The sequence below is a fragment of the Salvelinus namaycush genome, chromosome 7 (genome assembly GCF_016432855.1).
Source record: "Salvelinus namaycush isolate Seneca chromosome 7, SaNama_1.0, whole genome shotgun sequence".
NCBI lineage: Eukaryota > Metazoa > Chordata > Actinopteri > Salmoniformes > Salmonidae > Salvelinus > Salvelinus namaycush.
In genome coordinates this window covers 25,401,294-25,689,651 of record NC_052313.1, presented here as the reverse complement: position 1 = coordinate 25,689,651, position 288,358 = coordinate 25,401,294, and the positions used below count along the sequence as shown (strand labels likewise).

The 288,358-nt window shown below is 43.4% G+C and overlaps 7 protein-coding genes across 10 annotated transcripts; 4 read left to right on the top strand and 3 right to left on the bottom strand.

Annotated features, from left to right (window-relative positions):
• The first annotated feature begins 32,779 nt into the window (after positions 1 to 32,779).
• Positions 32,780 to 35,114, top strand: LOC120050405 (transcription factor Sox-17-alpha-A-like). Its single transcript, XM_038996993.1, has 2 exons — positions 32,780 to 33,248; positions 33,747 to 35,114. The coding sequence occupies exons 1-2, from the start codon at positions 32,960 to 32,962 to the stop codon at positions 34,637 to 34,639; spliced, it is 1,182 nt and encodes a 393-aa protein (XP_038852921.1). The 5' UTR covers positions 32,780 to 32,959; the 3' UTR covers positions 34,640 to 35,114.
• Positions 35,115 to 75,563: 40,449 nt separating this feature from the next.
• LOC120050675 (titin-like) lies at positions 75,564 to 85,058 on the bottom strand. The gene is made up of 11 exons (XM_038997252.1): positions 81,096 to 85,058; positions 80,234 to 80,977; positions 79,886 to 80,020; positions 79,506 to 79,593; positions 79,109 to 79,178; positions 78,906 to 79,014; positions 78,475 to 78,606; positions 78,149 to 78,238; positions 77,690 to 77,833; positions 76,744 to 76,928; positions 75,564 to 76,449 (listed from the first exon to the last, which is right to left on the bottom strand). Exons 1-11 carry the CDS (start codon positions 85,056 to 85,058, stop codon positions 76,281 to 76,283), a joined length of 5,829 nt encoding a protein of 1,942 aa, XP_038853180.1. The 3' UTR covers positions 75,564 to 76,280.
• A 6,238-nt stretch (positions 85,059 to 91,296) lies between these two features.
• On the bottom strand, positions 91,297 to 105,442 carry vps41 (VPS41 subunit of HOPS complex). Its single transcript, XM_038997846.1, has 28 exons — positions 105,422 to 105,442; positions 105,053 to 105,091; positions 103,219 to 103,326; positions 101,698 to 101,775; positions 101,528 to 101,602; positions 100,070 to 100,132; positions 99,870 to 99,935; positions 98,133 to 98,252; positions 97,717 to 97,930; positions 97,501 to 97,598; positions 97,256 to 97,385; positions 97,010 to 97,125; positions 96,756 to 96,812; positions 96,393 to 96,454; positions 96,185 to 96,266; positions 95,599 to 95,691; positions 95,350 to 95,477; positions 95,070 to 95,214; positions 94,720 to 94,761; positions 94,573 to 94,623; positions 94,315 to 94,452; positions 94,116 to 94,170; positions 93,787 to 93,927; positions 92,779 to 92,915; positions 92,577 to 92,676; positions 92,450 to 92,494; positions 91,669 to 91,748; positions 91,297 to 91,565 (listed from the first exon to the last, which is right to left on the bottom strand). The coding sequence occupies exons 1-28, from the start codon at positions 105,440 to 105,442 to the stop codon at positions 91,485 to 91,487; spliced, it is 2,565 nt and encodes an 854-aa protein (XP_038853774.1). The 3' UTR covers positions 91,297 to 91,484.
• A 19,377-nt stretch (positions 105,443 to 124,819) lies between these two features.
• On the top strand, positions 124,820 to 215,219 carry pou6f2 (POU class 6 homeobox 2). Its single transcript, XM_038997251.1, has 9 exons — positions 124,820 to 124,991; positions 144,391 to 144,476; positions 150,876 to 151,083; positions 171,795 to 172,132; positions 196,809 to 196,955; positions 203,912 to 204,121; positions 207,205 to 207,349; positions 210,436 to 210,604; positions 214,691 to 215,219. The coding sequence occupies exons 1-9, from the start codon at positions 124,820 to 124,822 to the stop codon at positions 215,217 to 215,219; spliced, it is 2,004 nt and encodes a 667-aa protein (XP_038853179.1).
• A 9,807-nt stretch (positions 215,220 to 225,026) lies between these two features.
• Positions 225,027 to 226,599, top strand: otulina (OTU deubiquitinase with linear linkage specificity a). Its single transcript, XM_038996992.1, has 3 exons — positions 225,027 to 225,220; positions 225,686 to 225,807; positions 225,958 to 226,599. Exons 1-3 carry the CDS (start codon positions 225,107 to 225,109, stop codon positions 226,397 to 226,399), a joined length of 678 nt encoding a protein of 225 aa, XP_038852920.1. The 5' UTR covers positions 225,027 to 225,106; the 3' UTR covers positions 226,400 to 226,599.
• Positions 226,600 to 243,259: 16,660 nt separating this feature from the next.
• LOC120051140 (ubiquitin thioesterase otulin-like) lies at positions 243,260 to 253,622 on the top strand. 4 transcript variants are annotated; one of them, XM_038997843.1, is made up of 12 exons: positions 243,261 to 243,413; positions 244,568 to 244,649; positions 244,731 to 244,983; positions 245,418 to 246,101; positions 246,229 to 246,423; positions 248,517 to 248,804; positions 248,937 to 249,022; positions 249,153 to 249,259; positions 249,530 to 249,673; positions 249,970 to 250,092; positions 250,774 to 251,043; positions 252,548 to 253,622. In XM_038997843.1, the coding sequence occupies exons 3-12, from the start codon at positions 244,829 to 244,831 to the stop codon at positions 252,761 to 252,763; spliced, it is 2,268 nt and encodes a 755-aa protein (XP_038853771.1). In that variant the 5' UTR covers positions 243,261 to 243,413; positions 244,568 to 244,649; positions 244,731 to 244,828; the 3' UTR covers positions 252,764 to 253,622. The 4 variants fall into 4 exon arrangements, with proteins under 4 accessions (XP_038853773.1, XP_038853771.1, XP_038853770.1 ...); XM_038997842.1 differs by lacking the exon at positions 244,568 to 244,649; XM_038997844.1 differs by lacking the exons at positions 243,261 to 243,413; positions 244,568 to 244,649 and adding an exon at positions 243,690 to 244,018.
• Positions 253,623 to 253,655: 33 nt separating this feature from the next.
• Positions 253,656 to 280,284, bottom strand: LOC120050403 (progressive ankylosis protein homolog B-like). Its single transcript, XM_038996990.1, has 12 exons — positions 279,789 to 280,284; positions 274,382 to 274,598; positions 274,011 to 274,129; positions 273,482 to 273,565; positions 271,076 to 271,246; positions 270,636 to 270,770; positions 269,741 to 269,833; positions 269,521 to 269,613; positions 262,569 to 262,698; positions 261,999 to 262,122; positions 254,933 to 255,032; positions 253,656 to 254,512 (listed from the first exon to the last, which is right to left on the bottom strand). The coding sequence occupies exons 1-12, from the start codon at positions 279,882 to 279,884 to the stop codon at positions 254,402 to 254,404; spliced, it is 1,473 nt and encodes a 490-aa protein (XP_038852918.1). The 5' UTR covers positions 279,885 to 280,284; the 3' UTR covers positions 253,656 to 254,401.
• Positions 280,285 to 288,358: the final 8,074 nt, after the last annotated feature.

Genomic DNA, 288,358 nt, shown 5'->3' with positions numbered 1-288,358 from the left:
CTCACACATAAATACACTAATATACAAATATATACAAATGAGTGGATTCGGCTATTTCAGCCACACCCGTTACTGACAGGTGTATAAAATCTAGCACACAGTCATATCTCCATAGACAAACATTGGCAGTAGAATGGCCTTACTGAAGAGCTCAGTAACTTTAAATGTGGCACCGTCACACTGTAGGATGCCACCTTTCCAACAAGTCTGTTCGTCAAATTTCTATCCTGCTAGAGCTGCCTCGGTCAACTGCAAGTGCTGTTACTGTGAAGTGGAAACGTCTAGGAGCAACAACGGCTCAGCCGCAACGTTGTATGCCACACAAGCTCACATGGACCTCCGAGTGCTGAAAGAAAAAAATCTGTCCTCAATTTCAAAACTCACTACCGAGTTCCAAACTGCCTCTGGAAGCAACGACCGCTCAAGAACTGTTCATCGGAGCTTCATGAAATGGGTTTCCATGGCTGAGCAGCAGCACACAAGCCTAAGACCACCATGCACAATGCCAAGTGTCAGCTGGAGTGGTGTAAAGCTCGCCACCATTGGACTCTGGAGCAGTGGAAACACGTTCTCTGAAGTGATGAATCACGCTTTACCATCTGGCAGTCCGACGGACGAATTTGGGTTTGGTGGATGCCAGGAGAACGCTACTTGCCGAATGCATAGTGCCAACTGTAAAGTTTGGTGGAGGAGGCATAACGGTCTGGGGCTGTTTTTCATTGTTCGGCCTAGGCCCCTCAGTTCCAGTGAAGGGACATCTTCCAGTGAAGGGAAGTCCCTGCAGCAATGTTCCAACATCTAATGGAAAGCCTTCCCAGAAGAGCTGAGGCTGTTATAGCAGTAAAGGGTGGACCAACTCCATATTAATGCCCATAATTTTGGAATTAAATGTTCAATGAGCAGGTGTCCACATACTTTTGGTCATGTAGTTTACAACAACTTTTACAACTCAATAAACAGGATAACGCTTGATATCTCTCTCTCTCTCTCTCTCTCTCTCTCTCTCTCTCTCTCTCTCTCTCTCTCTCTCTCTCTCTCTCTCTCTCTCTCTCTCTCTCTCTCTCTCTCTCTCTCTCTCTCTCTCTCTCTCTCTCTCTCTCTCTCTCTCTCTCTCTCTCTCTCTCTCTCTCTCTCTCTCTCTCTCTCTCTCTCTCTCTCTAAACTCATAATAATTTCCTCAAGTGTGTTTTCTGTTGTAATTTGGTCTCTTAGCAACAATTAATATTCAGTTTCAGGGATTTCCTGAAGGACAAACAAAGACAGTGTCAACAATAGCAGTGAAAGGATTCCTATGATCAACAGTAAACAGCAGAGGACACCAGTAGGGCTAGTGGAAACAATTCATTTCATTCCTTAGATTTATAATGAGTGAATCTACTTGTGAAGTAGAAATTGTTACGTGAATTATCTATCTTTTTGCGCTATTGTGCCGAGACAGGGGATAAATATAAATTGAAGTGATCTAAATGTAGTTTAGCAAAATATTGCATATTTACATTATACTCAGGAAATGTGTATACTTTCAAGGTGGAATGTCTTAGAAATCCATTCAGTTATCAGTTGGGAAGAATTTATGGAATCTGGAGACTGATATGTCAACTATGTTACAGGTCCTAAGGAGACATTCCTAGGACTTAAACAGTTTCACAGAGATTACATCTATAAATATTAGAATTCGGTATGTAGAATATTGATCTTATAAATAGCTTGGGTTTACATTCAACCTAAAAATAGGTCGGTATTTGCTTACAGAGGGCATTCTTCAGATTTTAACAGCTATAATTGGAGATTTTCTTCTTTCAACTCAAACATGAAGGTCATCAATGATTTCCTGTTCTAGGCACAGGGTGCATTTGGGGTAAATCCAGGGCTGCTCTCTACTGATAGTGCTCATCCGTGAATTCTCCTTCAGGAATGTCTCCTCTGTCTGTGGACGAGAAGGAAACTCAAACAGGAAACAGTATGAAGTAAGACACTCAATGGCTTCTTAACTAGAAACTGACTGTGTTTCTGTATATAATGTAGTAGAAAGTCTGTTTGATAGACGTGCCACTGGAATGGACCACATAAAGAGCATGGAAAATGATTAAATGCATTCATTAATTAATCAAAATAAATAGGCAGGGGAATGAATGTGTGTCTGACTCAAGCTTAAAATGGCCACCATCCGCTGTAGGTGTACAGCGTGCTTGAGATGAAAACCTATAAAACCACCACCATTTAAAACCAATTCATTAATCAAATATCTGTCTCTGATAAAAATCTGATGGCAGAACAGTTAATTATGAGTCTATCTGGGGCGACTCCAATCAAGCTCTAATTGGGCCAATCAGATTACAATAACCTCATCAGGGCAGTCTCAGTCCCACAGTTTCAAAGGGATTTCACCTGTTAATCTCACAGGTCTTTACACAGACACAGGCTATAATTGACTGGTTTGGGTAGGAACCTGGCATTGGCCTCTGTCTCCAGGGACAATGGAGAGGGATGAGGAGAAGGTAGAGATGAGAGGGGAAGAATGGAGAGAGGAGAAGGCAGGTGGGAGAAGAGAAGGGAGAGAGGAGAATGGAGGTGGGAGAAGAGAGAGAGGAAAGGGGAGAGGTGATGGGGAGTGGGGACCTTTGGTCTCCACGGGGAACACAGTGGGGGTCCTTCTGTGGAGTGGAGTAAGTGCCTCTGGACTCAGGGACCCAGACAGAGACCTGGGAACTTGGAGACACCACCAGAGAACCAAACAGCTGATTACAGTAATAGGGTTTTAGTCTGACAGATAGACTGAATAGAATGGGGCATCTGGGTGTGGCCCCTGTGACCTGCTGGGAAGATACAATACTCTATTAGAGGCCCCTGAGCCCAGAGACTGTCAACAAACACACATAGGAACTGATTACACATACAACCCTCAATGTATGTGTAGTCGTATGTACTGTGTGTGCGTGCGTGCGTGCGTACGTGCGTGCGTACGTGTGTTTGTGAGCGCATGCGTGCATGCTATTTGTATTTGTGTATGTTTGACCCAAAAAAATCTGTTGCGTTATACTTTTGTAAATGATCACTTGGGCCCAGTTTTTCAAAAGTTATCTGTTTGGATTTTTCCTAAGGATTAAATGCATAGCAATAGAATGACTAGAACAGACGAATCCTTGACTTGAATGGGGACCCCGTTCTATTCATTCTATTTAATCCAATCTGACAGCTTAAATATCAGGATAGATCATTTTTGAAAAACTGGGCCCTGGACACTTAGATCAGTGTAAGGTCGGTGAGTAACTAACGATGAGTAACTCACAGGAGCTACCCTCACAGTGATCATCTGGAGTTTGTTTATTTAGCACCAGGCCCACTACCCTACACTAGTGCACTACGTCCTCTGGAAATGACGTCAGAGCGCTTCCTGAATGTCTCACAGTGCACTATGACTCAGAGTAGGAGTACGCATGTGAGTGTTTGACTGTTTGTGCAGTTGTGTTTTGATGATTTGATGAGACTGATTTCATGTGCCTTCCAGATGGCGTGTTGCCGTGTCCACACGTCACAGGAAAAGATTCCCTGTGCTTTCTCCATACCTCAATGCACCTGGGACATCCCTTCATAAACAAAATAATTCTAGGTCACTATTAAGTTATAACTTCAATATATAACCTATATGTGCTTTACAACTGTAATACATTATAATGATTATTACATGTTATTCATATGTATTTAACAATTGGTAATGATTTGATATTTACTGAAATGTGCTTAGCAAATGGTGCTTAGTGCTACCTATATTTTTTCCTTTATTTAACTAGGCAAGTCAGTTAAGAACAAATTCTTATTTTCAATGACAGCCTAGGAACAGTGGGTTAACTGCCTTGTTCAGGGGCAGAACAACAGATTTTTACCTTGTCAGCTCGGGGATTTGATCCAGCAACCTTTCGGTTACTAGTCCAATGCTCTAACCACTAGGCTACCTGCCGCCCCAGGTAGCCTAGAATCTCCAAGGAATAAAAAAGATATTGATTAGCTAATAATAATGAAGCTGTTATCATGTTGTTTGTAAATAAATATCAGGTCAATAGTGGACCCTAAAACAAAGCACACCCTTCCTCTACAGTTTAAACTCTAAATCCCAATAACAAGCTCCTATGCAATTTAAGATGTGTCGTTCACAGTTCTTCTTCAACGGTCTTTGATGTGTCTGTGGAATGTGCCTTCTCTGGACGACCTATTCTCGAAGGTAAAGGAATCTGTTAGCAATGTGTGAAGGTCAGGGACGTGAACAATACCTGTGCGCGTGTGTGTGTGTGTGTGTGCGTGCGCCCGTGTGTGTCACTGCCTGACATCTCCGTACGATGAGAATTCCAGTAGCAATTCCAACAGCATGTCTCATGGGGGGCACAATCTGGCCATCCCCTCACACCTTCGTCCTCACACGCTCTCCATCCTGCTGTTTCCCCTCAACGGTGGGCACCTGTTAGCTTGTATTGACACGAGGACTTTAACACCTGTAGTAATTGGCTTAGCAGGGTAAGCCCGAGTGATACAGCCCCAGCCTCTCAGCAGGGTAGCTAGTTCTCAGCTGCAGTCACAATGCTGACCGGAGCACCACTGTAAGACAATGGCCCATATCTTCTACCTACAGGATAGCCACCTGACCTGACAGAGCAAAGAGGGCCACCACATAAAGTTCACTGGCACCTGAGTACACACCCATGAGATTGATGTTGTTATTTCACATAGCCTATATGTTGATTTGTGGTATCTTATTGTAAGGTGTGTGGATTGACATGGCCTTTTACTGTAATTATAAAAATGTCACCTGGAGGACATCGGGGGGGGGGTCACAGAATGTTTTTGGAAGCATTTGAAGGCGGTATAGCAAAGTGAGCAGGGCTTTTACATTTGTGTCATTTGGCAGACGCTTTTATCCAGACTGACAGGAGCAATTTTGGAGAAGTGCCCTGCTCAAGGGCATATTGACAGATTTTTTTCCCCACCTAGTCAGCTCAGAGATTTGAACCAGCAACTTTTCAGTCACTGCGCAAACGTGCTTAAGCGCTAGGCTGCCTGCTGTTTTGAGGCAGTGGGTGTTAAAAGGGAGGACGTGGCCTCACTTCCCCCTCTCTCTTAGGCTCTCAGGAGTAGAGCAGTGCGCCTTTCAACTTTTATTTGTGCTCTGTTTATAAATGCCACTTTCTGGGAGCCTGGCTGCAACCTCTGTTATTCTTCCTGTACTGTTTGCCGACTCGCAGCTGGAGAAACAGGAAAACCAATCTGGAAAACTACTCCATGTATGTCATCGGTGATTATGCGACGGAGCTGCAGTGTCCACCGCCTGTGCCGGGCATAGGCAGGCCTGGGCAACTTGAGCTCGCTTAGGGTAGGGACAAGCCTGAGTAATATGCCTCCTCTTGGGGCCTATCTGGGACTGGGTACCTATAGCCAGTAGTGACCCGTTCTGAGACCCACATGTTTAGCCCCCAAAAATAAAAGGTGTCATGCTTTTTTGTGCATGTTTTGCATGTTATTTTGCTATTAATATGTGTCACATCAGTTTGCAAACAATGTAAAAAAAAATATATATAATTGAGTTTAATAAAGCCGCATACGAACATGGTCTCTTTTTTGCTTTCTTGAGGAAGGCAGCTCCAAAATGCAGGTGTTTCAGCCTAGCTCAGTGCTTTCTGTGGTCATTGGGCAGCCAGCGGAAAATACGAAGCGTAGGGGTTGGTAACGTTCTCTAGTTGTGCCATGATTGGCTCAGTGTTCGCTCACTCGTGGGGACACTACATCATCGCAAAATCTACAGGGAGAGCTCGAAAATTCAAGCCCCTTGGGTGCTGCCATAGTTATATTGGAAGTGCCCATCCAAGAAGGATCAAGGTCATTGGACACAGATAAAATGACGTCAAATCACGATACACACACACACACGCTTTGATTGGACTGATCAAGTCAACATACTTTCAAAATCTTAGCTAGCAGTCATCATGAATCAAGTCGACAATTCACTGCCAAATCCTTGTCATGTGAAGAGAAATGATGAAGAGAAATTATAGATAAAACATATTGGTGCTCGTTGGCCATAAACATTACACAAGAAGTTGGAAAATGCAAATTCAACAATGAGTGGTTAGAAAGGAATCAGTGGCTAACAGCAAGCATTGCAAAGCAATCACTGGCCTGCTATTCAGTGTAGTGGATGTGTGGTCCAAGTCTGGGTTTAAGGGTCTCTTTTCCAAGCTTAAAAGGACAAACATTCAGCATTGGCCATGCTGTCAATCCAGCATGACTTCTGCCGCTTTCAAAACAACTGGAAACTCAGAACTGGGAAATCTCAGACTTCAGTGAGTTCAAGACAACTGGGAACACTGGAATTTTCTTTTAGCGCCGACTGGGATTAAACTCGGAATTCCAAGTCGGGAACTCAAGCCTCTTTTCAGCACTCCGACCTAAAGATCAAGTTCCCAGTTGTCTTGAAAGCACCATAAATCCAGAGAATGCCAGACTGATGACAACATTTGCAAACGAAGGACCGTCGCGCCACCTTCCTGTTGAAGTAAGCACAGCAAGGTGAGTCTAAAAAGGTATTGTAATATGCAAAGGAAATATGTATATTGTAGCTAAGAAAGTACTAAGTGTATGTTGTGTAGTAAGCTGTTAGTAGCCCATGTGCCTCACCCTAATAATTTGCTCCCTTTTCCCCATTATAACTTTGACTACTGTTCTGACTTGGTGGTGCACATGTAGCCAATAACCTTTTTTAGAGAAATGTCATCATTGAATACTGCAAGAACTTTCATTGTATGCTTATATGTCCCCTTTATTTATCCTAGAGCTATGACTTGGTGTACAGGAAGAATGCTGTAAGAACGGCCCATGTTCTGAATTCTGTTGCTGTACATTTCAAAAGTGCTGAACAAATAGTTGTATTGACTACGTCTGTCCTAGTGTGCTCATTAATGTCTTAACCAAAAGTACAGATTGCCTCTAATGAATACTCTGAGAAAAAGGTGTAGAGTCACACGCAGAGCGCGGCAGGTGTTTATTTTGCCTTCGCAGAAGGCAGGAGTCTTGGTCACAGGCAATGGTCATACACAGGTAGGCAAACAGGCAGGTGAATCCAAACTAGGACTGAAGGCTATAACAGGTTCTCACAAACGAGCTAGGAAAAGGCTTAGTAGAGTCGAAACGAACAATACCACAAAGGCATTGTCACGCCCTGACCTTAGAGAGCCTTTTTATGTCTCTATCTGGTTTGGTCAGGGTGTGATTTGGGGTGGGCATTCTATGTTTTGTTTTCTATGTTTCTTTATTTCTATGTTTTGGCCGGGTATGGTTCTCAATCAGGGACAGCTGTCTATCGTTGTCTCTGTTTGGGAACCATACTTAGGTAGCCCTTTCCCTCCTTTCAGTGTGGGAAGTTGACTTTTGTTAGTGGCACTTAGCCCTGTAAGCTTCACGGTTGTTTTCTTCGTTTGTTGTTTTGTTGGCGTCATTTTTCTAAATAAAAGGATTATGTACGCTCACCACACTGCGCTTTGGTCCAGTTCTTTCAGCATCGGCCGCAACAGGCATAAACAGAATGAACTGAACTAAATAAGGAGCTGAGGAGACCAGGTAAGGTACTAACACAGGTGAAATCAATGAACAAAAAGAAAGACAGGGCTACGTTCAAGAACACAAAGAAACAGAACACAAGGTTGACTAAGAAAATAAATACAGAACCTTACAGCCTCTTATCCGCTTGTCATCCCCTTATGCCATAGTTTGTACTTCTCAATTGTCAGTAGAAACCACTTTTGTTTAAGCAAGTCACCCATATCAGCTATGTTTTTTAAAAGGTGGTAAATTAGGCTGAATGAACTGTTTCGCTGCCAGACAAGGCTCCGCTGATAGCCAGGTGTAGCAGTGGTAAGGTGTGGGGACTGCTGTTGGGTCTCTGCTGTTGGGACAGCTTTATGTAGGCTCTAAAGGTTTGTGGGCTCCGTTTGGTTTGTGGGCACCGTTTATCACCGTTATAGTTCAATTTATGAATTGTTTAGTGTTGTGTTTTGTAGTGGCTTTGCTGGCAAGCATAAAATAAAATTGGGGTGAGTTTGCCCCACCAAGATTAAATGCCCAAATCGCCAAAGCCTATAGCTCAAGGCCTCCTAGCTCATTCTTCCAGGGAAGGCATTCTCGGAGACTACAGTACTATGTCTGTCCGCCTTTTTCCTGTGGAGAAACAGCAGAGGAAGCCACCCACCCTGAGGTGGCCACTAAGCCTCACAACTTTCAGTCTTTAATGGGAGTTATCTTCCCAGCAGTAGCACACCCTTCAGGAAGGACAAAATGCTTCAGTTGTTTTCTCCTCCCGAAGGTTAACAAAATGTCACCTAAAGAGTGCCATATAAGATAACAAAAAATGATATCAACAATAATGTAACCCTGTTGTAATAGAGGTAATTGTGGACTACAGGAAAAGGAGGACTGAGCATGCCACCATTCTTATTGACTGGGCTATAGTGGAGCAGGTTGAGAGCTTCAAGTTCCTTGGTGTCCACATCACCAACAAACTATCATGGTCCAAACACACTAAGAGAGTTGTAAAGAGGGCATGACAAAGCCTATTCCCCTCAGGAGACTGAAAAGATTTGGCATGGGTCCTCAGATCCTCAAAAGGTTCTACAGCTGCACCATCGAGAGCATCCTGACTGATTGCATCACTGCCTAGTATGGCAACTGCTCGGCCTCCGACCACAAGGCACTACAGAGGGTGATGCGTATGGCCAAGCTTCCTGCCATCCAGGACCTCTATACCAGGTGGTGTCAGAGGAAGGCCCTAAAAATTGTCAAAGACTCCAGCCACCCAAGTCATAGACTGTTCTCTCTGCTACCGCATGGCAAGCGGTACCAGAGCGCCAAGTCTAGGTCCAAAAGGCTTCTTAACAGCTTCTACCCCCAAGCCATAAGACTCCTGAACAGCTAATCAAAGGGCTACCCAGACCCCTCTTTTACACTGCTGCTACTCTCTGTTTATTATCTATGCATAGTCACTTTAACTCTACCTACATGTACATATTACCTCAATTACCTCGACTAACCGGTGCCCCTCCCACATTGACTCTGTACCGGTACCCCCTGTATATAGCCTCGCTATTGTTTTTTAACTGCTGCTGTTTAATTATTTGTTACTTTTATTTTCTATTTTTTACTTATCTATTTTTTACTCAACACTTATTTTTCTTAAAACTTCTTAAAGCATTGTTGGTTAAGGGCTTGTAAGTAAGCATTTCACTGTGAGGTCTATACCTGTTGTATTCGGCACCTGTGACAAATAACATTTGATTAGATTTGATTTGTTGGGATCTGAGACCCGTTCATATTTACTGTAATGTCGCTGTGGAAGCTATAAAAATTGTGAGCCGGGTGTTTTGTCGAACGTATGCAGGCTGACTCCATATAAAACCTCATTTGGGAAAAGCATCGGTTGCAACTTACCTCATTGTCAGCCTCTCCTTTCCTCCGCAGCCACTTTCCCATGGTGAGGAGAGCTGGAGCGGGGATCCAGGGGGATGACGACTGACACTGCGGCCCGGCCTCCCATTGTATGTGTGCGTTTACTCAGCACGGGAGAGCAAGGACAGTTAGGCTGCAGGAAAACAATAGTCTCATATTTATTTACTGCTTCGTGGCAGCCGGGGAGGCCCCTGTACCTGATAGAGTTTACAGCAAGGGAGAAACCCCCACTTAGTAGGATACTACACCCAATTAAAACATATTACCAGGCTGCGTCTCAAATAGAACCCTATAGTCCCAGTTGGTATTAGATAGAACGTCGCAGCCCTGCCCGCCTGTGGGGAAAACAACCTGTGGCTACCTAGGTTACTCCATTGACTTACTGCAAAAATGTTACCTGCAATTTTTTTGTTGTCTGCTTGTTTTAATTGAATTACAAAACTACACTTAAGAAAAATACAAATATATACAGTACCAGTGAACATTTTGGACGCACCTACTTATTCAAGGGTTTTTATTTAATTTTACTACTTTCTACATTGTAGAATAATAGTAAAGACATCAGAACTATGAAATAACACATATGGAATAACGTAGTAACCAAAAAAGTGTTCTTCAAAACAATTCCACAAAGTAACCACCCTTTGCCTTGATGACAGCTTTGCACACTCTTGGCATTCTCTCAACCAGTTTCACCTGGAATGCTTTTGCAACAGTCTTGAAGGAGTTTCCACATATGCTGAGCACTTGTTGGCTGCTTTTCCTTCACTCTGCGGTCCAACTCATCCCAAACCCTCTCAATTGGGTTGAGGTCGAGTGATTGTGGAGGCCAGGTCATCTGATGCAACACTCCATCACTCTCCTTCTTGGCTAAATAGCCCTTACATAGCCTGGCGGTGTGTTGGGTCATTGTCCTGTTGAAAAACAAATGATAGTCCCACTAAGCGCAAACCAGATGGGATGATATATATGGACTTGGTCTTTAACCAATAGGGCTATCTTCTGTAAACCAACCCTACCTTGTCACAACACAACTGATTGGCACAAATATTTTAGTAAGGAAAGATATTCTACAAATTAACTCTAAACAAGGCACACCTGTTAATTTTTTATGCATTCCAGGTGACTACCTCATGAAGCTGTTTGAGAGAATGCCAAGAGTGTGCAAAGCTGTCATCAAGGCAAAGGGTGGCTACTTTGAAGAATCTGAAATCTAAAATATTTTGATTTGTTTAACGCTTTTTTGGTTACTACATGATTCCACATGTGTTATTTCATAGTTTTGATGTCTTCACTATTATTTCAGTAAAAATAAAAATATTTGAATGAGTAGGTGTGTCCAAACCTTTGACTGGTACTATCTATATATCTATCTATCTAATTGAGTGTATGTAAACCTCTGACCCACTGGGATTCTGATGAAAGAAATAAAAGCTGAAATAAATCATTCTCTCTACTATCATTCTGACATTTCACAGTCTTAAAATAAAGTGGTGATCCTAACTGACCTAGAGGGAATTTTTACTAGAATTAGTCAGGAATTGTGAAAAACTGAGTTTAAATGTATTTGGCTAAGGCGTATGTAAACTTCTGACTTCAACTGTATATATATATATATATATATATATATATATATATATATATATATATATATATATATGTTAGTGCACTGTTTTTGACCAGAGCCTTTTGGACAAAAGTAGTGCACTATTGGAGATTGGGTGCCATTTGAGACACAACCATGGAGTGCAGTAAACTCTGAGTGCCCTGGAAGAATGGTGCAATCCCAGTTAGCTCCAGGGGAGGGCTCACTCTAGCCTGCAACGCCTACCTGTGCGCTGGAATCAATCCTAATCACAGCCATCTTTGACCTGTATTTTTCCCCATCCATAGGCTTACAAGACTATATTGCTCCAACGACTGCTCATTATATAATCAGTCCTTGTTTACATAACATTTCATTTAGTTACATTTCCACCCTTTGGCTAACATGAATTCCTGTCTTCAAGTTTCCAGACATGTTTTCATATGACTGGAAAATTAACAAAAGCGGCAGTGAATATTTGACCTTCATGGCCATACCCAGTTCACACTGAGCCCCATGAAATTAATGTGATGCCCCGTTCATACTCTCTTCCAATCCCTGAGTTCCAGAGATTAACACAGACTCTGGATTAAAATCTCAAAATAGAGAAATCCTTTTTAGATGAACAGACTGATTAAAAAGAGGGAATTGAGAAAAACAGAGAGTTGAGTGGTGGAGCGGAGATTCTGACATTCTCACCTGTGACTATGACGACCCAAATAGTTCAGGGGTGTCAGTCTTTATATTCATAGCACATATTTATTTCCACTTTTAACATAGGAAGGAAATGGTTGTTGAATGTATTATTTGACTTATTATTAGCTGTATATGTTTTTTGTGGGTTTTATGTAATTGACATGTATCATATTATCACATTTTATCTCTACTACTACTACCACTATATGGCATTATGATTACTAATTTCCATACATATTATTTCTTAGTTATTGTGTGGTCTGTTGGAGCTGTGGGTGTATGTAGCAGTGTTTCCTGGCCTCTCTAACCAAATGTAGTCGTCCACCCACTTCCCCCCTGGACTTCAGGTTCCCTATTTCCCTCTGGGCTTCCCAACAGAGAACTCAGTCCACTGTGGCCAGAGGGCTGTAGCCTCCCCACCTGTCTAAGCCTGTGGTTTCATCAGACAGACAGAGAGACTCCACTAAGGTCATTGGACTGGAGTACAGGAAACGTCCCAAGTCGCACCATATTCCCTATGTAGTGCACTACTTTTGACCAGGACCCATAGTGCCATTGGGGACATACACACACAGCTTGCTTTTCTCTTTTCGCCTCTCACTCCCGCTCTCCTCTTGCTACTATTGTTCACTCCCCGTATATACGTTGATGGTATTTCTCTCTCTACGCTCAGTCTCCCTCTCCACTGCTCCCGTCTCTCTCACTCCTTCCAGGCAGCTTAAGCACTCTTCCTTCCTGCCCTCACATGGCTTCCTGCTCCTGCTCTTATCACAAGAGAAAACGTGACAGGGGCTCAGCCTAGTCAGCCTGCCACTACCCAGCACCCCACTTCCTAGGCCACCACCGCCTTAAATGGAAGCGTTCTGCCCTGGGCACGTAGGTGCCTAGGGGTGTGAGCGGCGGGGGCCGTAGGGGGATATCCCGGACCCTGTCACCCACCTGGCCCAAAACTGCTAATACACTTATTTATTATAAACAATATGGTTCCTACTTCATAGCCTGAAAGAGGAACAATACATTTAATGTCGTCGGACGTGTTTTTATTTATTAATTTATTTATCTTAACGGATGCTTGGGGCGCTCTGGGGCATTATCAAGCCATTCTCCGTAAAGGGGGTTTCCTCAGTGCAGGAAATCAGCAGCTTTGATTTTCTCAGCAAATCTGTGCTTCATCACACAATGGGAGTAGATCTGCACCTCATAAGAAACGGTCCATCAAACCTGTGCTTGACCTCCTACCTAATAAAGGGAAATTCATACTGTGCATCGCCGTACAATATTGTGGCCACAGATATCACAATTCGGTGGAAATGTATTTGATTGCAGCACACTGGTGATTCCAAAACTGTAATAGGCCTAGGGCCTTGAATTGTATTAAAGTGGTCATTCATGTGGCAGCAGGTTATGAAATGTGAAATTTGCTTTCAGCGATTCAACGTCACACGTTGTCTCCACATCATTCAAATGAACTTCCTCCTCGGGTGGAATAGGGTTGTTCTCATCATCGGCCAAGAGACTCAAAATGGGAGTGTTAATCATTGTGATCTAAAAGGCACAACTGATCCTAGATCAGCACTCCTACTCTAAATGCTTGACACCTATGGTCCTAGAATAATACCCTTACTGCCCAGCAGTGTCATGATCAGTCCATTATAAATCCCATGTTTTAGTGAGTGCACACACACCCCAGGTTGGGAGCGTCTTGAGTGTGTGTGTGTGTGCGTAGTTTGCATGCTGTATTTATAGTTGTTGTAGGCCAGCGCTGCCAGATAGGGGTCTGCCCGGCCCTGATAGAGCCAGTGTTATTGTAAAGCCACAAGGCCATCTGATAAGGTCCCAAATACTCCACAGCCCCCAGCAATAAGACAATGTTTTTGATGGTATCGAGCCAGAAAGCCTTATAACCTGCTGCGCAAATGCAGCAATCGCTACAAAGTTCAAGGTCCACTTGCTGTGCATCGACCACAATGTCAAAAAGATATGTTTTTACATTCAGAAGTGGTCAAGTTTCTCTTAGGTCTCAATATATGCCTGTGGATCTTATTCCCTATACAACGCCTTACTTTTGACCGGAGTCCTATGGGCCCTGGTCAAAAGTAGTGCACTTAATAGGGAATAGGGCGCCATTTGCGACGCTGACTATGTAAGTGTATGAATGTTGTATTGTGCATTTGTGTATACTGATGGCAGTGGATAGTATTCAGAGTCTCTGACTGTGGGTATGTCTGAGAGTTTCCCCTCTTATCTTGTGAGAATATCACAGGGGGAAGTTGGTCAGCTGACACTGGTCATTGAGGTTAGGTTGAAAGGTCAAAAGTTAAGTGTGAGGCTAAGTGTAATGCTTAGATCCAGACACTGTCCTCACACTGATCATCGTAGTAATAAATACACAATACTATTGATCCTTGTAAGACATTCCACCTTCCATAATAGATGGAATTAAACTACTAATTACATTACTAATGTATCTGTTTGTGTTAGCTTTGAAGGCTTTTGGGAAATAAGTGTAGGTTCTAATGGAGGAAAATGTTGTGGTTCTTTATATTTAGATTGAGGTGGACTTTGAAAGCACATTGACTTGGTGAGGGTACTGAGTTGTGACTGAGTTGATACTGATGCTCCACACCATTGTGTGTAAATGACCTGTCAGGAGATTATCTCTGTTTTAACATCAGGAACTCAGACAGTGAGAGGTTATCCGGAGCAAAAAGTCCCCTTGATGTCGAAAAGACATCCAACCTTAAGTATTGATAAAACGATTCCTCTGTGTGCATGTCACTGAGTAAAGTTTAGAAAATGTATGTAGTGTAGACAACTGGATACGTTCATTTGACTGTCATATTTTTAGATGATCAATTATCTTAACTCAATTAAATTCCTGCACTGAAAGGTAAAATAATATCCACAAAAAGCTGTCATCAAATGAAGAAAATAAATACAATTTTCACAAGTCATTTGTTCAGCATTATTAGTGTCATAAACCATCTGTCTTGATATATGACTGCACAGACTGGCATATTTGAGAGTATTAATTTCATGGACGCTACATGTGAGCGTTAAGTGAATGGTACGGACTCCTTACATTGTGAGTGATGAGAACATGTATGGGAGTGTAATTAAAATGTGAGGCTAATTAACATGTGGTATAAACATTAAAGTAGGATCTTCCTGTCAATAGTACTGCTTCTATACACCGTTAGTGTAAAGGGAAGAGCTCAGGGAGGAAGCACTCACACACAGTGCATTTCCTCCATAAAACCACAGCTGTGTGATAACAACACACTGCACATTCCTCTACCTTTTCTGTCATTTAAGCACCATAGAGGACAATATAATGCCAGGGTAGGCCTGCATGTAGAGTTGAAGTCGGAAGATTACATACACCTTAGCCAAATACATTTAAACTCAGTTTTTCACAATTCCTGACATTTAGTCCCAGTTAGGATCACCACTTTATTTTAAGAATGTGAAATGTCAGAATAATAGGAGAGAATGACTTATTTCAGCTTTTATTTCTTTCATCACATTCCCAGTGGGTCAGAAGTTTACATACACTCAATTAGTATTTGGTAGCATTGCCTTGAAATTGTTTAACTTGTGTCAAACGTTTTGGGTAGCCTTCCACAAGCATCCCACAAGCTGGTGTAACTGAGTCAGGTTTGTAGGCCTCCTTGCTCGCAAACGCTTTTTCAGTTCTGCCCACAAATTTTCTATAGGATTGAGGTCAGGGCTTTGTGATGGCCACTCCAATACCTTGACTTTGTTGTCCTTAAGCCATTTTGTCACAACTTTGGAAGTTTGCTTGGGGTCATTGTCCATTTGGATGACCCATTTGCGACCAAGCTTTAACTTCCTGACTGATGTCTTGAGATTTTGCTTCAATATATCCACATAATTTTCTTGCCTCATGATGCCATCTATTTTGTGAAGTGCACCAGTCCCTCCTGCAGCAAAGCACCCCCACAACATGATGCTGCCACCCCCGTGCTTCACGGTTGGGATGGTGTTCTTCGGCTTGCAAGCCTCCCCCTTTTTCTTCCAAACATAACGATGGTCATTATGGCCAACCAGTTCTATTTTTGTTTCATCAGACCAGAGGACATTTCTCCAAAAAGTACGATCTTTATCCCCATGTGCAGTTGCAAACTGTAGTCTGTCTTTTTTATGGTGGTTTTGGAGCAGTGGCTTCTTCCTTGTTGATCAGCCTTTCAGGTTATTTTCTATATATTACTCGTTTTACTGTGGATATTGATACATTTGTACCTGTTTCCTCCAGCATCTTCACAAGGTCCTTTGCTGTTGTTCTGGGATTGATTGGCACTTTTCGCACCAAAGTATGTTCATCTCTAGGAGACAGAATGCATCTCCTTCCTGAGCGGTATGACAACTGCGTGGTCCCATGGTGTTTATACTTGCGTACTATTGTTTGTACAGATGAACGTGGTACCTTCAGGTGTTTGAAAATTGCTCCCAAGGATGAACCAGACTTGTTGAGGTCTTCAATTATTTTCTGAGGTCTTGACTGATTTATTTTGATTTTCCCATGATGTCAAGCATGATGTCAAGAGGCACTGGGTTTGAAGGTAGGCCTTGAAATACATCCACAGGTACCCCTCCAATTGACTCAATTTATGTCAATTAGCCTAATCAGAAGCTTCTAAAGCCATGACATAATTTTCTGGAATTTTCCAAGCGGTTTAAAGGCACAGTCAACTTAGTGTATGTGAACTTCTGACCCACTGGAATTGTGATACAGTGAATTATAAGTTAAATAATCTGTCTGTCAACAATTGTTGGAAAAATGACTCTGACTTGCCAAAACTATAGTTTGTTAACAAGACATTTGTGGAGTGGTTGAAAAACGAATTTTAACAACTCCAACCTAAGTGTATGTAAACTTCCGACTTCAACGGCATATGCATGGGAGTAGGAAGAGAAGCTGCATGTGCAGTAGCCATTGTTTTAAGTGGAACAAATCTGCAAGTTGATTAGACTGTATTTGGAAAGTTAGGCCTACATATGAAACACAATAAATGAAAGAATATCCATAATTGAAGGTGTTTTTATATTATATTGTAAAACATGTAGGGACATGGAGAAAGAACAACACAACTACAAGTTCATTATTTTGAACTGTTATGAATATTTGAATGGATATGGCTGTGTGGGTCTTTTATGGACAAGCACATTTTGTGTGTAATGCCCCGTGTTTCCTTTATGGGCATTATACAGTTGTAGGATCTTCGTTTGAGCCAGTTTGCTACAGCAGGAAAATAATCCTAATGCAACAGAAAATGTGAATTCTTATGTGCATTATATTGAATGGACATTTTTGTAAGGGTTGATACAGTGCATTCGGAAAGTATTCAGACCCTTTGACTTTTTCCACAGAAAACAGAAATACCTTATTTACATAAGTATTCAGACCCTTTGCTATGAGACTCGAAATTTAGCTCAGGTGCATCCTGTTTCCATTGATCATCCTTGAGATGTTTCTACAACTCTGGTAAATTCAATTGTTGAACATGATTTGGTAAGGCACACACCTGTCTATATAAGGTCCCACAGTTGAGCATTAGAAGGTCCCCAAGAACACAGTGGCCTCCATCATTCTTAAATGGAAGAAGTTTGGAACCACCAAGACTCTTCCTAGAGCTGGCCGCCCAGCCAAACGGAGCAATCGGGGGGGAGAAGGGCCTTAGTCAGGGAGGTTACCAAGAACCCGATGGTCACTCTGACAGAGCTCCAGAGTTCCTCTGTGGAGATGGGAGAACCTTCCAAAAGGACAACCAGCTCTGCAGCACTCCACCAATCAGGCCTTTATGGTAGAGTGGCCAGATGGAAGCCATTCCTCAGTAAAAGGCACATGACAGCCCTCTTAGAGTTTGCTAAAAGGCACCTAAAGACTCTCAGACTATGAGAAACAAGATTCTGTGGTCTGATGAAACCAAGATTGAACTCTTTGTCCTGAATGCCAAGTGTCACATCTGGAGGAAACCTGGCACCATCCATACGGTGAAGCATGGTGGTGGCAGCATCATGCTGTGGGGGATGTTTTCAGCGGCAGGGACTGGTTGACTAGACAGGATCGAGGGAAAAATGAACGGAGCAAAGTACAGAGAGATCCTTGATGAAAATCTGCTCCAGAGCTCTCAGGACCTCAGACTGAGGCGAAGGTTCACCTTCCAACAGGACAACGACCCTAAGCACACAGTCAAGACAATGCAGGAGTGGCTTCGGAACAAGTCTCTGAATGTCCTTGACTGGACCAGCCAGAGCCCGGACTTGAACCCGATCGAACATCTCTGGAGAAACCTGAAAATAGCTATGCAGCGACCCTCCTCATCCAACCTGACAGAGCTTGAGAGGATCTGCAGAGAAGAATGGGAGAAACTCCCCAAATACAGGTGTGCCAATCATACCCAAGAAGACTCAAGGCTGTAATCGCTGCCAAATGTGCTTCAACAAAGTACTGAGTAAAGGGCCTGAATACTTATGTACTGTAAATGTGATATTTTCATTTTTTATTTTAAATAAATTCACAAACATTTCTAAAAACCTGCTTTTGCTTTGTCATTATGGGCTATTGTGCGAAGATCAATTTTAGAATGAGGCTGTAAGTTAACAAAATGTGGAAAAAGTCAAGAGGTCTGAATACTTTCTGAATACACTGCATGTGTATTATGTCAGCATCATTGTGACGGTGCAGTGATCTCCAAAAAATGAAGGGGATATGAGCGTTGTGAAGAGCGTGTCGCCACAAACCATCAAAGGAGAAGTCACTACGTTTGTGAGGAAGTTCCCGAAAATGAACAATGGTGTCCAAAAAAATCGTAATTGCAATCTCTTCACGACAAATGTATGACATTAAATCACGGCAATAAACAATGATCAATTAGTCGACAAATGAACAAACCCCACATGACCATCTCATAAACTTATATCATTGCAGTAGCATTGAGTTTCTTCATAAGGCACTGTGTTGAATAAGTAGAAGTCCAGCCAAAACAAACCAGTAATGCAGATGTTTATGCTGTAGCTGAATGCAATGGTGTCTCTCTTATCTTCAGTCTAAGAGATAATTCTTCCTCTCCAGCTCCAGCTTCGCCATATTGATCCACAGATTCCCTGTCTGTGCCTGGATAGAGAGAGAGAGAGAGGGGGTAGACCACTGATCACACACTATTGATCGGTATTGGTCGCCTTGGTCGCCCCTCGCGCCAACATGGTGTTCTGTTAGCACCCTTGGGGGTATCAGTGTTTTGTTCTGCGGTGACGCTTTAGCACCTCGACCAGGCAAAGGCCACGCATGAAAGAGTGAGGAGTGTTTGACCGCCTGAGGAATCGATTCACACCCTGATTGTCACATACAAAGGCCCCACTGTCCCTCTCATCCCATTCAAAGGCATGGGCCATGGTGCCCAGATTAGGAATTAACTCATATTCAGCACTCACCAGTTAGTTAAAAGGCACACAAACGTGGATGTATGGCATCTACATGTGTTGAACTGTAGGAATGGAAATAGGAAGGTGTTATTATGCGTCGCCTGTATGTATGACAGATGAGATGAATTGAGGGACTTCTTTTCAGGGCGGAGTGGTCAAATGCATGCCAAGACGTGGAGAGTACTATTTATGTGGTAGCTAGTTGTCAGAGGAACAATATCGCTGTTTAAACGGACAATCAACAGTAGAAACAATTACAAAGCGGTAAAAAGCTGAGGGATGGGGCTGGAGAAATTCATAGACAGAACCCTGGATGCAAGGACTGACCATCCATGATATCAAAACGACAATTGAGCTAAGCTCGTGAGGCATTTCTAAGTTATATTCTAATCAATTTGTACATGTCATTCATTTTAAAGTCCATAAATAGATGTCTTAACTGCTGATGGCCCCTTTAAAGACAATCTACAGCCTAGTGGTTAGAGCGTTGGGTCAGTAACAAAAAAAGGTTGCTGGATCAAATCCCTGAGCTGACAAGGTAAAAATCTGTTGTTCTGCCCCTGAACAAGGCAGAAAACCCACTGTTCCCCGGTAGGCCATCATTGTAAATAAGAATTTGTTCTTAACTGACTTGCCTAGTTAAATAAAGTTTACACATTTTTCTCACCACGAGTCATCCTTATCATATCACAACTCAGATCTTAGAGATATTTTTCAGATTTGACTGTATCCCCCATTTATCACACAGTTTACGCTGTCCCTGAAACTTAACTCTTAAAATAACTTCTTCCCTGGAACACAGAAATCATGTATCAGGGACAAATCCCTCTCTGCGCAAAACCCAAAATAGATAGGGTCTTATCAGTTTGGGAACATTATTGCACTGCCGAAAACAATACAGTTTGAAGACGGGGCGTCCAATGTTGACCCTAATAATGTGATTGGTTTGAAAAGAAGCCTGGAGTGTCAGGAAGCCAGCCATACCTCTGTCTTCACGGATAAAGTCATAAAAATGATAAACACAAGTCACAATTAGCCCGTGGGCCAAGACAATGCAGTGGTCATTGGTGGAGAGTTAGGTAGGTCAGGGCAGTAAAAGTGATCAAGATGAAAGAGATCGGTTACGTCCCAAATGGTGCCCTATTGTCTATATAGTTCACTACTTTTGACCCAGACCCATAGAGCTTGGGTCAAAAGTAGTGCACTATATAGGGAATAGGGCGCCATTTGGGATGCAGACATTGTCCTCCCTTTAAGGACTGACCTCTCTGTTCATTTGAGTAAGGAAACATGGGTTTTCCCTTTCCCCGGTTAACTAATAGTCACCCCTGTGCTTCTATTTTAAAATGTGATTCACGAGTGAGTGAGACATTTATCCTTTTTATCCTAAAATGGTGATGATGACACAATGACGTATCAATCACAGGTAAAGTTACTAGAATAGACAGGAGGGGGTCACTTTAATCAGACTGTACCTTCATTTAAGTCTGGATTCATTTGGACTCAGACACACACGTCCCCAATCACTCTACAGACTGCAGTAGGGACCTAAAGGGACTCATCCTATAATCTTATCTTAATTTTAGTCTGTATATCCCTGGTGATTTGGCATTTCAACATTTTAAGTGTTTTTCCTTGCCATTATCCTTTCTGTATATGCACTGTAAAAACAATCCTGTGTTTTTTACAGTAAGTTACTGGCAGCCAGTGGTAGTTACTGTGAAAAAAATGTACAGTATGTTACCATAAATTCCAAAGAAACTTTGGTTTAACAGTACATTACTGTAAACTGAAGAGGAATGGTTTTATATCCTATGAAGCCATACACTACATGAGTGAAGAAACCCCACCATAGATGTCATGTACTCAGGAAAGTGACTTTGATTATTTTACTTTGCGTTTCCGTCTTATTGTTGCTCGACCCCCTGGAAGTCCACAAAACCAGAGGTTACCACAACTTTAGGTGAAAAGTTTTCAAACATCCTCCTGTTAGCATGACTAGAGGAAGATTGAAAACGTGTCTTGGATCCAGGACTGGGATTAATCAAACAGACAGAGAGTGAAGGTGAGGCGGGTGATGAGGCGGATACGCTCATCTCTAAACTGACCTGTGGAGATAAACAAGAAATGGTTTAATCACAACTACATCAGCCCAGAGCGATGGGTGTGTGTGTGCGTGTGCGTGTGTGTGCGTGTGTGTGTGCGTGTGCGTGTGTGTGCGTGTGCGTGCGTGTGCGTGCGTGTGTGTGAGTGTGCGAGCATGCATGAGTGTGTGTGTTGGGGTGGTAGAAAGGGACTAGAGGGTACCAGAATGAGCCCAGACCGGTAACGATGACAATATGCCCAAGGAGATTCCCACCTGATTCCCAGCAGATCCCTGACAGATTGACGCCTTCAGAACAATGAAAAGAGAGTGGAGAGGGTTTACTTTGTGTTGTTCTTGTCTGAGGCACACACATCCACCCCTGCACACCTTTCCTCATGGCCTCATGTTCCCAGCATTCCCCTGAGGAGGGGTATCTATAGCCCACAACACCCCCCCCCCCCCCCCCCCCCCACACACTCACACACACACACACAGCATTTTGGCTAAGAGAGGGGGGGTGTATAGTGATTTCTGAAAGCATTCAAAACCCTTGGCTTTTTCCACATTTTGTTACGTTACAGCCAAATTCTAAAATTGATTAAATCGTTTTCCCCCTCATCAGTCTACACACAATACCCATAATGACATTTGCAAAAAACGTTTTAAGAAATGTTTTGCAAATGTATAAAAATTAAAAAACACGGAATGATGACATTTACATAAGGATTCAAACCCTTTACTCAGTACTTTGTTGAAGAACCTTTCGCAGCGATTACAGCCTCAAGTATTCTTGGGTATGACGCTACAAGCTTGGCACTCCTGTATTTGGGGAGTTTCTCCCATTCATCATTGCAGAACCTCTCAAGCTCTGTCAAGTTGGATCGGGAGCATCGCTACACAGCTATTTTCTCTCGTTGTCCTGTTGGAAGGTGAACCTTCACCTCAGTCTGAGGTCCTGAGAGCTCTGGAGTAGGTTTCAATCAAGGATCTCTCTGTACTTTGCTCCGTTCATCTTTCCCTCGATCCTGACTAGTCTCCCAGTCCTTGCCACTAAAAAACATCCCCACAGCATGATGCTGTCACCACCATGCTTCACCGTAGGAACAGTGCCAAGTTTCCTCCAGACGTTAAGCTTGGCATTCAGGCCAAAGAGTTCAATCTTGGTTTCATCAGACCACAGAATCTTGTTTCTCATGGTCTGAGAGTCTTTAAGGGCCTTTTTCCAAAATCCAAGCAGGCTGTCATGTGTCTATTACTGAGGAGTGGCTACCGTCTGGCCAGTCTACCATAAAGACCTGACTGGTGGAGTGCTGCAGAGATGATTGTCCTTCTGCAAGTTTCTCCCATCTCCACAGAGGAACTTTGGAGCTCTGTCAGAGTGACTTTTTTTGGGTTCTTGGTCACCTCCCTGACTAAGACCCTTCTCCCCTTGATTGCTCAGTTTGGCCAGGAGGCTGTAAGGCCTGGGTTTCGGAGTGTGGAGTCAACACGCAGAAAACAGCAAGTGCCAATACAAAATATTCTTTAATGAACACGGACCAACTAGTCCACCCTATTAACACACTGGGTGTACTATATAACCAACCCCAGACACGGGGGGAAAGGAACACAGTCCAGAAAACACGTAGCACACAACCAACACCACTACTTACAAACAAACAATCCCGCACAAAGAAACGTGCGGGCCGGCTGACTAATAAGCCCAACTAATTAACCCTAATACACCACAGGTGAACCCAATAACCACATAGGGAGGGGGAGAAAAGGATCAGTGGCAGCTAATAGGCCGGTGACGACGACCGCCGAACGCCACCCGCACGGGAAGGAGAGCCTGCCTCGGTCGAAGTCGTGACAGTACCCCCCCTCTGACGCGCGGCTCCCGCAGTGCGTCGACACCGGCCTCGAGGTCGACCCGGAGGACGAGGTGCAGGGCGATCCGGATGGAGGCGATGGAAATCCCTCAGCATCGACGGATCCAAAATGTCCCCCACCGGTACCCAGCACCTCTCCTCCGGACCGTACCCCTCCCAGTCCACGAGGTACTGAAGGCCCCTCACCCGGCGTCTCGAGTCCAGAATGGCCCGTATCGTGTACGCCGGGGACCCCCCGATGTCCAGAGGGGGAGGAGGGACCTCCGGCACATCACCGTGCTGCAGGGGACCAGCTACCACCGGCCTGAGGAGAGACACATGAAACGAGGGGTTAATACGATAATAGGAAGGGAGTTGTAATCGATAACACACCTCGTTTATTCTCCTCAGGACTTTGAAGGGCCCTACACACTGCGGACCCAGCTTCCGGCAGGGCAAGCGGAGGGGCAGGTTTCGGGTCGAGAGCCAGACCCTGTCCCCCGGTACAAACACGGGGGCCTCACTGCGGTGGCGGTCAGCGCTCCTCTTCTGCCGTCCACTGGCTTGTTGGAGAGATTCCTGGATGGCCCTCCATGTCTCCTTGGAACGCTGCACCCATTCCTCCACCGCAGGAGCCTCGGTCTGGCTCGGATGCCATGGTGCCAGGACCGGCTGGTACCCCAATACACACTGAAAGGGGGACACGTTAGTAGAGGAGTGGCGTAGTGAGTTCTGGGCCATTTCGGCCCAGGGAATGTATCTCGCCCACTCCCCTGGCCGGTCCTGGCAATACGACCGCAGAAACCTACCCACCTCCTGGTTCACTCTCTCCACCTGCCCATTACTCTCAGGGTGATACCCGGAGGTCAGGCTGACCGAGACCCCCAAACGCTCCATGAACGCCCTCCATACTCGGGACGTGAATTGGGGGCCCCGATCAGAAACGATGTCCTCCGGCACCCCGTAGTGCCGGAAGACGTGGGTGAATAATGCCTCCTCAGTCTGTAGGGCTGAATACCGGGCAACGGGAGGAGACGACAGGACTTCGAGAACCGATCCACAATCACCAGTACCGTAGTGTTCCCCTGAGACGGGGGAAGATCGGTCAGAAAATCTACGGACAGGTGCGACCAAGGCCGTTGTGGAACGGGGAGGGGTTGTAACTTCCCTCTAGGAAGGTGCCTAGGAGCCTTACTCTGGGCGCATACCGAACAGGAGGAAACATAAACCCTAACGTCTCTCGCCAAGGTAGGCCACCAATACCTCCCCCGAAGACTCCCCACCGTCCTCTTCACCCCAGGGTGACCCGAGGAGGGTAGAACGTGAGCCCACCGAATCAATTTGTCCCGAACACCAAGCGGCACGTACTTCCGCCCCACCGGACACTGAGGAGGAGCGGGTTCCGCCCGTAACGCCCGCTCGATGTCCGAGTCCACTTCCCACACCACTGGTGCTATCAGCCTTGAGGCGGGAAGGATGGGAGTGGGTTCGGTGGGCCGATCGTCCGAGTCGTAAAAACGGGACAGTGCATCCGCCTTTACGTTCTGAGAGCCCGGTCTATATGTTAACGTAAACTGAAATCGGGTAAAGAACATGGCCCACCTTGCTTGACGTGGGTTCAGTCTCCTAGCTGCCCGAATATACTCCAGATTCTGGTGGTCGGTCCAGATGAGAAAAGGGTGCTTAGCCCCCTCAAGCCAGTGTCTCCACACCTTCAGGGCACTGACCACTGCTAACAACTCCCGGTCCCCCACATCATAGTTACGCTCCGCTGAACTGAGCTTCTTCGAGAAGAAAGCACAGGGGTGGAGTTTTGGTGGTGTACCAGAGCGCTGTGATAGCACGGCACCTACCCCAGCCTCGGACGCGTCCACCTCCACTATGAATGCTAGATAGGGATCCGGATGCGCCAACACGGGCGCATCCGTGAACAGCGCCTTCAACCTGTTGAAAGCTCCGTCCGCTTTTGCTGACCACTGCAGCCGCACCGGACCCCCCTTCAGCAGTGAGGTAATGGGAGCTGCTACCTGACCAAAACCCCAGATAAACCTCCGGTAGTAGTTGGCAAAACCCAAAAACCGCTGCACCTCTTTTACCGTGGTCGGAGTCGGCCAATTACGCACGGCCTTAATGCGGTCACTCCCTACCACCACGCCCGAGGTGGAAATGCGATAACCCAGAAAAGAGACGGCTCGTTTGGAGAACACACACTTCTCAGCCTTGACATATAGGTCATGCTCCAGCAGTCTACCAAGCACCTTGCACACCAGAGACACATGTGCGGCGTGAGTGGCTGAGTAGATCAGAATGTCATCGATATAAACAACCACTCCCTGCCCGTCCCTGAGAATATCGTCTACAAAGGATTGGAAAACGGTTGGAGCATTCTTTAACCCATATGGCATGACGCAGTACTCATAATGGCCCGATGTGGTACTAAATGCGGTTTTCCACTCGTCTCCTTTCCGAATACGCACCAGACTATACGCGCTCCTGAGATCCAATTTTGTGAAGAACTGCGCTCCGTGAAATGATTCCATTGCCGTAGCAATGAGAGGTAGTGGGTAACTAAACCCTACGGTGATGGCATTTAGACCTCTATAATCAATACACGGACGCAAACCTCCCTCCTTTTTCTTCACAAAAAAGAAACTCGAGGAGGCGGGTGAGATGGAGGACCGAATGTACCCCTGTCCCAGAGACTCAGTGACATATGTCTCCATAGCCACCGTCTCCTCTTGGGACAATGGGTACACGTGACTCTTGGGAAGCGCAGCGTCTACCTGGAGATCTATCGCACAATCCCTTCCCGGTCGATGAGGTGGTAATTTAGTCGCTTTCTTTTTACTGAAAGCGATTGCCAAATCGGCATACTCGGGGGGAATGCACACCGGGGAACCCTGGTCTGGACTTTCCACCGACGTGGCACCGATGGAAACTCCCAAACACCTTCCAGAACACTCCTTTGACCACCCCTGGAGGACCCCCTGTCTCCACGAAATTTTAGGATTGTGCCGGGCCAGCCAGGGAATCCCTAGCACCACTGGAAACGCAGGCGAATCAATAATATAAAAGCTGATACGCTCCTTATGATTCCCCTGCGTCACCATGTCCAGGGGGACCGTGGTCTCCCTGACCACCCCTGACCCTAATGGCCGGCTATCTAGGGAGTGCACGGGAAAGGGAGAATCTATCGGCACAAGCGGAACCCTTAACCTAAGAGCGAGTCCGCGATCCATAAAGTTCCCAGCTGCGCCTGAATCGACTAGCGCCCTATGCTGGGAAGAGGGGAAACATTTCAGGAAAAAAATCAAGACAAACATGTGACTAACAGGGGGTTCTGGGTGAGTTTGGTGCTGACTCACCTGGGGTGATCGAGAAGCGTTCCGCCTGCCATCTCGACTCCCAGACGGACCCCCCCAGCACCGATCGGCCGTGTGTCCTCTCCGACCACAGCTGGTGCAGGGAGAGCCTCCTCCTCCGGTATCCCTCGGCCCAGCCCCTCCCAACTCCATCGGAATAGGAGCGGAGGGGCTGGGTGGTGGAACGTACAGGACCCTCTCAGAACGCCCGCGGGCAGCCAGCAGATTGTCCAGATGGATGGACATGTCAATCAGCTCATCCAGAGAAAGAGCGGTGTCCCGACATGCTAGCTCCCTGCGGACGTCCTCCCGGAGACTACACCGGTAGCGATCAATAAGGGCCCTGTCGTTCCACCCAGATCCTGCAGCCAGGGTCCGGAACTCCAGCGCGTAATCCTGGGCGCTCCTCCTCTCCTGCCTAAGGTGGAACAGTCGTTCTCCCGCCGCTCGGCCCTCTGGAGGATGGTCAAATACGGCCCGAAAACGGCGGGTGAACTCTGGGTAATGCTCCTTCGCCGAGTCTGGGCCATTCCAGACTGCGTTGGCCCACTCCAGAGCACGACCCGTGAGGCAGGAGACGAGGACACTCACCCTCTCCGCTCCCGAGGGAGTGGGTCTTACGGCGGCAAGGTACAGTTCCAGTTGGTGTAGGAACCCCTGGCACCCCGCCGCCGATCCATCATAATTCCTCGGGAGTGTCAGACGGAGAGCGCTGGAGCCGAGGAATGGAGAGTCCTGGGCTGGAGGAGCCGAAGGTGGAGAGAGGAAACCACTCCTCTCCCATCGGTCCATTCGCTCCATCATCGAATCCATCGCTGATCCAACACGGTGGAGAACAGTGGTATGCTGGAGCACCCGTTCCTCCATCGATGGGAGAGGGTTGGCCGCTGCTCCTGCTGACTCCATTCTTGGTGCGGGATTCTGTAAGGCCTGGGTGTCGGAGTGTGGAGTCAACACGCAGAAAACAGCAGGTGCCAATACAAAATGTTCTTTAATGAACACGGACCAACTAGTCCACCCTATTAACAAGGAGAGAAGGAAGGAGAGCCTGCCTCGGTCGAAGTCGTGACAGAGGCCAGCTCTAGGAAGAGTCTTGGTGGTTCCAAACTTCTTCCATTTAAGGCCACTGTGTTCTTGGGGACCTTCAATGCTGCAGAAATGTTTTGGTACCCTTCTCCAGATCTGTGCTTCGACACAATCCTGTCTCGGAGCTCTACGGACAATTGGCTTGGTTTTTGCTCTGACCTGCCTTGTCAACTCTGGGACCTTAATATAGACAATTGTGTGCCTTTTCAAATCATGTCCAATCAATTGACTTTTCCACAGGTGGACTCCAATCAAGTTGTAGAAACATCTCAAGGATGATCAATGGAAACAGGATGCACCTGAGCTAAATTTCGAATCTCATAGCAAAATGTCTGAATACTTATGTAAATAAGGTCTTTCTGTTTTAGATTTTTAGTAAATTTGCAACAATTTCTACAAAGCTGTTTACACTTTATCATTATGGGGTGTGGTGTGTAGATTGATGAGGAAAACAAATATTTTATCCATTTTAGAATAAGGCCGTAAGGTAACAAAATGTGGAAAAAGTCAAGGGGTCTGAATACTTTTCGAATGCCCTGTATTCAGTGACTGTTTCATTTGCCTTTATTTAACAAGGTAAGTCATTGAAAACACATAATATTTTACAAGAACAACATCGACTGGCAGGTATGTCAGTTGGGGACAGAAAGAAAGTAAGATCTTTCTTTCTCTTTCTAATTTTCTGATCTGCTTCACACTGAGGTATTGTGGGACTGTGGAGTTCAAACAGCGAGGTCACAGGCTTTAACACAGGGAAGTAAGAAAGGAACAGGACCACACTCAACCACCACACAACCTTTCCCATCAGCCATCTGAACGTAACCTGACCTGAGCACAAGCTTTCATATCTTATATATGTTTCATGGAGCAGATTAGTAATGAGATAATAAAAAACGAAAAAACAAACATAAAAAGTCTAAATATCATAGTCAAACATACATTCACCGATTTGATTACACAATGGAAAGTAAGGATACTGAATAGCCGGGTTATTACAGCTTCCGAGAGCTGTGTTTCTACAGTATAAGGGGCTTCGCAAAGTAATAGACACAGCATGTCATCTTAACTACATGTTGCTTCACAACTCAGCCTTAAAGGAGGCGTCTGATGGCATTTCTGTTATATCTGGAGTACTTTTCCTGTCTTATCCGGTGTCCTGTGTGAATTTAAGTATGCTCTCTCTAATTCTCTCTTTCTCTCTTTCTTTCTCTCTCTCGGAGGACCTGAGCCCTAGGACAATGCCTCAGGACGACCTAGCATGATGACTCCTTGCTGTCCCCAGTCCACCTGGCCGTGCTGCTGCTCATGTTTCAACTGTTCTGCCTGCGGCTATGGAACCCTGACCTGTTCACCGGACGTGCTACCTGTCCCAGACCTGCTGTTTTCAACTCTCTAGAGACCACAGGAGCGGTAGAGATACTCTTAATGATCGGCTATGAAACGCCAACTGACATTTACTCCTGAGGTGCTGACTTGCTGCACCCTCGGCAACTACTGTGATTATTATTATTTGACCATGCTGGTCATTTATGAACATTTGAACATCTTGGCCATGTTCTGTTATAATCTCCACCCGGCACAGCCAGTAGAGGACTGGCCACCCCTCATAGCCTGGTTCCTCTCTAGGTTTCTTCCTAGGTTTTGGCCTTTCTAGAGAGTTTTTGATTGAGGTAATCATAATCAGACCTAGTCTAAACACTCATAGAATCACAGATTATCACACACATGTATTCTATTCACTTCCTATTGGTCAGTGATTGCACTATGCGTGTTTTAACCTTCATTTATTCATTCGTTCGTTCATTTGTGTTTTCATGTGTTTTCTGTGTGTCACTGTTGGAGGGCCTTGAAATTGGAAGAATTGATGTTTCAAAATAGCATAAATGAATATCCACGATACTATTTCTTCCAATGAATGAACCATGACGTTTGAACTTGAGTAGTAGGTCCATTGGTAAACCTTTGCCTTTCTGTGGCTTTGACCGAGCTCAGGCTCTTATAGCCTGAGAGTGTCTGGGGATCTGAGTAGAGTGCTAACATATATATGCCTTCCGTACCAGTGATTTAAGCTAAACATGGCTGCCTCGCAACTCAACACAAAGGACTCGGCAATCGCATTGTGCAATTCCCAAGAAAGCCGCCCACAGACATTTATACAGCGAGTCTGGCGACCAGCAGCTCGACAGTGTGTCAGAACTCGCTTGGAAGGCGGACAGTTTGTGCTGCTACGCCAAGGACAGGAAGTGCTCGCGGAGGGACAGGAAGTGCTCACCGCTGCAGTAGCCGAGGCTGGAACTGAGATAATGCCATTGTGTAAGCAAGCCTAGTGACCTCTCCCTGAGCGTGGAGCCCAGAGGCTGGCGTCGAGAGCCCTGGCCCCCACCCAGCCCCAGACTCCCCAGGCACGGGGTGGGGGACACGGGAGGATGGGGGATGGCCGCGGGGTGTGTCGCCTCCCCTTATTGCCCGACTCCCCTCCTCGGGGGGGACTCTGAACCTCACCTTGTATAGGAAATGTGGCTTTATTACTTCTCCCATCAAAAGATAGTATTTTTCTCTCCCACACACCAGGAGACAGCCATGGCATGCACGCACACACACACACACACACACACACACACACACACACACACACACACACACACACACACACACACACACACACACACACACACACACACACACACACACACACACGTGTATCATGGCTGCTGGCACTCACACATGCACACACACACATAGACATATATAAACATGCACACACACATTTTCAAACTCGTGAGGTTTCAGTCCAGTCTCATGAGACCACGGGGGAAAACCGTATCAGGTCATCGGCGGTAAAATAGACGATGCCAATATTATAGCACAAGATCCTGTCCCAGCGCTGGACTGTGACAGAGCAAGACCCCTCTAACACCACCCCCTCCAAAAGGGTCAACCAGGATACTCTGGATCCCTTTGCTATACCGAGACAGGGCACGATGGGGTTGTATAAGCATCTCTCATATTTCTGTCAGCCCTCTTTGACCTGAGAGAGGAAAGGCTCCAGTCTGACATGCTGTATCTAACTGTATTTACATGGCATGATGGGAACGGCTCGAGGACAGATGAAGAAAAGAAGGGGCTGGCAGGTTAAGCCCTGCCGTTACTGATAAGGACGCCTGCAGTCTCTGGCTGTTGTTTTGATTCCTGACCACTATGGACACGGCTTGGTTCTCAACTGCTTATTAAAACAATAAAATAGTGTTAGGTGTGTGGGTGGACTGATATTCTGGCTGCAGCTGATTCAATCAACAGTAGCTCTCTCACCTCACCTTGTTTTCTCGGGTCTCATGTAGGCTGCGTGGTGATTGGCGACTTTCTACAGGATCGTAGGCGATAGACAAGGGATCAGCCATGGTTTTATAAAAACATTTTTGTGAGCAGTGGTCATATCTGTGGCCGATGAAAAGAAGAAGTGATTTTTCTGAAGTTTTAAATACTTCCTATATATTGCTTTTTCAGGCTGCTGGACTTCTTTTCTTCCTAATTTTTAGCACTGATGAATTACGTTACAAAGTATACACAATTACACACTCTCATTCATCCACCACCAGTGCTTGACTTGGGTACTAGTACTCATTTTGGGTGCCGGTGTTGTTTATATTTAGGTGCAGGAGCTCCACAATACTCTCGAGCTAGTATTCTATAAGAGGAACAGGAGCTCAAGAAGTAGGACATTTGAGATGCCAGTACTCAGCCCAGGTGAGCTCCTGCCAATGTGTGGAGGAGAGTAGTGTGTGTAGGGTTTAGGATCCAGAGTGACCAAGGTCACCTGCAACATTCTTCAAATCAAATCAAATCAAATTTGTGATATATTAGTGTAATATATTAGTGTAAATTCAACCTAATTTAATTACTTGTTTTGACAGTTTCAAGTGAAAAAGACAGGGATATAATGCAGGTAGCCTAGTGGTTAGAGCATTGGGCCAGTAACTGAAAGGTTGCCAGGTTGAATCCCAGAGCTGACAAGGTAAACATCTGTCATTCTACCCCTGAACAAGGCATTTAACCCACTGTTCCCCGTAGGCTGTCATTGTAAATACGAATTTGTTCTTAACTGACTTGCCTAGTTAAATAAAGGTTACATTTAAAAAATAACTTCTGCTAGGGTGAGAGAAACCGATTTGGAGACCTACCCTAGCCTTGCTGTCAGAGACAACCATGTCATGTTCGGCCTTGAAGAATACGGCCCAATAATCACCACTGCTATGGCCCTAACTGTGGTCCCAGGTTCTGCACTTCACAGACAACAAAGGCCGATAGATGGGTGTTCATTTAATCTATCTCGACTGTTTGCAAATGTAGTGTATTCACCAGCATCTCCTATAAGAATTTCTAACCCCTAATTAACGCTTCTTTGAATCAACATAATCTACATCCAGCCTCAGTCAATGGCTGTGAACCCTGGCAGACTGATGCTAAAATCTGCGCTTTAGAAATATAATTATTTCCTGCGTAAACCTGAATTTCCAGTTACCAAATCCAGCATCTCAATACACAGATGAAAGAGAGTGCGTGTGTATTAGACCTATGTCTGAATAATATAGACTTTAGGATAGTTTAAACTTACAGGTGGTATAAAGTGATATAAATTATATAAACATGACAAAAAACGTTAAAAAAATATTTGAAAGGTATGGCATGAACAATTGAGAACATGTCTCGCAGAACAGCAGCACATGGATTTAATTCAAATGTTTCGGAAATAAATGACTTTGTAGACTCTTAATTATTTGATATTTGCTCAATTTGGCATTAATTTTCCCCTATAACCCTATAGGTTGATGTATCCTAAATTATTTTGTGGAGTTTATGTCACGAATGCAATATGTTCTATTTGAATCATAACTGCAAAACGCACAGTAACAGTAGGCCTACACCCACAGTCTTGTATCACATGAAAAAACAACGAATATACATTTAAATTCAAATGAAATGTTTAATCCATTCTCTAACAGTGGGCACCTCACATTACACATAGAGGACAATGTGTGGTATCCCGCTCCCAACAAGGCTGGAAGGCAGCTTACTTGAAACTTTTTACACCTCAGGGGTACTGGGCACTCCCACCCTATTGTGATTGGTTGCCTATGCGCTTATAGTATCCCCAACCTCAGAGTAAGATAGTCAGTTCTAGTTTAGTCAGCTCCAAGCTATTATCTAACAGTCACGGATATTTTCCACTCAGTTTTGAATCGTTACTCTTACTTGCGTTATTAAAACTTTCATTTTATATACCTACACAGCAAGTGACACTTATTTTCTCATTTTATTTACGTGAGTTGCTGCCTGGTTGGTGTCGATAGCCCGAAGGTGGACAGCGATGAGTAGTCCCGATGCGGGTTACGCCAGTGACGATCAGAACCAGGCTAGGTGCGCGATCTCAGTCATGATGCCTGGAATGGGACACTGTCAGTGGGCAGACCCCCTGAGCCCTCTCGGGGACACCAAAGAGAAGAGCGAGTCCAGCTCCGGGAACCAGAACCGTGGGAAGAATGAGCCGAGGATCCGGAGACCCATGAATGCGTTCATGGTGTGGGCGAAGGATGAGCGCAAGCGGCTGGCACAACAAAATCCAGACCTGCACAATGCGGAGTTGAGCAAAATGTTGGGTAAGGAAATTAAATAGCAATTGATTGTGTAGGCCTGTTACTGACGTGATATTTATAAAGACCAATGGGAATTTCTTGTTTAGCAAGTATTTCAATAATATTTCATAAGTGATCAAATGCTAGGGAATTTGTATAATTTTAAGCAGTGTGTTACCACGTGGAAGCATACTGCATTTATTCGAGCAGCAATATTATAAATATAATTTTATGCCTATACTTCCATGATTTTGGTTTGTAGTAGGCTATTTGCATAGGGCCAAATTATCTTGAAAAAGCACATGATGCTAACGCCCTGCCTTTATTCTGGCCATTGAAATATAGTCTAGGTAACTCAAATGAATGAATCACAACAAATGTACGATCAATAATAACACTAATGTTATTTCGAAATGAAAGTTCTGCTGTTACTAAATTGACGATGAGCTATTTTGGAGCGCATCACCAGACTGCATGCCTGATGCCGCTATAACTGACGTGGACTTTGTTGTTGATCTGTAGGGAAGTCGTGGAAAGCCCTTCCTGTGTTAGAGAAGCGGCCGTTTGTAGAGGAGGCTGAGAGGCTTCGGGTGCAGCACATGCAGGACCACCCCAACTACAAGTACCGACCCCGGAGGAGGAAGCAGGCGAAGAGGATTAAGCGCCTGGACTCCGGGTTCCTGGTCCACAGCATGTCCGACCAGCAGAGCACCTCCCTGGGTGGGGACGGTAGGGTGTGTATGGAGAGCATGGGTTACCACCATGAGCACGGCTACCAAGTGTCTCCTCAATCCCTCAGCCACTACCGCGAAGCCCAGGCCCTCGGAGGGGCTTCCTACGAATCCTACTGCCTGCCCACCCCCGACACGTCCCCGCTGGATGCCGTGGAGACAGACTCCATGTTCTTCCACAGCCACTCTCAGGAGGAGTGCCACATGATGCCCGTGTATGCCTACCACTCCCAGGGGGCAGAGTACCCACCTCAGGAGCCTCGCTCCAACCACCACGCCAACCCCATGCTCCACAGACACCACTCCTCCCCCACAGAGCAGCAGCAAGCCTCCCAGGCTGGCCCCATGCCCCCCACCTTCAACCAACTGGCCATGTACTACAGCCAGCACTGCAGCCCCAGTCACCCCAAGCGACACCCAGGCCATGGGGCAGGACAGCTCTCCCCTCCCCCAGACTCCCATCCCCACCCAGCAGACCAGGTGGAGCAGATGCACCCCTCAGAGCTGATAGGGGAGGTGGACCGCAGTGAGTTTGAGCAGTACCTGAGCTCCTCCAGACCTGGAGACATGACAGGCCTGTCTTATGGGGTGCATGAGGCCAACATGCAGGGACCTGAGAGCCTGATATCCTCTGTGCTCTCTGATGCCAGCACAGTGTACTACTGTAACTACAACAACTCCTAACCTCCTGGTCCGCCCTGTCTGTCAATCACGTCTCTACTACTGCAGCTATTACAGTACATAACCTGACCTCAAATGTCTCTCTCTGTTTCCTCTCTCTATTTCTATCTTCTCTCTCTCTGTCGCTCTCTCTCTCACTCGCTCTCTCTCCCTCCCTGTCTAGCTCTGTCTTTCTCTTTCATTCTGTTACCATTAAAGGCAAGTGGGAACAGTGGGAACTCTTTAATTTGAGGTTTTAAATGCAGTATGTTATTTTCTTTTTGTGTGAAGGACGGTCAATTTGTGTCACTTTATGAGCTGAGAAGCTATAGGACATTTGAATTGTGATGATGATAGTTTCACACACTGTGCGAAGGGGAAAGCTCCTGAGCAGGAATATAAATACATTTTGTGATAATAAATAATGTACAGTTACTATTTGAAGGTTTTATGTATAGCTGTTTTATACTTTTGCACTTTTCAAAAATAAAGTTTTGAACCAAAATAGATGTTCCCTTCTCTGTTTTTTGGTTTTTAATTACATTACCTCCTCTTTTCACTGTACCACATAGATTCTTACAGTATATTCAAGCACATAGGTAGCCATATTTAGTTATTAGTGCAATATTTTCATTGTTTATATATAGCAACACTTACTTCGTCTGTAGAGGTTATAGACCATGTGTTTAAAGTTATTAATAATCAAATTTGTTGAAGCAGTTTTTTTAGCCATAAGATAGGTAACTTATTTGTATACTGTGTAGACATTAGTGGTAGCCTTAAATAATTTCACAACAATGTAAAAAAAAATCTAACAAATATAGATCTTTTTTTTCTTGACGGTATCATTGTGGAATGTTGTGGAACAGATCACCTGGCAACTAAGTTCATCCACAGTGGAAGACTCTAGACCGGCTTCCTGCCCCGTTCAGAATAGAGGTGATCTCAGGGTCTGATTTACACATGGCGCCTTGTTTTCACAGTATGGGAATACAGTTTATGTCCCGGACATCCTGTTTCTAAGTGATTTAGTCTCCCCTGATTAATGGCAGAGGTCATTAAATTTGAGTATACAGTGGGGCAAAAAAGTATTTAGTCAGCCACCAATTGTGCAAGTTCTCCCACTTAAAAAGATGAGAGAGGCCTGTAATTTTCATCATATGTACACTTCAACTATGACAGACAAAATGAGGGAAAAAAATCCAGAAAATCACATTGTAGGATTTTTAATGAATTTATTTGCAAATTATGGTGGAAAATAAGTATTTGGTCACCTACAAACAAGCAAGATTTCTGGCTCTCACAGACCTGTAACTTCTTCTTTAAGAGGCTCCTCTGTCCTCCACTCGTTACCTTTATTAATGGCACCTGTTTCAACTTGTTATCAGTATAAAAAACACCTGTCCACAACCTCAAACAGTCGCACTCCAAACTCCACTATGGCCAAGACCAAAGAGCTGTCAAAGGACACCAGAAACAAAATTGTAGACCTGCACCAGGCTGGGAAGACTGAATCTGCAATAGGTAAGCAGCTTGGTTTGAAGAAATCAACTGTGGGAGCAATTATTAGGAAATGGAAGACATACAAGACCACTGATAAAATAAGACCACTGATAAAATAAGACCAAATACTTATTTTCCACCATAATTTGCAAATAAATTCATAAAAAATCCTACAATGTGATTTTCTGGATTTTTTTTCTCATTTTGTCTGTCATAGTTGAAGTGTACCTATGATTAAAATTACAGGCCTCTCTCATCTTTTTAAGTGGGAGAACTTGCACAATTGGTGGCTGACTAAATACTTTTTTGCCCCACTGTATTTACTACACCCATGCTAGACAATGGAGAGTCATACAATACTAAACATTTTTATACAAATATATTTTGATAGCCAAATAAAAGGTATATGTTTAAGTTTTTCAACAGGTGGTATATCTATAGCATGGATTCGTTCAGAAAACAGATAAAAGGATATGGACATTTGATGTTGAAAGGATGAGGAAGGTATTATGAAGTGCATCAAGACAACAATTCAGATGTATTTATAGTTGAACAACTGGGTACCGTTTTATAAATAAAGATGTTCCTTTTGAAAGGAAGAGGGTCTTCTCTAAGGGGTCAATCCCCCTGACCCCAGAATACATTTTCAGTACTCTAGAGGAAGCATGTTCCAAAGCCTTATATTCCTCCACTTTGTTCATGTCCGATGTTTTGAAATCTCTCCCATGTAACACAAGCAGAGGTTGGCACTCAAGGTTATTCCCTGTACTTCCCACACTCATAATGATGCTGTCATTTTAGAGATTTTAAATCTTCAAGAACAATAAAAGGCTTGTTTTAAATATATGGATAAACCATATCCGAGTGTGGGTGACTTGCTCTGTCCCGGTCCTATTTTATTAATCTAATTTGTTACGCATTGTGCTTTTTTCCACTTAAAACATCCAAGATAGTCATTAATCCAGCGCTGCATATGACAGCCATTTTCTCTTTATACTGTAATACATAAGTACTACCCCAAACTCATACACAAAACACAGATAGGCAAATATTTCGCCCTACAGATGAAACATTTGCACCCCCACCCCCCTTTATAACATTTACATTTACATTTACATTTAAGTCATTTAGCAGACGCTCTTATCCAGAGCGACTTACAAGTACATACATTCATACTTTTTTTGTACTTTTATAACAGATGACCCACTTCCCCTTGGGCTAGAATCTAGTCTAATTGGTGTGAATCTGTGTAAATTCAGTCTGCAGCTGGGTTTAGCTCTGTTGGGATAGCTAATGGCATAACCAACCGGCTCAGACCATTATCCCCACAGCAAGATCAACAGAGTGGGTGGGTGGGGGGGTCACCTGCACAGACTGGGAGTGGGATGGTTTGGGGGGGAGCAGGAAAATGGGCAGGAACATGGCAGGAAAATGGATAAGAAAAGACAGAGAGAGAGAGCGAGAGAGAAAGAGAGAGAGAGAGAACAAGACAGAGAGAGAGAACACACTGATAGACGTACCCTACAGTCCAAGAAAGAGTGGCTTTATGTGGTGCTCCTGTGTACTAGGAGAGGTGGTGAAGTCTCCTGAGGCCTGTCTGTCTGACAGCGAGTGGCCGGCCAGGCCGGGAAGGGGAGGGAGGGGAGTAGTCAGGGAGATTACCTCTAGGCTCGGCCGGGCGGCTCCCTACTTTAACACAGGAGCACTTAATCACAGCAACGCACTAATCTTACCTCAGGTAGCTAGCTGCCTTTCACAAATACAGCTTTATTCAAACACAAAAAACTTGGGAAATATGGCTTTATTCAGCACAAACATGGTAAAACAAGTTTCATCCACTCACAGATAAAGTCACGAACAGCTTTAACCAGTACAGAACATAAATATATAGATACCCCAATATCTGACACAACTTAACACTGTTGGAAATCCTCTGTCTCTGTATTGTAACAGACAGAAGAGACCCATGCTATGTCTCATGAATAAAATTTGCCTTGAAAAATCTGTCTTTGCCCTAAGCCTCCAATTGAGTATTTGTTAAGGGTTACTATGACAACAAAAACACACAAAACAAACTAATGAGATACAATCTATTAATCCGAACAACAATCAAAGTAAAACCTGCATACTTTAGTCATAACTGGCACCCAGGAAGACAGAGAACATGCAAGAGCAAAATCAAAGCAGTTCCCTGCAAACTATTCTTGGTAATGAACAGTTGGAATATTTAGGTTGTGCAATTAAATCACATTAAAACAAGGAAAGTAAGAGAAAGAAAGGACAGTAAAACTGATAGTAAGCAACCCTGGCTGCCGATGAAGTCAATAATAGTGGATTGCATATACAGAATGTGAGACAGCTGCAGACACAGAGGAGGGTGTGTCTGTTCCCTGTCTAAACCAGGGTTTGGGGTGGAGGGTTGTTCTATAATCCCAGGCAAATGCCCTCCTTCTCGGGGACTGATCGGTTTCATAGCCCCTGCCGGTCAGAACGACCAGGGTCCAGTTGTGTTGCCACTAAATATAGTCCACATCAAGTCAATCTCTGTTCCATGCAGTGATTCAATCGTTTATTTTTCTTCTGATTCTGCCCCTTGCCTTGTCTCATATGATTATAAATAGCTCTCACAGGAGTGGGTGTGGGTGGTGAAGAAACATAATGTGGGTCCCTCTCCTTTTGACATGACCTCAGTTACTATATCAGTGATTCTCTGAGTGGTTCTACAGCACCATTTTCGGAGACATTAAGAGTAGCCTTACAATTTACTTTTGTACAATATTCTCTATACAACTTTTATAGATTTATGCTATATGAATGCACTAATTGCTGCCTAAAGGAAAAGGGGAAAAGTAAACATGATCAAACAAGTAAATACTACCACTAAAATAAATAAAATGTTAATAGCAGAGCACACACTGTGAATGGATATACTGTACATTAAACATTTAGCTCTTGGCTTATTTGCCATAAGTAAAAAGGGATTGAGGTGGGGGTATGGGGAGGCAAGGCTGCGGTAGAGCCCACAAATAACTGGGGGTAGTGTTGATGTTTGTGCCCAGTATCTTTTCTTCACAGCTACCCCCTGTACGTCAAGACCTCAAACACTTAAGGAAAACCTCAGGAAATAGTATCAGAGATCAATTTTGTACCCCTGTGCATGTCTGTCAACAGACATTATATTGACAAACAGTTGCAACTAACTTTTACCAGTAATATGACGGGTTCAGCACAGTGGCGGTCGGTGCCGTTTTAGATGAGGGAGGGCGATTATTTTTTTATGAACATGGCCTTATTTCTATTACAGCATATTGGATGACTGTCATTTATATTCCATTCACCCAGCTCAATGTAACATCGATAGGGTTAGGCTACTACATGATACTCGAATTTACCCTGTACCCATTATGAGGTTGCTACAACTTAGCCTATGAATGAAGGTTTACAACGTAGGTGCACAGGTCGAGAGAATTTTGAGTAATCAAGGTGACAGACAGTGACACATTCAATACCGCATTGCACACTCTTGCCTGCATCTAGCTGATCTAGGGTGCGATCATTAGTCCAACAGCAAACTATAGTTTCTATTGGACATATTCAGGTATGGTTATCCCTGTTTTGTTACGTTTGCTTCCATTTAAGATACGTTTTTCAACATAATCGGCACAATGAATACACCCCTGATCACACACAAACACAGTTCACTTTCATAGCAGCCACATACAAACAGCTCATGAACAGTATATATAATTCCTTCTCGTGTCTATCTACGCGTTCTATTCCTCTCACCTTTTCCCTTCGCATGTGGACCTCAGTGCACAAGACATCAGCTGTCTGTGACCAGCTACTAGAACTAACGTGTTAGTAAAACCGCTACAATCATGCAGTAAAGTGTACAGTCAGCAGCAAGCAGTTTAGCAGTTACACCAGCAAGCCCCCCCGGTAATAAAGTTAAAAAACTAAAAGCTTACCTTGACTTGGAAGAGTTTCAGTGTTGGATAGCCATAGTCAGCTAGCTAACATAGCATCCCTCTCTGTTTGAACCGGGTGTTTAAGTAGGCCAAACTATCTAGCTGCATTTGATGCTATCTAAGTAAGTGAAAGTGAAAAAATATATACTACAAAATACAGCTAGCTCTCTCGCTCTCTCTTTCTTGCTTCTCCTTAATTTTGGAAGAAAACTGTTCAACTATTGTCTTTCTCTCTCTTTGAGTCAACTACTCACCACATTTTAAGCACTGCAGTGCTAGCTAGCTGTAGCTTATGCTTTCAGTACTAGGTTCATTCTCTGATCCTTTTATTGGGTGGACAACATGTCAGTTCATGCTGCAAGAGCTCTGATAGGTTGGAGGAAGTCCTACGGAAGTTGTCATAATTACTGTGTAAGTCAAATCAAAATCAAATCAAATGTTATTCGTCACATGCACCGAATACAACAGGGGTAGACCTTACCGTGAAATGCTTCCTTACAAGCCCTTAACCAAAAATGCAGTTGAAGAAACAGAGCTAAGAAAATATTAACTAAATAAACTAAAGTTTAAAAAAAAAAAATACAAAGCAACACAAGAAAATTACATAACAATAATGAGGCTATATACAGGGGGTACAGGTACTGAGTCAATGTGCGGGGGTGGTTAGTCGAGGTAATTTGTAAAGTGACTATGCATAGACAATAAACAGCAATTAGCAGCAATGTAAAAACAAAGGGGGGGGGGTCAATGTTAAAAGTCCCGGTGGCCATTTGATTAATTGTTCAGCAGTCTTATGGCTTGGGGGTAGAAGCTGTTAAGGAGCCTTTTGGTCCTAGACTTGGCACTCCGGTACCGCTTGGCGCTCTGGTACATCACTGGGGCCAGGCTTCCTGACATCCAGGACCTATATTCTCAGCAGTGTCAGAGAGAACAGTCTATGACTTGGGTGACTGAGTCTTTGACAATTGTTTTGGCCTTCCTCTGACACCGCCTAGTATATAAGTCCTGGATTTCAGGAAGCTTGGCCCCAGTGATGTACTGGGCCATACGCACTACCCTCTGTAGCGCCTTATAGTCAGATGCCGAGCAGTTGCCATACCAGGCGGTGATGCAACCAGTCGGGATGCTCTCGATGTTGCAGCTGTAGAACTTTTTGCGGATCTGGGGACCCATGGCAAATCTTATCAGTCTCCTAAGGGGGAAAAAGTGTTGTCGTGCCCTCTTCACAATTGTCTTAGTGTGTTTGGGCCATGTTAGTTTGTTGGTGATGTGGACACCAAGAAACCTGAAACTCTCGACCCGCTTCACTTCAGCCCCGTCGGTGTTAACAGGGACCTGTTCGGCCATCATTTTCCTATAGTCCACGATCAGCTCCTTTGTTTTACTCACATTGAGGGAGAGGTTGTTGTCCTGGCACCACACTGCCAGGTCTCTGACCTCCTCCCTATATGCTGTATCATCGTGGTCTGTGATCAGGCCTACCACTGTTGTGTCGTCAGCAAACTTAATGATTGTGTTGGAGTCGTGCAGGGACTAAGCACGCACCCCTGAGGGGCCCCAGTGTTGATCGTGGACTATAGGAAAAGGATGGCCGATCAGTGTGGCAGATGTGTTGTTGCCTACCCTTACCACTTGGGGGCGGCCCGTCAGGAAGTCCAGGATCCAGTTGCAGACAGAGGTGTTTAGTCCCAGGGTCTTTAGCTTAGTGATGAGCTTTGTGGGCACTATATTGTTGAACGCTGAGCTTTAGTCAATGAACAGGATTCTTCCTTTTGTCCAGGTGGGAAAGGGCAGTGTGGAGTGCGATTGAGATTGAGTCATATGTGGATCTGTTGGGGCGGTATACGAATTGGAGTGGGTCTAGGCTAGGATTTCCGGCATGATGGTGTTGATGTGATCCAATACCCGCCTTTCAAAGCACTTCATGGATAGCGACGTGAGTGCTACGGGGTGGTAATAATTTAGGCAGGTTACCTTCGCTTTCTTGAGCACAGGGACTATGGTGCTCTGTTTGAAACATGTAGGTACTACAGACTCGGTCAGCGAGAGGTTAAAAATGTCAGTGAAGACACTTGCCAGTTGGTCTGCGCATGCTTTGAGTACACATCCTGGTAATCCACCTGGCCCCGTGGCTTTGTGAATGTTGACCTGTTTAAAGGTCTTGCTCACATCGGCTAAGGAAAGCGTGTTCACACAGTCATCCGGAACAGATGGTGCACTCATGCATGCTTCAGTGTTGCTTGCCTCGAAGCGAGCATAAAAGGCATTTAGCTCGTCTGGTAGGCTCGCGTCACTGGGTAGCTCGCGGCTGGGTTTCCCTTTGTGGTCCGTAATATTTTTCAACCCCTCCCGAATCCGGAGGATAGAATTATGGTCGGAATTGCCAAATGGTGAGAGACAGCTTTGTATGCGTCTCTGTGTGTGGAGTAAAGGTGGTCTAGAGTATTTTTTCCCCTCTGGTTGCACATGTGACATGCTGGTAGAAAGTCTTGGAAGGGGGTACGAACCATGAGCCTCCTAGATTTTATATTGAAGTCAATGTACCCAGAGGAGGACAGAAGCTATCTGCCTCCAGCTACACTATGGTGCTACCCTACAGAGTGCTGCTGAGGCTACTGTAGACCTTTATTGCAAAACAGTGTGTTTTAATCAATTGTTTGGTGACGTGAATGTATTTAGTATAGTTCTATCTGAAAATCATAATTTTTTTTATGTTTCACTATGTAAAAAAAAAAGGAAATTCACTGAGGAGGATGGTCCTCCTCTTCGCCCTCTGAGAAGCCTCCACTGGTTCACCATAACCAGGAATAAAATACAGTGATTATATTTCATGAACAATTGTGCTTTGAATAGAACCACCCATAAAGGACAAGTTACAAATGATTGAATGTATTTATTTATTTCTAAATAACTAATTACATATGTAAAATGTCTTAATTTTATAATAATTTGAAACTAGGTATAATGAAGGTTACTGATATTTAAAATATATTAATTGATATTAAATCACGTTTTATAATATGTATTTCCTTTGATAATAGGCATACTAATAAAACCAGAACATTGAAAAAAGTCCAATAAAGAAAATTTCAATTGAAAAAAGTATTTGGTGGAATTTGATATAGTGTTTAATGGCAGTGATAATATGATTAACGTGAACCATTGTGTTTTATTTCTGTGGATCTTTGAATATTTCCAAGAGCACCTGTCCACACTTCCTCGTCCCAATGACTCCTGTTTGCTCTATCCATGAAAGATAGGCTGGGAACATCCTCCATCCGGGAGGAAACCTTGTTCTATAAAATTCACACCGCTCTTCCTATTTTTGGATCACCGGTAGGATTTCCTAAAAAAGAACTACAAAAAAACATGAAAATAAAATCTAAATAGAGTGAGAGAGGTCAGAGTGTCATGACCCGGGTCAGGCCCCTTTGTTGTGTGTGTGTGTGTGTGTGTGTGTGTGTCAGTTCAGGTGCGATATTAAAAACACTGTCGTAGGATAAACAACAAGGAACTAGACTCACACCAAGTGCTGAGAACGCCAGTAACATGACTTACCCACACTGGTACATCTGCAACAACAGACAGTCCCTAGCTGCCATTATTCCTTTCTCACTTCTTTTCTCACATCTATGGCGTAGGTAGGTGGCCTATACTTTTATGCTTGTTAGCTAAATACCTCCATTACGCATTATTGTTCAAGGACTGTCTGACTAATAATAACTTATAACAGTATTATTCAAGTTTAAGGGTTGGAACTGAAATATAACCAGTTCATTAAATCAAAATGTGCCACTATGTTTCTCCACAGTATTACATTAATAGTGGATATAAGTCAGGTCTGTCTTCTGTTTTTTTAACAGAAGCCTTTTTTAGAGTGTGTCCTACACAGGAAAGTAAGTCTCCATTTATGTTTTTGAGCTACTATAAGCTTCAAACAAATTATAAACACACTGTGTCATTAGAATAGCAAACAGTTTACTTCCAGTTCCCCAAGAGCAGACGGCGGGTTCCTCCCTTTTTCAAGTACAGTCTCCTTTCCAGTATCCAGGCCTAGTGTATTATTATCCATAAATTGACACCCATTCAAAAGGCATTAAGCTACTGAAGGCAACTCTCATCCTGCTTTCTCAGATGTGTCTACATGCAATTAGTTTTATGTTTATAGTTCTATATAATATTGTGCCGTTTTTTTGCACCAGCAAATTCATCTTTCTGAATTCCTTTTAAAATAAAGTTAGGAGCTAAACTAAAATAACATTTGAAAAAATCCCGCCAGAGGGCAGTCTCGCGCAGTCAGCGCAGCAGCCTTTCAACTAAACCTTTCCACACCGTGAGGTGCAGCTGCTGATTATATTACCTACATCTTTCTTCTGCACTTTGCAAAATGATTACAGTGTGTCACCAAACTCCATCCCTAGCAAATGGTTCACTTACAATTTGAAATGGTAAGGTTACACAGGACAGCAAAACTCTTATTTTTATTTTCACTCGAAATTCACCAGTCTGCCTAAATTAATCGACGTTTTCCTAACCCACACACGGTGACAATTGAGCAATACATACTTATGTTGTTTTCTCGACCTAGACATTCTGAGAAGGTGGGTCGGTATTTGACTAACTGGCTAATTGTATTAGCCGTGTTAGCCTAGGCTACTAATAATAATAGCAAAACAACGAGCACACCATTTTCACTCCCAAGACATAGCTTGGGAGAATCAACTAAAATGTCACACTTGACTATTGTATTGTTGTTGTAGTAGTAATAGACTAGTAGTAGGCCAGGGTATATACTATGTTGTCACTGTGGTTGTTGAGCATTTTGTCTTCAGGCTCAATGACTGGCAAATGACACCAAATATTGTCTCATTTGTAATGTGGATGCTACCATCATTACAGATAATCATGAATGAATCGTGAATAAAGATGAGTGAAAAAGTTACAGAAGCATAAATATCATACCCCCCATGATCTTTGTGCATCTGTAACTTTCTCACTCAACATTATTTGCGATTCATTCATGATTATCCATAATCATGGAAGCATCCACATTAATGTAGAAGTGTTAATAAACATATGATATCCTTATTCACAATACAAATGACTCCAAAATGACACAATACGTTATTTACCATTCATTTATATTGGGCAAAAACATCATCTGAAACACAACCAAAACAAACTGCAAATTCATCCAGCAAGTTTGTAGAGTCACAAGCTTAATGTAGTCATTGTGTGCATGGAATATATTGTACCAAATACTAAACTTTTGACAAAATGTAACACACTATAAGTGCATTTGTCCAAATACTTATGACACCTTCAAATAAGGGGACTACATACATAAAGTGCATTCATTTCTAAATGGTAAAACAGATATGTATGAAAATACCCTCAAATAAAAGGTTACTTTGTGTACTGTTGCCTCATAAAACATGTGATTACTGTTGCTTCATAAAACATTTGATCTCAAATCCCAAAATCTGGAGTATAGAGCCAGATTAAAAGTTTTACCTTCTCTGTCCAAATAAATATGTAGGCGAGTGTATGTGTCACATGGTCTGTGTCAGACGTCAGGGCCGGGAGGTGTACAGGTAATGTTGGGATTTGCAGACGGAGTTGGGAGGCAAGGGAGTGTACCAGCACGTGAACACCAGTGGGTCCTATATGGAGCATGCAGGAGAAGGAGGGGTATCCTTGGCCCTGTAATCCCCAGCACAGCTCACTGTTTGGTCACGACAATACAGGATCACCGTTTCGTTTTAGACTTCCCCATGTGTGCTCTATTTGCATAGATCTGAAAAGTGATTTTGTTTTTGTAAGTCATTCCTACAGGGTGATTTCATTATCTGCTGTTGTTGTGCATACAGATGTTAGAACTTAATTGGATCACTTTTTTGTTGCTGAGGATTTACATACAATTACTGAAAACCCGTACTAACACGGTTATTTTAACAGTATTCCACTTTTCATGTAGCCTCATTTTGACCAGCTAATAGCCTAACCACCGCTCAAGCAACAAATACAGGTCAAATTAAGATCTTACACCTGTATGCTGTTTCATGTTCATGTTGGAACAGGGGTGTTCAAAAATCAGTGAGAAAGATAGAGATACAGAGGAGAGGGGGGGAGAGAACGAGCCGAGGGGTAGAGGAGAGGCAGGAGAGTGTATGTGTTTGTTCGTGAATGTGTATGATTTAATTGAGTGTTGTGGGCTGAATGTACAGTAGGCTACAGTTTGATGGGATAAAGCCTGAATGGCTTCAATGGAATTACATCACATTTCCCTATGTATATGTAGTCTGATCAATCATGGCTTATTGTCCTGGTATCTATACAGGACTGTAAATCACTCATAGAAATGGGCAGTAAATATCCTGCATGTACTCTGTATGAGGTCGTTTAGTATGTTTCCAGGCTTTGTCCAGCCCTCTGTTTCCCTGTATATTGTAGAACAGAAACTCCGATGCAGATAGTGGTTATGGCTGTAAGATTTATGAACAGTCCCGGGATAGTTGTGTAGATAGTTTACAATGTATTGTTCAGGTTTTAATCTGCACTGATTAGCAGTCACTTCCTTGAATAACTGGAAAATGACTTCTGAAGACATAGTTTTCTACGTGAAAACTGCACATTGCTTTGTCATAACACTGTATGGAAGAGTACAAAAAAATATATAATTTTTTTTGGTAATTATACATGACAAATTCAGCAAGAAACAAAATGAAATCATGTTAAAAAATATATATAAAATATATAACCACTTTATACATTGAGCTCAAAGCACTGATTATGAAATAAAAATGATGAAATACTGATGAAATTGATTAAATACATAATTATAGTTGTAGCAATGGAATTAAGATTACAAATGAAAGGTACAGTGAACTGAAGGGGTTCACCTTTATATTGAAAGGGTCAGCTATTGCAATGTTCCGAAAATGCCTACAATGGATCCAGGGCCCCAGTAAAACAGGGGCGGCAGTAACCTGCAAGTGAACCCCGAGTGTTAGGAAGACACAGTGGTATTTAATACTCCACTGGGAGAGGAGTTAAACAGTGGGGGACTGAGATTCATCGAATCCTTTTGTTGTTGGGTTGAGGGAATGTCAAGGCCACCTCAATTGAGTTGACTCCTGACTCACCGGTGTGTGTGCGCGTGCGTGTGTGTGTGTGTGCGTGTGTGTGTGTTTGGGGCAGCGTATGGAAACTCCAGGATGCATCCGGTGTCTCGGACGCGACGGAGGCAGGCGGCCCGTCTGGTCTGTTCTGCTCCGCTCATGGCTGGCTGGCTGCTCTGTCTGAGACTGACCCCTAATCAGAGGGAGGTTGTCTGATGGTGGCCCCATCCCAAACATAGACGGATAAATCACTCCTCACCCCGGGACGCTATCTGGGGCGCAACATAGCCAGGCCGTCCTCCATCCCGGCAGCAGACTGGCCCTCCGCCCGCCCCACTTCTCTCCAAAGCTAACAGCCGTGTGGCACTCAGCCCTGGGGTCAGTACTCACACAGTGACAGAGACACATTTCTGCTTTTTTATTACAATGTTATTGAATGATTGCGTCAGCTATTAAATGATTGTTGTCTCCCAATCGACCCAAAAGAGAGATCTACTCTGCACACTTCAAGATTGTGAAATGTACAACATTACAATGGGGCGTAATAGAAACATGTTTAGATTATCAAATGACTATTTCTATCAGTCATTTCTCCCCTAGTACTTGTTGAGTGTTGTAGTATTCTCTATAGAGCTCAGTGGGAGCATTTCCCAAGCAGTCACAAGTATAGGGATATCACAGTAGACTGTCTGCTCAGTCTGATTCTGTATAACACTAGTAATTAGTCAGTCCTATAATTAGGACTGCAGGCAGTTTGTTCCCAATTTATTTCACCACAGGTTCATGTCATTATAAAAGCCTTATTGTTTCCCAGGGTGCCCATGTAAGTGATCACGTAGTACTGGATGCAGTATCCATCATCTAGCTTGTATTGCAATAATAAAGCCAGGAGTATGTCATTGGCTAATTACTGTAGAAGCCGTTTTGTTGTCTGATTGTAGAAGTCTGGTACTGTGGCCATTGTGAGAGCAGGCTAATTGAATAATAGTCAAACGACTGAATGAGTGGGTGTGTGGAGTGATTTACCGCACAGAGGAGTGTGCTTATCTCTCCCTCTGCCCCATGGTGGAAACAGGGATGTCACCAGGCAGATTAAAAACTTGGCACAGCTGATACAGAGAGCTGTAAAATGGAAGGGGTGTGGGACCTCTGAGTGTATGTGTTTCTGTCCGCAAATGTGTGTTTTGGGAGGATCTGTCGGGAAGTTTGTGTGCGTATACATGCATGTGCGAATGGGTGGAGTGACCTCCTGAGTCCTGTTTGGCAGACACTGCTCATTCAAAATTTGGGAATTCCGCTGATGAAAAAGGGAAAAAAAGTGCAACCCTATAAGCATGATGTCATTTGGATGGAATTCTGAATAGCAGGCATTTTTTGGACATTAACAAAGTGGGCAGGCTGGATTTTTTAAAACTTGACTCCACATTTAACTGTCCTCACAGGATAAATGGAATTTGTACCATTACATACTCTACTAAGAAATCTCTGAAAATATGAAAACTTTTCCATTGGTGTATGTTACAGAGCATAGCTTAGATAGGAGATTGATCAGCTGCTTGGTTTTTAATTGGAATGGCCAGTCGTAGTCATGACTCTTGTTGGTGAGATTGCAGTTGAGTTACATATAATTGGTTGCCTGGCAGCTGCGATGGTTGGAATCTTACCAGGAACCCACGTCAGCCATATAGGCATATTCTAATTCAAAACAATGCACTCAACAAGCTTTTGTTTCTTGCCTCCCATAACATCTTTAGAACGAAGAGCAAAACCAAGGTGTTTATTTCTGTGAATGCTGGGTGTTGCTGACCTGAAGAGCAGGAATTGACCCCAACACTTAGTGTGTGACATACTGGAGGAGTGTGGCCGTGGATTGAGGAATTACATCGTAGAGAGGTGTCTGACGTGAGTACGCCCAGACAGATCTGCATGAGCAGCTGCATAGAGAACACCAGGCCAAATATAGAGAGGGTACAACGGCCAAAACATATCATAATTTTTTTTCCCGTTAACAGAATAGGTTTGAATCTAACTTGTCACCAATTAGTTATAGATGCTAAGGGTATGGTATGAGTGGCAATGCACATGGAATGTTGAGACAGATGTTGTGACAGTGTGTGATTTTAAGTGTAATCGGGACTGTGAGAAGAAGAGGAAGAAGAAAACACACACAAATGATCACATTAACATCTGGTTTAGTAGAACCTGACTGAGAAAGTTAAAGAAACAGAACCCTTGTGTCAATATTGAAGGTGGATGAAGCTTGAAGCTTGGGTGAATTTTCAGTAGGAACAATCCTGTCCCACAATCCTGTCAGTTGTGGGAATAGGATCTCTGCTGCTCTATCTGTGTACCCCCCCCCCCCAACCCAAGCCCCCTGCTTTAAACATTCCCTAGTCTCTTATCACTGGAGGGAGGAGAGGATTGAAATGAGGGGTATGCAGGCTCCAGGCCTACCTGTTTACTTGGAGGCCTTCCTCCATTGTTCACTCCAGCTTCCTTTTAAGGATTTGTCAAATTTTTCTGCTCCGTATTGTTTTGGGAACAGGCCACACAGTGGGTGCACGGGGAGGCCGCAGTGGCATTCCTGAATTCTTCCACGTCTGTCTGGTCAGGCTCAGCAGGAATTCTTTCCTGGAACATCAAGCAAGCACACACACACACACACTCACATAAACATATGCTGCTCCCACACACACAATTATGATTTTAAAATGGATGTTTGCTGTTACATCATGTCACTCTGACATTGTTTTGTTTTGAAACATTTGTTACTGTAAGTAGAATTGGCATTAGAATGTTCCTTTGGTCCCTTACTATACTGATCAAGGCCTTACATAGGAGGCCTTCCCAGGAATGAAGCCACCTCCTGAGTAAATCCCTCTCCCACTATAAATAGTTGGTGTAGTTCAGTTTTGGTCGCCCTTGCATAACATCTGAGTGCAGATATACAGATGATCATAAACAACCGGCTTATACCCTCAGTTCAGATTTCATCATAATCCACTCCACAACCTTGATAACTCTGTAATCGGTGGAAAGTTAGACGTATATCAAAAATAAAATGTGTATTAATAATAAATATAGTTTCTATAGGAAAATGTGGGATCACAAACGTCAAAGATATTCAAGGTAAATTGCATTCACTGGCGCCACTGATTGCATGTATAAGATACAGGTGTATTAATTAAACAACGTGAGAAAGTGGGTTAAACTCAACGTAAAGGTGAGTGTATCCCTGAAATGACCATGGCGTGGCGTGACGTGCGTGCCCTACACACCTCACCAAATTGAGAATAAAATGCTCCTCTCTGAGGGTATTCTAATGGAAAGCCCCTTAATCCTTATCATCTAAAGAATGAGATTAGGCCTACTGCCTTGCCTTGCTGGAAAATTAGAAATGGGTAAGCTACCATCTGCTGGCCCTACTGGTCAGAATGGACAAACCTGCTTTCATTTTATAAGTATCCAGACAAATGTGCTACTAATTACACTTTATATTATCAGTATTCAATGTTATTCTCACTTATAGTGTAATAACAAACGTGGTGCCCTATTTTACATTTGAATTATCAGGCTAACACTCTTAAAACGATATATTTTATGTTTTAATTTAGCAATATTTGCCATATTTGTATGATATATTATATTTGTATTTGAAATTAATGTATTGCCTGTTGTCAGCTGGTAGCCTAAGTTTCAATTAGCCATAATTCAAATGTTGCCTTTAACCTCCTACAAAGCAATCACTGTCATGGTTTTGCAGAGATACGAAATGGTAAGGTACAGTACGTAGTGAGCTATAAACTCAGCAAAAAAAGAAACGTCCTCTCACTGTCAACTGCGTTTATTTTCATCAAACTTAACGTGTGTAAATATGTGTATGAACATAACAAGATTCAACAACTGAGACATAAACTGAACAAGTTCCACAGACATGTGACTAACAGAAATGGAAGAATGTGTCCCTGAACAAAGGGGGGGTCAAAATCAAAAGTAACAGTCAGTATCTGGTGTGGCCACCAGCTGCATTAAGTACTGCAGTGCATCTCCTCCTTATGGACTGCACCAGATTTGCCTGTTCTTGTTGTGAGATGTTACCCCACTCTTCCACCAAGGCACCTGCAAGTTCCTGGACATTTCGGGGGGGGAATGGCTCTAGCCCTCACCCTCCGATCCAACAGGTCCCAGACGTGCTCAATGGGATTGAGATCCGGGCTCTTCGCTGGCCATGGCAGAACACTGACATTCCTGTCTTGCAGGAAATCACGCACAGAACGAGTAGTATGGCTGGTGGCATTGTCATGCTGGAGGGTCATGTCAGGATGAGCCTGCAGGAAGGGTACCAGATGAGGGAGGAGGATGTCTTCCCTGTAACGCACAGCATTGAGATTGCCTGCAACGACAACAAGTTTAGTCCGATGATGCTGTGACACACCGCCCCAGACCATGACGGACCCTCCACCTCCAAATCGATCCCGCTCCAGAGTACAGGCCTTGGTGTTATGCTCATTCCTTCAACGATAAACACGAATACGACCATCACCCCTGATGAGACAAAACCGTGAAGAGCACTTTTTGCCAGTCCTGTCTGGTCCAGCGACAGTGGGTTTGTGCCCATAGGCGACGTTGTTGCCTGTGATGTCTGGTGAGGACATGCCTTACAACAGGCCTTCAAGCCCTCAGTCCAGCCTTTCTCAGCCTATTGCGGACAGTCTGAGCACTGATGGAGGGATTGTGCGTTCCTGGTGTAACTTGGGCAGTTGTTGTTGCCATCCTGTACCTGTCCCGCAGGTGTGACGTTCGGATGTACCGATCCTGTGCAGGTGTTGTTACACGTGGTCTGCCGCTGCGAGGACGATCAGCTGTCCGTCCGTCTCCCTGTAGCGCTGTCTTAGGCATTTCACAGTACAGACATTCCAATTTATTGCCCTGGCCACATCTGCAGTCCTCATTCCTCCTTGCAGCATGCCTAAGGCACATTCACGCAGATGAGCAGGGACCCTGGGCATCTTTCTTTTGGTGTTTTTCAGAGTCAGAGTCAGAGTTAGTGTCCTAAGTTTTCATAACTGTGACCTTAATTGCCTACCGTCTGTAAGCTGTTAGTGTCTTAACGACCGTTCCACAGGTGCATGTTCATTAATTGTTTATGTTTCATTGAACAAGCATGGGAAACAGTATTTAAACCCTTTACAATGAAGATCTGTGAAGTTATTTGGATTTTTAAGAATTATCTTTGAAAGACGGGGTCCTGAAAAAGGGACGTTTCTTTTTGTTCTGAGTTTACATGGTGGATGCTCAATCAAGCTAGTCATCTTGACTACTTTCTTATGTCATTCTCTCTTGCATCAAAAGTTTAAAAAGTGTCGATAGGGGACAGAATGCGATCATACCATCAAATAATTGGCATATATATTACTCTTACAGAACTTCCACGTGGGCGAGGATATTGGAAATGCAATCAAAGCCTGTTGGATGCTAACTTAAAAAAAAAAAACTAGGACAGAAGAATTTATAACTGACTTTTTCCGACATAACATAGATACAGCAGATCCCCTTAGTGTATGGAACACTTTTAAATGTGCCTTTAGAGGCCATGCAATTCAGTACTCATCTCCAATACAAAAGCAATTTAGGTCAAAAGAGTCCATATTAAGAAAGGAAATGGAAGGACTAACAGTACAGATACAGTAGATAGCAATAACAACTGTACCATAGAGGCTCAGAATAAGTTAGAGGAAAAACAAAAAGAAATGGAGGAACTTATTCAAGAAAGACCAAGTGTAATATATTATAAAAAATTAAGTGAACTGGATGGAATATGAGGAAAAATGCACCAAATTGTTTTTTAATCTTCAACATAGAAATGCTACCAAAAATAATTTACTGAAACTTGTTACAAATGACGGAGTCACCCATGTTTCACCAAACAATATTTTGAAAGAGTAAGTAAAGTACTTTAAGCATATGTTTTCATTTCAGTATTCTCGTTCTCCACTAACCTAGTTGACTTGACAAACAAGACGAACTGGCAACAGACAAACAGAGAACACAGGCATAAATACACAAGGGATAATGGGGAAGATGGGCGACAAATGGAGGCAAGCCAGACAAAATTAAAAGGGCCTATTTTTTAATTAATATGATTTCGGAGGGCAGAAATGATTAAATATGAAAGCATTTGACCTCTCACTAAAGGTGTCAGTCATACAAAAGTTATACTTAAATCCAAACTGGTTCTCTAGCAAATTAGTAAGAATGTCTCACCACATGTTCAAGAATGGCTTTTTTCCCTTTATTCTGAATACAACCTCTCAATTTCAATTATTTCAAAATGAAATAATCTAAAAAATATCGCTATTTTTAAAACAAACCATAGAAAGTTGGTTGCAATTTCAGTTTAATCCACCAGAAAAGACAGAACAAATAATACAACAATTATTGTGGTTAAACTCAAATACGGTAATTGATTAAAAAAATACTTTATTTTTCAATAAAATGTTTAAAACAGGTATAATCTTTGTAAATTATATCATAAATATGACTGGTGAAGTTATGTCACACATGCAGCTAACAAAAATATATGGAAATGTCTGCTCTACCCAAAATTACAACCAACTAATTGCAGCATTACCGCAAAAAAATGGAAGAGACAAGTGGAAGGGGGAAAAAGTAAGGAACTTGTCTGTCGGCCCTGCATTAAAGACCAAAATTGGTTAAAGAAAATTGTGATGAATAAAAAAGTATACCAGTTTCATTTGAGGACCAAAAAATTGACAGCTGTGCCATATAGAAAATAGTTGGGAAGAGATTTTTACAGTGGGGAGAACAAGTATTTGATACACTGCCGATTTTGCAGGTTTTCCTACTTACAAAGCATGTAGAGGTCTGTAATTTTTATCATAGGTACACTTCAACTGTGAGAGACGGAATAAAAAAAATAAAAACATTTATCACATTGTATGATTTTTAAGTAATTCATTTGCATTTTATTGCATGACATAAGTATTTGATACATCAGAAAAGCAGAACTTAATATTTGGTACAGAAACCTTTGTTTGCAATTACAGAGGTCATACGTTTCCTGTAGTTCTTGACCAGGTTTGCACACACTGCAGCAGGGATTTTGGCCCACTCCTCCATACAGACCTTCTCCAGATCCTTCAGGTTTCGGGGCTGTCGCTGGGCAATACGGACTTTCAGCTCCCTCCATAGACTTTCTATTGGGTTCAGGTCTGGAGACTGGCTAGGCCAGTCTGGCTAGGTGAGACCGGCTAGGTGATTTCTTTAGATTCCGTCTCTCACAGTTGAAGTGTACCTATGATAAAAAAAAAATACAGACCTCTACATGCTTTGTAAGTAGGAAAACCTGCAAAATTGGCAGTGTATCAAATACTTGTTCTCCCCACTGTATATGTGTGTGTGTGTGTGTATGTGTGTTTATATGTATGTATCTATGTATATGTATGTATCAATGTACTGTATAGACAGTACTTACCCAAAAATATATGGGTGATTGGAGATGACGCAGACAATTACATTGATGGAAGCTACAATCTATCTGCAATATTAAAGCTGATCTAGCCCCTAAAATACATTTTAAAAATCAAAAAGTACAGTACGTTATCTCCTCAGGTCGGAATCTCTCAAATTACTTCCTGGAAACAATGAATGACAGCTGAATTAATTATATTCTTTGATCTGGGCAGTGTATAGGCCTATCACACACAGTCGCTCTCTTCACACACAACACTGTTCTAGGGGAGATTATCTTTGAGCAAAGATTAAGCAAATGAACCAAGATGTTGCTTCCCTAAATAAATCTTAGCTCCCAGCACAGAGCTGGCCAACAGTAGCCATATGGCAGAGCACGGGACAACCTTTTGTCGATACTTTTGTGGATACACCAACTGACGTTTTTATCATGGGTTATTAGGTGAGTTTACTCAATCTTTTATGTTCATGAAATGTTCATTTTACTTTTGTTTTCGTTTTATTGTCGATGAGAGGAGTTGAGCTGTCGCACATACCTCTGTTCAAATTAATCTACCTTTAGCCTAGCTACTTTGTAGGTAACACATAGATAACCTTGTAGGTAATACATAGATAACGGTGTATATTTCTACCATATAACAGTGTCGGCAATGTTACTTTAAAATAATATTTTGTGATAGAAATGAAAGGGCTTATGTGATAAATAGTTCCACTATTGGCACAAATGTTTATTTGTACAAATTCCTGATCAGAAATTGGATCAAAGAGACTAAACTATTTTCAACTACTTTAATATTATCCAATAGCCTGCAAAGAATCCTATATAATGAATTACAATGTTGTTTCATTGTTGTAGTCAGCAGTAGCCTATACATGGGTAATTCGGCAATTGACAATGTCAGTCATGCAAGGTTCCACTGATCAGTAGTCTGTTAAGCCTGATAACACCATGTCCCTTGAAGTAAACAACATATGCCCTCAAGACGTCACTCAATCTGTTACCAGTTTAATTGGACCAGTAAACAATTAGGCCTAACGAGGAAAATTTGATTTTGTTGATGTCCTTTATGCGTAATGAGCATTGGTAAGGGGGCCTGTCTCTTGTGTTAAGTCTGTAATCATAACCATGTGTTCACTTCTTCTTTGGTAAAGATCCTATATAATAGACAAAAAATATTTACTTTAAAAAAATACTTTAAATACCATACTCATTCAAGTACATACAGAAAGATAATTGTTGCATTACCTCAAACTTGTATGATCTATTACTAATTTTGAAAATATTTGCACAGGTCCCCTGTTTTGGGGACCTGTTCTGGTTCCAACCAACAGTTTTTATTATAAATCGAAATGGCTTGCATTGAGCGGTAGCCCAGATTCCCACGGACACAGCAGTATGTCACTTCTGCCTGTGTGAAGCAGGATGTGAAATCTGACACCACTTGAAGCTGGGATGTCCCTCCTACCATTTCATTCGATCTTCCGACTGTCCATCAACTCCTGGCTGAACCCTACGTCCCAGCCACTAACAACGCATATGCCTGGAATCCTTACATCATAACACAGCAGGAGAGAATGGTTTTTGTTGCTATAGCACATTCAGAAATCGATTTATAGCCAATAGATTTTAAACAAAAAAAACTTTTTTTGTCATAGATGGACAAGATTAATATGAAAGCAAAAACTAAAGCAGGAAGCACCAGTGACTCGGTCAATAAGAAAGTGGTCAGATGAAGCAGATGCTAAGCTACAGGACTGTTTTGCTAGCACAGACTGGAATATGTTCTGGGATTCTTCCGATGGCATTGAGGAGTACACCACATCAGTCACTGGCTTCATCAATAAGTGCATCGATGACGTCGTCCCAACAGTGACCGTACGTACATACCCCATGGATTACAGGCAACATCCGCACTGAGCTAAAGAGTAGAGCTGCCGCTTTCAGGGAGCAGGACTCTAACCCGAAAGCTTATAAGAAATCTCGATATGCACTTCGACAAACCATCAAACAGGCAAAGAGCCAATAGAGGACTAAGATTGAATCGTACTGCACCAGCTCCAATGCTCGTCGGATGTGGCAGGGCTTGCAAACTATTACAGACTACAAAAGGAAGCACAGCCGCGAGCTGCCCAGTGACACGAGCCTACCAGACGAGCTAAATTACTTCTATGATCGCTTCGAGGCAAGTAACACTGAAGCATGCATGAGAGCATCAGCTGTTCTAGATGACTGTGTGATCACGCTCTCCTTAGCCAATGTGAGTAAGTCCTTTAAACAGGTCAACATTCAAAAGGCCGCAGGGCCAGGCCGATTACCAGGACGTGTACTCCGAACATGCGCTGACCAACTGGCAAGTGTCTTCACTGACATTTTCAACCTGTCCCTGACTGAGTCTGTAATACCAATATGTTTCAAGCAGACCACCATAGTCCTTGTGCCCAAGAACACTAAGGTAACCTTCCTAAACATCTACCGACCTGTAGCACTCACATCTGTAGCCATGAAGTGCGTTGAAAGGCTGGTCATGGCTCACATCAACACCATTATGCCAGAAACCCTAGACCCACTCCAATTTGCATACCGCCCCAACAGATCCACAGATGATGCAATCTCTATTGCACTCAACACTACCATTTCCCACCTGGACAAAAGGAACACCTATGTGAGAATGCTATTCATTGACTACAGCTCAGCGTTCAACACCATAGTGCCTTCAAATCTCATCACTAAGCTAAGGACCCTGGGACTAAACACCTCCCTCTGCAACTGGATCCTGAACTTCCTGACGGGCCACCCCCAGGTGGTAAGGGTAGGTAACAACACATCCGCCATGCTGATCCTCAACACGGGGGCCCCTCAGGGGTGCGTGCTCAGTCCCCTCCTGTACCTGTACTCCCTGTTCACTCATGACTGCTGGCCAGGCACGACTCCAACACCATCATTAAGTTTGCAGATGACACAACAGTGGTAGGCCTGATCACCAACAACGATGAGAAAGCCTATAGGGAGGAGGTCAGAGACCTGGCCGTGTGGTGCCAGGACAAGAACCTCTCCCTCAACGTGATCAAGACAAAGGAGATGATTGTGGACTACAGGAAAAGGAGGACCGAGCACGCCCCCATTCTCATCGACGGGGCTGCAGTGGAGAAGGTTGAGAGCTTCAAGTTCATTGGTGTCCACATCACCAATGAACTATCATGGTCCAAACGCACTAAGACAGTCGTGAAGAGGGCACGACAAAGCCTATTCCCCCTCAGGAGAATGAAAAGATTTGGCATGGGTCCTCAGATCCTCAAAAGGTTCTACAGCTGCACCATCAATAGCATCCTGACTGGTTGCATCACTGGCCGGTATGGCAACTGCTCGGCCTCCGACCGCAAGGCACTAAAGAGGGTAGTGCGTATGGCCCAGTACATCACTCGGGCCAAGCTTCCTGCCATCCAGGACCTCTATACCAGGCGGTGTCAGAGGAAGACCCTAAAAATTGTCAAAGTCTCCAGCCACACTAGTCATAGACTGTTCTCTCTGCTACCGCCCCCCCTCTCTTTTTTTACACTGCTGCTACTCTCTGTTTATTATCTATACATAGTCCCTTTAATAACTCTACCTACATGTACATATTACCTTAATTACCTTGACTAACCGATGACCCCGCACATTGACTGTCACGCCCTGACCATAGTTTGCTTTGTATGTTTATATGTTTTGTTTGGTCAGGGTGTGATCTGAGTGGGCATTCTATGTTGTATGTCTAGTTTGTCTGTTTCTGTGTTTGGCCTGATATGGTTCTCAATCAGAGGCAGGTGTTAGTCGTTGTCTCTGATTGGGAACCATATTTAGGTAGCCTGTTTTGTCATTGTGGGTTGTGGGTGATTGTCTATGTTGTGTTGCATGTTAGCACAGTGTTTATATAGCGGTCACGTTCGTCTTATTCGTTTTGATGTTTTTTGTTTAAGTGTTCTTCATTAAATATAGAAGAATGTATTCAAACCACGTTGCGCTTTGGTCCGCTTCTTACGACGTTCGTGACATTGACTCTGTACCAGTACCCCCCTGTATGTTATTTTACTGCTGCTCTTTAATTATTTGTTACTTTTATTTCTTAGTTTTTTTTAGGTATTTTCTTAAAACGGCATTGTTGGTTAAGGGCTTGTAAGTAAGCATTTCACTGTAAGGTCTACCTACACCTGTTGTATTCGGCGCGTGACAAATAAAATGGGATTTGATAATAATCAATCTACTGTTTATCATGATTTCTTCTAATTAAATGACCAACTGTCATTCATCTCCTCTTTCTTTCCATAGCCTATTAACCAGCCAAAATGAGTGAGGTGGGGCCAAGAAGGCCCCCCCAGGACCAGTCCTCGGGGAGTGGGCACACAGTGACCACGTCACGTCACCCCTATATCACAGACCCTATCGCCTCCAAGCACGTCTGCTTCTACAAGAGCGGTGACCCTCAGTTCAGTGGCCTGCGCATGGCCATCAACAGCCGCACCTTTAAGACCTTCGATGCCCTCCTGGACAGCCTCTCCAAGAAGGTCCCGCTGCCGTTCGGAGTGAGGAACATCACCACCCCGCGGGGTGTCCATGCGGTGCACACACTAGATGAACTGGAGGATGGGAAGGCCTACATCTGCTCAGACCAGCGGAAGGTCAAACCCATCAACATGGCAGCAGCCAGTAAGAAGCTTCCGCCCTGGTACCATGCCAGGCCCATGAGCGCCCGCCATCGGGCCTTGCAACTGGCCAAACAGAACCCTGGCAGGCCCATGCGCAAAAGAACACCTGTGACTGTGCGCACACCTAAGAGGCTAATGGTGTTTCGGAATGGGGACCCAAGTGTCAAACACAATATGATGCTACAGAAGAGGACCACTCCCACCTTTGAGGCGCTGCTGGATTACGTGTCCGAGTTGATGCACTTTCCTGTGGTCAAACTACACACACCGGATGGAAGAAGGGTAAGTGCTCTCTCCATGCCTATGGACACTACAGTTACTGATAATAATAATAATCATTCAGATTTGCTTGTTATTGTTTAGTAACACTTCTTTCATATGTTCAACCTCAAGCTCCAGTTAGAGCAGGACACCACAGCTGATACTGTAACGCCTACTGTAACGTCATCTCAAGCTCCAGTTAGAGCAGGACACCACAGCTGATACTGTAACGTCTACTGTAACGTCATCTCAAGCTCCAGTTAGAGCAGGACACCACAGCTGATACTGTAACGTCTACTGTAACGTCATCTCAAGCTCCAGTTAAGAGCAGGACACAACAGCTGATACTGTAACGTCTACTGTAACGTCCTCTCAAGCTCCAGTTAGAGCAGGACACCACAGCTGATACTGTAACACCTACTGTAACGTCATCTCAAGCTCCAGTTAGAGCAGGACACCACAGCTGATACTGTAACGTCTACTGTAACGTCCTCTCAAGCTCCAGTTAGAGCAGGACACCACAGCTGATACTGTAACGCCTACTGTAACGTCATCTCAAGCTCCAGTTAGAGCAGGACACCACAGCTGATACTGTAACGTCTACTGTAACGTCCTCTCAAGCTCCAGTTAGAGCAGGACACCACAGCTGATACTGTAACGCCTACTGTAACGTCATCTCAAGCTCCAGTTAGAGCGGGACACCACAGCTGATACTGTAACGCCTACTGTAACGTCATCTCAAGCTCCAGTTAGAGCAGGACACCACAGCTGATACTGTAACGCCTACTGTAACGTCATCTCAAGCTCCAGTTAGAGCGGGACACCACAGCTGATACTGTAACGCCTACTGTAACGTCATCTCAAGCTCCAGTTAGAGCAGGACACCACAGCTGATACTGTAACGCCTACTGTAACGTCATCTCAAGCTCCAGTTAGAGCAGGACACCACAGCTGATACTGTAACGTCTACTGTAACGTCCTCTCAAGCTCCAGTTAGAGCAGGACACCACAGCTGATACTGTAACACCTACTGTAACGTCATCTCAAGCTCCAGTTAGAGCAGGACACCACAGCTGATACTGTAACGTCTACTGTAACGTCATCTCAAGCTCCAGTTAGAGCAGGACACCACAGCTGATACTGTAACGTCTACTGTAACGTCCTCTCAAGCTCCAGTTAGAGCAGGACACCACAGCTGATACTGTAACGCCTACTGTAACGTCATCTCAAGCTCCAGTTAGAGCAGGACACCACAGCTGATACTGTAACGTCTACTGTAACGTCCTCTCAAGCTCCAGTTAGAGCAGGACACCACAGCTGATACTGTAACACCTACTGTAACGTCATCTCAAGCTCCAGTTAGAGCAGGACACCACAGCTGATACTGTAACGTCTACTGTAACGTCATCTCAAGCTCCAGTTAGAGCAGGACACCACAGCTGATACTGTAACGCCTACTGTAACGTCCTCTCAAGCTCCAGTTAGAGCAGGACACCACAGCTGATACTGTAACGTCTACTGTAACGTCATCTCAAGCTCCAGTTAGAGCAGGACACCACAGCTGATACTGTAACGCCTACTGTAACGTCATCTCAAGCTCCAGTTAGAGCAGGACACCACAGCTGATACTGTAACGTCTACTGTAACGTCATCTCAAGCTCCAGTTAGAGCAGGACACCACAGCTGATACTGTAACGTCTACTGTAACGTCATCTCAAGCTCCAGTTAGAGCAGGACACCACAGCTGATACTGTAACGCCTACTGTAACGTCATCTCAAGCTCCAGTTAGAGCAGGACACCACAGCTGATACTGTAACGCCTACTGTAACGTCATCTCAAGCTCCAGTTAGAGCAGGACACCACAGCTGATACTGTAACACCTACTGTAACGTCATCTCAAGCTCCAGTTAGAGCAGGACACCACAGCTGATACTGTAACGTCTACTGTAACGTCATCTCAAGCGCCAGTTAGAGCAGGACACCACAGCTGATACTGTAACCAAACACGTGTGCCTCTCCTTTAGAGGTTCAGGCTCTCAAGTCTTACCTCACTCAACATTGGTATTATCCTGTGATGCCCTCACGTCATGACTGGAGGTGACCCAGCCTTAACTGATTGGCAGCATGTTGCCTAACTGACACATAACAGCCAGAGAAAGAGATAGTCCTAAGCTCCTTAATTGTTAATCATATTAACTAAGAAGGCATTCTGGGATACTGTTTCTAGGGAGTAGGGACCTCAGAAAGTTCACCTTTTTTTGATGTGTCGTGAGATTGATTTAGCCTTGGTGTCCAATATTTATTGAATTATCAATTTATCAATTACAAACAATTCAATTGATAATTTCAACTCTTCTACTTCTATTTTTTTAGAAAATTGCACATGATTTAGGTACCTACATGATTTTGATACATATTTGGTGAAAATAATTTGGATAAATACAGTATTAGCTTTAAGGCAGGATTTTAAAAGTGGGCTATTTTAATAATTAATAGATGCAGTTTTTCCCATCAAAATGTAACTCCACTATTATTAGAGTACAATAAAAATATTTAATTTGTCTGTCTGCAGGTGGATGGGCTCCCTGCTCTGATTCTATGCTCTGGGATTGTAGTAGCTGCCGGTCGGGAGGCCTTTAAATCTGGAAACTACAAGACACAGAGATCTTCTGCTCCAACATGGCTTCCTGCCAGACGAATGGCATCTAAAAGACTAAAACAACCGGCACCCCGTAAGTCTAATTAGCTATGTTCACTCAACATTTTGTATGTTTTTGCCTTGATGTTTTAAATAGAATTTTGACAGCATATCCCTTTTAACTGACATGTTTCGCATTACTTTGAGAATATGAAAATGCACTGCTAGACATGAATGTATGTCACATCTACAGTGCTACTGTCTGTCTAGCAGTAATCTATCCCCTCCCTGTCTACGTACCTTTACGGGATAAGCAGTGGGAAAGTGCTGAGACGTTAGTTTCATCCATAATACCATGGATGACCTACATAGACCTACTCTCTTCATATGCGGCCGGTCATTATGCAGTAAGAACAGTGTGGACAGTGGATCTGGTTTTCTAACTAATGTTTTTGTTCTCTTTTCTTCTTGCTTCTGGGGGATTTGATGACCTGCTGAAACGTCCTTGCCTCCAAAAAATGTCCATCCATCATTTTTCACATTCTCTCCTTTGATCCACTCCAAAGGGAAAAATAAGTCTGTATCCAGCAGCAAATCACGTCTTTTCTCCTCATCGTCAGAGAGATACTTTGTGAATCAGATACACCACTCCATTGCAGGAAGTCAGTGTGACCTCCCCAGTAACAACACGGGATCTGTGGTGCTGGAGGCTGGCCATTTTCTGGAGTCAGTTGCCGAAACGGACGCCGACACCTACAATGGACATGAAGGGGCAGACAACTGTATGCCCGGTGATGATGACATTGAGAAGTCCTTTCGGGTGAACCAGGATGGCAGCATGACGGTGGAGATGAAGGTACGACTGACCATCAAGGAGGAGGAGACCCTCCACTGGACCACCACCCTGACCAGGTCCAGTGTGGCCAGCCAGCTCAGTGTGGCTGAGTCTGAGCTGGAGATCAGATCTCCTGAGTCCAATGCCCTACCACCAACACAACCCAACTCCATGGGCACCATCAATGGGTACAATGCTAAAAAGGATGATCGTGATGATGAGGATGATATGTCTCCAGAGGCCAGTGGACTTACCTGTGTGGAAGGAGATGATGAGGATAATTCTAAAATACATGTCGGTGAGGTCTCTCTCAGGAGGGCTCCTACCCCAGGACCCAGGAGATCCAGACAGAAGCAGGCCTCATTGGAGAACATCAACACACCATCAGGAGATGAGATTCAGGAGAACATTGTGGGATCATACTCCTACAGAGAGACAACTAAGAATGGAGAGGTCAAAGAGGAGTACTGCATGGTCAGACAATGCAGCAGCAGGCCAGTCCCTAAACCAAGGAGAGTTGGCTCTATGGATATCAACAATTACAATAAGACTCAATCCACTTTTAAATCAGGGGCGGCTGAGATCTTACAGATCCAAAATGGCGAGGAGGAAGTCAGAGAAAGTGTAATGCACATATACGAGCAGCAGACCTGTCAGGACAATTTCCTTGCTAACAGCCAGTACAGTGTCCAGGGTGTGTCCATGTATGATCTGATGTATGGGAGACCAGCCACCTCGGAAACAGCCCGCTTCTCCTCCAGTAATGACTTAGAGATGGAGCTGGAAAGACTCTCTACAGCCTCAGAGTCACTCAGCGAGCGGAGGGCTGACCAGTCTCTGTCATCTGACTTCACCATACCCACATTTAAGGCTGGAGGATCTGTCCTAAAAAACAGGGTAGTAAATGTCCATGAAACCAGTCTCTCCAAGCCCACCAAAGACAATGAGACCCCAAAGTTGGTCTCTGAAGCAAGCAAAGAAGATTCCACCACTAAAGGTGTAAAGAAAGTCAAGAAAAGGTTCTCAAAGCCCAATTTGAGAAAGTACCAGGTTCGTAAGAGTACAACACCAGACAAAAGACGTAAAGAGAGTAATGCAAATGGTCCTGATAACAATAAAAGAGTGAAAACTGGGGGGTTTAGCCGCAATGCATCAATAAGGAAAATTTATGGACCAAAACCTGCCAGAAGTCTAATGAAAAATAAACTAAAAGGAAAGGAAATCAAATTAAATATTGAAAACCCAAAGGAATCGTCAGTGAAAGAACTAAATGTTAGTGAAAATAGAAATGAAACTTCAGTTTCAGTAAAGAAGAAATTATTGCGCGTTTCATTTCCTACGGAGGCCCAGGTAAAGGGAACACTGAAAAGGCAGAGGTCCATGCACGAGGAGAGAAGGATTGAGAAAGAGAGTCATGATATGTCACTGCCTGCACTCCTTTCGTCCTCTTCTAATATCAATGAATATGTTGAGAACTGGTTAGAGAAAGCCCTCCCAACTGTGTACCCAGACCCAGTGGAGGAAACTCAAAATGTGGAGACACCAACAATGACTCAGGTAGAAACTAAGGGAGACATTGTTCCAGATGTGTCACAAATCAATTGTGAAATGGATATTGAAGAAGATGAGTCTTGTTTTTTAAAAGAAAAAACACACATACCAAGTAGTCCATCTTTGGTAACAGCAGCATTTCCACATAGAACATTTGAAAATATAGCAACACAGACAAACTTGACTATGGAAAACACAACATTACCATGTCCTTCTGACCCATCATTGCAAAAGACCCCATTACACATTGATACTATACAGGAAAGGTTGCCCACTAATCCCTCAGCTGAAAATCCACCTCTCTCCAACGGTTTCTCTGTCTTTCCTCCTGCAATAATCTCGGTAGAAAAGCCATCACCCTCTGACAGTCCTTCGTTGGAACAAACATCAATGCCCATAAAGATCTCAGTAGAGAAGCTCCCAATCCCAAATGATCTGTCATTGGAAAATACATCAGTACCAAATAGCTCCTTAAAAGAGAAGATCCCAGTCTCAAACAGTCTCTCGCCTGAGAAGACACCACTGCCTGCTAAAACACAAACAGAGAAGACGCCATTGTCCAACAAAGTCTTAGATGTGTCTTCAGTAGCTAGCAGTCCCTCATATTTAATGTGTTCATCACCTAGTAGTTTAGGTGATGAAGAACAACCCGTATCAAGCAGTCCTTCATCAGACAAGGCTCCGTCACCGACTGGCCATGTATTTGAAAAGACATTGTTCAACCACTCCACTCTGAAAGAACCACCATCACCTAAACTCACAACAAAAAAGACACGATTGCTCAGTAATCTCTCCCTGGAAAAGCAACTATCATTCAGGAAAGCCTCAGCTGAGAAGTCTTCAATATCCAGTGATCCTACTGTGGAAAAAGTGTTGGTGGATAAGGCACCAATCTTCAATGGTCTCTCATCTGACAAGACATCACAGCCTGCTAAAACCTTAACATCCAACAATGTCTTAAATGAGGCTTCATTAGCTAGTAGTCCCTCGTGTTTCATCTCGACATCACCTACTAATCTCACATCAGATGACAGAACCTTATCAATCTCCCCCTCATCAGAGGAGGCTCTATCACCCACTGGCCATGTATTGGAAAAAACAACATTGTTCAACCACTCCACTCTGAAAGAAACATCATCACCTAAACTCCCAACGAAGAAGACACGATTGATCAGTAATGTCTCCCTAGAAAAGCAACTATCACTCAGAAGATTGTCAGTGGAGAAGTCTTCATTGTCCAGTAATCCTACTTTGGAGAAGGCCCAGTTATCAAATCCTGTTCAAATCACAGTAGACAAAACACAACTACCTAACAGCCACCTATTGGAAGAGACATCACCACCAAATAAGTCTTCATTACCCAGTGACTCCACTTCAGAAAATACCCAATTATCTAGCAGTCCTCAACAAGGAAGGACACCACTACCAAGACATATCTCTTTGAAAACACAATTGCACAACAATTTTTCACCTGAAAGAACAAATGTACCCACTCTTATGACGAGAAATAAGTCAGCTCCCAGTAATCTCTCTTCAGAAAAGATACCAGTACCTAGTAATCGCACATTGAAAAATAGACTGTCACCATATTCTCAGACTTTGGAAATAGTGTCACCACCTATGAGACTCAAGGCAAAAAAAAAGCCAGTATCTAGAAATCACTCTCTGGAAATCGAACCATCCCCAGTAAGTCCCACCTTGAAAAGGACACCTTTACCAAGGAAAAGCCGCCAAACGCCATTATCGCCTAAGTCAACACCAGTACACCTCAACTCCTCCATGAAGACACCAATACCTCCCAGTCCCGCTTTGGTGAATCATGAAGAGACAAATGGTGATGATAACCTGAGCAATTCGGATCAGGGAGACAGTACAAAAGTAACAGCAGAGGAGCCTCTAACAAAAGCACAGATACCATCATACAGAGAAAAACTGCCTCCCCAGCCAGACATGAAACCTGTGCTAGAGAAGCTCTGTTTCTCAATTCGGTCAATTAGACAAATCACACACAACAATCGTCCATCTTGTCTTGAAAAGTCAAACAGCTTACCTGATTTCTCCTCCCATGTGGCCTCTACATTTGGGTCATCCTCCAAAGCTCTCCTGGCATTCTTATCTGTTATTACCTTAAAGGAAAGCTTCACTAACTGGAACATACCTGAATTGAATGCAAACAGTGTAAGCTGTGCTGAGGCTTTGAAAATGATAGAGTCTCTGAGAGAAATTGCCAACATAGAGGATGCAGAGGAGTTGAAAGCTAGCCTGTCAGATTTGCAAAAGTCTACTTCGGCACAACTGCTGCAAAGTTGGAAGGGCTTCCAGGAACTCAATGACAAAGTCAGAAGTCGTAGCTCAGCGCTGAACAGTTCAGAGCATGATCTCTTGTTTGAGACACGCCCAGTGGAGGACTACAACATTAAAGAAAAAACACTGGATATCGATGAGCTAATAAATGAGCTTGATGTGCCTGAAACGGTCAAGGAAGCATTGGCAGCCCTTTCAACAGGGGTGAGCATGAGCATGGATGGGAATGAAATACAAATGTCTCAAAAAGCTAATGAAAAAGTGGAGTCATCCCCAGAGGGAAGGGTAAATGACAATTCAACTGCAGTCCCTAAGGAAGAGGCTGCCAATGATAATGTGCTTAATAAAGAGGCTAATCTTGATGTTAAATACATCATTAAAACATTTACAAATATTCACCATCCCAAAGAGGTGGCTGAAAATACAATGTCACCAATCTCAGAGAGCCCAAGCAGTAGGCAAGAGCAGTACTTCTCCTCAGAAGAACACAGCTTTAAAGAGGATTATATTTGCCACAGAAACAGACAGGCAGCAAAGAAGGAAGGTTCTGAAGTTGAGCAGGACAACTGGGAAGAAGAGGAGGCTAAATGTACACACAAACAGGTTGACCATGATGAAGAAGAGACATCCTCAGAGATAGAGCAAGCTTACAGTTTAGTATTGCATGATGGCTATTTGGACAAGCCAGCCTGTTCTGTGGAGGCTAAAGAGAAGGATGGGGACATACAAGCAGGCTATGTGGAGGAGGAAGAAAGCTTGAAGAAAGAGCAAGAATACTACATTGAGAACCCACATGTGGAGCAGGAGATCCAATGTATTGAGCTGCAGGTTAGCAATGAGGAAGGAGAGTCCACCGCTGAACAAGCCCAGCGTAGCTCAAACCACCATGAGGAGCCAAAGGTTAAATGTGTTGAGTTGAAGGTTAGCAGTGAGGAAGGGGGAAGCTTGGAAGAAGGGCAGGAATACTACATTGAGAACCCACCAAGTCATGTGGGGCAGGAGGTTACATCTATGGAGCTGCAGGTCAGCTGTAAAGAAAGCGTAGAAAAAGACCAGGCTAGCTCAGAGGAAGAACAGAAATGTCATGCTGAGGACCAAATTAGCCATGTGGAGTCAGAAAATAAATGTATGGAGGAGGAATGGTTTAAGGAAGAGCAGCAATGTCACATAGTGGATCAGCCAAGCTATTTTGGGCTGCAGGTTAGCCGTGAGGAAAGAGAGTCCACCCCTCAGGAGCAGGCTAGCTCAGAGGAAGAACGTGAGTGTCACATAAGCCAAAACCATGAGGACCCAGAGGTCAAATGCTTGGACCTGCAGGATAGCAGTGAGAACGGAAAGTCCACCCCTAAAGACGACCAGTCTAGCTCAGATGAAGAGCTGGAACGTCATGTTGCGAGCAAACCAACCCATGAAGAGCCTGAGGTTAAATGTACAGATGTAAAGGTTAGCAGTGAGGAAAGCATGTCTAGTCTTGAAGAAGAGCAGGCTAGCTTAGAGGAAGAGCTTGAATGTCACATTGAGAACCAACCAAGTCACGAAGAGAAAGGGGTTAAATGTGTAGAGATGCAGGTTAGTAGAGAGGAAAGAGAGTTTACCCCTGAAGACGACCGGGCTAGCTTAGACGAGGAAGAGGAAAACCGTGCAGACAACCTTCCCAATGCAAATGCACACATTAACGTGAAGGATGAGCAGACTCACTTATGGATGAAGCAGCCTACTGACAAAGAAATAGTGTCTACTGTCATAGAAATGAAGCCTAGCTTGGTCAAACAGCATTCTAGCGATGACAGGATGGATAAGGACAGCGGAAAGGATAGTGAGCAGCATGTAAGCTTTGAACAACAGTCTGATACTGCAGAAGAAGCCAACGTTGAGGTTAATCGGCGTAGCACAGAGAAGAAGCAAGTATGCTATGAAGAGAAGCTGCCTAGCTCTGAGGCAGAACATGTTGGCGTAAAGGATGAGCCATATACAGAGGATGAGAGTTATGCAGAGTACGAGGAAAGCTTCGTAGAGAAACAGCCGTTTGAGGAGGATACGAATTACGAAACGACTGAGGCAAAAACAACCAACCGTTTGGAGGACCCATTGCCATCTGTAGCAGAGCGAGTAAAACTACTGGATAAGAAGATTGCTGATGTAGAGCAAAGGAAAAGCATTCCTACAGAGACAACGGGCATCAAACCGTTTGCCCACATAAAGGTTCCCGCTTTCTCAGATGGCGATGATTTAACGAACGTATCCCATCTATCTAACGAACAAGCCGAGATTGTGGAGGAAGCATCTGAGAGGCAAACAACCAATTATGTTGTTAAGGATTTCAAAGAGCAAGACAAAGTTCCTGTGCACACTTGTAAAAGGACGTGGCCTATAAATACATCAGAAACTGTAGTCATGTCCCCCCTAGCTCCACAATCCTCCTCGCTAGCATTTAGCTATGATGGCTGTATAACTAGAGAGCCTGAGGGAAATAGGGTCAAGAAAATAAAGGAAATGTTTATGGCAAAAAGCATTGTGGACATTCAGTATGGACAAACAAGACTAACCAGCACAAACATCTCAGATCTGTCTGACAACAGACCAGAGACTTCTGATGGTAGTCATCGATCACTGACGTCAACTGAGATGTCCAGTGGTGAGGATGATTCTGTGAAGAAATCCATCACAAAAGGCTTTGTCAGGAGAACTATTGAAAGGCTTTATGGGAAGAAAGATACAAATGAAAAAGTTCTTGCCAGTGAAAGTCAGCCCATATCTGTCCCAAGACCAAAGTCCAGAGAATTTCCTGGTAAGATCAGCCTTTCCCCATTCCATAATGCACGGACCAAAGTAATGTTGGACTTATCATACTTCAATGCCACAAGCTCTTTTGACACATACAGTGAGCCAACGCGGTGTATCGCCTTCAATACACAGGTCGGGCCTGGAGACTGTGTCCCGATGGAAGAAAACAGGTGGCTCCTCAGAGAGTGCGTGATCAGAAAGTCTGTCTCAGAGCCTATTAATATAAACAAGAACACATCTGCGTTAACCGAAGATGAGCGCAAAGACACAAAAGAAGATGTTCCTTACTCCCTTTTCGGACACACCGATCGGGAGGACATGGTGAAGACTGTGAAGCCTTTAGTGGCAAAGTGCACCTATTTCAACCTGCCTCATGGCTGTGACTCAGACCCGTACCAGGATGACCTAAGTTCTGTCAGCAAGGGCAGTGCCATGGGTGACGTCTCGAAGGACACTAAAGACAATGCAGAGGAACCCAAGTTGTGGGCTGAGAAGAATGAAACACTGCCAGCTTTTTCCCCTACCGACTTCAAGATGCCAGATAATAAAGTGCACCCTCTGATAGAAGGCCCGGGAGGTGGAAAGGTTGTGGTGGTCCAGCCTGGCAAAGGTCAGTCTGGCAAAGGTCAGACAGATGTCAAGAAAATTCCACAGGAGCCAGATGCACTAGAGATACTCTACTTCTCCTGTGGCCAGCACTGCCCCATCCTTTGACTGTGACACTTAAATATGGGCTCTCTGCAAAAGTCAGCTTATTACTGAGGGCATTCAAGGTACAAGGAGATGTCATATATTTCTTTAAGCTGGATAAGACTCAGTGTGTCCTGTGGGATGAAGTTATTAATGAATACTTTGTGCCTGAACATTAACGTTGCCACTATGATGGCTTATACAGCATGATATCGTAACACATTGTAATGGATTGTTAAGAAAATATACATTTTACAATAACTTTGGTGGAATAGACAACACTAATGGGTGAAACTTATTTCACTAGTTTTTTTTAAATATCATGTGAATTGTACAATTTTCAAAAAACATTTTACTCAACAATCTGTTATGCCATGTTCAACTTTTAATACCTTTTAATATATTCTGTAAATATTGCATCTGTACATATTTTTACAATAACACCTTGACTGTGTATTTTTTGTGTACTGTGTATTTTCTGTGTACTGTGTATTTTCCACCCTCCATTAGCACTAGGTAGGTGGGCTGTCCTAAGAATGAGCATACTGTGCATTACTGTAATCTTGTTTAAAACGCTTTAAACAGATCAGGTCCTCACTGATGTCACGCAATGGCAATCCCCTTCACTCAGAACCTAACATGCCTCTGGGTCGTACCACAAAATCAGTGCCTTCTGCGTCCCTTTGATATTTTAAGTAGAAACTGTGCACAAATATAGAATTTAAAAGTCTGCTATATTAAATAAAGTTCCCTTTAATATAGACCACATGGAAAATTCAATAAATCAGATTTTTTTATATGAATAAAGATGATTTATTTCATGTGATTAGTGATTCATTTTAAGATTAAAAAAACAACAACATCCCTCTTAAGGTGAGCCCTATAACGTGAACTCAACTCAATATGGTAAACAATTCCTTTTTAAAATTTCTATATCTTTTTTAAAATAAAAATTTTAAAAACACTGAACATCTAATAGTCAAACCGTGTAAAAGCAGGCGAGCTGGTTCTACTATTTTGAGCAATTTGCGGTGGAAATCTGAGCAGGTCTAGCATAACACATCAACGCTGTTACCCATAGATAGACAGGCTAAATGTTTTAACAATAAATTTAAAGAAAATGTGAAGCTAGCATTCAATTGCCTCCCCCTGTCACAAGGGGATTTATGGATGATTTCAGATGAATCCATAAATCCTGTTATGGTGATTTGTAACAGGGTTTTAACCTCTTGAGATGGGAAAACATATTTTTTATTAAGTTGAACATGTGTTCTTTATGACAGAATTTTTTAATTAGGTGAAACAAAATGTTTGTTTTGTTTCACCAAGTTACACTACTCAAAAGGCCCCTAATTGGTGGAACGACCCCCCTTCTAGGTTCATGGTCATGCCGGTGCAGTGTGGTCAAAACGGTGCTTGATCACAAGCTCTAGAAATGCATTGTCTGTCAGTAACCCCCTGGTACTTAACGTTGTATAGTGTATTAACTGTACAGATCAGTTATTTGTGTAAATGCATTTCTCTTGCATCCTTACATAAGAGAGTGAATTCATAAAGTATAGAATGAATTCAGAAAGCATACATCTCTAGATTTGCATTTATAAACAATAGCCATAAGCACAACTTGCAATAACAAACTTTTATTACACTACTTCTATCATAGATGTACATTTCTGGCAGCTGTGATTTATTCTATTGAGTGTTTCTTTACCGAATTTCTGTCATTTGTTAATCAAAACAAAAGCTATACCTGTTTTTTGTCCAACCTGTTTGTCTATTTCTCTGTGTTTATGTAGCCACAGGTTGACAATATTCATCTGTAAAGGGCTCATCTACTGTAGATGCACATTTTGGGTGAATATACTGATTATGTGTGTGGTCACGTTTAGTGGCTAATCAGTAGACCCTGCATTTGTAGAAATAATTATATTAGCTATATTTCCTCTATATAGCGTTTGGAAGTAGTAATGCATTACACTGTAATAGAGATTAACCTCCTGGTTTTGAAAAGTTCTGCCGGCCTGTTATTTTCTGGTATAAACATTCAGTCATTTCCACAATTTTTCCTGATCAGAATCAGAGCAGCTCTGAGGATCAACGTAGCTCAGTGTTTTCTCACGCCCACCGTCTGAGGAAGTGTCCATGTTGTTCTAAGGTTATTTTGTTTCTCTGAAGTAACCTTCGAGCAGGCCCGGTGTTGTGACAGGAGAGCCGTGGAATGCACTAACAGGAGAGTGTTTACGTCGATCCATCTACAAAGAAACAGAATGAGAACATGGTGGCCAGATGGATTTGGGGATTTAAATCGTGACGGTTGCCGGGCCGGGTCCATTGAGTTATGACTGGTGTCGTAGCATCAATTATTTCCTGTTCTAGTATCAGCCAGTCTCAGAGAGCTGATATGAAACTCATAAGGAAACGTGTGACTGACTATTCTGACACATAGGACTGACAGTAATACAACCCCCACCCACTCATGCTGTTGGGGTAATAATGACAGTGGCTTAAATTAGAACATTCAGATAGAAACCTGTCTGTCAAACAGAGCCACCATGACTGATAAGAGATGCACAGAAATATCTCATCAAACTTCCTGGTAACATTGGGCTTTGTCTGTACTGGCCACCACCGGTAAGACAGAACAGAGAAAATATGTTGACATGTACTGTGTCCACTAGGTGGTGGAAGAAGCTTTCATCACCCAACCTATTCCAAGGTGGTATAGAATAGATGTGATATGTAACCACAAAGCTTTACTTGTCAATGTCAGCTATAATATTATGATTGCGACATGCATGTTCAAAACACTCAACTGAGACATTGCAACTTAAATCAACTTACCCATAGCAGGATAGTTTTTCAAAATGTTTATTTTTAAATAACTATTTACATGACAGCTCTGTATAAATCCATTTCGTTTTCTTACACATGACAATTTTTCAAAAAGAAAATGTTTTAACATGAAGGGCAATGTGATGATTAAATGCATCACATGGATACAAGAAAATGTATAAATCACAACCCTTTGTGATGGCTGAGCAACAGTTCCTTGGTTTCCTGTAGTACTAACAATAATAATAATAATAATAATATTTGACATGGATGTTTTCAACTCCCTCAAAAACCAAATAACACGAAGCCTTTAAAACCCTTTCAATGGCATTGCTGATATTATTCATATCACATGGTTTACTTTGAATTCTTAGTTATTATTCGCATTTAGGACAATGCATGACCTCATTGATAAAACTTTCTAACGATAGAAGAAATAATATATCATTAAAAAATTGAATTCAGGGGGGAAAAAAGGCTCCGTTGAGGGCAGCTTAAACGAGAACTTTTGAGGAAGTCTACAGTATCACAAGTCGGTCTATCTGTCAGGCACAAACATACACAGCGGAGGAAACAAGCAAATGCTCACTGCCTTGCCAATTCACTTATATCATGGCTCAAATTTAACATTTGTACAGTTAGATATATTTGAGGCAACTTGGGTAAAGAGCCTTGAATAGGAACACTACAGCAAAATGCCCCATCTAGAAATCCAACCAACGTTATTAGCTCGGTTTCCCTGCCTGCTAGTCCGTCCATGCTACCGCCTAGGGATGACTATCCAAAAAAGGAATCTCCCTTTTAGGACACATGGCAGCAAGAGTGAGAACGACAATTTCATGTGAAGAAAATAGTGAGTAAGAACTCACCAGAATCAAACAAACACATTATGAGAAATTGTGTGAGAGCGAACTCTTGTAAACTCAGCAAAAAAAGAAACGTCCCCTTTTCAGGACCCCGTCTTTCAAAGATCATTCGTAAAAATCCAAATAACTTCACTGTAAAGGGTTTAAACACTATTTCCCCATGCTTGTTCAATGAACCATAAACAATTAATGAACATGCACCTGTGGAACGGTCGTTAAGACACTAACAGCTTACAGACGGTAGGCAATTAAGGTCACAGTTAAGAAAACTTAGGCCTCTTTAGTGTCCTTTCTACTGACTCTGAAAAACACCAAAAGAAAGATGACCAGGGTCCCTGCTCATCTGTGTGAACATGCCTTAGGCATGCTGCAAGAAGGCATGAAGATGTGGCCAGGGCAATAATGTACTGCAATGTCCGTACTGTGAGACGCCTAAGACAGCGCTACAGGGAGACAGGACGGACAGCTGATCATCCTCGCAGTGGCAGACCACGTGTAACAACACCTGCACAGGATCGGTACATCACACCTGCGGGACAGGTACAGGATGGCAACAACAACTTCCTGAATTATACCAGGAACGCACAATCCCTCCATCAGTGCTCAGACTGTCCGCAATAGGCTAAGAGAGGCTAGACTGAGGGCTTGTAGGCCTGTTGTAAGGCAGGTCCTCACCAGACATCACAGGCAACAACGTCGCCTATTGGCACAAATCCCCCGTCGCTGGACCAGACAGGACTGGCAAAAAGTGCTCTTCACTGACGAGTCGCGGTTTTGTCTCATCAGGGGGGATGGTCGGATTCGCGTTTATCGTTGAAGGAATGAGCGTAACACCAAGGCCTGTACTCTGGAGCGGGATCGATTTGGAGGTGGAGGGTCCGTCATGGTCTGGGGCGGTGTGTCACAGCATCATCGGACTGAGCTTGTTGTCATTGCAGGCAATCTCAGCGCTGTGCGTTACAGGGAAGACGTCCTCCTCTCTCATGTGGTACCCTTCCTGCAGGCTCAGCCTGACATGACACTTCAGCATGACAATGCCACCAGCCATACTACTCGTTCTGTGTGTGATTTCCTGCAAGACAGGAATGTCAGTGTTCTGCCATGGCCAGCGAAGAGCCCGGATCTCAATCCCATTGAGCACGTCTGGGACCTGTTGGATCGGAGGGTGAGGGCTAGGGCCATACCCCCCAGAAATGTCCGGGAACTTGCAGGTGCCTTGGTGGAAGAGTGGGGTAACACCTCACAGCAAGAACTGGCAAATCTGGTGCAGTCCATGAGGAGTACTTAATGCAGCTGGTAGCCACACCAGATACTGACTGTTACTTTTGATTTTGACCCCCCCTTGTTCAGGGACACATTATTCCATTTCTGTTAGTCACATGTCTATGGAACTTCTTCAGTTTATATCTCAGTTGTTGAATCTTGTTATGTTCATACAAACATTTACACGTTAAGTTTGCTGAAAATAAACACAGTTGACAGTGAGGACGTTTCTTTTTTTGTTGAGTTTAGTAACGTACCCCATCACATAATGGAACCTCTGTGGTCATAATATCACTGCATGAAATGCCAAGAGATGATGAACATGATGTGTGTAAGAACATCCCCTACACAAGAGGAATAAGTCTTCACCTTAGTACAGCAACTTTTAACCTGATTTAAGAGGCTAAAATTAATTAAATGCATTATTAGAACAGGACCACAGCATTGTTTTAGAACCGTTTGAGTAAAATGTAGTGTATCTCTCCGATTTTTGGAAACTATGAATTGTGAAATGCTCTTTGTATTCTATTGCTGTCAAGTTTCATGCATGTAAACGCTTTAATACTTCCAATAAAACGCTTGTTTCTTATTTAAAAAACATAAAGAAAAATATTATTTGTCTCAAAATACTATGCAGGGATTAAAGGGAGAATTTTAATATTTTTCAAACAACATGTTGTTGTTTTCAACCTGAGATTAAAAACCAAGATGTCCCCCTCAGAAGAGTCCAGTCTGAGTCTTAACTCTTCAGTCTAAAAGAACCACAATGTGCTTGTGACAGGCTGTCCCCGCGACAAGATCCAGAGATCGGTTGGTTAGTTGGTGAGGGCAAGTCTCACTGGGCCTCAGCAAAAATCCACCTTGATGCGATTGCTTACACCACGCTAAGACTTGGTTGGTCTGAACGAGTCCCACTGACAAAGTTATAAACCAGGAACTGCGAGGTGCCGCAGTAGTGTGTAGCGAAGAGCTTCCCGTCGGGCGTTGGGTCGGAGAAGGCAATCTCCTCCTTGCTCAGGTAGGAGCCGTAAATGAAGTTGTTCCTGAGGAGGGCAATACGAGAAGAAACTACAGATTTAAATATATATTTCTTTGACATTTTATAAGCATACTTTTGACACTTATTTGGACAGTCCGAAACAGAGACAGGCAAGTGGGAGTACAGCAGGAAAGGTGGACGCAGCGATTTAACCGTCTCCGATGGGGAGCGGTGTATATAGGTGACCGAAGGAGCGAGCGTTATACCCCGAAAACCACAGGCTCTGCACTACACAATGAAATTCTGTAGATTTTCACACACACAAAAATGAAAAGTGTTGCAGCTAGTTAAGACTGACCTGAGACACTCGATCATGCGCGAGGCGATGCCCGTCCGTCTCATCATGCTGAAGACCCAGATGCGGCTGATGCCACAGAGGGCTGGCTCTGGGTCAGTGGAACAGCACCAGGCTCTCTGACGCTCAAACATCACCTTCTCTCCCTCCGAGCCCTCGGGTACCGCCTCCTCGATCACCCTGTAGCCCTGCACACACACACACACACACACACACACACACACACACACACAAGAGCAGATACATCATTACAATAAAGTCTCCATCTCAAACCCCTTCCCACGCAAACGCACACTTCCCGTAACGGCAGATCATCCCAGCACCCACATTCGTGGACAGAAACACACTCAGAGGTCCCACACCCCTATTTTACAGCGCTCTGTATCAGCTGTGCCAAGTTTCTAATCTGCCTGGTGACATCCCTGTTTCCACCATGGGGCAGAGGGAGAGATAAGCACACTCCTCTGTGCGGTAAATCACTCCACACACCCACTCATTCAGTCGTTTGACTATTATTCAATTAGCCTGCTCTCACAATGGCCACAGTACCAGACTTCTACAATCAGACAACAAAACGGCTTCTACAGTAATTAGCCAATGACATACTCCTGGCTTTATTATTGCAATACAAGCTAGATGATGGATACTGCATCCAGTACTACGTGATCACTTACATGGGCACCCTGGGAAACAATAAGGCTTTTATAATGACATGAACCTGCGGTGAAATAAATTGGGAACAAACTGCCTGCAGTCCTAATTATAGGACTGACTAATTACTAGTGTTATACAGAATCAGACTGAGCAGACAGTCTACTGTGATATCCCTATACTCGTGACTGCTTGGGAAATGCTCCTACTGAGCTCTATAGAGAATACTACGACACTTAACAAGCATTGGGGGAGAAGGAAGTAGTACAGCCCCAACCCACACAGACGTCTTGCTCACCTCCTGAATGTGCTCAGCGATCAGGCACCCAGCCACCTTCTTGTCATTGGAGATGAACAGGAAGGTTTTGGTCTGGGAGGGACACTTGGTTTCCACCTGCTGGAAGCCCAGGTCATTGTCCACCATCTCTCTGATCTCCTCAACCTGACAGCACAACAAACTGTGAGACATCCTCGCAGGGTCCTAGTCATTAGTGCACGTCGTATCCAAAACGGTTTTGCAACAGAAAAAGCTTCGCTACGAAAACCAGAGTTTCTTATCCCTCCCCGTTCCGGTGAGTTTTCGTCCGTTTGATGCCTAGTGAATATAACCCTTGACTACAGGACGAATAAACTATTGTGATATGTATCAGGGGCTTCAAAGTATATTTAAGATCAATAATGCTGTTATATTTCGATTGTATTACAGTAAAGGTTTTTCCATATGTGATCATGTGTAAAGTCCGAGCCTGAAGCACACCTTTTTCAGTGCATATTTGGGGTCATCTGGAAGGACAAGGATGATCTTGCCATCGGGGTACTCTCCCAGAATCCTCTCCTTCTTCCACCCCTGTGGACGACATGACAAATCAGTGGCTTTATAGGATGAGAGATGCATGATGTGTGTGAGAGATGCTGTTTGAATCAGAGGTGACGCGTTAGGTAGAGTTGGCACGCAAGGGCTGTGTCCCAAATGGCTCTCCCTGTTCCCTATATGCAGTATTGCACTACTCTTGTAGTGTACTACATAGGGAATAAGGTGCCATTTTGGACGCATGCATGCTGCGGGAGACCGCTAGTTCTCACCACATATCTGACAGCACTGATGAACTGGTTGTGGAAGTGCAGGTGCTGGGACTCATCCTCCGAGTTGGCAGCGGAATACAGCATCCCACACACACCGCAGGTCACCGCTCCAAAGTGCTTCTGCCCTGCATCCTAGGAGACGACACGCAGACTGGATCAGTTCTGACATAAATACGGTACCTAGATTCTATACAATTACAGGAACTTACTAGCCTGAGTGCCAGTCTGTTTGTGCAATCAACTCCTTGTCAATCTTTGTCATGCCAAATGCTTGGCAATGACAGCGAGTGAGTTGGCAAGAGCACAAACAGATCTGGGACCATGGTAGGAACATATATAGTCTTTGGATAACACCCTTCTTCTACAAAAGAGAACTATTCAAAGTACAGTAATACAGTGGGCAGTATTTGGCAAAAGACCAAAACACTCACAGTGGTGGTTTGATTTTCATCTTTGTCGGCCTCCTTTAGTTTTTTTATCTCTTTCTGCAGACATGCGTCAGAGAGGGGACTGCTATTATCTGCTGATTGCACGACCACACTACCACGGGAAACACAGAAATTGTTCGAATTAACTCTGGAAAATAGTTTTTTGTGTGGAAAAGATTTATTGCAATTTGAGTGCTAGTTCTTACGAGTCAGAGGACTCTGTTGTTGTCGTGCCCTCTGTCTTGACCTCTGGGGATGCCGGTTTAATCTCAGCAACTAAGAAAGAGACAGATTCTATAACAAAGCATGTTACACTGAGGATATGACGATATGTTATAACTAGGGCTGTCAAACTATTTAAAAAAACGTAATAGAGTTAATTGCAGGATTTGCTGTGATTAATCACAAATTCAGAATTTTCTCAAATTGAGCTGTACTTTCAGATTTTTTTTCTACAAAAAGCATTACCAGGATATTGACGTCTTGATTCTGTCCAAAGTAACGGTTACCAAAATCAGGTAAATTGATAAAGCACTCTAACAGCCGTAGTTATAACACTGTTCAAAATGTAATTTGGTTAGATGTTATCAGACATGAGGGTACCAGCAGGCTTTTCTTCACACTGATCCTTGTCAACAGAATCTCGTGGGGTCTCTTCAAAGGGAGGGGAAGACACTGGTGCTATGCAGTCCTGTGGAAAGACAAGAGGTTATTAAGAGGGATAAATTGCATCCCCAAAACTATGTCAGGCATGAAAACAGCTGTATGATCATCCACACTGCTTCGAAATGTGTCACTGTGTCACTACCAGGGTTAAGTTTCTGAAAAGCATTTTAAGGCTAAGTTCATATGATGAACTTATCCCTAAGATACTTTCGGGAAACCGGCTCCTGTACAGTTATTGAATAGATTTCAATATAATTGATCAACAAAAATACCATTCTTACATCTTAATAAAGAAAGACCAGGTCCAAGGATGTTACCTTATCTTTGGCAGTTTTGGGCATAGGTGATGCTTCTTCTTTCTGCTCAGTTTGAGGGGTAAGTGTAGGTACCACTGTTTCCTTTTGTACAGTGGGTTTAGGCACTTCTGCCTTCTGTACAGTGAGTTTGGAGTCCTGTGGGAGGAGGGGAGATGAAGACACTTGCACCACACAAGATAATATTTTTTAGATCAATTATAAGGATGTGGGTAAGAGCATTGCAGGTCGAGGGTTCAAATCCCACAGGGATATTTTTAAAATGTATGCACTCATTGTACTATAAGTCGTTTTCAATAGTATAAAAACCAAGAAGGTTACTTCAAGGAGAATAAAAACCAAGAATGTTACCTCATGTTTGCCATTTCTGGGCATAGGGGTCGGTGTCTCTACTGACTTCTGCACTGTTGGTTTTGTCACAACTGCCTTCTGCACAGTTGGTGTGGTCTTCTGAGTGGTAGGTACAACTATTTTTTGCGCGGTAGGTACTGCCGGCTTCTGCGCGGCGGGTACTGCCGGCTTCTGCGCGACGGGTACTGCCGGCTTCTGCGCGGCGGGTACTGCCGGCTTCTGCGCGGCGGGTACTGCCGGCTTCTGGCTGGTAGGTACTGCCGTCTTCTGGCTGGTAGGTACTGCCGTCTTCTGGCTGGTAGGTACTGCCGTCTTCTGGCTGGTAGGCACTGCCGTCTTCTGGCTGGTAGGCACTGCCGTCTTCTGGCTGGTAGGTACTGCCGTCTTCTGGCTGGTAGGTACTGCCGTCTTCTGGCTGGTAGGTACTGCCGTCTTCTGGCTGGTAGGTACTGCCGTCTTCTGCATAATAGGTACTGCCGTCTTCTGGCCGGTAGGTACTGCCATCTTCTGGCCTGTAGGTACTGCCGTCTTCTGGCCGGTAGGTACTGCCGTCTTCTGGCCGGTAGGTACTGCCGTCTTCTGGCCGGTAGGTACTGCCGTCTTCTGGCCGGTAGGTACTCCTGGCTTCTGCATGGTAGGTACTGCCGTCTTCTGGCCGGTAGGTACCCCTGGCTTCTGCATGGTAGGTACTGCCGCCTTCTGGCCGGTAGGCACTGCTGTCTTCTGGCCGGTAGGTTTTGAGTCCTGTGGAAGGAGAACAGGTTTAGAATGCATTTTCTAGAATGAATTTCAATACAGTTTTTGCCACACAAAAACTAATCCGTGCATTTTATCATTTAAGATCATCGTTCAAGAAAGTTACCTCATGTTTGGCCGCTGTCGTAAGTGTCACTGCTGCCCTCGGAATGGTGGTAGACGTAGGTCTCAATGCTGCCCTCTGCACGGCCGGTAGTACTGCCTTCTGCACTGTGGGTTTCGGCTCGTCATCCAGTTGAAAGTCATCAAAAGAGTACTTGGGCCTGGCTTTGTAAGGCTTATACTCCGCCACAGGCTTGGCCTTCTGAGCTTTCAGTCCGTTGGGCATCGGTGGGGGTACTGCTGGAAGCGTCCTCTTTCTAAGGGTGGGTCCCTTACTTGGGGTCACTTTGGGGGGCTCAACTTTGGGGGGCTCAAGCTTAGGGGTTACTGCTGGGCTGGCTGCGGCTGGGGTAGGACAGGGTGCAGCTACTGTGGGTGCTGCTGGACTGGCTGAGGGGGGTGGGGGTGTTGCGGTCACTGGGATGGGTGCTGCTACTGCTGGAGTGGACAGTAATGGGGGGGCAGGTTTAGCCTCGGTCTCCGGAAACATCTTCTGATTGGCCTGATCGGACTTGAGCTTCTTCACCATGGTCCAGGACATATTCTTCTCCCGCTGCAGCTCCACCTGCCGCAGCCTCTGGAACCTGGTAAGCTTCTTCTTCTCGTGGATTTTGAGGGGCACCGTCACTTGGCTGATGAAGAAGCGTCTCTGTGGTGGCTCTGGAGCTGGGGGCTTGGCTGGAGCAGAAACTGCAGCAGCGGGTACTACTGGGGTAGAGGGCTCCTTGGGCCCGGCAGGAGTTGGAGGGATAGGGACAGTCTCAGCCTGTGTGAAAGGCTGTGGGCATTCTGGCTCCTTACTGGGTTCAGCCTCAACCGTTACAACCTGCTCATCCTCTTCCTCCGTCTTTAATAGCATGGTGTCCGTGGCGATATCGTCCGCTATTTCCTCACATAAGGCTAGGAGGTTGAGCTGCCTGCTCGCTTTTTTGGAGGCAGCTGCCTTTTGCTCAGCTAGCGCTGCTAGTCTGGCTTTAGTCCGGGCCTGAGGGTTCATCTGCTGTTTCTTAGGTTTTTCCGGGCTACCCTGTGTCTTTTTGGCAACTTCCTTCTTGACACTATTTGTGCTGTCTTGGTTAGAGGAACTTGTGCCTTTCTTTTCAGTACCAGCTTCACTGTTATCTAGACGACACTCATCTTCAGACCCTTTGGTTAGCTGGACTGTCTTCTCTGGCACCTCCTTAGAGTTGTCTATGATTTCCAGATCACTATCCATATCCACATCTTCCCCATTCTCTCCCACCACCTCCACAACACAGTGACCGATCTCCATATCCTCAACAATAATCGGGGTCTCCAGGTCTAATGTACACTCAATACTCTCTGTCACACCAAAATCACAGTCTTTTTTCATGATTTCTAAAGAATCCTCTACTTCCAGAAACTCTTTGACATTTGAGCGCATTGTATCAGACAGGGGGTGTTTGCAAAGACTGGACTCCTTCAGAGCACTGAACAGTGCTTCTAGGGGTGGAGACTTTATCTTAGCACCTGACATTGTCTCTAAACTTTCCCTAAGTTTATCTGTAGGGATGGTCATGGAATCTTCCTGGACATCTTGTCTCTCAGTGCTCTGCTTCACCTGTTCTGAGACATTGTCTACCGTCTCTTCTGAGGCTACTTCCACCGGTGGAGGAGATTTTACTTCGATATCAAGCTTGGTGTCTAAACTCTCACTAACTTGATCTGCAGGGGTGGGCGCAGAATCTTCCTGCATCTCAGTGCTCTGCATCACATGTACAGTTGCAGGATGTGGACACTTCATATTTGCATCAAGCGTGGTCCCTGCACTCTCACTGATTTCAACTGTATGGGTCTCCTCAAAGGATGCTTCTAGAGGTGGAGGGATATCTATTTTTGCATCAAGCTTGGTATCTAAATGTTCAACTACTTCATCGGAAGAGGTGGTCATGGAATTTTTCTGCATATCCTCTATTTCGATGCATATCTGATTAACCTGTTCAGGGACAGGGTCTGAAGCGTCCTCTGAAAACGCTTCTATAGATGGAGACTTTATATTTGTATCAAGCTTGGTGTCTACACTCTCACTAGGCGTGGTCATGGGACCTTCACTAACTTCATATGTAGAGGTGGTCATGGAATCTTCCTGTATCTGCTGGCTCGTACTGCTCTGCTTCACCTGTTCATGTACAGGGTCTGGAACCTTCTCGGAAGATACTTGAGTTTCCATTGTCACATCTCTTGACTCTTCGACTGCCTTCCTTTCATTTTCCTCACTTTCACTTTCGGAATCACTACTGCTGCTATATGCTACTAGGCCTTTAGCTGGAGGAGATAATATTTTCGCATTGACCTTAGTCTCTAGACGTTCATTAACAAGACCTGTAGGGGTGGTCGTCGCATTTTCCTGCATCTCCTGCGTCTTGGTGCTCTGTTCAGATACAGGGTCTGCACACTTGATACATGCATCAAGCTTGTTCTCTACACTCTCATTAACTTGAACTGTAGAGGTGGTCACAGAACCTTCCTGAACACCCTGCATCTCACTGCTCTGGTTCAACTGATCAGGGATGGGGTCTGACGCTTTCTCAGAGGATGCTAATATAGCGGGAGGAGACATTATTTGTGTGTCAGGCTTGGTCTCTACACTCTCATTAACTTCATCTGTAGGAGTAGTGACAGAATCTCCCTGCATCTTACTGCTCTGGTTCAACTGCTCAGGGATGGGGTCTGAAGCTCTCTCAGAGGATGCTACTATAGCGGGAGACATAATTTGTGTGTCAGGCTTGGTCTCTACACTCTCATTAACTTCATCTGTAGGAGTAGTCACAGAATCTCCCTGCATCTTCCTGCTCTGGTTCAACTGCTCAGGGATGGGGTCTGAAGCTCTCTCAGAGGATGCTACTATAGCGGGAGACATTATTTGTGTGTCAGGCATGGTCTCTACACTCTCATTAACTTCATCTGTAGGAGTAGTGACAGAATCTCCCTGCATCTTACTGCTCTGGTTCAACTGCTCAGGGATGGGGTCTGAAGCTCTCTCAGAGGATGCTACTATAGCGGGAGACATTATTTGTGTGTCAGGCATGGTCTCTACACTCTCATTAACTTCATCTGTAGGAGTAGTGACAGAATCTCCCTGCATCTTACTGCTCTGGTTCAACTGCTCAGGGATGGGGTCTGAAGCTCTCTCAGAGGATGCTACTATAGCGGGAGACATTATTTGTGTGTCAGGCATGGTCTCTACACTCTCATTAACTTCATCTGTAGGAGTAGTGACAGAATCTCCCTGCATCTTACTGCTCTGGTTCAACTGCTCAGGGATGGGGTCTGAAGCTTTCTCAGAGGATGCTACTATAGCGGGAGACATTATTTGTGTGTCAGGCTTGGTCTCTACACTCTCATTAACTTCATCTGTAGTAGTAGTCACAGAATCTCCCTGCATCTCCTGTGTATCACTGCTCTGATTCAACTGCTCAGGGATGGGGTCTGAAGCTTTCTCAGAGGATGCTACTATAGCGGGAGGAGACATTATTTGTGTGTCAGGCTTGGTCTCTACACTCTCATTAACTTCATCTGTAGGAGTAGTCACATAATCTCCCTGCATCTCCTGTGTCTCACTGCTCTGGTTCAACTGCTCAGGGATGGGGTCTGAAGCTTTCTCAGAGGATGCTAATATAGCGGGAGGAAACATTATTTGTGTGTCAGGCTTGGTCTCTACACTCTCATTAACTTCATTTGTAGGAGTAGTCACAGAATCTCCCTGTATCTTCCTGCTCTGGTTCAACTGCTCAAGGATAGGGTCTGAAGCTTTCTCAGAGAATGCTACTATAGCAGGAGACATTATTTGTGTGTCAGGCTTGGTCTCTACACTCTCATTAACTTCATCTGTAGTAGTAGTCACAGAACCTCCCTGCATCTCCTGTGTCTCACTGCTCTGGTTCACCTGCTCAGGTTGTCCAGGTACGGGATCTGAAGCCTTCACTGAAGATGCTTGAGTTCCCATCTTTACATCTCTCTGGCTCTCTGGGCTTCTGGTGGACTCTGTGACTCCCTTCGTTTTACTTTGCTCACATTCAGAATGACTACGAGATGCAGGGGGTATACCATAATTGTGATCCATTTGCACAGGGTCTGAGGGTAAGGCTGCTTCATTTGGGTTAGTCTGTGCCCCTTTACGCTTCCCTCTATCCCCATTAGAGTATTTTCTGATGCAATCGGGTTTGCGAGTTCTGATAAGCTCCTCGTCTGACTCTGTGGAAGCTGTTTTTGAGATCTTGGCTGGTCTTTTTAGGGTTCCTTTGGAGTTGGGATTATTTGATGAGGTACTTGTGGCTTTCGGCAGCTTGGCATTCTTGACAAGGGGATTGGACTTTGTCCTTGTGGTGGCCTTTTGGGCTGATCTTGTCTTGGAGGAATGACGGCCGGACTTTGATGGTTTATTTCTGTCTTTTCGTTGTGCTGGGGGCTTTTTCTTATTCCTTCTCTGTGAAGGTCCTTCTCTATGGGTCTTGCTTGATGTTGCAGAGGCTGGTGTCATTTTGTTAGATGGCATGGCCACTTCATTCTGATCCAACTTTCTTCTCTTAGTTTGAGGATCCTGAGAAGTCTGTTGTCTTTTAGGGGCAGGCATTCTATGAAGAAAAGGTGATGCAATGTATGAATGGCAATAGGTGTTTGTTGTCATTGTTATTATTGAAAAAGTATAACACAGTCAATACCATTGAGAATATAATAACCACGCTACTTGGAGTATTGGTAAGCTGTATGTGCTTCTGTGTCAGTGTCAAATCATAACTATCAGAGTAAGCAGCCAATGACAGATTAAACACTTACTCGAAGCGTGGTATGTGGTTATTGCTCAAATCTTGTACTGTAGCCTATAAAGCTAGTAATTGGAATATGTAACCTAGCTAAGTACAGCACGAAAACTAACTAGCTTGCCTGCTGTAATGAGCGCAACAGCTAAGTGGATGGCTAGACAGCTAGCAAGCTAGCTAATGTTGTTAGCTGCAACAATAACAAGAAAGCTAGCTACTTAGCTATTTATCTAGCCACCTATCTAGTTACTCCAATGATCAAACTCACGTCCATTCACTATGCAGGTAAAGATTAGCACGCCAGTTAGTTGATAATGAATAGATTGCAAGCAAACCACTGCTTTTCAGTCGATAACGTTGACACTTGAGAATTGGCTACAGCCTAGTGTCGTACCAAGCTAGCTAATAATGTTAGCTAGCTAAAATTTGCAAGAAACAAAAATGCTAAACTAAATCACGTCTCGTCATTTTTTATGATACGTAGTCCTATAATAAAACTATAAAATAAACACATTCGTCACTAAAACTCACTTTACTGTTTTGTTTCCCAACAACAGCTGTTTTTTTCCTTTTCCTGTGAACCAAAGATTTGGTGTACTTCCGGAGCAAAAATGCCGGAACTGAGGAGGCGGGGCTAGGGTGTGTTAAGAGCGTAATTATTATACCTCAGTTATACCTCAGTTATACCTAAATTAGTGACAGGGTTACCAGTAAATATCAGAATTTTGGTAGCTTTTAAGGGTTTTTGCGGGAATTTTACAAGATTACATCTAATAGCCTTTTTGGGTACGTTTGGTGGCAGTTGTGAAAGAAGTCAATAGTTGGGAGAGTTACAGAGTTCATTGAAAATAATGCCATTGTTGATTAGATGCTTTTTTCTTTAATTAGGCTATTTTCTCTTGAAACATACGATATATCCACAAGTAAACAATATGGACACACACACATATATATATATATATATACATATTATATATATATACACATATATATATATATACATATATATATATACATATACATATGTATATATACATATACACATATATAAATATACACTGCTCAAAAAAATAAAGGGAACACTTAAACAACACAATGTAACTCCAAGTCAATCACACTTCTGTGAAATCAAACTGTCCACTTAGGAAGCAACACTGATTGACAATAAATTTCACATGCTGTTGTGCAAATGGAATAGACAAAAGGTGGAAATTATAGGCAATTAGCAAGACACCCCCAATAAAGGAGTGATTCTGCAGGTGGTGACCACAGACCACTTCTCAGTTCCTATGCTTCCTGGCTGATGTTTTGGTCACTTTTGAATGCTGGCGGTGCTCTCACTCTAGTGGTAGCATGAGACGGAGTCTACAACCCACACAAGTGGCTCAGGTAGTGCAGCTCATCCAGCATGGCACATCAATGCGAGCTGTGGCAAGAAGGTTTGCTGTGTCTGTCAGCGTAGTGTCCAGAGCATGGAGGCGCTACCAGGAGACAGGCCAGTACATCAGGAGATGTGGAGGAGGCCGTAGGAGGGCAACAACCCAGCAGCAGGACCGCTACCTCCGCCTTTGTGCAAGGAGGAGCACTGCCAGAGCCCTGCAAAATGACCTCCAGCAGGCCACAAATGTGCATGTGTCTGCTCAAACGGTCAGAAACAGACTCCATGAGGGTGGTATGAGGGCCCGACGTCCACAGGTGGGGGTTGTGCTTACAGCCCAGCACCGTGCAGGACGTTTGGCATTTGCCAGAGAACACCAAGATTGGCAAATTCGCCACTGGCGCCCTGTGCTCTTCACAGATGAAAGCAGGTTCACACTGAGCACATGAGCACATGTGACAGACGTGACAGAGTCTGGAGACGCCGTGGAGAACGTTCTGCTGCCTGCAACATCCTCCAGCATGACCGGTTTGGCGGTGGGTCAGTCATGGTGTGGGGTGGCATTTCTTTGTGGGGCCGCACAGCCCTCCATGTGCTCGCCAGAGGTAGCCTGACTGCCATTAGGTACCGAGATGAGATCCTCAGAGCCCTTGTGAGACCATATGCTGACACATGCACATTTGTGGCCTGCTGGAGGTCATTTTGCAGGGCTCTGGCAGTGCTCCTCCTTGCACAAAGGCGGAGGTAGCGGTCCTGCTGCTGGGTTGTTGCCCTCCTACGGCCTCCTCCACGTCTCCTGATGTACTGGCCTGTCTCCTGGTAGCGCCTCCATGCTCTGGACACTACGCTGACAGACACAGCAAACCTTCTTGCCACAGCTCTCATTGATGTGCCATCCTGGATGAGCTGCACTACCTGAGCCACTTGTGTGGGTTGTAGACTCCGTCTCATGCTACCACTAGAGTGAGAGCACCACCAGCATTCAAAAGTGACCAAAACATCAGCCAGGAAGCATAGGAACTGAGAAGTGGTCTGTGGTCACCACCTGCAGAATCACTCCTTTATTGGGGTGTCTTGCTAATTGCCTATAATTTCCACCTTTTGTCTATTCCATTTGCACAACAGCATGTGAAATTTATTGTCAATCAGTGTTGCTTCCTAAGTGGACAGTTTGATTTCACAGAAGTGTGATTGACTTGGAGTTACATTGTGTTTTTTAAGTGTTCCCTTTATTTTTTTGAGCAATGTATATATATATATACATACATATACACATATATATATATACATACACTGCCGTTCAAAAATTTGGAGTCACTTACAAAATAACGTCAAATTGATCAGAAATACAGTGTAGATATTGTTAATGCTATAAATGACTATTGTAGCTGGAAACGGCAGATTTTTTATGGAATATCTACATAGGCGTACAGAGGCCCATTATCAGCAACCATCACTCCTGTGTTCCAATGGCACGTTGTGTTAGCTAATCCTAGTTTATCATTTTAAAATGCTAATTGATCATTAGAAAACCCTTTTGCAATGATATTAGCACAGCTGAAAACTGTTGTTCTAATTCTTTAGACTAGTTGAGTATCTGGAGCATAGTTGAGTATCTGAGCACTGACTTGCCTAGTTAAAATAAAGGTTAAATAAATACAAATCTGCATTTGTGGGTTCGATTACAGGCTCAAAATGGCCAAAAACAAAGACCTTTCTTCTGAAACTCGTCAGTCTATTCTTGTTCTGAGAAATGAAGGCTATTCCATGCGAGAAATTGGCAAGAAACTGAAGATCTCGTACAATGCTTTGTACTACTCCCTTTACAGAACAGCGCAAACTGGCTCTAACCAAAATATAAACAGGAGTGGGAGGCCCTAGTGCACAACTGAGCAAGAGGACAAGTACATTAGAGTGTCTAGTTTGAGAAACAGACGCTTCACAAGTCCTCAACTGGGAGCTTCATTAAATAGTACCCGCAAAACACCAGACTCCAGGATGCTGGCCTTCTAGGCAGAGCTGTAAAGATAAAGCCATATCTCAGACAGGCCAATAAAAATAAAAGATTAAGTTGGGCAAAAGAACACAGACACAGAAGAACACTGAGGAACTCTGCCTAGAAGGCCAGCATCCCAGGGTCGCCTCTTCACTGTTGTCATTGAGACTGGTGTTTTGCGGGTACTATTTAATGAAGCTGCCAGTGAGGCATCTGTTTCTCAATGTACAGACGAATCTAAGTTTGAGGTGTTCGGATCACAAAGAAGAACATTCGTGAGATGCAGAGAAAATGAAAAGATGCTGGAGGAGTGCTTGACGCCATCTGTCAAGCATGGTGGAGGCAATGTGGTGGTATGGGGGTGCTTTGGTGGTGGTAAAGTGGGAGATTTGTACAGGGTAAAAGGGATCTTGAAGAAGGAAGGCTATCACTCAATTTTGCAACGCCATGCCATACCCTGTTGACGGCGCTTAATTGGAGCCAATTTCCTCCTACAACAGGACAATAACTCAAAGCACAGCACCAAACTATGCAAAACTATTTAGGGGAGAAGCAGTCAGATGGTGTTCTGTCAATAATGGAGCGGCCAGCACAGTCACTGGAGCTCACCCTATTGAGCTGTTGTGGGAGCAGCTTGACCGTATGTTACGTAAGAAGTGCCCATCAAGCCAATCCAACTTGTGGGAGGTGTTTCTGGAAGCATGAGGTGAAATCTATTCAGATTACTGTAACAAATTGACAACTAGAATGCCAAAGGTCTGCAAGGCTGTAATTGCTGCAAATGGAGGATTCTTTGACGAAAGCGAAGTTTGAAGGACAATTATTATTTCAATTACAAATCTTTATTTATAAACTTGTCAACGTCTTGACTATATTTCCTATTCATTTTACAACTCATTTCATGTATGTTTTCATGGAAAACAAGGATATTTCTAAGTGACCCCAATCTTTTGTCTGGGACTTCCAATATCATTGGCTAATCCCTGGTGACCCTGTTGGAGTCATGTCCAACCGGGTCATCAAGAGGGATCAGCCAACCATGAAGAAGATAGCCGTCAAAGCCGCTATAATGGCACAGATACAAAGTTGACTACATTAAAATGGTGGAAGCCCTCAATGGTGCTGCCCATACTAACACTGCCTTCTGGCTACTAGAGGCCTCTATCATTCTCTATGATCCTGAGGACTTAGGCAAATTTGTTGAGCATGAGGAAAGACACCTACAGACAAAGTTTCAATTGTCTAAGGGTGACAGATATGAAGGTTTAAGTGAGACCGCTTATAACACCGCCACCTATAGGCCAATCGATGCCATTCTTTTTGACCAAGTTACTCATGGCCTCTAGTTTCTGTGCCAAATTAGAAAAAAACATGTCAATCTATGCTTGTGTAATTTGACCAAACTTTTTTTTATAATTATGCGATTGAATTGCCTACAATGGGAAGTCATAGTCACAAACCAGTTGGCTTCACTGTGAACTCCTAATAAATCAAAAATGTCCTGCGGTCTTAAAGTGACATTCATTAATTAGCAGAAATATGGGATGGGTGACCCCTTGTACCGTTCAGTTCGACTTTGGTATGGTCAGTTGGTTTAGGCTGCTCCTGCCAGTCACTGTTTCGGTCAGGGGTAGCCAGTCTCTGAATGGAGGGTTGAAGAGGCTGACAGTGAAGTCAGTGCAGAGCTGTGTCCAGTAGGGACAGAGTCTACAGCGCGTCTGTATAACTGGAATATCCTCCTATGACGGTGCAGCATGCCCTCCTCTGAATTAGTAGACGCTTTTATCCAAAGCAACTTACAGTCATGCGTGCATACATTTTAACGATTGGGTGGCTCCAATGGGAATGGAATCCACGACCTGTGGTGTTGCAAGTGCATTGCTTTACCGACTGAGTCACACATGTGTTGTCACTGAAGACCAAAAGTTATGTTTTCCTTGTAGGACCAAATATATTCGTCAATGAGCTACAGTTAAAATCATAGATCACTTTTAGCACACATTGAGATTTCATTGAATTTAGGATTCCAAAGCAAATTGCAAGAAGTGTATTAAGAGGTCATAGTGCAACATTTATTGTTTTATTTTGGTAACAGTTAATATAATGATATATTATGCCATTGATTCAGAAGATCACACCGTAGCAAAGGAGAAAGATCAAATCTATCAACCCAGAGACTGCCATTCATCCCAACTGGTGAAAGACGAAGCGATGGCATGATAAGGTGTGCATTTCCTGTCACTTTTTCATCTCCAGTATCCCACTTCCTGGTCCTCTCCGCTTTGCACTGCAGATGTTGCAAAACTGGACTCCAGGAATCTGAAAGTGAAAAGCAAAAGCCATATTAGTCCCTAGTCTGCTGCTCTCATCTGAAAGGCCATATGGAGTGAGAAAGAGAAGGGGAGATGGAGTAGATACTTACTATTCCAGGAGAAGGTAAACACTCCTTGTGGAACATGTGTCTGCAGTGGAAGACAGCCACACTGAAGTTCTGGGCCATATCTACAACAAAAGGAGCAAATGCATTAATGGATGTATAAGAATATTTTGAAGATAAATACACAATGCAGAGGATGAGAGGACTAAAAACTAGAGTACTAATGGTCAATAGCGAATTGTAAATAGGAGTTGGGTTTCAGTTCAACATCTGTTTAGGATCTGTGGGATGTCACTCCTGAACTCAGAGCGGCATGTGCCACGTTGTCATTGGTCTGTACATTGAGTCGGGGGCAGGATGCTTGTTATTTGGCCATTGGCCAAGTTGTACTACAAGGACTTCTGATTGGTCAACCCCAGGCTAGTGTGGGGGATTATAAATGGCATCCTGTTCCTTTGTTCGGGGGAGAAAAGCTGAGGACAGGGGAGACTGACATCTGAACATCTACCTCCCCAGCATAACATCTTGATTTGTCCTCTCTGAATAAACCCATTTTTCTCCCCCTGATTTGCTTTGGAGTTTGTGTTATTGAAGAATAACATAAATTGCTAACAGATGTCCAAGACTAATTCAGCATAAAATAATCTAGCTCCACCCAGCAAGCCTCATCAGATGAGTTTATTAGCCAGGGCCATTACTGAATAGAGGTGTGTTGAATATCTTAAAATATAATGATGGTGAGAAGCGTCCCAATTATGATACTGTAGTGTAGACACTGTATAACAATATAAAACATAATACTGTATAATGTTAAAGGTAATCCCACCTGATGGTAATATTGACGTGTGACAGGATTCACAGATGCTCTCTTCTGAAAAAGACAACAATAACAAGGTTTAAGTCAATCTTAAGCAGTAAACATTAACACATATTCAAACTGACCATCTACCCACCATCCACCCGGACTCCTCTCATCTGAGTCCTACGCATCTTTTGGAGCAGGGAGAGCGAGTCAGCCACTAAGATTTTCTTACAGCCCTCCCGCAGCAAGATCTGAGATACAGAGAAACAAATGAGAGAAGAGGTAAGGCTGAACTGTTCATCTGTTGTTACGGTGATATTCTAGGTGCAATATGTGATGGCTGATATTCTGACCTGCAGGTTGTAGTCATGTAGGATCTTGACGAGAGAATCTCGGAGGTTAGGAATCTCCATTCCCTCCTTTATGCGGTGGATGAGCAAGATGGGATCCACATGTGTCCCAATGTTATTAAGGAGACCAGTAATGAAGGCTTAAGAGGAAAAAAAGAGGAACTTAAAATGACAGTGATGGAAACACTATGTTGTAGACCTTTTTTAAACAAATCCAAATCAAATTGTATTAGTCACATGCGCCGAATACAACAGGTGAACAACACACAACAACCTTACAGTGAAATGCTTACTTACGAGCCCCTAACAAACAATGCAGTTAAAAAAAAAAGGACAAAAAAAAATAATAATAATAATAATTAAAGTGCAGCAGTAAAATAACAATAGTGAGACTATATACAAGGGGGTACCGGTACAGAGTCAATGTGCGGGGGAACCGGTGAGTTGAGGTAATATGTACATGTAGGTAGAGTTATTAAAGTGACTATGCATAGATTATAACAACAGAGAGTAGCAGCGGTGTAAAAGAGGGGGAGAGACAATGCAAATAGTCTGGGTAGGCATTTGATCAGGTGTTCAGGAGTCTTATGGCTTGGGGGTAGAAGCTGTTTAGAAGCCTCTTGGACCTAGACTTGGCACTCCGGTACCGCTTGCCGTGCGGTAGCAGACAGAACAGTCTATGACTAGGGTGGCTTGGGCCTTCCTCTGACACCACCTGGTAGAGGTCCTGGGTGGCAGGAAGCTTGGCCCCAGTGATGTACTGGGCCGTTCGCACTACCCTCTGTAGTGCCTTGCGGTCGGAGGCTGAGCAGTTGCCATACCAGGCAGTGATGCATCCAGTCAGGATGCTCTCTATGATGCAGCTGTAGAACCTTTTGAGGATCTGAGGACCCATGCCAAATCTTTTCAGTCTCCTGAGGGGGAATAGGTTTTGTCGTGCCCTCTTCACGACTGTCTTGGTGTGCTTGGACCATGTTAGTTTGAAAGTGCTTGTGTATTCATGTGACTTACGTGGCTTATCAATGGAATAGGAGATGAGATCCTCCCACAGCTCAGCGTCATCCTGCTCCTTAGCAAACTCTATGGCCTTGTCCACATCCTCCAGTTCCTCCATGATCATCTGAAGGGCCCGTCTACAGTTCCCCATCCTGCCTATGAGGGGCAAGTAACAGTGGGTCAGTTTCCTCAGACCAAATGCAGTCAATTACCTGACTGGCTGGTAGTTTAGTTCAGCTTGCCCCCCCCCCCCCACATCTAGAAGCCTTTGTAACAATTTATAAAGCACTTTATAATGGCTTATTCATGAGCGTTACGAACATAAACTGTACGGGGACACTTACTGAGCAGGAAGACAGTCTCCTCCACAAAGTTTCTCTCCTGACAAATCTCCAGAGCCTGAAGGATTGTACACGTAAGATGATTCATCATGGTTCTAATATATCTGACATACTTGATAAGATCATATGAATGTCAACTCAAAGAAATGTACTTCATGGACAATTGTATTTGAGCGGGCAGTATGAAAGTGTCTCTAAGTACCTTTTCTAGTGGGCAGTGGATGCTGTCCCTGAGGAATGGCAGCAGGTTGGGCCGATCATACTCAGCATACAGGCCAATTTGTCTCTCATGGTACCGCTGACCCTTGTGGTGGTCCCTCTTGAACAGTTTGTGTAAGTACTGAAGGAAGGGGAGGGGGGGGGGGCATTGTTAAAGTCATACAATTTTCAAATCAAGATAATCACCAGGAAACGAGAAACTTTAAAATCATGAAAATAACTGCGACTAAGTGCGACTCACAATGTGTAGCAGCTCAGGTCTGTCCCGGAGCTCCTCCACTACTCTGTCGGTCTGTAGCACATTGAAGACAGAAACGTGGTTAGCAGGTTTTTTAACATTTTTATTTGAAACTCTATGAAAAGATCAAGGGTAGCAAGGTACACATACCGATATTTTGTCTTCATTATCCAGGAGCATGTCGACAGCTTTCTGACAACACAAATAAACCCATTCTTCAGACGGGGATAAACACAAAGTGACTTATGACCTTTGTGGTCTTCCAATCCAAACGCATTAAGAGGTGTGCGAGGCACGATGACTCAAGGCAAAGGTTTTCCATGACTTTTGCACAGCTTAAAGCACTCCAAAGACAGACTTTTTATTTTTTTAAGGCAGGATGATATTACTATTCAAGTGAGGACAAGTATACACAACACAGCTATACAGGTGCAAGGTCCTATGATACAGCAAGGAGTCGACTTTATCAAAAGATTATGCGTGATGTTCTGGCTACCCACCTCTTTATCAAAGTCCATGAGGAGCACAATCTTGTCTTCTATGGAGGAGAAGAGGTTGTGTTTGTGGATCAGCTGGTAAACATCCTTATGCCTCAGTCTCAGGTAGATCTCCAGGGCTCGGTCATACCGCTGGTCATATGTGTACCTGCACGGACATTACAAAGACGCAGCTTAGTGGCACTTCAAACGCTCTCAATCTATCAAAAAGGAAATGGACATTGCAACAATTGAGAGGTTATGATGTCAATCCAAATTGTGAAACCAGTGGAGAGTCACTCACAGTTCAGCCAGTGTGGTGAGCAGGGTGCTGTTCGTGGGGTCCTTCTTGAGGTGCTCGGCGACTGCCTGAACAATGGTCATGTTATTGTAGAGCTCTCCGGGCCACTCGCGGATCAACGTGGCAAAGCCCTTGGAGAGAGAGAGAGAGAGGTTGCAGAGAGAGGCTGGGTAAATGAGTTCATATTTGCTGCTACTTGATATAATACTACAACACGGCAGTAAGAAGAACATCAGGAACAGACAGACATACCTCATAGTCCGTCTTTAGAAAGTCATTTAAGATCATCTCATATATGGCAGGTCTGAGACGCAGGTCCCCTCTGGGCAAGTATTGGCTGATGGCCTGGAGAGGCAGAGACCGGAGGAGAGGCGGGGAGGACAAAAGGAGACGAGAGAGAGTTATATGAGTATATATGGAGAGGAGAAAATGATAGAGAGATACTTACAACAACAGTTAATACTGAGGGCAACACAGAGTATTGTTACTTCTAAAACTTACTTAGTCTTTAATGCCATAATTGATCCCTTTTTAGGGCCTGGATGACGCTTGTGTCGCAATATTTTTTTCCATGGCAAAAATGAAAACACGAAGCAGACCAAACTCTTTGGTTCTTTAAAACCTGCTGTATGTAAAATATTATGTGCTATAGCTTGGAAAATAAATACCTGTGACTGGATGACAACATAATGATGTTTGTGTCCAACATTAGGGGTGTTTTCCTAAAGTTAAATCTGCTTTGTGTTTGGTTTCCTTGCCACGATACTAAGGAGTATCGCGAATACGGGTATCGTCCGGAATGTGTCACTTTGCGATGTGACAAGGTGGACTGACTCACCTTCAACTGCCCAATGGTTTTAAACCTGTACACCTCATTCTCCCAGAGTTCCATGTTTTTCCCCAGCACCTTCTGACACTTCCTGGATTGAAGAGAACAAGAGAGAGAGAGAGCGAGCGAGAGAGAGGGGGAACAATCACTTAATCTACTCCTTGTACTGGTATTTTGCAGAAGAAACACAACTGACAGAACTAAAAGGCTGTAGTACCTGGCAGCGGTGTCGTAGTCACCCTTCTCCACCAGGTGATTTATGTAGGCCATCCCAATTTTCTGATTAGAACAGAAGAGAAAGTCCATTAGGGAACAAAACATGAGTAATGGACTGTGTCTTCTGGAATTTCATCAAGTCTTGTATGTTCTGTAGTTTCATCTGGTGTGTATCATGTGATTTCAACCAACTGAGAAGACAAAGGTGACTTTACCAACCTCTGCGTCGTTAATTTGCTAAAGCGGGTTGACTTATGGTGGGATCCGGTAAAATACATATGTGTAGGTAAAATAGGAGCAAGAATAGAGAGTGAATAGCACTATTCAAGGTACGAATAAAAGATGACCAATGCCTATACAGTACCTGGACTTCATGGCGTTTAACGTTCTTGAAGCTGATCTCAGCAGCCATCAGAGCTTCCTGTATAATGCATTATTACCTGTTATAAGCACGCATATCTTCTAATGTCTTATAAGGTATATAATATGTATCTCAATGCAACACATTTCCTGTAAATCTGCTCTCAACTGATCACATGAGAAGATACTGTACAACGCAGCAAAAATACTGAAATCCTCATACCAAGTCTGCTTGACTGGATCCTTCAAAACACTGACCTCATACTTCTTCTTGTCCAGCAGCCAGTCAATGTGGTCATCCTGGTCTCTCTCTTTGGCCACCACAATGTCTTTAGGGCTGATGATGTAGAAGAGGGATTCTCCCTCAGAATGTTCTGTTGACACGAGGGTACAGGACAGAGCATGTGATCTATCCTGCATAGTAGGTTAAAGTAGCTAGAACGTGGAAATGCAGACTGTCTCTCGGAGTAGTGTTTGCCGGGGGGAGGTATCTGACCGACTCACCCAGCCGGTAGTCTCGACACTCGTTCTCCTGGAAGTTGCGGACGGTCAGGGCGTCTGATGAGATCTCCTCAAAGCCCTCTGGGAGAGGCTGGATGATGTCCAGACGAGGCCGCGCTCTGAACTCCTCCTCCTGATCAAATACACACACACACATACACGTAAACATGTCGACCAGATCAACATTTAAATATCATGTCTGTGACCACTTAAGCCATTCCATCACACAGTATCTAACCAAACAGTACCATGTGGTCAGAGTTTCCCTTCACAAAGTACAGGTTGACCAGCTGGTCTGCTAGAGGCGCCAGGCCACTGATGAAGAACTCGGTTTCAAACGCAGACACTGCAAGAGAGAAGCCCAAATGACTCCACATCACCTCCACATCCTGTTACAGTAAAGTCCCAACAAAACATGCCGTTACATTAATACTGTGACTAGTACATGCATGCCCCGCCCTCACCAATTTCCACATAACGGCTAGGAAGGTCTCTCATCTCCGCGTGGTCCCTCTCCTTCACGGCACAGATCTTAACGGAGGAGCCCCAGCCGATGATGAGGGTGGAGTTGTCTTTCCAGCACAGACTGCACGGGTACATATCAGGCCGCAGGCTGACGTTATCCCGCAAGACGTTGGTGATTCGTTGTTTGGTGCTGATGTCATAGATTTTCACCCCCTGAAAGAGACCAATACAAACAGAGTATATTCACTCTTTGCATGTCTAACGCACTATGCATTTCATGTTTGTGACAGACATGTCAACGCGTCTATTTAAGACGACACGCTGTATGATGCAAAAAAAAAACATAATTCTAAACAGATACAATAAAAGTCCACCATGTTTCCTGTATAGTCCATGTATCTGAAGCTGTCCTTACCACATTGTTGGCCCAGGCGATGAGATTGGCCCTCCACTGGACGTTAGTGATGGTGCCCTCCCCTTCGTGCACAGTGGATGTCTTCCAGCGGTTCAGCCAGTTCCTCTCATACAGAAGAAGCTTGGGAGAGCAACATAAAAAAACATTTCACATCAGAACCATGTGCCATTAATATACAACTTACTACCATGGTTAAGACAGGCACAAGCAACTGTGTCCTTCGAGCAGTGGATTGTGGTTCTTGTATTTCCACCACCAGAGGGCAGTAGAGCACAGGGACAGGAGGACAGACAGTGTTGTGTCAGTGGGTCTCCCAGAGTGGGAGGATTGTATTCAACTTGAGCTTTATCATAATAAATATTAAGTAAACAGACATTGTCTTTCAACACCGTCTAGCACAGCTCAGTGAGCAGACATGATCTCATCTTTACCTGATTCAACTAACTGATCAATGTTTATGATATTTACATGATGTGAGTAAAGAACTGGAAGGGTAAACTAAAGATGGCACGAAAGATTGTGGTCTTCATACAAGACTGACAAAATCAATTCTCGAGAACTTCCTTATTTCAGTAGGTTTGACGGCATACGTGCTATTTCTCTGAATCACTGATTCTCGTCAATGGCTTTGAGACATAACGTTGGCTGTAGTCCCTCTTTTCAGTCGGCTGTGGCTTCACCTCAGAGAAGGCCATATACATAAAAAGCATCTCTCAGTGTCATAGTCATACAGACGGATGTACAATAGCCTTTAGTTATTATGAACGGGGGGGGGGGGGGGGGGGCGGCGAGAGGGAGACAGCCCCGGCCTTTAATTCAACAGTCTGGAAATGTTAACAGTTCTCTCCACAAAGAGAGGATATGACACTGGAAGAACTGTGGAGACGGAATTGAATTGCCTTTGACAGGATGTGGCTCCATTTGAGGCTTATTGATTTTCCTCACAGGGTGCTTTATGGAGGGTCTTGAGCACACGGAGAGGGAAGAAATCAGTACCAATTGTGAGAAAATGGAAAAATAACACTAACAATGAGCGTTTCATAAGTCGAGCAGCTTAAACACTTTTACCTTCGCCAGGGTTGTAGGTATGTATATAACTTTTTTTCTCCAATGTTGTTGGGGGGGATTGTACCGTACTGTACAGATTTTTTGTCTGTTGTATCATTTGCACTAAGTGGTGTTGCGGCAGACTGCAGTCTTTGGCCATGGAAAGGGAACATTAGTACCTAACATAAAGTGTTTTCTGAATCTGAGACACATTTATGGGTATGATAGAGAAGAGACTGCTGTGTCAGCCTACCCAGGACCCTAAGACTATGGGTCCTCCTGATAATGACATCTATTTGGTGTGCTTGTGAAGCACTGCCTTTCAAACACTGTTGAGCGAGCAGCACTTTGTGAAAATGGGCCGCTTGCCCCGGAGTGCACTCCAGACGAGAGACAGGGGAAAGTAGGAGGCTTTCACACCAGTCAACAAAGGCCTGTGTGTGCACAGCCATCAACCAAGCACAGGGGGGGGGGGGGGGGGCTCAAGTGAATCTGTTTCACCAGAACAAAATCTAAATTCATTATTTTGAAAAACAAAGGCTAATTTATGCTGAATATTTGTTAACTAAAACATGAATATAGAGTTCTGTCCACATTAGCTAATCCGCAACAGTTTAACTACACTCCTGCCAACACTGTTGATATGGGCTGTATACTGTACCCACATTGAAAAATCCCTTTCAATCTCACCTTGTTGCCTCCAGTGACAAATTGTTTGTGGTTTGAGCTGCTGAACCGAGGGTGTAACGCCACCACCTGGAGAATATAGGAATTAGATCCATTTAGAACGCATACAAGTTATGGTGTGTGCTATTATTATACCGCCCGGTACATATACTCTCAACTTGTCATAAAAGTATGAAGTTAAACGAATATTGAAATCTGCTTACTTTGACAGGACAGTCAAAGTTCTCATGGAAGCCTTCCCTCGTGTAGAGTCCAAACACTTGAACCTGCAATAAAGACATGATAGAATGACAAGAAAGGATCAGTCAATATAGTACGAAATGAAAAATAATGAAACTAATGTATATAAATGTTTTTCCAACTTGTTCCTCCAACCTAGTTACAGGGTTCATTGAATAGACCAGGGCCTTTGGCAAAATACATCTCTGTCCCTAATTAATGTCTGTCTGCAGCTGTCTGGGAGCAGTCAGAGTTACAGAGTCACTGTTGTGTATGAAGGGGGAGTTCTGGACAGTAAGACTTTGATTGGATCACTGCTAGCCATCTGCCGGGTCACCAATTAGTGGACAGGTTGATTCTCTGAACCGTCCGGTGCTTTGATACCAGGTTTTTACCACAGCCGCAGTTAGCGTAGCTACAGCAATATCTAATGCAACAATTATACTGTACCACAGCTTGACTGTCCGCGAGTCATAAAAAGGCAAACATAAACAACATCACGGCCTTTGCACTCTCCATCTTGAATCGCATAGATGATTCTGGATTATCTGAAAGGATTGACATGGATTAACGGCAAACTGAATTGGTCGAGGATGAACAACTGCGGTGGCGACAATTTTAATTGTTGGCGCCACTTTCGGTGTCGATAAGATCTTGTTTTGCTGCTGGAGTGCGTGTGAGGGGGCGATATCAGAGAGCATATCTGGACTGCAGGATCCATGAAGGATGGTAATAATGATCAGGAGAGGAGAGATAACAACAAGGCAGAGAACGCTGACAGGGTATCCATAGAGATCTGATGACTGACAGGCAGATGGATGGGAGAGTCGTTCCCCTCACGAACAAGTGCTTGTTCAAAATCCTTAGAAATGTGTAGATTTATGAAAGTAAACAGGTATGAGGAAGATACAGCTTTTGGTTTGTAAATCTTCTATGAGAACTTTGGCACCGATTTCTAAATTACTTTTCTCCAGGTAACAAGTTCTATTAAATCCTAAATATGAATGATATGAGTTCATTAAATTGTATAATTGCATGGGGTAAGTGGAAAGTGATGTTGAATGTCAGAATGTGTCATGCATACCACCTAATGATGGTGCAGAAATCTAGGATGCATCCCAAATGGCATCCTATTCCCTACATCAGCGGTAGGCAACCCTTTTCCTGGAGTGCCACAGGATCTTGTTCCAACTAGGCACCACACCTGACCACCTGAGCTAATTGATCAGTTCAGTGATTGCCTAAATTCAACACACCTGACCTTCCAGGTCGGTAAAATCACAAACACAAAGTGCTTGCGGCACTCCAGGATCAGGGTTGCCTACCCCTGTCTTACATAGTGCACTACTTTTGACCTGAGCCCTGCGGGCTATATAGGAATAGGGTGCCATTTAGGACGTAGCCTCCTTTATGACCACCAGTTCTGAGCAGAGAGCTCTCACCTTGCCGTCCTCAGAGCAGATCCCAACATGCTCTCCGCTCTCATCTAGGCTGATCTGGTTGATCCTCACTGGACTCTGAGGAGAGACCACAACAACATGGACACTAAATGACTGGGAAAGTTCTGAGGCAGAGAGCAAGTGACTTTTGGGGGATTGTGTGGAGTACTTACAATTTCAAACTTCTGAGTCACATTGCCTTGGATGTCCAGAAGGAAAACTTTCCCAAAGTGAGTGCCCAGCGCAAGGAACTGAAATGGAATGAACCTGAGATTAATCTTTAAAACACCTGGGAACAATCCAAGATTTTTGCAAAAATGTTATACTGACGAAAGCTGTGGCAAGAGGATTAAAAATGCACCCTGTCTAGCGTAGCTGAGGGAGGTGGGTAGAGTGGGGTGGAATCAGTTTGCTCTGGGGCAAAAACTGTGAAATTACAGGGGGAGGGAAAACCCTATTTATTAAGGCAGACAGTGTGAAATGGTATTTTGTCTCTCAAATTAAAAGGGTTAAACATAATAAATGCACTGTACATCTGGCTTCTCCTCGCGTCGCCAGCAACCCAACCACCGCCTCTCCTGCCCACCATAAAGCTATTATTTTCTACAGAGCAGAAACTGGTTCCCCATGTTTCCTGCTTCTGCCACGTATGAGAGTATGTGTGTGAGAGTGTGTTTGAGTATGTGTGTGTGAGAGAGAGAGAGTGTGTGTGTAGGTCCGCTGGGACAAGAAATTATAAAAAACTGGGTGACTTTTTGGCATTAGATTAAGTGTGCGCTTTTCCACCCAGGCCCAGCTTCAGACCCTCCCCCTAATCCCTCCCTCCCCCAGGCCTGCGTGTGCGGTGAGCCCACCATGCTTCAGTGCAGTCTGTAATGAAATGCTTATATTTACAGGCACAGCTGAGCATGTCAAACAGAGCCCCTGCAATCTCCCCAAATAAAATAACCAAAAATAAATAAATAAAAGGGGTCAACCTTGCGAGGCGGAGTGACTTTTAAAAGGATTTATCAGAACGGAATTGTTCAAATTAAATCCCGATTCAGGCACTTAAAATATGAGGCAACGTCAGGCAATGCGGGGTGTTGGTGGTTTTAAAGGTGCTGGGGGTTGGCTGGGTCGGGGGTCTCTGTGACAGTGCAGGTGCTGTAGCCGGCAGGAGGTACAGGAGCACAAAAACACTGGTAAGAAAGAGAGTCAGAACAAATCTGGCATTTCAGCACAGCAATGTCTCATCTCTCACTCTGACACACTTGCTTTTTTTATAGGATGAAAGAGGGAGAAAAAGGGGAAGAAAATCCTCAAAGTAAAAATAAATAAATGAAAATCAATAGTGGCTAATAAAACATCAGGTAAGCAGACAGAACCAGGTATGACTCGTCCTCTGTTCAGGCGTGCATGAGTGCACTCGGTGCCATGACGATTAGCCATCCAGCTCAGAGTGGCCCACTGAAAAATATCAACATTCAAAAAGAGAAGAGGGGAGCAAAAAGATGGATGAAATGGAACAAGGGAAAATGACAATGGCTGGTGGCTGCTAATGAGTGGTGGGTGAGAAAGGAATGGCCTGCCTCTCCATACTTTACAGAGAGAATGCCAATCAATGTTGAATATATATCAAACGTGCACAAACAATTACATTTGAAATCTATTTTAGTTTAGCCTGAAGAGCCCTGGTTGGTTAGGATCTGTACCTTATCATGGACAGTCATACAGCTGGCAGCATCCTTTTGGAGAATTTCAGTCACCCCATTGGCCAATCGTTCATACTTCAGCTTAGGCTCCTCCACACTGTCCTCCTCCTAGTTTAAAGAGGGATTCAGTTGAAACAATCCAACATGATTAATCTATAATATACAGACTATTACACTGGCACAGATTCATGCATTTACCTTGCTGAAGGGAATGGGAATTTTGTATGGAATTTATAGAATACCCATTCCCACTCCCGATCAGAAAGGTAGGGAATTCAATACATCTCATTCAAAATTCCCATTCCTTATCAGCAAGGTAAATGTTTCTAGATACACACAGTCACACAAATGTCAAAGGTCAGTCAACTCTTCACCTGTAACCAGATCATCCAACCTCTCTACTGCCTGCTTCACACACTGTCCCAGGAACTGAAATGGATTTACAGCCCTCCCTAGAATCCAGAGAATAAGCGCTGCTGCCATATTCTCCTGTGTACATTTGCGGTCACAGCCTGAATATTCCCCATAACCCAGTTTATAACCAATGCTGCATAGACTGTGGCCACCTATATGGTGCATCAACACAAAACAAAGACTGCTATTATGAGCACTATGGGAGAATGTGAGGGCTGGCAATGTGTGGAGAGAATGTCATTTCCAAGAACCATCTTTTCCCACTCCACACCGCCATGTCTATTTCCTGTTTATTCCCATTGTGAAATTTCTAATGCATGGGCATTTGTCACGGTTTACCGAGCCATAACACAGAACAACAACAAACTCTTGCCCCATACAGAGACAACATGCACTGTTTTGCAGACTTTTTTTAGTGTGGTAAGTTTCCGTTTCTTTTTTTTTTTAGGCTGATGAGGCTCTACCACATCAACACATTTTTCAATTAATAAATATTCAGTAGGGCATGCTAAGTTAGGAGTCTGACAGAAAATGTATATTACAACAACCCATGAGGGGGAAAAATTGAGTGAACGTGAATCGGTCTGCAGAGCATGGGCCAAGAGACTGGTGGGAGCATGTTACTTGGTTCCTATCTAGTCATCTCTGGCAAAGCCTTAAACACATCGGCTGCACTCTCACTGCCTTCATCAAGTTTGTCTGCTGACAACCCAGCGACGGAGACAGGCGAATAGCAAACGGGCAAGCTACAACACAATAACTAAAGAAACAGGGCCTTGTAACAATTCAAAGGGGACATACAATCATGCAGTCCCAGGTGCTTTTGTTTTGCCTGTCAGTGTTTGTGTGTTAAAGTAGTAGAGTGGATTCTGTTTGTGGACTGGTGATAGGGGGGCAGCAGGCTTTTCATTTACTGGTTGAGATTTCTTTCCCCCCCCCCCCCATTCTGAATTGTTTTTCTTTTGGGGAGTAGGGATGGAATTGTTCAATGTACTGGCTATTCCTGACATTTCATTCTCTGTATCATTTAAAGACAGGCTGCTCCTCACCCGAGCAGTCTGGCATGCTACATTTTATTTAGCACTTCGAAGACAAAATTAAAGGAGCTGGATGATTTAAAACATATCCAAAAATCAAAATGTTTGTTGCAACAGTGTACTTCACAACCGCATGCATCTCTGACATGGTCAGACATGGTATATTCTGCTGTTGATCCAGATTTTTTTTTCACAACATGAAAACATCCAGAAAATTGCATAAGAACATTTCTCTAAATCTGCCGTTTTGTTTCTGTAAAATAAGAGGTTGTTGTATTATGCTTACTGGTCGGTATAGCATCAATGCGGACAGCATATAAATTTGCTACAGTTACTTCAGCCTAAATTAATGAAATGTCTTATTGTTTGTATACAACACTTACCTCAGACTCATCTGTGGATTCTTCACTTGGTTTCCTGCCCTAAATTACACGTGTTTATTAATGGACAAGGGCAATACTTTATAATCTGCTAGAGCAAACTCATTACACGCATAATAGAGCAATAGTACAAGAGTAACGTTAACTAGCTAGGAAAATACTGTTAAGTGTTATGTTATCTTTGTTTACATTGTTTAGCCATGTTCAGGCATTCTCCATTACAATGCATGATTGCACGCGAGGTCGCAAATGCAATTAAACCATTTAAATTTTTGAATCATTTCCTAGAAAACCGATACATGAAGATAAAGTCGATTGTCGAATTGACTGCAAAACATTGCTGTAATGTCTGACAGACAAGATGAGGCTTACATTCTCCTCTACTTCTGCCATGATGATTGGAAGAGAAAGCAAAACAGCGTTCTATTTGCAACTATCCATTAGTCAATTTAGATATTGAGCTAATGCTGCTCAAAAGAAAACTAAACGAATTCACCAAATGCCAGTATATTCACAAAGCACCCCCTTGTTGACAAACGTAACTGTGCCAGTCATAAGAAAAAATCACATGACAGAAACCAGAAACGTGTGGCATTATGGGTCTCAGAGTTTTTTTGTTGCCAAATGGACTGCACCTCATCCAGTCTTCACTAGCCCAGTAGTTCTCAAACCTCGGCTCAGGGATTCCCAGCCATTCCATGTATTTAACAATTCCAGCGCTACCATTTGATTAATCTTGTCAACTAGATATCAAGCCCATGACTACTTGAATCAGGTGAGCTAGCTCATGGCTACAACAAAACTGTGAAATGTCTGGGGGGCCCGAGGAGAGGTTTGAGAACCACTGCATAGCCTAATGCAACCGCATCTTTGCTGCTGCTATTACTTACTACAACGACTGTGTGGCTGCTGCAATTATAATTATAATTATCAAATCAAATCAAGTTTATTTTATATAGCCCTTCGTACATCAGCTAATATCTCGAAGTGCTGTACAGAAACCCAGCCTAAAACCCCAAACAGCAAGCAATGCAGGTGTAGAAGCACGGTGGCTAGGAAAAACTCCCTAGAAAGGCCAAACCCTAGGAAGAAACCTAGAGAGGAACCAGGCTATGAGGGGTGGCCAGTCCTCTTCTGGCTGTGCCGGGTGGAGATTATAACAGAACATGGCCAAGATGTTCAAAATGTTCATAAGTGACAAGCATGGTCAAATAATAATCAGGAATAAATGTCAGTTGGCTTTTCATAGCCGATCATTAAGAGTTGAAAACAGCAGGTCCGGGACAGGTAGGGGTTCCATAACCGCAGGCAGAACAGTTGAAACTGGAATAGCAGCAAGGCCAGGTGGACTGGGGACAGCAAGGAGTCATCATGCCCGGTAGTCCTGACGTATGGTCCTAGGGCTCAGGTTCTCCGAGAGAGAGAAAGAAAGAGAGAAGGAGAGAATTAGAGAGAGCATACTTAAATTCACACAGGACACTGGATAAGACAGGAGAAGTACTCCAGATATAACCAACTGATCCTAGCCCCCCGACACATAAACTACTGCAGCATAAATACTGGAGGCTGAGACAGGAGGGGTCAGGAGACACTGTGGCCCCATCCGATGATACCCCCGGACAGGGCAAAACAGGAAGGATATAACCCCACCCACTTTGCCAAAGCACAGCCCCCGCACCACTAGAGGGATATCTTCAACCACCAACTTACAATCCTGAGACAAGGCCGAGTATAGCCCACAAAGATCTCCACCACAGCACAAACCAAGGGGGGGCGCCAACCCAGACAGGAAGATCACGTCAGTAACTCAACCCACTCAAGTGACGCAGCCCTCCTAGGGACGGCATGAAAGAGCACCAGTAAGCCAGTGACTCAGCCCCTGTAATAGGGTTAGAGGCAGAGAATCCCAGTGGAGAGAGGGGAACCGGCCAGGCAGAGACAGCAAGGGCGGTTCGTTGCTCCAGAGCCTTTCCGTTCACCTTCACACTCCTGGGCCAGACTACACTCAATCATAAGACCTACTGAAGAGATAAGTCTTCAGTAAAGACTTAAAGGTTGAGACCGAGTCTGCGTCTCTCACATGGGTAGGCAGACCGTTCCATAAAAATGGAGATCTATAGGAGAAAGCCCTGCCTCCAGCTGTTTGCTTAGAAATTCTAGGGACAATTAGGAGGCCTGCGTCTTGTGACCGTAGCGTACGTGTAGGTATGTACGGCAGGACCAACTCGGAAAGATAGGTAGGAGCAAGCCCATGTAACGCTTTATAGGTTAACAGTAAAACCTTGAAATCAGCCCTTGCCTTAACAGGAAGCCAGTGTAGGGAAGCTAGCACTGGAGTAATATGATCAAATTTCTTGGTTCTAGTCAGGATTCTAGCAACCGTATTTAGCACTAACTGAAGTTTATTTAGTGCTTTATCCGGGTAGCCGGAAAGTAGAGCATTGCAGTAGTCTAACCTAGAAGTAACAAATGCATGGATTAATTTTTCTGCATCATTTTTGGACAGAAAATTTCTGATTTTTGCAATGTTACGTAGATGGAAAAAAGCTGTCCTTGAAACAGTCTTGATATGTTTGTCAAAAGAGAGATCAGGGTCAAGAGTAACGCCGAGGTCCTTCACAGTTTTATTTGAGACGACTTTACAACCATCAAGATTAATTGTCAGATTTAACAGAAGATCTCTTTGTTTCTTGGGACCTAGAACAAGCATCTCTGTTTTGTCCGAGTTTAAAAGTAGAAAGTTTTCAGCCATCCACTTCCTTATGTCTGAAACACAGGCTTCTAGCGAGGGCAATTTTGGGGCTTCACCATGTTTCATTGAAATGTACAGCTGTGTGTCATCCGCATAGCAGTGAAAGTTAACATTATGTTTTCGAATAACATCCCCAAGAGGTAAAATATATAGTGAAAACAATAGTGGTCCTAAAACGGAACCTTGAGGAACACCGAAATGTACAGTTGATTTGTCAGAGGACAAACCATTCACAGAGACAAACTGATATCTTTCCGACAGATAAGATCTAAACCAGGCCAGAACTTGTCCGTGTAGGCCAATTTGGGTTTCCAGTCTCTCCAAAAGAATGTGGTGATCGATGGTGTCAAAGGCAGCACTAAGGTCTAGTAGCACGAGGACAGATGCAGAGCCTCGGTCTGACGCCATTAAAAGGTACTTTACCACCTTCACAAGTGCAGTCTCAGTGCTATGATGGGGTCTAAAACCAGACTGAAGCATTTCGTATACATTGTTTGTCTTCAGGAAGGCAGTGAGTTGCTGCGCAACAGCTTTTTCAAAATTTTTTGAGAGGAATGGAAGATTCGATATAGGCCGATAATTTTTTATATTTTCCGGGTCAAGGTTTGGCTTTTTCAAGAGAGGCTTTATTACTGCCACTTTTAGTGAGTTTGGTACACATCCAGTGGATAGAGAGCCGTTTATTATGTTCAACATAGGAGGGCCAAGCACATGAAGCAGCTCTTTCAGTAGTTTAGTTGGAATAGGATCCAGTATGCAGCTTGAAGGTTTAGAGGCCATGATTATTTTCATCATTGTGTCAAGAGATATAGTACTAAAACACTTAAGTGTCTCTCCCGATCCCAGGCCCTGGCAGAGCTGTGCAGATCCAGGACAGCTAAGCCCTGGAGGAATACGCAGATTTAAAGAGGAGTCCGTAATTTGCTTTCTAATGATCATGATCTTTTCCTCAAAGAAGTTCAGGAATTTATTACTGCTGAAGTGAAAGCCATCCTCTCTTGGGGAATGCTGCTTTTTAGTTAGCTTTGCAACAGTATCAAAAAGAAATTTTGGATTGTTCTTATTTTCCTCAATTAAGTTGGAAAAGTAGGATGATCGAGCAGCAGTGAGGGCTCTTCGATACTGCACGGTACTGTCTTTCCAAGCTAGTCGGAAGACTTCCAGTTTGGTGTGGCGCCATTTCCGTTCCAATTTTCTGGAAGCTTGCTTCAGAGTTCGGGTATTTTCTGTATACCAGGGAGCTAGTTTCTTATAACAAATGTTTTTCGTTTTTAGGGGTGCAACTGCATCTAGGGTATTGCGCAAGGTTAAATTGAGTTCCTCAGTTAGGTGGTTAACTGATTTTTGTCCTCTGACGTCCTTGGTTAGGCAGAAGGAGTCTGGAAGGGCATCAAGGAATTTTTGTGTTGTCTGAGAATTTATAGCACGACTTTTGATGCTCCTTGGTTGGGGTCTGAGCAGATTATTTGTTGCGATTGCAAACGTAATAAAATGGTGGTCCGATAGTCCAGGATTATGAGGAAAAACATTAAGATCTACAACATTTATTCCATGGGACAAAACTAGGTCCAGAGTATGACTGTGGCAGTGAGTAGGTCCAGAGACATGTTGGACAAAACCCACTGAGTCGATGATGGCTCCGAAAGCCTTTTGGAGTGGGTCTGTGGACTTCTCCATATGAATATTAAAATCACCAAAAATTAGAATATGATCTGCTATGACTACAAGGTCCGATAGGAATTCAGGGAACTCAGAGAGGAACGCTGTATATGGCCCAGGAGGCCTGTAAACAGTAGCTATAAAAAGTGATTGAGTAGGCTGCATAGATTTCATGACTAGAAGCTCAAAAGACGAAAACGCCATTTTTTTTTTGTAAATTGAAATTTGCTATGTTAGCAACACCTCCGCCTTTGTGGGATGCACGGGGGATATGGTCACTAGTGTAACCAGGAGGAGAGGCCTCATTTAACACAGTAAATTCATCAGGCTTAAGCCATGTTTCAGTCAGGCCAATCAAATCAAGATTATGATCAGTGATTAGTTCATTGACTATAACTGCCTTTGAAGTGAGGGATCTAACATTAAGTAACCCTATTTTGAGATGTGAGGTATCATGATCTCTTTCAATAATGGCAGGAATGGAGGAGGTCTTTATCCTAATGAGATTGCTAAGGCGAACACCGCCATGTTTAGTTTTGCCCAACCTAGGTCGAGGCACAGACACAGTCTCAATGGGGATGGCTGAGCTGACTACACTGACTATGCTAGTGGCAGACTCCACTAAGCTGGCAGGTTGGCTAACAGCCTGCTGCCTGGCCTGCACCCTATTTCATTGTGGATCTAGAGGAGTTAGAGCCCTGTCTATGTTGGTAGATAAGATGAGAGCACCCCTCCAGCTAGGATGGAGTCCGTCACTCCTCAGCAGGTCAGGCTTGGTCCTGTTTGTGGGTGAGTCCCAGAAAGAGGGCCAATTATCTACAAATTCTATCTTTTGGGAGGGGCAGAAAACAGTTTTCAACCAGCGATTGAGTTGTGAGACTAATTGTCTCACTCCCCCTAACTGGGAGGGGGCCAGAGACAATTACTCGATGCCGACACATCTTTCCAACTGATTTACAGGCTGAAGCTATGTTGCGCTTGGTGACCTCTGACTGTTTCATCCTAACATCGTTGGTGCCGACGTGGATAACAATATCTCTATACTCTCTACACTCGCCAGTTTTAGCTTTAGCCAGCACCATCTTCAGATTAGCCTTAACGTCGGTAGCCCTGCCCCCTGGTAAACAGTGTATGATCGCTGGGTGATTCGTTTTAAGTCTAATACTGCGGGTAATGGAGTCGCCAATGACTAGGGTTTTCAATTTGTCAGAGCTAATGGTGGGAGCCTTCGGCGTCTCAGACCCCGTAACGGGAGGAGTAGAGACAAGAGAAGACTCGGCCTCAGACTCCGACTCGCTACTTAATGGGGAAAACCGGTTGAAAGTTTCTGTCGGCTGAATGAGCGACACCAGTTGAGCATTCCTACAGCATTTCCCTCCAGAAGCCATGAGAAAGTTGTCCGGCTGCGGGGACTGTGCGGGGGGATTTATACTAACGTTACTATCTGTACTTACTGGTGGCACAGACGCTGTTTCATCTTTTCCTACACTGAAATTACCCTTGCCTAACAATTGCGTCTGAAGCTGGGCTTGCAGCACAGCTATCCTCGCCATAAGGCGTTCGTTCTCCTGTATATTATGAGTACAGCGACTGCAATTAGAAGACATCATGTTAATGTTACTACTTAGCTTCGGCTGTTGAAAGTGCTGACGAACCATGTCCAGATAAAGCGTCCGGAGTGAAAAAGTTGTGATGGAAAAACTAAAAATATAAACGGTAATTAAAAAGAAAAAAAAACAAACGTAAAGTTGTCAGCTAGTAAAGTAAGGTTGGCAACAAAACGCACAGCAACAAAACGCACAACAACACGTCTGCAAATTCAAGAGGAAGTTATAATTATAATTATACAACTACTACAACTACAACAACACTAGGTAGCCTAGTGGTTAGAGCATTGGGCCAGTAACCAAAAGGTTGCTCGATTGAATCCCAGAGCTGACAAGGTAAAAAAAAAAATTGTTCTTCCCCTGAGCAAGGCAGTTAACCCACTGTTCCCCGGCAGCCGAGACGTGGATGTCGATTATGGCAGCCCCCCACCTCTCTGATTCAGAGGGGTTGGGTTAAATGCGGAACAGACATTTCAGTTGAATGCATTCAGTTGTACAACTGACTAGGTATCCCCCTTTCCTTTAATTCTATAATACTGAAAATAGGCTAATAAAAATACTCATATATAGGACTTAATTCCACCAATGTATTAAATGAAAACACTTGTGCTCTGTAATGTCAGATACAGGTATGGGTGTGATATCAAGACTATCAGACTATCATTGGTCTTCCATCTTTCAAGGTGAGGAAGTGAAAACTTTACCCCTGTATGCTGTGGCTGTGGTATGCCTTTTTAACCTCTATATCACTAGGGCCCAACTCCTCAAATCGAGCTGCATCTTGGCTAGAGATGGCTTTGCCTCTTACCTCTTCTATCCCACCGCATCACTAGAAGAGGGACCTGCTGGGAAACAATCAACACATTTCTCTCAGATCTGAGTGATTCTGGACAAATCAATACTCCATGCTGGTCTACTGTGAACACATGAGGCTTTAGCCCTGCAGGTATCAGAGAAGGAACATTTGTTGTCACCTTGTCTTAAAAGCACCTCATAAGTACACATTTCCCTTTTATATTGCTATCCAGTTCTGGACATTTGTAGGCTACCAAATCTGGGTTCTCCAAGGATAGACCTATCAATGTCTGTGTGTTGAGTCTATGTATACTGAACAAAAATATAAACACAACATGTAAAGTGTTGTTCCCATGATTTATGAGCTCAAATAAAAGATCCCAGTACTTTTCCATATGCACAAAAAGCTAATTTCTCTCAAATTATGTGCAGAAATGTGTTTACATCTCTCTTAGTGAGCATTTCTCCTTTGCCAAGATAATCTACAGTATCTACCTGACAGGTGTGGCATATCAAGAAGCTAATTAAACAGCATGATCATAACAAAAGTGTTTACCATAAAATAAAAATGTAAGTTTTACACATTTTGCCAAGGGGCGGATTTTTTTGTTGCAATTTTATAACAAATTTCATACAATTCTAATAATTTTACAAAAAAAAAAAAAAATAAATCAGTTTTAAAGCAAGCTTTCTGCAGAATGACACATTTTGCCATCGGGCGGAGAGAACATGTTGCCCTTTTATAACATATTTCATGCAATTCTACTTATTTTGCCATGGGGCAGAGATACATTTTTGCAGGTTTAAAGCAAATTTCATTTAATTCTACACATTTTGCCATGACGTATGTCATGTTAATGATATATGAGTGAGAGTGACTAACAAAAGTAATGGGGGCCCCCTGGAGGTCAGAGCCCCTGGGCACATGCCCTGCGTGCCCGGTCAGTATTCGGCCATGATTAGTTTAGATAACTGTTTAGATAGTTTAGATAACCTTGTTTCCATTGACCCATTTTTATTAGACAAAAGCAATGTCGCAAAAAAATCATTTCGATATGTGTAATGGCAATGGCAGATATAGCAGAAATGTTCTAAAGATCGACAACATTTTTATACATTCGACAGGGGTGGATTTTTCATTTGTTGAGCTTTCTTTATAGCAACAAATGATGATATAAATATATATTTTTAAGAAATTATGATTGCTGAATCATTTTTGAAGGTACGCAGGGCACGTGATGTCACCCCGTAACTTTAAAACTCCACTCCACATTTAATTCTAAATGGCAAAATTGCCTTTTTCTTTACTATAAAAAGAATGTTTCTTTGCAGAACAGATCTACAGGAGTGCAGGTTTCACCATGGCACCGACCGTGACGATACGTTGGCACATGGGAATTATTTGAATATGTAAAATATTAGTAAATTATTGCATTCTAACCATGCTTGCTTTCACGAGCTACCTGAGACATGAAACAGATTAGTGGAAGGGCATAAAGGCTGTCGCTAATTAATTAATGCGCCAATGGTATTTATTAAAACCCAATGGTCACTCTGACAGAGCTCCAGAGTTCCTCTATAGAGATGGGAGAACCTTCCAGAAGGACAACCATCTCTGCAGCACTACAGCAATCAGGCCTTTATGGTAGAGTGGCCAGACAGAAGCCACTCCTCAGTAAAATACACGACAGCCCGCTTGGAGTTTGCCAAAAGGCACATAACGGACTTTCAGACCATGAGAAACAAGATTCTCTGGACTGATGAAACCAAGATTGAGCTGTTTGGCCTGAATGCCGAGAGTCTTTAGGTGCCGTTTGGTAAACTCCAAGCAGGCTGTCATGTGCCTTTTACTGAGGAGTGGCTTCCGTCTGGCCGCTACCATAAAGGCCTGATTGGTGGAGTGCTGCAGAGATGATTGTCCTACTGGAAGGTTCTCCAATCTCCACAAAGGAACTCTAGAGCTCTGTTAGAGTGACCATTGGGTTCTTGGTCACCTCCCTAACCAAGGCCCTTCTCTCCCGATTGTTGTGTGGCAGGGCGGCCAGCTATAGGAAGAGTCTTGGTGGTTCAAAGGTTCTTCCATTTAAGAATGATGGAGGCCACTGTGTTCTTGAGGGATCTTCAATACTGCAGAATTATTTTGGTACCCTACCCTAGATCTGTGCCTCAACACAATCTTGTCTCGGACCTCTACGGACAATTCTTTTGACCTCATGGCTTGGTTTTTGCTCTGACATGCATTGTCAACTGTGGGACTTATATAGACAGGTGTGTGCCTTTCCAAATCATGTCCAATCAATTGAATTTACCACAGGTGGACTCCAATCCAGTTGTAAAAACATCTCAAGGACCATCAGTGGAAGCAGGATGCACCTGAGCTCAATTTCAAGTCTAATAGGAAATGCTCTGAATACTTATGTTAATAAGATATTTCTGTTTTTTATTTTTAATAATTTCACAAAAATGTCTAAAAACCAGTTTTTGCTTTGTCATTATGGAGTATTGTGTGTAGATTACTATTTTTTATTTATATATTTAATAAATGTTATATTAAGGCTGTAATGTAACAACATGTGGAAAAGTCAAGGGGTCTGAATACCTTCCAAATGCGCTGTATGCATTTCAATCCTCAGTCTTACTATAGTAGGGCTTTAACTCCCCAAATTGATGCAAACAGAGAGCTGCATCTTGGTTAGAGATGGCTTTACCTCTTACTTCTTCTATCCCACCGCATCACTAGAAGAGGGAACTACTGGGAAACAATCAACACATTTCTCTCAGATCTGAGTGATTCTGGACAAATCAATACTCCATGCTGGTCTACTGTGAACACATGAGAGACTTTGGCCCGGCTGGTATCAGATAAGGAACATTTGTTGTCACCTTGCCTTAAAAGCACCTCATAAGTACACATTTCCCTTTTATATTTCTATCCAGTTCTGGACATTTGTAGGCTACCAAATCTGGGTTCTCCAAGGGTAAGCCTATCAGTGTTGCCTTTGTGTTGATTCTATGCATTTTTTCACAAATACAGGGCAATATTCAGGATAACAGAGTAAACTTACTTGAATAATGGAAAAAAAAAGGACAAAAAACGAAGGAAATAAAATTAAAAGGTATATACATGTACAGACTATAATATGCAAGCAAATTCACTCTTGTAAACAATGCAATTTGCCATTTCTGTCAGCACATGACGTCATGAAAACTGACCTGTCCGCGCCACAAATGTTTTTTTTTGTTATAAACAACAACAAAAAATCTCACAATGTTCTGGCTTGAAATCACTCATTATCTTTGTTGAAACGAAAAGTAGTCCATAGTAACCTTTGTAATAAGTAGCCTAGTATAAGTTGTATCCATTAATATAGGTTGAAGTCTTTCAATGTCATTTGTGAATGGTTATATACGTAGTTGTTATGCCACATTTTAGAACCTTGCTCAGCTGTTTACCAGAAAATGTTTGTCATGTGGGACTTCCTACTCTTAAATGTTTTGGTGGTCAACATTGCCAGATGAAATCATCTTGTTAAAATATTATGATACACCTGCCTTTTGTGTCAATAACAATAAGATACATTGTAATCTCTATAATCTCAAATTAATTAAACAAACATTTGAGGAAGGTCTATGAATTTATTTTGGTGCATATAATGACATCAGCTCATAGGCTAGGAATATTTGGCCATGACCTAGGTCTACATTTGTGGGCCAATTCTCCAGAGTAGTAGGACATAATATACTATCATTTTTGGTGTTGTAGTTTACCCCCTTTTTCTCCAAATTTCAATTATGTTCTTGTCTCATCGCTGCAACTCCCGAAGGTGCTCGGGAGAGGCGAAGGTCGAGTCATGCGTCCTCCGGAACATGACCCGCCAAACTGCGCTCCTTTAACACCTGCCCGCTTAACCCGGAAGCCGGAAGCCTCCTTGTGTCGGAGGAAACACCGTTCAACTGACGACCAAAGTCAGCCTGCAGGCGCCCGGCACGCCACAAGGAGTCACTACAGTGCGATGAGCAAAGTAAAGCCCCCCCGGCCAAACCCTTCCCTAAACAGGACGATGCTGGGCCAATTGTGCACCGCCCCATGGGACTCCCGATCACGGCCAGTTGTGACACAGCCTGGAATCGAACCTGGGTCTGTAGTGACACCTCAGTAGTGACACCTTAGGCCGCTGCACTACTCGGGCGGCCCCGGGACATAATATACTGATCAAAAAATATAAACGCAATATGCAACCACTTCAACAATTTTGCTGAGTTACAGTTCATAAGGAAATCAGTCAATTGAAATAAATAAATTAGGCCCTAATCTATGGATTTCACATGACTGGGCAAGGGCGCAACCATGGGTGGGCCTGGAAGGGCAGCGGTCCACCCACAGGGGAGCCAGGCCCAGCCAATCAGAATGAGTTTTTCCCCACAAAAAGGCTTTATTACAGACAGAAATACTCCTTGGTTTCATCAGCTGTCCGGCTGGCTGGTCTCAGACGATCCCGCAGGTGAAAAAGCTGGATGTAGAGGTCCTGGGATGGCGTGGTTACACGTGGTCTGTGGTTGTGAGGCTGTTTGGATGTACTGCCAAATTCTCTAAAACGATGGCTTGTGGTAGAGAAATGAATATAACATTCTCTGGCAAAAGCTCTGGTAGGCATTCCATGCCAATTGCATGCTCCCTTAAAACTTGAGACATCTGTGGCATTGTGTTGTGGCCATTTATTGTCTCCAGCACAAGGTGCACCTGTGTAATGATCATGCTGTTTAGTCAGCTTCTTGATATGCCACACCTGTCAAGGGGGTGAATTATCTTGGCAAAGGAGAAACGCTCCCCAGCAGGGTTGTAAACACATTTATTTCAGCTCATGAAACATGAGACCAACACTTTACATATTTAAATTTTTGTTCAGTATAGATGCCCAATTGTTTTGATAATAAATAACTGAGTAGGGTATTATAATAATGTACTGCCTTTAGAAACGCCTGTTACAGCCATTCCCTGCAAGGTAGAGCTTTGAGAGCATTATGCATCTTGTATAATATATTAAATAAGGTAGCCAACACACACAGTTAAGTTAACTATATTAGTCAAAATGAAATCAAATTGTATTGGTCACATGAGCGGAATACAACAGGTGTAGACTTTATCATGATATGCTTACTTTACAAGCCCATTCACAGCAATGCAGAGTTAAAAAAGTAAGACAAATGCTAAAAAATAAAATTAAGGAAATAGTAACACAATAACATAACAATAATGAGGCTATATACAAGGAGCACCTGTACCGAGTCAATGTTTAGCGGTACGAGGTAGTTGTAGGTACATGTAGGTAGGGGTAAAAGTGACTAGGGAATCAGGATAGATAATAAACAGAGTGCAGGCAGCGTGTGTAAAGAGTGCGAAAGTGTGTCTGTGTGACTGTGTGTGTGTGTTTGGCAACAATATGCATGTGTGCGTGTTTGTGTATGTGTGTGTTGGAGTGTCAGTGTAGTATATGTGAGTGGGTGAAGTCTAGTGAGTGTGCATAGAGCCGGTGCAATAGAATCAGTGCAAAAAAATATACAAACGTAAATAGTCCGGGTAGCCATTTGATTAACTGTTCAGGAGTCTATTGGCTTGGGGGTAGAAGTTGTTCAGGAACCTTTTGGTCCCAGACTTGGCGCTCCGGTACTGCTTGCCGTGCGGCAGCAGAGAGAACAGTTTAGGACTTGGATGGCTGGAGTCTTTGACAATTTTTATGGCTTTCCTCTGACACCATCTGGTATAGAGGTCCTGAATGACAGGGAATTCGGCCTCAGTGATGTACAGGGGTGTATTCATTCCGCCGATTCTGTTGAAAAACGTTTCGCAAACGGAAGCAAACGAACCAAAACGGGGATAAAAATACCTGAATTTTTCCAATTGAAATTCTTGTTTGCAACTATTGGACTAATGATTATACCCTAGATCAGCTAGATGCAGGAAGGAGTGTGCAAGGAGGTATTGAATGTATCGCTGTCTGTCCATGTGTTACTGTCTGTCACCTCAATTTTTTCTCTCGACCTGTGTGCACCTACGTTGTAGACTTTAATTCATAGGCTAGGTTGAAGCAAACTCATAATGGATATAGGGAAAATGTGAGTATCATGTAGTAGCCTAAACCTATGGCTGTTACATTGAACTGGGTGAATGGAATATGAATGACAGTCGTCCAACATGCTGCAATAGAAGTAAGGACATGCTCATGAAAAAAAACGTCACCAACTGCCGACGGTTTGCACCATGATAGGTCCTTCGGGGTGTGGACACAGAGGAACTGAGGAACTTGAAGCTCTCAACCCGCTCCACTACAGCCCTGTCGATGTGAATGAGACCTTGTTCGGCACTCCGTTTCCTGTAGTCCACGATAAGCTCCTTTGTCTTGCCCACGTTGAGGGAGAGGTTGTTGTCCTGGCACCACACTGCCAGGTGTCTGACCTCCTCCCTATAGGCTGTCTCATCGTCGCCGGTGATCAGGCCTACCACCGTCGTGTTGTTGGCAAACTTAATAATGGTGTTGGAGTCGTGCGCGGCCACGCAGTCGTGGGTGAACAGGGAGAACAGGAGGGGACTAAGCATGCACCCCTGAGGGGACCCCGTGTTGAGGGTCAGAGTGACAGATGTGTTGTTACCTACCCTCACCACCTTGGGCGGCCCGTCACGAAGTCCAGGATACAGTTGCAGAGGGAGGTCTTCAGTCCTAGGGTTCTTAGCTTGGTGATGGCACTGTGGTGCTGAACGCTGAGCTGTAGTCAATGAACAGCATTCTGACGTTGGTGTTCCTTTTGTCCAGGTGGGAATAGGCAGTGTGGAGTGCAATAGAGATTGCGTCATCTGTGGATTTGTTGGGGCAGTATGTGAATTGAAGTGTGTCCAGGGTTTCTGGAATGATGGTGTTGATGTGATCCATAACCAGCCTTTCAAAGCATTTCATGGCTAAAAATGTGAGTGCTACAGGGCGGTAGTCATTGAGACATGTTACCTTGGCGCTCTTTGGCGCAGGGACTATGGTGGTTGGCTTGAAACATGTACATATTACAGACTGGGTCAGGGAGAGGTTGAAAATGTCAGTAAAGACACTTGCCAGCTGGTCAGCATATGCTCTGAGTACGCGTCTTGATAATCCGTCTGGCCCTGCGGCCTTGTTTAAAGGTCTTTCTTACATCGGCTAGGGAGAGCATGAACAGCTGGTGCTCTCACGCGTGGTTCAGTGTTGCTTGCCTAGAAGCGTTCAGCCAGTGAAAGAATAGTTATTGTCAAGTTATCAAGAGGAATGTAATGTTTTATTGTCCAACTTATCATTAATGGAATGCAATGTGTTATTGTCCAAATTATCATTCATAGAATGGAATGTGTTATTGTCCAACTTGTCATTAATGTCAAATAAGGTATCAAGATAAATGTAATGTTTTTCAACAAAAAGTATCTCCATGCAAATGTGATAGATGTGGGCTGGGATCAGCTATTAATTTCTATCTAAGCAGGAAAACAATGTCTTCCTCTAGTTGACATTCAGAGTATTGCTTCTCCCCTAATTATGATCAACCAACAGTAGATCCGACTCACTGCCCCCTTCTGCAATTAGTTTGTATTAGACAGTGGATGACTAACACTCCCTGTTGACATGACAACTCAATGAAGTGATACATTCAATGACGTTCACTGCAAAAAGTCACTCCTGGCATCTGAGGCTGCCGTTGCCGGATTGGCCTGAGAGAACATTACAGGCTATGATAGGCTCATATTCTATTTGTTGTTGGGGGGGGCATCAGACAAAACAAACACGTGGGAACCAGTAGAGTAAAAACATTTGTGCTCATTCTCCTGCCTCTCAAACTAGTATGATATTTATAAGGCTTTACTCTGCTGTGGTAGTGGTGTGGCTTGGGTCCAGATGGATGCTATAGGCATGATTTGTCTCTGCTTTATTGAGATTGAGTTCCACCCCCACCTTCTCTTATCCATCCTCAGGAGAATTCTAATGCACTGACACCAGTGGGGAATCATTTTTTTCTTTACAATCTATTTAGCAATGATTTATCGATCGCTGCCTCTTCCCTCATAGAAAATTACCAATCCTTTTTGGGAAATCAGATTTTCACACCTTTCATGAGAATGTGGTTATGGTGCAGGTCCCAGGGGTGGGTGGGGGAGGCTGGGGGAAGTTGACTTTAAACTCCCATGGTGCTGTGTGGCTCTCTGTGCCTTTCAGTCGTGATAGTGGCAAATGTAACGTTGGCCCAGTGATAACACTCTCTGTTTCCCTCTCTTTTTTCCCCTCTGCACAGCTGTCTGAGTTTGTAATGTTTTGTTTTTTAAATGAAATCTAATTGCAGATTTTGGTAAATGCTGACTACAAGAGGTATTGGAATTAACATGAAGATGAAGTGACCTTCTTAAAGTTGATACATTGCTGTTTCACTAAGACGGTTTTGAGCAGATCTACAGTATGTAGTGTAGGTTAGACCTGTTCTGTAGAATGCTGAGGGAGATGCGTTCCGAAATGACCAGTCATATGTCGCACTGGTAAAGGTAAAGGTAAAGGTAAAGGTAGCTTTCCCCTGCTCAGATGTTGCACGGCACCAGATTGCTATATCATATGATATGGTTAGCTGATACATAAAATACCTATCCAGGTATCGTAAGATCTGGTCAGCAACGTCTGAGCAGAGGAACACGACCGAAAGCTTGTTGCATTTTCCACAGGGAAAGCTTCACCTGCCCTTATAGGAGGAGTCAGATTAAACACAGCAAAGGCTTTGATGCTCCAGAATGTCAGCACTGTGGATTGATGTACAAAAAACACACTCCTGACCAATCAGGTTATTTTATTTGTTGTGGATCTGCTGTGTCTCCTGGTTTACAGGCTTCAAAGAGCTCTTTTTAATATACAGTCTTTGATAGTCTTCGGCCTGCGCTGATCCATTATGGCATGGCATTTTGGAGCATTTTCTATTTTAGTGGAGGTAGGGAGCCTTAATCATTGATTATTAATGAAAAATATGAAAGAGAAACGTATATTTTCCTGTTGGATGGTTTAAACGGTCATTCTGGGAAAAGTCGTCCTATTCCATTCAGAGAATAATGTGCTTATGGGAGAGATGCCTTACATTAAATTTCAAGTTAGCCATCAGTTTACTGTATGATACCGGTATCACTTGATGAAGAAATCTGAATGAATTGCACTGGGGTCACATGTCTATAAAGGATAAGAAAGCATCAGAGCATATTTATTGAAAATACTGTATATTTGAGATTGCACTTGACCTTTTTTCATTTATTTATTTATATAGTTTTGTCTTAACATGGGAATAGCTGGACACTACTGTAAAAGCCGCCCAGTGCACAACAGACGTGCCATAGTGGGGGAATGGGTGGATAAACAGTATGTTTCCCTACCCTAAGGGGGAGACAAATCATCATCTCTCATAGCACATGCAGCATGCCATAGAGGTGCTGGATGGGACATTATACAATATCTCTGGGGTGTAGGGTGCATTATCCTTCCATTTCACCAGAATTATCCTTCCACCCACCAGCATTGGTGACAATGACATCACTCATTTTTGTTGAAGCATATTCTCTTTAACGCTCCTACTTAACCTTTTATAGGCATTTGTTTTTCTAAATCTCAGAGAACTTCTCACTGTAACTTCTCACAGATAACTTCTCCGTGTGCTTTTTATTATTATTTGGAGACTAACTTTCTTCAGGTGACAAAAAGGGCTTATTTACCCTGCATCTTGTACGCAAACACTGTACACAAGTGTAACAACTCTGCTATCTCCTCAGGGACATCAATTGTGATCTAAATTTAAGCAACACATATTCTGCCACAAAGAATGATCTATTCTTAATTTATGACAAGTGACTGTGAGTATGTCAATGACGCCTTAATAAAAGAAGACAATAGTTGTCATACTGAATCAGTTTATAGATTTACTGTCAAATACCTGGATATGATAGCTTTGGAACAGAGTAGAAATAGGCAACTTGCAGAAAACAAATAGCCACTGTAAATCCACCATGTCCTTTTGCGTTTAGAACATTCTAGATTATTCATTTCAATTGTGTAATGTGTTATAAATCAGGATTATTAACTTATAATTGTAAAATAATGATTGTCATAATATTATATTAGAACTTACTCGATTCTGAAGGACAGGCTATATGTTTGACACAGAACCTGGTGCAAATATTATTATTATTATTATTACCACCATTTTTATCCTTGTTATTACCATTCACTCTTATTATTTTTATTATTATTAACATTACTTCATTATCATTCTCTTCCAGCGTCCAGAGCCTTGCATTTCGGTTGAGCTGAGCGTGGTCGACCGAGGCAGAAGTCCCTTGCTCAGGGGGGACAACGGCATTAAGGCCATTAGCTATTAGCATGGATATCTGATGAGCGCTGAGGGCTCTGTGCTGACCACCTCGTTCATGGACACTGATGGTAGGGACGGAGGAGTGGGAGGGACCGAGGGGTGAAAGCCAAGTGCTTTTCCCTGTTCCTGCACTGAGGCCATGGAGATGAAGGCAACCCCACTCCCCCCTACTCACCCCACTCCCCCCATTCTCACCCCACTCCACCCCTAAGCCCCCACGCCAAACACACCCATTCCCACTTCGGCTAAAGAGCTGCACCCAGAGCCCTTTTTTAATCATGTAATTAACAGCCCTGGATGAAGGAGGAAGAGAGTGATGCTGCGCCTATCCTCCAGCAGACTTAGAGGCCAGTGGAACTGAAGATTAGAGCTGTGATCTCATTCCCACCACTTGTTTAGAGTCTATCAGGAAGAGAAATGCCAGCATTACCAACACTCCTTATATGATGAAAAGGGGAAAAAGGAAAGAAATGGAATGATGGACAGATCTGGACCCTGCCTTGATTCTAAGTGTCATTTGATTATTATTCTATTTCTCATCATAACTGGTGGGGAAAAGATTCCCCTTTCTCTTAATTTTTCCCACATTCCAACAAAAGGCACTACCTTCATTTTTATTCTATTTTATATTTTGTCTTGCGAACTCTCATGCCCCGGTGAAAATTACATTGTGAAATGACGAGAGAAATTTCAGCACCGCCCGTGCTCCCTGCTGCTGTCCCTCTGAGCTTTCAAACAGCCGACAGACTGTGAAGAATAAATAATACAAAACTATTGATTATTTTGATGACTGCAAGATTCAATTAGGTATTAATTTTGCCCTCCAGTGGACCTATCAAGCGACTCAAAGGATAGGAGATGGGAGGTGGGGGTGGGCCCAAATGGATGCAGAGAGAGCGTAAGACCAGCCTCAGACAGAGGGGGAAATGTGTTTACCTCGCCAGGCAGAGAGGTGCATTTATGCTCAGAGTTCCATATTTAAGTGCTCCACCAATGAAGCCCTGATGACAAGCGACATTGTTACCAGGGATATGAGTATTGACCAGCCGGCTCGCCTTTGGATGACAGCTACTATTTCCATTGATGAACATTTTCATAGATTATCATGTCATATCAAAGCCCCCCCGATTCCTCTGATGAGCGCATTAAAAGAGCCCCTCTGGGCAGGAAAACATCGACCACCCTGGCAGGAGTGGGGGTGGTGGTGTACTGGCGCAGGGGCAAGGTTGACCCCCCCTTTCCCTCTCGCCATACATGCTGGTCACCTGTCCCCATCTCCAACCCATTTAGACTGAATGTTCTTGTCCATAAATAAGGCAGCATGAGTGGGACAGAGTTTTACCCCTCTGTGTTGCTGCGGTTCTTTGTGTGTCTCAGAGCAGGAGGGAGGGGGAACAGTCTGAGGTGACACGAGGGAGAGGAGACACAGGAGAGGCAGAGAGAGAGAGAGAGAGAGAGAGAGAGAGAGAGGAGAGAAAGTAGAGTTGACGTCTCCAGTGCTTGTCTTGGAAGCAACCTCAGGCTTGAACCCGCAGTGGCTATTCAGATGCAACAAGGTCGAGGAGGCTGTTTCTGTTTTTGTAGCAAGCATCATGCACTAGCTGGTCTCTGCTCTGTGGTGGCGAGCATGTTTTAATTGGTTTCTGTCAGATTTTTTGGACATTCAGAAGATAATCTTTGACGCTTTTTTTTGTCATTTAGTGGAGCTTCATTTAGGTATGTATGCTTTTTGTTGGTTTATTTATTTTGTGCACTTTTAGATAGTTGCACATCAGTAATTAGCCAGGTTACTTCATTACACTATACATTACGTTGTTAATAATTCATTGACAGTCATTCTAATTCCCTCCAGTTTATGGTGGTTTTTGTTTTGTAAAATGTGAGACATTGGAATTTCTAAACGTAATTTGGGGAGGACCTATGATATGCCGTGATCTATTCCTGCTCTTGATTGGAAGAGGCCTTGATCGTTCACTGGTTGCCTCTGACTAATGCATAAGAATAATGACACATTTGACTTCTTGCTCTTACTGAAAGTATCGTGCAGGCTTTACCTTTGAGAAATGAATAAACTGTCTACATAGATATTTTTTTTGTAATAGCAAATATCTCTTTAGCAATTTAATTTCTAGGTACGGTATGCGTGTACAGGATGAGTGTAATGATGAAATTGTGACACGTGTGTTCTGTTGGTATTATCGAGCCTGGGGAGGTGTGGAGAACCTTTAAGGCTGAAAGGTATAATGGCAAAGCCATACGAACCTTAACCGCTCTTCACTGGACAGGCTGCAGCCAGCAATATCAGCGGGAGAAGCACCAGTCTCAGATACAAGAGAGAACGCTAGAGAGAGAGAGGGAGGGGAAAGGCGGGAGAGAGAGAGAGTGATGAGTGAGCGATAGAGGGGAGACACCGGGATAGAGAGAAGGGGAGAGTGAAGGGGGGTAGACAGAGAGAACAAGCCGGTGTAGAGTAGTGTGCTGCGAGGCAAATCTAACCACGTTGTTCTGTTGTTTTCCCCACCTGGGCTCCCCAGCTCCCTCCACGATCCGATGATTACAGGGCAGCTGAGCAAGCCGCTGCTCTCCCTGCGCAGCGAGATGAGCGTGGCGGAACTCCGGGCCGAGGACAAAGCGGCCACCCCAGATAGCGAGCTCAACGACGAGTCCCTGCTCCTGTCCTCAGAGGCCAGGGACAGAGAGGACATTCCCAACAAGCTCTATGGTGAGTCCATGGACAGGACAGCTCTCAGTCTCTCCTCTCCCGTCGGGGACTGGTCGTGGCACGAGAGGACAGGGAAATGCTCTGCTTCTGTGTGTGTTGGATAGGGCTGTCTGAGACCAGGTGCTGCTGGACCAGGTGCTAGAAGACTGTGATAGACCTAACTAAGTTGAGGTGCAGGGATTCAGGGAAGAGGTGGATGCAATAGGGTTGGTTGCCTGAGTTGTAGTATTGTAGAAGACAAGTTATTTAGGTGAGTTTTCAGGTGATGTGGTGTTTTACATGTTCATTATGTCTTCATGACTTTTTTTCACTGGAAATATAAGTGAAGTCATATCCTATAAACGGTTTGGTATTTTGTTATGATTCTTGTGTTAATTGATTAATTGATTTATCTTTAGAAGTTTATCTTGAGAAGTTTAGGTGTGGTAACATTTTCAAATAGAATGTGTGAGAGTCCCCATCAGGTGATTATTCAAATATCACACTTGGAGTTGTTCAAATATCACACTTGGAGTTGCAATGTGCCTTTAGGCATAGGCATACAAATTTAGGAATTAGTGTTTGTATAGTTTACATAGATTAGATTGGTAGGACAGACGAAAATATTTGTGACAAGTGACCCTTCCTTTCATAACTTTGAAAATAAGCATCTATGGCTGCGTTTACACAGGCAGCCCAATTCTTTCATTTTTCCACTAATTGGTCTTTTGACCAATCACATCAGATCTTTTTACATCAGATCTTTCTCAGAGCTGATCTGACAGGTCAAAAGACCAATTAGTGAGAGAGAAAAATAGAATTGGTCTGCCTGTGTAAACGCAGCCTATGTCTTGGAACGTGGCGTTTTATATTTTGTTGCTTGTGTGAAAGTGAAAAGTGTGAACGTTGTGACAAAATATGCCAAATTAGAGAGAATGTTAGGCTATATTGTATCAGGAAAAATGCCTATGATTTGAGCAAGTGGTGAGAATCTCTGGCTTTGGTTTTGGTTTGTGAAATGTGCTTGTGCTTGATTATCTCTGCAGTGGTGGATCATCACAATGTATTATTATGTAAGCAACTAACAAATGTTTTTTTGTAGTCCAATGGCAAATAACGGTATGAAGATGAATTGATATTTATTAAAAGTATATACAGTAAACACATTTAAATCACTTAATATAAAATTTGCAATTTAGACATTGAAATGATGGTCAAATTAATAATTGTTGGAAAATGGCCTATAGCTCTTATAGGGAATTACATTCAAATCCCACAATTAGAATATTAAGAGATACTAATTAGTAAGAAATGGATGTCATTTTAACAGATAGAAAATGTGTATTTATCTATCTCTCTTATTCATTTCATGTTCAGGTTCAATTACAGTTGTGACCAAGTTAATTAATATGCTTTTAGTTCAACTAATTTACTTATCCAGGCAGTCCAATTTAATCCCAGGTCATAACAATGAATCAATAGGTCTAATGAGATGAAAACACGTTTTATAATGAAACTATAAAGGTCATAACACTATGTCTAACATTGACTGCTGTAACATGTAGATTCAGCCTCAAAGTAAAGCGTATACACTACCTCAATTATTTCAACTTGTTTGTTTGGATTTTGCTCAGATCCTTTTTGATGGGAGTATTGGCACTCAGTTTTTAGTCAGTGCGGTCACAAAAATCATTCAGATGCATTCAGTCACTCACTAATCCTTACTTACGCCTAATGATCACTCAATAAATGTTTGGTGCCATCAAATTTATGGTTAATTTATAAAAAAACATGTAGCGATTCCAACATTGATATAGTAATATGGATCTAAGATATGCATTTCTGCTTTTCACAAAGGCACCACAGAGGCATACTTTATTTCTTCTACTAATTCTGTCAGGCATTGCAATTTGAATGTTTTAATTAAATGAGCTAATAGAACCATTATTGTATGTCATGGAGAGGCTAAAGTTGACTTTTTTGTTATCCTGTGCTGCAGGTGTGGGTAATGGGATGGGCTATGATGTGGTCTATTTAAGACATCATTTTAATCTGTGCTTTCATCAAAGGCTATTTCATGGTACAGTACTTTTAGACTTAGTACACATCTGAACATGCTTTTAAGGTTATGAGTCAGTACTCAGCCATTAAGGATGTAATACGTCTATTTCTGAAAATGCCCATGGACATCAGTGTAAAAGATTATTGACTAAAATTCCATAAACCCCCTTCAAATTACAGTAAATGTATGCGTGTGCAGAGAGGCTTTTAGTGGTCTGAAGAGATAGGCGAACTTGTAAAATTACAAGATAATGGATTTAATATGTTTTCATGAAAGAAAACAAACTGAATTGTGTCTTACAGATAATATTGATACAAACTACTACAGTACTACTTATACGTGATTATACTGGTAGGAAAATGCATACTCATATTAACGTACTACATTATAAACATAATAATGATAGTATTATAGTAATACAAAAAAAGACATATTGTTCTGTAACATAAACATCCTATGAAAATGTTGTACCAAAATAACAAATACCAAATATGTACACACGGATTCTGACGAGAAGAGTGCAGTCACCATATGGCATAATTGTAGATGATTCTATTTGGCCTTACAGTAATGTATGTGTAAGGTTTGATGTGGGTTTATAGGTGGCAACAGAGCATAGGCTACCTCGAGCTCCGATTATACCAGAAAAACAGAAGAATATTGATGTATTATACTCACCATACATACACACAAAACATATAAAAAAAACATTTGGATTCTGCATTTGGCCTGACCTTAGCTACAATACCTTAACTCCTTTTCTATTGAAACACTGTCAGCACAACAATACATACCGTTTTTACATCTCATTTACTTTTACATGTCATGATGTTTTTTATTTGGCAATATTGTGACTTTCTCCCCCACACGTGTTAGTTAAGGGAAGGGGGTGCGCTTCCTGAGAGAAAACATTGAGCAGGTGTGTTACAACCCCCTACATAGATGTACTGCACTCAGTGCTAAGACTTGGAGGCATTATGATAATGCAAAAAGAGATGCTATCTTTTCTAATTTATGTGTGCTACCTGCTGCCAAAAACACAAATATATCACGTTAAAACAAGTTGAGTTTCTAATTATCACTGTATAATCAGGGCTAATCTCCTTTTGGATGAATTCTAATGATCAAGTACATGAAATCACTTACACTCATTAGGACACAAATAACATCTGGAATGACCCATTGCTGGTGACGTCCTCCAACGCCATTAGTGCCCAAGAGAAGCAATGCTCTAACAGTCTACCTGTAACACGAATCATAAACAAGGCAGTGTTACATTGGACATAAAAAGACGAGAGGCATTGGTTATTGCTAAATGAATAATACATCAGACGACAGCTATCCCGTTATGATAAAGCATACAGTAGCCAGGTACTGTATGGTGTGTGTTTGTGTGTCTGTACAGGTTGTGTGTTTTGGGACTAGACAAGTGAGTGGTGCAAGGGGACGATAGTGTGTAGCCTGGCAGTGTTGTGTTCTGTTGTTGCCACAAAGCACCACTTGGCTGAACTTCTGAGAAATATTTTGGGGGAAGGTTCTCCAAACAGCTTCACGTCCTGATCAGTGTACGGCTCCAGCTGTCATTCAAATAAATTTTTTAGGATATCCCAGGGCTAGGCTCTCCAACACAGAGACTAGGCTAACAGGTAACTCATTCATCTCAACACTGTTACAATTCTCTGTAATAAGCATCAAGCCTGCTTTCACTTCACCTTCAGACTCCCGATAACAGCTGAAGCGCATTAGTCCATGTTTGTTTGTTCTCTCTCTATCTCCCTCCCTTTATTTCTGTATCTCTCTCTCACACACACACATTCAATTATAGACCATTTCTGCTGAACAGACTACAATGATTAAAAAAAAAAAAAAAATCTAAATGAGAAATTACATCCTTCATACTGCAATGCACTTTTCTTAAACGGCAGTTGTTATTCTTATAATACTGTATTTAACATAACTCTGTTATCATTTTGTAATTCATGTAAATTCACCTGCTGTCACCTGTTATAAATAGAGTGGTGTGTTTTGGTAGAGGATGTCCTGATATGTGACTGACTGGCCAGAGTTGGTGTCTCTTGTGGGGCTGATGGAGGAAGGCATGACTCTGCCCGTAGGCTGTGCCTGGGGTGTGCCCTCAGAACCACTGCTCCTCCCCGGAGACTTGGCACAGCATAGAGGCAGTCAGGACATGTGGTTGCCAGGCTACCCAGCCTCCTTGCTCCAGCCAAACGCTACAGTCAGGAGATGAACGAGAGAGAAAGAGAGAGAGAGGGGGAGAGAGAGCAAGAGCGAGAGAGAGAGAGATAGGTAGGTAGCTCAACTCCTCTCACGAAGCAGCACTGCTCCTCTAACTGCAGGCCACAGGGCAAAGTGGATGACAGGAGGATGGTTGCTGCTCACAAACAAGAAAAAGTGTAGTGTTAAGCCAAGGTTGTACTGTATCTTTGTGCACACGTTTGTTTATGCATGTTTAGCCTATGTTACAGTACTATGCTCAGTTTTAGAGGGTGTAGAGTGCAGTGCTACCTCGGTGCGGATATGAGAGCGCGAGGTATGGAGACTCCATGCTATCTTATCAGCCTCCTTTAGTCCCCTTTGCCGTAGACTACAGAGGCATGTACTCTAGGTTAAGGATGGATACGTATCTCTTTACGATGATCGAAGCAAACTTTTATAAATGTGCAGGTTTTATTAAGGAGATTGATTATACTTAGAATTTCTTTATCAGAAAAATATATATAATGAAGTCTCCAAGTTGTGGTTTAAATGTTTGATCATGTATGTGGATGTCCAATGCTCCAGCGTTTCCCTCTCCAATGTGTTGTTGTGTAGTTTTATGTGTCCAAGTAAAGAAATTGGGGGGATGTTGAGAGAAATGCGGACTCTTAAGATTGTGTTACATTTTGACCCCAGTTTATTAGCCAAGCTATGATTGTCCATGTATCTCAGCACTGTACAAAGGATTCCATATGTACTGAATCATAGTAAGTTCAACTCCGTGAACAAACCCCTTCTGGATAATGGTTATTAAGCTACTAATATGAGTCCTTTCAGATACTTTTGATTTGGTTAAGAAGTCCCAAGCCACCAACTTAACATACTAGACAAAATCCACAATATTATTTGCTGTTGATGGACTTCCTAACTTTATGTGACGCAACTCTTCACATTGTTCGTTGATGATTTAACCCAGAACAGCAAAGGAAAGTTTCTTTTTTTTGTGTGTCATTTTTAACATTACTTTGGTGGGTGGGGTCAATGTAGCCTACATGTGACGATTGTCCTATGCCCTCTGTCACCTAAGCTAAAGACAGGCCTTATGAATAACCAGACAGTGATTAAGTCAACCATTTATTCAGAAAAGCATATGTATTAATTGTAATCATGTGTGGATAGGTGATGTCCATTTGATTGTGGATCACCTGTAAAGAGGGCTATGGAGATTGGTTTCAGTGTGCAAAACCTTTTGTAGTGCGTTGCCCAACATTTTGCTTTCTATGCAGGAATGCAGCGATCAGATGGTACAACTAAAATGTGATCACGTTTAACTATTAAAACGTTAAGGTTAAGCTAAAATATTTTTTAAACAATTACCTTGTTCACCCTCGTTTATTGAAGAGGTCCATTTCCTGGTTGTAGTTGCGACTGTCAAATGTGGCGATTGAAGAGGGCATAGAGTATTGAGAGTTACGGGGAATGCGGAAAGTAGCATTTTCCTGTGGGGACCTTCGAGTATGTGTATAATCTGAAGATATTTCGATTGTAATTCATGCTTCTGAACGTTAATTGATCATGATGTGAAATGTAATGTTCCCGTTGGTCAGATGCATGATGGATAGTGGTTAAGAGCGTTGGGCCAGTGACCGAAAGGTCACTGGTTCAAATCCCAGAGCCGGCAAGATGGAGAAATCTGCCGTTCTGCCCTTGAGCAAGGCAGTCAACAACAACTGCTCCCCGGTGCCGATTACGTGGGCGTCGATTAAGGCAGTCCCCCCCCCCGCACATCTCTGATTCAGAGGGGTTGGGTTAAATGTGGAAGACACATTTTAGTTGAATGCATTCAGTTGCGCAACTGACTAGGTCTCCCCTTTCCCCTTATTTAAACTAATTTCTTTGTTTGTCTGACAGACAGGAACAGGTTGCCTGACAGACAGGCACAGGTCAAAGGTCGTCATGCTGCCGGGTTAACAAGTGTACTTGGAAGCCAGAGTTTTTCTTTTAAGAGCTCTATTTAATTAGGTTTAGTTCGACCCTTTGGTTCATCATCCTGTTTATTTGATTTTGTAGATATTGTACAGTTCGCCAGCTCTTTATCTCCACTTGGACATAAAAATCCTCCCGGGCAAGAAAAATCAGTTTTGCATTGTTGCGTCCTCATTGTTAAAATCGTACCGCTGGGTCAACCTCACTGTACACAATGATAGAGGCGTTTGTCAAAACCTACACAATATGGTTTCACACCATGCTCTTGAAAATATCCATGCAGCGGTCAACAAAAGCATGTCCTTGGAGACTGTATGGCTGAAAGCGCCTATATTCTTCTAGGTGGCTATGAGCTATAGTGGGTTGAGAGGCAGCAGAGGAAAATAGCAGAAAGAGTGTGAGAATGACATTCAGTGACTCTTTCTGACGGCGTCAACACAGTGAGCGAGTTCAGGTTCAGCCAGGTTATTTTGTGATGAACTGTTTTGTATAGAGTAGAGTGCTGCTTTTGGCTTTAATAGAATTTTTGACAGTTAAGTGGATAAGTACAAATTTCTGATTGCTGCTGCTGCTGCAAAAAAAGTTGATTGAAGTGAAGGTACGTACGTTCTGGGTGTTTTCGGGTTCGGTTGAGTGCTCAGGAAGCACTGATAGACAATGTCATTGGGAGTAATGTTTGTCTACCACACACCCAGCCATGCTCCCTTCACTGGTGAAATGGTTTCACACGTTTTTTTTTTTAAAAGCTCATTTCTCACGGCTGTGCAAATAGCCTTCCACTCCAGCTAGCAGAAGCCATGAGGCACCACAACATCCTGATGACATGTATTTATTGCCTAGGAAAAATGGACATTAGGTTGCGAAAGCTGTGGTTAGGAAGCCACGCTATTTTCCCCCCGTGGGGGGCGAGATGGCGTGGCTGTGTACAGTTTCTGTCTTCCCCTCTCAAGCAAATCTCCCCCTTTCAAACACCAGCAGACAAGATAATAAGGCACTCGGAGCACAATTCGGGTATTATATTCCGCAACCAAAGGCTCATCTCTTGTCAGTTTGCATTTACTCTCCCAAGGATGTGACGCTTCTATCATCATGCTGTCAAATAGAGCCTGGCTGGAACGACAGGGCCACTCATTTCATACACTTACTGTTTACATGAAATGGCCTGCACTTATACCGATTCTGCCAAAATGGAGGAACATTTTCAGAAAGGTCACCTACAGACTAAAAAGAGGAGAGAAAAAGGAATCTTCTATTGATGTATGCGATTGGAGGTCATTCCGAAGAAAAGGTCTAGACAGACTACTGTATAATACCCTACATCTCTTCATTTGTTGTATTTCGTAAGAGCAGTTACTCATTCATCTTAATAAGAAAATATATTTATGTTTTTTTGCACTCTGGCAGCTACTGTACAGTACCTCACTGAAATAATTTTAATGATTTGGATTACCGAGGTGGTAGTTGATACGCCAGTATAAAAATATTGTTATCACCAGGAAGAATTTTTTTTTTTTTATTAGGATCAGCATGTATTGCATTTCATACCATCACTCACTTATCTCCCACTTCCTCATCCCCTTGTCTCCTTCAACCTGCCTTTCACTCTTCTGCATAAACACAAAGACAAACACTGCTGGAGGCAGCCCCCCGCACCTATTATTTTTGTGTAATCAGCTTAGTGAGCAGGGCGAGTGACTGGAGGGGGGGGGGTTCTTTGGCTGCTTGCTAATGCAAAGAGGCCTGTAATGTCCTGCTGTGCTGGGGTTAAGTAATGAAGTGGTAGAGACACAGTGTGTGAATGGGACCAGCTCAGTAAAGTTAAAGAGACTAGGATAAAGGAGAAGAAGAAAGGGAGTAGGACTCTCTCTCTCTCTCTCTCTCTCTCTCTCTCTCTCTCTCTCTCTCTCTCTCTCTCTCTCTCTCTCTCTCTCTCTCTCTCTCTCTCTCTCTCTCTCTCTCTCTCTCTCTCTCTCTCTCTCTCTCTCTCTCTCTCTCTCTCTCTCTCTCTCTCTCTCTCTCTCTTCTCTCTCTCTCTCTCTCTCTCTCTCTCTCTCTCTCTCTCTCTCTCTCTCTCTCTCTCTCTCTCTCTCTCTCTCTCTCTCTCTCTCTCTCTCTCTCTCTCTCTCTCTCTCTCTCTCTCTCTCTCTCTCTCTCTCTCTCTCTCTCTCTCTCTCTCTCTCTCTCTCTCTCTCTCTCTCTCTCTCTCTCTCTCTCTCTCTCTCTCTCTCTCTCTCTCTCTCTCTCTTTCTCCCCAGGAGGTTGATCTCATTAGGATGATTTCAGCTGCATGCCTATAAAGCAGGTGTAATACATTCTCTAATGCGCCCGGAGTTCCCGTGGGCTATCTTCGCTATCTTTACCATCACAGATCAGATAGCATTGAGGAACAAGGAGAGAATAAGGAAGATGGAGATGGACACGGAGAGAAGGTCATCCGTTTTACACATAAAAACCCCAGTCATGTAGATTACATTCATAGTGACACTGAGCACTTCAAAGTGACTGATATTATGATCTGTTGAATATATTGTGCAGATACAGTAGAAATGAATTGTTAACCTTTGAGTTGCTGAACAAACAAATATTGTAAAGCAAATTATATTGAGGGCACTTTGCCAGTGGCAAAGGAAATGTAATGAATACTATAATACACTTTATTCTGTTCTCACCATACTCTGGGGGAAATGATACTTTTCAAAGAAATATGTATTGCATAGTCTAGTTTCCATAAACAATATCAAAAAGCTCTTCATGTTGGACTAACAAAGAAACGTCACAGCTCCTTGGCGTTGACACGGTCGTTGATGTTTGGAAATAATTGAAGCAGGGAATGGAAATTACAATGTTGTCTTTGACTTGTGTGGCGTGAACCAGAGATCCATCCAAGCCCATGTGTCCTTCACAGCCCTTTATTATTTATAGCGCTCGTTCTTTGAGCAATGACCAGTACTAATGCATAACCTTCTGTCCTTCTGGCTGATTCGCTTCCTTTGAAACCAAAGATTGAGGGAAGAGAAAAGGGTGTGTGGAGGAGGTGTGTGGAGGAGGTGCAGGGGAGGGGGTGCGGGGGGGGGGGGGGTATAGGGCAGTCAAGATCCAGGCTATCGAGAAGTTATTATGTTTTTTCCCCCCCCCTTCATATCTGAGGATGTGAAATAACATTGTGATGCTTCTTTTCTTGGGAAATGGAGTTACGGGCTTCAAAGCAATAGTCGATCCTGTACGTTCCCCTCCCTCCACAGCGTGACGGCACTATGAGAATGTTGTGTACTGTGGAAATTCTGTTCGAGAGAATGGAGGGTCGGTTCTGCCCCCCTTCACCATGTTTGCTGTTATGCCCATAGAATCTATATAGTTAAAACATTGCAGAACTTTGCATTTTCACCGTGTCACCCCCTGACTAATAGTGAGTTGTATAAATCCTTATTTGGAGGTTAGCACCCTGCTTCACATTGCTGGGGATTGAGGTGAGAAAGACTCCTATGCAGACTGGAGCACTTTCTGTGATTCTGGGATGATAGATGCTGCACAGTAGCAGTGTAATCCATTATTATGATACTGTTATGAGAGTGTGCGATGTGGAGGCAGAGTATTGGGGGGGAACAGAAGCTCTGTGGGACAGGGGGCAGAAAGTGGGACAGCATTAGTGTAGGATAGCCTGAGGGCCCGAGGCTGATGTGTCAAGCGTGATATGTGGGTGTCTAGTCGCCCCCCGCACCGGCCCCTGTCCCCTTCCCCATCCCCGGCCCAGTCTCCACCCACAGACGCCACCGGCTGCCTCTTAATTGTTCTGCCACTGCTCTCGTTTGGCCAGATGCAACGCAGGTTGACAGGCGGCCGCTCTTTGGACGCGGTGAGTTCACCGTACATTCTACATTTTCTGCCTACAGTAATGTAAGTTCACATAGATATCACTGTTTCTTTCTTTGATACACTATATATACAAAAGTATGTGGACACCCATTCAAATTAGTGGATTCGGCTATTTCAGCCACACCCGTTGCTGACAGGAGTATAAAATAGAGCACACAGCCACGCAATCTCCATAGACAAACATTGGCTGTAGAATGGCCTTACTGAAGAGCTCAGTGGCTTTCAACGTGGCACCGTCATAGGATACCACATTTCCAACAAGTCAGTTCGTCACATTTCTGCCCTGCTAGAGCTGCCCCGGCAACTGTAAGTGCTGTTATTGTGAAGTGGAAACGTCTAGGAGCAACAACGGCTCTGCTGCGGAGTGGTAGACCACACAAGCTCACAGAACGGGACCCCCGAGTACTGACGCATGTAGCGCAAAAAAAATTATCTGCCCTCGGTTGCAACACTCACTACCGAGTTGCAAACTGGCTCTGGAAGCAATGTCAGCACAATAACTGTTTGTCGGGAGCTTCATGAAATGGGTTTCCATGGCCGAGTAGCCGAGCAGTTAAGATCAACATGTGCAATGCCAAGCGTCAGCTGGAGTGGTATAAAGCTCACCGCCATTGGACTCTGGAGCAGTGGAAACACGTTCTCTGGAGTGATGGATGCCAGGAGAACCCTACCTGCCCCAATGCATAGTGCCAACTCTAAAGTTTGGTGGAGGAGGAATAATGGTTTGGGGCTGTTCGGGCTAGGCCCCTTAGTTCCAGTGAAGGGAAATCTTAAAGCTTCCAACTTTATGGAAACAGTTTGAGGAAGGCCCTTTCCTGTTTCAACATGACAATGCCCCCGTGCACAAAACGAGGTCCATACAGAAGTGGTTTGTCGAGATCGGTGTGGAAGAGAGCCCTGACCTCAACCCCTGCGAGCCAGGCCTAATCGCACAACATCAGTGCCCAACTCCCTAATGCTCTTGTGGCTGAATGGAAGCAAGTCCCCGCAGCAATGTTCCAACATCTAGTAGAAAGCCTTCACAGAAGAGTGGAGGCTGTTATACCAGCAAAAGGGGGACCAACTCCATATTAATGCCCATGATTTTGGAATGAGATGTTCGACGAGCAGGTGTCCACTAGGGCTGTGGCGGTCACAAAATCTTGTCAGCCGGTGATTTTTTAGCAAATAACTGTCGGTCTCACGGTAATTGCCTGTTAATTAACATAAACACATTTAGCATCTCCTGGCTTCCACACATAGTCTACAAGCCACTGATGCAGACCTTTGGAACATCTACATTTTAAAAAGTCTAATAAATCCATGTAATATAGCATACACCTTCACCATAAATCCAATATTTATTTTAGACAGGTCTAAAGAAGCATGATATGAAGAAAATGTAGTCTATTTCAAAAGGACAGAATAGCATACTCTAAGTTGTCCTTATGTTAGGTCCTGATCTGGCTATTCCAAATGGCAGTGGGCTACACTAGTTCATTTAGCAGACAAGATTTGTTTTGAATTCCGTGGCATTCTTTTATAGTATGAAGAATACAATTTAACAAAGCTAAATAAAATAGAAAGGAGATTTTCTCCAAACTGTTTGAGGGAATGCGCACATGCGGCTATTGTGTTGAGCGGTTACCAAATAAAAATGTATTCCTATATGCTTAATTTAGAGTTATTAATGTAACTTTAGTTCGTCTACAAATGTTGGGCTACATGATGCGACTCTATCATGTGATCAGCTCTTTCTCACAGGCTACAAGTGAAGACAGACACATCGGGGATGCAACTGCAAGAGTCCTTATCCAATTCCGACGTGCATATTGAAGATATTGAAAGAACTGTCCACGTTTACTTTTCGTCTGCTAACAAGATGATTAGGACTAACGAACAGCAAAAGCACTAGCCTATGTCATTCTACTATCCCCCATAGTACAAAAGTCGACCTATTCTATACTGTGCAAGAAATAAATATTCCAAACATAGTCTAGGACAGTTGTGGGATGCGATAGATCCCAAATTAATACAACCACTAGCATCCCTCAAAAAATGTTAAGCAATGTGGCTGACGCAACAGATCAGAACGTTTAGCTTAAAATGTTGATAAACTATGTGGCTATTTCTTCACATTATAAGCGCAGCAATGCACACATGGAAGTAGGCTGTAAGCGTCAATGTTCCATTAGCGGAAAACACCATTATCAAAAGTGACCGCAAATGCAATTATGCATGTAATGCTTTTATTATAAAGGTGCATTTTTATGGTGAAAATGATCTTCCCCAAACTTGAAACTCTCGCGCTGCTTATATATGCAAGTTATGCTCTACAGCCCTTGTAAAGCGCATTAATGTGCTTAATTTTAGGAATTTATTTGGCCACTTTAGTTGTGATACAAACCTTATCAAAACATATAGACATATGGGCTAGGCTACATGAGGTGTGCCACTATGATTCGAAAAAGTCAACAACAACAAAAAGGCATTGTTTCTTATGCTGGGCATCATTCACAAGTGATAATATATAATTCACAAGTAATAGGCTGATATTGTCACCCATCAGACTATTCTTGATTTAATCTTGTCTTTACATATACTAAATAATATATGTGTGATATTTGTTTTGATTTAGAATGGACCATTATCATGCACCTGTATCGAAACAGGGTCAGCGGGGGAAAAATACATTTAATCTATTCACTTAAATAGCGAATGGAGGACGCTTTTCTCGTGGTTCGTTTTCATGCCAGTCAGGTATGCAATACTCCTGTTTTAAATATAAGCAATGTGCTTAATATTAGGAAAGTTGAGAAATAAATATAGTAGACGTAGTCTATAGAAAACTAATGGGATCCTCCTCTTTTTAGTAATTGCATAGCCTATAGAAATGTTGCGCAACATGAGCTCATGGGCTCTCAAGAAGTGTTTAATGTGATTTTTGATTTCATTTGCATTGATGTCAGAGTGATTAGAGGGACAATAGAGTGCTGAGTACCAGGCAGTTAGCACATTTGGTAGACTACTAATGACCAGCAGCCACATCAGAGCTTGGAGAAGCCTAATCACATGTGACTAAATGGTCATGTGGAATCTGACTGCCTTCATGACTCGTGACCACCGGTGTGGCGGTAATACGGTCACCGCAACAGCCCTAGTGTCCACATAGTTTTGGTCATGTAGATTACTTTTGAAATGAATTGCATATAATGATGAATCACTTATTTGCTCTTCATTTGAAGCCGTATTACTCCACAAATCACTTTGTTTGTGACAGGAAAACACATTGGATAGAGATCCAGACAGAGAGCTATGGTTAAAGAGAAACCCTCTTGCGTGACGATGAAGGGGGCACCAGATCAGTCTGAATCCTATTTACCACAAATATAATTTAAGTAATTTCAGAAGAGGCTCCCATCAATAGGAAGGGAGACACCTCAGCATTCCCCAGCTCTCCTAACAGGCTTACAGCTCTCTCAGGCAGGCCCTGATTTCACCGTCCATGCTGCACTGATGACCATAAAAGGATGAGGAATAATTTGGGATTGTTATTGGTCTCTTTCAACCCTGAGGTAATCAGGTTGACATTGCTTGGGGAATGAGGAGAATGGACCGCAACAGATGTACTCATGTGCAAAGTGTTTTGCTCCCCTGAGAGCTGCCTGCACAAATGCTCTCTCTCTCTCTCCAACTCTCCCCCTCTTCCTCCTCTCCACCCCCCCGTCTCTCTCACTCTTCATCACACCCTCTCCTTCTTGACCTTTGCGATGAGCATTACCCCTTCTCTCCAATTGACCTCATCCTGTCCCATTTGTGCTCTCCAGTCTGCTTGGCTCCTGGTCCACTTCAAGGCAGAAGGAGAGGCAGGTAAGAGCAGGCCAAGAGTACTTCCTGTTGGAGGAAGACCCATGGCCATGTAAGAGAGGATAACTATGGGAGGATGCTACTTCCCTGTTATCAGTTGCATTTACATACTGACGATGACCAATAACTACACTGAGCAGCAACAGGGGGGGTCTACACTTCAAAAACATTGTTTTTACCCTGTAATAATAATAATAATAATAATAATAATAATTTCTTAATGGGAAGACAGTCTTTAGTCAGTCTCTATACCCCCCCCCCCCCCCCCCCCTCTATCCCATGTTCTCTGGTGATCCTGTAATTACTGACTCCAGAAGTGGCTGAAGAACTGCTGAGGTGAAAAATCCAATCCACACTGCCATGTGCTTTGCTTTTCTTCCCATGTAATACCTTGACTCCATAATTCCACTTATTGGTGGAATAATGAATGAATTTGATATTTTTGCCTGTAGGGTCTGGAGCTCCTTGCTGCTCCAGCAGAAATCAACCATTAATATAAGGGGCCCAGAGAGACTGGCTCGGCCCCTGACCACCAAGCCCCTGCGCTGGGCCCTTAATTAAGGAAATGACAGCTCTCCAGGCTCTAGTGTACGATAATGCAGCTAATGGTATTACAGGCAGCCACTCAACAGTCAATGTCTGGTGTGTTCCCGACTCCAAAAACGCTATTGACGTATAACCAGCCAGCCTCTCCTCTGAGGGTCTCTAAACAGAGTATTACTTTCCTGCTCATCCTCAGGGAGCCATCTAATAAAGAGGACCCAGAGGTTATTGGCGGAACATTATCCTCTGGGTTATTGTTGAGGGATTTGGTGTGCTCAATGCAAGACAGAACAATGCTACAGACGTATTTGATCACCCTTTTGCAGGACAACGTTCCTGCCACGCAGGAAATGTCAAATGTGTAGTGTATTTGGCCAATGGTGCATGTCTTAACCTAGTTTGAGAAAAGCTAAGGGATTGGTCGAAAGATGGCTGAGTTATTGACAAATCCAAAATCTAATTGTATGTGTCCATTTAAACCACTGTAAATCCAGGGCACTATACAGTACTGTCCCTTCTCTTATTTTCAGATATAATGCAGTATGACTTACTGGGGAATAGGAAACTCTCTCTCTCTCTCCTCCTCTCCCTCTTTCGCTCCCGCGTGTAGAAAACTTGTGTTTGTGCCAATACCATAAAAGCTATGCCGTGTCAGGCATTTCAGAAGCATTAGTGGAATCAATGGCCAAACAATCCAGCACAATTGGTCTGGTATTGATAGAATTAAACCTTGTGTATGATGTGACTTGTCATTTCTTTGGCCCAGTATGATGCCCTGACCCCCATCATCAGTGAATCTCTATTGATTCCTGCAGCCTGGGCTTTCACTCTCATTTGTTTAGCACTCAACAATAAGGAACAAAAACACATATTTCCATAGCAAATAGAAACTGTATGATAAGAATGCACAAATGTGTTTTCTTTTGAATGTCGATATTGTGTTGATATTTAATAGTAGAAAAAAGCATGAATAATAAATACGGAGGGGGAATAAACTGTGTTTAGATACGTTTAGTCATTGGTGTTGTTAATATATTAAATGCACGTTGTCATTTATTAGGACGACTCATGTACTGGAGGCAGCTCTGCAGGGTAGCCACTAGATGGCACAGCAACAAAGTCATAAAATCGGATTTTTAACCTAACCCTAACCTTAACCCTAACCCTAACCTTAACCAACGTGCTAACCTTAAATGAAGACCAAAGGCACAGTTTGTATAGCCAAGTTTGACTTTGCCTCTGGCCCATCTAGAAATCTCTCAGCTCTGCCTCCAGGACAAGATTCATCCCAATACACGTCAACCTGCATATTACATCTCAATGAGAACAGCTACATAACGAAACAACATGCCCTCAGCCCAGCTTTTTGAAAAGAGCCATTACTAAAAAAAAAGGGGGGGTTGGGGAGTTTATGGGCTGGTTGATTTTGAAAGCCTGAATCGTTACCGCGGCTCTCTCTCCTATATTTGACAGCTTATAATGCATCGCCACTAAAATAGCTTAAGTGTTAACGCTTCTTTTATGGACAAAAATTGATTCATAAATGCAGTGGGGTGAAAGCTAACTCGGACACAAAGCCTTCAATAACACCCATGTCATTCACATGGTCAATGGATAAAGCAGTTGTTGCATTAGAGTAGATGGCAAACTGATTGCTTTATGAAATGCGGACTAATTGTTTTGTGTGGTGTTGTGCTTGGGGCAGCACTCTGTATTGAGATGAGTGGCGGATGACGTCAATTAAATGCAGCTCTTTGCACCCCATATACAAACCCCCTGCCCTGTGTGGGCATTGGACGTGGCTCTCCAGTCGCCACTTAGGTGATCAATGCAAGATCATTTATTTAGTGTCAGATATTGGGGAATATTTCCACACCATAAGCCACCGATCACGGATATAGGAATCATTATTGTTGTAGTGTAGAAGAGATGACTGTGGTTGGATATATGGGAGATAGTTTGGGGTTATTCAGTTGTGTTAAATCAGCACAAATAACAGAGTTGAGAAATTGTATTTTATAATGACAAGCATTAAGCTCTTAAGTTCAATGCGAGGTCTATGTGCTGCAATGCTGGGAAAAGGGTACCAAAGAGAGTTTACCAAATCAAAATGAAATGTGAACACGTTGACGTTTTCTGGATTTTTGTGCACAAAATAGTGAAGGAATTACTTCAGTCTAAGTATAAAATTTTATTAATGTGTAAGTAGAAAATATGTATAAAACATTATTTCAGCAAACATTTTATCATTAACAAGTGTCATTATAGCTGTTATCAGTCCAGTGTTACTGTCCAAAAGGGAATCCACTTAAAGAAACCTTCACAATATATAAACTGGTTAAAATAACAAAGAACCTAGTAATAAAAGATAATTGAAGATGGACTCCCAAGATATTTCTCCTGTCAGCGTTTTAATTTTGTTAAAGAAATCACGACCAACACCTTAGGGAAAAGATGTGCATGTGCATTTATTTACTATCGATTCCTTTCCCAGAGCTAAACGTCTTTACGTCACAGATATTTGCAGGCAGATCAAGCTTTCTCTTAACATCCCGCTGAAATTATTGCGAGATGACGCAATGAAGGCATACAGCAGTTATTTAATAAGCCATAGCCCTCTGCGCTGCTTATCAAATGGAATATATTATTCACTACACCAACTGTGTTCATTACTTATTGATTGGTATTGCCATGCTGTAAACTTTCATTCGTTCATCAATAATAGAGCAGAGTGATCCCTCTGATTAGGGGTGGATGCCATAGTCAAGCCGCTGTTTATTTCATCTCTGATATTGAGACGGAATGGATATATGCTAATGAAATGAACTGCTGCCAGTGTTCAATGTTCAATTCCACTGTCGTGTTTCGTCGTTCTTTGATATGACATTTGATGATATGCGTGCTTGTAGTTGTCGAAATTGATCGGAAACCAGTGGGGTCATTGAGTAATGCCTAATATATTCACAAATATGAACGAGATCCTCAATTGACTTGTGAATTTCCGGTTGTCATTATATGAAGAAACTTGTCTTCAAAAGACATTAGATCAAGTCAGAGGAAATGGTTGAATTGATGTCATATATCATATCAGTGAGAAACCCTAAACTTAGCTCATCATCACGCAATTATGATAACGTCTTTTGAATGTTTGCCCCGGTGTTAGGATGAGACTAGGTTTCTGCTGTCCAAATCCAAAGCCATTGTCTTCAAAATGGTTTTACTTCTCTTCAGTAATTAAAGGCATTGGGTTGGGCTATGTTTGACCCATAATGGGTAAAATTGGTAAGAAACTGCACTGTCTAATGTTAAGTGACTGCAGGGTTGACAAGCTTGGGTTTATGTGGACCAATATCAAGACACAGGCCCAGTGAGCCAGAGGTAGAAACCAGCTCAAAATGCAGGCTTGTCCCCCAGGGCAATTAAATCAAGCATCAAATGCTTAAGGTTCATTTGATGGGTCATGCCATTCACCAATTATTTGGAGTTTATGTAAAGATGAGATGATTTTGGATGGCAGAGTGGAGTTTCGGACGTAATGTGCAAATTTGTACCGTCCCAGTCCCACACAACCAACTAGCAACCACATCTTGACAGCAAAGCCTTCAGTAATACAAAGGTCAAACTTTGATGCAGTGATTCTTTTAGATATATTTTTCTTCTTGTAACTTGCTCAAATTGAAAAGGGATACACAAGTGTATTCACGTTCTTTCGCTTCCTCTAGAACTCTCCCACTCGCTTTCCTACTTTCCCTCGATTTGTTTACTTCTTTTACCAACTTGAATTCAAGTTTTTGTGGAAAGTGAGTTTTAATCTGTTGTACAATACATTGAAAGAGTTGTATAGTAGCCTACCATTGATGTATGGCTGCATTTAGAGAAAATATCAATATGCCGAGACCTCTATATTGATGACTTCTTTTGACTTGTGATCAATGTTCTTGACTTTTGGCAAAGATGGACGTTATACAAGTTAGCCCATACGGTATAAAAGCAAATAGTTTATCATTGAACTATCTGAAGGAATATACTTTTAATGAATAGTTTCATGGTTTATCTACTGTATAAAAGTTTCAACAGCTAGGCAGAAGGGACCTATAAAAACTGTACTATAGTGGCAAGGGACTTTTCTATCAGAACACGTCATCACACATGATGACTGAGGTCTGAGATGCGCATGAGCTGTAGAGAGATGCTGAGAGCGAGACTCCATGTTTTAACAGTCCGTGCCTGTGTCCTAAATGGCGCCCTATGGGCCCTGGTCAAAAGTAGTGCCCTACGTAGGGAATAGGGTGCCATTTGGGACACAAACCTGTGTCTCACCGCCCACCCACCCTGAGTGGTTTTGTTTTCTCTCCTGCCGTCACATCACACAGCAGGCCAGGCTTATTATCATGTCCCTGTCGGATGTGCTCCTCCTTGCTCCGCCGTGGCCTCATACTGTAGGAAACAGGTCTAATTGTGTCTCAGAGCCACAGGCTGTCTTCTGGTACGGGGGGGGGGGGGGGTTGATGGGTGATGATACTCAACAATGTAAATGTGGGAATAATGCAGGGCCAGGCCCTACAGTTTATGTGAACCTCCATCTCTCATCCCTCAGCTGTAATCGAGGCCGTCGGGGAGCGGCTGCCTGGTAAGCATCATCCTCACGTCAATGAGACTCTCAACTGGCGGGTCTTTTATTCAGCGCTGATTGTGAACGGTGCCGCAGCGGTTATTGATATAGCACTTTAACACAAAATCCCCTCCCCTCCCCTCCGTACTCGGGGCTGTGTGATCACAGCTGGCTATGTCTGCGTCTGGATGTTTTTTTGTGCATGATTGTTTCAACGTTATAGTGGATTAACATCTCGCTCCCCCTCCCCCTCTCTCCCCCTCTATCTTTCTCTACCTCAGGAGCCCGTGATGGCTCTGTCCAGTCTGATGCCAGCAGCAGCCCGTCAGAACAGAGTCAGCTGGGACAGTGTCACCCAGCCTACCCGGTGGGTGTCTCTCCATGTCTCCTATTGACCTGCACCCAGTGGTGGAAAAATGACCCAATTGTCATACTTGAGTAAAAGTAAAGATACTTTAATAGAAAATTACTCAAGTAAAACTGAAATTCTCCCAGTAAAATACTCCTTGAGTAAAAGTCTAATAGTATTTGGTTTTAAATATACTTAAGGAACAAAAGTAAATGTAGTTGCTAAATTATACTTAAGTATCAAATGTAAAAGTACCAATAATAATAAATTCCTTATATTAAGGGGCACACTCCAGGGGCACTCTCCAACACTCAGACATAATTTACAAACAAAGCATTTGTGTCTAGTGAGTCCGCCAGATCAGAAGCAGTGGAGATGACCGGGGATGTTATCTTGATAAGTGTGTGAATTGGACCATTTTCCTGTCAAAATGTAACGAGTAATTTTGGGTGTCAGGGAAAATGTATGGAGTAAAAAGTACATTATTTTCTTTAGGAACGCAGTGAAGTAAAAGTAAAAGTAGTCAAATATAAGTAGTCAAGTAAAACGTACAGATATCCCCCAAAAACTACTTAAGTACTACTTAAGTAGTACTTAAGTACTTTACACCACTGGCTGCACCTAAACACATCCCACCAGATATCACTGTATCCCACCAGATACAGCAGAACATGAAAATGATCTCCAAATGATATCAAATCCTCCCCAAAGATAATCAGTTGAGATGTCTTTATGAGCATATACTATAAAACAGTTTTTTGGTGATCACTTTGTCATCAACATAGAATATATAGAGTTGTTTACATTTCCTCTACCCCTCCCCTTCAAGGCCAACAAAACGCACTCCAACCGCAGGCAGCCCTACTAAACAGCTCAATAGGACAGCCAGTGTATGTGATTGGTTTTACTGGGCTGGTGGCTCTGCCCCGTTTAATGAACATTTATCTCATTAGTGGTGTCTCACTGTCACCTCCCTAAACACAGTAGTGTGAACAGCCAGACAGGCAACCAAGCAGGCACAGAGCTTCCCTCCCTCCCTTCCCTTAATGAGCACACTCTCCCGGCACTCAGGGGCTTGCATCCCAAATGACACCCTATTCCCTTTATAGTGCACTACTTTTGACCTGAGCTCCATGGGCCCTGGTTAAAAGTAGTGCTCTAGGGAATAAGGAATAGGGTGCCATTTGGGACACGGCACTCAGTGTTACTCAATTAAGGGATCCGCTACTGAATCAATCCTCATCAGGGTAAACAAAAGAGGATATTTGAGGGGAAGAGAGACTAACTCACTGAGTTCCCTGCTGAATTATCTCACTCAGCTCAGCAGAATGAGCAGCCGACAACCAGACTGATTAAAACCACACTGCTGATGAGAGACATGATAGCTGTTTAATACACGGATGCTAAACAAGGGTATTAGACCAAATAGAAATGCTTTAGTGCAGCTGGTTGTGCCAGAGCCTACTGTATGAGCTACAAGAGATTGTTCCCCCAACAGTCTCAGTCTAATATATTAATGTTGTCAGTACAGTCTCAGTGAATCTAACACTTTTCAGAAACAAAGGCGCTGCGCATGCCATAACCAATTCTCCTGTTTCGGGATCAATATGTTTTGATAGATCCTCTCTCCGGAGCCGGATATTGTGCGAACAGCCATTATCCGAGGGTAGTTTACCCAACATGAATGTGCCTTCCTCCCCCCCGACAAAAGTCGTCTATCTCTGTGATTACGGGCAATTTCTCAGAGCCTGCCTGTGCTGCAGATGGAAGGGCCTGCTGGCCCCTAATGGGCAGAGAGGCAGGGTACCTCATCTAGGTCTAAAGCCCCATCCAGCTCCACCCAGACCCCATCCAGAGCCCAACTCGACCCAGAACACATGCAGAGAGGCAGGGTACCTCATCTAGGTCTAAAGCCCCATCCAGCCCCACCTAGACCCCATCCAGCCCCCATCCAGAGCCCAACTCGACCCAGAACACATGCAGAGAGGCAGGGTACCTTATCCAGGTCTGGCTTCCCACCCAGACCCCATCCAGAGCCAAACTCCAACCCAGAACACTTGCCTGCTCCCTTGGAGCCCCACTCCTCCACACTCAGCTGTCAGCCATGCCAACGCCAGTACCACACCATCCCCACTAGACCTATGTTGGAAAGACAGGCAAGACAAACAAAGAATGGGAAATAATACCGAACTATTCACACACAGACACCCAAAGGAAGCAGAGTGGGTTGTTTACTATTATGCTCTGGCATTTTAAAAGACAATATAGTTTTTACGATCTGGAAAGTGGTGGCGGCCAGAGGCTAGTTTTTCAGATGTAATCTTCAGTTGAATTAGTACTCACGCTTTGCATGTTTTACCGAAGCAAGTTGGGTAGACAATCAATTTCTAAACTGCCCCGGCCTCTTCTCTTCACAAAAGCCATGAGCCGCCCAGCAACAAACAAACACAGCCTAAAGACAAATAACAAGGGGTCTTATTTACTCGAGGTGCTCTGAAGCTGGCAGACACGTGCTTGAAATAGTACATCGGCAGTACATTTGATGTATGTAGAATTGTTTTTTAATATCATTCCCTTCCATGTAGCTCTGTCTTCAGTGTCAGGCGAAAGGATCTCATTTAATTTGAAGTTGAAATGAATGTTCAAAGATGTCTTTGATTATCTGCCACTACAATTCAACATGAAATTTACTTTAAAAAACAAGATTAAACATATGTCACTTGCGCTGACAAAATTCCCCCCTTTGTTATTGTCCTTTGATGGTTAGTCTTTGCTCACTCAAATGACTAATTCCTTATTTATAGCTAATGACAAACGTAATTTGGAATACGTTCAAAGTCAACCAGTGGCACTCCTTTGTGTTATGATTTTCTATAGTACTTCAAAGCAAACTAAAATGGTTCTGAATGTTTTTTAAACCTAATGAGTATTGACTATTTAAGCAATAAGGCATGAGGGGATGTGGTATATGGCCAATATACCACAGCTAAGGGCTGTTCTTAAGCACGACGCAACGCGGAGTGCCTGGATACAGCCCTTAGCCATGGTACAGTATATTGGCCATATACCACAAACGCCCGAGGAGCCTTATTGCTATTATAAACTGTTGACCAATGTAATTAGAGCAGTGAAAATAAATGTTTTGTCATACCCTGGTATACGGTGTGATATACTACGGCTGTCAGCCCATCAGCATTCAGGGCTCGAACCACCCGGTTTATAATAAAATAAAATAAATAATCATTGTTATTTAATCAGTTTTGTTTACAGGATACAGTTGCTAGCACTAAACCTCTCCCCATGTCATTGACTATCAAAGCTTCGTCGCTGGTCACCTTTTGATCAAAGGTGTAGGTGAAAGAAATACATGAGGAAATTAGAAACATATGTAGGTTTTCTCTTGCCCTGTTGTCTGTTTGAATGCTAGTGTTTCACCTTCCAATCTCTCCCAGCCTCTTGGCTTTAAACCCGTGTAACATCACATTCCTTAAGCTGTGATTGTGTCGGAACTGGTGCTTGCTTTCCTTAGCGCGCCGGGTTATCTTAGTGACACCGCTGTCACCCAGCAGCACCAAGCCTGGAAGTATGGTGGCATGTTGGCACCAGTCGGCCCCTTCACTCCCTCGCCACAGACGCCCCATTCAAAATAGAAGCAGATAGCTGCCTAGTACTGTTAAAGTTTTGTGGGCTCAGGCCAGTGTAGAGGAGTCATGCAGAGCAGGAGCAGCACCGAGGTCGCAGGGCAGGCAGGTATACTACAGGCATACAGGAGCTGAGACATTTAAGGGATGTTTTTTAGGCTGGGCTTGGACACAAAGACACCATGCATTCTTTCTGTCTAGAGGGGCACAACCCAGCAGATGTTTTAGGAATGTCGTTTTACGCCATGTAAAGGCTTGTTTCCTCTGATGACTTTATGAGAAGTCTGCATCTGGCAAATTGAAGAAAAATCTCGATGATATCAAGTTGAATGCATATCTGGATGTCACAGCTCTGTAATTCCGGTGGTGCTACAACCTTTCCACACCTTGTGTAAAGAACATGAGTTAAACTCCGGGTCAAAGCACTGTGGCAATAGAAATGTTGTCTGTATATTTGCAAACCCACTCCCTGTGAAGATACATTTGAACTGTTCCTCTACTCTGCCAAATATCTCCTGATCTCCAGATAACATATCTTAGCGTACATCTTAGCGTCTGTGTCTACGACTGCACAGATTCTACTCTGACTAATATTAGTGAATGCGGACATGAGGTCTTCTAGCAAAGGAGGAAAGTGCTGATATTTGCGAAATGACTGATTCTACGGTACCAGAGGTCAAATCAAATCAAATTTGATTTGTCACATGCACCGACTACAACAGGTGTATACCTTACAGTGAAATGCTTACTCGCAAGCCCTTAACCAACAATGCAGTTTTAAGAAAAATAAGAGTTAAGAAAAATATATACAAAATAAACTAAAGTAAAAAATAAAAGAGCAACAATAAAATAACAATAACGAGGCTATATACAGGTGGTACAGGTACCGAGTCAATGTGCGGGGGTACAGGTTAGTCAAGGTAATTGAGGTAATATGTACATATAGGTAGGGGTAAAGTGACTATGCATAGATAATAGATAATAAATAGCGAGTAGCAGCAGCGTGAGAAAAAAAGGGGAGAGGGTCAATGCAAATAGTCCGGGTAGCCATTTGATGAGCTGTTCAGCAGTCTTATTGCTTGGGGGTAGAAGCTGTTAAGAAGCCTTTTGGACCTAGACTTGGTGCTCTGGTACCGTTTCCCGTGCAGTAGCAGAGAGAACAGTCTATGACTAGGATGTTTTTAGGGCCTTCCTCTGACACCACCTAGTATATAGGTCCTTAATGGCAGAAAGCTTGGCCCCTGTGATGTATTGGGCCGTACGCACTACCCTCTGTAGCGCCTTGCGGTCATAGGCCGAGCAGTTGCCATACCAGGCGGTAATGCAACCAGTCAGGATGCTATTGATGGTGCAGCTGTAGAACTTTTTGAGAATCTGAGGACCCATGCCAAATCTTTTCAGTCTCCTGAAGGGAAATAGGCACTATCATGCCCTCTTCATAACTGTCTTGGTGTGTTTGGGCCATGTTAGTTTGTTGGTGATGTGTACACCAAGGAACTTGAAGCTCTCAACCTGCTCCACTACAGCCCCGTCGATGAGAATGGGGGCATGCTCTGCCCTCCTTTTCCTGTAGTCCACAATCATCTCCTTTGTCTTGATCACGTTGAGGGAGAGGTTGTTGCCCTGGCACCACACTGCTAGGTCTCTGACCTCCTCCCTATAGGTTGTCTCATCGTTGTCGGAGATCAGGCCTACCACCGCTGTGTCGTCTGTTAATGATGGTTTTGGAGTCGTGCTTAGCCACGCAGTCATGGGTGAACAGGGAGTACAGGAGGGGACTAAGCATGCACCCCTGAGGGGCCCACCCGTGTTGAGGATTAGCGTGGCAGATGTGTTGTTGCCTACCCTTACCACCTGGGGGCGGCCCTTCAGGAAGTCCAGGATCCATGTGCGGAGGGAGGTGTTTAGTCACAGGGTCCTTATCTTAGTGATGAGCTTTGAGGGCACTATGGTGTTGAACGCTGAGCTGAGCTGTGGTCAGATCTGCTCAATGGAGGTTGAGGGAGAGCTTTGTACACGTCTCTGTGTGTGGAGTAAAGGTGGTCTAGGTTTTTTTTGTAACATGCTGGTAGAAATGAGGTAAAACGGATTGAAGTTTCCCTGCATTAAAGTCCCTGGCCACTAGGAGAGCCGCCCCTGGAGGAGCATGTATACAGCTCGTTGAGTACTGTCTTAGTGCCAGCATCAGTTTCTGGTGGTAAATAGACAGCTACGAAAAATATAGATGAAAACTCTCTTGGTAAATAGTCTGGTCTACAGCTTATCATGACATACTCTACCTCAGGCGAGCAAAACCTGTGTGTTCATTGTAATGAAATGTAAACCATTCTGCATCCATCTGAGAGGAAAATGCACTGCTCTCATTCAAAGGTTGGAGTTGTATTCCTTTTTCCACACGCCAATGAGCAGCACTGCGTTCCGACTGTCACTCTGGCTGTGGCATGTTTCAAAGCAGATGTCATCAACAAAAACAACAGCATTCATCAGAGCAGCACATTGATTAAAGCACTTCAGTCGCTTGAGTGAAATGAGCGTTACACGTGTGGTTACCTTGTTAACCCATTAATTCCCTCCCAGATGAATTTGATGTGAATATCATAATGTATCTTTATGAATGGCGTGTTCCATATCCCGACACAAGACACTCATAAACCTATGGATGAAATGGAATGTAAATGTGACCTCTCGCTACTATGCATACTAATACATTCATCACCTTCACTATGCCTTTTACTAATGTCAATACATTTTTGTAACCCAGTGTCTTTCTATTCAGTCTCTGCTGATGGCTCAGCAACTAGCCCAGCAGCTGGCCGGGGGGTCTCCAGGCCTGAACCAGCCCATCCTCATCCCCTTCAATACAGGCGGCCACCTGGGAGGCCAGCAGGGGCTGGTGCTCTCGCTGCCCACGGCCAACATCCAGGGCCTGATGGCTGCAGCAGCCGCACAGGGCATCATGACCCTTCCCCTACAGAACCTGCAAGGTAAGAGGGCTGCTCCACCAGATAACCTCCCAGAGTAATGCGTATAAATGCATGCATTTGACGTAATAACAGCAGTAATCTTATGTTATAACATTCACCAAAAGTATTTAGTCCTCACACACTGTACATTTAAGTCATTTAGCAGACGCTCTTATCCAGAGCGACTTACAAGTACATACATTCATACTTTTTTTTTGTACTGGCCCCCCGTGGGAATCGAACCCACAACCCTGGCGTTGCAAGCGCCATGCTCTACCAACTGAGCCACACGGGACCAAAATACTGTATACTGTACCAGTATGTACAGTTTATGCTACACAGGTTATGTGTTACGATTCACCTGTAAAAAATGTCAATCTAAAAAAAAAACAGAGAGGATAAAAAGAGTTTGGGGGGGGGGGGGGGGTTATGTTCCAAATAGCTGCTCATCTTCAACTTTCCTGGAGAAAGAGCCATATTAATTACAGGTCAGCGTTTTGCCGCGCGGCGCAAAAGCACTTTGTGCCTGTTTTCCCTGCGTAAGAGTGCACTGTACTCTCTTTTCTCTCTTTCCATCCTCATCCGCCCGTCCACGTGGCTGTACTTATCCTCGCCTTTTAAACTTTAATGCCCAAGTGTTCTCTTTTGATCATAGTTGTAAATGGTTTTCATTTTAATGTTTAAAACATTGTCTCTTTTATACCATTAGATTGAGGGATGGCTGGGGAAACCTTCAGTCATGAATGTTGGATGAGAGGGGCCTGGAGTCGCTAATGTAAAAAGATGCCAGGCTGCATGTAAAGCAGTGTGTTTTTGGGTGGAGATTACAATAATGCCAGTGCAGCACAAAGTGCATAGAGAGGAGCCCCCACCCCCCCCTCTTCATGTGAGGAAATGGATGGACAGATGGAATGAGTGAGGAAATGGGAAGGAAGGTAGAAGCCCTAATGGACACAAACATGCATAAATAACAACGTGCATCATCGCTATGGGGTGAGCTTTTAATAAACCCCACATCTATCTAGCCATTGAAGCCCCTCCAATGTATCCCGGAGCAATGGAGGATAATGGGACCAGAAGGTCTGTCTGTCTCACACTTCAACAACTCATATTGTATGTGGGACAAGCCAGAGGCTGTGATAACCGACTGACAAACACATTGTCATAATGTTGAAGGAACATAACCAACACCTCTCAATCATCTTTTTTTAACAGACGGTTCGGTCCGCAATCCGTTGCTGTACTTCACCATTTGTTGGGTACAAAGCTAAGGAAAGAAATGCCTTCCTTGCGGTTTCTTTTTAAGCGCACAGACGCATTCACACGTTCTCCTCCCATCCCATCTGAGAGGGACGCATTGAAGGGACCTCCGTGGAGAGAAAGTGACACAAGTCAGGAGTGAAGCTAAATGTCTTGACTGTGTCCAGGGGCCTCTGGCCACGCGGCGCCCCTCCACTCTCCCCTGTCGGAGCTCATCAGGGCCCTGCTGACTATGAGGCCTGCTGGCACAGCACCTCTGTCAGGCAGCCCCGGCCTGCCCCCTTGCCCCTCCCCTCGCCCCTTCGCCCTCCCCCCCCCCCCCTCTACTCACCCCAGTCCCCCTCAGCCCTGATTAATCACACGTTTACTGTTGTCAGTGTCCCTACTCCCTACTGTCGCCTGCAGCGCCCAGAGCTAGCAGCCAGCTCATTTCACGACCTCGGGAGCAAGTGTGTTTACAGCCCTGCTACACCGCACCGTGACACGCTGCTACGCTGGTTAATTAGCGTCAGAACAGACACAGACAACTATTAGCCTACAGTAATGAGACTGCAGGAGGATCTCTGACTCTATTTAAATCTAATGACCCAGCTAATGATCAGCAAATATGTCTGTTTGACTTGGGGGGGGTGGATTCTTCACAGTACATAGCACAGTTTAGTAGCTACTATAGCCAGGATGGATTCCACTTTTTCCACGCTTTAACAAATGCCCAAATGTGATGCTAAAAAGTATACCTTTTCTGTCAGCGCTCACTGACTTTTTAATCCGTATTGTTCACCCCATCAGCTTTTTTAAGGTGCTAAACATTCTTACAACTGAGATAAGCAGAGAAATGTGAGAGCCAAGAGGATTCCCGTTAAGCATCTTTGATCACTTATCTCTCGTTAAACACTCCTGGCATTTTGCCTCGTCTAAGATCCTTCTTTAAAATGAATAGAGAGAGAGAGAGCGAGAGAGAGGGGAGAGAGAGAGAAAGAGAGAGCGGGAGATAGGGAGGGAGAGAGAGGAGTGTGCAGGCTGGAGAGTTGTGAGAGTGAGACAGAGTGATGAATAACCGTCATTGTAATGAGGTTGTGCAGTAAAGTTGGAGCTGCTGCTTAAATAAAACGGAGCAGCAGCAGCAGCATCTTGCCGCGGACACGGTAAACACAGCAGCACCCAGTGTAACTTGTTATTTGTCAGAATGATTTATGCCAGGAAACATTCTGTACAAACAAATTCCCATTGAAACTAAACAAGGGAGAAAGGTATCTTGTGTAACAGAGTTTACACTGTTGTACCTGCAAACTAGTTTAGGGTTATGCTGTTTGTCCAATTTTGTGATGATGCATATTGATTAACTGTAATTAACCTAATTTGACGTAAATATTACTATATTACTGTTGTATATTGTATAATTAGATATGTGAATGAAACGAAAAACAGTTGCACAACAAGTAGCTAACTAGATATAGCATTCTTGGAAGTATAGATTACTCACATAAATACCCTGCACTCTTAGAAAAAAAGGTGCTATCTAGAACCTAAAAGGATTCTTCGGCTGTCCCCATAGGAGAACCCCTTTGAAGAACTAGTCTTGGTTCCAGGTAAAAACCCTTTTGGTTCGAGGTTGAACCCTTTTCGGTTCCACATAGAACCCTTTCCACAGAGGGTCCTACACGGGACCCAAAGGGTTCTACCCGAAACTAAAAAAGGGTTCTACCTGGAACCAAAAGTAGTTATCATACGGGGACAGCTGAAGAACCCTTTTGGAACCCTTTTTTCTAGGAGTGTGATAACAATTTATTGGATTTTCAACACAGCTTTATTGCACGTACAGCCTACAGTAATTGGCCATGCAAGATTGCCTTCCTTGTATTGTAAGTTGTAAAGTATCAAAGAAACAGAATTGTAAGCTCAATGGAGGGAAATAAATGAAACATCATTGGCCTGCTTCTTTTCTCTATGACTGACTCGACACTAATTCAAGACTCAATTCAACCAAACAAACAAACCCCTTTCTTGTTAATAAGCGTATCCCGTCCTTATTTGTTCTCAGCCCAGGCACCAGGCACCGCGCACATGACATCAGAGACCACAGTTCCAATGGTGAGGTGAGAGTATTGTTCCCCTCACTTGAAACGGCACTCAGGGATCCAGGTAGATAAATGCTGTGCATCCCACTCACCTAGCGGTGCCGCCTAATGAGAAGACATGTCAGTAGCAATCAAAGACATGTCTCCTCCATGGTTTGACGAAAACGTTCAAACACTACCGTTTTCATGTTGTGAGTGGGTGTTAACATGATACAAATTATGGAAATCACTCTGCTCATTACAACACCAAAGGGGTGCACTAGTTAGTCCATGTCAGACTCCATCTCTCCCGCTCAGCTGAATGCAGGTGGGGGTACGCCACCGCTCTTTTAAGAGATTAGCTCACCACAGCACCACAGCTCCCAGGAACCATGGGATTTAAAGTGAATCCCTGTCTATACCCTTTTCCTTACCCCTTTCCACCATTGGTGCATTTCAAACATGCCACTTTGTTTGAACTATACTGTCGTACAATGTGTGCGTACTTGGCGGCGAATAAAAAGCTCTGTCACATAAACATTTGAATTTTGAGAATCCTAAGAATAACTAACATTACAGCAGACTGTCATGGTGGTAAAGATGAGCTATGCAAAACGTATAATAGTTCATCTAATTTCAGTTTATGTGACAAAACAAGCAATGTCGAAAATCATAATACAACGAGGGTCTAATCCTGAATGCTGATTGGTTAAAACAACATTCCAGCCGGTGTCTATTCCACAAGTTGCCACCGGCTAAATTGGGCTCCCGAATGGCGCAGCGGTCTAAGGCACTGCATCTCAGTGCTAGAGGTGTCACTACAGACACCCTGGTTCAAATCCAGGCTGTATCACAAACAGCCGTGATTGGGGAGTCCCATAGGGTGGTGCAGAATTGGCCCAGGTTTGACCAGTGTAGGCTGTCATTGTAAATAAGAATTTGTTCTGAACTGACTTGCCTAGTTAAATAAAGGTTACATTTAAATAATCTATGACGTTAAAATGCCTATTTACTCTGTTCCATCTGACTGCACATGGGATTAAAAGGGATCAGCCCAGCCAAGCAATTTATAAACTTGATCTCAGCTATAATCTCACATTTCTTTTAGACTAACATTTAGTTTTCAACAGCGGAGATTTGTATAAATGTTGCTGTCTGTCTCTCCGACATTTGCAACATTGTTTCAATGTTGAATCTCCTGTTGTCCCATAGTAATGAACCGGATGAGACAGCGCTTCTCAGCCAGTTGAAATCCTTAATCAGCTGGCATCATTTTTATGGATATATACAAAAAAAAGGTCAATTGAAAAAAGGTGAAACTATCACGTTTCAGGTAAGACCCAAATGCAGACTGTGTCGAAGTAACAATGTTTATTACAGTAACAGGGGCAGGCAAATGACAGGTCAAGGCAGGCAGGGGTCAATAATCTAGAGTAGTGGGCCAAAGGTACAGGACGGCAGGCAGGCTCAGGGTCAGATCAGGCAGAGGTTGGTAATCCAGAGTAGTGGGGCAAAGGTACAGGATGGCAGGCATTCTCAGGGCAGGCAGAAAAGGTCAAAACTGGGAAAAACAGGAACAATCAAGAGACAGGAACAGAGGGAAAAAAACGCTGGTAGGCTTGATGAAACAAAATTAACTGGCAACAGACAAGCAGAGAACACAGGTATAAATACACAGGGGATAATGGGGAAGATGAGCAACACCTGGAGGGGGTGGAGACAAGCACAAAGACAGGTGAAACAGATCAGGGCGTGACAGTACCCCCCTCTAGGGACGCCACCTGGTGACTTACCTTGGCGCATACCTGGTTGAGCGGGGGTGGCGGCGTTGGAACTCAGAGATGAGGCCTGGGTCCAGGATGTCCCAAGCGGAGACCCAGCACCTCTTCTGGGCCATAACCCTTCCAGTCAACCAGGTACTGGAATCCCCTGCCCTGAGGTCAAACCTTCAGGAGACGCCTCACCATGTAGGCCTGTTGGCCGTCGATAAGACGAGGGAGAGGGCCTGGAAACAGGAGACAGAGGGCTGTGAGACATGGGTTTACATCTAGACACATGAAAAATAGGAAGTATACGGAGGGTACTGGGCAACAGAGGACGAACAGCAGAGGGGCTAATGATCTTGGAGCAGGGGAGAATGGTCTCGGCTTCATGAGGTGTAGCCGCAGGGTTATAGCGGCATGCCAGCGCATCAGGCTTGACATTCTTGGGTACCAGTCGGTGTTATGAAGCGAAGTGGACCGGACCTTACTGAACCCCTCCCGGAGGTCCTGGCGGAGAAGTCCGGGTCAATTTCCAAGCCCCCAGGAAGACGTCCCAGGGCAGGCAGAGCTGACTTTAGTCAATGAGTGTGGCAGAACGGGCTCCAGCACATGATGGCACCAGTAGACCAGTTAATAGAGGGATTGTGTCGCTGGAGCCAAGATAATCCCAATACCACGGTAACCTGCAGAGACTCAATTAGCAGGAATTGGATCATCTCGCTGTGGTTCCCCGACACTTGTAGGTTGATGGGGGTGGTATGGTGGGTGACCCGGCCTATAGAGCGCCCGTTCAGTGCTCTAACATCCATGGGAATGAAGATGGGTTGAGTTGGGATGCCCAGCTCGGATGCTAGGGTAACGTCCATAAGACTCATATTGGACCCCGAGTCGATGAGTATCTGGAGAGACTTGGACTGGTTGCCCCACAGCAGGGTGGCATGGAGAGGGGGGTGAGTAGGGGGAGATGCAAAATTATCCTTAAGACCCATAAGAGTACTCATTCTAACAAATGAGCTAGGTCTCTTAAAGGGACAGGTAGACACCTAATGACCGGCAGTACCGCAATACAGACAACTCTGGGTGTTAAGTCTGCGTTCGCGTTCGGCTGGAGACAACCTAGCCCTGCCGAGCTGCATTGGCTCGGGAAGAGGTAAATCGGCACTCTTCGGAGGCTCTTGGAGGAACTCGGGTAAGCTTGGCTCCTCTCGGGGACGTAGACGCCGGGGACTTCCGGAGTTCATCAGATGCAAGGTGGGATCCTTGAGTGAGCGATTGGGACCACAATCAGTACCTCTTCTCCCTCCTACGTTCCCGTTCCCGTCCATCGATCCGGATGGTTAAGGCGATGAGTTAGACGAGATCCACCGGTAGTTCCCAGGCTGCAAGCTCGTGCTTTACTTCCTCCGATAATCCGTGCAGGAACGTGCCGAACAGCACTTCCGGGTTCCAGGCACCCTCCGCTGCTAGCGTGTGGAAATCCACCACAGGCAGATTAGCCAGGCGAGGGCCCTCCCGGACATCCGCATGATGAGGTACACTATCTTAGAGCTGTCCGAGAGGAAGGAGGAAGGCTGCAGCTCCATGATGAGGGAACACTGAGCGAGAAACGCCTGACAGGTGCCCGAGTCTCCATCGAAGCGCTCCGGGGGAGGTAAGCGGGGTTCCCGAGAAACCGGGTTACTGAGGGGCTGGGAGGTTACCGTCATGGTAGGCTGCCTAGTGGACAACCCACGGAATTGCTCCTGCAATGTGTCCAATGCTAGGTCGTGCCGTTTGGCCACGTCCTGGAACCCTTCCATCAGACTGTGAAGCAACTCCTCACGCCTACCAATGGTGGCTCCTTGGGAGGAGATGGCATTGGTCAATTGAAAAAAGGTCAAACTATCACGTTTCAGGTAAGACCCAAATGCAGACTGTGTCGAAGTAACAATGTTTTTTACAGCAACAGGGGCAGGCAAATGAAAGGTCAAGTCAAGCAGGGGTCCATAATCCAGAGTAGAGGGGCAAAGGTACAGGACGGCAGGCGGGCTCCGGGTCAGGTCAGGCAGAGGTCGGTAATCCAGAGTAGTGGGGCAAAGGTACAGGACGGCAGGCAGGCTCAGGGTCAGGGTGGGCAGAAAAGGTCAAAACCGGGAAAAACAGGAACAATCAAGAGACAGGAACAGAGGTAAAAACGCTGGTAGGCTTGACGAAACAAAACGACTGGCAACAGACAAACAGAGAACACAGGTATAAATACACAGGGGATAATGGGGAAGATGGGCGACACCTGGAGGGGGATGGAGACAAGCACAAAGACAGGTGAAACAGATCAGGGCGTGAAACAAACGAAATGAAGTGCAGCTAGTTTGCAGTCTTTCCAGCTTCAGTTTGAAGTGATTGTGTTAGCTGTGTTTTTGGCTAGCTCCTCTGAACAACAGTGTCCTGACGAGTGAGCACATTTTCTATGCCAGGCGAAATCGCTCCTCATTAGCTCATTGTTATGGATGTATCTAAATAAATGTGTCTTGAAAACAGCTTAAACAAATGCAAACGCAGCTACTTTGCTGTTATTCTGGATGCAGTTTTTGACGTGACTGTAAATTTGCCGTAGTTGGCTAGCTAGCAAGCAAGGGTTAAGAACGTTGCCAGCCAGTATGGGAATGGAACATTTAGAACAAACGATTGGGTCGCGTCCGCAGATACAGAACAAAAAAAACAAATGACTGGGTCGCATCTCTAGCATCCCTAGATTTGTTTCGGGACTATTGTCACGATCGTCATAATGAGTAGACCAAGGCGCAGCGTGCGTAGAGTTCCACATATTTTAATAAATTGAAACTCACCAAACAAAACAATAAAGCACAAGAACAAACAAAACGGGAAGCTACTGGTGTGCACGCACACAGGCAACTATCTGTAGACAAGATCCCACAAAAACACAAAGGGGAAATGGCTGCCTAAATATGATCCCCAATCAGAGACAACGATAAACAGTTGTCTCTGATTGGGAAGCATAGCCAGGCCAACATAAACCATTAATCACCTAGATGACCCACCCTAGTACTATCATGCCCCAACCAACATAGAATAAACAGCTCTCTATGGTCCGGGCGTGACAACTATATCTTGTGGAAGGATGGAATAGTATGAATAAATTAATCAAAATAACGTTTTTAATGAAAATATGTCAATCATTATTGGAATACATTGGTAAACCGTTGTATAAAATTAATAATGCCCTCAAAGCCGGTGTTTGGAGGAAATAATGCCACAGTTTGCTGGCCCGAGACGTAGTCGAGGGCTGAACAACACCCGTGCCAATATATCCTCCAAACAGCGGCTTCGAGGGAATTATCACTTAATTATACTATCTAAACCGCTGTGAAATATATTTTCAATAACCAAAAATATTGTCTTTTCAGCTGTTTGAAGCTGGTGTACAAAACGGACTAAAAGTAAAAGAAGCAAAAACTAAACTTAAGAAGGGAAGCATAGAAATAGCATACATAGAACAGATCCACCACTTCTTAGTCTTGCTTTCAATGAGAATGACATATTTATAACTCACATTTCAATGTAGATTTGGTCGGATCGCCCATAAAGTTACATATAGCAGTTTTGTACGTGTTTGTCAAATTCATAGTGCATCAGGATGGATTATTATAATATCAGACAGAATTGTGAGACTTTATTACCTCCAAGTCCTCTCATACGTCCCCTAGATCAACACCCCTCTCCCTATCTCATCACAATAGAAACTATCCCAGCCCGTCTCCTGTTTAATTCGGAAGCGTCCTCCACCAGTATGTATTCCACGTCGTTCCTTTAATGATTCAACTTTGCTGCGGTTGTAAGGTGACTCGCAGGGGAGGGAGTGGCATTTACATAAATAACAGTGATAAAATGTAGACCTCATACATTTCAAATGTAATGCAACTAGCGACGCCATAAGGAGCAGCTGCATACACTGTCCTGGAGCGATAATTTGATTGATTTGTTGTGACAGCAGCCAAATAATTGAGAGTGAGAGGTGCTGTTGAAGATGAAGAGCAGACTGAGGCAGGTTCGCCCAGGCAATCCCAGCAGATATGACGCCTGGGTTCTCATCTCTGCTATTGATATCAGCTGCCACTAGTTTATTGTTTGGGAAACGTGGGGGGGCGACTGCCTGTGTGACAGTTCAGGGAAAGAAAATAACTCACCAATCAGAATGAGCCAGAGCAGTGTTCAAAAGGTTAGAATCAAACACCCTTTTTTCCCACTCAAGCAGGCAAACACTCGTACACACACGCATACACCTATCCCCTGAGACTTACTATTTAAACCTACATGTTAGTTTTTGAAGCAGAGGTGTAATTCAATTTCACCTCCGAATGTTACATTATTTCAAAACGTTTGTCCTCAATTTGCGGTTGTATTGCAACATCATGCATAGGATCAAATAATACGAGGAATACTATTTATTCTTTCTCCCTGTATACAATTTATTTACGGCTTATGTCTTTAAAAATGGCCATTGTCTGGCATGCTCTCCCAGCTTTGCTGGTCACAACATTGACCTGCTAAATCCCAGCTCCTCCACATGTCGTTGTTTGTTTTCAGCTGTGCTGCAGGACAGCGAGTTGCTGGTGGAGCCTAAAGGAGAGAGAAAAAGGGAGAGGGTGAGAGCGAGAGCGAGAGAGAGGGGGGGTGAGAGAGAGGGGGGAGCGAGAGAGAGAGAGAAAGGGAGAAAGGGGAGAGAGAGAGAGGGGGGAGTGAGAGAGAGAGAGAAAGGGAGAAAGGGGAGAGAGAGAAAGAGAGAGAGGGGGAGAGAGAGAAAGAGAGAGAGAGGGAAAGGGAGAGAGGGGGAGAGAGAGAAAGAGAGAGAGAGGGAAAGGGAGAGAGGGGGAGAGAGAGAAAGAGAGAGAGAGGGAAGGGGAGAGAGGGGGAGAGAGAGAAAGAGAGAGAGGGAAAGGGAGAGAGGGGGAGAGAGAGAAAGAGAGAGAGAGGGAAAGGGAGAGAGGGGGAGAGAGAGAGAAAGAGAGAGAGAGGGAAAGGGAGAGAGGGGGAGAGAGAGAAAGAGAGAGAGAGGGAAAGGGAGAGAGGGGGAGAGAGAGAAAGAGAGAGAGAGGGAAAGGGAGAGAGGGGGAGAGAGAGAAAGAGAGAGAGAGGGAAAGGGAGAGAGGGGGAGAGAGAGACAAAGAGAGAGAGAGGGAAAGGGAGAGAGGGGGAGAGAGAGAAAGAGAGAGAGAGGGAAAGGGAGAGAGGGGGAGAGAGAGACAAAGAGAGAGAGCACTCTTGATGTCAGTGTAGTAATAACAATGCTAATCAGACATGGCTGTGGCTGCTTCACTACAGCAAGCCCTGACATGTGCCCTTACTGCGGCAGAGAGAGCACTGAGGGAGACATTCTGCTAACATCATGTCATAAACATAGACCCAAGAACTACACATGAGGTACCTGTACTGTATAGGGTGTGATGTGTAGTTCTACATATGCTTTGCACGATAGTAACGGTGTTTGTCGCCTAGCTATTTTGGCTGACAATAGAGGTCTGTGTGGAAGAGTAAAATGCTCTATTCTGACAGAGAGGTGGTGCAGGGAGGCCTGAAATGACTTGCGATTTTCCAACTGGTATTAAATTAAATCACGAAGTTGGAACACATTCCCTTTACCCTAGCCAGCTCTGATTCGATCAACTGGACTATAACAATACATTACATTACCAGCCTGACTCCTTCTGTCGCCCCATGCTCAGTCAAATATGGAATGAAAAATGGGATGGTGTTAAATATATATGTTTTTTTACTTCTTCGATACTGAACTTGTATTTTAGGTAATACAATTATTATTATAATCATCAAGAGATTTTGTTTTTCAAACATTTTGACATTTCCATATTTCCAATATTTCTAGCAAATTACCTCAGAGCCTAGACAGTCGGACAGATGGTTGTTAGCATATACAGAATTACCTCTCACTCTGGTTATTTTCCCTCCAGAAGGTTAACAGAGGATTAGCACCCCTCACACATTAAAGGTCTGCCAGAGATTGCCACGGCACGATTCCTACGCGTTCAGGAACAATCTGTAGTCGAGCATTTTAAATGAAAATTGATTTGTGATTTACATGGTCACTGATAGGAAAATTACCTTACGAAATATTGTAAATGAAATATTAGACAAGGTGCTGTGGTAGAGAGCAGACAGACATGCTAATCTTGTGGAACTGAAATTCCCGCCTGGCAGAATTGGGTGACATTTTACATTTATCTGTGTTCCGCATGACTTGTAATGTTAATGGTCATTTTATGGGACAGAACTGGAATGAACATGGTGTTATCACAGATGGCCTCCAATGTAGAATTGTGTAAAGTAGCACAGCTGTGTCCTTTATTTCCTATTTTTCAGTGAGGTGACTTATTGAATGATCTGTCCTCTGTTGTTGAATGTATGCGTTCAGCCCATTTTCTTTTTTTATCAGGCAGTTCAACTCCAAACGTCGTTACAAACACACACCTTTACTGAAGCAAAGGCTTTACTGCGAGACTGTAGTGTATTTTACCACTGGGTTGTTTGAAAATTCATCTTCATGGGTTAGAGGTTTTAGAAGTGTGGAGGAAAAAGTACTGAAAGGCTTCTTTTCCTTCTACCAAGTGAGGATTTTAAAGAAGCTATTCAATCTGAATTTTCCTCTGGGGATACTTACAAAAAAAATGGTTACTGAAATTGGTAACATTCAGTATGTTTTTGTCAGAAATCCTGAGACTTGTTCAGAAATATATAGTTTTGATTTCTTACCGCACTGAATACTTTTCAAAAGTAATAGATATTTCTTTCATAATGGACAAGCAGCTCAAGCGTTACCGGAATACATAATTTTGTCAATACAAAAATATCAGATTATCAATACAACCCAACACTTTTTCAATACAAATCTGCCATCAACTTAATAATAACAGGAAATCAATAAAGACTTATCTACTAATGAATACTGCTTACACTCACCCCACATTTACTCATTTTAATCAATAGCCGGTGCACTCAACCTTTACATTCCCTACAGTGACCAGACAGGCATAACACAGGGATTTCAAAGGGGAACAGTCCGGCGTGTTTGAAAAGTAATAGAAACAATTTAGCAGAACAAAGTGTGACTCCGTAAAGAGCATAAGGCTCAGGGGGTCACAAGGATCCAGCCCAGATCACTCTAAGGTCATTATTAACCACGGCTCGCCAGTTCCATGTCTGTGAAACCAGAGAGCCTGTGGTGACAGCAGATAGTGTTGAAACAAACCCCATGGCCATTGGGAGAAGGCTGGTCCGCCAGGCTGCTAAAAGCTATCTGTGGTTACTAATTGCTGGCCGGGGCCTAATTGCCTTAATTAATAGGTTTGGTGTCTCAGGGCTAAGACAGGGGAGCTTGTATCAGTGTCAGAGGAGCTCAAAAGCCCAGGAGGTCTGGGGGGTGGTGGGGTCCCTGGGGGCCCATCTCTGGATTAACCACAGATACATCACAGATGGATTATATAGTGTTTGAGCAGGATGGCATGTTTAGACCGGAGAGATCCATTACTCTCTGATCATAAGAGAGCATTACTTAGTACATCTCAGGGTAGAGAGAAAAGCAATGGTTTCTGTCTCTGTTCAAACACATCGCTCACCCCTCCTGTACTCTCCTCCTCTCCTCCCCCTTCCTCTCCGGTTCCTGAATTATGTGGCTGTAATTCAGAGGGACAAAGTAGATTTAGCACCTTTTCCCACCGACAATGGAGGTTTTGTTCAGTGAGCTCTCACTGTGAAATTAGCCCTGGTACTCTCTTTTTCCGGCTGCAGTGAAATGGTTACAAGACACAGATCAGCCCATAAGAAAATAGAAATGATTCAACAAATCTTCTGCTTTCCCCTCTGCCTGCTCCTCACCCCAACCCCACCTTCCCCTCTCCACTACCCCTTCCTCTTCCCCCATCAAGCACCTGGCAAAGGCTTGTAAGTTTCGGGTGCATGCATTTTTTTCTTCTGATGATATATTGTCCCGGTGGTGAATTTCATTTACTGCTGCTGCCCTTTGCTAAACCTGTTGCTAGTCAGTGAGCATGATAAGCGTATAAGTAGTGCACTACTTCATTCATCATACATCGTTCTGGGCCCTCAAATATCTCATATGCGATTCAGGAGGAAACTACTAAACCGGCACAAATAATCCCTCTAGGAAACAGCTGAGGTTATGTTAAACGCTGCGTAAGAAATATATTGGATTATTTGCATGTGTAATGAAATATACATTTCTGATGCTTGCATTTTGCAGCGTATTTGCCTTCATTTCGGTTTATGTGCTATGAGATGTATCACAAGTGGTGGTGCTTGTGATTTACATCATAAAGCTCTCATATATCATCTTTGCCTTTGCATTTTGAAATCTGCCCCCCCCCCCCCACCCCCAATCATATCGCTGCTGTGTTGTGTTGTATTAAAGAGCATCACTAATCACAAGAGGCTCTGTGTCACTCAGAAGTCTCCACATCACTGGGGCTGACAATGTTGTGCTGGTGGGCATGTTGTGCTGTGCGAAAGTGCTTACACTCTCCCACAGACAACCAAAGGGAATAATTAAAGACAGAATATGGAGGCAGAAGAATGGAGAGCAAATCCCATTGTTTTGGGGTTATTTTATCCCACTGAATTCTTTCTCTCCTCTCTCTCTCTCCTTCTATTCTCGCATTCCTCTCTCCAAATGCACTGTGGGTAATATGGCACACTTTCAAAAGCTTATGTAAGCGAGGCAGCGTACAACAAAGGGCCTATGATGTCCTACTCATCCCCACATTGTCTTTTCATTATTTTAGAATCATTTCATATCTGGGGGAGTGGGGGAGTGGGGAAGTGGGGAAGTGGGGGAGTGAGTAGGCGAACGAAGCAATGCTTAATAACCCCATAATGTAGCTGCCGGGAAGCTGAGAAGGAGAAATGCTTTTTGAAGGACTTGAAAACAAGCCGTGTGCTCTTATTTCTCCCTCCCTCCCTCCCTCCTCTCTCTTTTCTAACGGCATCATTTCTTTAAACCTCCCACAATCACAACTGTTATCAAAATAATCCCCAATGAAATTCTAATTTAAGTTGAGTAGACTATTAGAGGAGCTCGACTACACTCCATTCCGGGAGCAGTAAATGTTGCCCCTCAATCTCTCCCAGCTTTTACTGTCAGTCAGAGAGCACTCAGTCATCTCCGTGCATCGGGCCCACAATATTGATTTTTCCACCCACTGAAACAGCCGCATGAACATAAATTTTGCATGAGGCTTTTACTCACGTCCTCCGCCTCGGTCTGACGACAGATGATGGGACCGTGAACGGGCTGTAATAACCCGGCCTGGCCTGCCAGGGCCGACAGGCTTCACAGGGGCTCCAGACTCTCCTCTGTTATCTACCACAGAATGGCAAAAGGCAGAGATACTGTTAGATGGACGATTTACGTCTGTTGTGTTCAAGTGGCACGTTCTGTATCACCTCCACCTCTGTCTGAGCCTCCCTTCGGGACGGACTTTTGAAGAACGAGAGAAGCCTGCTCTGTTCATAGGGAGTTTTCCTACTGTAGGGAATGAGTGGGTTAAGCAGCCATGTCTAGTATTATGTCCGATTGGGTGTTACAGAGAACACCTCAGCGGACAACTGTGATCAGCCGTGTCACTCCTCAGCTGTAGTTAAAGAGCCAGTTGGGATGTTCGGCCATCTTGATTGACTCTACTACTGTTTTGATGTAAGATATTGACCTTTCAGGTGGACAGATACAGGCTATAAAAAAAAAATGCTATTCAAATCAATTATAGCAATTAAATATCTACTACGGTGAATCACAGATAAAGTAGGTCCGCTATTATACTGTATCTTTTTACTTATTTGTATTCTAATATCTCCACGGAGAGGACTCAATAGTCAATACTTTCAAATCCTTCCCCTGGGGTGAGAATTCCACAACACAGCTTCATATTGCCTTGCATCACAAAGTGAAAGCGTTATCTGTGGATCCCTAAAAGCGGTGCGTTTTACTCTGTAACACCCCACGGCCCGTTCGACTCAAGTCTCTACTGCTTCCATTTTTTGTAGTGTCTAAACCCCTCCAAAGCGACACTGAAACATTGATATTGTCTACAGTGACTGCAGGTAATATTTTTACACAGTTGGATCTTTTATCTGGTTTTATTTGCCCTGTGTTTATTCTAACCATGGCCAAGGAGCAGGAATCAATTTTTCATACTCTCAACGTGATTCGTATACCACAGCTACCGAATGGAAAAACTGAGAAACACATTTGTGTTCCCAGATGTCTAGGGAAACCTATGACATTGAAATGTGTTGTGTGACCTTTAGTTCAATGTGTGAGCGTTATCTGTCGTTTCGGTGTTTATAGGATGTAACACCACAATGTCCGGTGCTGAAATGTTAAATCCTCCACTACACAAAATAAAATATGTTCGGTTTTAGTTCGATGTCTATTAAAAAAGGGTGAAGAGAAACATGTCATTGAAATCTAATGCTGCATGCTAAATTGAGCCGCCATATTGCTAATACCAATAACATTGACTATTTCTCTGGAGTCAGTGCTCCTCCTTATTTACCACCTTGATAAAGTTGCATGGAAACAGCTGCATGTGCAAAAGAAGTTTCTGCAAGAAATAACATGTTTTCATCCAGTTTATTAGTCTGAGTGTGCTTCCTCTTAATCCTCGGGGTAGAAATGACCTTCCTCCGTCCATGTTCATAATTGCCAAGTGCCTCGCCGACTAGTCCATCTCTCTCCAGTGGAGTAATTATCCGTGTGGCTCATTGAGCAACCATTCCAGACAGTGCTTTATGTACTCCCACAGTGGGACGTGAGGCAGAGACATAATAGGTCTGTTGTTTCCTCTCATTATCTCCTCTCCTCCTCCTCCTCTCCTCTCCCTTTGCTTGTTCAAGAACCACAGCAATGTTAAGACGACCCCCTAAAATACTGGATGAGTCAGAACATATATTTTCATTTACTTCATGAAGGCATCTCTTCAGACCCCCAACTGGATCCTATTTTACTGCAGTCTGCTAATGATGCTGGGAGGAGAGGGGTGAAGATAGAGCGTGGTCGCTTTAAATTCGTTTTTGACCTTTTGATGTTTTATGCCTCCGAACAGTTGAACACATATTGTACCATTTTTCATTGAATGTTGTAGCCTACAATATTCTTATTTTTGTACTTGAAGAACTAACTCTTTACACAACATTAAATTGACTGGGCTCCTCATCGTTATGTCTGTGCGATACACACAATACAATGTAAGAAAGAGATTTAGTAAAGAGTTAACCAATGGACTTAACTTTGTGGGTTGAAACCAGACCAGTCAATGTCCTTTTATCTGTTTATTTCTTAACTGTCTCGTTCATGTGGGCTTTGACCTGGCCTTTGCTGGGAGCTGAGTGTGATGAGCATGGATGTAGACACATTGAATGCTTCTCCTTTCAATTATAACATGACCTTTTGCCATTGGTGACTTTCTTTCAATACTGTATATAACAAATACTTGGCCTTTTTCATTATTTCTATACAGTATTTTTTATTGTACCTCGTATGCATGTGTCCTAACTACACACACACACACACATCCACACACACACACATATAGTGTGCAGTGCTATAAAAGTAAGTTAACTTGCTTCTCCTTAAAAGTAATTTCTTTGTAAATCTTTATTTTTTGTCTTTATTGTTCCTTATATGTATGGAATGATTTAATATCCTGACTTTCAAAATAGTTACTGCACATATGCATCCTATAGACAGATATGGACAAGTGCACATTACCCACTCACACACACACAAACACAGGGGTGAGCTGTTGTTAACACAGAGGAGAAAAGGACAGAGGCCAAATCAAGCCCAGAGAGAGAACTGCAGTAATGGTGCAGGGACCAGAGAGGGGGTCTGTTGTAATGAGAGAGGTGGCTGCTTCTCTCTCTCATCCTCTCCTGAGCGACACAGGAAACAAAAATAGCATTTTGTTTGACGTACGAGCCGGTTTTGACCTAGCCTTGCGACCTTTGACAATCAGTCTCGCTTTGTACTTCACACAGTCAGGGCTGCAGCAGTCAAAGACGACAGTTCATTTCTACAGTGGTACCGTCCATGCTGAAACAAAGTAGACAAGAACCCACAGTAGGGGTGTCAAACAAATGGGATCCGGCTCACGGGTGGTTTGATTTTGAAAAAACGACCTAAAAACGAACTCAATATACTTTGTATTGATTGAAACCAAATCAAAACGGCATACCCCCCCAAGCCATAAGACTCCTGAACAGCTAATCAAATGGCTACCCAGACTATTTGCATTGCCCCCCCCCCCCCCCCCCCACCACCACACGCTGCTGCTACTCTCTGTTATTATCTATGCATAGCCACTATAATAACTCTACCTACATGCACATAATTACCTCTTACCTTCGATACCCCCTGTATATAGCCCCGCTATTGTTATTTACTGCTGCTCTTTAATTATTTGTTATTCTTATCTCTTACTTTTTGGGGGGGGATTTTCTTAAAACTGCGTTGTTGGTTAAGGGCTTGTAAGTAAGCATTTCACTGTAAGGTCTACACCTGTTGTCATCGGCGAATGTGACAAATACATTTGATTTGATTTGAAATAATGGTCCATACAGTTTCTTGACTGTGTACAGCTCGCTAATAATCACCGAAATGAAAGCTAGATAGGGAGTATTGGTTAGCAAATTTGGACGGAGAGGAAGTATAACCAATTTTCAGTGCGGCCCTCCGGACCTCGTTGAAGGACAAATGCGCCCCCCCCCCCGGGTCAAAAGGGGTTTGACACCCCTGGCCTACAGTATCCTGGGTCATATGACTCCCACTCCTCTGTGTAGAGAGAGAATCACTGTAATCTGTTTGAGGTATTTCATCTTCCACCTACTGGGACCTCTAATGGTCCAAAAGTGCTACAGTATACAGTAGATTACAACTTACAATAATACACATCTAATGAACATTTGACTTAATTTCTTCAGCTGGCATGTATTTTCAGTATTTTGTCCGTGTTGTGGCTTATTCTTAATATCATGATTATCAGAGGCTTGCTGGTTCAACAGTCATATTGGGCTGACTTTATCCTGTACCCCTTAGCATGGTGCCTGTAAGTGAGAGGGCCACTTGAACACAGTGCCAGGATTGGTGGACGTGCAGCCATGGGAGTGAAGAACACATAATGGGCTCCATAGGATCCAGGCAGCCTTTTGCCCTTGTCTCCATCTTCTCCGAACCTCCATTTCTCCTCCTCCTCCATCCACTGTCTGCTTGAGGAGGTAGCACGAACAATTAGTGGATACAGGGGTGCTAGATTATGAGGTCAGCCAAAGCAATCAGACAGCCGCTGTTAGAAAAATGCTCTTCCTTAAGCCGGGTGCCCGGCAACAGGGGGAAGAAGGGTCAGTGGGCCTGACGGTCTAAACAAGATGACAGAATTTATAAAGCATCGCTGTTAAAGAATATAGTTACCTGCGGTGTAGCCGTTATAATAAGGCCACATGGGGCTTCTACCATATTCCCTCAGTATTTGTTTTCCTTTTTCATATTCTTTTGTTTTGCCTCTCTTTCCTCCTCGGCCTCACGGTCGACGCTGGAGGAAATTCTCTGACTCCTCTTTGATCTTCCCCTGGTTTAGATACATTTTTTGACAGAAATCTCTTTTTATCTCTCTCGCTCTCCTTTTCGTTCTTTCTGTCTTTCATTCCTCCCCTTTTCCATCTTTTTAACTGGCGCACTCCACATTTCCTTGCGGTACACTTGCGAGCAGGAAGAGAGGTGCCCAGTCCTGTCATAGCTTGCTGGACAACTTGGCCCAACATTTCAAATGAGAATTGGACTCTTGGCTTTAGCGAGCCAAAGATGATATATAATTCATGGTGGGTGTGGGAGAGGTGTCAATGTGTCAGGAGGTAGAAGAAATGTAAAAGTGTTGCCGCTATTTACTGGCACAGAGACACTGGACCACATCCCAAATGACACACTATTCCCTTTATAGTGCACTGCTTTTGAGCAGGGCCCGACAGGGCTCCGGTCAAAACTAGTGCACGGTATAGGGAATAGGGTGCCATTTGGGACACAACCACTTGCTTTCTTCACTGGGATTCTTCTTCTGCTACTTAGAGCCGAGGAAAAGAGGGAGGTCTTGATCAAATACTCGCATGCGCCTCTCCAGAACCCAGAGCGACCGGACTAATCAAAGAAATGTCTGCCCTCATGTTTTATTAATTCATCTCGCTATGAAACAGCCGTTGGTTTAATTATTGAAGCGCATTGATTCAGTATGTATACAAGCTGGTCTACCCCTCTATTCACAAATGCTCTGTTGTGTTATCAAACGCCAGCCAACACTCTCTTTTCTGCCATTGATCTATTGTTATTCTCTCCATTTCTCGAGACCTCTCATTGTTTTAAAGGCTGAAAGAGGACTCCGTTGCGGTAGCCTGGTCACTGTAGGTTATATTGATGTTATACGCCTTAAAATAGGATTCTTAACATACAGGAAGTAGGTAATAGTACTTTTGCAAGATACTGTAGTACACTCACATGCAGTCCCAGAACTGGCAAAAATACCACCAAGTATTAGGCTGGGGGCAGACCAATGGTAACAAGAGCCCTCTGAATGTCTATCAGATCTTTGCATGGGGCCTGTCGTTCACCACACCGCCAGTACCCTCTTCTCAAGGAAAAAAGTCAAGTAGATTCACAGTCAAATACTGGTCTCAGAACCTACAGTCTTTTTACTAGAGAACCGGTAAAGGTCAGGGAGAAATTTGACGTCTTGATCAAATATTTGGTTTTGCCATTAGAAATGACTTGGTTTTTTGTCACTCTCTTTATACTGCCCGCTGAGTGATTATAAGGGTGAAATGCTGTATGCCTTAGGTCAAAACAGTCACTCATATAGTCACTTAGGGTTTTGTAAAAAATAAATAAAAATAAGAACCAATGATTTTCTGAGTCAATGGTTGAGAATTTGTGAAATGCACTACCACGCACTGTATTATATATGAAGAGCTGGATACGTATACGTATGGTATATTCTAAGAACCTCGTGGCTGCGTCCCTGTTGACGTACACACAAATGTGTCTGTCTGTCCATCCGGCCCATCCGTCTGTCTGTCCATCTCTGGCTGTGTGTCACCGAAACGGTGAGAGAAGTGCATCGGGTTTCAATAGCGTTTAAATCCAGAGACGAGGATAACGGTATGATTTCTTCAGACTTGCCCATTCAAGACGAATGACTCTCCTTCGGAGATTTCCCCGCAATTAAACGCGAGATTGTGACATCCTCCGAGTGAAAATGAAGCGCTCCTCTCCAGAGACGCCAATTATATCAGTTCATGTGGATAGCTTTGTCCTCTCACCACTGAAGTCAGGTTCTTCTGGAACTCCGTGGTAGAGGTTACAATGTTACGAGACTTTGTTGTGGGACTGGACAATTTACATTTATACCTCCACACCTTGACCTATTGTCTATCTATTGTTAGGTGTGAACATTCTTTTTCGGTATGATACCCCGACTGCTGGTTTTCATGATTACACATGAATGTGTTACAAACATTTTTGAATGAATGGTTTAAGATACAGTAGTGATGATATCAGTTTGATGTTCTGCTCCTCTTCCTTCACCAGCTACCTCATCCCTGAACTCCCAGCTTCAGCACCTGCAGCAGCTTCAACAGCTACAACAGCACCACCAGCAGCAACAACAGCACCATCACCAACAACAGCAACACCATCAGCAGCATCAACACTCCCACAGCCACGTCCACAACCAGCTGTCATCGCGGGGTCACATGACCTCGCCCAGCCTACAGTCGTCCTCTGTCTCGGTCCCCTCCCCTGGCTCTGCCTCCTCCACCACCTCCATGACCGGCTCGGGCCAACCGCCACAGTCTCCGCCGCTCAGGCAGAACCAATCACCGGCCCGCAGCCTGCCCTCGCCCGTCACACCGCCCATGCCACTGCAGGTGAGCTCACTCTACCCTGTTACTGTATGCCACTGTGTTAGTCCCAAAATGATCTTTAACTTGTGTTATCCAAGTTGCAAGAGCTGTAGCTTACATAGGCCTACTTCCTATTACTGCTGCGTCTTTGACGCCCTCATACAAAAACCTCAGCCAGTGGACGTGTGTTCGAATAGTCTTACTAGTGGTGGTATTGTGATGATATGGTGTTGTGGGGTGTATTGTGGACGAAGAGACGAAGGCCAATTTTGACATAACACAAAGAGGATGACTACTCATTAGACCCTGTTTGTCTAGGTACTGTTTTATACTTGATATGATTCCAGAGCTAGTGTTTGACACCTGATGTCAGTGTGGGGACATTAAAATGTGCATCTACTGTAATTGACAAGGTCATCGTTCAGCGAGAGGGTTATTCAAAGCACACTAAACTGAGATGCGAGCCATCATGCATCGTTTTTGAACTCTTCTTGGATACATCAGGTTCTCATCAACGTTTATCAGTCCTTTTTTATCTTAGCTGCCCTTCCCTCATCCAACCTCCTTTTTTCGTCAGTTTGTCTGTCCATCCATCTCGGCCCCCTTCTGTCCGTCTGGCTGTCAGTGTGTGACGATAATAACCTATTTTATATCCCTGTGGTTTCATTTCTGGTGGAGCTCGGCCAGGGTCGCCTCCTTCTCCCTGGCCACATTCATCAGCGTCAGGCCTTTATTGGGTTGTGGCGCTGCACCCTTCTTTATGGCCGGGATGAGTACGGCCATTTGTTTCCCCCTTGCACCCCTCTCCGGCCCTGTCACGGCCTAGTGAGACTCAGCAGGAAAAACAGACGCCCGCATTTAATGGCCTCCAAAAGCTGGCTAGCTGCTACCTGCCTCCCAGACCTAGACACCAACCATATACTATAACCACAGTCCAGCACAGTCAAAGGCTGTGCATCCCAAATGGCACCCTATTCCATCCATTCCCCCCATAGGGCTCTGGTCAAAAGTATATAGGCAATAGGGTGCTATTTGGGACGAACCCACAGTACTGGTCCACTCAGACACAGCCAGCATAAGGGCCAAAACCTAGCAGTAATAACCTTCTTTTCTGGAGTACATACATGTTCGGATGTGCATTACAATCAAGCAAAGCCCCCCTACGTCTTCTTTGAATATTTTTTCATTAAAAAAATATAATTTCAGGTCTAGAAAGCATAGCTACAGAGAGCAGTCCCTGCCTGACGTACTCACAATTAAATATAATGCTCCTCTGTTTACTAGCACAATTAATGAGCAATCATAATCTATTTGTACTATAATGAAATCCTTCACTAGTTTCACCACCAGACCTCATCCTTACTATTGGATTAAGAAGCTGAGATCCTGATTATGATGACTGGGAATACATTTACATTTTAGTCATTTAGCAGACGCTCTCATCCAGGGATAGATACATAGAAACATAGACAGACAGACAGACAGACAGACAGACAGACAGACAGACAGACAGACAGACAGACAGACAGACAGACAGACAGACAGACAGACAGACAGACAGACAGACAGACAGACAGACAGATAGATAGATCTGCACCCTCCATCTTGTGTGTGTGTGTGTGTGTGTGTGCGTGCGTGCTAGGGTTGCGTCCCAAATGGCTCCCTATTTACTGCACTACTTTTCACTACTTTTTCATAAGGCTCTGGTTTTAAAGTAGTTCACTAAATAGGGAATAGGGTGCCATTTGAGATGCACTCTAGCAAAGATAACAGCTCTCATTTCATCTCCTATTATTCACACACACATGACCACTCAGCCATTCAACCATTTGTTTTAATAACCACAGCCATTAGTTTTAATAAGCAGAGGGAGTGTCAGATAGACAAACATTCATTAGGAGACTATTACTCTCCTAATTGTCCACCACTGGGAGGTGAATAGAATCAACAGCGCTAGATGTCTGTGAGCTGATTCTCACTGAATAGAGTTATCAGAAATCTCAATTGACATAATACACTACATGACCAAAATATCTCATTCCAAAATCATGGGAATTAATATGGAGTTGGTCTCCCCTTCGTTGCTATTACAGCCTCCACTCTTCTGGGAAGGCTTTCCCGCTAGATGTTGGAACATTGCTGAGGGGACTTGCTTCCATTCAGCCACAAGGGCATTATTGAGGTCGGGGACTGATGTTGGACGATTAGGCCTGGCTCGCAGTCGGCGTTCCAATTCATCCCAAAGATGTTCGATGGGGTTGAGGTCAGGGCTCTGTGCAGGCCAGTCAAGTTCTTCCACACCGATCTAGACAAACCATTTCTGTATGGACCTCGCTTTGTGCACAGGGGCATTGTCATGCTGAAACAGGAAAGGGCCTTCTTCAAACTGTTGCCACAAAGTTGGAAGCAGAGAATCGTCTAGAATTTAACTGTATGCTGTAAGATTTCCCTTCACTGGAACTAAGGGGCCTAGCCCGAACCATGAAAAACAGCACCAGACCATTATTCATCCTCCACCAAACTTTACAGTTGGCACAATGCATTCGGGCAGGTAACATTCTCCTAGCATCCACCAAACCCAGATTCGTCCGTCAGATTGTCAGATGGTGAGGTAGCCTAGTGGTTAGAGAGTTGGGCCAGTGAACAAAAAGTTCATGGATTGAAATCCCTGAGCTGACAAGGTAAAAATCTGTTGTTCTGCCCCTGAGCAAGGCAGTTAACCCACTGTTCCTCGGGTGCTGAAGATGTGGATGTTGATTAAGGCAGCACCTCGCACCTCTCTGATTCAGAGGGGTTGGGTTAAATGCAGAAGACACATTTCAGTTGTACAGCTGACTAGTTATCCCCTTTTCCCTGAAGTGTGCTCCAGAGTCCAATATCGGTGAGCTTTATACCACTCCAGCCGACGGTTGGCATTGCGTGTGGCTGCTCGACCATGGAAACCCATTTCATGAAGCCCCCGACAAACAGTTCTTGTGCTGACGTTGCTTCCAGAGGCAGTTTGGAACTAGGTAGTGAGTGTTGCAACCGAGAACAGGCGATTTTTATGCGCTTCAGCACTCCGCGGTCCCGAGCTGTGAGCTTGTGTGGCCTACCACTTCACGGCTGAGCCATTGTTGCTCCTAGATGTTTCCACTTCACAATAACAGCGCATACAGTTGGCCGGAGCAGCTCTAGCAGGGCAGAAATGTGAACAAACTTACTTGTTGGAAAGGTGGCATCTTATGACGGTGCCATGCTGAAAGTCACTGAGCTCTTCAGTACAGGCCATTCTATTGCCAATGTAATATTCTATTGCCAATTGTATATGGAGATTGCATGGTTGTGTGCTTGGTTTTATACACCTGTCAGCAATGGGTGTGGCTGAAATAGCCGAATCCACTAATTTGAAGGGGTGTCCACTAGAGGTCGACCGATTATGATTTTTCAACGCCGATACCGATTATTGGAGGACCAAAAAAAGCCGATACCGATTCATCGGCCTATTTTTTTTATTTGTAATAATGACAATTACAACAATACTGAATGAACACTTATTTTAACTTAATATAATACATCAATAATATCAATTTAGCCTCAAATAAATAATGAAACATGTTCAATTTGGTTTAAATATTGCAAAAACAAAGTGTTGGAGAAGAAAGTAAAAGTGCAATATGTGCCATGTAAAAAAGCTAACGTTTAAGTTCCTTGCTCAGAACATGAGAACATATGAAAGCTGGTGGTTCCTTTTAACATGAGTCTTCAATATTCCCCGGTAAGAAGTTTTAGGTTGTAGTTATTATAGGAATTATAGGACTATTTCTCTCTATACGATTTGTATTTCATATACCTTTGACTATTGGACGTTCTTATAGGCACTTTAGTATTGCCAGTGTAACAGTATAGCTTCCGTCCCTCTCCTCGCTCCTACCTGGGCTCGAACCAGGAACACATCGACAACAGCCACCCTCGAAGCAGCGTTACCCATGCAGAGCAAGGGGAACAACCACTCCAAGTCTCAGAGCGAGTGACTTTTGAAACGCTATTAGCGCGCACCCCGCTAACTAGCTAGCCATTTCACATCGGTTACACCAGCCTAATCTCGGGAGTTGATAGGATTGAAGTCATAAACAGCGCAATGCTTGAAGAATTGCGAAGAGCTGCTGGCAAACGCACGAAAGTGCTGTTTGAATGAATGCTTACGAGCCTGCTGCTGCCTACCATCGCTCAGCCAGACTGCTCTATCAAAGATCAAATCATTGACTATATTAAAACATAACACACAGAAATACGAGCCTTTGGTCATTAATATGGTCGAATACGGAAACTATCATTTCGAAAACAAAATGTTTATTCTTTCAGTGAAATACGGAACCGTTCCGTATTTTATCTAACAGGTGGCATCCCTAAGTCTAAATATTGCTGTTACATTGCACAACCTTCAATGTTATGTCATAGTTATGTACAATTCTGGCAAATTAATTACGGCCTTTGTTAGGAATAAATGGACTTCACACAGTTCGCAATGAGCCAGGTGGCCCAAACTGCTGCATATACCCTGACTGCTTGCACGGAACGCAAGAGAAGTGACACAATTTCCCTAGTTATAGGAAATTCATGTTAGTAGGCAATATGAACTAAATATGCAGGTTTAAAAATATATACTTGTGTATTGATTTTAAAGACGGGCATTGATGTTTATGGTTAGGTACATTGGTGCAACGACAGTGCTTTTTTCGCAAATGCACTTGTTAAATCATCACCAGTTTGTCGAAGTAGGCTGTGATTCGATGAGAAATTAACAGGCACCGCATCGATTATATGCAACGCAGGACACGCTAGATAAACTAGTAATATCATCAACCATGTGTAGTTGACTAGTGATTATGTTAAGATTGATTGTTTTTTATAAGATAAGTGTAATGCTAGTGTTAAGTGCCTCCTAAGAAGAGGTAGGTGCAGGAGTCAGGAGAGCAAGGAAGTCCCAGTAGCATAATGTTTATTAGAAAGTCCCAACACAACAACAGGTGGGGAAACACTCCCAACGAAGTCGCCACACACAGGGAAATATATGTAACACACGGAGGAGAAACCTCTACTCCTAATTACAGTCCAAACGGTACAACGACCGTGAGAAAAACAAACTGTGGCGCAAACACGAACCACTAACAGCACAAACAACAGCAAATAATCCCGCACAAAGCATAGCAGTCAACGGAGGTTAATAAACCCACCGAAATTAACTAATAGGACACAGGTGTAAACAAAACAGACAGACACAAACGAAAAAGACAAATGGATCGGTGGCAGCTAGTAGGCCGGCGACGACGACCGCCGAGCACCGCCCGAACAGGGAGAGGAGCCACCTTCGGTGGAAGTCGTGACAGCTAGCTAGCAACTTACCTTGGCTTCTTACTGCCCTCGCGTAACAGGTAGTCAAACTTACCCCTAACCTTAAACTTAACCCTAACCTTAAACTTAACCCTAACCTTAAAAAATGTGGAGTTAATGGCACCAAAGGCAGGTGCTTACTCCCATCCACCATCCCCGTCCACAACACCGCAGCAAAACTCCCAACATCCTCAGACATGGATGGACGTCAAATACTGACCTGGCTGTAATTATTGCAACATAGTACACTTGAATAATGCAAAGAAACACAATCATGTGCAGACAATTAAAGGTCTGTACACTCATTATTTTAGCTTCAAGACAAACGCAAAGAGTTACTTCTAGCTAAACTTTCTTAGCTACAGTAACAGGTTGTTACTGCAGTTTCAGGTAAAAACTCAATAAAACAAGTCTCAAATATCTATACATTTCAGCTGTTTCAAAACAATGGCTCCGCTATTACCATTTACAGTGGTGATTTTAGCATGTAAATCTTGGTGGGGCAAACTCTTTTTGTTGTTGTTGTTGATGCATGCCAGCAAATACACAACACAACACTAAACAATACATGAATTGCACTATAACAGTGACAAACGGTGCCCACAAACTGTTAGGGTCTACACAAAGATGTCCCAACAGCAGAGCTTTCTTTTCAGCACCATGGAGTGAATCCTTACCACCTCTACACCTGGCTATCAGCGGAGCCTTGTCTGGCAGCGAAACAGTTCATTCAGCCTCGTTTACTGTCTTTTTAAAAAACATAGCTGATATGGCTGACTTGCTTAAACACATGTGGTTTCTACTGACAACTGAGATGTACAAACTTTGGCGTAAGGGAACAACGCGCGGACGAGAGGCAATCGGTAATTTCGATGAAGACATTAATGAGCGAGATAGGACGGACGTAGTCAATATAACTATTTGTTCGGCACATTTGAAATGTACAGCGACAGAATTCAGAACATGGACCGTTCTTACAGTATTCTCCCTGCACACCAACTGTAGGATAAATAAAATGGGCATATGAGCAGATAATGAAAGCTCTTACAATACTCAATGATTGATTACATTTCTCTAAAACAGGCTATAGGCTACATGTGCACCACCAAGTCAGAACAGTAGGCTAAGTTATGAGGGGGAAAGGGACCAAATTATTAGGGTGAGGCACATGGGCTACTAACAGCTTACTACACAACATACACTTAGTATTACTTTCTTAGCTACAGTATACTGTACATATCTCCCTGGCATATTACATCATTTATGCAGCAGCATACAAGAGTTTTTTGCACTCACCTTGTTGTGCTCACTTGAACAGGAAGGTGGCGCGGCGGTCCTTCTTGTCAGCAAATTTTGTCATCTAACTTTGTCATCAAAGTCTGGCATTCTCTGGATTTATGGTGCTTTCATGACAACTGGGAACTCGGAAAACAACAAGGTCGAATCATGACGTCAGTGATCTTCAGGTCGGAGCTCTAGAAAGAGACTTGGAATTCCAAGTTGGAAGACCATTCAAAACATATTTTCCCAGTCGGAGCTCGTTTTTTTCAGAGTTCCCAGTTTTCTTGAACCTACTGAAGTCTGAGATTTCCCAGTTCAGAGTTTCCAGTTGTTTTGAACGCGGCAGAAGTCATGCTGGATTGACAGCATGGCCAATGTATTCAAACTTTTCTGGCGTATGGTGTTGCATATGAATGTTTATCCTTTTAAGCTTGGAAAAGAGACTCTTAAACCCAGACTTGGACCACACACCCACTCCACTGAATAGCAGGCTAGTGATTGCTCTGCAACGCTTGCAGTTGGCCACTGATTCTTTCCAAACTCATTCTTGAATTTGCGATTTCCAACTTGTTGTGTAATGTTTATGTCCAATGGCCTATGAGCACCGATACCTTTTATCTATAATTTCTCTTCATATGACAAGGATTGGAAAGGATTTGCCAGTAGATTGTTGACTTGGTTCATGATGACGACTGCTTGTCTAGCTTGCTGGTAAGATTTTGAAAGTATAATGTTGACATGATCAGTCCAGTCAAAGCTCCTGTAGATGTAACGTGATTTGACGTCCTTTTATCTGTAATGACCAATGACCTTGAGCCTGCTTGGATGGGCACTTCTAATGTAAATCTATGGCAGCACCCAAGGGGCTTGAATTTTCGAGCTCTCCCTGTAGATTTTGCGGTGACGTGGTGTCCCCATAAGTGACAGAACCCTGAGCCAATCACGGCGCAACTAGAGAATATTACCATCCCCTATGCTCCGTATTTTCCCGCTGGCTGCCCCACCGCCCCAGAATGCACTGAGCTAGGCTGAAACACCTGCATTTTGGAGCTGCCTTACTCAAGAAAGCAAAAAAGAGACCATGTTTGTATGCGGCTTTATTAACTACATTTTACATTGTTTGCAAACTGATATGTGACACGTATTAATGCCAAATCAGGCAACAACAACACAAAAATATATACAGTGTATATATATATTTTTTATTTTTTTTATAGCTACACAGGTGTGGCTCAAAACAGGTATGGCACTGTCCCACCTGCCCTGAATTACGGGTTGCCACTGTCCATTTATATCCTACTGTAGTGTTGAGCTCAACGACATATTGTGTTCACACTGCCCTGCTCGAGGGTCAACTGCGAGTGTTGTGCGCGATCTCCGGAGGTAGCGCTCTAGACGTGATCATTTCGCAAGTTTACTCTCTCTCTCGAGAATCAATAGCTCTCGAGAACCTCTCGAAAATAACCCTTTGCTATCGCCAATGTGAAAACGGTCTTTGTATGGAGAGGGCCGCACAAATATCCACTGGCTTACCAATATCAACATTACAGTGGATGAAGAAAAACAACTGTTGCTTTGAGACAATGCTCCCTTGTTTTTGTTTCAGTAGAGTAGCCTAGCAGCCCTAAGGTTATTGGTGGACTCTCCACAGTTTAATGTGAGTTTCACTCTCCCACTCCTCAGTGTGTCTCCACCACAGAAGCCTCTACTACGCTGCTACCTCTCCCATCCCTCTCCAGCATGCTGAGTTCCAGGAAGTCACAGGCAATGGCCTCAGCCTCCCTCCACAGTGATGACAAATAGACAGGGAGGGAGATTATGAAATTTGCTTAAGTGTGTTAATAGGCTGATTGCTGCAGCCGGGCTCAATTTGCTGGAAGTTGATTGATTAGAGGCGTAGGTTTTCTCCACGCCCAGCAGAGCTCAGGGATTTGACGGGGTGCGCGGCGCTCGCCAAGTCTGTTACAGCGGAATTGATCTTAATTAGATCTGAAAGACCTGCCACAGCAGAATAGTCACGGCGATTAAAATGAAAAACAGGAGAAATTACTGATCAAATTAATCATAATGTCGGGCTACAGCTGTAGGTCTGGTGTAATTTGCCAGTCCACTGAGTTACATCGGCCCCGGCAGGGAGAGGCAGAAGAGGGAGAGAGAGGCTGCTACATACTGATCCGGCGGCAGCGGGGGGGCTTAGGCCAGCCCATCAACTCTCTCTTATTCAATTCGCTGAGCCCGGGCCCTCGTGACCCCTGTGTGCCATCCACTGGAGCTAGCACTTACACACACACATGTATACACACAGATGTTGTTTGCATGTACACATACGCACACACACGCGCGCACGCACAGACATACACAGGTGTGCGCGCGCAGACGCAAGCATACTGTACACAGGCATGCACACAAACACACGCGTCAAATCGAGTTTTATTCATCGCATGCTTCGTAAACAACAGGTGTGGACTCACAGTGAAATGCTTAGGTACAGGGCCTTCCCAACAATGCAGAGAGAAAGAAAATAGAGAAATAATAGAAAAGTAAAACACGTAATAACAAAAGTAATAATAGATACACAATGAATAATGATAACTTGTCTATATACGAGGGGTACCAGTACAGAGGCGATGTGCAGGGTTACGAAGTACATACATACATTCTTCCACATGTTATCATTCTCTTCCATTCTTGTTTTATTTGTTTCTTTTTCTGAGTTCTCATTTGTCCTTCCTCCCCATTTCCTGCTTTTCAATAGAAACAAGAATATCTCTTTGCACAAACTGTCTGGTTGGTTAGCTACAATACGCAGTCTGCCTGAACATTATCTGCTGTTTCTTGTTGAGCAACAACTTCCAGAGGCTCATGTACAGTATCTTGTATTTTCCAGCCTAACACTATCTTTTGTCTTGGACTGGGCTGTCCTGTCACACACTATGTGTTGTGTGTTCACTAATAGCCCTTGACCTTGGCGCAGTGTCTAGCGGTGTCTAGCTCTGTGGTTTGAGGGCTTACAGTATGTCCTGTCTCTATCCTCCATCCTCTATCCCTTCGTCAGCTTCCTGCCGTGTGTCTGGCCTCCCCCCTGCAGTCCTCTGCTTTCCTCTCCTCCATCCCTGTCAGAGCTCCACACTGGGCCTGTCCACTCTTCTCTTTCCCGCCATCCCACAAACTCACTGGGGTAATTACACCCCAGAGCCCTGCTCTCTCCCTGCCTCCCTCTTGTCCCAGCTCTCCACAATTTACCATCAAAATCTCTCTCTCTCTCTTCCTCAGTGGACCCCGACATCACAGGGCCGCGGGGCCTCAGACCCACAAGTGCTGCAATTACCTGAGCCCTCTCTCTCCCTATCCTTTTCTCGCTCCTTCTTCCTTCTCCCCTCTTCTCTTCCCTCCGCTCCTGACTCCCCGTCAGCAGTCCCTGGCAATCAGGCTTCATTAGAGCCCTCTCGTGAAAACCCATCGTCACCAAGGTCAGCACCTGCCAACCACAACAGGCTTTCAGGGGCCTGGCTGTCTGCACTCTCTCCATCTCTCTCTCTCACTCCCTCCCTCCATCCATCCCTCCCTACTTCCCCTCGGTCGGTCTCCAGCCCATCTCAACTGCTTTTGTCTCCAGCTGAGGCTCCTTCAAACACCCGTGTCACTGTCTTCCGCTGCAGCGCACTTTTTCCTTTGTCAACCGCTGTTAGAATCAGAATCCTCCAATCTGCCCCTTTCCTCTCTTTCTGGGGGGGTGGGGGCTGTTATTCCCATTATATTAACATGTGTATTAAAGGGCTCTTGCACGTCGATTCATTGATTTTCCAGATCAGGTACGCGCCTGCAGCCCCTGATAATTCCACCGTGTATTAAATCTAAATTAAAATGACATGCCCCTAGCATGCTTAAATGTACTCATGATTTCCATTTTCCGGACTGACTTAAGTCTATGAAATTGTCCATTTACGTCTCAGAAATCTCATGAGAAAATAGAATATTCTTTAGTGAACAAAAATACAGTGTTAGAAGTCATAGGCTTAATACACACACCGCTGTCATGTGGTCATATCGCAATTAACTACTAATGAATTAAATACGGCAGAATTGGTATCAAATTTCATAAAGCACCACATCAAATGAATTTGTTGTTTACAAATATTATTATTTTTTATAAACGTATATGTAATTGTGCTGCTGGGGTCTGTCGAAGGAAGAAGGCTCATTTGTAGTGGCGTCACTGCCGTCTAGTGCTAGAAGTAGGGCCTTGTGAGTAGTCGGGATCCTTAGCTGCTCAGGTTGGGAGGGGGTGGAGGGAGGTAGTCTCATTAATGCACAGGAGATCCGGCTCTTAACAAGGCAGAAAATTGCCTTACGTAACGACCTGCGCACCACCACCACAATTTAGAAATACAAATGTGCACTGTTGACTGAAGCAGAAAATAAGACTGTTGCCCATCAACAGACAGCGCCACATTTTCCATATGAATAATTATACTGCATAAGGGGAGCCAGATGAGGGAAACAGCCTGGCCATGACAGCACTGCTACTTTTATTTACTTCAAATGAGAGGGATTAGGGCCAAGGAAATATTCAGACTCAGGCCAAAGAAATTTGGAATAAGTCTCAAAAATAAGCATGTTCATGTTTACTATATTTTCTAAAAAACAATTATACTTGGAATCAGGAGAGAAAAAGCAGGAAATTCGGAAACCTCCAACCAGGATTTATGGAAAACCTGTGAATTTATTGAAAGTTCCCGGAATTTTGCAATTACTGCCATTCTTGAATTAGGGATGTAACAAGCAGGCAGTGGTGTAAAATACTTAAGTAGTTATTTTGGGGTATCTGTACTTTAGTTTACTATTCATATTTTTGACTACTTTTACTTTTACTTCACTACTTTCCTTAAGAAAATAATGCACTTTTTACTCCATACATTTTCCCTGACACCCAAAAGTACTTGTTACATTTTGAATGCTTAGCAGAACAGGACAATGGTCAAATTCGCACACATAAAGAGAACATCCATGGTCATCCCTACTGCCTCTGATCTGGCCGACTCACTAAACATACTCTATATACTCAAAAGTATGTGGAAACCCTTTCAAATTAGGGAATTCTGCATTAAACAGTTGAAGTCGGAAGTTTACATACACCTTAGCCAAATACATTTAAACTCATTTTCACAATTCCTGACATTTAAGTATAAATTCCCTGTCTTAGGTCAGTTAGGATCACCACTTTATTTTAAGAATGTGAAATGTCAGAATAATAGTAGAGATAATTATTTATTTCAGCTTTTATTTCTTTCATCACACTCCCAGTGGGTCAGAAGTTTACATACACTCAATTAGAATTTGATAGTATTAACTTTAAATTGTTTAACTTGGGTCAAACATTTTGTGTAGCCTTCCACAAGCTTCCCACAATAAGTTGGGTGAATTTTGGCCCATTCCTCCTGACAGAGCTGGTGTAACTGAGTCAGCTTGTAGGCCTCCTTGCTCGTACACGCTTTTTCAGTTCTGCCCACACATTTTTTATAGGATTGAGGTCAGGGCTTTGTGATGACCACTCCAATACCTTGACATTGTGGTCCTTAAGCCATTTTGCTACAACTTTGGAAGTATGCTTGGGGTCATTGTCCATTTGGTAGATCCATTTGCGACCAAGCTTTAACTTCCTGACTGATGTCTTGAGATGTTGCTTCAATATATCGACCACATTTTCCTTCCTCATGATCACATCTATTTTGTGAAGTGCACCAGTCCCTCCTGCAGCAAAGCACCACCACAACATGATGCTGGCACCCCTGTGCTTCACGGTTGGGATGGTGTTCTTCGGCTTGCAAGCCACCCCCTTTTTCCTCCAGTTCTATTTTTGTTTCATCAGACCAGAGTACATTTCTCCAAAAAGTACGATCTTCTTCCTTGCTGAGCAGCCTTTCAGGTTATGTCGATATAGGACTTGTTTTACTGTGGATATAGATACTTTTGTACCTGTTTCCTCCAGCATCTTCACAATGTCCTTTGCCGTTGTTCTGGGATTGATTGGCACTTTTCGCACCAAAGTACGTTCATCTCTAGGAGACAGAACGTGTCTCCTTCCTGAGCAGTATAACAGCTGCGTGGTCCCATGGTGTTTATACTTGCGTACTATTGTTTGTACAGATGAACGTGGTACCTTCAGGCGTTTGGAAATTGCTCCCAAGGATGAACCTACAATTTTTTTCTGAGGTCTTGGCTGATTTCTTTTGATTGTCCCATGATGTCAAGCAAAGAGGCACTGAGTTTGAAGGTAGGCCTTGAAATACATCCACAGGTACACCTCCAATTGACTCAAATTATATATATATATATATATGTATACTAACTACATGTATGGGGACATGTGTATAAAATCGAGCACACAGACATGCAATCTCCATAGACAAACATTGGCAGTAGAATGGCCTGTACTGAAGAGCTCAGTGACTTTCAACGTGGCACTATCATAGGATGCTAGAGCTGCCCCGGTCAACTGTAATGCTGTTATTGTGAAGTGGAAATGTCTAGGAGCAACAACAGCTCAGCCATGAAGTGGTAGGCCACACAAGCTCACAGAATGGGACTGCGGAGTGCTGAAGCGCGTAGCGAGTAGAAATTGTCTGTCCTCGGTTGCAAAACTCACTACTGAGTTCCAAACTCCCTCTGGAAGCACGTCAGCACAATAACTGTTCGTCGGGAGCTCCATGAAATTGGTTTCCATGGCAGAGCAGCCGCACACAAGCCTAAGATCACCATGCGCAATGCCAAGAGTCAACTGGAGTGGTGTAAAGTTTGCCTCCATTGGACTTCGAAGCCATGGAAACGTGTTCTCTAGAGTGATGAATCACGCTTCACCATCTGGCAGTCCGACCGACTAATCTGGGTTTGGCAGATGTCAGAAGAACGCTACCTGCTCGAATGCATAGTGCCAACTGTAAAGTTTGGTGGAGGAGGAATAATGGTCTGGGGCTGTTTTTCATGGTTCGGGCTAGGCCTCTTAATTCCATTGAAGGGAAATCTTAACGCTACAGCATACAATGACATTCTAGACAATCCTGTGCTTCCAACTTTGTAGCAACAGTTTGGGGAAGGCCCTTTCCTGTTTCAGCATGACAATTCCCCCATGCACAAAGCGAGGTCCATACAGAAATGGTTTGTCAAGATCGGTGTGGAAGAACTTGACTGGCCTGCACAGAGCCCTGACCTCAACTCGATTGAAGACCTTTGTGATGAATTGGAACGTCGATTGCGAGCCAGGCCTAATCGCCCAACATCAGTGCCTGACCTCACTAATGCTCTTGTTGCTGAATGGAAGCAAGTCCCGCAGCAATGTTCCAAAATCTAGCGAGAAAGCCTTCCCAGAAGAGTGGAGGCTGTTATAGCAGCAAATGGGGGACATATTCCATATTAATGTCCAGATTTTGGAATGAGATGTTTGACGAGCAGGTGTCCACATACGTTTGTTCATGTAGTGTACATGCTTTGCCCCTGGCGATCTGTAAATAAAAAAAACAAGAAAATGTTGCCGTCTGGTTCAAAATAAGGAATTTGAAATGATTTATACTTTTACTTTTGATACTTAAGTATATTTTAGCAATTATATTTACTTTTAGACTTTTACTCAAGTGGTATTTTACTGGGTGACTTTCACTTTTGTTTTTACTCAAATATGACAATTAGGGACTTTTTCCACCACTGCAAGCAGGTTTTCTTTACACGGCACTCTGTTACTATGTACAGTAGCTGTACAGCGACATACTCGCCTATTTGCTGCTTCCCATCTGTGTTTTGGTGCTTGTTCCTCTTCCCCAGCCAGCCTTCCTCTCCCACTAGGCAGAGGAGAGGAGGCTGAAGAGAGGAGGCTGAAGAGAGGAGGCTACCAGCCCAGAGCAGACGGCCAGTAGACAGACTTGGTGCCCAGATCAGCCCACGCTCACATTGGGTGCAACACACATTAGACGCCCACAGTTGAGCCTTGGAGATGGGGAGCTGAGCCAAGGCTCACTTAACAGTGGATACAGAATAGGGTTTCTTTAATTATGAGGGTAAGCCGTGACATTGAGTCCCCCCCCCCCTCCTCCAGTGGGCTCCCAGACACAGGCTACGTTCTAAGTGCTCGGCTCCACTGAGGAGGCCAATCCTCCCGCAGGGCGCGATTCTGCCGCCTGTAATTTCTGATGCCCATTAGTGACCGCAAACAGAGCATCGGGCTCACACGAGGAAAACAGCCGCATCGCACAGCAGCAGCATCGCAAAGTGCCTCCTATTTTAATTGAATGTTATTACATTATGGCATCATGCTAAGACCAAGTCAAAGGTCCGAGCTAAATATGACCAGAAAATGTTTTATTTGCATGTTATGTTGGAATTAGATGATCTAATTCAGGCTTAATGGGGGCACTCAATAGCTGTACTCTAAACTGCTGATACACCATTGGAATAAAGGAAAGGGAAGTTCCATCATGTATTCGTCCAGGTGGGTGATCTTCTGCCCCATTTGATTAGCAGAGTGAAACTGATATGGAAGATTCTGTGAATGAACCAGAAATCAAAGTCAATAGTTTTACTTCGTTTTTCCTCAAGCAATTTTTGAGATCTGTGTTGAAACGATCTATGGCAGAACAGAAATGCTCAAATGCGTTTACAGAACGTCTGATTGTTTTCTTGCCTTAGCACCTGACTTGCATATCTTAGACCACCTGTTGCGAAACTTTCAATCCAAATGTCATCGGTGAATTCAAAATTCACTGTTAAGGGTTCTGTTCACAGAATATAACGCATTGTTTTCATCAGAAGAGAAATGTGTGCAATTGTGTTCACTGTTTCCAGCAATCAGTAAATACTACTGCACAACATAAATCACCCCATCAGTGTCATACCATGCAAATAGAATATATGGAAGGATCTAGGCAATGGGGACCGTCTAATTGTTAGGATTTTTTACAATATTGCAGACATGCAGAGAAGGAAGTTGGGTGGGTTAGTTTTTCTTCGCCATTGTGGCCTTCCATTATATAGCGTTGCTTTGGAGTGGATTGAGGCCTATACATTCATATCAGTTGTGTTCCTCCATTGTATTCACCTTTCCGTCTTTCTATTGTGGATAGTGTGACAGAATACAGGGAATTGGATTGTGATGATACTGATATTCTGCACACAATGTACTTATGTTTTACTACATTTTTTATCAGGGATAATATTTGATTTGATGTGTATGAAATTGTTTGGTGAAATATTCATAAAAGTAGAGTAATTTCCCATAATTCTGCAAACTTTGGATAGTTGTACTTTACTAACAGCAAAGAAAATGTATTCATCTACTGGGATTTTTAAAATACAAACTTTCTGTTTTGTCTGCTTGGACTCAAGACATAGAGTAAATGTGGCTGTGTTAATCTTTTTGCAGGCAGTCGTGTTCTTTTGATGAATCTATTTGCAATTTTGACGGTATAATATAGTTTTGATGAATGTATTCATCAATACTTTAAATACTTTAAAAAACGAATTAACTGTTTTGCAAAAGGCCACAGAGTTCTGTGTCTTGTGACTCTGTTTTGAAAATCAACAACATTGTTCCAAAAAATACTTGTGCGCGTTTGAGAAATACTGAAACGTGTGTGTGTGTGTGTGTGTGTGTGTGTGTGTGTGTGTGTGTGTGTGTGTGTGTGTGTGTGTGTGTGTGTGTGTGTGTGTGCGTGTGTGCGTGTGTGCGTGTGTGCGTGTGTGCGTGTGTGCGTGTTTGTGTGTGAGCGGTGGGGTTTATCGATCTGGGGTGACCACGTCTCGGCCATGGAGCGCCTCTCTTGTGATTAATCTCTGGACTCAGAGTCGACCAATGACACGTGACAGGCCTCCCCCTCAATCTCCCTCATTTCTCTTCATTATAGGCTGTATTGTTGGACACCACAGAGGAGAGTAATCATTTACCTTTATTGTGTTTATAAAGCCGGATCATGGATGACCCTTTCTATATTGAATTGAGGACATGGAAAGATCACCGGTCATTGATTAGGAGGATATTAAAGTCATTCAAATGCTATATTTATATGTCAAACAACAGCAACGTGAAAAGAGATGGCATTTCTATGCCAAATGAAAAATAATGGAGGTTACCGTGATCATGTCATAAAAAATTGCCAAAGTTAAGCAATATATTTTGTTTAATCTTGTTAGGTGATTGCTGTTCCTTAACTTTTTTGACAGAAATGGTTGAATGCACACCCAACATAATTTCATTCATCTTCAGGGGTTGTTTCCCAGACAGATTAAGCCTGGTCATAAACTAAAAAGCACTTCCTAATATGAAAGAATCTCCATTGAGAATGCTTTTAAGTCTAGGACTGCTAGTCTGTGTCTGAGAAACCAGCCCCTAGTGATTTACCATGTGATTATCTGGTTTTGTTATTCAGTGCATTTTTGACCGGCTGTTTCATTTTTCACTTACTTTTGTAGTAAACTGAGAAGTAGCACAGACCAGGAACGCAATGCATCCACTTCACACTCTCAGCCAGAGTAATACTCTCTCTGCTGTTTTACATCTGCAAAAACCTCATGTTTCTCAACTTTACAACCATACGGAAATAACTGCACCAAATATGTCACTTCATAAAACCGGAATGGTCAGCGAATTTCCACGAATAGTACTTCATCACATAGCCAGTGGCCGTAAATGTAACACACCTGAAAAAAAATACTAATATTACGGACCATTCCTCAAGCGGTGGGAGAAATTAGAATGAAAGTTATATGTTATATGGTACATGTTGTAGCCACACAGTCTGTGGCCCCTCTGACCAGAGGAAATTGAACATTACAGTCCCCGTTGTGAACTCTCAAGCCCCACAATTATCAACACATGGGCGAGAACAGGTTTTACGTAATGATTCAAGCCGCTGTTCATTTCACATGAAGCTAGCGAGAGAGGAGATTGGCGGCTACTCTCCTGCACTCAATCATCCCTTCATAGTTAGCCCCAACCTTTTCACCACTCTGCTCTTCCTTCATTTGCATTCTGCCTCATTAAGTTCATTAAATATGGCCATTCTCCACGCCAACTAAAGATGTCTATTTCCTGGAGTTAATACATCTTATTTGATCAGCCCGACCACCCTCTGTTAACTAGTTGTCGGACTCCGTTAGCACGCACCACTCCCCACTCTCACCCGTCTCTGGTCCACTGCCAATAGAATGGTCCGTATGGTTACTGTTGTCGTGGTGTTGTATTGTCATGGCGTTTACTGTCCCTGGCGTTCTATAAGCCTTTCTGGCTTTCTCTTCCCTCATCGTCAATGTTCAATGTCCTTTCCAATGTTGATTTGTGACAATGGCCCATAAGTAGAGTGGTAACAGAGGCCCATCGGTGGCCCAGAAGGAGCTCTGAGGACCTAGAGTGGAGGAGCAGTGTGTGAGCCTCAGTCACCCCAGCCAACACAGGGACTAGAGGTGTTTGGGAGGGCCTAATGGCATTTCGATGTACATGAGCCTAGTGGCGGATGCGAGGGGAAGGAGGTTGGGGCAAGGAGGGGAGCTGTTTGGGGAAGATAGGCCCAGCAGAGGACTGGCAGACGGAGAGCGTGCTTTCTCATGTCACAGCTGATTACATTCACTCAGGAGTGGGGAAAGAAGAGAGGGATGGAGGGATGTGCGAGGTGGGGCCGGGAAAAATGGAGCGAGGGATGGGAAACTTCTTTGTTTTTCCTCCTGAGATAGACGCCCGTTCCTCTCATCCAGAAGCGATAACGCTATTGATTGTTCATTTTCCCTGTTTGGTTCACTTTGCCATACTTTTGGCTGAGTGATGACGAGTATGACAGAAGGACTTAAGATGGATGTGCTACTTTGACAGATGGGCTATGTGTATCTGGCTGCATTCAATAGCATTACTTTGCCAGGCTTCTTTCTAGTGCTATCATCCCCATTACTACATGAGGACCCTCTCAGACAAGTACATTATATTCAATACTGTGCTCATATATAGATATACTGTGCTCTCATGTACAGGTTTGTTTGTCCATTACACATGCTGTGTATGCAGTTCCACTAGAGGAAGTATTTCCATCCTACCGTAATTGTCCACTCTTAGGTGGTTTGGTCCAGTTTGGTCCAGCTAAATGCTCTCTGATAATGACCTTATAAGGAGCTGAGAGAACTGAGGACTATAGGGGATGTTGTTCCAAGCTCATTGGTAATTCTAGAACACTCTGTTTTCCTTTTCCAATACTTATCGCTGCAAAACAAACAGATACGTTTTGCCAAATTATTGTGAGTTTTTTGGGGGAGCTAAACGTCAAAAGGTTTGAGCGGTGCATGCATCATGTCCAACTCAAGTCCCATGAGTTGCTTCCTTTTTGTTGTCTGGCCCCGGTTGATACCCATTACCTCTGCTGTGTTCTGTTCCGTTGTGTCCCCCGGAAAAAAACAGGCACATAAGAAGAGCCAGACCAGAGTAAACTCCAGTTAGTTTGTGTCAGACACTTTAGTTTCCAGGGGGTTTCTCCACGCTCACAGAGAGCCTATTTTCTCTCCTATTCCAGAGATGACACGGGTTACTGCCCCCGGGTGACCCTCAGGGTCAAATGGCAACAGCACGGGCAACAGTGAGCATAATAGAGCATAATAGTAATACTCCTCAACTTTTGCCCATGGTGAAAAACATATCTTTTTAACAACGTGACTGTTTTATCAAAGAATGACCTACCTTGAATCAAGGACCTTATTTTCTCTATATTGACCCATACTCCATGTACTGTACAGTATGTATACCGTTAGGGTGATGAATAAGGCTTATAGAAACTGATGGCAAGTAGTAGTGACTGGAAACATCTGTGGCTGGTGGTCCAGTGATGATAACCTGCTGTGTGTCTCAAACTGGTGTTTGGTCCTACAGTGAACCTGACTTTACATTATACAGCATCAGAAGACGCAATACTCCATGGTGACTCCAGAATATGTATTTATGCAATTATTTAGTGTCATTATCAGGCTCCTGGGGCTCCTGTTTGTGTGTTATTGGCCCGATTCAGCCATGGTGAGCGACTAGTGAGATCCATAACACTGAGACTCCATAACCACACGATTCACCAATCTATTGACGGGAGAATGAAAAGTCTGGAACACAATGGTTTACATGGCGGCACTGCAAACAGGAAGATCACTATTTATCTCCTGCAACACACGCAATCAACACAAATGCTGGGCCAGGTCTGTCATTTTCTGCCTCCTGTTGTGCTGTTGAGAGGAAGCACTGTGGCGGAAAATCACCTGTTTAGGTGTCAAACACCGCTATCCCCCCTCCTTATGCCTGGCTCTCCCTCAAACTGCTAGCCATATTACCCAATACAAGATCCTAGGCTACAGCCCAGTCGGCGCTCTCGTTTTACCTGGATTTACTAGAATAACAGCCTCTGAATAGCAGAGGGATATCAAACACAATAATACCACCACAAACAGTTGTTCAGCTGCCCACTTATACACTGTAGCTACACAGGACATAGCAGCATAGTTTCAAAGCACAATAGTATCACACACACACACACACACAAACACACACCGGGTGGGAAATTTACTCACACACACACAACACACACTGACAACGACACGGCTCGGGGCCCTGGGTCTAAACCTCAGCCTGTGCAACTGGGTTCTGGACTTCCTGACGGGCTGACCCCAGGTGGTGAAAGTAGGAAACAACACTGATCCTCAACACTGGGGCCCCACAAGGGTGCGTGCTCAGCCCCCTCCTGTACTCCCTGTTCATGAATGACTGCATGGCCACGCACGTCTCCAACTTAATCATCAAGTTTGCAGACGAATACAGCAGTGGTAGGACTGGTTACCAAAAATGACGAGACAGCCTACAGGAAGGAGGTGAGGGCCCTGACGGAGTGGTGCCAGGAAAATAATCTCTCCCTCAACATCAGCAAAATGAAGGAGCTGATCGTGGATTACAGGAGACAGCACAGGGAGCACGCCCCCATCCACATCGACGGGGCTGCAGTGGAGAGGGTGAAAAGCTTGTGTGTAACAGTGTGTTAAACAAAGCCAAATAGTGCCTCTTCAACCTCAGGAGGCTGAAGAACTTTCGCTTGGCCCCTAAGACCGTCACGAACTTCTACAAATGCAACATTGAGAGCATCCTGTCGGGCTGTATCACCACCTGGTACGGCAACTGCACCGTCCACAACTGCAGGGCTCCCCAGAGGGTGGTGCGGTCAGCCCAACGCATCAACGGGTGCACACTGCCTGCCCTCCATGACATCTACAGCACCCAGTATCACAGGAAGGCCAAGACAATTCTCAAGAACCTCAGCCACCCGAGCCAAGGCCAGTTCACCCGCTACCATCTAGAAGGCGGAGACAGTACAGGTGCATCAAAGCTGGGACCGAGAGACTGAAAAACAGCTTCTATCACCTACACTCTACACCCTGCCCTGAACCTTAGTTACTGTTCTAGCCGACTACCACCTGGTACTCTACCTTGCACCTTAGAGACTGATGCCCTATCTACATAGTCATTGAACACTGGTCACTTTAATAATGTTTACATACTGTTTTACACACTTTATATGTATACACTGTATTCAAGTCAAGGCTCATCCTATATAACTACTTCTGTACACACCTTTTCTATTCGTATACTGTCCATACTGTCTGTACACACCATCATATTATATTCCGGATTCTGACATTGCTGGTTGTAATATTTCTATATTTGTTCATTCCTTTCTTTTTATTTTTGGGGGGGATTTGCGTGTATTGTTTTGTATTGTTAAGTTGTACTGCACTGCTGGAGCTAGGAGCATAAGCATTTCGCTGCACCCGCGACAGTATCTGCAAAATATGTGTACGTGACCAGTACATTATTGATTTGATTTGATTTTGATTGGACGTCAACTACATCAGGAAGTCAAGTGACTCTGTCAGAGCTGATACCGTTGTCTGTTTACTGATCTAGACCTCTCCGCCTCCACATGGAGCCTGGCTCTGCTCTGCTGTTGTGTAGACACCCCTCTCTATATCCTCCTCCTCTCCACTGTGCCTCTATCAGGCTAGCACATCACCCCATGGGATTACCAAATACACATCATCAACCCAGTTACATGAGGAAATCCTCTTTATCAGACCAGCATAACCAAAACGCCTAAGGGCCTGATATTTAAACGATCACAACGATCACATAACCAAATCCTCTCTGTCTCACCTGGGCTTGGCCATTGTATCACGTCTCACTCCCCCCTCAGCAGAGGAGAGAGAGCGGCTCCACTCAGAAATGAAGGGAGGATTATCTCTTAATGCAATCCCTGACTGACTAACTGATATCCCCAGGCGACCCTTTCCCACCACTTTCTCACCGATACATGTAGTCATTTGAAGATTTGGCCCAGATAAGCCCTCCTCAAATCCAGCTCTGTTCCTCCAGCAGGAAGCAGGATATAGTGTTCTGGCTGACTCTCTCCATTCCCCCACTACATATCTGGATTTCAGCCAAGGGATTCCCTATGGGCCCTGGTCAAAAGAAGTGCACTAGGGAATAGGGTGCCATTTGAGACGCAGTATGGGGGTCTGGTCACACTCTCCTGGAACTGTTTTAGTTTTTCTGATATTATGAAAATATGCCAAAAATACAGGTCATTGTGTGAACTTGCATGTGAATTGCAAGGAAGACAACCCTTATATCTACTGTATATCTCACTCTCACTATTACTATTCACATAATACCTTTTTTGCACTATTGGTTAGAGCCTGTAAGTAAGCATTTCACTGTGAGGTGAAATGCTTACTACACCTGTTGTATTTGGCGCACGTGACAAATAAACTTTGATTTGATTTGACAATGTCATGCTAAAAAGGCTAAGTGACACTGCATACTTTATCATAAAAAAGGAATCTAGACAAACTATCAGTCTGTCTAGGTACCAATCCCACTCCAAAGACGTTTTGGCACGAAGGCATCTTGCCACTCCATGGGGTAGCCAGGTTATTTTGATCCTGTTTATCTTGAACTCCCGCTGATTCCATGAGATGTAAAAATCAACAAACTATTGCTATCTCCATTGACATGAGCTTCAATATGATCAAAAATGAATGAGATAAGTTTAGAAGGTTAGAAGTCGGTAGATATCATCGCAAAAATGGAGATCCAAAATGACACGAGTCCTTCAGGGCATCCATTTCACTGTAGAGTGACATGTTTTCAAAACGATTACTGAATGTCAAGTAATGAAATACATGCTTCCTCCTCTGTTTTGTTCCTCTGGCCTTTACTACCCTCAGTAGAGGAAATTAATTGTAAATTATGAGCCTCTGATTGGAACAAGATCATGGAAGAACAAATCAATTTGTCAAAGGTTATAACTCTCCAAAGATATATGGAAATGATGTGCAAATGTTTTATCATTTGGAGATGATGATAGATGTCAAGTAGCCAATGACGAGTAAAAGAATGAACTCTCAAATGCGCTGTAAAAGGTAAACAACTAATGTGGAAAGACATTTCTTCTTAATGTTTTCTACTGAGGTTGCTCCGAAGGACGAACGTGGCATGGGCACATAAGAAAGAAAATCCTGTGATTATCTGAAGAGAAAAAACAATGGATGACTTTCAGACTAGGGGACGCAATATCAATCATGGCCAATTTGAGGCCACCAACATGAAATATGATTTCATGAGACAAATGCAGTGTCATTCTTAATGTGCTTAACCTTTACTGTCAATGAAAAAGTATTGATTGTTCTGTGGCATTTTTTTCATCATTTGATTTCAGAAAGCGTAATAACACATGGTGATGGGGAACAATAAAAGATGAATGGCAACTGAATGGTCTCAGTTTAACAAAGATCAAATCCCCATAGAGCGATTGTGTGGAGAGAAAAATTAGTGGGATTTATGCCTTTGCTGGAGTAGTTTTTGATATTGTCCAGAACTATCTGAATGATAATATATTTCCATTACTCTCTAAGTTATCTATCTACGTATCAATATTGTTTTCACATGACTGTAACATTGTCTACTCGGCGTGATATATAAAGGCTATATATGAATTTGAGTGATTACATTTCTCCCGCCTCCATCCCTCAGCTGTTTACCAAAAAGTGGTGTGGTGCTGGCTTTGTTTTTGTTTGAATTCCAGAATGCCCCTTTAAGGTGCTATTAGGCTGTTCAATATTTTCTCCAACCATCTTTGAATATGTATTAGCCCTCTGCATAACATTATTGCCAACCAGGAATAGTTATTCACAGCCTAAACAGTATTTCTATTATTTCTCTATTCTCGAGTCATTGGACGGTCTCCTCTGCCGGCCTGCTATTTTTTTCCACTTACTCAACCTAATAAGGCTCTGCTCTGCTGCACTACAACCAAATCAGCAGTGCATTTTCACCCTCTAATAAGTGGTTAGCTTGATTTATCTGGGTGATCTCATGCTCCTACGAGGCTGGAGCTCCACAGGCTCTGCCCACACGGGAGACGTCCTTTATAATCACTTGGCCTGTCCACCAGTTCCAGATGAGTCCATTACAGCCAGGGTAAACGCTGTCATTTTTTTTTTAACCCTGGAAAGGAGCAGTGTGGTGGCGCGGTATGGTGGCAGGTTGATTCAGAGTGGGAGCGTGTTGAGGTGGTTGAGGATACAATGATGCATAAATACCATGGCTCCTTCTGTTGTTAAACCGACATGGTCTGGGGCTGTCCGGCCTCTGCAGAGATGCTGCAGGGCCCTGGGGGAGCCCCGAGGGCCACAGGAACCCCTTAGACTGGTAGAATGGGCACTTATTCACCGGCCCACCCCCTCTTTGTGCACTCCCGGACCCCACCCCCTGTCCCTGCCCTCCCAGACCCCTCCCCCTGTCCCTGCCCTCCCGGACCCCTCCCCCTCCCCCTGCCCTCCCGGACCCCACCCCCTGTCCCTGCCCTCCGGGACCCCTCCCCCTGTCCCTGCCCTCCCATGTTTGTTTACTTACAGTAACATTTGGAGAACACTGATCACCGTTGTAATTTATAATCAAACAGTAACAGTCATTACCTGTATGATTCTGTCCCTGCAGTTGAACCCTCTGGCCAGCCAGGCTGCGGTGGCGGCAGCAGCAGCAGCAGCTATGGGCTCTATGGCCGGATCCCAGGTCTTTGGCAACACCCTCTCCAACCTGCAAGCGGGAGTCACGGGGCAACTGGTCACTAATGCACAAGGACAGGTTAGTGATCTTTACCAGTCGTAATATCAATAGAGGTATCCTATAGGTTTCACAGTGTTCATTAGACCTGACTAGAACTACTTGTAAATGAAATGCAAAAGTTATAGTGGGGGAAGATCACATCACATAATGATGGTTTCACTATATTTTCCATGTTCTTCAGTCAATGTTACACTATACCAGTCTTAGAAAACACTTTCCACTAACTAAATACACACAAACACAATTCCAAAGACTGGATGGTCTCAATATTTCATTTTCCTATGTAGTAATCTTGTTTGGGGGTTTATTTCTTTCTTTTTTAGCTGTGTGTTATGTGGCGTTGCTCCGCGGCAGCCATCCTGCCATATGTTAAGCTATTTGGGAATAAACAAAGCCCTTCCTCCTCTTATCCGCATGCGCCCGTCGCAGTAAAACGCTGACCTTGTCATATTTACAGGGTGGCTGCAGAATTGTTCCATCAGTAGCCAGAGGCTTGAACGATGACGCTTGTCAGAGTGGGGCTCTATCTAATGAATCATCTTATCGCAGGTGCACACGGCGCATATTAAAGGAAGATCGCATGGACAATGTGCCCTTTCACGCCAGCCAGTTATTTACCTTAACCCCTATTTCATCCCTCGCTCTCCGCCCTCCTCCCGCTATCCTGTTTATCACTCAATTAAAACTACGGCCCGACGAATATCTTTTGTGGCTTTATGATAAGACGGACCTAATTCCATGCTTGTTTGTGTAGGAAGTCTGTAAGGAGTAAGAATTGCTGTACATGGAAGATTTTGTCAACATGCTCATGACAGAGCAATGCACATACAGTTGAAGTCGGAAGTTTACATACACTTAGGTTGGAGTCATTACAATTCGTTTTTCAACCACTCCACAAATTTCTTGTTAACAAACTATAGTTTTGGCAAGTCGGTTAGAACATCTACTGTGTGCATGACACAAGTAATTTTTCCAACAATTGTTTACAGACAGATTATTTCACTTATAATTCACTGTATCACAATTCCAGTGGGTCAGAGGTTTACATACACTAAGTTGACTGTGCCTTTAAACAGCTAGGAAATTCCAGAAAATTATGTCATGGCTTTAGAAGCCTCTGATAGGCTAATTGACATCATTTGAGTCAATTGGAGGGGTACCTGTGGATGTATTTCAAGGCCTACCTTCAAACTCAGTGCCTCTTTGCTTGACATCATGGGACAATCAAAAGAAATCAGCCAAGACCTCAGAAAAAAAGTTGTAGACCTCCACAAGTCTGGTTCATCCTTTGGAACAATTTCCAAATGCCTGAAGGTACCACGTTCATCTGTACAAACAATAGTACGCAAGTATAAACACCATGGGACCACGCAGCCGTCACACCGCTCAGGAAGGAGACGCGTTCTGTCTCCTAGAGATGAACGTACTTTGGTGCGAAAAGTGCAAATCAATCCCAGAAAAACGGCAATGGACCTTGTTAAGATGCTGGAGGAAACAGGTACAAAAGTATCTATATCCACAGTAAAACGAGTGCTATATCGACATAACCTGAAAGGCCGCTCAGCAAGGAAGAAGCCACTGCTCCAAAACCACCATAAAAAAGCCAGACTATGGTTTGCAACTGCACATGGGGACAAAGATTGTACTTTTTGGAGAAATGTCCTCTGGTCTGATTAAACACATTTTTTACTGTTTGGCCATAATGACCATCGTTATGTTTGGAGGAAAAAGGGGGAGGCTTGCAAGCCAAAGAACACCATCCCAACCGTGAAGCACGGGGGTGGCTGCATCATGTTGTGGGGGTGCTTTGCTGCAGGAGGGACTGGTGCACTTCACAAAATAGATGGCATCATGAGGTAGGAAATATTGGATATGTGGATATATTGAAGCAACATCTCAAGACATCAGTCAGGAAGTTAAAGCTTGGTCGCAAATGGGTCTACCAAATGGACAATGACCCCAAGCATACTTACAATGTTGTGGAAAAATGGCTTAAGGACAATAAAGTCAAGGTATTGGGGTGGCCTTCACAAAGCCCTGACCTCAATCCTATAGACAATTTGTGGGCAGAACTGAAAAAGCCTGTGTGAGCAAGGAGGCCTACAAACCTGACTCAGTTACACCAGCTCTGTCAGGAGGAATGGGCCAAAATTCACCCAACTTATTGTGGGAAGCTTGTGGATGGCTCCCCAAAACGTTTGACCCAAGTTAAACAATTTAAAGGCAATGCTACCAAATACTAATTGAGTGTATGTAAACTTCTGACCCACTGGGAACGCGAGGAAAGAAATAAAAGCTGAAATAAATCATTCTCTCTACTATTATTCTGACATTTCACATTCTTAAAATAAAGTGGTGATCCTAACTGACCGAAGACAGGGAATTTTTACTAGGATAAAATGTCAGGAATTGTAAAAAACTGAGTTTAAATGTATTTGGCTAAGGTGTATGTTAACTTCCGACTTCAACTGTAAACGGCTTGTGTGAGTCTGTGTTAGCCCTTGATGCTAAATGCGGCTAATGAGACAGTATGGGTTTCCCTGGTCTGGGAAAAGGTGCCGGGGCCGCAGGGACAGATTGCCATGGAGATGGATTTGATGGGATGCTCTGTGCTTTTGTAGTGTATCGGCGACTGACATTGGCTGACATAATCAGGTCACTGAGACGGTCAAAGCCCTGGGCTACAGTCCTTTGCTCCCCACCTCATTATTTCAGAGCATTATTCAGTCTGAGCACTCTGAAACGTGCACCACACTACTAACGTAGCCAGGGTCCCCCCACCGCACACGCACACGCGCGCACGTACACACCACCACCCCTCTTATACTGGGACGGGAACATTACAGAGACTAAATGCATGCTTGGATCTTGACTGGGAGACCGACAAACACTGCCTCAGAGCTGCCCACCGTAAAATCAGAAATGGTGTCGGTATGTAGATTCTCAAACAGGAAACAAAAGAATAGCTTTTATCAGACTTTGGTGTTTATTTTGCTGGGAGAATGATAGAGGAACGAGAATAGCTCGAATACATGTACACTTCTTGAATATGAATTCTCTAGCTAGGTAAGACAACATTGTGACAGCGTTGTAACTGTACTAAAGCACAAGTACTTTGATAAAAGGTATCTGTGTGAAAATCCTTGCCCTGCATTGATTTTGAGTCCTTTCTTCTCCTAAGAGAGGTATTTTAATCTAAATGAACAATTTTGGTATTTTGAAGAGAGCGGAACACAGTACAGTAGGGGTTACAGTCATTCACCCTATCACTAATGCCCATTGGATTTCTTCAGGGGCGCAACTTTGGTTTTATACGTGGGGGGGACATAATATATTACATTTTTTGTCAGATAAACACTCCAAACAGCCTACCCGACTGCTCATAGGCATCCGCATGGTCCTAAATCACCCCGCACCCCGTTGTTTGTATCACAATGATGAAAATGCAATTTCAGAATATGGGGGGGGGACGGGGACATATCCCCCGTCCCCAGTGAAAGTTGCGCCCTGGATTTCTTGTTAGAGTAGGTTCCCGATAGGGGCCTTGAAAAGCGTTGGATTTAATAATGTGGCTTTAACATGTGTCAACCTGATTATGGAGTATATGTGTCCAGTAATCAACGAAGCCATTCTTCAGTCCCGTCTTTGTGATTGAGGCTGTAGTGTAAGAAAGAGTTAATTCAATAGTGAATTTCAAATCAGTACACAGTCTGCATAAGGAAAGCACTGCACCATTTTACCTTAGTTCCTCAGTATCAAAATGTGAATGAGAAGATTGAGGCCCATACTAGAGGAAACATTTCCTCACAAATGTTTCTGTCATAGGACTACGTATTCCCTTGTACTATGCACAATTTTACCACACATTCTGTGCCATACCTTCCATGGCTCCATAGAGAAACCTATAATATTTTGACAAAGAGAGCAATGGTAAGATATATGACCTGAAAAGTAGCTAGCCCCAAAACGGTCTGTGATGGGGGAACTCCCAGCCCTGTTAACCCTGGTGGCTGGTCTTTGTGTTTCCTGGTGAAACCCCCATGAGCCATCCATCCCCTTCAATGGGCTTTGATGAAGGCTACAGCCCACAGGGCAGACACTGCTGTTACTAATGCACACTACACCAGGTAGGAACACACACATGCACTGTTTTAACCTGCATGCACACGACCAGGGAGGAGCTCCATTGGAATACAAATCACTCCCGCTCGTGAAAGTCCTCAGAGGTAGAAATCAACATTCTGGCATTGCCATTTTAACTTTTGAACACCTGCTTTAACGATAACAGCAGGACAAATTAAGCCAGGTGAATGCTAGCTGCTGTGCAGGTTTGCATGTTTGTGGAAGATTGTACTGTACCCAACATTACCTACACCAGTATTCCATTTTAGAGCCAGACAATCAAGAGGATTCGGGAGCTGTATAAAGCAATTGACATACCATGTCCCTTATAAAATTGATATGCTTGGTGTCTTGGAGCTCAAATGAAGAAAGTCGGGATTTCCCAACATGGGCCTCTATTTCCTTCACGGAGACAGAAGGAGGGGAAAATGGCTAAAGATATTGTCTGGCCACCATGGCTAACACCACCGATTGGCCTGGCTGAGGAGATGACATGACATTTCTGTGGAAACAAGAGAAGAGCAGCATAATCTTAATGAGTTCTGCTGAGAGAGAGAGACAGAGGACCCAGGTCCTGACCATTCCTGACACGCCTCACGATTGGAAACAAAAATACAAGAGGAGGAAAAAGACAAAAAGGAAAGAGAAACATTAAGAATGCTGGTTGGACAAAGCTGAGAAGGTGCCACAGCGTATGTTGTTAAAAAATGCCATAACTGGCTGTAGTCTGAGACCAAAGCATGTCTTCTCCATGAACCTCTCTGTGAATCTACAGGTAAAATAATAATCAATTTGTGGGTGCTTATATTTGTTCTGTTATACACAAATGCGTGATGGAAATGTGTTTCTTGCATATCCCAACTCCCCCTGAGACACACACAGGGAGTGGGGTCACAGTAAAGGTTGCCATTGGCCAGCGCCCCTGGAGCAATTAGGATGTAGTGCCTTGCTCAAGGGTACAGCGGCAGATTTTTCACCTTGTCGGCTCCGGTATTCAAGCCAGCAACCTTTCGGTCACTGGCCCAACGCTCTAAACTCGAGGCTACCTGCCGCCCACCAGCTCTTCCCTCTAAATGTATTATGTTTTACATAATCAGTGTCACAATCGACTGCCTTGAGAAACGCCATTTGAGCACTACCATGCAACACCCAGGAAGTCTGAGGGAGAGATGTAGAGGTGCATCCGGGGACGAGAGCTAAGCTGTCAGTTCCCTGCCTGTGTTATTACGTTTATAGAACAACCACTTAGTCCAATAAGGATGAATAATTGAGCGGAACAAGTCAACCGCCACGGAGGCACGCGAAGCCAGGCATCGGGAGGCATGAGCGTCAAGCGGCGCAATAAAATATGCTAAGTGGCAGGAGAGGAGAGCATTACAGGGTGGAATCAGAGCAGGGGACGCGGGGCGCGGAGAGAGAGATAAATTATCTGTCGCTTAATGCGAAGCAACGTAAGCAAATGAGCCGTGGAGGGGATGAATTACAGATTGCCGGCCTACAATTCTACCACTGATCCCTCCACATTATATCAAACAGAGAATGGGGAGAGAGGGGAGGGGGACCAGGCAGAGGGAGGCATGGCAGGAAGAATTAGATTAGCACCGGGAGCAGTGGTGAGATGCTGGACTACAGTATGAAGGGATCTGTTTGCATCTCGCTGTGAAATCATATGAAGTGACAGGTGCATGTGTAATAATTGAATCCCTGCCTAGATTCAATTATGTTGGCGTCTCGTTTATACACGATGCTTGAAGTAGGTCGAAACCCTGAGCAGCATGAGCTACCAAAACATTCATTGTGCTCGTGTCCATTTATTTTGCTTTGAATTTTGCCTGTGACTGTTTACATATCTATAAAAAATATGAACGTGCCAGCCCAAATCTTCCAGCCTGGTCCAAACGACAAGGTTTTTTAAAATAATGGCAACCCCAACCATGTTCACTCTCCTCTGGCATAATGAGTCTGGGTGCTGTTGTTCTGTCAGTGGAGAGAGCAGGCAGAGAGACTGAAGTTGTCTGTCCAGGACCAGTCCCCAGATGACACTAACCTTCATCATCGGGAAGAGGCGCTAAGTCCCCCCCTAAAGCGCTACTCTTGGCCGCACTCTGGCAGCTCTGAGAGCTAAAACGCTGCGGTGACACTCTGCCGCCCCTTTTGATCTGCACTTCCTGATTACAGCCATGGAGGAGAGCAGAGGAGAGCTGGAGGGGGGGGGGGGGGGGGGGAGTAGGGGATGAAGTACCCCAGGGACCCTGGGAGCTGTTTGGTCGTGTGTGTGTGTGCGTTGAGGGAAGGAGAAGGGAGGGAGATCTCTCAGCACAGCCACATTACCAACCCCCCTTGACAGAAACAGACAAAGACGCATATACACACATGACTCACACACACACGCCCCTCTCCCGGCCTGGTGATGGATAACACAGTCAGTGGTCTGCACCAGCACACACACAGGTACTCAGAGCTGACCTTTGCAGTGTGCTCCCAGCTGGGTGCTCTGCCTTTGCTTGCCTTGGCCTATAAAAGCTCCTCTGTGACAGATGATCAGAGAATCTGTCTGTGCGTTCCCTCATACACTTACTCAACCATCAAGTGCTCTGCGCTCGGGCTTGATACTGTCATTCTAATGGTTTGTGCGCTCACTGATATACATGAATTGACGTGCACAGTACTTTATGTTTTACTTGCTGTGGGATTTCATACAGAACATGAACATCGCTCCATACTTCTGTCCAGTAGATCATACGAACAATATGTTCTGATGACTTTCACCCTCCTACACTTATCCGTGTACTGTAGATCACTGGAACGACCCATCTGATTTCTTCCCTTCTCCTCTCACCCCTCCTTCGTAGATAATTGGAACGATCCCACTTATGCCCAACTCTGGGGGGCCCTCGAGCCAATCAGGGGGCGTAAACCCAGCACTGCAGGTCCAGCCAATTACACCCCAGCTTCTGACCAACGCCCAGGGCCAGATCATCGCCACGGTGATCGGCAATCAAATCCTGCCTGTCATCAACACCCAGGGAATCACACTGTCACCAATCAAGCCTGGACAGCAGGTAACCACACACACAGACGTACAGTACACACACACACATGCACAGATACAAACATGTGTGCACACACACACGAAGCAGACACATGAAGATGTGTTTCTAATCACAGTACATTTGCAGACCAAAAACATTTTCCATCCAATTGGCGACAGATTTTCATGCGACTATTCTAAATTTCACATAAGCAAATGATGCTCATTTTCCCACCAGAGATGTTTCCATCAAATTGACTCGTTGCGGATAAAAGGCTGTGCGTGATGATGTCGTGCTTAGAAAAATTACTTTTGTGGTTAAATTCCCATGTACGAATAAAAAAGCATGTTCAACTCTACTGATGGTTTGGTCACAAAAACAATTATATAGCGAATGTGTCCACTCTGGTATTGGTACGTGCGCGCTAGCCAACAGCTTGCAGATACAGTGCGGGTATAGCCTACATGATGAGATTATTATGGACAAAAGAGCAAGATTATTTAAATTTGTCAAACGTCAACCAACATCATGTCACCAGAATAAGACCCTCAATATTTATAGGAAAGGAGCATCAAACTCATCACCGTGCAATTTCACCACCCTGTGAAGTTCACCATAACTTATTTCATCTGTAGCCTAATAAACTGCATGCTTTCCCGAGTCGTAGTGGGAGGACCACACAACATGTCATCGCATGATGGTTAGAGCGGCAGGTATCCTAGTGGTTAGAGCATTGGCCGAATCCCCGAGCTGACAAGGTAAAAATCTGTCGTTCTGCCCCTGAACAAGGCAGTTAACCCACTGTTCCTAGGCTGTCATTGTAAATAATATTTATTTCTTAACTGACCTGCCTAGTTAAATAAAAGTAAAAGAAAAAAAAGTATCAATATTTGCGCATAAAAGCTTTTCCACCGCCATTTATCGCATAATTAACTTTACCATCACAAAAAGATCCCACCTTGTCCAGCGTATATTTTTTGTCGACATTTGGAAAGTTTGCTGACAAATTTGCTCTTTCCATCAGGCCTGTCGTGACATTTTTTAGGCATAAAAAGGTTGGATGGAAACCTGGTTATAGGAACACATAGATACACACTATAAAAATGGATGAGGAGAAAAATCTTTATCTGTGTGGATTGAACTTTTTTTCTGTTTACTCTTGAGAAAAGTAACCCTTACAAAACGAGTCAAGTCTGATGTTTTTTTCAGCTATCAAGTCGTCTCATCTTCTGTCTAAACACAACTTGAAAAGGTTTTCCTTCACAAAAACATAACTCCCAACTGTAACATTTCATTGGTCCCAGTGTTTGGAAGAAGTTACTTCGATAAAACCATTCAAATTGACTATTTTGACTAGGGCAGTAAAGATTATAGAAATGCTACAGACAGAAAAAAATTCTGTCAAGCGGTAGTGTGTGTGCGTGTGCGTGTGTGTAAAGCACCTGTCAGGCATCCTCTTAGACTCCATCTCAAGAAGTATGCAGAGCCCCTGCAGAGCCAAACAAAAAGCAATGCTTTTCATCACACACCATCACACACCTATTTGACCTCTGTGACCGGAGCATGTTGTAATTCTCCTTAATAATCAAACATTTAAAGGGATAATCATGTGTCTCTAGCTAGCAAAACAATACAAGACCAGACTGAACCTCTAAAAGGGACAGAAGGCTCTCTTGTACTCAGAAGAACATGAGTTCTTTAGTGCTATTTGTATGAGTGAGCTTAAATCCCACCTAGTGCAAAAGTTTTATGTACAAAGTAAATAGCTTCCTTCTTTTGGACTTGTACATACATGGTAGGTGTCAGACGCACAACTACTAAAGAAAACAAATAAATTACACAGCTTTAAGTCGACCAGGCTTTCAGCCATAAAAAAAGCAGGTTAAAAAAGTGAAACATGATATGTAAATGGCAAGGACAATAGTTCAATCTGATAGGGTGGACTAACTCAGACGATGGCCTTAAATGTGACTTCACCGGATCACGCTCGTGATCGAATGAATGCATTTGTAATAATGTTTATGGTTTTTGTCCTCACTTCAAAGACACACGACACCGACAGTTCCACAGGTGTAATTTACGGCTGTCAGCGCCGGCAGTGCGGAATATTTCCAGTGAAGCTAGATAATTCTCTCTGCCTGTCAACTGTCTTGACAGTATGTGCATCTCTGTTGACATCCACCACACTTTCCAAACAAACACATACCGAGGGGAAAATAATTAACAGCAAGAGAGAGGAGTGGGAAAGCCAACCTAGTTTACGGAGGAGACGGCCTTCACTTTGGAGTGAAGACATAGCAGCTTGATCTTGTAAGAGCAATTCATTTGCTCACAAACATGAAAATACATCGTTTTCATAGAGCCGAAGCACATTGCCTGTAAATCCTAAATTATGTTTGATACGGGAGCGGCGGTGTCCACGTGTCTTTTCCTGCACAGACCTGCCTTCATTAGCAATTCCCTTGTGTCTGACGACTGGAGAAAAACACTATTGTCATCGTGTTCTCTACACTCCTGTATGGCAGAGAGAGAGAGAGAGAGAGAGAGAGAGAGAGAGAGAGAGAGAGAGAGAGAGAGAGAGAGAGAGAGAGAGAGAGAGAGAGAGAGAGAGAGAGAGAGAGAGAGAGAGAGAGAGAGAGAGAGAGAGAGAGAGAGAGAGAGAGAGAGAGAGAGAGAGAGAGAGAGAGAGAGAGAGAGAGAGAGAGAGAGAGAGAGAGAGAGAGAGAGAGACACAAACAGCAGAGACACCAGTCATCTCCTATCAAACCCCACTGTCTCTCTATACAAATGTAACACTGTCTGTTTCAATAGAAATCTAGCCCTGACTAGTTTACTCTATTGACCCGACTATTGATACTGCATTGTGTGTTATCATTCTGAATAGTTGTTATGATCATATAACCTCTTTACACAAACCTAATCATATTATGTTCAGCTGTTAATGTCAAATGTAATTGCTGCAGTGTCACAGCAATGTACAGGTGCCGGAGAGTCACCATAACTGCTGTGGTTGGTTATGAAGATCGCTTGTAGTGCTATTGGGGCAACGTTATAGGGGTTGTATTGTTGTTTTAAGTCAATATTTAATTTCTGTGTGTCCTCAGCTGCCTCAGGCTCAGCATGTTCAGACAGGCCCAGTGTCGTCTCAGCCCAACCTGCTCCACATGCCCCACAGCCAGAGTCCTCTCCGCCAGGCCTCTTCCTCCTCCTCGTCCTCATCTTCCTCCTCCGCCCTCAGCGTGGGTCAGCTGGTCAGCAGTGAGTACCCGGTGACACACTCACACACACGCGCGCACACACACACATATTAAGAGAGCATACGAGTCTACAGAATTTTGTAATTGACCGCAGTCTTTGGTATGGTGAACCTTCTATTTCAAGAGCACTGGATTTCTGTTTGTCCAGAAACTTTAGATTTTTCTCCTTCCTCTTTTTGAAGGATTTATTTAATATTCTGTTTATTAGACTATCAAAAACACCGTGTGTAATGAACACCAGCCTCAGTTTCCAAATGCTTAGCCCTCTGTGGACCCTTAATAAATCATAGAGCCTAAGGCTGTCAGCATGCAAACCATTGCCTTAAAAAGTCAGTTTTAGTCAGATAAATATAAATACATTTAATTTGTCACAGGCTATTCACCTAAATTCCCTCATTTTGAAGGCATCTGCGGCTGAGTTCTGCATTCAATATAAAGAAGTTGCCATTGATCAACTTGTTTTATGTACTGGGTGGTTTGAGCCCTGAATTCTGATTGACTGAAAGCCATGGTATATCAGACCATACACCACGGGTATGACAAAACATTTCGTTTTACTAAATTGGTAACCAGTTTATAATAGCAATAAGACTCCTCGGCTAAGGGCTGTGCCTAAGAACAGCCCTTAGCCATGGTATATTGGCCATATACCACACCTCCTCTGGCCATATTGCTTAATTACACCATAGCATTGTTGATAATACTTGTTTCTGATTGGCTTGAAGGCCATTCTAGAGCGTGCATTATTTCCCTGTAACGCATGGTATATCGGCACGGTAAAATTCAATGGCTATAGTTCATTCTTACATGTTCTATGTTTCAGCTGCTTTTGAAAGCAACAGTCGAATTGAAAACATTATTGTCATTGTTGAATTCAATGTTCATAACAGCACGCTAGGACTGATGGTTTGGTTAGCTAAACTAGCAAGTCTGTTTGTTTGGTTACCAAGGCAACTACCGTAGCTACCTAGTAAACGTTCTAGCTACTTCAGTGGATGTTGAACACATTTCTACTGTCAAATGAACACATAGAAATGATCGCCATGGTATGAAAGGGATAATCAAGTCGGGGTTCTCCGTCAATGCATCGTGGAACACACCTTCCACGTCATTCAAGAATGCATAGCCCCTCGGTGAATATCCCGTACGTGGACATGGAGCATTATTTCTGTGTCGAATCATACGTAATACAGTTTTTTATTCTACATTCCTCTTGCCAATATACTGCCCTGCTCCAGCTCATTGTATTTGCAAGGTCCAAGGGTAACACTTTATTTGGATAGTCCATCTGTAGATGCTCTACAGACTATCCACAAACCATCATTAACATTTAACCTAACTATCTACTAACCCTAACCCTAACCTTAACCCTTATCCTAACCCTAAACTTAACCCTAACCTGAACCCTTACCCTTATTCTAAACCTAACTCTAACCGTAACCTTAGCAAGCAGTTGCTTATCAACAGATAGTTTGTTGATAGTATCCATTCTATAATAAAGTATGACCAGCATTTTTATTCTAAACGAGTGTATGGTATTTTTCTTTTTAGATCACAAATACCTACACAGGGTACATAGGAATTTCAAACCCAATGTAAATGAAATCCAACGCCATCATATGGAATATGTATTATTTGTAAAGCCTTGAAGACAGTCATATAGGAAGGAGACCAGTGATGGATCACAGTGGACAGACAGTGTGGGCACCACTTACAGAGAGGACTAATCATTTCATATAGAAACACACTTCAATGGCTCGCCATTGGGGATAATCAGATGCTCATCAAGGTGGAACTGATGAGGACTGAGGATGCAGCTAGTGCCCATCCTCCCATCCTTTTAAGATATACAGGGCCTGCATCCCAAATGGCAGCTTATTCCGTATATAGTGCCCTACATTTGACTAGACGAACCCTCCATTCAGTCCAAAAAAATATATATATAGGACCTGGTCAAAGTAGTGCACTACATTGGGAATAGGGTGCCATTTGGGACGACTTGGTCCCATGCCTCCAAATGTTCGCACGTCTGGAGCTCTGCCGCCGTAGAAGCTCAGAATCGCTGCGTCTCTTATGAGGCCTCATGGCAAGATGGCAGCCCGATAGATTTTTTTTCTTAAATACGCTTGGAAGATTCCTTTTAATAATTCATTGATAATGACCAAGATGAATAATTCACTGGCACAAACTTTGCTTTAGTAAGCAGGATGCCAGGGCACCTGACATTGATGTACAATGTGAAATCACTTTTTATTAGCTATGAAACTCTTCAAAATGCTTCAGGGAAAATAGGTCCCCAAAGTCACTTAAATGTGGGTCCGCAAAGCAGCAATTTACAAACAACATTTATACAATACAATGTCTTCTTTAGAGTAGAGTTGGATGTCACCTTTGAACAATTGAGTAGTGCAGCACACACAGCAGCACAGTCTTTCTGCGGAGGTGTCAATTGACTTCCCCAAAGGAGGGACAGATGATTGGAACGATCCTCTAATAAACATTCCACAGGCTTCTTTTTCATGATAAAAGCACAGAGTTTGGGCTCTAAAACTGTTGGCTTTCAGTCTGCGTGTTGTTCATAATGAAGCAGGAGTAATGCCGAGAACGGCAAATGCACCACGGTGGACTAACCTATTGAATGGACATGTCTCTATGCTGCTGTGTCCATTATGTGTCTATGAGCTTTTATGTTGAAGATTAAATGAGGAACATTTTCAATGTAGCGTTAAACACAAAGCCCGCCTTTCACTCTCGATACCATTACAGTACATATTGTACAGAGACCGCTATTATCAACTAGAGGGCAGAGAAGCACCAGAATGGCAATCACTGCTAAATCAATTCATAATGTATTTCTAAAGCTACTCCTGTTGTTCGTCAACAGAGACCAGAAATGTCACATTATAGTGGAATGTATGTGAATTAGCTATATTCTTTGATTTCGGTGTGTTTAATGGTGCTAACCCCCCTCCCTCTGCCTCCATCTGTACTCCCTGACAAATCGTTTTTTAAAGGCATTTTAACTATACGAAGAGTGCCTTGGTCCTTCTTGTTTTTTGACCCCCCTCTATCTGTGTTGTATCGTAGACCCCCAGACGGCCGCCAGCGAAGTGGACGGGGTCAACCTGGAGGAGATTCGGGAGTTCGCCAAAGCGTTCAAAATCCGCCGCTTGTCCCTGGGCCTGACCCAGACGCAGGTGGGTCAGGCACTCAGCGCGGCCGAGGGCCCGGCCTATAGTCAGTCTGCCATCTGCAGGTAAGGAGGACTTGGGGTGCCGAATGATTCACAGCAAAGCATGGTATTTTCTGGCATAGATCTGTTGATTATGGTGTCTCCTGGAATATTCCCATCCTTCCCATCAAGTGATAAAAGGTTTTTTTCTTGACTGCAGTGCAGAAGTTAAGTTGACTTACTCGTTGTGGTACTAAAAGGGCAAATGAATGCAATATCTTACCAGTTTTATTCAAATAAATATGTAGAACCTCGTGTAGGAAGATCTGAAACCGTTTTATATCTGAATGATGTACGGTCACTTCTCCGTAGATCAACTGTTCCTCGCGCTGCGCTCTCCTGTCGGTGTAGTAGTCGCCACAGTAGACGAAGGTGCTCAGGAGCGCTGTCTTTGAGACTGCACATCGTTTTCTGGTGTCCATGACGACTCACATCCATATTTCATCTCATATTTAAGCAGACATCATTAAGATATTAAAATGAATACATAATTGAAGACCATCCAGTCAAATGAAGGTCTCGTGTCAATTCTTTGTCCTCCTCACTTTTTTTCTCTCTCCTCTGACATGACTTACTTATGCAAAATACATTACCTAGAGTATTACACGAAGCACTTAAAGCATTTAATAATTACTTAGGCCTATTGCTGTTCACTCTACATTAGGCTTAAGAGAACCTGACAAGAACCCGTCTGTTAATAAGATTGTCATGTTCTACAGTCCCGTAAGGACGTACGTTTTAAACACCGCATTATCTATTCATTAGATAATCAGACATTTAGTGTTACCAGGTAATGTCTCGTCCTTTTTAAGCCTTTGCTCCTTTAATTTCAGCACCAAATTAACTAAACCCCTTAGAAGTGCACATCTATAACCATTATATTACATCACAGCATTCAAACTCCTTCATTCTTAAGTTTCACATGATCTAAAAGTACAATTATTTCTGTTCTATTTTATTTTTCTCACCAAATGTATGAAATCAATAGTTTAAATATCATAATCACATCTAATTAAGTTCTGACATTTGGCAGTGACCTGTGGCTAATGTCATTTTGCCTTTTCTTTGTACTCTACCCACCCATAGTATTGTGCTTTACTGTAGTAGCATGCATCACTGTCAACAGTTATCATCACTGTGCCCCTTCTTATTCCTGTATTCATTTGTAATGCGCTTCTGAACTGCATGCGCTCTGCTGATGACCTGTCCTGCCTACAGTATGTGACACACTGCTACCATGCGCTCTTAAAATGTTCATCACATCAACAAATGGCCGGTATAATCTGAAACTGGGGGAGCAGGGTTCTTATGAGCAACAGCCATTTCAAACTAATGTTTCAAGTCTTAAAAAAAAATCGCCCTTGAAATATTTACAAGCATGCATAATTCAGACATTTAGAAGGTACATTAAAAGCCATTAGCTTCAAAAAAAAAAAAAAAAAAAAAACAGGTAATGTGTCCTTGTGGGTTTATGTATGTCGGTAAGACCGTCGTTTTTTTGTTGGTATGACGTTTTAAGTAGATAGTCTTCACATGCTTTAGTTTAGTTAACATCAACAGAGACATGGAAGTTGGAGGAGACGAGGGGACCGCATGCTAGCTTAGGGGCTTGCTGTTGTCATATATCACTGGAACAGACAGTGACACAGAGTTCCGTCTTGTCGGATTCCATTGCTCACTTTGTTAAAAAGCTTTATTAGCTTATCACAGGGCCACAAACATCCCATAAGGACATCATCAGACCGATGGGTTTGAATATTGTCTTATCATAGAGTGCTTTGTACAAGCAGCAAATACAATCAGTCATGTAGGGTTAAACTAAAATAATGATATTGCTCAAATGCTTTTTGGATAATGTTGGAAATTATGATTGATGGCATGCTTTCACAAATGGATGACACATTTTTCTTGCGGAAAAATATGCAATAAGTTTAAATCCACCGCCTCCTCAATGCAACTGCACGTCCAAAGATTCACAGTGCTGTTAATGTGAATACCGCTCAGAATGCATCGGTGCACAATGTTGTCTTAACTACTCGTTTCTGGTGTAATTCCTGAAGGGGAATTATGTTTCCATGTTTAAGCTGTATGCATTTACAACATTCCTTTACACTCAAACTTACACATCAAATTAAGCAGGAATGTGCCTTCACATCCACCCTACTTATATTGCATCGCATCCACTTCTTTCTCCACCTGTACCTGGCATGTTGGATTCATATCTGCAAGCTCGGAATACTGATTTAATACATCGGATATGTCCCCTGTATTCTGTAAGTAATGGACCTTCCACTTAGTCAAATACCCATTCTTACACATGGCCTCACGATATTGTTAAAGGGTTAAACACAAACAGCACTGTAAGCATTAGCACTTAGCAGATGTTTATGCATGGCCTGAAAAAGGTACTTTTAAGACCGTTGAGAGAGAGAGAGAGGGAGGAAGGGGGGTAAAAAAGGTAGATATACAGAATGTATTCATTTCCCACTGGTGGTTCTCAACTCGTAGGAGTGGCTCCTCACTGAGGAGTAGCCGAGCAGCTTTCCACTCATTTGAGTGCATTTGGTCCCTGTTGATCCATGAAATGTCCTGTTTCTACCCACTCCTTATATTTACTGGCTAATGTATTCCTTGCAGGATGGAACCGTCCTCTTTCCACTGTTTAAGAGTGGCTTATAAATAATACTGCCCGTCGACAAGCAGAAATGTAAAAACAGAGTTGGAAAGCGGAGAAACAGACAGGGCATTATTCGCTATCGTTCTGTATAACAAGTCGACTCTCCACTAAGAAATGTCTTTCATTTTGGTCCTGTGAGAGGGGTTCCTTTCTCCCAGCTCTGAGGCATCTCCTCACCTGCCTTCCAGGAAGATTATATCAAAGGCATCCATGATAGGTCGAGGTCATAGAAGAGGCCTAGACGTGTTCCGCTTTTGTTTTAAAGGCGTATTACTTTTTTCTCTCAGCCGCTCGCCCCTGAACACCTAGACAGATGTCTGGACTCTCATTAGAGGGCAGGCAGCTTAAACCACACTCTGACACTGATTCCATTATTACACGGCATGTGAGAAACCCAGCAACTTTAGCCCAGGTCCATCATCCTTCAGCACGTCCAAGCCAAACGCCATCTCTGTGCTTGTCTCACAGAACACTGCAGCTGACAGGGTCAAAATACACTGAGTTACAGTACAGATACCCCTTACAATGTTCTAATAGTACAATAGTATATATCCACTATTTGGTGAGATCATACTGATCAGCAAGCCATAATTTAGCTACTCTTCATGACTTAGGAACTCTTTCAAAACTTTTGAACTTTAGTTTTGAGCTATTGAGGGTTCATTTCAAAGGCACTAAAGTACACAATACACTAAATTCGAATATTTACTTATGCTTCGTGCATTCATAAACTTGCAAGTATATTCAAGACTGAAAAGTGGAAATGTATTATTTTTTAAATATACAATGAGCACTTGAGGGAGAAAAGTTCGAAAAATGTATTAAAAATGTGCATTTTGATGAATAATTCAAACTGCTTTTGTAAATGATAGTTCTGTGCTTAAGTGCTTGCACTGCTGCCTGTTTGACCATATGAATGAAAAACCTTGACTTTTATCACTTGAAGGGAAGGTATGGGAAGAATTGCATTGTTTGGTTAACCCCTTTTTACCTTTTTCTGATTGATGATATGATAGGTAGATGGTATTGTGTATCAATGGATACTAGTGTAGTCTCCATAGCTAAAGCTCAGTGTTTGATCATTATAGTCAGGTGCTCGGGCAGTTTTATTGGTCCATCTGAAGTATTTTTTTAGCCATTGGCAGGGTCTCCTCACCCTAACGCTGCCTATCTGGGACAGAGAACTACAGCCACAGCCAACCAAACAAAAGACAAGCGAACAAAGCGAAAACAAAATGGCACCACATGTAACGTTCACTTTCAACTGCTATAACTTTGGCTACAAACTGTCATGGATGTAACCAAGGCTGGTGGGTGTCTCTGTCCCAGTGGCAGCTGCTTGGGAGAGGAGGCCCAGTTCACTGAGACAGGCAGGTTATCCCTTGGCCCAGCAGGGCATCTAAGTAAGATTCTTCTCTCTCAATTCTCCCCAGACACACCATCCTGAGAAGCCACTTTTTCCTACCACAGGAAGCCCAAGAGAACCCTATAGGTAGCAGTCTGACAGGCAAACTGAACCCTGGCCTTTTATATCCTGCCAGGTTTGAGAAGTTGGACATCACCCCAAAAAGCGCCCAGAAGATTAAGCCGGTTCTGGAACGCTGGATGGCCGAGGCCGAGGCCCGCCACCGGTCCGGCATGCAGAACCTGACCGAGTTTATCGGCAGTGAGCCCTCCAAAAAACGCAAGCGGAGGACCTCTTTCACCCCACAAGCGCTGGAGATCCTCAACAGCCACTTTGAGAAGAACACGCACCCCTCTGGACAGGAAATGACCGAGATAGCTGAGAAACTGAACTATGACCGTGAGGTGGTCCGCGTCTGGTTCTGCAACAAGAGGCAAGCGTTGAAAAACACAATAAAGCGGTTGAAACAGCCCGGTGACCTGGACCTGGACCTGGACCTCGGCCCGACCGCGCCCATGGACCCTCTCTCTGATTCTCTGGAAGAGCTCCCAAAATGAACGACCAAACTAGAGGTAAAGAGGAAAGTCTTAACAACATGGTGGATCATGACCCAAAGTAGGATGAAGACTGAAAGAACATTCCTCTCCCTTTATAAAGGCAACTGAAAGGACAGTTATGAAAGTTTGCAAACAAAAATAAGTGTTGTCAGTGTGATTACCACAGTTATTTAAATATTTTGGCAAAAACCAAATATAAGAAAAAATATGTTCACATTTGAGAGAGAAAATTACAAACCTACAGTGTGCTGTTTCAAAGCAATCGAATTCTGGCCTCATAGACCAGAACATTGTCCAAATTTGGGTTTCCATTAGGGAGATTTTAGTAAAGAGATCATACCAAAATCAAAGACAAAAACACTAACTACTTACCAAAGTCTGTTGCATCAGAATACTAAGAATAATTTTTTAAGTGTAAATGTGTTCTAAATTTTTACATTTGTACTGGCAAAAAATCTACGATATATGTGTGAGGTTGGGTGTACATTATATCTTTGTTTCACTTAATTTTATTTCCTGGGCTTATATGTAAATATCTACTAAATACCGTCTTCAGATTGAAATCACAATGTCAAAGTTCTCTTTGAAAGATTTGTCGTGTAAATGCATTTTTGCTGTGAAACAATGACATGATGTTGTTTGTCTCAGATTCCTTCTCATCTGCAGCTATTTTAAGTCACAGTGTTTTTACAGGTAACAACTTTTACAGGTATTTATCAATGATTTTATGAGATTGTCTATGTTTTGTTGATGAAGGACAATAAACTCAAGGCTGTCCAAACAGTGTGGGTATACTCAGTACCTAACCATAAAGGTTCTGTCTCTGTTCACCAAAATATATATGTCATCCACTACGGAAGACAACATCTTTTCAACCTTATTTTCCTTTTGTGACAACTGTGACTTTTTTTTATACATACAGAAACATGCCGTCAATTCTGTTATTTCAGGCCTAGTGTTGTGTCAGGGAGAACTTCCCTCAATGTTATACTGTGTCAAGTGCTGCTGTAAGTCATTCTGTTGCCAAAGCCTGATAGCCAAAGAACACATTACTTCAGCTCAAGGACTTGGGGAGATTTTTACCTTGGCCGATTACATGTTTTAGTTATTTTGATGTGCTTGTAAGTTCCCTTTCTTCCGTTTCTTTCATACACTGAGTTCAACTACTTTACACAAAGGCCAACGGAATGCCAAATAAAATGTTTACTTTCAAAAGAGAACTCTTTGTTAATTGACAACCCTCTTATATTGCAATATAGAAAATGTGTTGGACTGTGAGGACCTTTCTGCCCATCCCTTTCTGAAGTGTGTGTCTAGTTTGTTCTATTTGCTGTAGCATAGCATAACAGAATTGCTCCCGCATGTTTCCGATAACAAGGTTTGGGTTACAGGAATCTGAAATCAAGACAACAAAACACAAACGGTAGCCCAAGCTTCAAATCATTAAGTACATTCTTCAGAGTACACTGTCACAGAGAACAAATTACACATGTAGAGGATTTAGCAATTATCTCACATTTTTCTGCCCTTAGAGCAAAATATGGATTACTTTCTTTAAGCATTCAGCAACTCATTCTAATCGAATCAATCGGAAGGTTTTCTCATCTCTGAATCGTTGTCTTCAGGGGTCAAATACTGTTTGCAAAATGTCACGCTGTTGTTTTGTGTTTGTTTCCATTGTCTTTTGCTTTGAGTGATTCTACAGCGAAGCCTTGACAGACAGTGTAGCCTAATTTAAAAAAAAAAATGTATTGGAAAAAGTTGTGTGAAATGCAAAACAACCCAATAGGCCGTGCGCCAGACATAATCCATATTCACTTCAACTAACAAATCATAGGGTGTTGTTGCTGTGTAGCTGTTAATATACAGATCTAAACAGAGTCTCATCATAACGTCGAGCTCACCCCCCCATAGGTGTACTTCAATATTACCAGGACCCACATGGAGGATTCAAGGAATCAATATTGTTACACCGTTGATGTGTCAATAACCTATACTGCCAATGTGTTGAACTTCTCCACTGAATATTGCAAACTAGTACATATGTGTAAAACCACTTCTCAGAACTCTTAAGATTTCACATTGATGTGAAATGTTCTTATTTGACTCATATAAAACACTTAAATAAGATGAAGGGAGAATGGCGAGTGTTACATGACAGGCTGAGTGAACTTAGATTTTCGGCGATGTTTTCGTATCGGTGTGTTTTGTTCAATGTCTGTTAGTCCCCCTGTGCACTGTTGTTGCCTAGCAACGTAAAGTGCACTTGATAACACTTACAAACGCATAAGGAAATAGACATTCATTGATATTGTAGTCTGGACTGTATGTTCCAGTAGGCTGAGGTTTAAGAGGTACTATACATACAAGCCCCCTGACGAGTTCATTACATGTATTATTTATTATATACCTTTACAGGAAGTAGTGTTAAACAGTGTCATACTACACCTTTTTAGATATTTAAAGTCAGTATTACTAAATAGTGGTCAATCATAATATACTTTAAGTCATATGTGATTTAAATCAATCCAAAGATGTTTGTGTGTTCCCTCCCTGTCTCACCCCACCTCGTCCCAACACGTAAGAGAAGTGATGATGCTGCGGCTGATGTATAGTATGGGCATGTAGTACTGAGGCTTAACAATGAAGCTGTAACCAAAAACAAAGACAGAGAACGAATTTATACCTTCGCTCAACCTTTCGATGCTGCACCAAAGCTCTATAGTTATATGCACATTGTACAGAGAAATGGGTTCATGTCGCTGACAATCTTGAAATACGAAGAGAGTCGATGATTAGATAAGTTGTAGTTCATTGACATTTTACCTCAGCACTGTCCTCGTACACTGAGCAATGCCATGCAAACGCCATGACAGAAGAAAATACAGAAAAATGGCTCCTGTAAAATGTTTGTAAGTAGTGTTCACTTCTCATGGGGGGGGGGGGGGGGGGTTGTGTCTGAACTGAGATTCTGTATGACATGTGTTTTATTTTTGTCAAGTGGTTTCCAGGGTCACATGTACAGGACTTTCTAAACTTTGTTGTTACTTGTTTTTTGTTTTCTTCTCTCTCTCTGTGACTTTGTTACATGCACTGCTCAGTTACAGTCTTCAAGGTGTGCCCTGTTTCATAAGGGGCAAAGAAGGCTTTATAATCGCACCCAATTATGTAAAAAAAATAAAAAAAAATAAAAGATTCATAATTTAAGTAAATGTTTTCAAACGATATCCACACAGACTCACACACCAACTGGTTTTGAAATATTGTTAGAACTCAAGAACAACCTTGAAACCAAAGCTAATGAATCTGCAAGGGTTGCTTCAAATTTTATAGACTGAACTTAATCTATAGAGCAATATCTGTTTGGTCAGTTATGCAGCACTTTGTGTATCTCTAAAAATTCTTCAAGTCTGTCACATTTATTTGTACCATAATTAATAATAAACAACTGTTTGACATGAATGGACTGTCTTGTTTCTTATGAAATGTAGAAAAAATCATCTGAATCTAAAATCTATGTTTAGGGACATTTCAGAGAAGTTCTCTGCTAAGAGCTGCATATTATGATGAAGAAAGCAATAATGCACCACATTCCTAACAATATAGACTCTTAGGAAAAAAGTGTTTGTCTGGGTTCTAAGAGTGTACCAACAGACATTGTAAACACTGCAGTTGGAGTAATAAGGGATGGATTGCGGAAAATCTGCTTTTTGAATTCACTGTTCTCCAGTCTCACAAGATTTTGACATATTTTCCTATCCTATTTTACCAATGCGTACTTTGCTGTCAACGCAAGTGCATCTCAGTTCCATTAAAACCCAGACACAGTGTACACGTACATGTATAGTTGGAGCATAAAGTTAACTCAGACTTCTGTGTTCTGCTCCGTATCCCCCCACCCCACCCCGTTGGCTATCAGTTTAGAGGTTGTTTTTTTCTTGCACTTCCACTGTGCCATGATTGAGAGAGATCTGTCCACAAAGGCTTTTCCACCAATGAACCACCTTTCAATACAGAGAGTTTGCACCTAAAAGCAAACGGACAGGCTGCAAACCTCTGGGGTCAGTAGCAATTCATTTAGATTTCCATAGGGTCAATAGAAAGGAATACATGTCAGGGTTATTTCACATCAATGTTTCATTTCTTTGCCTTAGCAGAAAACAATACCGAGACAAGTGTATGAGGGGAAAAACACATTCTTGGGTGAAAGCCTTTTGAAACTAAACTCCAAAGTTTGAAATAGCTTTCTTGTCCATGAAGCCTTTGAAAACTGACTGTCTGGTGAATAGAAAGTAGTAAATAAATAATAATAATAAAAAAATCACAGACAACATAAATTATTTACATTAGGCTGAAAACTGATGTTGAAGATGTTTTTTGTCATCCTTTCAGTTTTTTACCCTCTTCGTTTCGAAATACTAGATGTATTTTTAAGTGGCGATGGTTGAGGTATAACTTGGGCTATGTGATAGTCTTTTGTTTTGTATTTATTCCAGTTTCTTTATTTTTCTATGTACAATATCATTGTGCAGAGACAGCTATTCCGACTCATCTTTTTTCAATATCTTAAAATGTTTATAGTTTGTTGATGGAAAAGTAAACTTCAACTCGAAAAGTTAGTGTCAATAAGTGAGTGACCAGTGCACAAAAACAACAGATCTCACTCTCAACATATAAACAACACACTACTCTTGTAAGGAGAGGTATAAACCCGATATGTGAGGGGGAATCATAGAAATTGAATAGAGTAGACAAACATTCTTAAAGTCCACATGATTTTTCAGTTCACCCATTTGCCTCTGGACAATGCCATACTGATGCAGAATCACACTCAAACGTTCAAAATGGTACAGTTGATATGCTGATATTTTGGTCCACATATCATGGAACATTGTTTAGAATTATAATCAACAAAAATATAGACGTAAACATGCAACAACTTAAAAGATTTGACTGAGTTACAGTTCATAGAAGGAAATCAGTTAATTGAAATAAATTCATTAGGCATATGGGAGCCAGGCCCAGCCAATGAGTTTTTCCAGACAAAAGTGCTTTATTACAGACATAAATACTCCTCAGCAGCACCCCTCTCCTCAGACGATCCCACAGGTAAAGCCGGATGTGGAGATCCTGACCTGGCCAGGTTACACATGGTCTGCGGGTGTGAGGCTGGTTGGACATACTGCCAAATTCTCTAAAGCCTCGGCTTATTGTAGAGAAAGCTCTGTTGGACATTCCTGCAGTCAGCATTCAATTGCCCGTTCCCTAAAAACTTGAGACATCTGTGGCATTGTGCTGTGTCACAAAACTGCACATTTTAGAGTGGCCTTTTATTGTCCCCACCACCTTTGTAATGGTCATGCTGTTTAATCAGCTTCTTGACATGCAACACCTGTCAGGTGGATGATTTATCTTGGCAAAGGAGAAATGCTCACTAACAGGGATGTAAACAAATTTATGTACACAAGAGAGAAATAAGCTTTTTTGTGCCTATGGAACATTTCTGGGATCTTTTATTTCAGCTCATGAAACATGGGACCAACACTTTCAATTTCGCATTTATATTTTTGTTCAGTATAGAATATTCTGTTCTATTAATTGTATTTATATGGGTGGGATAAGGTTGCTGGTAAAGTATCTTTAATCAATACTGTCAATACTGAAGCTGTTTGACCCTGGATTTTAAACAATATCCATGACCCCTAATAATAATCAGAAACACGTCAGTGTTCTTTGCAGTTTAGTTTAGTTTATTACGATCACCATTAGCTTCTGCACATGCAGCAGATACTCTTCCTGGGTTCCATATAAAACGTACAAATGCATGACAAAGTATTAGAACAGTTATAGACAAGAACAAGTGCCCTATCTCAATTAAATCAGAGGGGTACATTTATCACTTCTTTATGTGATGTTGGCAAATTAGAAAATTCTATTTGGATTTTGGCTACAGAACGTATATATAGTCTTTCAAACAAGAGAGAAATATGTCTCTCTGGGTTGATCTATGACAGTCTGAATAGAATTTTTTTTTATCTCTCTGCAAAAGTCAACCGACTGACTTATAGCACATTCCTGTTCAACTAGACACCAACTGAAATTGTCCTGGAAGGGAAAGAGGGTTAGAAGAAAATATTATGACATGTCGGCAGTCCAAATGGATTATGTTTCAATATCAGTCAGGACACAGAAAGATAAAGGTGGAGGAGGAGGGTGCATGTGTTGGATGCAGATGGTTTTAAATTGCCCCCTTTGTTTTCCATCAGGCATGAGGCATTCACTTTCCTTATCTTTCCGACAATGTGCACTGGGCTGATGTTCTCAGTAAACGAACTGTCGGTGTATCCCTCACTACCGGCAGCCCTCCGCTTCCTTGTTTTCACTTCCTCCTCAAGGTTGAGATGTTGCTCCTCTCACTGCTCAGCCCCCAAGCCGCTGAGGAGTCTCCCACTATGCTGCTCTGCTCTGCACACCAGGATGCCTCTGGGGGTACAATTACCAATCCTCATGCAATCCAAGTTGTCCATGCATATGATCCCTTGTTGCTTTCAGTGTTGTTCTGGAGGTTTTTCCACCATTATTAGCCATGACACAATTTGAGGCATTGGAAGGTTGAAGACTTAATAGCCGAGGTTTTTATGGAGATGGCTGGCACCCTGACTGGAGCAGCAGATTGCATTGCCCACAGCCCATTAAACTTTCCACACTGTCTTGTCTACACTGACTGTGTGAATGCATCTTCTCACTTTATGATGCCTTCAGTTTTCCATCAGGACTCAGGGTTACGCCCAGTGTTTCATGTGTCCCACTTCTCCAAGGGAGTTGATTTGACTTCAGTTTTTTCTCTACCATTCTTGGTGTTCTGGAAATGATAAATGCAATCATTTTGAATGAATTCAACAGAGATATTTAGATTACTGTAATGTTCAGAACATTATGTAAAAATCAAAGGGCAAACACCATCTGCTTTACCTAATTATTGTTGTCAGGGTGAAAATCTATAGGTCTGATTATCTCTTCCAGGGTCAATTCCACCTCAAGTTAACTCAATAAGGAATTGGCTTTATAAATAGGAGGATTGCCCATGGATTGACTTTCAATTAATGAGTTGAAATGAATGGACCCAAACCGGATCTCTAGCCATAGTCACTGCTATATTTAATTATACACACAGCATAGCTATCCTGATCATTGTGGAAAATCGTTGTGCTGTCCATTTCTTTCAGATTTATATAATCCAAAAAAGGTCAAAACAAGACGACTGGGTTTTATTCTAAGTGGAGTGGTACCATCTGAGAAAGTGCTATATATTTTTGTACATGGATCACAGGAGTCTTGAAGGGTCAGAGATCCCTTCTTTCGGATGTTTGGTAGTCTGGAAGATAACTGTTCCTCTGATGAGATGTTTGTATGGACAACATCCACCTCTTCATCCGCCTCTCACTCTCTCCCTGAACCACCTATAGTGTACTTTGAGACAAAGAGACAGAGAACACAAAGCAAAAGGCAGTGAGTGAGAGAGGAGATATGGATAGAGGAGTGAGTGGTATGGTTGGCTGCATCTTTGCTGTCTTATTAGTGGGGGCCCAGTGAGGACACTTTGGCCTTCTTTATGGGGCCATGATGAGACCCTCCACGCACATCTCAGGAAAATGGCTGGGGGAAATCACAGATGAGAATCACTCAAAAACAGAGAGATGTCAACAGGCCCATAATGATACCTGATGGCCCCAGAAGACTCTCTCCCCTTTTCTCTCTCAGCCTTATACCTTGCAGAGTTGCACTATACTTGAAAACATAATTAGAGGTAAAAACATGGAGAAGGAAGCTTTACATCCCCTGATTCTTTTTTCCCCACCTTTCTTTCACTTTTTGAAAGAGGGAGACGGAGATAAAGAAGGAGGGGGGAGAGAGAAAGAGAGCGAGAACGAGAGAGAGGAGGTGGAGAGTTCCCTCTGTGAGATGCCAAGGTGCTCCCAGTCCATTGTGCTGCCGGCTGTCAGGTTAAATTAGGGAGTACAGGCTCCGTGAGTGTAAAAAAATCAATACTTGATGGAAGATTGCTCTCCGGAAAATCTGTTTTGATTCCAGGATTAATTCTTGACCAAAGGCTCCAGCAAAATGACATGCCATTAGGCCGAAAATGAACACATTCTGCAGTGGAAATTGGATGGAAATGTGTCAGGCGATTGCCCTGGCTGGTTGTTCTGCTTTCTGTGCAGAGGGACTGAAGGTGTGGCTGCTGCTGTGAATGAGGCCCACGGACTGACTCCATTTCCAAAGTAAAGACAAACCCACCGTGGCCTCTGAGTATTCTCAAGGCCATTGTTGTCCAGCTCCTGCAAATGCATTCTTACCTAGGTGAAATGCATTTGTCCACCACATTCTATCTCTCCTGTGTTTTCCATAAAGCATGGCACGAAGAATGGGAAATCTTAAAATAAAGCAGGGACTTTTTTCTTCTCTCAACAGCAAGAAGGGGGAAATGCAATATTGATGAGCAAGTAATGTGTTTGTCATCACAAATAACATATTTTCCTCTTTGAAACTTCAACAGGAGATAGCAAAGAGCGTCTGAGCAGTGACATCAACGACAGATGCAGTCAAGCTGGACAAAAGATGTTTGAGGATGTATTGTGTAAATAGATCATACGGTACAGACCTCTAATACCACAACAAGACGGTCTACATTTGATATTCAATCTCAGCCCTGTGACATTTACTTGAACAAAATGTGAAGACTTATTGAAAATAAACATTAATTTGGTCACTACTCAATTACACAAAGCAATCAATCATAATTCCTAAAACTAATTTTACTAGAATGATCAAGGATGTGGGTTAGGTACTGTAGCTGCCAAAGTAAAAGTATTAACATTTCCGGCATCATGAATGAAATGCTATGGGAGAGAGTAGTCCATTTTCAAAAGATGTTTACTCTGCGTGTACACCAGCTCCCAAAGGACATTTTGCAACTCTCTTAATGGATAAATATCTGGGCACCAGAACTCTGTAAATAGACAGAAACATTTCTTGCACACAAAATAGTCTGGTATTGCCATTCTTTTTGTTCTGGCGTTCTTCCATTGTGCCAGTAATTTAATGAGTAAATATTAACATCCCTCTCTCAGTTTCAAGGAGCTTTAATGAATTAGGACTGTCCGCAGTCAGGCAAAGATCCCAAAGAGATGGGCTGAAGTGCTAGAGGAAAGAATAAGAGACTGTCAGTGTCCACAGAGGCTTTAAAGAGAATACTCTGTATTTCTATTTTCACTAGTGACTAGAACAAGGTCATCAGATATTTATTTCCCAGATATGAATAGTGCGCATTTTATTTGGGATGGGTAGTAGATGGAAAGGTTATTGATAATACCAATCATTAAAATGCATAAAATGCTATCTATGATGCAAATCATTTTGATGTAGGCTACAGTAAAGGCCCATTTGCATTTCTGTGTAGGCTATCTTGCCTTTGAAATAGACCTACTCCTTGGATGTTTATGAACTACATCCTCATTAATGTTTTCATATAATTAGTTTTACTTGTTAAAAAATTTGGGATAGAGTAAACAAATGTAGATGACAAACAGTGGTACAGTAGGCCTTCATATTTTTTAGCAGCTCTGTAGACCTGTATGGGTTTAGCGCCATCTACAGTCTAAATAAAAACCTAATCTGGAGACGAGTGTGTAATTTTACTTCACCGCAGTAGATGGCAGAATGTAAGCACTAGTCTCTTTAGGTATACATTGCCATCCAAAGAAGAAAAAACCTCAACGCGCATTGTGATGACGTAGTTAACTTTTCTGGCCCACGTGACTTGCAGTCAAACTATGTTATTAAACGTTCAAGCTTGAAGAAGCTAACATTCCTTTTTAAAGTCCACGATGTCTTGGGTTAAGTCTGTACAGTACAGTGGAGAGGATGTATTTGACGAGGATGCGGATGATATTAATTTACAGGACAAAGAATGGAAGTACAATATGAAGAAACGTGTGAAGGTAAATGCATGGATAATGTTTATCAATCATGTTTCCACCTAGCTGGCTGTCATAGCTAGCTACATGTTCATTTTTCGTATTTTTTTCCTAATATTTTACATATTGCGTTGGTTTATTGGACTTGTCACAATTATTTGGTTAATCAGCCAGTTATAGCTAGAATGTTCACTTCTCTGTAGCACAGGGCTGTTCAATGTCGGACCTGTAGGGGCGAAACATTTCTCGTTTTCATGGTCCTCTCCTTCTAATAAGGGTAATTCAGACATGGGAAACCAGGAGAATGCAATTAACTACCAGATTGAAACAAAAACTCGAAGTGTTTCGCTCTGCTTCTAGCTTCACCCAGCACACAATGTGGGCATTGTAGGCAGCTAATGTAAATACAAACTGGCTGCATTGTAACCCACAGCACCCTCTCTAGAAACAATGTAACGAACGTTATGCTGTTCTGTGGTTCTCTGTCAGGACGGCTATGTTGATGGCATCGACCATGGAAAAGAAGCATCACTCCAGCTTGGTTTCAACATGGGATACAGGGAAGGAGCTGCAAGCACCATGGCCATTGGGCAGCTAAAAGGAATAATAAGGTAGCTTTCTTTCCATGATGTGACCATATGACTATTTGTGCTGGCTACGTTATTGCTGTCCTCTTTGTTGTGCATGACCCATGCCTGTCCCACTCTGTTCTCTCTCCCATTGTCTCTGATTCTGTTGGCCCTTTGTATCTCTCTACACAGTGCTATACAGTGCTGGTGCCAGCTCCAGAGACCAGACACCCCCACCCCTGCCTCAGTGACTGACCTCCTACAGCGGGTTGTAAAGCATGAGGACTCTCTCATGGAGGCAATGAAGACGGCTTTGGAGAACCCCGTACCCAGCGTCAGTGACGTCTCGGAGAACATGGAGGATCTGGGGGTTGGAGAGGTTGAGTCGAGCTGCTGTGGAGGCAGGGGATGCAGCAAGGGCTCAGACTGCTGTAGGAAAGACAGTGATATGGACATTGGTCCCATCTTGCCACAAAAGCCCTGTTTGAGCTTCACACTGCCCACAGACCCCTTTACCATTACAGGGGAAAGTCTTGAGCAACTTCTACAGTGTTGCATGGACATGGTGTCTGAACTGGGTCTGCCCCAGGAACTGATTCAGCATCTACAGCAGCTGAAGAGTGCAAAGGAGTGAATGTTAGCTCAGATGCAAAAATAATGCCACGCAAAACTGAATGGGTCTGAATTTTTAATTGAATTTGTAATATGATACTATATGTAATACATTATTTTCTTATAATCCAATTGCATATATGCTACAGATTAAGTTGAATCCTTATACTATAGTGCCTTTATGCTAAATATTAAAAAGATAGACTTGTAGTCTGCACATGATATGTTGTCTTCATTTCTTTTTTTTAATGATTTTGTCGTCTTACCGTGCAAACAATGAGTTGGATGTAAAATGTATTTAGAATGCATTCCTGTACAGATGTAATGAAATATAGGCTATACCATTCTGACAATTAGCTGTCTTTTGTTCCCCACTTGATGAAGAAATAGTCTACTACTGGTACTGCTCCTGGGTTATCTAGGCTGGTACAATATTTTTTGTTGAGTGATTTCCATTGTTTCCTTCACATAATTAGGAATTAGAATACTTCATTTGTAATTTAATAGGATCTCTATGTTTTTCCTTCACATCCCTAAAACTGATCCCGCAGCAGATTCGGAGGATCAGGACCATGGAGAGTAATGAAAAATCTATTCTGTCTCTAGTGCACCCTATGTTGTTCAATCATTCAGCGCTGAAAAATGTCATTCGATTAAAGTTATGAATGACTCAACCTCCCGGAAGTAATCTTAACACCGAAAGATTTTTGGGGTTGTGAACAATGATGTGTATATATTTATATATAAACCCTGGATTGCTCATGCTATTTATTGGCTAGTCAGAGGCTTTGAAGCTACTGGTCGGCCATACTGAGGTGCTTAAGTACTTGAACTTGGCACTCTGAAATTCAAGTTGGCTCAGTGGCAGTTTTAGCATGTAAATCTTGGGGCAAACTCCCTCAAAAATGTTTAGGTGCATGCCAGCAAAGCCACAATACTAAACAATACATGTATTGCACTATAACGGTGACAAACGGTGCCCACAAACTGTTAGGGTCTACATAAAGCTGTCCCAACAGCAGAGCTTTCGTTTCAGCACCAAGGAGGGAATTCTTACCACCGCTACACCTGGCAATCAGCGGAGCCTTGTCTGTCAGCGAAACAGTTCATTCACCCTCATTTACTGCCTTTTAAAAAAACTTAGCTGATATGGCTGACTTGCTGAAACAAATGTGGTTTCTACTGACAATTGAAACGTACAAACTATGGCATAATGGGACGATGAGCAGGTAAGAGGCAATCCGTAATTTTGATTAGACAAAAATCTATTATTTTGATTAGACACTGACAATCTGTAATTTTGATTAGGCAGGCTGTACAATTTCACCTCTGGCCTTCACTATGGCCATGGAAGTCATCCGGACATCGAGATGGGTGGTCGGCGGTGAGAGAACTAAGGAAGGGCTCCGTCTCCCACCTATCCGAGCATACATGGATGACATGACTACACTGACCACCACTGCAGCATGTACCAGGCGGCTACTTGCAAAACTGCAGGATAACATCAAGTGGGCCCGGATGAAAATCAAGCCAAGCAAATCTCGAAGCATCTCCATAGTCAAGGGACAGCTTAAAGATGTGAGGTTCTGCATTGGAGATGACCCGATACCAACAGTGTCTGAGCAACCCGTCAAGAGACTGGGTAGATGGTACAACGAAAGCCTCCGGGATAAAGATCAAGTGCAGCAAGTAAGGCAGGACATCGCCGACGGTCTTAAGAACATCAACAAGACCCTACTGCCTGGGAAGCTCAAGCTTTGGTGCCTACAGTTTGGACTTCTCCCCCGGGTAATGTGGCCACTCACCGTCTATGAGGTCCCAATAACAACAGTGGAGAAGATGGAGCGAACCATTACCTCATACGTGAAGAAATGGCTGGGTGTCCCACGATGCCTGAGTAACATCGGTCTCTATGGCAAAGGTGAACTATGAACTACCTCTTACAAGTCTAACGGAGGAGTACAAGTGCTCTAAAGTAAGACTTCAGATGACATTGAAGGACTCCAAAGACCAGACAATTAGCAAGGCTGCACCTCCCCTACAAACTGGATGGAAATGGACATCATCCAAGGCCGTGCAGCAAGCAACATCAGCCCTGAGACACCAAGACATTGTGGGGAATATCCAGTATGGAAGAGGAGGCTTTGGCCTGGCAGCAAGCAAACCAACGTTCCATAAGGCAACAACATCTGAATGCAGGAAGCTGGTGGTCGAGGAGGTGCGCAGACAGGAGGAGACTGCAAGAAGTGCAAAGGCTGTCTCTCTTGCTAAACAAGGGCAATGGACACGGTGGGAAGGCCTGGAGAGGAGAAAGATCAACTGGAGTGAGCTTTGGCAAATGGAGGCAAGCAACATCAGCTTCATCATAAGAGCTGTTTATGATGTGCTTCCATCACCAAAAAACCTACATCAATGGTATGGCGAGGACCCGACCTGCCCCCTCTGCCCAGCTCCAGCGACTCTCAGGCATATAATGACAGGTTGCAAGACCAGCCTCTCACAAGGCCGCTACACCTGGAGGCACAATCAGGTCCTCAAGAGCCTGGCTACAGCACTTGAGGCCAAGAGGAGTGCAACCAATTCATTACCTCCAAAAACAAGCAATCCCGTCAAAACAACAACATTCATCCGGGAGGGACAGAAAAGGCCCAAGCATCCTCCTACGAAGCCAGAAACTGGACACCTAGCCATGGCCCGGGACTGGAAGATGCTTGTCGATATTGGCCAGCAACTCATTTTTCCACCTGAGATTGCTTCTACCAACCTTAGGCCAGACATGGTACTCTGGTCCCCTTCACGAAAGGCTGTGTACATCATAGAGCTCACAGTCCCGTGGGAAAACTCTGTTGAAGAGGCCTACGAGTGTAAGAAACTGCGTTACACAGAGTTGGCAGCAGACGCAACTCAGCGTCTGCTGATAGCTAAAATACCGGGCAAATGTAGATTCAATCCGGCCTTCTGGGATCGCTCATGAAACATTTTACTTGTTGTGTATTATATTTTTGTTCAATATAGTTTATCCATCTTTTTTTACCACGACATCACTGGACCAATAATTAATTTGCATTTTATTGCATGACATAAGTATTTGATCACCTACCAACAAGTAAGAATTCCGGCTCTCACAGACCTGTTAGTTTTTCTTTAACCTCTTTCAGCTAGGGGGCACTATTTTTATGTTTGGAAAAATAATGTTCCCACGGTAAACGGACTATTTCTCAGGCCCAGATGCTAGAATATGCATATAATTGACAGATTAGGATAGAAAACACTCTAAAGTTTCCAAAACTGTCAAAATATTGTCTGTGAGTATAACAGAACTGATTTTGCAGGCGAAAACCTGAGGAAATCCAACCCGGAAGTGCCTTTTATTTGGAGAAATCCCTGTTCCATTGGCTGCCCATCCTCCATTTAAAGGGGTATCAACCAGATTCATTTTCCAATGGCTTCCTCAGGCTGTGACCAGGCTTTAGACATAGTTTCAAGCTTTTATTTTGAAATATGAGCGAGATTTATCAAAACGCGTCAGGTGTCCTTAGATTAGTTCATGCGCCCGAGAGTTGTAGCTCGACATTTTCTTTCTCTATAGTATTGAATAGTTTACCGTCCGGTTGAAATATTATCGATTATGTATGTTAAAAACAACCTGAGGATTGATTATAAAAAACGTTTGACATGTTTCTACGAACATTACGGATACTTTTTGGAATTTTCATCTGCCCTCGTCTGCCCTTCAGGACCGGCACGAGCCTGTGGTTTTCTGAACATAACGCGCAAACCAAATGGAGGTTTTTGGTTATAAAAATAATCTTTATCGAACAAAAAGAACATTTATTGTGTAACTGGGAGTCTCGTGAGTGCAAACATCCGAAGATCATCAAAGGTAAGCGATTCATTTTATTGCTTTTCTGACTTTCGTGACCAAGCTAATTTGCGGCTAGCTGTTCTTACTGTTTTGTCTAGTTTTACTGTTTGATAAACTCACAAACGCTTGGATTGCTTTCGCTGTAAAGCATATTTTCAAAATCTGACACGATAGGTGGATTAACAACAAGCTAAGCTGTGTTTTGGTATATTTCATTTGTGATTTCATGATTATAAATATTTTTAGTATTTTTATTTTATTTGGCGCACTGCAATTCAGCGGTTGTTTACGAAAATGATCCCGCTAAAGGGATCCGTGCGTCAAGAAGTTAAGAAGCTCTCCTGTTCTCCACTCATTACCTGTATTAACTGCACCTGTTTGAACTCGTTACCTGTATAAAAGACACCTGTCCACACACTCAAACAGACTCCAACCTCTCCACAATGGCCAAGACCAGAGAGCTGTGTAAGGACATCAGGGATAAAATTGTAGACCTGCACAAGGCTGGGATGGGCTACAGGACAATAGGCAAGCAGCTTGGTGAGAAGGCAACAACTGTTGGCGCAATTATTGGAAAATGGAAGAAGTTCAAGATGACGGTCAATCACCCTCGGTCTGGGGCTCCATGCAAGATCTCACCTCGTGGGGCATCAATGATCATGAGGAAGGTGAGGGATCAGCCCAGAACTACACGGCAGGACCTGGTCAATGACCTGAAGAGAGCTGGGACCACAGTCTCAAAGAAAACCATTAGTAACACACTACGCCGTCATGGATTAAAATCCTGCAGCGCACGCAAGGTCCCCCTGCTCAAGCCAGCGCATGTCCAGGCCCATCTGAAGTTTGCCAATGACCATCTGGATGATCCAGAGGAGGAAAGGGAGAAGGTCATGTGGTCTGATGAGACAAAAATAGAGCTTTTTGGTCTAAACTTCACTCGCCGTGTTTGGAGGAAGAAGAAGGATGAGTACAACCCCAAGAACACCATCCCAACCGTGAAGCATGGAGGTGGAAACATCATTCTTTGGGGATGCTTTTCTGCAAAGGGGACAGGACGACTGCACCGTATTGAGGGGAGGATGGATGGGGCCATGTATCGCGAGATCTTGGCCAACAACCTCCTTCCCTCAGTAAGAGCATTGAAGTAGGGTCGTAGCTGCGATAATACTGCCATCTGGTGGTGACTAGAAACAATTGCATAATATGAACTATTACAAATTGATGGTCCTTGAAAATAAATTGGAGTGCTTGAAAAAGTACTTAAAAGTCCTTGAATTTGAATAGCCACTGTCTGTACGAACCCTGTATTAGCACTCCCCAGAAGAAGAAGTCCTCCATATGAATGAATGGAATTCTACAGTATTTCAATAAAAATTTCCAAGGACAAAAATACATGTATTTAAGTATTTTTGGGGGATAGTAACAATAGAACTGTCAAAGAAATTGACATTAAGGAAAATGTTTTTATATATTTTTTAATTGTTATGTTTAGCTAACATAATATAATTTTAAAGTATGATTTAAGGTGTCTGTAATAGAATAACGTGGCAAAATATAGACATTAGGGCCTCCCGGGTGGCGCAGTGGTCTAAGGCACTGCATCGCAGTGCTAGCTGCGCCACCAGAGTCTCTGGGTTCGCGCCCAGGCTCTGTCGCAGCCGGCCGCGACCGGGAGGTCCGTGGGGCGACGCACAATTGGCTTAGAGTCGTCCGGGTTAGGGAGGGTTTGGCCGGTAGGGATATCCTTGTCTCATCGCGCTCCAGCGACTCCTGTGGCAGGCCGGGTGCAGTGCGCGCTAACCGAGGGGGGCGGGTGCACGGTGTTTCCTCCGACACATTGGTGCAGCTGGCTTCCGGGTTGGAGGCGCGCTGTGTTAAGAAGCAGTGCGGCTTGGTTGGGTTGTGCTTCGGAGGACGCATGGCTTTCGAGCCCGTACGGGAGTTGTAGCGATGAGACAAGATAGTAATTATTAGCGATTGGATACCATGAAAATTGGGGAGAAAAGGGGATAACATTTAAAAAAAATAAAAAAATATATATATATATAGACATTAATGAATTAATTTCTGCACCTGTTTGAACTCGTGCCCCCTGTCAGTCATCAAAACAGTGCCCCCTGTCAGTCATCTAGTGTATATATAAATCATTGGTTGTGACAGAGGTAGGTCGAAATTAAGTAATGTTTAGGCTGTTTCAAATTTACTGATATAAGTGGATGCATGTGTCATTCCGGTGTGATGGTCCTGATGGTTTGTCGAGATTGATGGTTTGTACGGTTGTGGCTGGGGAATCCACGCTTTAAAATTGACCAATCGGAATACACAGTTCAAGATTATTTTGATCACGCGGGTAGCCTCAGAGAATAATATAGATTTATACGCTGATTCGGTGAGTGAGTTCATAAGGAAGTGCATAGGAGATGTTGTACCAACTGTGACTATTAAAACCTACCCTAACCAGAAACCGTGGATAGATGGCGGCAGTTGCGCAAACTAAAAGCGCGAACCACTGCATTTAACTATGGAAAGATGACCGGGAATATGGCCGAATACAAACAGAGTAGTTATTCCCTCCGCAAGGCAATCAAACAAGCAAAATGTCAGTATAGGGACAAAGTGGAGTTGCAATTCAACGGCTCAGACACGAGACGTATGTGGCAGGGACTACAGACAATCACGGACTACAAAAAGAAAAGCAGCCACGTCAAGGATACCGACGTCTTGCTTCCAGACAAACTAAACACCTTTGCCCACTTTGAGGATAACACAGTGCCACCGACGCGACCCGCTACCAAGGACTGTGGGTTCGCCTTCTCCATGGCCGACATGAGTAAGACATTTAAAAGTGTTAACCCTCGCAAGGCTGCCGGCCCAGACGGCATCCCTAGCCGCGGCCTCAGAGCATGCGCAGACCAGCTGGCTGGTGTGTTTACGGACATATACAATATCTCCCTATCCCAGTCTGCTGTCCCCACATGCTTCAAGATGGGTAAGAGCTGTTTGTTTCTGTACCCAATAAGCCAAAGGTAACTGAATTGAATGACTATCGGCCCGTAGCACTCACTTCTGTCATCATGAAGTGCTTTGAGAGACTAGTCAAGGATCATATCACCTCCACCTTACCTGTCACCCTAGACCCACTGCAATTTGCGTACCACCCCAATAGGTCCACAGACGATGCAATCGCCATCACACTGCACACTGCCCCATCCCATCTGGACAAGAGGAATACCTATGTAAGAATGTAGTTTATTGACTACAGCTCAGCATTCAACACCATAGTACCCTCCTAGCTCATCATTAAGCTTGAGGCCCTGGGTCTCAACCCCGCCTGTGCGATTGGGTCCTGGACTTCCTGACGGGTGGCCCCCAGGTGGTGAAGGTAGAAAACAACATCTCCACTTCACTGATCCTCAACCCTGGGGCCCCACAAGGGTGCGTGCTCAGCCCCCCCGTACTCCCTGTTCACCCATGACTCTGAGTGCCCTCACCTCCTCCCTATAGGCTGTCTCGTCGTTGTTGATCAAGCCTACTACTGTTGTGTCGTCTGCAAACTTGATGATCGAGTTGGAGGCGTGCATTGCCACGCACGGCATGGCCATGCACGCCTCCAACTCGATCATCAAGTTTGCAGACGACACAACAGTAGTAGGCTTGATCAACATCATCAGAGAGGCTGCTACCTACATACAGACTTGAAATCATTTGTATTTGTATTTATATTTATTATGGATCCCCATTAGCTGCTGCCAACGCAGCAGCTACTCTTCCTGGGGTCCAGCAAAATTAAGGCAGTTTATACAATTTTAAAACATTACAATACATTCACAGATTTCACAACACACTGTGTGCCCTCAGGCCCCTACTCCACCACATATCTACAATACTAAATCTATGTGTATGTATAGTGCGTATGTTATCGTGTGTGTGTGTGTGTGTGTGTGTGTGTGTGTGTGTGTGTGTGTGTGTGTGTGTGTGTGTCAATGTTTGTGTTGCTTCACAGTCCCCGCTGTCCATAAGGTGTTTTTTAATCTGCTTTTTAAATCAAATTTTACGTCAGTTACTTGATGTGGAATAGAGTTCCAAGGGCCAGCCGGGCTGCCCTGTTCTGAGCCAATTGCAATTTTCCTAAGTCCTTTTTTGTGACACCTGACCACACGACTGAACAGTAGTCAAGGTGAGTCAAAACTAGGGCCTGTAGGACCTGGCTTGTTGATAGTATTGTTAAGAAGGCAGAGCATCGCTTTATTATAGACAGTCTTCTCCCCAACTTAGCTACTACTGCATCAATATGTTTTGACCATGACAGTTTACAATCTAGTGTTACTCCAAGCAGTTTAGTCATCTCAACTTGCTCAATTTCCACATTATTTTTTACAAGATTTAGTTGAAGTTTAGGATTTAGTGAGTGTTTTGTTCCAAATGCAATGGTTTTAGTTTTAGAAATATTTAGGGCTAACTTATTCCTTTCCACCCACTCTGAAACTAACTGCAGCTCTTTGTTGAGTGTTGCAGTCATTTCAGTCGCTGTAGTAGCTGACGTGTATAGTGTTGAGTCATCCGCATACATAGAAACTCTGGCTTTACTCAGTTAGTGGCATGTCGTTAGTAAAAATTGAAAAAAGCTATGGGCCTAAACAGCTACTCTGGGGAATTCCTGATTCTAACTGGATTATATTTGATAGACTTGCATTAAAGAACACCCTCTGTGTTCTGTTAGACAAGTAACTCTTTATTCACATTATAGGCCACTCTATATCATTGGCCACTCTAACAAATGGATCACTAGTCACTTTATTAATGTTGTTTACATATCTTGCATTACTCATCCCATATGTATATACTGTATTTTATACTATCTTTTGCATCTTGCCTATGCCACTCGGTCATTGCTCATCCATATATTTATATGTACATATTCTTATTCCATCCCTTTACTTAGATTTGTGTGTATTAGGTAGTTGTTGTGGAATTCTTAGATTACTTGTTGATATTGCTGCACTGTCGTAACTAGAAGCACAAGCATTTCGCTACACTCGCAATAACATCTGCTAACCATGTGTGTGTGACCAATAAAATTTGATTTGGATAACAGTTATTGACAACTGTAGCGTTTTAGCTAAACCTAACCGTAACACTTCGATCCCACCGACAGTGTCATTGCACAAAATAGTATGCAGCATCATCTGGATATGTATGCAACAAAAATTCAACATTCACCTTCTGCTACCATTTCTGTCAAACGGGCTATGCATACAGTTGCACTGCGTTCGGTGTGGTGCATATGTGTTCGATAAATCCAACATATGCACCACACCGAACGCAGTGCAACTGCATCTGCAAGCAATGCTGCAAGGCAAACGCAGCGCTTCACTGGAAATGAGTGTCATTTTGGTGTACCAAAATGCAATGACGCTGTCGGTGTGATCGAAGCGGAATCCTTTTCCTAACCTTAACCTCATTCTCCTAACCTGTTTGTTAATTATCCTAGCCTGCTGTGTTAGGTCTAACCTGCTACGTAAAGTCACTTCTGTCCATAGCTGGGTTAGGCTTAGCTAAAATCAATCTCGACAAACCATCAGTATCACCACACCGGCAACTTTGAGAAAAACGATCTAGTTGTGCCTATCGTTCGCATGCGTATATGCCCTCTCATTGGCTAGAATGGTCCCACCTGATCTCGTCTGCCTTCCCTCGTTGAGGACATTTATTTCCATTGTTAGAGCGTCACTCAAATATCTTGTCAATATAAGAGCTAATCTTTGGTTGTGACTAGATAGAGTACTGCTACGACCGTAAGTGACTTTTCCTAGCAGGTTAGGAGAACATTTTAACTAACCCTAACCCTTTTCCTAACTTTAACCTAATTCTCCTAACCTGCAACGTTAATTATCCTAACATGCTGCGTAAATTTTCCTAACCTGCCACGAAAAAGTCACTTCCGGTCGTAGCTGTATAACACTAGTAAAAACCGATTTTAGAACAGAGACGTAAGAGGAAGCGAGACATCCCACTCCCTCATTTTTTCTGGTTCATATACAGTCAAATAGAGTTCGCCAGCATATAGTACTAAAAACCGGAAATTAGTTTGTTCAGCCATTCCCATGGGGAAAGAATAGCGTTTTGGGATAACCACAGAGAATACGGTCTGATGTTAACACAGGCTTAGCCTACGTTTTGTTCTATGAGATAATATCAGTCAGTTGAGTTGAGTTTATTTTTACAGGGACAGTGTACATTAATCAACGTTTCAGTAAAAGTGCCAGTTTTAGCCAGCCGGCTAATTTTCAATCGCAATCCCTGAAACATGACCTTTATCAATTCTGAAGCCTTTATGTGCTTTAAAAAAAAAAAACATACATGCTTAAAATATGTTTTTTTAATGACGTTAGCTGATGAAGATGATCTCATAGAACAAATCATAAGATCTCCTAAGCCTGGGTGTTCTACAGACCTTATTTTCGGCATTTATCCCAAACCCATACAAAAACTCAATTTCCCCATATAGGCTTTGGCCAACGAGCCATAGCGGAGTTAGTGCCTACAAAAAAACGCCATTACTATTACTCTTTATAAATTGGCAGACCAGGCCCAGCTGCTATCGCATTTTGTCAATAGCAACAAAACCGACATGTGCATGGGACAAAACAACATCTAAACTATTTATTCTCCAAATGTTTAGTAAAATCATAAACACATTTGTACAATGAACACTTGTTAGAACATTGTTAGTCATTACAGTCGTTGGTTAGCTAGCTAGCGTATGTTATACATATTAGCATAGACATGACATGAGTCAAAACAAGACATGGTATCAATTACAAGGTACACTGAGCTGAAACGAGCCACCTATGATTCCTCTCATGCCAGCTTCTTGTCATTGTTGCTAGCTATCTGACCAGCCTTCTGCCTCATCCATGCACATGCATAATTTTCATAAAGTTGTCAGCCAACCCTTTTACGGGAGAGTAACTTCCGAGATACTGTACTTTTGAGGAGATGGGAAACGCCATTTAAATCGTATTAACACTGACTGTCTACATTGACTGTACGTTGTTAGCGGGGCATTCTGGGTAAACTCCGACAAAGAGATCTCTGCTTCAAGAAGTCGATAGGTATGGAAGTACAGAGAGAACATATGAATAAAACAAGCATTCCCTAGTTATGTCGAGATCACAACATTTATCTCATTATCACGACATGAAAAAGTTGTTTAGTTGAGATCACAAGATAATTTTCTGGTGATCACAAATCAAATCAAATGTTATTTGTCACATGCGCTGAATACAACAGGTGTAGTAGACCTTACAGTGAAATGCTTACTTACAAGCCCTTAACCAACAATGCATTAAGAAGTTTTTAAAAAGTGTTCAGTGATAAATAGATAAGTAAAAAATAGAATATAAAAGTAACAAATAATTAAACAGGAGCAGTAAAATAACAATAGCGAGGGGGTACCGGTTAGTCAAGGTAATTGAGGTAATATGTACTTGTAGGTATAGTTAAAGTGACTATGCATAGATAATAAACAGAGCGCAGCAGCAGTGTAAAAGAGGGGTCTGGGTAGCCCTTTGATTAGATGTTCAGGAGTCTTATGGCTTTGTGTGTAGAAGCTGTTAAGAAGCATTTTGGACCTAGACTTGGCGCTCCGGTACCGCTTGCCGTGCGGTAGCAGAGAGAACAGTCCATGACCAGGGTGGCTGGAGTCTTTGACCATTTTTAGGGCCTTCTTCTGACAACACCTGGTATAGAGGTCCTGGATGGCGGGAAGCTTGGCCCCAGTGATGTACTGGGCTATAGGCACTACCCTCTTTAGTGCCTTGTGGTCGGAGGCCGAGCAGTTTCCATACCAGGCAGTGATGCAACCAGTCAGGATGCTATCGATGGTACAGCTGTAGAACCTTTTGAGGATTTGAGGACCCATTCCAAATCTTTTCAGTCTCCTGGGGGGGGGGAATAGGCTTTGTCATGCCCTCTTCACAACTTTCTTAGTGTGTTTGGACCATGATAGTTGGTTGGTGATGTGGACACCAAGGAACTTGAAGCACTCAACCTGTTCCACTACAGCCCAGTCGATGACAATGACAGTGCTCGGTCCTCCTTTTCCTGTAGTCCACAATCCTCTCCTTTGTCTTGATCACGTTGAGGGAGAGGTTGTTGTCCTGGCACCACACGGACAGGTCTCTGACCTTCTCCCTGTAGGCTGTCTCATCATTGTCTGTGATCAGGCCCACAACTGTTGTGTCATCGGAAAACTTGATGATGGTGTTGGAGTTGTGCCTGGCCATGCAGTCATGAGTGAACAGGGAGTACAGGAGGGGACTGAGCACACACCCCTGAGGGGCCCCCGTGTTGAGGATCAGCGTGGCGGATGTGGATCCAGGATCCAGTTGCAGAGGGAGGTGTTTAGTCTCAGGGTCCTTAGCTTAGTGATGAGCTTTGAGAGCACTATGGTGCTGAGCGCTGAGCTGTAGTCAGTGAATAGCATTCTCACATAGGTGTTCCTTTTGTCCAGGTGGGAAAGGGCAGTGTTGAGTCATCTGTGGATCTGTTGGGGCAAAATGCAAATTGGAGTGGGTCTAGGGTTTCTGGGATAATGGTGTTGATGTGAGCCATGACCAGCCTTTCAAAGCACTTCATGGCTACAGATGTGAGTGCTACGGATCGGTAGTCATTTAGGCAGGTTACCTAAATTTCAATTTCAATAAGAATTTCTCTACGGCTGTCCATGCTTTCCTCCTGGCTACCCCAACCCCGGCCAACAGCTCTGCACCCCCGCAGCTACTTTCCCGAGCCTCACCAGCTTCTTCTTCACCCAAATCCAGATAGCAGATGTTCTGAAAGAGCTGCAAAACCTGGACCCGTACAAATCAGCTGGGCTAGACAATCTGGACCCTCTCTTTCTAAAACTATCCGCCGCCATTGTTGCAACCCCTATTACCAGTCTGTTCAACCTCTCTTTCGTATCGTCCGAGATCCCTAAAGATTGGAAAGCTGCTGCGGTCATCCCCCTCTTCAAAGGAGGTGACACTCTAGACCCAAACTGTTATAGACCTATATCCATCCTGCCCTGCCTTTCTAAAGTCTTCGAAAGCCAAGTTAATAAACAGATTACTGACCATTTTGAATCCCACCGTACATTCTCCTCTGTGCAATCCGGTTTCCGAGCTGGTCATGGGTGCACCTCAGCCACGCTCAAGATACTATTTGTATTAATTTTTTTATTTCACCTTTATTTAACCAGGTAGGCTAGTTGAGAACAAGTTCTCATTTGCAACTGCGACCTGGCAAAGATAAAGCATAGCAATCCGACACATACAACAACACAGAGTTACACATGGAATAAACAAAACATACTAAACGATATCATAACCACCATCGATAAAAAACAGTACTGTGCAGCCGTCTTCATCGACCTGGCCAAGGCTTTCGACTCTGTCAATCACCGTATTCTTATCGGCAGACTCAATAGCCTTGGTTTCTCAAATGACTGCCTCGCCTGGTTCACCAACTACTTCTCAGACAGAGTTCAGTGTGTCAAATCGGAGGGCCTGTTGTCCGGACCTCTGGCAGTCTCTATGGGGGTACCCCAGGGTTCAATTCTCGGGCCGACTATTTTCTCTGTATATATCAACGATGTCGCTCTTGCTGCGGGTGATTCCCTGATTCACCTCTACGCAGACGACACCATTCTGTATACATCTGGCCCTTCTTTGGAGACTGTGTTAAATAACCTCCAAACGAGCTTCAATGTCATACAACACTCCTTCCGTGGCCTCCAACTGCTCTTAAACACTAGTAAAACCGAATGCATGCTTTTCAACCGTTCGCTGCCCGCACCCACCCACCCAACCTGCATCACTACTCTGGACGGTTCTGACTTAGAATATGTGGACAACTACAAATACCTAGGTGTCTGGCTAGACTGTAAACTCTCCTTCCAGACTCATATCAAACATCTCCAATCCAAAATCAAATCTAGAATTTAATTTCTATTTCGCAACAAAGCCTCCACTCACACCGCCAAACTTACCCTAGTAAAACTGACTATCCTACCGATCCTCGACTTCGGAGATGTCATCTAAAAAATAGCTTCCAATACTCTACTCAGCTAACTGGATGCAGTCTATCACAGTGCCATCCGTTTTGTTACCAAAGCCCCTTATACCACCCACCACTGCGACCTGTACGCTCTAGTCGGCTGGCCCTCGCTACATATTCGTCGCCATACCCACTGGCTCCAGGTCATCTATAAGTCTATGCTAGGTAAAGCTCTGCCTTACCTCAGCTCACTGGTCACGATAACAACACCCACCCGTAGCACGTGCTCCAGCAGGTTTATCTCACTGGTCGTCTCCAAAGCCAGTACCTCCTTTGGCCACCTTTCCTTCCAGTTCTCTGATGCCAGTGACTGGAACAAATTGCAAAAATCGCTGAAGCTGGAGACTTACATTTCCCTCACTAACTTTAAACATCAGCTATCTGAGCAGCTACCCGATCGCTGCAGCTGTACATAGTCCATCTGTAAAAAGCCCACCCAATCTACCTACCTCCTCCCCATATTGTTTTTATTTACTTTTCTGCTCTTTTGCACACCATTATCACTACTTGCACATCATCATCTGCTCATCTATCACTCCAGTGTTAATCTGCTAAATTGTAATTACTTCGCTACTATGGCCTATTTATTGCCTTACCTCCTCACGCCATTTGCACACACTGTGTATAGACTTTCTTTTTTTCTATTGTGTTATTGACTGTACGCGTGTTTATTCCATGTGTAACTCTGTGTTGTTGTTTGTGTCGCACTGCTTTGCTTTATCTTGGCCAGGTCGCAGCTGTAAATGAGAACTTGTTCTCAACTAGCTTACCTGGTTAAATAAAGGTGAAATAAAAATAAAAAATTTAAGTGTTCTTGGGCACAGGGACTATGGTGATCTGCATGAAACATGTTGGTATTACAGACTCAGTCAGGGACAGGTTGAAAATGTCAGTGAAGACACTTGCCAGTTTGTCAGCGCATGCTCGGAGTACACGTCCTGGTAATCTGTCTGTTAGAGTCCCACTCCTTGAAAGCGGCAGCTCTACCCTTTAGCTCAGTGCGGATGTTGCCTGTAATCCATGGCTTCTGGTTGGGGTATGTACATACGGTCACTGTGGGGATGACATCATTGATGAACTTATTAAGGAAGCCAGTGACTGATGTGGTGTACTCCTCAATGCCATCAGAAGAATCACGGAACATATTCCAGTCTGTGCTAGAAAAACATTCCTGTAGCTCAGCATCTGCTTCATCTGACCACTTTTTTATTGACTGAGTCACTGGTGCTTCCTGGTTTAGTTTTGGCTTGAAAGCAAGAATAAGGAGGATAGAATTATGGTCAGATTTGCCAAATGGAGGGCGAGGGAGAGCTTTGTACGCGTCTCTGTATGTGGAGTTAAAGGTGGTCTAGAGATTTTTCCTCCTGGTTGCACATTTAACATGCTGGTAGAAATGAGGTCAAACGGATTTAAGTTTCCCTGCATTAAAGTCCACGGACACTAGGAGCGCCGCCTCTGGATGAGCGTTTTTCTGTTTGCTTATGGCCATATACAGCTGCTTGAGTGCGGTCTTAGTGCCAGCATCGGTTTGTGGTGGTAAATAGACAGCTATAAAGAATATAGATAAACTCTCTTGGTAAATAATGTGGTCTACAGCTTATCATGAGATACTCTACCTCAGGTGAGCAAAACCTCTAGACTTCCTTAGAAGACAACAAAAGTTGTTTTGTCAAGATCACTAGATAAACTCTATAAATAAGAGTGGACGTATTGATGATAGATTGACAGTACGGCTGAGGTGGCAGCGGTGGATCAGCGCATACATTTTTATTGTTTGCTACGTTTCATACTAACATAATGCTCTCATTTGTGTTTGGAGCTCATTACCAGTTTATATATTAGAACGTTAGCAAGATAAATGTTCCTTACCTTGAGCTAAAGAGCTTGTTGGGGAGCTAGCTCACAAGAGTAGCCAATTATGCTGTGTTGTTCCTTGCATGCGATTGGCTGAGGTCTTGGGGGGAGCGCAGCCTGGGAGACAGAGCTGCCTGTCAGGCATCGTTCAGTGCTTAAATGCCCCACGAGATCACAGGGCTCCTTGAAGTGGTGCTTTATCATGCATTTGAACAAATTAATTAATGATGCATGATACTTTTTATTATCTCGTGATCTCGACAAAACAACTTGTGTTATGTCGTGATCATGAGAAAATGATCTTGTGTTTGATAACGTTCCATTTATTCCAATTCAGCAATTACAATGAGCCCATCCTCCTATAGCTCCTACCACCAGCCTCCACTCATACAGTCATTGATTAACAAGGGTCATGGCTAGAAGGGATCCAGCTTTTGTCAAATTAATGTTAGACCCAACCAAATTCACATAGAATTATACATCTGTCATTCTCATTGAAAGCAAGTCTAAGAAGAGGTAGAGGTTCTATGTGAGCTATTTCTATGCGCCCCCTTCTGAAGTTGGGCTCTCGAGTGGAGCAGTCTACGGCACTGCATCTCAGTGCTAGAGGCGTCACTACAGACACCCTGGTTCGATTCCAGGCTGTATCACAACCGGCCGTGATTGGGAGTCCCATAGGGCGGCACTCAATTGGCCCAGCGTCGTCCGGGTTTGGCCGGTGTAGGCCGTCATTGTGAATAAGAATTTGTTCTTAACTGACTTGCCTAGTTAAATAAAGGTTGAAAAAAAGTGTCGTTTTTGCTTTTACTTTCGGTTTTGTACACCAGCTTCAAACCACTAAAAATACAATATTTTGGGTTATGGATAATATATTTCACAGCGGTTTAAATGGTACAATGATTCTCTACGCAATGGCTGCTTTTTTTGTCACATGAAATTAGGCGAACTATTTGAATTTTAGCAACCAGGAAAAGGCGGAGCGATTTCTGCATATTGCACCTTAAGCAGACCGGAACTGTGACCTTTTTTTTCAATGGTAAAATGCTGAGTATGACATCTTCATATATCAAACATCTTTGTTGTATATGTTGAACTGTCAAACACACCCCCATTCCAGCAGAACGACGATTATCAACTGGTGGCTGTATTTCAGAACAAGTGGGACAGCTGTAAAACTATATTTTGGAACCGTGTACAGCAGCAGTCAGCGTTGAAAGTAAGTAGACATGTGATTGTCGAATGTACGTCGTTCATGTATATATCCTTAGCATTATGCTGTGTGTATGTTGGCCAAGAATCACATTTTTCAGACCTGAGCTGTCAAGAGTTTCAGACCATATTATGAAACTGTCGTGCGCTAAACTTCCTGCGTATGCAGCTGTTTTGTCTCGAGCGCATGCTGCTTGTAACATTGTAGCAAACTGTTATTATTAGCTTGCAAGCTTAGCTGTGCTACAATGTTGGAAGGAATAACAGATAACCCTTATCCTAGCGTTCTCACAACAAATTATATGAAACGTTTTCCAAGAATCTACGTCACAATATTTGTCATTAAATCTAATGGCTCGCCACACTACACATTTCTTGCTGTTGGAAGACACACCCTCCACGTTTATTTATTGCACTTCCGTGCATCGGACGGGGTGGCACAAGCGTTGATCACGCCAGTCAGTAGAATTGGCTAAACAACATTCTCACGTTTCGAGGAGCGTCTATGACAGCCCAGCCGTGAATGATACAGTATGTTGTGTCTTTTCTGAAAATGAATCGAAACCGAAGGGTAATCGCAGCACCGTATGGTGGTAAACAAGCAACATCAAGGTGAGGTGCCGCTATTGCTCTTCGGTGTTTGCTATACGGGATCCTTGGGACGGCCCTACTCGATTGAAGTGTTAGTTTAAAATGGTATGGACCTCCCAAGGATCCAGAATTTGCACCGACCGTTTATCTTCTCTCCCACAGCCGCCTGCGGAGACGAGTCCTAATAGCGCATGCGCCTTTTTATTTAGTATTTTTTTTTTTTTTACTCCTTTTAAAAAGTGATTTGCATGCCATTGCTCCTCCAGTAATTTTATTCAGTATACATATATTCCAGTCAGTACAAAGATATAGGCTACTTCATACAAGGGTGAAATAAATAGGAATCTAATGTTGAATTTCACTGCATGTCAGTGGAGGCTGGTGGGAGGAGCTAAAGGAGGACGGGCTCATCGTAAGGGCTGGAATAGTGTTAATGGAGTGGAGTAAAACATGTGGTTTCCATCTGTTTTAGGTGTTCAATAACGTTCCATATATTCCATTTCAGTGAGCCCGTCCTCCTATAGCCCATCTCACCAGCTTCCTCTGCTGTATGTTCTCTTTTGCTCATAGGACCAACAATAAATCCTGACGCTACAGTATGGCCTCTCACAGCATGGAATTGGTATCCTCTCTCTGTCCTATAGAGTTTTAGGTCAGGTTTTTACAAATGCTCTTAACAGTTTGTAATGGACCTAAAATATATATTTCTGAATAAGATCCTCCAATTCACCAGGGTAGGAACCAAGACCCTGTGGATTTCAGAGTAACGTTACACCATTTTACCCAAGACCTACTTTCGAGAGGCAGAGGGTGTGCATTGTCTAAGTGGGAATGGGAAACTGGTGTTGTCCTGCTGCTAGTCCCTGTGACAATGTGGAGGAAATAAGTGGGTTACTTCATGGGGGTGTCAAGGTTCCAGAATCCTCATCAGAATGTGGAGAGGTCTCTGGATTCCACAATGGTTCCAAGGAAGATTCTGAAGTGAGGTAAGATTATGACTCAACACTACCGTTGGTTACCTAATTAAATCAGTCATTGATTGGACTGCAATCAAAACCCACTGTGCAAAAACTGGTTGAATCAACATTGTTTCCAGGTCATTTCAACCCCCATAAACAATGTGATGACATTGAATCAATGTGGAAAACTGATTGGATTTGCAAAAAATCATCAACATAAGGACATTTTGTATTCTATTTCACCCAACTTTTAACCTAAATAGTTAGTTGACAACTCAACCAAATGTAAATCAAAACTGGACGTTGAACTGACGTCTGTGCCCAGTGGGAACACACCACTTGAATTAACAAGTCAAACCATTGGCAAACACATGAAGCACTTGTAATCTTCCATAGTTTTGCCTGGTAGTACATGTATTTTGAAACATGTTAGTTTTGTTTCCGTGGATGATTTATCGCAGGAAAACGGGAGGAGACGATGCAGAGGAAAAGAAAGACAAAGAGGTGGCTGTTGTGACTGTGCAAGTGTGGTGTAGTGTCCCTCCCAAAACCAATGGAAAGGAAGACATTGCCCAGCCCCAGACTATAGAGAAGAATGGACCCCTCCAGACAGAAGACAGACAGGCTGAGGAGCCATCTCCCAACACAGGCACTGGACTCATAGCAAACTCCATCCTTACAGCACTGGACAAAAGCATTGAGGATACAGCCACAGAGAGCACAAATGTAGAAGCTCAGATATGCACTTCAGATCCTCCCCAGGGTCCCCATAAGGAAGATGGGCAAGGAGGAGGAGATGCAGAGAAGGTCCCGGCTGAGATAGATGTAGCTGTACTTGCTGAGCAGACCTCCACTGTGGTCCAGAATGAACACTCAGATAATATAACAATTACACCTGATGCTAAGGACAAATGCCCTGAAGCCTTTGCCCTCAAAGCTGAGATACCAGTAGAATCCATTACCTCTGAAACTGTGGATGAGGATTCAACAATACCCCTCCACAATGCGGAGCCAGAGAAGTGTTGTCTTGGCACTGTGGTGGTCACATCTCTCCCAGACTCCCAGCTCACCCCACCAGAGGCCTGTGAGAAGGCAGCATCTACCGACAGTGTCCCTCACCTGCCCTCATCTCCATCTCCCACTATGTAAGTTAAATGTCTATGGCTAAAACGGCTGTAGCTTCAGTTCAAACCATTGGGATTTCTGGGTGACTCTTTGTGTATTCACAGTGTGCATTACATACATCTTTCCTCCCTGTCCCCTCGTGTATAGCACTGTGATGAAGGGGGTTGATGGTAAAGAGAATAGGAGCTCTGTAGTGCACCTGAATGACAGTCCACAGGATCCTGAGGCTTCTCCAGCTTTAACAGGAGCTACGGAGCCCACACAGAATGGTCTGGTTCCCCAAAACCTCACTGGACTAGTGAAGGAACCAGTGAGAGTGAGTCCCTCTGGGACCAGCAAGAGGTGAGTAGACTCATATTTACAATGGAAATATACAACTTATCACAACTTCTTGAAATAAACTGAATGATTTAAACTGTGTAAAAATATATTTTGGGTTGTAACTTCCTTTGCCACCATTAGGGGGCATCCAAAGACCATACAAAGAATATCACACAACGGAATTGTGCAGGTGTGCTTTCAACCATCTATCTCTATGATGTAATATGAAAAGAATGCAGTCCTTAATTTTCTAAAAGTTAAGCAAAAAATGACCATGATTATCAGTGAAATGAGTTTGAGTGATATGAATGAATTACTCTGAGTGGTCCACATTACTGTTCTCCTGGAAAGGCCTTTCAAGTCTCTACACCTTTGGCGTCTCAGCGTTATTTTGAGTGTAAATTGATCTATGTTCCATACTGTTTCCTGAGGTGAACATAAACTCAGCAAAAAAAGAAACGTCCTCTCACTCAACTGCGTTTATTTTCAGCAAACTTAACGTGTAAATATTTGTATGAACATAACAAGATTCAACAACTGAGACATAAACTGAACAAATTCCATAGACATGTGACTAACAAATGGAATAATGTGTCCCTGAACAAAGGGGGGGGGGGTCAAAATTAAAATGAACAGTCAGTATCTGGTGTGGCCACCAGCTGCATTAAGTACTACAGTGCATCTCCTCCTCATGGACTGCACCAGATTTGCCAGTTCTTGCTGTGAGATGTTACCCCACTCTTCCGTCAAGGCCCCTGCAAGTTCCTGGACATTTCTGGGGGGAATGGCCCTAGCCCTCACCCTCCGATCCAACAAGTCCCAGACGTGCTCAATGGGATTGAGTTCCGGGCTCTTCGCTGGCCATGGCAGAACACTGACATTCCTGTCTTGCATGAAATCATGCACAGAACGAACAGTATGGCTGGTGGCATTGTCATGCTGGAGGGTCACGTCAGGATGAGCCTTCAGGAAGGGTACCACATGAGGGAGGAGGATGTCTTCCCTGTAACGCACAACGTTGAGATTGCCTGCAATGACGACAAACTCAGTCCGATGATGCTATGACACACCGCCCCCAGACCATGACGGACCCTCCACCTCCAAATCAGTCCCGCTCCAGAGTACAGGCCTCGGTGTAACGCTCATTCCTTCGACGATGAACGCGAATCTGACCATCACCCCTGGTGAGACAAAATCGCGACTCGTCAGTGAAGAGCACTTTTGCCAGTCCTGTCTGGTCCAGCGACGGTGGGCTTGTGCACATAGGCGGCATTGTTGCCAGTGATGTCTGGTGAAGACCTGCCTTGCAACAGGCCTACAAGCCTGTTGGTATAATTCGGGCAGTTGTTGTTGCCATCCTGTACCCGTCCCGCAGGTGTGATGTTCGGATGTACCGATCCTGTGCAGGTGTTTGTTACACGTGGTCTGCCACTGCGAGGACGATCAGCTGTCTGTCCTGTCTCCCTGTAGCGCTGTCTTAGGTGTCTCACAGTATGGACATTGCAATTTATTGCCCTGGCCACATCTGCAGTCCTCATGCCTTCTTGCAGCATGCCTAAGGCATGTTCACGCAGATGAGCAGGGACCCTGGGCATCTTTCTTTTGGTGTTTTTCCAGAGTCAGTAGAAAGGACACTAAAGAGACCTAAGTTTTCATAACTGTGACCTTAATTGCCTACCGTCTGTAAGCTGTTAGTGTCTTAACGACCGTTCCACAGGTGCATGTTCATTAATTGTTTATGGTTCATTGAACAAGCATGGGGAAACAGTGTTTAAACCCTTTTACAATGAAGATCTGTGAAGTTATTTGGATTTTTACGAATGGTCTTTGAAAGACGGGGTCCTGAAAAAGGGCCGTTTCTTTTTGTTGCTGAGTTTAGATGATTACTCAAAAGGTAGATCAAAGTGTCGTCTTCTACAGTTGAACATTAGAATGGCACTAACATTGTGCCTCGCCTGAGGCCAGACTGTACAAGAGGAATGTGGTGTAAGAACATAAGACCATGACAGTAGAGATGCTCTTCTCATGAAATGTAGAGTGTGATGCCTGCCTGTATTACGTGAAGTGCAAACGCATGCAATTCATAGAATGGCTTTATCGACTTCTCTCTCCAGTCAAAACTCCTGTGAACAAGCAAAGGAAGGTATCCAGGGTGGATTGGTTGAAGTCCCATCTTTGAAAGGCCTCTTAGATGAAGGAGCGGAGGAAGAAGTGCCAGAAACAAAGGAACAGGAGGATGAGGAGATGGAGAGTGCTGCTGCAGGGGCCATGACAGGGGATGAGACGGGAGGGGAGGAGGTCCAAAAAAGAGAGGGCCATCAGGGGCCCTGCACCTCAGCTGATTTGGAGGTGTTACAAGTGAGGGAAGAAGATGGTCCTGCTGGGGAGGATCTGGGAGTTAGGTTTGTCAATGTCTCCCTTTGTACCTTAGAACTGACTGCAGATCAGTGTCAATGTCACATAATTGAAGCAAAATGATCTTCTATTATTTGACATGTTAATAATAACATCATTAACTATCATCTGCTTTTTAGCGAGGAAGACCTGTATCGAGGAGCTGAAGAGCTCCCCCAGGGGCCAGTCAAACATGCAGGACCGGAGCCACTGTTTGAAATCACACGTCAGTCACTTTCAGATCATTTCCTTTTTTCCCAGAACACCAGTGTCTCCTTTAATGGTATACCCACACATATTTTGATTCAATATTTAGTATTCTCTTTCTCACTTTTTCTCTTCTCTCCCTATCTCAGTTCCAAAGGTTGAGGACCGATGCAGTCTGGAGCCAATGGTGGATATTACGTCCTACAGTGAGAGAGAGTGGAAGGGAAACACTGCCAAAAGTACCCTTATTAGAAAGGTCAGTTGATTAGCCAGTTACTATGATCTTATATTTTAAAAAGGAAATATGGGATTGGTTCCTTCATTTATGGACCTTTTGTAAAGATGGAATCCGGAGTAGGGTGAAACGGTGCCACTGACCGCCCCCACCACTGCTGTTTTTGTTGCGGAGCAGAGGAGCGACTGCGTTGTTTTTTTTCAAATACCAGATTGTCCCATTTTAAGATGAATATTTAGGACATTCTTACAAGATGAGTCATACTAGTTTGCTCTTCCTGTCTGGTCCCAGGGTTACACTGAGCTGTCTCAGAGGTTTGGGAGCCTGAGACGGGTAAGAGGAGATAACTACTGTGCCCTCCGAGCCACTCTGTTCCAGGTGCTCTCCACCAGCACCCAGCTGCCTGTCTGGCTGCATGACGAACACATTTCCACGGTACACCATGCTTGCATAACTAATGCTGTGTACACTATTAAACTTGTATATTAGCCCTCATACTGTCTATACCTACGACCCCAGTACCATGGACATTAGCTGCCTGATGGTCAGTATGGCTTGCCGTTATAATCTGTTGTATCTTGGTCGCATTCATTGGTGTGCACCGTAGCTAAACATTTTGCAATGGAAATCAAAAATTTCCTATTAGACAAGTTCAAGGATGTCCCTCCCCATTTTAATCAGTTTTCTTCTGTTTGGTGCATAATGAATACAACCCTGTTTCTTCTCCACAGTGGCTGGAGGAGCTGGAGGGCCTGATTGGCCAGTGGATGTTCCCCTCAGAGTGCAGACCGAGTGAGGAAAGCGAAGACGCCGCCCAACAGCTAAAACGCTACATGGAACTCCTCCAGAACAGGGTACCGCCCATGCCTTCCTTACCCAGCCCTATGTACTGTACACGTTGTACTGTATTTAAGACGGAAACACCAATGTCTTTTCTCAGACTTTCAATGGAGACGTAGCTGATTCCCAAACCTTATGGTTGTAATTATGACCACATGGGAGAGGGTTTTAATGGCAGTTTTAGAGTAGTTTGTGGTATACTGCACTGACTGCACCCTCCCTTGTGGATTGCTGTGTTTTATTGAAGCAGCCTGATATTAAACAGGAGGAGACAGGACAGATTGATCCTCAGTCTTCAGGAAACAGTTTAATACATATCTGTGGAAAGTAGACTGTATCGCAACGTGAGACCTCTGGCTGGCATCAAACAGCCTATTCCACCTCTGGAGGAATTCTGTTCTTGATTAGACTTCAAAGACTTCTCCCTCTGTCGTTAGATGGTTGGTAGCTGTACCCTAATATCACCAACTAATGGGAAAATGGTGTATACTGTCACCTTCATATTATGGTGACAACTGACTGACACTGAAGTCATGAATTGCAAGATAAGAGCAGTATGACATCCAGCCATTAAAATGTTGACTGTGTGTGAATTGTGGTTGAGAAAAGAGCAATAATTCAATATACATGCAGTATATGATTTCCAGCCATGGTGATGTTGACAGTATGTGGCGTGTGTGTGTTGTTGTGCCCAGTGGCAGGAGGCGGTGGGCTGCTCCAGTGCGGAGGAGAGACTGTGTCTGTGTGAGCGTGTGTTCCAGGGAGGGGAGGAGGAGCTGGGCCTGCTGGAAGCCCTGAAGCTCCTCATGCTGGGCCGGGCCGTGGAGCTCCACACCACCATGCAAGAGGGAGGAGACGTGCCCGTCTTCTGCTGGCTTCTCTACGCACGCGACTCTTCCGACTGCCCACGCAGCTTCCTGTCCAACCACCTGAGCCAAGTGGGATTCAGCGGGGGGCTAGAGCAGGTGAGCAGCAGGTTGCTGTGGAGATGTAACACACAAACATGGTCCCCTCCCTTGTTCAAATGAACATGCATTAATACTTCTAGATATACATAAGCCCAAACACTGTCTCTAATGGAGTTTTCATAGGCATCAATTAAACGTCTTTCAGTGTTGGGGTAGTGAACTAAATGTAGTTCAACTAGTCATTTAACTACATTTTTCAGTAGCTTGGTGGTAGTTGACCGAAATAAAAATGTTAGTTTTTTTCAGTAGTTAAGGACTTTCTTGCCATGTAGAGGTGTAGCTAACTACTGGAACTACACACTTTTTTTTGCAAAAAGAAAAACTATGGATGAAGTTGACGTTCTCTTTTTCATCATCAGACCTGCCTAATTCTGACTAATCTGAGAATTCTGTTCTCGCAACTTGTACTCTGACATTTCAGATTTTCATACTATAATTTTTCACAAAGTACTTTTTTAAAGTAACTATATATATTTTTTTAAGCTGCAATATGTACCTTTATTGGGCGACCTGACCAAATTCATAGAGAAATGGTATTTGTTTCATTAGTCCAATGTTGATAGTCCCAAAATGTTTTGCTTGTCAGCAATCAAAGTTTCAACATACAGAGATCTGACCCGTATGATGCTGCGTTTTGCATCATCGTACGGATCAGATTTCTGTATTTTGAAAGTTGCATCTCTTGAAACTTTGATTGCTGACAAGCAAAACATTTTGGGACTATCAACAATGGACTAATGAAACAAATACCAAAATAGTTTTGGGGTGGAATTTTCCTTTTTAAGGGTAGCTTGGTAAAATATATTTTCCCCAACACTGCAGCCTTTCCTGGCAGTTAAATGGTGGTAAACCAGGATCTTTTGGTATTTTAGCTGGACTTTTCCCATCCAAACCCATAGTAGAGGTACCATTTAACCGGTAGTCATAATCAGTGCTGAGCAAAACAAGAGGATACAATAGGATGGGTGTGTTTTAGCTTTCCCACAAACCAAACCTTGAAGTCTAACATGCACACACTTGCACTGTACCATCTGTTCTTATGTCCTCAACAGCAGTTCAGCCTAAGCCTCAGGGTTTTTCTGGATTGTTCAGTGACTCTTGGGAAGGTCAGAGCAGGCCAGAGATTAACATTCGAGTTTGGATTTGAAGCTTAGTATCAATGACAGAGCAGTGTCTCAGGGAAGAATGTATAACATAGTATGGGCTCGATTCAATTCCGAGCTATAGCGCAATAGAATTTAAGGCAATGTTCCCGTGTTCGGAGACTGCATTCACGTTAAGTGCTGCAATATGTCAGCTCAATCGGAAATGACTGATTTAACTCGCGCTATAGCGTTCAACTGATCCGAATAAACCAATATTCGAGCCCTAGTACTTTTAAGGGGCTTGTACAGAACTTAATTTTCAAAGTCCTCAGACAATGGATCCAATACTCCCACTACCATAATGATGTTCTAAGTATAAAGCGTCAACTCCCTATCTCATTGGTTCCTGAGTGTAGGTGGAGATGTTTCTGCTGGGGTATGCCTTGCAGTGCACCATCCAAGTCTACAGGCTGTACATGGCACACACAGAGGAGTTTGTCACCTATTTTCCCGACGACCATAAGGAAGACTGGCCCTGTGTATGTCTGGTCACAGAGGATGACCGGCACTACAATGTCCCAGTGGGCCAGCCCAATGGACTCCAGGTCCCAGAAGACCTCAATGTAAGCTGATTGGACTCAAAGTCCCTGATTTGCCACTGAAGAAGCTGCTCATGGCAGGCAGAACAGAAAGCACTCATGTTGACTGGGTGAACACTGAACATATTCCTGCCTATTGACATTATGGCCCCATTTACACCTGTTGGAAAAAGAGCTTTTGGAATCTGACTAGAATTGATGGGATGCATTTTTTTTAATAGCAGGTGTAAATGGGTACTAAAACACCCATAAAGGGTGAGAGCAGAGTAGGCTACAGTATGCAGAGGTCGATTCCTCACAGCACATTTTAGCATTGTTTGACACTGAAACCATGACCTTGAATCAATTTTAGCTACCAGTTAGTTATTGGTACTTAAATTTAGAAGATTTATTTTATGTAACTCGTGAAATACACAATTTTAAGGCACTGGTAAGGTTAGCAGTAACTGCATTACTGGAGTACAGAAGGGAGGAGTTTGTTTGATCATTTGTCCCTGCATCAGTGGCATGCCAGGTCTCTGCTTGCTGCCATACGCTCTCGAGTAAAGGTGTGGTATTATTTCAAAATATAACATGCTGACTTTAACCAAGGTGGTCTTGGAGAAAATGCATTGTGCCAATGTTGTTGCAAAATCCAGATACTGGCAACAGTTTCCTGGTTCATTGTCAAACCAGCAGCCTCTGAGTTGGGTTCTACATGTTGCCTTAAGTCATTTATGCACAATATGGGTGAACATTGGTTGCTGCCTGGAGACCATTTTGGAAGAAAAGGTTGAAAAAAAAAGCTAACACTGATTATACCACTTGGGTAAACACTTTTCTACAGTGTTCAATTTGTGCAGTATGATTGCAGAGTTTTTAAAGGAAATAAAATCAATATTTTCAAAATAAATTCTCACTACGTGTCAATGTTTCAATAGTCAGATGGGCTCTTTAAATAACAATTTATTTGCCAAATAATATAATGCCTTTACAATATGTACATCGAACAGTCAGAATGTGCTATTAAGAAAATAGCTATACTTGTCAAAAAAATGAAACATTCCCAGACTGCATAAAGTGGACGAGCATAATGATGCAAACACAGTCACACACACCCACTAAGATACTGAGGGATTCCCGACCCCTTTCTGCAAGTTAATATACACTTTGCAAATTCCCGTCGCCTATATAAAACAGAACTATAGTTCTTGAACACCATTCAATGTAAAATACACTTGCCCAACTCAACAGGTCCTTTTAAAATGTTCCGGCATTAAAATAAAATAAAGCTGTGCTTCTTTTACTTGATTATCCAAGTAAAATAATGTTTCAATTTCTCTAACACATTTCCCTTAGCTGAGGACCGGTTTTCCTACCATCAGTTATTTCCCATGCTCAATTAGCAGTAACACGATGATGAAAGTGATTAATACTTATCCTATTTCTGCAGTTCATGAATACATTAATTGTCCAGAGGATTGGAAGGTATTTACATGGATATCAGTGCATGGCTTGTCTGTACAGTGCGTGTTCCTCATGGCAGATCATCCACTCAAGGAGCCTATTAAGCGATCTGTGTTCTTCTCTCAGGTCCGGTATTAGAGCCTACCAATGGTCCTCTTCCGCTGGAATTCCCTTTTTCTAATGGAGCTCAGCTCCAATTTCTCCTCTCTCTCTCTCCAAGTGCCTCTACTCCTGGAGCTCCTCAATGGCATCCATCTGAGTTCTGGAACACACCTCGCTCATTGGAGCCGAGTCCTCTCCCTCCACCACCAGCTCGCTGGCCATCTCATTGTTTTTCTGTGGGAAAGGAGAGAATGAAAGAAAGAGATGAAGAGCAATTTCTAGAGTTATTTTGTACTTCACTGTTAAGACTATACAGCAGGGCTCATCAACTAGATTCAGGCACGGGACAATATATTTTCTTGGTCAGGGGGCCGGAACATGACTACAAATTGACCGCAAGAAGCACAAACATATGACTACAACAATCATGCTTGTATTTGTATAGGGTCACATATCTCACGTGTGGGAATACTTTGGAACAGATTTCCTAAATTAAAATAACTTGGCGCTTACTTGCTGGTGTTTTTACAGTCGTATGTCCAACAATAAATTGCTCAACTTGGGGGGCCATATGGAAAATCACCCGTGGGCCGCCAGTTGGGGAACCCTGCTATACAGTTTCTTACTCTTCCTTTTATGTAGGGGTTCTCTCACCTGTTTTCGATAGACATAGCAGGCAGCAATGGCCACCATGGTAGACTCCCCTATGAAACCAGCCAACAGGGACCCAACCCCCAGTGTGGCCCCGTGGACACTGAAAGACAAACCCCAGCTTTCATTAACACTGGAACAACTGACAGTAGAGCTCAGAATACAGGATATACCGTAGGCCTATGTGGTACAGGCTTACCCTATTGGAATACATTTTGGGGGGCCGTATAGACCATTTCACCCTTCCTCCAAAGAAACTAAAGCAAAATGGCCATTTAGTGTGGCAAGTGAAAAATGTGCGAATTAGTTCTGGAAGAATGCAAGTCATCCTAGATGTCTTGTTGTGAAATAGCCTGGCGTCTAGCAAACACGGATGTTTTTTTCTGGGGTAAAGAAAGTATAGCAGCAGGTCTGATGTACTGGCTTCGGCTTGTCAGTCCGGATGAGAGGCGTTGCTAAGCGATGGAAGAAAAGTCCTCTATTATGGTCAGTCTTTTATAGTGATTTATGCTCAGATACCGTTTGCCCACAGTGAAATGACCATCTTGAAGTGACACCGCTTTGTCGCATGTGGTTCAGACAGAAATGGCAGCGACACATTCACTTGCATTTACAGATAAGGTAGGGTAAAAGGGCAGCTAGTATTGTCGATGGGTTAAATTCTTGTGCAACAAAAACACTCGCTTTGAGCATAGCACAGATGCATGTTTTATTAACTCGGTACCAGTCAAAGTTTGGACACACCTACTCATTCAAGGGTTTTTCTTTATTTTTATTTCTACATTGTAGAATAATAGTGAAGACAAACTATGAAAGAACACGTAGTAACAAGTGTTAAACAAATCAAAATATGTTATTTGAGATTCTTCAAAATAGCCACCCTTTTCCTTGATAGCTTTGCACACTCTTGGCATTCTCTCAACCAGCTTCATGAGGTAGTCACCTGAAATGCATTTCAATTAACAGGTGTGCCTTAAGTTAATTTGTGGAATTTCTTAATGTGTTTGAGCGAAAACAGTTGTTATGACAAGGTAGGGGTGGTATACTGAAGATAACCCTATTTGGTAAAAGACCAAGTCCATATTATGGCAAGAACAGCTCAAAAAAGCAAAGAGAAACGACAGTCTATTACTGTAAGACATGAAGGTCAGTCAATCTTGAAAATTAATAACTTTGAAAGTTTCTTCAAGTGCACGAGCAAAAACTATCAAGCGCTATGATAACTGTCTCTCATGAGGACCGACACAGGAAAGGAAGACCCAGAGTTACCTCTGCTGCAGAGGATAAGTTCATTGGAGTTAACTGCACCTCAAATTGCAACCCAAATAAATGCTTCAGAGTTCAGGTAAGACATCTCAACATCAACTGTTCACAGGAGACAGAGTGAATCAGGCCGTCATGGTCGAATTGCTGCAAAGAAACCACTACTAAAGGACACCAATAAGAAGAATGGACATTAGACCGGTGGAAATCTGTCCTTTGGTTTGATGAGTCCAAATTTGAGATTTTGTTTTTAATATTTATTTAACTAGGCAAGTCAGACAAGAACAAATTCTTATTTACAATGACGGCCTACCAAGGTTTCAACCGCTGTGTCTTTGTGAGACGCAGAGTAGCTGAACGGATGATCTCTGCATGTGTGGTTCCCACCATGAAGCATGGAGGTGTGATTGTGTGGGGGTGCTTTGCTGGTGGCACATTTAACCAGCATGGCTACGAAAGCATTCTGCAGCAATACGCCATCCCATCTGGTTTGCGCTTAGTGGGACTATCATTTGTTTTTCAACAGGACAATGACCCTCCAAACACACCTCCAGTCTGTGTGAGGGCTATTTGAACAAGGAGAGTAGAGTGCTGGATAAGATGACCTGGCCTCCACAATCACCTGACCTCAACCCAATTGAGATGGTTTGGGATGAGTTGGACTGCAGAGTGAAGGAAAAGCAGCCAACAAGTGCTCAGCATGTGGGAACTCCTTCAAGACTGTTGGAAAATCATTCCTCATGAAGCTGGATGAGAGAATGCCAAGAGTGTGCAAAGCTGTGATCAAGGCAAAGGGTTGCTACTTTGAGGAATCTCAAATATTTTGATTTAACACTTTTTTGGTTACTACATAATTCCATATGTGTTATTTCATAGTTTGTCCTCACTATTATTCTACAATGTAGAAAAGAGTAAAAATAAAGAAACCCTGGAATGAGTAGGTGTCCAAACTTTTCACTGGTACTGTATATTATGCTACCTTATGTTTAATTCAAAACCATGCACAAAGAACCGGTCTAAAGATTTAATGAGGCTATTGGCTAAATATAAAACCGCAGAGAACCCATCAACTCATACCCTCACACTGAATTTGCAAAGTCTGCATTTGATGGTAGGTGATGTGGTGAACGGTAACAATTTACATATTCCTGATTACATTTCTATTCATGTTTGCTTATCATGAAACAGAGAGCAGCTCCTCAACTCCGTGTCAGATTGGAGTCTAATCAAAATTTCACACTAAGCAATAAACAAAGTTTGCTGAATTCAAATAGACCATCTTTAGATATTCAGTTTTAGAATAGGACATAAATCATATTGTAAATGTGTCAAATCAAAGTTTATTGTTCGATACACCGATTTGAGGATGTTGTCGTAGGTACAGCGAAATGCTTGTTTCTAGCGCCAACAGTGCAGTAAAACACAAAAATAAACATTACACACATAATCCATAAAAAGTTTAATTAAGAAATATCAAAACAATCAATGTCAGACCCAGAATATAAATTGTGTGTATATATTAGAGGTCAGCCGATTATGATTTTTCAACGCCGATACCGATTATTGGAGGACCAAAAAAAGCCGATACCGATTAATTGGCCGATTTTAAAATAAAATAAATGTATTTGTAATAATGACAATTACAACAATACTGAATGAACACTTATTTTAACTTAATATAATACATCAAATAAATAATGAACCATGTTCAATTTGGTTTAAATAATGCAAGAACAAAGTGTTGGAGAAGAAAGTAAAAGTGCAATATGTGCCATGTAAGAAAGCTAACGTTTAAGTTCCTTGCTCAGAACATATGAAAGCTGGTGGTTCCTTTTAACATGAGTCTTCAATATTCCCAGGTAAGACGTTTTAGGTTGTAGTTATTATAGGAATTATAGGACTCTTTTTCTCTATACCATTTGTATTTCATTAACCTTTGACTATTGGATGTTCTTATAGGCACTTTAGTATTGCCAGTGTAACAGTATAGCTTCCGTCCCTCTCCTCACTCCTACCTGGGCTCGAACCAGGAACACAGCCACCCTCAAAGCAGCGTTACCCATGCAGAGCAAGGGGAACAACCACTCCAAGTCTCAGAGCGAGTGACTTGAAACGCTATTAGCGCGCACCCCGCTAACTAGCTAGCCATTTCACATCGGTTACACCAGCCTAATCTCGGGAGTTGATAGGCTTGAAGTCATAAACAGCGCAATGCTTGAAGCAAAACGCACGAAAGTGCTGTTTGAATGAATGCTTACGAGCCTGTTGCTGCCTACCATCGCTCAGTCAGACTACTCTATCAAATCATAGACTTAGTTATAACATAGCAAACATTATTTGCTGAGAAAATAATTGAAAACAAAAATGACCCTAAAAAGCTTTGGAAATAATTTAAGGAACTAGGCTGTAGTAGTACTACCAAAAACAAACTAAACAGTATTGGACTGAACATCAAAGGGGAGATGGTATATGAAAAGGCAGAGGTTGCCAATGAATTCAACTCTTTTTTTACTTCTGTTGCCAGCAAGCTGGTTAGCAAGCTGCCCACCAGTTCTGGTGTGTATGGAAGCAACCAAGTCAAGAAGTATTATGTCGAGTTAGGGGTTCAGCAAAACTCTTTTTCTTTTGCAAAGGTAGCAACAGCCAAAATAGTCAGTATGCTGGCAGAGCTTAAATGCTCCAAAGCCACAGGCCTGGATAATATTCCTGCAAGGTTTCTAATAGATTCTGCTGAGCAAATTGGCCCTTGTATTACGCATATTGTTAATCTCTCTCTTGAACAAGGCACCTTACCCAGGGACATGAAACAAGCTTAAGTTATACCTCTGTATAAGAAGGGGATAAAGTCTGACCCTGGGAATTATAGGCCTGTATCTATCCTCTGTAACATCAAAGATCCTGGAGAGAATTGTACATGAGCAAATGTATGAATATGTTAACAAACAGGGTCTAATGTATGATTTTCAGTCGGGTTTTAGAAAAACATACTCCACTGATTCATGTCTACTTTACTTGACTGACTTCATCAGGAAAGAGATTGATGAGGGAAACCTGTGTGGAATGGTACTGCTTGACCTACAGAAGGCCTTTGATACAGTTAACCACTGTCTCCTAATCTCTAAACTTTAGGCACTGGGGTTAAGCTGTATCCCTCTAGGCTGGGTAAAGTCCTATTTATCAGGAAGGGAGCAAGTAGTAGAGGTAAATGGTTCACTGTCTCAGGCAAAACCAATGAGTTGTGGCGTTCCGCAGGGGAGCGTGCTTGGGCCTCTGCTGTTTTTATTGTATATTAATGATATGAAAGATGCTTGTTCTTGCCGTCTTTTTCTTTATGCGGATGACTCTACACTTCTGGTGTCTCACAAAAGTAAAACTATGTTGGAGAGCATACTTAGTACAGAGCTTACTAACATTAGCAAATGGCTTGGAGATAACTTATCTCTGCACTTAGGGAAAACTGAAGCAATTATTTTTGGATCCAGGCCTAAATTCAGAGTGGAGTTAGGGGGTGAGGTGCTGACTACTAAAACCTATGTTAGCTACTTGGGATGTATCCTTGATGGAGGCTTGGGAGGTGTGAGCATGGCCAATAAGGTGCTAGGGAAGGTTAATGCCAGGATTACGTTTTTGGCTAGAAAGTCCAAGCTGCTTGATAAGGACTCCATGAAAGTGCTAGCTACGGCCCTCTTTCAATGCCATTTTGACTATGCTAGTACTTCCTGGTTTGGGGGCTTATCTAAACTTATGAAGGGGAAGCTCCAGATAGTCCAGAATAAGTTGATCAGGGTAGTTTTGAAGGTGAGTCCACATACTCACATAGGCAGGAGCTGCTTTCAGGAACTAAACTGGCTGCCTGTTGAGGCTAGGGTGTCCCAGATTAGACTAGGTTTGGTTTACAGGAGTATTTATGGTCCTGCGCCCAGATATTTAAGTGATTACTTTCCTTGTGTGCATCCCTAACACGATCACAGCACCAGATCAGGTGTTGCTGATGTGTGCTTATACAGGTTCAGGAGTAATGCTGGGAAAGGTACTTTCTTGTATACTGGAGCCTCAGAATGGAATGAGTTGCCTCTGCCTATTAAAACAATGTCCTCTCTGGACAGCTTTAAAAATAAAGTAAAAATATGTTTGATGTCCTCTGTGCCATATGAATAACCCCTATGATGTAACTGGAATGATGAGAGAGATGTTCTTCTTTTATGTTTTTGTTTTATTATTTCACTGCCGTACTGTGTTCGATCTTGTATAGCCTTCTTGTCTCAAGAGGACCACAATGGAAATAAGTCCCAGACTTTATTGTATTTTATTCATGTGCATGTATGGCTTTTAAGTTTTATGTGTGCTTGTTTTTTTAAATGGTCGAATTAATAAAACTAAACAACACACAGAAATACGAGCCTTAGGTCATTAATATGGTCGAATCCGGAAACTATCATCTCGAAAACAAGACGTTTATTCTTTCAGTGAAATATGGAACCGTTCCGTATTTTATCTAACGGGTGGCATCCATAAGTCTAAATATTCCTGTTACATGTTACAACCTTCAATGTTATGTCATAATTACGTAAAATTTTGGCAAATTAGGTGGCCCAAAAGAGAAGTGACACAATTTCCCCTGGTTAATATTGCCTGCTAACCTGGATTTCTTTTAGGTAAATATGCAGGTTTAAAAATATATACTTCTGTGTATTGATTTTAAGAAAGGCATTGATGTTTATGGTTAGGTACACATTGGAGCAACGATACGCACCGCATCAATTATATGTAACGCAGGACACGCTAGATAAACTAGTAATATCATCAACCATGTGTAGTTAACTAGTGATTATGATTGATTGTTTTTTATAAGATAAGTTTAATGCTAGCTAGCAACTTACCTTGGCTTACTGCATTCACGTAACAGGCAGGCTCCTCGTGGGGTGCAATGTAATCAGGTGGTTAGAGCATTGGAGTAGTTAACTAAGGTTGCAAGATTGAATCCCTCGAGCTGACAAGGTAAAAATCTGTCGTTCTGCCCCTGAACGAGGCAGTTAACCCACCGTTCCTAGGCCGTCATTGAAAATAAGAATGTGTTCTTAACTGACTTACTTGCCTAGTTAAATAAAGATTAAATAAAGGTATTTAAAAAATCGGTGTCCAAAAATACCGATTTCCGATTGTTATGAAAACTTGAAATCGGCCCTAATTAATCGGCCATTCCGATTAATCGGTCGACCTCTAGTATATATACACACACACAGTGGGTAAAGCACTATGTAAACATTATTAAACTGACCAGTGTTCAATGACTATGTACAGGAGTCTCTAAGGTGCAGAGCACTGGGCGGAGGCCGGCTAGTGGTGACTGTTTGTTTAACAGTCTGATAGCCTGGAGATAGAAGCTGATTTCGTCACTCTCAGCATATCACACAATGTTATGCAAATTGGTTTCTGTAGTTGATGACGCTTTGGCATGCTGGGTCTGTCAGTTCTAGAGGCGTTTATGTGCGTCAGGTCGGTGCGCGCTGTTGATCCAAATAAACGACAATTTGATTATTTCATGGGAAATTATCGTCATGGGCTGTTTATGCTAGTTAACAAACTACGTGTGAGTTGGTGGCCATACAGGCTCGTTACAATATCAAATCTCTCATACCACATCAAAATTAGGCCACATCATAGCTTACATTATTGTGAATCAGGAACTCATACATGTTAGCTAAAGGAAACAGACCGTGTGTACTAAATGGAACTCTATTCCCTTTACAGTGCACCCAGTCAAAAGTAGTGAATAGGGTGCCATTTCAGTGAGGTGTCCACCTACCCCATATAAGGCAGCACGACCAGGCTTGTGATGAGGACGATGATGCGGAGCACAGAGCTGGGGGCCAGCACAAAGGTCTTCTTCAGGGTCATGAGCCAGCCAGTCAGGTGGGCCCGGACTGTCACTACACACACGGGACAGAGTCAGTGGAAACGTCACATCAGACTGCTGTCTCAGCAGACCATGGCAGCATCCCAAATGGCCCCCTATTCCTTTTGTAGTGCCCTACTGGCACCCTATAACCTTTATAGGGCACTACTTTTGACCAGAGCTAATGGAGTTTTGGTCCAAAGTAGTGCACTATATAGGGAATAAGGGTGCCATTTGGGCCACCGCCATGACTCCGGGCTCAGCATTGTGTTAACACACAGAAAACCCTCGTACTCAGATAGGAACAGGTCAGGACACTACATACTAGGAGGCTCATTTGGGTGACTAATCCTAAATGGTCAGACATTTCCTGTAACACTTCCTGTTATATATAGCAAGTATGTGTGGGTCATGGGGGAATCAAACTCACAACTCTAGTGCTGCAAACAACAGATATTACGCACTTTGTGCACTCCTTACCTGGCAGAGGGAAGAAGGAGAAAATCCTTAGTGGAACCACACAGAGCTCAGCGAAAGCAAGGTCCACACCAATCACATTCACTAGAATCTTCTCAGAGATGTGAGGGGTCCAGAACACCACAAAGCAGAGCTGGCCGCACAAAAACACACAGAGATGTTATACACCACACGTAGCCGGGCAAACAAAAACAAAGTTATTTAACTCAGTTATATAACCTTGCCAAAACATTCCTCGTTGGAATTTACTAGATCATTAAGGCGCGTGAGTTTAGGTTCACCGTAGTCCCTTTTGAAGTTAACACAAGCCAGGCGTGTAACCCAAATATAATTAATTCTAATTGCAGTAACAATGTATAATACCGTACATAACACAATATTGCAACTCAAAATCACTGAGGTAAAAGACAACTTATAAACTACACAGAACAAAAATAAACGCATGTCCCATGTTTCATGAGCTGAAATAAAAAAATACATATGTTCCATACGCACAAAAACCTTATTTCTCAAATATGCTGTGCACAAATTTGATTACATCCCTGTTAGTGAGCATTTCTCCTTTGCCAAGATAATCCATCCACCTGACAGGTGTGGCATATCAAGAAGCTGATTAAACAGCATGATCATTACACAGGTGCACCTTATGCGGGGCACAATAAAAGGCCACTAAAAAGTGCAGTTTTGTCACAACACAATGCCACAGATGTCTCAAGTTTTGAGGAAGTACGCAATTGGCATGCTGACTGCAGGAATGTCCACCAGAGCTGTTGCCAGAGAATTGAATGTTCATTTCTCTACCATAAGCTGCCTCCGTCGTTTTAGAGAATTCGGCAGTATGTCTAACCGGCCTCACAACCGCAGACCACGTGTAACCACGCCAGCCCAGGACCTTCACATCTGGCATCTTCATCTGCAGGATCATCTGAGACCAGCCACCTGGACAGCTGATGAAACTGTGGGTTTACACAACCAAATAATTTCTGCACAAACCGTCTCAGGGAAGCTCATCTGCGTGCTCGTCATCCTCACCAGGCTCTTGACCTGACTGCAGTTTGGTGTCGTAACTGACTTCAGTGGGCAAATACTCACCTTCGATGGCCACTGGCATGCCCCGAGAAATGTGCTCTTCATGGATGAATCCCAGTTTCAACTGTACCCTGCAGATGGCAGACAGCGTGTATGGCGTCGTGGGCGAGGGGTTTTCTGATGTCAACATTGTGAACAGAGTGCATCATGGTGGTGGTAGCGTTATGGTATGGGCAAGCATAAGCTACGGACAATGAACACAATTGCATTTTAAATCGATGGCAATTTGAATGCACAGAGATACCGTGACGAGATCCTGAGGCCCATTGTTGTGCCATTCATCTGACGCCATTACCTCATGTTTCATCATGATAATGCACAGCCCCATGTCGCAAGGATCTATACACAATTCCGGGAAGCTGAAATTGTCCCAGTTCTGAAATGGCCTGCATACTCACCAGACATGTCACCCATTGAGCATGTTTGGGATGCTCTGGATCAAGGTGTACAACATTGTGTTCCAGTGCCTGCCAATATCCAGCAACTTCGCACAGCCATTGAAGAGGAGTGGGACAACATTCCACAGGCGATAATCAACAGCCTGATCGACTGTATGTGAAGGAGATGTGTCGTGCTGCATGAGGCAAATGGTGGTTACACCAGATACTGACTGACTTTCTGATCCACGCCCTACTTTTTTTTAATTATCTGTGACCAACAGATGTGAAATCCATAGATCAGGGCCTAACGAATGTATTTCAATGGATTCATTTCCTTATATGAAATAACTCTGTAAAATATTTGAAATTGTTGCATGTTGCGTTTATATTTTTGTTCAGTGTATATGATGTGTTCCTCTGGTTCTGGTTAGAAATATTTGAATTGTCAAAGAAAATGTAGCAGTGCAGTCGTGCCGATGAATCTCGGATGTTTTGCTGAATGTCTATGTTTAGTCAGCATGACCTGTCTATTTGTATACAGTATTGTGACTGAGTCATCATTGAATCAGTGGTTTTCCTCCGTTTTTCACCAGACTTCCTCACTCTGTCTAAACCCCTAAAGCCATCTAAAGTCAATTTGTTATAAAGAAAATAATTTAAAACCCATTTGCTCTGTTTACAGTCTAAACTGGCAGTGAAACTTTTCCTTTGTGGTGTTTATTGTACACTTGTCCGTCTTCTCTCTGCACTGTTCTCTTTCCCACAGAGTCAGATGCAATCAGAGCAAGTCTTGGCATGTGGGCTGTCAGAGGCTGAGTCTTGGTTTCCATCAAGCCCGTAGGCCATGGCTATCTGGCCCAATGTGCAGTATGCTATATACAGGTCACTGCCAAAATAAAGGAAACACCAACATACAGTGCCTTCAGAAAGTATTCATACTGCTTGACTTATTCCATTTTGTTGTGTTAGAGCCTGAATTCAAAATGGATTAGATTATTTTTTCCTCACCCATCTACACACAATACCCCAGAATGACAAAGTGTTAATTGACTTGCCTAGTTAAATAAAAAGGTCAAATGAAAAATATATTTTTTTTATCATTTAAATAAGTATTCACACCCCTGAGTCAATACTTTGTAGAAACACCTTACACAGCAATTACAGCTGTGAGTCTTTCTGGGTAAGTCTAAGAGCTTTCCGCACATGGATTGTGAAACATTTCACAATTATTATTTTCAAAATTCTTCAAGCTCTGTCAAATTGGTTGTTGATGATGCTAGACAACTATTTGCAGGTCTTGCCATAGATTTTCAAGTAGATTTAAGTTTTTTTTTTAACTCTAATTCAGCCACTCAGGCATATTCACTGTCTTCTTGGTAAGCAACTCCAGTGTATAATTTGGCCTTGTGTTTTATGTTCTTGCCCTGCTGAAAGGTGAATTAATCTCCCAGTGTCTGGTAGAAAGCAGACTGAACCAGGTTTTCCACTGGGATTTTGCCTTTCTTTTTGATCCTGAAAAACTCCCCAGTCCTAGCCACCACTATGCTTGAAAATATAGAGTGGTACTCAGTAATGTGTTGTATTGGATTTGCCCCAAACAACACTTTATATTCAGGACAAAAAGTTAATTGCTTTCCCACATGTTTTGCAGTATTACTTTAGTGCCTTGTTATTCTGTACAGGCTTCCTTATTTTCACTCTGTCAATTAGGTTAGTATTGTGGAGTAACTACAATGTTGTTGAGCCATCCTCAGTTGTCTCTTATCACAACCATTAAACTCTGTTTTAAAGTCACCATTGGCCTCATGGTGAAATCCCTGAGCGGTTTCCTTCCTCTCCAGCAATTTAGTTAGGAAGGACACCTGTATCTTGGTAGTGACTGGGTGTGTTGACACACCATCCAATGTGTAATTAATAACAACTTCATCATGCTCAAAGGGATATTCTATTTTTTGTTTTTACCAATAAACCTCCTCTCACTCACCTGCGTTTTTTTTCAGAAAACGTAACGTGTAAATATTTGTATGAACATAAGATTCAACAACAGACATAAACTGAATAAGTTCCACAGACATGTGACTAACAGGAATTGAATGTGTCCCTGAACAAAGGGGGGGTCAAAATCAAAAGTAACAGTCAGTATCTGGTGTGGCCACCAGCTGCATTAAGTACTGCAGTGCATCTCCTCATCATGGACTTCACCAGATTTGCCAGTTCTTGCTGTGAGATGTTACCCCACTCTTCCACCAAGGCACCTGCAAGTTCCCGGTCATTTCTGGGGGGGAATGGCCCTAGCCCTCACACTCTGATCCAACAGGTCCCAGACGTGCTCAATGGGATTGAGATCCGGGCTCTTCGCTGGCCATGGCAGAACACTGACATTCCTGTCTTGCAGGAAATTACGCACAGAACGAGCAGTATGGCTGGTGGCATTGTCATGCTGGAGGGTCATGTCAGGATGAGCCCGCAGGAAGGGTACCACATGAGGGAGGAGGATGTCTTCCCTGTAACTCACAGCGTTGAGATTGCCTGCAATGACAACAAACTCGATGATGCTGTGACACACCGCCCCAGACCATGATGGACTCTCCACCTCCAAATCGATCCCGCTCCAGAGTACAGGCCTCTGTGTAACGCTCATTCCTTCAACGATAAACGCAAATCCGACCATCACCCCTGGTGAGACAAAACCGCGACTCGTCAGCAAACTTTTTGCCAGTCCTATCTGGTCCAGCGACGGTGGGGTTTTGCCCGTTGTTGCCGGTGATGTCTGGTGAGGACCTGCCTTACAACAGGCCTACAAGCCCTCAGTCCAGCCCCTCTCAGCCTATTGCGGACAGTCTGAGCACTGATGGAGGGATTGTGCGTTCCTGGTGTAACTCGGGCAGTTGTTGCCATCCTGTACCTGTCCCGCAGGTGTGATGTTTGGATGTACCGATCCTGTGCAGGTGTTGTTACACGTGGTCTGCCACTGCGAGGACGATCAGCTGTCCGTCCTGTCTCCCTGTAGCGCGTCTCACAGTACGGACATTGCAATTTATTTTCCTGGCCACATCTGCAGTCCTCATGCCTCCTTGCAGCATGCCTAAGGCACGTTCATGCAGATGAGCAGGGACCTTGGGCATCTTTCTTTTGGTGTTTTTCAGAGTCAGTAGAAAGGCCTCTGTGACCTTAATTATCTACTGTCTGTAAGCTGTTAGTGTCTTAACGACCGTTCCACAGGTGTAAGTTAATTAATTGTTTATGGTTCATTGAACAAGCATGGGAAACAGTGTTTAAACCCTTAACTTCACAGATCTGTGAAGTTATTTGGATTTTAACGAATTATCTTTGAAAGAGAGGGTCTTGAAAAAAGGAACTGAGGTTAGGTGCCCTTTGCGAGGCATTAGAAAACTTCCCAGGTGGTGAAATCTGTGTTTGAAATTCACTGCTCAACTGAGGGACCTTACAGATAATTGTATGTCTTGGGTACAGAGATGAGGTCGTCATTCAAAAATCATGTTAAGCACTATTATTGCACACAGAGTGAGTCTGTGACTTGTTAAGCACATTTTTACTCCTTAACTTATTTAGGCTCGCCATAACAAAGGCGTTGAATACTTCGAATAGCTTTGCCTAATAATTAATAGCCCTTACTTTAGTGAACTTGCGAGACATTGCAAGCCAAGAAATTGTGAGATACAGCTTTTGATTAGTGATACATGGTTCTGACTGTATGCCTGGTGGCTGACCTGCCTGGATGTGCCCCTCCCCAGCTTGCTCTTTCTTTACTGTGAAAGATGCGAGAGATTGTTCTCGGAAGTAGCCTACGGCAACTAGTCTACTCAGTCTCCTCCGTTGCAAAACTACTGAATCTCAGGAGTCGAGGAGTTGATTCTTAGCATAATCGAAGCTTGACACCGGGAATAGACGGGCAAGGAGTCGAGGAATCGATTATTTTGGAGTAGACTTACAGCCACTCTGTAGCATGGATTTCGTACTCCTCCACAACTGTGTAGCACCCACTTGGTTGATGCTGCTGCTACAGCGCAAAAAAAGCCCACTAAACATCAGTCCAGACTAGTAGTCACCCTCACTACGAGCACTCTTCCATTTCCATAATGCAGTCAGGTCTCATTGATCAAAAAGCAGCCGGTGCTGCTGATGGATCTTTTAAATGCAAACATTAACGTTAATCAAGTCAACCTGCAATCAGTCCTGCAACTATGTGGGTTAAAACAACCAGATATCAAATCAACAAGTCAATAGCTGATACATCTAAAATATGTACACAATTGACAGAGATCTCTGTTTAGGCTGCCTGGCAACCACAGAACCCTGGTTGCCAGGCTTGAGCCCACACCCACTTGTTTATAACAGTGGAATTCCACATCTGGTTGGCATGCTACTGCCACTCCTCTCTGTGGCTCCAAGGCCTTAGCTTTTCCTCCAACTTCCTGTTTTTCACATCCCAAGTCATTAGGGACACATTTTTTCCACTCCATCAAATCAGTCTCTGGGTTTTTTTCTGTTCCCATTTCTACCCTGTATTTACCACATATCCCGATACCGAAACCGTGAAAAAACAGATTTATGACAAGGCGGAACTATACCTTTCTCAACAGTGCTTTTACAAGACCAACTTGTTGTGCTCTGTTCTATTATCAATAGAGCTGGATGAAAAATAGAAGTCAGCTTTCATTACTTTGCTCTGAAATACACATGCATATGTAAACGGATATGTTATGTGAAACACATATGTTTATGGAAATGCCACAATTGTATTATGCCCTTTAAACCAGGAGAAGAAGTGTTCGGGGAAACGACAGTACACCAACCTGGTGTGCCTCTCTCTCTCTCGCTCTGACACACTCACACACTGCAACCTGACTCCTGAAGTCAGATATAGAACAAAAAAAAAACTGCTATATAAATACTGTACATTCTGTCCAAACATACAGTTATTGAAACCACTTATTCCGCATAGCTGGTTCTATACCTGCTCATTTGGTGGCTTAGCGCTTCAAGCTCCAGGGCTTATCCAGAGCCTAAGTATATATTTATCTATGGCATAGTGTTTATCCATCCAGTGTCATCTTCGCCTTACTTCTTCCTTTTCACACGGAGTCGTTTTCAGCAAGAACAAAAAAAAATAGGCTACAGTCCAGAAGATTATTAAGTAGGATTACCCGTCTGACTAGATCATTATGTAAGAAGCATTGACAGGAACAAATGCCAAGAATGCCCACGTAGAACACTGAAAGGATGTTCCGCTCTGCTTGCGTGAGTCTCAAAACTGTTTTTCTCTGATCTGTGGCACGCTTTTGTGCCATAACTGACAAACAGAACACAAGAGCTAAGATCGTCTGGGTTTTGGCTCTGAATTCTACACTCTGGGTTCTCTTTTTTTTCTCTCTCTATAGTTAGTATACTTCCCAATAGTATTCGATTGTGTGACAGTATTGGAATAAAAACAAAAAAAGATGAAAAAGCCATATCCTTCTTACCGTGAGCGATAGCACCAAACAACAGGCTGTAAACTTTTTGATATGAGTCTTTGTGACCGGTGTGCCGGATATGAGCTTATTGCTGGGATTGGTCTATTGAAGAAGAGAACATTATCATTAGTGGGAAATAAAATGCATGCCACCTGGACTCAGTACCCAAAGATATATAATATGTTATGATCTGCAACAAGAGGCTATTGTTAGACTGGCCTTGGTTTACCTTGTCGAAAGCGGGATAGACAGCCCTCAGTTCAGTCAGCCAGCCATAGGGCATGTGACCCACAGGGTAGGTGGCAGTGAGCACAGCCACTGCCTGGCCAAGCAAAAAGAGTCATTAGGATTCACATGACATTTCATTTCCTTTTTGGACAGCTTACAGCAATGTAGCCAAGATGTTAAAACATGACTGACTAGCCAAAACCTGTCAGCAAAGACAATTAGCTTAGTTAGTAATCGCATTAGGATTTTCCCATGTTCCTACCAGGGCAAGTGCCTCGGGCTTGTCAGCATTGTGTGTAACCAATAAAAACAGGCAGTGACAGTCTTTGCACAGACAGGGTAGAGACGTTTAGGAATGTTTTCAGTCACTGTCCATGTGAGGTCACCCTCTGAGTTTCAGGTTGAATCACGTAAACACCACTGGCAGCCACTGTGCTGTTGATTATTTCCAGTTCATTCTGGTAAACAGCTTATTGTTTTGCCTCTGGTTAGGTCTCTGAATGCACGAAAGGTCCAGACAGATTGTTCAAATTCATTTGGGCCTTTCAGCTGTGATATCATGAGAAGGGAATCAACCTAGCGAGTGGATAAATGCAAAGCCTGTACTACAGGCCGAACTGATGCTAAGAGTTCAGCTGTATGAAGTCACCTTAGTGTCACAGTACAAGCATGGTAATGAACACTGGCAGTCAAAAGCCCCCACCCACCCACACAGTTGACATTAGAAATTCCTCCTCCCATGAGCCAGCAGCCTCTCTCTTCAGGCAACAAAACATTAGATTAGAATCCAGACCACTTCTGGTAAAGGACATTGTGTTTGGCAGCTGCCGAATAACAGTGGGACTGAGCTAAATGGGTTATTATTGGGGAGTGGACTGAGTAGGCTACAAACTCACCTCAGTAGCTGCGCTGCTCCCCTTGAGGTCCCGGGACACAAAGAGGTTGACAATGGGCCTGCTGATCCGCTGGGTAGCCAGGATGAGGGCCAGAGGCCACCAGAAACTCAACATCTTCCTGATGGTGGCATCTCCCTGCAAAGTGAAGTTAACAGGAACGAGAGGGGGAAACAAGGGTATGTTCAATCTGGGTGCTTTGTAGTTGTAGCGCTAGCTCCTCATGTGAGGGCAGTAGTAGTGATTACTAGATAAAATATGGGCCATTGACCTGGTTCCTTTTGGGACATAAGCTACTATTACAAAGGTAGTCTGCAACTGCAACAAAGACAGTTTTAGAAGACCAAGATGAATTGATGCCCCAGTAAAGATACACTACATGTTGAACTCCATCTGTGTCATTTAAAAAAGGTCCCAGTAGGGCGACTAAGGAAGCGGCGTACCCCCACGTCAAGTCCACTGGAGTCCGGGATCTTGTCGTGGATGTTGTAGTAGTAGCCTAGGCCCACGATGGTGAAGCGCACCAGGGCTCCCATGTACAGGGAGAGGATGGGGATGAGCAGGGGCTCCACACACGGCAGGTTACTGTGCAGCAGGATGGACACAAACACAATCTACCACGGCGAGGAGGGAGACCACAGTCAGATCTCTACACACTCACTGACACTCCCAACACACACGACTCACTGCATTTTCTCACACACATAACATGCACACACATTTATACTGACTCTATACACACGCATTTAGATACAATCATCATATACGCTGATGCTACTCTGTTTAGCATATATCCTGATGCCTAGTCACCTTACCACTATCTACTTTACCACTATCTACCTTACCATATCTACTTCTAGCACTCCAGTATCCCTCCACATTGTAAATATGGTAATGGAACTGACCCTGTATATACAGTTGCAGTCGGAAGTTTACATACACTTAGGTTGGAGTCATTAAAACTCGTTTTTCAACCACTCCACAAATTTCTTGTTAACAAACTATAGTTTTGGCAAGTCGGTTAGGACATCTACTTTGTGCATGACACAAGCCATTTTTCCAACAATTGTTTACAGATAGATTATTTCACTTATAATTCACTGTATCACAATTCCAGTGGGTCAGAAGTTTACACACACTAAGTTGATGGTACATTTAAACAGCTTGGAAAATTCCAGAAAATGATATGGCCTTAAAAGCTTCTGATAGGCTAATTGACATCATTTGAGTCAACTGGGGGTGTACCTGTGGATTTATTTCAAGGCCTACCTTCAAACTCAGTGCCTCTTTGCTTAACATCATGGGAAAATCAAAAGAAATCAGCCAAGACCTTAGAAAAAAATTGTGGACCTCCACAAGTCTGGTTCATCCTTGGGAGCAATTTCCAAACGCCTGAAGGTACCACATTCATCTGTACAAACAATAGCACGCAAGTATAAACACCATAGTACCACGCAGCCATCATACTGCTCGGGAAGGAGATGCGTTCCGTCTCCTAGAAATTAACTTACTTTGGTGCGTAAAGTGCCAATTAAATCCAGAACAACACCAAAGGACCTTGTGAAGATGCTGGAGGAAACAGGTACAAAAGTATCTATATCCACAGTAAAACGAGTCCTATATTGACATAACCTGAATGGCCGCTCAGCAAGGAAGAAGCCACTGCTCCAAAACCGCCATAAAAAGCCAGACTACGGTTTGCAACTGCACATGGGGACAAAGATCGTACTTTTTGGAAAAATGTCCTCTGGTCTGATGAAACAAAAATAGAACTGTTTGGCCATAATGACCATCGTTATGTTTGGAGGAAAAATGGGGGTGCTTGCAAGCCGAAGAACGCCATCCCAACCGTGAAGCACGGGTGTGGCAGCATCATGTTGTGGGTGTGCTTTGCTGCAGGAGGGTCTGGTGCACTTCACAAAATAGATGGCATCATGAGGAGAGAAAATGATGTGGATATATATAAGCAACATCTCAAGACATCAGCCAGGAAGTTAAAGCTTGGTCGCAAATGGGTCATCCAAATGGACAATGACCCCAAGCATACTTCCAAAGTTGTGGCAAAATGGCTTAAGGACAGCAGTCAAGGTATTGGAGTGGCCATCACAAAGCCCTGACCTCAATCCTATAGAACATTTTCGGGCAGAACTGAAAAAGAATGTGAGCAAGGAGGCCTACAAACCTGAGTCAGTTACACCAGCTCTGTCAGGAGGAATGGGCTAAAATTCACCCAACTTATTGTGGGAAGCTTGTAGAAGGCTACCTGAAACATTTGACCGAAGTTAAACAATTTAAAGGCCATGCTACCATATACTAATTGAGTGTATGTAAACGTCTGACCCACTGGGAATGTGATGAAAGAAATAAAAGCTGAAATAAATCACTATTATTCTGACATTTCACAGTCATAAAATAAAGTGGTGATCCTAACTGACCTAAGACAGGAATTTTTACTAGGATTAAGTGTCAGGAATTGTGAAAAACTGAGTTTAAATGTATTTGGCTAAGGTTGTATGTAAACTTCCGACTTCAACTGTAGCTTACTTACTTCTTGTGTTCTTCTTATTTCGTATTTTATTTCTCAAGTATTTTTGTTCTACCTTATGTTATTTGTAGTACTACATTGATATTGATTACAGCATTGTTGGGTTTAGAGCTTGCAAGAAAGGCATTTCACGTGACATTAAAACTTAGACACTCCCTTAAGACCACATCACTGTCACAACCTATCAGAGCAAGGCATACTGCCAAGTCCACTTTTGAGGTCAATTGCATTAGTCTTGGCAACAAGGACCAATCTTCACTGTAATGGAGATTAGTGAAAAACAAGGAAGCAATCTGCTGAGTACCTGAGCGATAACATCAGAGATGGAGGCAGAGCCTACGATGACGCTGTATTTGTGCTTAAGGAGAATTCCAGCATGGATCCAAGCCTACAAAACAATAAACAAAGAGACAATTGATGCTTCTCCACCCAAGAATTTCAGAACACCAAGTACCCATTGTTCTTGTCTGGCTTGTTTAATAAAAGCAAGCCAAAGGCCCACATTGAAATCTGATTTCAACCAAGCAAAGAGAAGATATGCAGTCGTTGAAATACAGGGACAGGCGTCTGTCCATTTTAAGACCCAGCATGATGAGCAGAGGATTACAAATCATTTTTCTAGGTCAGGTGTTTTGAAGCTTCCCTCTGCCATGATTATGGCTCTCTAACTGGCCATACTTTGGGTCATGGAAGAGCTGGTATGCGTCCCAAATGGCACCCTATTCTCTACATAGTGCACTACTTTTGACCAAAGCCCTATGGGCCCTATAGGGAGTAGCGTGCCATTTGGGACGCAACCTTGAATCAAGCCGTATACTCTACTCAGCGCTCACCATGGCGTCCAGCAGAGGGAAAGCTGCCAGGTAGAGGAAAGCCCTCCTGGTCTTGTTGCCCACGGAGTCGTCCACATGGTGGAGCTTATTGATGATGTAGTAGCCTAAGTCTGTATGGGCTGTAGACGGGGAAGACAGTCAGGATACTATGAGAACTGAGGAGATGACACAACTAAATCGATTAGAAAAGTTGAACATGATATAAGAAAAACAGTAGTAGGTTTGCCCCAAAAAATAAAAGTTCACCCAAAAGCAGTTTACAACCGACACATATCATTGGATTGTAAATAATAACTTGGACTTAATAAGAAATATGGGTAGTTACTATTAAAATGTAATAATTTGGGATAAAACCACCGTTAAAGCCTCACCTATGAGAACATGAAGGATGAATGCTATTGTGCCTGCTACCGCCATGCAAAGCACAGCCTTGGCCCTGTCCCTCTTGCTGTTGACAAACACCAGGCCCACGTTCTTGAAGTCACTCATGGGCCCAGTGAAGAACTTCATTAGCGAATAAGCCAGCCCGTAGCTGGCTAGCATCTCAACTGCATCCTCTTTAAAGCCTGCTAAACCCCGGTTAAGAGCCTGCCAAGGACCAGAAGAGAACTTATTAGCCCCACTAGGCTCATCATCATACCATCATCATTTATACCAGTGCCGCGCTAGGCTGGTCCCAAATCTGTTTGTGCTATCATGTCAAATCCTTGTCACTCATTGTCATACCAAACATGTTAGCTGACATGATAGCACAAAGAAATCTGGGACCAGGCTAGTACTGCGATTTACTAGTAAACAAATGGCAGGTTTACACTGTATATAGTGAAAAGATAGCAGTGACATACTTTGTAAAGGTCATTTCCATGTAAAAAAAAAAAAAAGGACCCATGAGCACTGACGTGAAGCTCATTAGGAACACATCAAATTGGGTGTCAAATGAAAGCTAAGAGTTTAGATGCATTTTTCAATCATTTTCCATCTAAAAATAAAAGTTAAAAGTAATGGCTTTGATTTCTGGTGAAACGGATGGAAAAGGGAATTTAGAAAACCATGTAACAGAAGGTATTAGAAATACATGACAACATAATAATGTTGAAGTAAAGACCCCTGCCAACTAATATCGACACTTATTTGGTTTTGGAGAAAGGATTTGCTTTCTATAAGTTTAAGAAACATTGCCTTGTAATTCCGTTACCAAAAATTGACATATCGGGATTTTGGTAATTAGGAACTGCATCTACTTCCCCAGAGTCAAATGAACTTGTGGATACCATTTTTATGTCTCTGTGCTGAGTATGAAGGAAGTTTGAGGTAGTTTCGCCAGCCAATGCTAACTAACAAATCGGTAACAGAACTACTGAAAAATCTTTAACGGAATAACTGCAACTGAATTGGCTACAATGGGAAATTATAGTAGTCACAAACCACAGTTGGGTTACCTACTACTGTCCTCCCTTCCACTGGCATATTGTTATGTTAAGCTTCTAACTGTTTTTTGTTGTTTCATTTGATTTCAATAACTTTTTGACTGCACCCCTTTTGATTTGAATGAAACTATTCTTGCTGGTCGGTAGAAGTGGTCAGAAAGTGACTTTTTGGACCGGAATCCCAAAACATAGAGGTGCTCAAAGTTCACCCATTTTGCATCTCCCACTATACCATGAGACATCCATGTCTTAATCACTGGAAAAGATTAACGGTTGATTTTTACATCATTTAAAAGCTTACAAACAAGGTTGTCAAATTGCTTAATAATTTCTTGGAATTTTTTTTTAGAAAAAAGGATTTTTAACCTTTAACGTCAATTATCTAAAAACGTATCTAAAAACATAATCTGAGGTGTTTGTGTTGTGCCCGCCATCAGTTGACACAGCATACTCGAATACAGGGTGGGTGTCATTTCAATCATAGAAATATAATTAATAGAATGGACATATCCCTTCAGACGACTGCAATTTAGCTTGTACACCATTGAAATTGAAATGTTAACTTGCAATAAGTACCACAAATATGGCCGCCGGTCCACCCACCGTCGAATGTCAACTTAAATGGGAATGTCTATTCTGTCATCTATATTTCTTCTGATTTCAATAGGTTTCCTATGGAAGATTGACAGTTATTTAAAACAACTGATATTCCCATTCAAGTCAACATTCTCTGATGCGTGGATTTCTTTGTGGTACCATTTTTAAAGTTTAAATGTCCATGTCATTCCCCTTTTAGTACATTTATCCGCCCTATATTCAAGAGCACGCTGTGTCTCAGCCGATGGCGGGCATTACACAAACACCTTAGATGATGTAAAAAAGGGTCTAAGCTAGGACTGGGCGATATGGCCAAAATATCATATGGCGCAGTTGTGAAACAGACGTCTATGATTGGTTCAGATTTGGTCTGGTCTGGACCAACCAAATTTGGTCTTGTTTGCGGTCGGAGCTCATTTGAATAATAGCCAGAGTGTAGAATAATACTTATATGCAAAGGACTCATATATGCAAAGGATGCAATTGCATATTTCTACCTTTGTGTACCTAAACAGGATACATCACCATGAAAAAGAAAGAAATGCATAATTATGGATATGAATGTCAATGTAGTGCAGATCAGGGACCCATGATGTAATTCTACTTCGCTTACTGTACTTCAAACACCAAAACAGATTTTTTTTTCAAACTCAAGGTGTCATGTCATAGCTGACACACCCTTCTTTCTACACATATTTGAATATTAATTCGGAGCAGATATTTAACAGAGCTTTTGGAAAACGTGGTCGTGTTTTTGTGAACATTTGTGTAAATTGTTCAAAGTAGTCCTTGTGCATAGAGTTGTATGATTTGTTAAACTTTGAAATCAATGGGTTTTATTTGGCATACATTTTAAAGTGAAAAATCTGAGTCTCAGCCGCGGAAACACGATTTTTCTGTGCTTTATAAATATTTCCACAATATGAGGTTTGGAATAATACTGTGAAATTTTGAAAATTATGATAATGCCCTTTTAGTCTAAGAGCTGTTTGAAAAGGCCGCCTGAAATGTTACCGTGTTTTGATGAGATGGAGTTTTGGCCTTCCATGGTGACATCACCATGCGGTAAATTGGTTAATAGGCCAATGAGAAAGAGAGTTCCAAACTTCTCTGCCAATAACAGCTCATTTTCAGTTTTCCCTTTTCCACCCCTCCCAGACAGTCCTCGCAAAATTCTTGCTTGAGAAATTGCTCTTAGCTAAGTTTTTTTTTGTGGAACATTTTAATTGAAAAAAATCACAGTAAAGTACTTAATTGTTACTCAGAAATGATTTAATATTGAGATAAAATGACTGCATTGGACCTTTAACATAATGGATGTTTGGAAATATGATCGGCTAGGGCAGCCAGGATGCAAAAACACTGTTCTCCGTTACACGCTGTCGTGATCCTGAACCACTGAACTAGTCATTCAACTAAATAAGACTTCCATTTAGCTTTGCCTCCAGAGAGCATCCACAGCTGCCTCTTTCCATAGAACGGAGCCGGGTGCTATTTATATCTGCTCACGTGGCCATTACATAAGCATAATCCTAACCTCTTCCGAGACACACTGTGCCGCTTGGACTCCCACTGTCCACAAGGCAAGAATACCAGCTAGAATGCTAGGCCTGTCATCTGTCATATGACTGGGCCTGAATGGGAGCTGTGGGTCACTGGTGTGGGGCTATGGCAGGGGAAGGACCTTCATAACATCTCCACTGAACTGTGCTTTAGTTCTGCATGCATTATGGCATTTTCACGAGCCACAAAGATGCACAAGTATCAGTACATCTACTAATGATTAAATCAGTGACAGCGTTTATTAAACTAAAATCTACTCTTATTTCCCAGTTATATCTAGCGGACCTCACTTTGATCACTGCCCTAGATCCCTATGACAATTCAAGGGCTTTTTAGTTTACATTCACTGCTCTAGATATCACTGATGCATATATAGCCCAATCCCTCCTAACCACCAATGAAGGCAAGGCTACATCGTATAAACCAGTGGTGGTTGGTTACGTTTAAGATGAGGGAGGAGTATTTATTTATTTTTTCTTTCATGAGCATGGCCTTATTTCTATTACAGCATATTGGATGACTGTCATTCATAAAATCTAGGGTGTAATCATTAGTCCAAAAGTTACAAACAAGTTTCTATTGGACAAATTCAGGTGTTTATCCCCGTTTTGTTTGCTTCCGTTTAAGCAAAGTTTTTCAACAGAATCGGCGGAATGAATACACCCCTGATCACACTTAACCACAGTTCACTTTCATAGCAGTCACATACAAACAGCTTGTTATTTATATTTATATATATATATATACTGTAATTCCTTCTCGCAACTATCTACGAGCACTCCGCTCACCTTTTCCCTTAGCTTGTGGACTTCAGTGCACAACACATCAGCTGTCTGTGACCAGGTGAAAAAAACATTCCAAGCCAAACCTTCATTTCATGACTGCTAACTGCTACACACAGCCTACATCAGTCACATTATAGTCAATCACCATAGCTACTATAACTAACATGTTAGTAAACCTGCTACAATCATGCAGTACAGTGTAGTCAGCAGCAAGCAGTTTAGCAAATACACCGCAGGCCTTAGTGGCAATAAATTTATAAAAACCAAAAGCTTACCTTGACTTGGAAGAGTTCCAGTGTTGGATAGCCATATCCAGCTAACTAATATAGCCTCCCTCTCCGTTTGAGCTGGGTGTTTGAGTAGGCTAAACTAGCTAGCCGCATTTGATGCTAGCTAAGACAGTGAATGTGAAAAAATATATACTACGAAATATGGCTAGCTCTCGCTTCTCCTTAATTTCGGAAGAAATCAATTTGTTCAAAATTTGTTCAACCATTTTCTTTCTCTGAGTCAACTACTCACCACATTTTATGCACTGCAGTGCTAGCTAGCTGTAACTTGTGCTTTCAGTACTAGATTCATTCTCTGATCCTTTGATTGGGTGGGCAACATGTCAGTTCATGCTGCAAGAGCTCTGATAGGTTGGAGGACGTCCTCCGGAAGTTGTCATTACTATGTTAGTCTATGGAAGGGGTGAGAACCATGAGCGTCGTAGGTTTTGTATTGAAGTCAATGTACCCAGAGGAAGACAGAAGCTAGCTGTCCTCCAGCTACACCATGGTGCTACCCTAGAGTGCTGCTCAGGCTACTGTAGACCTTCATTGCATACAGTGTGTTTTAATCCATTATTTGGTGACATGTGAATATATTTAGCATAGTTTTATCTAAAAAGGTTTTTATTTATGAAATTCACTGAGGATGATGATCCTCCCCTTCCTCTGAGCCTCCACTGGTATAAACACAGAAGAGCAGCCATTGTCTAAATATGGGTTACATCAGCTGCTAGCTAGATAATTTGTCTGTAGCAGAATTTGTTTACGGTTTACCAACATCAAAATATCTAGTCGCACTCATTTGCACAAACATACATTTATGCACGCGTCTGTTTTGGAATCTCTAGCCTTAGAATGGTCAAATGATGTAACTGTTGGCCACTACTACTAGTATTGGTGGTGGTCTTGTGGATAGATAAAAACATTCTGTACCATGTTGAAAGCTTAGCTCAAGTCAACATAGTAGTCAAATCAAGCAAGCAAGGTTTAGTTAGCGCGACAGTATTTTGACCGTGCCAGGTAGCTAGTTAGCTGCTTGACGTTCATCGCCTTGCCTCACCCCCAATGTTGGCTACTGACACATATCCTACGCAAACTAGGTTGTATCATGTCAATTTGATGTCGCAAACCTACCTGTTCGCCGAGGTCGATGGCTACATTGGTAATAGCCAAAGGCACCAGAAAGCGGATGAGAGGCCAATAAGGAATGAGAGATGGAAATTCCACCATAGTGTAGCCGGGGTGACAGAACGAGGGGCATCTGCCTCTGTCTTGACTATTTAAAAAAAAAATGTGTTGGTAGAATAGATTGTAGGCACTTCACTTCTCGTGAAATAAATGTCAATTCAATTGACGATACTGTACGTTACAAGTCAGAACGCTCCCCGCATCGCAGTTTCCAAGAAATATGCTTCGGTGTGCAGAGGAGAAGGTCATCAGCAATTGCAGATGGGCGCTTCTCCATTGCTCGACATCGGTGAAGGAGAAAATGACAGCTAGCTGCATGAAAATTAGACAGAAAATCCAGCGATAAGGTCTCGACTTGAATCATAACAATAATCGGGAATTCCAGAGACAGCTCTTGTAGTATAATATTCTGAGCGTTCGACAGCCTGCCATCCCGCCTTGACTGGCGTCAAACCACGTGTGTGTCGTGAACAACATTAGCGTGAGCAACAATAGTGAAATCGACCGTTCGCCTTCAAAGTAAAGGTCCCTCCCATTGAAACTGATGCAAACGGATAAAAATAGTGGAACATGTCACAATTGGACTAGATAATGCTACACAAGGTTGGAATGTTGTTATATAAATTCAACAAAAGACAATAATGACTTGATTTGACACACAAAAAAAAATGTGTTGAAATCGCACTGTGGATGTGTTAGACTTTAGAATTGCATTGGGGACAGCCTTACCTCTGGATCTTGGGTCCATGAAATGGAGTATCAGCCTGCTCAGTGACACCCACAGATTACAATTCTAAAGTGTACACAAATATTAACATCTTAGATCTTATTAGGAAACCCAAGGCATCTATTATTGAGGCATTGTTAGTTTTACACTTAAGACATGACTCAGACAGTGTGCTGTAGAATTCGTGAATTTTGTCTCTTGTGTAATAAATTACATTAGTTTATAATCGATTAAGCATACATATGCCAATATCAGTTCTTTTTAAGTCTTGGTTACAGTAGGTTTTTTTTTCTAAGAGATTATCAGTTGGAAAGGCTCTCTGCAAGGTTTTGTAAATCGTATTTATCATACGATAGTACAATTATGCTGACTGTGATTTGACCCTCCACAGGATGTTCTGTAAGAACAATGCTGATGCTTCTCTTTTCAAGATTTTTTTTTTCTTTACCAACACACATTAAGCGCACACACGCACACTTTTGGTCATATAACATGAATCTTAACTGGGAGTGAATCTTGGTGAAATAGTACTTGAGTTACTCCGAATGAATTGTGGTTCTATAAGGCAAAAACATGCACAACATAACAGTAAAGTGTCATAATTATGCAATATAGATATAAACATGAATGAATAAGCATAATAGTACACTATTACAACACAGCTATAAACAGGGCTATAAACTTAGCAGCATGAACATTAACCTAAAGATGAGATGAACCTCTTGTTGGAGAGAGAGAAACCAATTACTGAGACTGACAAGATAAAGATTTATGGCACCTTCTCGCTCTCTGGCCTAGTGCGAGAGCCGGCCGTGCTGAGGTCTTATTTGATCTGCCCCAGCACCACAGGGTCATAAATTACTCTGTACATGCGTGAGCTCCAAGACCCGTCTGGGAGGGTTCTAGAAGGTCGCCCATTGCAGCACAACAACCACTTTAAGGAAGGCCACTATGGAAAGCGCTACAGTATCATGCTCATATGAAAACTATGTTTACCAATAAAACAATGGCATCTATGGCAACGGGCACAATGCTACATACTATAAACAATCTGCCAAGCAGTATTGGCAACTCCAACATTAAAGAATAGTAATTCCTGGGCCTCCCGAATGGCGCGGTGGTCTATGGCACTGCATCGCAGTGCTTGAGGTGTCACTACAGACCCGGGTTTAATCCCAGGCTGTGTCACAACTGGCTGTGACCAGGAGTCTCATAGGGCGGCACGCAATTGGCCCAGTGTCGTCCGGATTAGGGGAGGGTTGGACCGGGGGGCTTTACTTGACTCATCGCTCTCTAGTGACTCCTTGTGGCGGGCCTGCAGGCTGACTTTGATCTTCAGTTGAACAGTGTTTACGCAGACACATTAGTGCAGCAGGCAGCGGGCGGGTGTTAAGAAGCGCGGTTTGGCAGGTCATGTTTCTACCGACTTCTACCGAATAGCAGCACTGTAGAAACTATTACATTACAACGGAACGATTTGATTAGTGTAGTGTTAGCTAGCTACATAGTTGTCTTTGCTGTCCTTGTATCTAAGACAATTGTGTAGTTTAGACTAATTATCTAGCCAGTTACCGAGGTTACCTAGCTAGCTATCGAGGTTACCTAGCCAGCTACACTTTCTAACAAAGTCAACAACGCAGCCACTGCTAGCTAGCCTACTTCAGCAGTACTGTATCATTTTAATCACTTTAGTCAATAAGATTTTTGCAACGTAAGCTTAACTTTCTGAACATTCGAGACGTGTAGTCCACTTGTCATTCCAATCTCCTTTGCATTAGCGTAGCCTCTTCTGTAGCCTGTCAACTATGTGTCTGTCTATCCCTGTTCTCTCCTCTCTGTACAGACCATACAAACGCTTCACACCGCGTGGCCGCGGCCACCCTAACCTGGTGGTCCCAGCGCGCACGACCCACGTGGAGTTCCAGGTCTCCGGCAGCCTCTGGAACTGCCGATCTGCGGCCAACAAGGCAGAGTTCATCTCAGCCTATGCTTCCCTCCAGTCCCTCGACTTCTTGGCACTGACGGAAACATGGATCACCACAGATAACACTGCCACTCCTACTGCTCTCTCCTCGTCTGCCCACGTGTTCTCGCACACCCCGAGAGCTTCTGGTCAGCGGGGTGGTGGCACCGGGATCCTCATCTCTCCCAAGTGGTCATTCTCTCTTTCTCCCCTTACCCATCTGTCTATCGCCTCCTTTGAATTCCATGCTGTCACAGTTACCAGCCCTTTCAAGCTTAACATCCTTATCATTTATCGCCCTCCAGGTTCCCTCGGAGAGTTCATCAATGAGCTTGATGCCTTGATAAGCTCCTTTCCTGAGGACGGCTCACCTCTCACAGTTCTGGGTGACTTTAACCTCCCCACGTCTACCTTTGACTCATTCCTTTCTGCCTCCTTCTTTCCACTCCTCTCCTCTTTTGACCTCACCCTCTCACCTTCCCCCCCTACTCACAAGGCAGGCAATACGCTTGACCTCATCTTTACTAGATGCTGTTCTTCCACTAACCTCATCGCAACTCCCCTCCAAGTCTCCGACCACTACCTTGTATCCTTTTCCCTCTCGCTCTCATCCAACACTTCCCACACTGCCCCTACTCGGATGGTATCGCGCCGTCCCAACCTTCGCTCTCTCTCCCCCGCTACTCTCTCCTCTTCCATCCTATCATCTCTTCCCTCTGCTCAAACCTTCTCTAACCTATCTCCTGACTCTGCCTCCTCAACCCTCCTCTCCTCCCTTTCTGCATCCTTTGACTCTCTATGTCCCCTATCCTCCAGGCCGGCTCGGTCCTCCCCTCCTGCTCCGTGGCTCGACGACTCATTGCGAGTTCACAGAACAGGGCTCCGGGCAGCCGAGCGGAAATGGAGGAAAACTCGCCTCCCTGCGGACCTGGCATCCTTTCACTCCCTCCTCTCTACATTTTCCTCTTCTGTCTCTGCTGCTAAAGCCACTTTCTACCACTCTAAATTCCAAGCATCTGCCTCTAACCCTAGGAAGCTCTTTGCCACCTTCTCCTCCCTCCTGAATCCTCCTCCCCCCCCCCCCCCCCCTCCTCCCTCTCTGCAGATGACTTCGTCAACCATTTTGAAAAGAAGGTCGACGACATCCGATCCTCGTTTGCTAAGTCAAACGACACCGCTGGTTCTGCTCACACTGCCCTACCCTGTGCTCTGACCTCTTTCTCCCCTCTCTCTCCAGATGAAATCTCGCGTCTTGTGACGGCCGGCCGCCCAACAACCTGCCCGCTTGACCCTATCCCCTCCTCTCTTCTCCAGACCATTTCCGGAGACCTTCTCCCTTACCTCACCTCGCTCATCAACTCATCCCTGACCGCTGGCTACGTCCCTTCCGTCTTCAAGAGAGCGAGAGTTGCACCCCTTCTGAAAAAACCTACACTCGATCCCTCCGATGTCAACAACTACAGACCAGTATCCCTTCTTTCTTTTCTCTCCAAAACTCTTGAACGTGCCGTCCTTGGCCAGCTCTCCTGCTATCTCTCTCAGAATGACCTTCTTGATCCAAATCAGTCAGGTTTCAAGACTAGTCATTCAACTGAGACTGCTCTTCTCTGTATCATGGAGGCGCTCCGCACTGCTAAAGCTAACTCTCTCTCCTCTGCTCTCATCCTTCTAGACCTATCGGCTGCCTTCGATACTGTGAACCATCAGATCCTCCTCTCCACCCTCTCCGAGTTGGGCATCAACGGCGCGGCCCACGCCTGGATTGCGTCCTACCTGACAGGTCGCTCCTACCAGGTGGCGTGGCGAGAATCTGTCTCCTCACCACGTGCTCTCACCACTGGTGTCCCCCAGGGCTCTGTTCTAGGCCCTCTCCTATTCTCGCTATACACCAAGTCACTTGGCTCTGTCATAACCTCACATGGTCTCTCCTATCATTGCTATGCAGACGACACACAATTAATCTTCTCCTTTCCCCCTTCTGATGACCAGGTGGCGAATCGCATCTCTGCATGTCTGGCAGACATATCAGTGTGGATGACGGATCACCACCTCAAGCTGAACCTCGGCAAGACGGAGCTGCTCTTCCTCCCGGGGAAGGACTGCCCGTTCCATGATCTCGCCATCACGGTTGACAACTCCATTGTGTCCTCCTCCCAGAGCGCTAAGAACCTTGGCGTGATCCTGGACAACACCCTGTCGTTCTCAAATAACATCAAGGCGGTGGCCCGTTCCTGTAGGTTCATGCTCTACAACATCCGCAGAGTACGACCCTGCCTCACACAGGAAGCGGCGCAGGTCCTAATCCAGGCACTTGTCATCTCCCGTCTGGATTACTGCAACTCGCTGTTGGCTGGGCTCCCTGCCTGTGCCATTAAACCCCTACAACTCATCCAGAACGCCGCAGCCCGTCTGGTGTTCAACCTTCCCAAGTTCTCTCACGTCACCCCGCTCCTCCGCTCTCTCCACTGGCTTCCAGTTGAAGCTCGCATCCGCTACAAGACCATGGTGCTTGCCTACGGAGCTGTGAGGGGAACGGCACCTCAGTACCTTCAGGCTCTGATCAGGCCCTACACCCAAACAAGGGCACTGCGTTCATCCACCTCTGGCCTGCTCGCCTCCCTACCACTGAGGAAGTACAGTTCCCGCTCAGCCCAGTCAAAACTGTTCGCCGCTCTGGCACCCCAATGGTGGAACAAACTCCCTCACGACGCCAGGACAGCGGAGTCAATCACCACCTTCCGGAGACACCTGAAACCCCACCTCTTTAAGGAATACCTAGGATAGGATAAAGTAATCCTTCTGACCCCCCCACCCCCCCCCCCCCCCTTAAAAGATTTAGATGCACTATTGTAAAGTGGCTGTTCCACTGGATGTCATAAGGTGAATGCACCAATTTGTAAGTCGCTCTGGATAAGAGCGTCTGCTAAATGACTTAAATGTAAATGTTAAATGTAAATGTTTCTGAGGACACATGACTCGACCTTCGCCTTTCCCGAGACCCTTGGGGAGTTGCAGCGATGAGACAATAAACTACACACACAAAAAAATAGCTGTACAATAGAACATATGGCTGCAATCTGATCAAAGTTACTAAGTGATTTGTGGTAATTACCCATTATTAAAAAACATGTAAAAAGAAACCCAAGAAACCCCCCCGGCATCTTACATTTCGATGCACGCACCACATTCAGGTATTCTTGTTACTGTCCACAATAAAAATTGTCCTCAGATATGTGTCTTCTTTCTTCAACAATAACACTGACCTGAATGGGTGGGTGCAGTGTCCAGATGCGCTCTGATTGGTTGGGAAAGGCAGGGCTATGATGGGTGAGAGATAATTAAGGTAGGCTGAACAGCCAAACTAACGGCACTCAAGGGACACTGAAGGGACTGTGAGGGAAATTTAGGTAGAGAGGAGGGGAGCAGTAGGGCCTTTTTAAAACCGCTTCTATGCCTTTAGTTTTCCATGTAGACCAATTTATTGATGAATTCTGAAAAGCTATCCAAGGAGTGTTCCATGGGGTTATATTTTTAGGGGGTGATATTGGTTCCTGTAGAATACGTTTCATTTTCTTTCATATTGTTATAGTGTTCTTAACTATGAAGTTGTTGATGTTTTTATCTTTATCCTTAGAAAATAGACATGTAAAATGATTCTGGGGATGAGCTTGCACATCTTCAAGATGTACCCATTGTTCCTCTTTAGTGCATTGAACCACGTACACTACCGTTCAAAAGTTTGGGGTTACTTAGAAATGTCCTTGTTTTTGAAAGAAAATCTAAATTTTTGTCCATTAAAATAACATAAAATTGATCAGAAATACAGTGTAGACATGTTTAATGTTGTAAATGACTATTGTAGCTGGAAACGGCTGATTTTTAATGGAATATCTACATAGGCGTACAGAGGCCCATAATCAGCAACCATCACTCCTGTGATCCAATGGCACGTTGTGTTAGCTAATCCAAGTTTATAATTTTAAAAGGCTAATTGATCATTAGAAAACCCTTTTACAATTATGTTAGCACAGCTGAAAACTGTTGTACTGATTAAAGAAGCAATACAACTGACCTTCTTTAGACTAGTTGAGTATCTGGAGCATCAGCATTTGTGGGTTCGATTAAAGGCTCAAAATGGCCAGAAACAAATACCTTTCTTCTGAAACTCGTCAGTCTATTCTTGTTCTGAGAAATTAAGGCTATTCCATGCGAGAAATTGCCAAGAAACTGAAGATCTTGTACAACGCTGTGTACTACTCCCTTCACAGAACAGCGCAAACGGACTCTAACCAGAATAGAAAGATGAGTGGGAGGCCCCGGTGCACCAATTTATTGATGAATTCTGAAAAGCTATCCAAGGAGTGTTCCATAGGGTTATATATATTTATAACTGAGCAAGAGGACAAGTACATTAGAGTGTCTAGTTTGAGAAACAGACGCCTCACAAGTCCTCAACTGGCAGCTTCATTAAATAGTACCCGCAAAACACCAGTCTCAACGTCAACAGTGAAGAGGTGACTCCGGGATGCTGGCCTTCCAGGCAGAGTTGCAAAGAAAAAGCCATATCTCAGACTGGCTAATAAAAATAAAAGATTAAGATGGGCAAAACAACGCAGACACTGGACAGAGGAACTCTGCCTAGAAGGCCAGCATCCCGGAGTCGCCTCTTCACTGTTGACGTTGAGACTGGTGTTTTGCAGGTACTATTTAATGAAGCTGCCAATCACCTTTTGTTGATTTGATTTGTGGAATTTCTTTCCTTCTTAATACGTCTGAGCCAATCAGTTGTGCTGTGATACAGTAGGGGTTGTATACAGAAGATAGCCCTATTTGGTAAAAGACCAAGTCCATATTATGGCAAGAACAGCTCAAATAAGCAAAGAGAAACGACAGTCCATCATTACTTTAAGACATGAAGGTCAGTCAAGCCGGAAAATTTCAAGAACTTTGAAAGTTTCTTCAAATGCAGTCGCAAAAACCATCAAGCGCTATGATGAAACTGGCTCCCATGAGGACGGCCATAGGAAAGGAAGACTCAGAGTTACCTCTGCTACAGAGGACAAAATTCATTAGAGTTAACTGCTGCCTCAGATTGCAGCCCAAATAAATGCTTCAGAGTTCAAGTAACAGAAACATCTCAACATCAACTGTTCAGAGGAGACTGCATGAATCAGGCCTTCATGGTCGAATTGCTGCAAAGAAACCACTACTAAAGAACACCAATAAGAAGAAGAGACTTGCTTGGGCCAAGAAACACGAGCAATGGACATCTGTCCTTTGGTCTGATGTGTCAAAATGTGAGATTTCCTTTAGGTGAACGGATGATTTCTGCATGTGTGATTTCCACCGTGAAGCATGGAGGAGGTGTGATGGTGCTTTGCTGGTGACACTGTCTGTGATTTATTTAGAATTCAAGGCACACTTAATCTGCATGGCTACCACAGCATTCTGCAGGACAATGACCCAACACACCCCAGGCTGTATAAGGGATATTTAACCAAGAAGGAGAGTGATGGAGTGCTGCATCAGATGACCTGGTCTCCACAATCACCCGACCTCAATCCAATTGAGATGGTTGGGATGAGTTGGACCGCAGAGTGAAGGAAAAGAAGCCAACAAGTGTGGGAAAAGAAGCCAACAATATGTGGGAACTCCTTCAAGACTGTTGGAAAAGCATTCCTTGTGAAGATGGTTGAGAGAATGCCAAGAGTGTACAAAGCTGACATCAAGGCAAAGGGTGGCTACTTTGAAGAATCTCATATCTAAAATATATTTTGATTAATTTAACACTTTTTTGGTTACTAAATGATTCCATGTGTTATTTCA

Coding starts and splice junctions, on each gene's coding strand:
- LOC120050405 (XM_038996993.1), top strand. CDS start 32,960: ATGAGTAGTCCCGATGCGGGTTACGCCAGTGACGATCAGAACCAGGCT. Junction 33,249..33,746: donor GGAGTTGAGCAAAATGTTGG/GTAAGGAAATTA, acceptor GTTGATCTGTAG/GGAAGTCGTGGAAAGCCCTT.
- LOC120050675 (XM_038997252.1), bottom strand. CDS start 85,058: ATGGGAACTCAAGCATCTTCAGTGAAGGCTTCAGATCCCGTACCTGGA. Junction 79,015..79,108: donor ACAACAGAGTCCTCTGACTC/GTAAGAACTAGC, acceptor TTCCCGTGGTAG/TGTGGTCGTGCAATCAGCAG. Junction 78,607..78,905: donor ATGAAAATCAAACCACCACT/GTGAGTGTTTTG, acceptor GTCGTCTCCTAG/GATGCAGGGCAGAAGCACTT.
- vps41 (XM_038997846.1), bottom strand. CDS start 105,442: ATGGCAGAAGTAGAGGAGAAT. Junction 105,092..105,421: donor TGGCAGAAGTAGAGGAGAAT/GTAAGCCTCATC, acceptor CGTGTAATTTAG/GGCAGGAAACCAAGTGAAGA. Junction 92,916..93,786: donor CTATTCCATTGATAAGCCAC/GTAAGTCACATG, acceptor TTTCCTCTTAAG/CCTTCATTACTGGTCTCCTT.
- pou6f2 (XM_038997251.1), top strand. CDS start 124,820: ATGATTACAGGGCAGCTGAGCAAGCCGCTGCTCTCCCTGCGCAGCGAG. Junction 144,477..150,875: donor AGTGTCACCCAGCCTACCCG/GTGGGTGTCTCT, acceptor CTTTCTATTCAG/TCTCTGCTGATGGCTCAGCA. Junction 204,122..207,204: donor CAATCAAGCCTGGACAGCAG/GTAACCACACAC, acceptor CAGCTGCCTCAG/GCTCAGCATGTTCAGACAGG.
- otulina (XM_038996992.1), top strand. CDS start 225,107: ATGTCTTGGGTTAAGTCTGTACAGTACAGTGGAGAGGATGTATTTGAC. Junction 225,221..225,685: donor ATATGAAGAAACGTGTGAAG/GTAAATGCATGG, acceptor GTTCTCTGTCAG/GACGGCTATGTTGATGGCAT. Junction 225,808..225,957: donor CAGCTAAAAGGAATAATAAG/GTAGCTTTCTTT, acceptor CTCTCTACACAG/TGCTATACAGTGCTGGTGCC.
- LOC120051140 (XM_038997842.1), top strand. CDS start 244,829: ATGGGAAACTGGTGTTGTCCTGCTGCTAGTCCCTGTGACAATGTGGAG. Junction 244,984..245,417: donor AAGGAAGATTCTGAAGTGAG/GTAAGATTATGA, acceptor GATTTATCGCAG/GAAAACGGGAGGAGACGATG. Junction 251,044..252,547: donor TCAGCGGGGGGCTAGAGCAG/GTGAGCAGCAGG, acceptor TCCTGAGTGTAG/GTGGAGATGTTTCTGCTGGG.
- LOC120050403 (XM_038996990.1), bottom strand. CDS start 279,884: ATGGTGGAATTTCCATCTCTCATTCCTTATTGGCCTCTCATCCGCTTT. Junction 269,614..269,740: donor TCTATCCCGCTTTCGACAAG/GTAAACCAAGGC, acceptor CTTCTTCAATAG/ACCAATCCCAGCAATAAGCT. Junction 262,123..262,568: donor CTCCTTCTTCCCTCTGCCAG/GTAAGGAGTGCA, acceptor CCGTGTGTGTAG/TGACAGTCCGGGCCCACCTG.